Source organism: Drosophila miranda, chromosome XL (genome assembly GCF_003369915.1).
Source record: "Drosophila miranda strain MSH22 chromosome XL, D.miranda_PacBio2.1, whole genome shotgun sequence".
Taxonomy (NCBI): Eukaryota; Metazoa; Arthropoda; class Insecta; order Diptera; family Drosophilidae; genus Drosophila; species Drosophila miranda.
In genome coordinates this window covers 18,255,670-18,500,170 of record NC_046673.1, presented here as the reverse complement: position 1 = coordinate 18,500,170, position 244,501 = coordinate 18,255,670, and the positions used below count along the sequence as shown (strand labels likewise).

At 48.1% G+C, this 244,501-nt stretch overlaps 35 protein-coding genes across 61 annotated transcripts in view; 19 read left to right on the top strand and 16 right to left on the bottom strand.

Moving 5' to 3' along the window:
- Positions 1 to 1,287: 1,287 nt before the first annotated feature.
- LOC108156531 (dynein heavy chain 6, axonemal) lies at positions 1,288 to 15,639 on the top strand. The gene is made up of 26 exons (XM_017288041.2): positions 1,288 to 2,266; positions 2,342 to 2,486; positions 2,555 to 2,905; positions 2,978 to 3,073; positions 3,138 to 3,268; positions 3,334 to 3,908; positions 3,980 to 4,390; positions 4,465 to 4,855; positions 4,917 to 5,193; positions 5,252 to 5,866; positions 5,936 to 6,388; positions 6,459 to 7,282; positions 7,342 to 7,936; positions 8,005 to 8,154; positions 8,224 to 9,463; positions 9,536 to 9,715; positions 9,798 to 10,064; positions 10,128 to 10,313; positions 10,388 to 10,737; positions 10,809 to 10,950; positions 11,156 to 12,159; positions 12,226 to 12,406; positions 12,466 to 13,220; positions 13,287 to 14,355; positions 14,427 to 14,897; positions 14,962 to 15,639. The coding sequence occupies exons 1-26, from the start codon at positions 1,396 to 1,398 to the stop codon at positions 15,316 to 15,318; spliced, it is 12,087 nt and encodes a 4,028-aa protein (XP_017143530.1). The 5' UTR covers positions 1,288 to 1,395; the 3' UTR covers positions 15,319 to 15,639.
- On the bottom strand, positions 15,347 to 23,873 carry LOC108156542 (xenotropic and polytropic retrovirus receptor 1). Of its 4 annotated transcripts, none has more exons than XM_033398004.1 (7): positions 23,855 to 23,873; positions 18,952 to 19,091; positions 18,481 to 18,879; positions 17,385 to 18,360; positions 17,148 to 17,317; positions 16,960 to 17,093; positions 15,347 to 16,888 (listed from the first exon to the last, which is right to left on the bottom strand). In XM_033398004.1, exons 2-7 carry the CDS (start codon positions 19,018 to 19,020, stop codon positions 16,612 to 16,614), a joined length of 2,025 nt encoding a protein of 674 aa, XP_033253895.1. In that variant the 5' UTR covers positions 19,021 to 19,091; positions 23,855 to 23,873; the 3' UTR covers positions 15,347 to 16,611. The 4 variants fall into 4 exon arrangements, with proteins under 4 accessions (XP_033253895.1, XP_017143551.1, XP_017143542.1 ...); XM_017288062.2 differs by lacking the exon at positions 23,855 to 23,873 and adding an exon at positions 21,348 to 21,450; XM_017288053.2 differs by lacking the exon at positions 23,855 to 23,873 and adding an exon at positions 20,992 to 21,434.
- LOC108156559 (transcriptional adapter 3) lies at positions 21,679 to 23,861 on the top strand. The gene has a single exon (XM_017288087.2). It carries the CDS (start codon positions 21,860 to 21,862, stop codon positions 23,540 to 23,542), a length of 1,683 nt encoding a protein of 560 aa, XP_017143576.1. The 5' UTR covers positions 21,679 to 21,859; the 3' UTR covers positions 23,543 to 23,861.
- A 1,617-nt stretch (positions 23,874 to 25,490) lies between the features above and the next one.
- LOC108156573 (3-hydroxyacyl-CoA dehydrogenase type-2) lies at positions 25,491 to 26,782 on the top strand. The gene is made up of 2 exons (XM_017288111.2): positions 25,491 to 25,642; positions 25,852 to 26,782. Exons 1-2 carry the CDS (start codon positions 25,634 to 25,636, stop codon positions 26,608 to 26,610), a joined length of 768 nt encoding a protein of 255 aa, XP_017143600.1. The 5' UTR covers positions 25,491 to 25,633; the 3' UTR covers positions 26,611 to 26,782.
- Positions 26,783 to 26,875: 93 nt separating this feature from the next.
- LOC108156551 (zinc finger protein 132-like) lies at positions 26,876 to 29,433 on the top strand. The gene is made up of 2 exons (XM_017288074.2): positions 26,876 to 27,359; positions 27,414 to 29,433. The coding sequence occupies exons 1-2, from the start codon at positions 26,904 to 26,906 to the stop codon at positions 28,776 to 28,778; spliced, it is 1,821 nt and encodes a 606-aa protein (XP_017143563.1). The 5' UTR covers positions 26,876 to 26,903; the 3' UTR covers positions 28,779 to 29,433.
- On the top strand, positions 28,787 to 31,976 carry LOC108156565 (rho GTPase-activating protein 15). 2 transcript variants are annotated; one of them, XM_033398038.1, is made up of 5 exons: positions 28,787 to 29,286; positions 29,494 to 30,903; positions 30,960 to 31,065; positions 31,132 to 31,314; positions 31,388 to 31,723. In XM_033398038.1, the coding sequence occupies exons 2-5, from the start codon at positions 29,697 to 29,699 to the stop codon at positions 31,461 to 31,463; spliced, it is 1,572 nt and encodes a 523-aa protein (XP_033253929.1). In that variant the 5' UTR covers positions 28,787 to 29,286; positions 29,494 to 29,696; the 3' UTR covers positions 31,464 to 31,723. The 2 variants fall into 2 exon arrangements, with proteins under 2 accessions (XP_033253929.1, XP_033253925.1); XM_033398034.1 differs by having other exon boundaries at positions 28,788 to 29,286; positions 31,630 to 31,976.
- A 193-nt stretch (positions 31,977 to 32,169) lies between these two features.
- Positions 32,170 to 35,899, bottom strand: LOC108162337 (multivesicular body subunit 12A). Of its 2 annotated transcripts, none has more exons than XM_017297033.2 (6): positions 35,715 to 35,899; positions 34,328 to 34,629; positions 34,099 to 34,254; positions 33,672 to 34,035; positions 33,362 to 33,595; positions 32,170 to 33,293 (listed from the first exon to the last, which is right to left on the bottom strand). In XM_017297033.2, exons 1-6 carry the CDS (start codon positions 35,754 to 35,756, stop codon positions 33,174 to 33,176), a joined length of 1,218 nt encoding a protein of 405 aa, XP_017152522.1. In that variant the 5' UTR covers positions 35,757 to 35,899; the 3' UTR covers positions 32,170 to 33,173. The 2 variants fall into 2 exon arrangements, with proteins under 2 accessions (XP_017152522.1, XP_017152531.1); XM_017297042.2 differs by lacking the exon at positions 35,715 to 35,899 and adding an exon at positions 34,964 to 35,124.
- A 466-nt stretch (positions 35,900 to 36,365) lies between these two features.
- Positions 36,366 to 38,065, top strand: LOC108162350 (transcription initiation factor TFIID subunit 8). Its single transcript, XM_017297056.2, has 4 exons — positions 36,366 to 36,629; positions 36,690 to 37,124; positions 37,200 to 37,328; positions 37,394 to 38,065. The coding sequence occupies exons 1-4, from the start codon at positions 36,482 to 36,484 to the stop codon at positions 37,651 to 37,653; spliced, it is 972 nt and encodes a 323-aa protein (XP_017152545.1). The 5' UTR covers positions 36,366 to 36,481; the 3' UTR covers positions 37,654 to 38,065.
- Positions 38,066 to 39,432: 1,367 nt separating this feature from the next.
- LOC108162857 (amyloid protein-binding protein 2) lies at positions 39,433 to 45,041 on the top strand. 2 transcript variants are annotated; one of them, XM_017297806.2, is made up of 8 exons: positions 39,433 to 39,605; positions 40,012 to 40,350; positions 41,415 to 42,076; positions 42,145 to 42,369; positions 42,489 to 42,590; positions 42,665 to 43,341; positions 43,413 to 43,570; positions 43,645 to 45,041. In XM_017297806.2, the coding sequence occupies exons 2-8, from the start codon at positions 40,171 to 40,173 to the stop codon at positions 43,759 to 43,761; spliced, it is 2,121 nt and encodes a 706-aa protein (XP_017153295.1). In that variant the 5' UTR covers positions 39,433 to 39,605; positions 40,012 to 40,170; the 3' UTR covers positions 43,762 to 45,041. The 2 variants fall into 2 exon arrangements, with proteins under 2 accessions (XP_017153295.1, XP_017153303.1); XM_017297814.2 differs by lacking the exon at positions 40,012 to 40,350 and having other exon boundaries at positions 39,435 to 39,605.
- A 2,934-nt stretch (positions 45,042 to 47,975) lies between these two features.
- LOC108164797 lies at positions 47,976 to 54,963 on the top strand. The gene is made up of 6 exons (XM_017300721.2): positions 47,976 to 48,162; positions 52,265 to 52,643; positions 52,906 to 53,022; positions 53,686 to 53,972; positions 54,052 to 54,211; positions 54,274 to 54,963. Exons 2-6 carry the CDS (start codon positions 52,438 to 52,440, stop codon positions 54,434 to 54,436), a joined length of 933 nt encoding a protein of 310 aa, XP_017156210.1. The 5' UTR covers positions 47,976 to 48,162; positions 52,265 to 52,437; the 3' UTR covers positions 54,437 to 54,963.
- Positions 54,734 to 60,091, bottom strand: LOC108164798 (type-1 angiotensin II receptor-associated protein). Its single transcript, XM_017300723.2, has 4 exons — positions 59,412 to 60,091; positions 58,902 to 59,048; positions 55,495 to 55,564; positions 54,734 to 55,378 (listed from the first exon to the last, which is right to left on the bottom strand). Exons 1-4 carry the CDS (start codon positions 59,457 to 59,459, stop codon positions 55,164 to 55,166), a joined length of 480 nt encoding a protein of 159 aa, XP_017156212.1. The 5' UTR covers positions 59,460 to 60,091; the 3' UTR covers positions 54,734 to 55,163.
- A 1,442-nt stretch (positions 60,092 to 61,533) lies between these two features.
- LOC108164297 lies at positions 61,534 to 62,730 on the top strand. The gene is made up of 2 exons (XM_017299948.2): positions 61,534 to 61,841; positions 61,911 to 62,730. The coding sequence occupies exons 1-2, from the start codon at positions 61,734 to 61,736 to the stop codon at positions 62,598 to 62,600; spliced, it is 798 nt and encodes a 265-aa protein (XP_017155437.1). The 5' UTR covers positions 61,534 to 61,733; the 3' UTR covers positions 62,601 to 62,730.
- Positions 62,731 to 62,826: 96 nt separating this feature from the next.
- Positions 62,827 to 66,245, top strand: LOC108164286 (putative inorganic phosphate cotransporter). Its single transcript, XM_017299937.2, has 2 exons — positions 62,827 to 63,956; positions 64,028 to 66,245. The coding sequence occupies exons 1-2, from the start codon at positions 63,740 to 63,742 to the stop codon at positions 65,554 to 65,556; spliced, it is 1,746 nt and encodes a 581-aa protein (XP_017155426.1). The 5' UTR covers positions 62,827 to 63,739; the 3' UTR covers positions 65,557 to 66,245.
- A 2,810-nt stretch (positions 66,246 to 69,055) lies between these two features.
- LOC108158618 (neprilysin-1) lies at positions 69,056 to 79,504 on the bottom strand. Of its 3 annotated transcripts, none has more exons than XM_017291097.2 (9): positions 79,137 to 79,504; positions 76,679 to 77,534; positions 73,642 to 73,719; positions 71,898 to 72,025; positions 71,713 to 71,830; positions 70,645 to 71,651; positions 70,412 to 70,574; positions 70,035 to 70,351; positions 69,056 to 69,956 (listed from the first exon to the last, which is right to left on the bottom strand). In XM_017291097.2, exons 2-9 carry the CDS (start codon positions 77,262 to 77,264, stop codon positions 69,684 to 69,686), a joined length of 2,670 nt encoding a protein of 889 aa, XP_017146586.1. In that variant the 5' UTR covers positions 77,265 to 77,534; positions 79,137 to 79,504; the 3' UTR covers positions 69,056 to 69,683. The 3 variants fall into 3 exon arrangements, with proteins under 3 accessions (XP_017146586.1, XP_033250066.1, XP_017146594.1); XM_033394175.1 differs by having other exon boundaries at positions 79,226 to 79,504; XM_017291105.2 differs by lacking the exon at positions 79,137 to 79,504 and adding an exon at positions 78,089 to 78,295.
- Positions 79,505 to 82,020: 2,516 nt separating this feature from the next.
- LOC108158639 (multiple inositol polyphosphate phosphatase 1) lies at positions 82,021 to 91,296 on the top strand. The gene is made up of 5 exons (XM_017291126.2): positions 82,021 to 82,387; positions 82,479 to 82,912; positions 89,199 to 89,563; positions 89,632 to 89,829; positions 89,893 to 91,296. The coding sequence occupies exons 1-5, from the start codon at positions 82,174 to 82,176 to the stop codon at positions 90,065 to 90,067; spliced, it is 1,386 nt and encodes a 461-aa protein (XP_017146615.1). The 5' UTR covers positions 82,021 to 82,173; the 3' UTR covers positions 90,068 to 91,296.
- Positions 83,018 to 89,290, top strand: LOC108158608 (regulatory-associated protein of mTOR). The gene is made up of 3 exons (XM_017291087.2): positions 83,018 to 85,098; positions 85,179 to 88,886; positions 89,199 to 89,290. The coding sequence occupies exons 1-3, from the start codon at positions 83,727 to 83,729 to the stop codon at positions 89,204 to 89,206; spliced, it is 5,088 nt and encodes a 1,695-aa protein (XP_017146576.1). The 5' UTR covers positions 83,018 to 83,726; the 3' UTR covers positions 89,207 to 89,290.
- Positions 91,297 to 92,499: 1,203 nt separating the features above from the next.
- On the top strand, positions 92,500 to 94,515 carry LOC108165144 (protein THEM6). Of its 2 annotated transcripts, XM_017301211.2 has the most exons (4): positions 92,500 to 92,642; positions 93,093 to 93,417; positions 93,484 to 93,698; positions 93,780 to 94,515. In XM_017301211.2, the coding sequence occupies exons 2-4, from the start codon at positions 93,258 to 93,260 to the stop codon at positions 94,221 to 94,223; spliced, it is 819 nt and encodes a 272-aa protein (XP_017156700.1). In that variant the 5' UTR covers positions 92,500 to 92,642; positions 93,093 to 93,257; the 3' UTR covers positions 94,224 to 94,515. The 2 variants fall into 2 exon arrangements, with proteins under 2 accessions (XP_017156700.1, XP_017156699.1); XM_017301210.2 differs by lacking the exon at positions 92,500 to 92,642 and having other exon boundaries at positions 92,659 to 93,417.
- A 598-nt stretch (positions 94,516 to 95,113) lies between these two features.
- On the top strand, positions 95,114 to 96,278 carry LOC108165057 (protein THEM6). 2 transcript variants are annotated; one of them, XM_017301102.2, is made up of 2 exons: positions 95,114 to 95,247; positions 95,446 to 96,278. In XM_017301102.2, the coding sequence occupies exon 2, from the start codon at positions 95,493 to 95,495 to the stop codon at positions 96,072 to 96,074; it is 582 nt and encodes a 193-aa protein (XP_017156591.1). In that variant the 5' UTR covers positions 95,114 to 95,247; positions 95,446 to 95,492; the 3' UTR covers positions 96,075 to 96,278. The 2 variants fall into 2 exon arrangements, with proteins under 2 accessions (XP_017156591.1, XP_033242030.1); XM_033386139.1 differs by lacking the exon at positions 95,114 to 95,247 and adding an exon at positions 95,356 to 95,372.
- Positions 96,279 to 98,102: 1,824 nt separating this feature from the next.
- On the top strand, positions 98,103 to 104,191 carry LOC108165053 (tetraspanin-9). Its single transcript, XM_017301094.2, has 6 exons — positions 98,103 to 98,422; positions 101,707 to 101,777; positions 102,621 to 102,812; positions 102,899 to 103,093; positions 103,158 to 103,318; positions 103,376 to 104,191. Exons 2-6 carry the CDS (start codon positions 101,715 to 101,717, stop codon positions 103,614 to 103,616), a joined length of 852 nt encoding a protein of 283 aa, XP_017156583.1. The 5' UTR covers positions 98,103 to 98,422; positions 101,707 to 101,714; the 3' UTR covers positions 103,617 to 104,191.
- A 102-nt stretch (positions 104,192 to 104,293) lies between these two features.
- Positions 104,294 to 105,893, bottom strand: LOC108165054. Its single transcript, XM_017301095.2, has 4 exons — positions 105,524 to 105,893; positions 105,334 to 105,456; positions 105,147 to 105,278; positions 104,294 to 104,790 (listed from the first exon to the last, which is right to left on the bottom strand). Exons 1-4 carry the CDS (start codon positions 105,740 to 105,742, stop codon positions 104,707 to 104,709), a joined length of 558 nt encoding a protein of 185 aa, XP_017156584.1. The 5' UTR covers positions 105,743 to 105,893; the 3' UTR covers positions 104,294 to 104,706.
- Positions 105,894 to 107,057: 1,164 nt separating this feature from the next.
- LOC108151028 lies at positions 107,058 to 108,612 on the bottom strand. 3 transcript variants are annotated; one of them, XM_017279391.2, is made up of 2 exons: positions 108,099 to 108,612; positions 107,058 to 107,902 (listed from the first exon to the last, which is right to left on the bottom strand). In XM_017279391.2, exons 1-2 carry the CDS (start codon positions 108,485 to 108,487, stop codon positions 107,851 to 107,853), a joined length of 441 nt encoding a protein of 146 aa, XP_017134880.1. In that variant the 5' UTR covers positions 108,488 to 108,612; the 3' UTR covers positions 107,058 to 107,850. The 3 variants fall into 3 exon arrangements, with proteins under 3 accessions (XP_017134880.1, XP_033242007.1, XP_033242008.1); XM_033386116.1 differs by having other exon boundaries at positions 107,058 to 108,027; positions 108,099 to 108,610; XM_033386117.1 differs by lacking the exon at positions 107,058 to 107,902 and adding an exon at positions 107,959 to 108,051 and having other exon boundaries at positions 108,099 to 108,609.
- A 1,146-nt stretch (positions 108,613 to 109,758) lies between these two features.
- LOC108164918 (hyphally regulated cell wall protein 3) lies at positions 109,759 to 123,167 on the bottom strand. The gene is made up of 7 exons (XM_017300902.2): positions 122,614 to 123,167; positions 113,582 to 113,946; positions 113,378 to 113,511; positions 112,425 to 113,310; positions 112,079 to 112,363; positions 110,670 to 110,903; positions 109,759 to 110,565 (listed from the first exon to the last, which is right to left on the bottom strand). The coding sequence occupies exons 2-7, from the start codon at positions 113,912 to 113,914 to the stop codon at positions 110,086 to 110,088; spliced, it is 2,352 nt and encodes a 783-aa protein (XP_017156391.1). The 5' UTR covers positions 113,915 to 113,946; positions 122,614 to 123,167; the 3' UTR covers positions 109,759 to 110,085.
- Positions 123,168 to 130,498: 7,331 nt separating this feature from the next.
- LOC108164615 (brefeldin A-inhibited guanine nucleotide-exchange protein 3) lies at positions 130,499 to 142,161 on the bottom strand. Its single transcript, XM_017300455.2, has 8 exons — positions 141,837 to 142,161; positions 140,959 to 141,375; positions 139,029 to 139,162; positions 138,119 to 138,759; positions 137,726 to 138,046; positions 136,386 to 137,670; positions 135,952 to 136,319; positions 130,499 to 135,881 (listed from the first exon to the last, which is right to left on the bottom strand). The coding sequence occupies exons 2-8, from the start codon at positions 141,041 to 141,043 to the stop codon at positions 132,431 to 132,433; spliced, it is 6,285 nt and encodes a 2,094-aa protein (XP_017155944.1). The 5' UTR covers positions 141,044 to 141,375; positions 141,837 to 142,161; the 3' UTR covers positions 130,499 to 132,430.
- A 654-nt stretch (positions 142,162 to 142,815) lies between these two features.
- On the bottom strand, positions 142,816 to 143,862 carry LOC108164959 (malignant T-cell-amplified sequence 1 homolog). The gene is made up of 4 exons (XM_017300967.2): positions 143,754 to 143,862; positions 143,537 to 143,689; positions 143,159 to 143,461; positions 142,816 to 143,087 (listed from the first exon to the last, which is right to left on the bottom strand). Exons 1-4 carry the CDS (start codon positions 143,762 to 143,764, stop codon positions 143,006 to 143,008), a joined length of 549 nt encoding a protein of 182 aa, XP_017156456.1. The 5' UTR covers positions 143,765 to 143,862; the 3' UTR covers positions 142,816 to 143,005.
- Positions 143,863 to 145,083: 1,221 nt separating this feature from the next.
- On the top strand, positions 145,084 to 146,671 carry LOC108164945 (cell cycle negative regulator roughex). Its single transcript, XM_017300934.2, has 2 exons — positions 145,084 to 145,251; positions 145,327 to 146,671. The coding sequence occupies exons 1-2, from the start codon at positions 145,221 to 145,223 to the stop codon at positions 146,286 to 146,288; spliced, it is 993 nt and encodes a 330-aa protein (XP_017156423.1). The 5' UTR covers positions 145,084 to 145,220; the 3' UTR covers positions 146,289 to 146,671.
- Positions 146,672 to 170,573: 23,902 nt separating this feature from the next.
- LOC108164926 (protein mab-21) lies at positions 170,574 to 175,341 on the top strand. The gene is made up of 2 exons (XM_017300914.2): positions 170,574 to 171,748; positions 174,290 to 175,341. Exons 1-2 carry the CDS (start codon positions 171,001 to 171,003, stop codon positions 174,637 to 174,639), a joined length of 1,098 nt encoding a protein of 365 aa, XP_017156403.1. The 5' UTR covers positions 170,574 to 171,000; the 3' UTR covers positions 174,640 to 175,341.
- Positions 175,342 to 183,474: 8,133 nt separating this feature from the next.
- LOC108165046 (protein mab-21-like) lies at positions 183,475 to 187,265 on the top strand. Of its 2 annotated transcripts, XM_017301086.2 has the most exons (4): positions 183,475 to 183,865; positions 184,011 to 184,545; positions 185,349 to 185,902; positions 185,983 to 187,265. In XM_017301086.2, the coding sequence occupies exons 2-4, from the start codon at positions 184,343 to 184,345 to the stop codon at positions 186,330 to 186,332; spliced, it is 1,107 nt and encodes a 368-aa protein (XP_017156575.1). In that variant the 5' UTR covers positions 183,475 to 183,865; positions 184,011 to 184,342; the 3' UTR covers positions 186,333 to 187,265. The 2 variants fall into 2 exon arrangements, with proteins under 2 accessions (XP_017156575.1, XP_017156574.1); XM_017301085.2 differs by having other exon boundaries at positions 183,475 to 184,545.
- Positions 187,266 to 194,357: 7,092 nt separating this feature from the next.
- On the bottom strand, positions 194,358 to 197,901 carry LOC108164894 (pancreatic triacylglycerol lipase). The gene is made up of 3 exons (XM_017300860.2): positions 197,274 to 197,901; positions 195,487 to 196,391; positions 194,358 to 195,410 (listed from the first exon to the last, which is right to left on the bottom strand). The coding sequence occupies exons 1-3, from the start codon at positions 197,389 to 197,391 to the stop codon at positions 194,793 to 194,795; spliced, it is 1,641 nt and encodes a 546-aa protein (XP_017156349.1). The 5' UTR covers positions 197,392 to 197,901; the 3' UTR covers positions 194,358 to 194,792.
- Positions 197,902 to 201,795: 3,894 nt separating this feature from the next.
- On the bottom strand, positions 201,796 to 222,934 carry LOC108164529 (glutamate receptor-interacting protein 1). Of its 2 annotated transcripts, none has more exons than XM_017300321.2 (10): positions 222,736 to 222,934; positions 208,794 to 208,913; positions 206,526 to 206,744; positions 206,266 to 206,459; positions 205,848 to 206,206; positions 205,559 to 205,722; positions 203,240 to 204,530; positions 202,976 to 203,178; positions 202,422 to 202,906; positions 201,796 to 202,361 (listed from the first exon to the last, which is right to left on the bottom strand). In XM_017300321.2, the coding sequence occupies exons 1-10, from the start codon at positions 222,932 to 222,934 to the stop codon at positions 202,260 to 202,262; spliced, it is 3,336 nt and encodes a 1,111-aa protein (XP_017155810.1). In that variant the 3' UTR covers positions 201,796 to 202,259. The 2 variants fall into 2 exon arrangements, with proteins under 2 accessions (XP_017155810.1, XP_017155811.1); XM_017300322.1 differs by having other exon boundaries at positions 202,260 to 202,361; positions 206,266 to 206,456.
- Positions 222,935 to 225,235: 2,301 nt separating this feature from the next.
- On the top strand, positions 225,236 to 231,416 carry LOC108164460. The gene is made up of 5 exons (XM_017300194.2): positions 225,236 to 225,993; positions 226,051 to 226,186; positions 226,241 to 227,174; positions 227,237 to 227,704; positions 227,772 to 231,416. Exons 1-5 carry the CDS (start codon positions 225,377 to 225,379, stop codon positions 231,242 to 231,244), a joined length of 5,628 nt encoding a protein of 1,875 aa, XP_017155683.1. The 5' UTR covers positions 225,236 to 225,376; the 3' UTR covers positions 231,245 to 231,416.
- LOC108164466 lies at positions 231,264 to 233,597 on the bottom strand. Of its 2 annotated transcripts, none has more exons than XM_017300208.2 (3): positions 233,313 to 233,597; positions 232,096 to 232,321; positions 231,264 to 232,034 (listed from the first exon to the last, which is right to left on the bottom strand). In XM_017300208.2, the coding sequence occupies exons 1-3, from the start codon at positions 233,386 to 233,388 to the stop codon at positions 231,407 to 231,409; spliced, it is 930 nt and encodes a 309-aa protein (XP_017155697.1). In that variant the 5' UTR covers positions 233,389 to 233,597; the 3' UTR covers positions 231,264 to 231,406. The 2 variants fall into 2 exon arrangements, with proteins under 2 accessions (XP_017155697.1, XP_033246929.1); XM_033391038.1 differs by lacking the exon at positions 233,313 to 233,597 and adding an exon at positions 232,679 to 233,216.
- A 3,670-nt stretch (positions 233,598 to 237,267) lies between these two features.
- Positions 237,268 to 238,541, bottom strand: LOC108151791 (trypsin eta-like). Of its 2 annotated transcripts, none has more exons than XM_033394145.1 (2): positions 238,208 to 238,541; positions 237,268 to 238,143 (listed from the first exon to the last, which is right to left on the bottom strand). In XM_033394145.1, the coding sequence occupies exon 2, from the start codon at positions 238,114 to 238,116 to the stop codon at positions 237,409 to 237,411; it is 708 nt and encodes a 235-aa protein (XP_033250036.1). In that variant the 5' UTR covers positions 238,117 to 238,143; positions 238,208 to 238,541; the 3' UTR covers positions 237,268 to 237,408. The 2 variants fall into 2 exon arrangements, with proteins under 2 accessions (XP_033250036.1, XP_017136132.2); XM_017280643.2 differs by having other exon boundaries at positions 237,269 to 238,147; positions 238,208 to 238,540.
- Positions 238,542 to 238,692: 151 nt separating this feature from the next.
- LOC108150832 (trypsin-1-like) lies at positions 238,693 to 240,049 on the bottom strand. 2 transcript variants are annotated; one of them, XM_033386079.1, is made up of 4 exons: positions 239,937 to 240,049; positions 239,654 to 239,879; positions 238,970 to 239,571; positions 238,693 to 238,918 (listed from the first exon to the last, which is right to left on the bottom strand). In XM_033386079.1, exons 1-4 carry the CDS (start codon positions 240,004 to 240,006, stop codon positions 238,743 to 238,745), a joined length of 1,074 nt encoding a protein of 357 aa, XP_033241970.1. In that variant the 5' UTR covers positions 240,007 to 240,049; the 3' UTR covers positions 238,693 to 238,742. The 2 variants fall into 2 exon arrangements, with proteins under 2 accessions (XP_033241970.1, XP_017134631.1); XM_017279142.2 differs by having other exon boundaries at positions 238,695 to 239,571.
- A 1,208-nt stretch (positions 240,050 to 241,257) lies between these two features.
- Positions 241,258 to 242,560, bottom strand: LOC108164685 (trypsin I-P1). Of its 8 annotated transcripts, none has more exons than XM_033396812.1 (4): positions 242,315 to 242,395; positions 242,134 to 242,258; positions 241,795 to 242,069; positions 241,258 to 241,736 (listed from the first exon to the last, which is right to left on the bottom strand). In XM_033396812.1, the coding sequence occupies exons 2-4, from the start codon at positions 242,223 to 242,225 to the stop codon at positions 241,321 to 241,323; spliced, it is 783 nt and encodes a 260-aa protein (XP_033252703.1). In that variant the 5' UTR covers positions 242,226 to 242,258; positions 242,315 to 242,395; the 3' UTR covers positions 241,258 to 241,320. The 8 variants fall into 8 exon arrangements, with proteins under 8 accessions (XP_033252703.1, XP_033252709.1, XP_033252700.1 ...); XM_033396818.1 differs by having other exon boundaries at positions 242,311 to 242,390; XM_033396809.1 differs by having other exon boundaries at positions 242,134 to 242,559.
- A 96-nt stretch (positions 242,561 to 242,656) lies between these two features.
- Positions 242,657 to 244,501, bottom strand: part of LOC108164686 (trypsin eta) — a 4,181-nt gene continuing 2,336 nt past the window's right edge. For all 3 annotated transcript variants that reach the window (XM_017300554.2, XM_017300556.2, XM_017300555.2), the window contains exons 2-4: positions 243,565 to 243,754; positions 243,217 to 243,496; positions 242,657 to 243,153 (exon numbers count right to left, since the gene is read on the bottom strand). In XM_017300554.2, coding sequence (XP_017156043.1) covers positions 242,752 to 243,153; positions 243,217 to 243,496; positions 243,565 to 243,754 — 872 coding nt within the window. In that variant the 3' untranslated portion in view covers positions 242,657 to 242,751. The remainder of the gene's footprint in view (positions 243,154 to 243,216; positions 243,497 to 243,564; positions 243,755 to 244,501) is intronic.

Below are 244,501 nucleotides of genomic sequence, written 5' to 3'. Positions count from 1 at the left end.
TCGCTCCCTCCCTCCCCATCAAAAAAGTGCCAAAATGCCGGTCCTGCAGAAGTTGAAGTTCGCCGATGGGAATAAAAGAGCCGTGCCATACTCCGGAGAGCGGTGGAAAGTGGGCCAACGCCGCAGACAGCCGCAACGGTATGCAGAGAATTTTCGAAATTCCAATTCGAAGCCGAAAACCAAAAGCCCATTCCAGTCACAGTTACCGTTACACGAAGCTTGTGCTAGAAAAAGTTCTCTACTTCCGCATTTAGCCATCTTCCACATCCGATTTCGACCATACAGAAAATTAATGTAAGCATCATTAAAAGAAATACGATTTCAGTGAGTAGCCCGCCCACGATCTGCATTTATAAGCAAACTAACTAAATTCCAAAAATCATCTCTAGTCGCTTCCAGCGGACTTCTGTTAATCCAAACGCTAGAGGGCAGTAAATGGTAATCCAGGATATACCGATTTGTCGCACCGAATTCAGGTAACGGTAGATCCCCAGGTAATAGGTGTCGCCTTCCCCGCCCAAGATAATCCGCTAGTGAATATAGTTGCGGGTGACATGGAACCAAAGTCAGACCCCTTCCTCTCCTCCATCGATTGTCGAGAGTTCTCGGAGGAAGAGACCCTAGCTGTAACCCGGGAGGGCAATGGTGACATAGCACTATCCCGACGATCGTGCAGCTCCCAGTTCACATCGAGGGACCATACAGGGTGAACGAGGACTGGACTCTCGTCCGGCACCAGATAGATACATACACTAGAAGCATCAAAATCCAAATGCAAATACACACATAAATACAAATAAATATGCAGTTATTCAGTGGTTATTAGGAAGTGACTTGAGCTAAGACTTTAGGTCTATTATAGACCCAGTTAGCACATTGGTAAGGAACTGTTTTGTCGAGCCCCAGGCAGGCCCAGACACTGATCCACTGATGCAATGCAACGTACAATGTGGGTTGAGTGCCCAGACACGTCTATACTTCATAGAAAGATACAACGTGTTGTAAGGACCAAGCGGAAAAATAAAGGATGCGAGCGAGTCGAAACTTTTGGTAAGAAATATTGTGTGTGGAATACGTATTTGATGGGAATCCGATTTCGGATTATTCTGATGTTCTCCACAGGATAACTTCTTTGGGTCTGGTGCCCCATCCTGGAATATTTCGAAACTAAAGCTCAATAAAGCTAATAAAGCTGCAAAAGCATTTTCCATGGCAACGCGAATCGAGGAAACCGTTACCCCAGACCCCAGATACCAACAACAACAACAACAGTAAACAGAAAACAGAAAACAAACAAGCACGAATATCTGTCAGGCGAGCGGACTATAAGTATATCTGTATAAAATATATATCAATTTATTGCCAGCATAGAGAGACTTCTCATTGAAATCGAAAATGTCCAAGGAGATTCCCATTCCGGGGACGGCTTCGGGTACGACGATCCCCTCAGCTGCTGGCAGCGACCCAGCCGTCCACCCGGCCGTATCCTACGTCGACAAAGCCGACGACACCAACGAGTCGAGCAACGTGCAGGACTTAAACAGCTCGATTGTCTTGAGTGGAATGTCAACCTCGAGGGACACGACGACCACCAAAACGCGGAAGACGCGACTCAACTTCCAGAAAACGGGCTCGGTGGCGGGCCCCAGGTCTCGGAGCCCCAGCACCACCAAGATTACGACGGGCGCCTCGCTGATACCGGATCTCAATCTGGTGATCAATCGGATGCGGGCCAGGCAGGACGATTCGTTCGTGTACATGGACTACATGCTGCCGTCCGACAGCGAGTTCTTCACGCCGTACAGTCTGCGGGAGGTGGAGTACGAGGATCTGGATCCGTACGAGCCATTCTTTACGGTGACACGGCACGGTGTCACGTTCTGGCATTGCTCGGAGAACTTCTTCACGCCGCTCGACCAGTGGCAGCAGGAGTTTGTACAGTTCCTCAGCATCATTCAGATCCGTTCGTTCTCCATTTTTCGGCTGTGGAAGGGCTTCAAGGTGTGGGAGAAGACCGTCAAATGGCGCAAGCTGAACGAGGCACGCGACTATTTGCACAACAACCTCTTCATTGTGATCCCACAATTGGCCAGGGCCATCCTACGCATGCGCACCGAGATCGTTCAAATGGAGCGTCTAAATTTCGTGAATATCAGCAAAATTGAAAACTGGCACCCGTTCTACTTCCTCGAGACGCATATGCGCATCTACGAGCAGCTGCATCGGATCTTTCACGATTTTCGTGCACAATTCGGCGTTACAATATGTGAGTGAGAAAGAGTACCCAGAGTCCCCATACCCTATATAACATATGAATCCCCCCCATTAAATGAATCGACAGTTCGCGCCTGCACGGATGCCATACAGGCGCGCGGATTCTATCCGGACGATGAGGTCAACTACTATCCATCGATGAAGAAGATGCGGGAGTCGCACAGCTTTATGGATCGGGCACGCAAGCGAGCCTTCTGCAAGACCCTGACAAAGTATGGGCTCCCATTGATGGATTAATATCCGACCTGACATTCACTTCTCCTTTCGTCTACTTCCTCAGCTTTCTGACATACTCCGACATGATGGTCTATCAGATGCTGTACCGCGTCACCATCAAGAGCTTTGAGGATCTGGCCCACTCCTTCGAGGTGCACGATGCGGTGGGGCCAACGGATGCGGACATTGCCAGGCACAGTCGGACGGATAAGCCGGTCGAGAGACAGCGGCCGCCAGATAGTCCGCAGCATCCCTTCTTCCTGGCGATGCTGCGTCTACTGCCCGATCGCATCGACATCGAGCCCTCGGAGGAAGTGATCAAGATCATATTTCAGCGCATCATCGGCCTGATACTCGAAACAGTCCTGGAAATTCGCCCATTTACAACAGACCAGTACTTCAAACAGTACACACAGTGAGTCCCCGTCTTGAAACGGAGCGAATGTATTCGATATGTCATTGTTCTCTCATTTCACGATCTCCCCAGGCCATCGATAATGGGACGTCAGGAGGAGGTGCTGTACGAGGGCGCTCCCGATCTGAATTGGCTGCTTCGCGCCGATGTCAATTTCCAGTTCAATCGGTAAGCCTAATACCGATACCATAGGATCGCACTCATCTGCAATTCGATGCACACTTTGCCACAGAAAAAATATCTTCTATCTGCTCCGAAAAGCCTTCGATCGGGCTCGCACCTATACGAACCGTTTCCACGGCATCCGCGAGAACTTCGAGATCGACACCCAAACAGATCCTGAAACATTGAGCAGCGAACGGGGTGAGCAGTCCTTGCCAAGGAAAAATATTAAAACCAGAAGATCTGATCGATCGGTATCTTTACAGATCTGACAATGCTGCGCAACTACTGCGATCGGTATTGCAACAATGTGCGAGCCCTGGACGGGATCTTGGAGTATGTGTACCTGGGACTGCTGAAGCTGACTCAGACCAACTTCAAGGATGCGGTGACGCCGGTATGTCAGCGGCTGCAGAACGTCCTGGCCCTGCACCTGCCCAAGCTGGCCGAGCAAGAGACGACGCGGCTGTACGAGGAGGGGCAGGACTTCTTCGGCCGGATCTGCTTTGAGCCGCAGCAGACGCTCGATATTGTGCGTCATGTTCGGTTTCTGGACACGTGCAACACGGAGCTAGATGAGATATTCAAGGGTATCGACTATGTGCACGATCTATTGCTGATCATCAAGGACTTTTCCATACCGATCGATGACGACCGCAAGGAAGACTACATGGACACCGAGGACTATGTGAATCGCACCAAGGACACACTGCTCGAGATTCAGGAGAAGCGGCAGGACTTCATCAATCTACTCGAGGAGGTCATGATGGATGACATCTTTGCGCTCAAAGAAGAGATACACGAGATCGCTGTGGAGGCCCTCGAACCGTGGCTCTTGGATGTGAGTATTATCCGGGGCCTACCCGTATCCGTATCCTTATCCTTACCCCTCTGGGTATCCCCTCCCGGTAGGCCAAATCCGAACTGATTTCGGTTAACAACAAGCTGGAAGCGCTAATGGACCACCTGAGTCAGTGCAAGGAGCGGGCCGAGGAGTACATCGGCTACCAGAAGGAGTTCCGCATCGATCTGACCATGTACGAGGAAATGGACCAGGCCTTCTACGACATACGAATGCGGCAGAACCTCTACAAGACAATGACCGATTGGGAGGAGGCTCTCGCCGAATGGCTGGCGGCCGATTTCAACACGTTGGTCGTCGCCGACATGCTCGAACTGAACTCGAAAACGATCAAGAACTGCCTGCAGTTCCAGAAGTATCTTCCGGAGAACAACATTGTGCCGGTGCTGCAGAAATCTGCCGAGGTGTTCAAGGAGAAACTCCCCGTCATTGGATATCTGCGTAATCCCAATCTCCGAGCTGTGAGTGCCCGGAACAGCTGTCCCTTAGTTGCTTACATCCTTGGACACCTATGATCTGCTTTTCTGTCTCACAGCGTCACTGGACAGAGATCGAGGAGCTGTTGGGCCGCAAATTCTTCCAGGAGAAGGACATCGTGATTGACACGTACGAGGAAGTGCACGCCTTCGATGACGAGGCCATTGGCGAGGCCCTCACGCTGATCTCCTCGCAAGCCACCGGCGAAATGCAACTCGAGAATTTGCTGAAGACCATCGAATCGATCTGGAAGGAGACCGAACTGTCCATCGTCTCCCATCACGATGCGAAGGATGTCTTCATTCTGGCCGGCACCGAGGAGCTGCAGGCGATACTCGACGATTCCAATGTAAATATCAATACGATAGCCGCCTCCAAGTTTGTGGGTCCCATCAAGAACAAGGTGGATGAATGGATCACGGACATGGATCAATTTGGCAAGACCTTCGGTGAGATACACCTCTGCTTCTCTTCGTCGATCTTCACCTAACGCTCTCTCTCTCTCTCTAGAGGCCTGGATGGACTGTCAGGGTGCATGGATCTACTTGGAAGCTATCTTCGCCTCGGCGGATATTCAGCGCCAGTTGCCCAACGAGGCCAAGATGTTCTTTCAGGTGGACAAGAGCTTCAAGGAGATTGTCCGCCAGGCCAAGAAAGTGTCCCTGGCGCTGCCCACAATGTCCGATGTGGAGGTGTACGATGCCCTTGTGGAGAACAATCGCCTGCTCGATCTCATCTCGCGCGGCCTGGAGGCCTATCTGGAGGTGAAACGTGTGGTCTTTCCCAGGTAGGGGTCCGTCACGTTCCGTGGATAGGCGGAGTACACTTCCTCCTCTTCCGATTAGATTCTACTTCCTGTCCAACGATGAACTTCTGGAGATTCTGGCCCAGACCCGCATACCACAGGCCGTGCAGCCGCATCTGCGCAAGTGCTTCGATGCGATCTACCGCCTGGAGTTTGGCTCCAAGGACAGTGGCGATGACAAGGTGGTGGCCACCAACGATATCATCGCCTACCTGTCGCCCGAGGGCGAGAAGCTGCAGTTTGGCAAGGGCCTGAAGGCGCGCGGCGCCGTCGAGGAGTGGCTTAGCAAAGTGGAGGAGGCGATGTTTGTCTCCGTGAAGCGGTACATGCGCTTCGGCTATCAGTGCTACTTGGCCAAGGAGCGGGAAGAGTGGTTCCAGGATCATCCCAATCAGGTGGTGCTCACCGTCTCCCAGGTGCAGTGGGCCGCCGACATTCATCGCATCTTCGACAACAAGGAGAAGAATCCAGCCAATATTCTGGAGAAGATGGGAAAATTTGAGTTGAAGTGCCTGAAGGATCTGGGCGCCCTGGCGGCTCTCACACGCCGCAGCATCACCTCGCTGCTGCGGAAGATCCTTTGCGCGTTGATCACCATCGATGTACATGCCAAGGACTCGGTGCGCATGCTCATCGAGAAGGAGGTGTGCAAGCCGTAAGTTCAAACGAATGAAAGCACGAATCCGTTCTTCTCAGATCCTCTTCTCCCCACTTCCTTCCCCAGCAACGACTTCAATTGGCTAAAGATGTTGCGCTTCTATTGGGCGAACGAAACGGAGACCGTGTACTCCCGCATGGCGGCCGCCAACATTCCGTACTACTACGAATATCTGGGCGCTGGCGGTGTCCTGGTCCTCACACCACTCACGGATCGCTGCTACCTCTGTCTGATGGGCGCTTTCCAGATGGATTTGGGTGGGGCGCCCGCGGGGCCAGCGGGCACAGGCAAAACGGAGACCACCAAGGATCTGGCCAAGGCGCTGGCCAAGCAGTGCGTCGTCTTTAACTGCTCCGATGGCCTCGACTACAAGATGATGGGCCGCTTCTTCGCGGGTCTGGCCCAGTGCGGTGCCTGGTGCTGCTTCGACGAGTTCAATCGTATCGATATTGAGGTCCTGTCCGTGATTGCCCAGCAGTTGATCACCATCCGAACGGCCAAGGCCATGAGGGCAAGGCGGTAAGAGCAGAGCAGATCAGATCAGATGGTCCTTATGGACGAGCAGCTAATCCCTCTCCCTTTTCCCCAGATTCGTCTTTGAGGGTCGCGAGATCAAGATAAATCGCTCGTGCTGCGTCTTCATCACGATGAACCCGGGATACGCGGGACGCACGGAGCTGCCCGACAATCTGAAGGCCCTCTTCCGCCCCATCTCGATGATGGTGCCCGACTATGCTTTGATCTCCGAAGTGATCCTCTACTCGGAGGGCTTCGAGGATCCCAAAATTCTCGCCCGCAAGATGGTCCAGATGTACCAGCTCTGCAGCCAGCAGCTCAGCCAACAGAATCACTACGACTTCGGCATGCGAGCCGTCAAGTCTGTGCTGGTCATGGCCGGGGCCCTGAAGCGTGCCTCGCCCGATCAGCGCGAGGACATCACCCTGATCGCCGCCCTGCGTGACTCCAATATACCTAAGTTTCTCGCCGACGATGCCGTCCTCTTCCGTGGCATTCTGAGCGATCTTTTTCCGGGCGTGGAGCTCCCAGACTCGCAGCATCCGAATCTTGAAGCGTGCTTGCTGATGGGTCTGCGGGAGAAGAGTCTCCAGCCGGTGGCCACCACCATACGCAAGTGCCTGCAGCTGTACGAGACGATGTGCGTCCGCTGGGGCGTGATGCTGGTGGGTCCTACGGGCGGTGGCAAGTCTGTCGTGCTGCATGCCCTGGAGTTTGCGCTGGGCAAGCTCTTCGAGATGGAGGTGCAGGACCCGAACTTCCGACCCGTTGTCATCCAGACAATGAATCCCAAGGCGGTGTCCATGAACGAGCTGTACGGCTTTGTGGATCCCAAGACGCTGGAGTGGCAGGACGGACTGCTGGGTCTGGCCGTGCGCACAGCCGTCAATGTGGAAGGTGAGAGAGTAGATAATCCTTACATCCTTCGAATTCGACTTCGACTGAATCTTTGACAGATGAAATCCATCAGTGGATCATGTGCGATGGCCCAGTGGATGCTGTATGGATTGAGAACTTAAACACGGTCCTAGACGACAACAAGATGCTGTGTCTCGCCAACTCGGAGCGTATCAAGCTCACCGCCTGGATCCACATGCTGTTCGAGGTGCAAGACCTGCTGCAGGCCTCCCCCGCCACCGTCTCGCGGTGCGGCATGGTCTACGTGGACCCCGCCGATCTTGGCTGGCTGCCCCTGATCGACACCTGGCGGGAGGTGGAGATGCGCCAGAAGCTTCCCGCCGCATTGGCCGAGTTCCTCTATAAACTGTTCACAGGTCATTTCGAGAAGGCCCTGAAGATCGAGCGGAAGCGAGCGGTGTACACCATCCACCAGGTAACCAATGCCAAGGTACGTCTCTGCTGTGCCCTCATCTCATCGCAGGTGGAGGCCATCAAGTGGTCGGCGTTGGGTGACGAGCCGGCCAAGGAGCTCCTCACGAAGATCTTTGCCTGGAGCGTGCTCTGGTCGATTGCCTCGAACCTCAAGGATGCCGAGAAAGTGGGCTTCGAAGATCAATGGTCCCGCAACATTTCCCAACATCCGAATATGGAGTAAGACCAAAAGATGAATCCTTACATTATTGAGATAAAATCCATATTTAAAATCCAATCTTCCATAGCCTGCCCAAGCATTCAATGTGGAACTATCGCGTGGATCTGGAGAACCGCGATTGGGGCTCATGGCTGGACATAATGCCCAAGTTCCAGTTCAGTTCGCAGATCTCCTACTACGACATGCAGGTACCGACAGTGGACACCACCAAATACGGGTAAACATCCTCCACTAGAGGTCTTCTTAGAGGTAATCTAACATTCTATTCCATTCCATTCCTCCTTAGCTATGTGGCTGATCTTCTGTTCAAGCGTAACATGCCCGTGATGTTCACGGGGGAGACGGGCGTGGGCAAGACAGTGCTGGCCATCAGTTGCATGAAGCGTCTGTCCGAGGGCAAGGTCATCCCAGTGATACTCAACTTCTCAGCGCAGACGAGCAGCGTGCGCACGCAGGAGATGATCGAGGGGCCGCTGGAGAAGCGGAAGCGCACCCAATTGGGGGCGCCAGTTGGCAAGACGGTGATCATTTTTGTAGACGATGTGAATATGCCCAAGCTGGACACGTATGGCAGCCAGGCGGCGATTGAGCTGCTGCGGCAGTTTCTCGACTTCCAGGGCTTCTACGACAGGGAGAAGCTCTTCTGGAAGGAGATCCTCGATGTGGTGCTGGGCTGTGCCTGTGCCCCGCCCGGGGGCGGTCGCAATCCGCTCACACCCCGCTTTGTGCGACACTTTGCTTTGTTCTCGCTGCCGAAACCCAACGAGGAGACCCTCACCCAGATCTTCAATGGCATTCTGTTGGGCTTCTTGGGTTCGTTCTCCGGCGCCATACGCGCCCTCTCCGAGCCGATGGTGACTGCCTGCGTGGATGTCTATATGCGGGTGGCCAACGTGATGCTGCCGACGCCCGATCGCTCTCATTACATCTTCAATCTGCGGGATCTGTCCAAGTGCATTCAGGGCATACTGCAGGCCACGAATCTTCACTACAATATGGAGAGCCAGATCCTGCGACTGTTCTACCACGAGACCACGCGCGTCTTTCACGATCGCCTGATCAACCAGGACGACAAGGATCTGTTTAAGAGCCTCATGAAGGACGTCTGCAAGCTGCACTTCAAGCGCGTGGTAGTCCAGGATGACGAGCCGGCGATCCTCTTCGGTGATTTTATGATCTTTGGCAAGCCAAAGAACGAGCGCATCTACGACGAGATCAAGGATCATTCCAAGCTTGAGAGCGTCCTCAATGATTACATCGTGGACTACAACTCAATGGCCGTGGGCAAGCAAATGAAGCTGATCCTCTTCCAGGACGCCATGGAGCACACCGTCCGGCTGGCCCGACTCCTGCGCAGCGATCGGGGCAACGGCCTCCTGGTGGGCATCGCCGGCATGGGGAAGCAGTCCCTCACACGATTGGCTTCCCACGTCAACGAGTACAACTGCTGGCAGATCGAGATGCGGCGCAACTACGATCTGAATGCATTCCACGAGGATCTGCGTGTCCTCTACCGCATCGCAGGGGTAGGTCCATCCCTATCCCGGGATATGCCATCAGCTTCTGTTGTTTCTTATACTCTTTGGATCTTCCCACAGATTGATAACCATCCGGTGACCTTCCTGATGATCGACAGCCAGATCGTCGAGGAGGAATTCCTGGAGGACATTAACAACATCCTCAACTCGGGCGAGGTGCCCAATCTCTTCGAAGGCGACGAATTCGAGAAGGTCATTCTGGATGCCCGCGATCCCTGCAACGAAGTACAAAAGCCTGAGGTGAGTATGGGGATAGAGGAGACCCGCCCATTCCCATTTACATTCGTATGATAACTGACGGATCATCCTGATCCCTGGTTAGACCTGCACCCGGGACGACATCTACAAGTTCTTCATCAATCGAGTGCGCAACAATCTCCATGTGGTAATGTCGATGAGTCCCGTGGGCGATGCCTTCCGGCGGCGCTGCCGCATGTTCCCCTCGCTGGTCAACTGCACGACCATCGATTGGTTCACCAGCTGGCCCACGGAGGCCCTCTACTCGGTGGCCCTCGGGCTGCTCACAAAGATTGCCCCAAATATGGAAGATCGCGTCTCCCTGGCCAGCACCACAGTGTTCATGCATAAGGTAGGGGATGGGATAGCTATCGCCTGATCTGTGATCTCGAATTTGTTATGTGTTCTTCTTCAGACTGTGGAGGATGCATCCGTCCGTTTCTACAAGGAGATGAAACGTCACTACTATACCACGCCCAGCAGCTACCTGGAGCTGCTGAAGCTGTACCAGAACCTGCTGAAGACCAAGAACCAAGATATCATTGCCAAGCGGAAGCGCATTGCCAATGGCCTCAACAAGCTACTGGAGACCAACGAAGTGGTAAGTCCCTGGACCTGCAGCTACCTCGTACTCGCACAACGGAGATCCCACTCGTGTGTTCTTTCCCCCCACAGATTGCTGTGATGCAGAAGGAGCTGGAGGTGATGGTACCCCAGCTGGATGAGAAATCGGACATGATGAAGTCGCTGCTCGCAAATCTTACAACGGAGACCAAGCAGGCGGACACCGTCAAGCAGGGCGTCATGGAGGACGAGGCCAATGCCAAGGAGAAGGCGGCCGTGGCCCAGGCCATATCCGAGGATGCTGGCAAGGATCTGGAGATTGCAATGCCGGCACTGCGCGAGGCCGAAGATGCCTTGAAGGGCCTCACCAAGGCGGACATCAATGAGCTAAAGTCCTTCACGACGCCGCCAGCGCTGGTGCAGTTCTGCATGGAGGCCGTGTGCATCCTACTGGGCGCCAAGTGAGTATCATACTCGACACAGAAAGAGAGAGAGATTGGGGATTCTAGGGACTCTCTCCTCCCACTTGCAGACCCACTTGGGCCTCGGCCAAGGCCATTATGGCGGACATTAACTTCATCAAGCGGCTGTTCGAATACGACAAGGAGCACATGAAGGACGATGTCCTGAAGAAGGTCAAGAAGTACATCGATCACAAAGACTTCAATCCAGCCGTAAGTACTCTTTCGGTTCTGCGACTGATCTGTCTCCGTCCCATCCTTAACCAAATCCAAAGACAAAAGTAAGACGAGTAACGCCCATACATTTCAATGGTACACGATTTTGTCAGAGTGGATTTTGTTAAATTTTCGTTGAAAACCCATAAATCCATCCTGTCTTTGGCTGATGCTTCTGTTCTCCCAATATTATCTTTTATAGAAATTCGAAAAGGTCTCGAAGGTGGCCAAATCGGTGAGCATGTGGGTGATCGCGATGGACAAGTTCTCGAAGGTTTACAAGGTGGTGGAACCAAAGATCAAGCGCAAGGAGGCCGCCGAATCGGAGCTCAAGGAGGTGATGGTCGTCCTCCGGCAGAAGCAGAAGGAGCTGGCCGCCGTCGAGGCCAAGATCCAGACGCTGCGCGACAGCCTCGACGAGAAACAGCGCGAGTTCCAGGTGATCCAGGACAATGTCGATCTCACCTACGGGCGCATCAATCGCGCCGGTCGCCTCACCTCCGCCCTGTCCGACGAGCAGGTCCGCTGGCGGGAGACGGTCAAATCGCTGACTGCGGATCTGGCCTGTGTCCCCGGGGATGTGCTTGTGGCGGCCGCCTGTGTGGCCTATATGGGGGCATTCTCGCACGAGTATCGGCGCGACATGGGGGCCCTGTGGGTGAGCAAGTGCCGCGAGAATAAGATCCCCTCCAGCGGCGAGTTCAACCTGCTGAAGGTCCTGGGCGATGCGTACGAGATGCGGCAGTGGAATGTGGACGGGCTGCCCAAGGATAACATCTCCATCGAGAATGGCATCTATGCGACGCGCGCCTTGCGCTGGGCTCTGATGATCGATCCCCAGGAGCAGGCCAATCGCTGGATACGCAACATGGAGAAGGATAACAACCTCCAAGTGGTAAAGATGACCGACTCAACCATGATGCGCATCCTGGAGAACAGCGTGCGCCAGGGCTATCCGGTGCTGCTCGAGGAGATAGACGAGACTATCGATCCGGCTCTGCGGCCCATCCTGCAGCGCGAGACGTACAAGCACGAGGGACGCATCTATCTCAAGCTGGGCGACCAGGTCATCGACTACGATGAGAAGTTTAAGCTCTACATGACCACAAAGCTGCCCAATCCCCACTACCTCCCCGAGGTGTGCATCAATGTGACGCTGGTCAATTTCCTGGTCACCGAAAGCGGCCTCGAGGATCAGCTTCTAGCGTGAGTATCTATCCCCTCCCCCCCCAAACCCACTTGCTCTATGTAAGGTCCATTCCCTCTTTCCAGCGACATTGTGGCCATTGAGCTGCCTGCCATGGAGGCGCAACGCAACGATCTGGTGGTGAAAATCAATGCCGACAAGCAGCAGCTGCTCAGCCTCGAGGACAAAGTGCTGAAGTTGCTGTTCCACTCCGAGGGCAACATCCTCGATGACGAGGAGCTGGTGGAGACCCTCAACGATGCCAAGGTGCGTGCCGTGATAATCCCTTCGTTTAGTCCCCAAATGACCCGTTCTTCTGCCGGCAGGAAACGTCCCTCATCATTGCCACTCGCCTGATCGACACCGAGGAGACGGAGAAGATTATCACAGCCTCGCGTGAACGCTACCGCATTTTGGCCTCGCGCGGAGCCATTCTCTACTTCGTGGTGGCTGGGCTGGCCGAGATCGATCCGATGTACCAGTACAGCCTCAAGTACTTCACACAGGTCTTCTGTAATGTCCTTCGCCTGGAGCACCCCGTGCAAACCGTGGAGGTGCGCATCTCCGTCCTCATGGTGGACGAACTGAAGGCCATCTATGACAACATATCGCGTGGCCTGTTCGAGAACCACAAGATCATCTTCAGCTTCCTGCTGGCCCTGTCCGTGGAGCGGCAGGAGAAGCGCGTCTCCGATGACGAGTTCGGCTTCCTCACCCGCGGCGCCGTCGGCGATATCCGGCCCAAGAAGCAGCCATCGACCACAAAGCTCAGCCAGATGGAGTGGGATGCCTGCATCTATCTGGAGGACAACTTTCCGGACACGTTCTCGGGCTTCAGCAGCGAGATCGACAAGCCCTTCTTCCTACAGCTGCAGGACAACAAGGAGATCTTCGACTTTGCCAAAACAAAACAGCCGCCCACGGACAAGTGGAACAAGAGGCTGCGCATCTTCCACAAGCTCATGTTCATCGCCATCTTCCGGAAGCCCCGATTCCTGCTGAATGTTGTCAGCTATCTGCATGCCACCGTTGGCCGGTACTTCACCGAGGTCTCCGCCACGGGAACACAACTGAGCGCCGTGTAAGCTATCACCCTCCATTGCTATCCGTTGGATCCACTTGTTAATGATGCTCCTTTTCTTGGCAGCTTCCTGGACACCTCCGAGGTGACGCCGCTGATCTTTGTGCTCTCCACGGGCTCCGATCCGATGTCGGGCTTCTTAAAGTTCACGACTCAAATGCAGTACACGGACAAGTACTATTCGATATCGCTGGGGCAGGGCCAGGGCCCGGTTGCCGAGAATCTGATTGACAAGAGCCTGCGGATGGGCCACTGGGTCTTCCTGCAGAACTGCCACTTGGCCACCTCGTGGATGCGCACCCTGGAGACGATTGTGCGCAACCTGTCGCTGGGCATCACCAAATCGCATCCCGAATTCCGGCTCTTCCTCTCATCTATGCCCATCAAGGAGTTCCCCATCAGCGTGCTCCAGAACTCGGTGAAGATCACCAACGAGCCCCCCAAGGGGATCAAGGCGAATGTGATTGGAGCATTGGCTGACCTCAAGCGCGACTTCTTCGAGCAGCACATCCAGAACGGCAACTGGCGGGCCATCATCTTTGGGCTCTGCATGTTCCATGCGGTGCTACTGGAGCGTCGCAAATTCGGTCCACTCGGCTGGAACATCATGTACGAGTTCAGTGAGAGCGATCGCGAGTGCGGCCTCAAGACGCTCGACTTCTTCATCGATCGCGAGGTTGCCGACGACATTCCGTGGGAGGCGATCCTCTACATCAACGGAGAGATCACCTGGGGCGGCCGTGTTACCGACTACTGGGATCTCCGCTGTCTGCGCACGGTGCTCATGATCTTTTCGTCGAAGCGCATCATCCAGCCGGAGTATAAGTATTGTCGGGGCGACGCCTACTATCGGGATCCGCGCAAGAAGACGCTCGCGGAGTACTCGACCTTTGTGCAGGGCTTCCCGGTGCTTGAAGATCCGGAGATCTTTGGCATGAACCAGAACGCCAATATCGTATTTCAGACCAAGGAGACGGACTTCTTCATCAGCACCCTGCTGCTGGGCCAGCCCCGCTCATCCGCCGACGAAGGTCAGGCGGCGGAGAATGACATTTGCCTACAGGTGATTGCCCGCATCCAGCAGGCCCTGATCAGCAAGATCAAGCGCGAGCCCATCCACGACACCCTCTCGATGGTAGGTTGTGAGGTTTCCTCCCTCTCGTGGATGCAACATGAAGCAGATATTTCTGATCTTTCTACTTGCAGCTGGACAGCAAGGGACAGGTGCCGTCGCTGACAACGGTGCTGGTGCAGGAGATCGATCGCTTCAACATTGCGCTGGGCATTGTCCACGACAGCCTGGTGAATCTGGCCAAGGCCATCAAGGGTCTAGTGGTGATGTCCGAGGAACTGGAGAACGTGTTCAAGGCGCTGCTGGCCAACCTGGTGCCGGCCTCCTGGGCCAAGCGGAGTTTCCTCTCGGTCAAGCCGCTGCCGAACTATATCACGGACTTTCAGCGACGCATCGACTTCATCCAGCACTGGGCGGAGAACGGGGCGCCGCGCTCCTACTGGATCAGTGGCTTCTTCTTTCCCCAGTCCTTCCTCACGGGCGTCCTGCAGACGTACGCCCGACGCCGGGTGCTGCCCATCGATTCGCTGAAGATCGACTTTGACATTGTCGAGCGGGAGCTGGTGCAGCAGGACTTCTTTGAGGCCCACAATGCGGGCAGAAGTGTAAGTGTTTTTTTCCTCTAAAAAGGATCCCTTCCCTATATCTTGATTGGTATTCTCCCTGCAGGACGAAAGCTTGTATGGCAATATAGAGGAATGCACCGATGCCGTCATCAACGTCCACGGCATATTCATCGAGGCCGCCCGCTGGGACCTCAAGCAGGGCGGCCTATGCGATGCCAAATTCGGGGAGCTGTACACCCGCCTACCCGTCGTTCGGTTCATGCCCTGCCTGGAGATCTCACCGAAGGTGCGATACGAGGCGCCACTCTACAAGACCCAGCAACGATCCGGTGTCCTGTCCACCACCGGCCACTCCACGAATTTCGTATTATCCATTCTTTTGGACAGCCACAATGATCCCGAGTTTTGGGTCATGCGTGGCACAGCCCTTGTTTCGGCTGTCGTCGAGAATGTTTCCTAAAGGAAGGTGGGGAGTCTCTTTGTCTATGTTATTTGCTGCATCGCCCTGGGGCGTCGTTTATTTTGTTACTCTGTTACTCGCATGCGCGCTCTCTCTCTCTCATGCTGCTGTGTGTGTATGCGTCGTGTGTGTCGTGTGTGTTTTATGTACAATAAATGTTCTTAAGATTAAGATCGAAGGGCTTTGTTTCGGGAGAGGCTATATGCCATCTCTAGTACTATCCATCTAGACATATCCTTTTTGGTTCGCTTTTTTGTTCGATTCTATATATGTTTAATCTACGATACAAATGAGGGATCAGCAGCTCAAAATGCGAGCAAGTTTATGGCAAACAAAAAATAGAGAAAAATCTCTTAATTTTACATTTAGAATATAAGATATAGTATGTTATATCATACGATACATGTATAAGTACAATACAAAACGTTGCACGTTCTCAAGTCTGTTTTTTTTTTCTTGTGAATATTAATATTAATTTTTTTTTAACAAAAATAACCTTCGAGAACTATAGTTAACCACTAGATTATCATTGCTCCTCATCCAGAATCATCCAAAAACAGCACGCACACACACAGACACAGACTTTACCGATATACGCGATATATGCAGTATATATGTATGTATATACAATATTCCTTTTGGTTTCCTTTGATCTCTTGCGGTTATTGTATATAAGACGAAACACTTTTTGGGGATAGACAGATAACGGGTTAACAGATAACTAAATTGACTAACGGTAAACGATATACGATATATCTGATAGATAAAGGAATGTCTCTTTGAGGGGCGGGGAAATTGGATTGGTTGGGGATTATATAGTTTTGTTCGCCTTTTCTAAGTACTAATACTGCCGCATCTTCTCCGAAATTTGGCTTGAAATCATAAATTGGGAATGGTTAGGTACATGGATTACAATAGGTTGTAGGAGGTTCCTTTGTTAATTTGCAAACGGGTAAATGGAATGCTAAATTAATTGGATATTCTTATAAACTAGTTATTGCTGGACATCTCTCTCGCTATTTCTTTCGTTCTCTTGCGTGTTCGCGCTTAAGTTTGGGTTTACGTTTACGTTTCCGTTTCCTTTCGTTTCGTTTAAGTACACTTAACGTAACTTAAGTAAAATAGGGTATAGTATAGTACAAATTAGCTAAACAATGGGCACAAAAAAAAGATGAACAAAAAAAAGGTCGATAATAGTATTAGAATTATCGTTAGACCGGAGTCGTAACACCACATTCTCAGAAATCGTTCAATGGGAAGCACAATGTGGTCGAGGCGTTGGCGTAGGTCTGCCTATAACTTTTTGCTATCGATATCTATCCGAAGATCGGGCATCGAGCCGCGCGGCTGCAGGAGACTCCGCTTCTCCGGATCCTTGATCTTCTTCGGCTTGGGTCGGTTCGTCTTCGTGTAGCGATTGATCACCCCATCCGTCTCATCCATCATCCGCAGTATGAGCGCCTGATCGGAGGAGTCGAGCGGCGCAATCGAAATGTCACGCACCGCTCGGAACTTGCCGCAATTGTTCAGATGCTCGTTCTCCAATCGAAAGAAGTTCCACACAAATCGACTACAAAAAACAAAGAAGAGCGCAATGATTAAGGGTCAATGGTTTCCCTCCATATAATCATCTGTGCGTACCGGAAGACCTCAAGGATGCCCGTAATGGAGGTCATAATATCGCCGCTAACAATCTTCATCTCTGTCAGATAAAATGAAAGCACCCAAATGAATCGCAGGGCCAGATCCTCAACAATTGCAAAATAGTAGAAGCCCTAAAACCGAAATTAATGATTCATTTTGTCTTTAAAAGGGGAAGAGACCCTCACCGTCGAGGAGTAGACAACCTCTTCCCGCAGAAAGGTATTCTCGCCGGCGTTCTTGTCGAACAGGCCCCAATCCATCTTGATATCCCACGTGTAGGCATAGCAGGAGGACACTATTGAGGCGATTATCCAGAGCCAGGTATACGGATTGTCGAATGTGCTGGCATAGTTCTCTAAAAACAGGGGAAATAGATCAGAAATTAGACAGAAAGATCTGCAGATCTTTAGATGTAAACTCACGGCTGTGGAACGACTTGAGGGTGGCAAAGATCACGACCAGGAACGTGGTCGAGTATTTGCCGGCATTCACCAGATGGGGAAAAGCTTCCCGCGAGTCGCGATACCGTCGCAGGCATTGGGCGAAACGGAACCATGCCGGCAGACAGTTGACAATCGGCCGGATGATGTAGTCCTTCTCCATGCAGATGGAGGCATCCTTGGCCTCCGACCAGTTGCCGTTGGTGAAGTAGAAACAGATGAGATACTCATAGTCCAGTATGGCGGTGGCCAGAGAGTTGAGCTGATCGCCCAGCCAGAAGTCGGCGAAGCCCACGTGAAAGAATGGCGCCGAGATGCAGCGTCCAGTGATCCGCCACAGCCAAAAGCGGGCATCGTGATGCAGCATATGGAACGGATTGGCCAGGAAGAGCACCATGATCAGGGTGAGTGTCAGCGGATTGATAAACGCCGGAATCGCCAGACTGGCGCTGTACAGGAAGCTCAGCATGCTGAGCGTCCACACCACACCGAAAATGGCCGCCAGCTCCATGAGATGCTGCTCGGAGAGATGGTTGCGTGGATCCAGCTCGAAGATGAGCACATGATTGACCCCCGATGACCGCCAGCCGTAGATATTCACGCCGATCAGGAAGATGAACTCGATGATTAGCAGGGGGCCGCGATAGAGGCGGAATGTGACCTTCAGGTTCTCCCCGCTGATCTCGTGGAAGATAGCCGAGAGCACCACCACAATGCCCAGGACAATGAAGCTGCCGGAGAAGAGGCCGACCTTGAAGGTGGTCCACGGACTCTGCTGCTCCCCCAGCGGCGGTACGCGCAGCCGTTTCATCGCCCGCTGGCGATCGCCGCCCTCCAGCTCGCCGGTGACCGTCGTCTCCGTCTCATTGATTATGTTGTCGATGTCTTTGTTGGTGAAGAAATGCGACGCCTCTACGTACTCCTGACGCCACTTCGCGCCAGTATCAACGCGTAACAGCTGCGCCGCCGCAAAGAAAAGATAAGATTTGTGGGTCAGAGATGGTCGAGGTTCATGGTGCCAAGAGTCGCTTCTGGCTCTTGCTCTTGCAACTCTAGAGGAGTGTCAGTCAGTGCTCACCTTGTCATGCTTCTTGAGTATTTTACGGAATCCAGTGTGGTTCAGATTCTGATAGTTCTGCAGGAGAATGAGGCTCAGATAGAACTCGCTGAAGGCCAACTTCAGTTCGCGGGCCTTGCGATCGGGCAGGGCGGCCAGACGCTTCTGTCCCTTTGACTTTTTGGCACTACGCTCGGACTCCTCGATGCAGGTCTTTAGCTCCGCATTCAGATTGGCAAACTTGCGTGTGGCCTCCGCCAGCTTTTCCGAGTAGAAGGTATTGATCTTCTTGAGCTCCTTGTCGCAGTAGTGAAAGAAGTTCTCGTCGAAGTTGGCAAAGTGACGCTTCAGCACATCATCCTCGACACTCTCCACCGAGGGGGCCTCCTCGACGGCCAAGTACAGCATGGCTTTCATTTCCTACAAGGTAATGCGAGAGTATCGTTTCATTTGGGGATTCCCCTCTCAAATTATGGAGAAAAGTCGACTCACCTCATAGTTGATGTACTGCTTGCGCCACTCGGGCGTTATGTGCGCCGACAGATGCTCGGCAAACTTCATGGCTCTGCCGGTTTAGGGTTTGCCTTTAGTTTTGACTCCAAGGATTGTCTCCTTCCTCACTGGAAATGCGTCTGCAAGTGCAAAAAAAAAAAGAAAGCTGCATAATTTTAGGGGAAATATTCTCTGCTTTTGATTTCCCTATATTCCCTATATTCATAAATTCCCTATATATTATTCTAGTTTCATCTTCAGTTTTCATTAATATCACCCACTGGAGGTATTTTCACTGTCCCTGAGTTCCGTGGCAGCCATTTGGATCGTCTCTTTTCAAGTGTAAACGCAATTTAACGCCCCGATGGCCATACTAATGGGGGTGGGGCATGTCTATCCGTGATCAAGCATACTACACACATACATACATATGTATGTATATCTAATTCATAGTATCTGGGGGGACTGGGGTATTTGCTTAGAAGCGATTTAAGCAAATTGGTTTACAAACGCCTCAATCCGACGATTGCCCCCACAATTGGCCCCGGCAATGACTTCCCCTCCCACTCCTACTCCTTCCTTTCCGTACGTGTGTTTGTGTGTGTGTGTGCACCGCGAATGATAATCCCCCCTCCGCAATCTCTTTACAGAATTATTGTGTAGTATCTCATTAACGTGGCCCGAATAATAAGCTAAGTAAATTGGAAAATTTTCGTCGCAAAGGCAAACAAAAATAACAAAAAATAAAAATAAACTCGAAAGATGGCAACATTTTAATCAATTGAATAAATATTGCGTCCACGCTCCCGCTTCCCAATATCTCCCTTAACTCCAGTGGAGACTAGAGTACCGTTTATGTGGTCATTCCCCTTTGTTTCCAGTGGAAGCTACATAGATCCCCCACCTATTATGGCAGCGGAGGCTAGAGCCCTTTCTAGTGCAGAAGGCTACAGTTCCTGCTCTTATTTTCCCATTTTCCCATAGTAGAGTGCAGGGTAGGAGTCAGATTCTGTTTTTAATAATTTTTAGGGGGGGCTGAAGTCCGTTCTCGTTTCCATTCTCCCCCCTTCCATTGGAGGATGGAGTCCCGTTATCGGTTTACTTCCTTCCAGTGCACGCTTCAGTCAGTTCCCCTTCCTTTCTTCTTCATTTTCTTCTTCTTGAACGGAGAGAACGCGAAGCGAAGCGAACAAAGAGTGGGCTTAACACTGGAGGTGATAATTGATGGCAGGGTCAGTCATTCAGTCAGCCCCTGTGGAAGCCGCTGTCTGTTGTTCAATTAACGTCAATGGTCAATGGTGGTGTTTAAATATAGACCCGCGACGCTGATTGATTAGAGCACTCGTCGAATAGTAACAGCTGATCGATCATCGATTCTCATTCAGCTTGCCGATTTAAAGGCGGGATTTAAACAGTTATCCGAACAATGCATAACAGAGTGCTCTCGTCCCTTATCGCTCCGCACCCCTCTCCCCTTGTTTACAGATTTCTCCTTTTCGGGCGGTTTAATTGCCACTGATAACGATACAGTTATACAGTTAACCGTATCAAAAATGTGTGTGCTGCCATCGTAGCAACAACAGCGGCGGCAGCAGAAGCAACTAAAATTGACACACAAAGCCCCACACCCGCCTCCTCCCCCTTCCGCCCTCTTCAACAAACGAGACACATCGACACACACGCACAAACACACGTACACGAACGAGGCAAATATTTGATCAATAAAAACAAAACACGAAAGTAAAAAAAGGCACACACAAAAACTTTTAACTGAGCAGAATTGTCCGAAAGTCGTTTCTGAAAGTCTGTCTCCTTATTATCTGGAAATTTGGTGATGCTTTTGTTGGTTTATGTCGTTGTTCTTGTTCTTGATACGCGATTCATTCAAACGATGAGTGACAGTGGGTCAGAGCGCCAGCGCAGCCTTTCCCTAAGCAATTGATGGAAAACCGAAAACCAATTGAAGGCCATTTAGCCATAGATTAACCGAAGAATGAGGGGAATAGTCTTTCAATTACATAAAATGACATATGTACATACATATACGCTGCTGCTGCTGCCTGATGCTGCTTTGGCTGCAACTTGCAGTTACAGTGCAGTGGGCAGCGCTGCAAAGAGTGGCAATGGCCAATGGTAGAAGGGGAGCTCTATCCGAATTTTGTACAGAATTCGTTGCAGCAGCTCATTGCTATATATATAGACGGATTGTTGGACGAATGGATGTCTCTCAGCAAGCACCTGATCCACTCACAATCATTACTAATTGTCAACAGACACTGATTTATTAAGTACACTGCTTATCATAGGAAAGCGCGCACACTCGAACACCTGCACACGAAGCAGACGACCATTACGATGGAAAAACAACAACAAAGAGCCCAGAACTGCACTTGTACCATATATCTGCTGCGGGTATTTCTGTTGGGACAATTATAACTATTTTGGAGGGAGAAGTGCAGTGGCACTCGTTCGTCTCTTCCCGAATTTAAAACAAAATATCGCGAAACGCGAACCAAAATATCGCAACCCAAAAAATATCGCATTTCGACTAAAACAAACATGTTACTTATTACTGGTTTCGTCAGTCCTACAAATATAATTTAAAGTGATAGAGCAAGCGCGGAAGAGAGCGTAGTTTGCTATTACAAGTTTAAAAAAACCCCTACATATGTGGCCATATTTGTACGTAGCAGGCTAAAAAAAATTAATGGTGAAATATCGGCATGTAATGCTGTAAAATATCGCTTGCTCTCTCAGTGCTGTTAGACGCACTCTGCTAGACGCTCTGTTAACTGACGCAAACAAAGTACGACTCGGGCAGAAATTTCACATTTCACGCAAAACAAAACAAAACAAAAAATTTTTGAAGGCAAACCAAGGCAGTTTCTGCTACTGCACTGACACGACCATGAGTACAACCTTCAAGAACATGAAACTGGCCCATTTCGGTGGTGGCGGAGCTGGAATCGTTGGCGGCAGTGGAGGTGCTGGTGGAAACATCGGCGGTGCCTTTGGAATGGCAATATCTGGCGGCGTGGCTGGTAAGATGCCCGTAAATGGCAGCGGTAGCGGAAAGGGCGCATCTGCGGCTGCCGCAGCCGAGTCGGAGGTGTTTCTCACGCCCAGCGGTGTCATCATACCCCTGATCCGTACCAGAGATATGCCAAAGAAGCTGCCCACCCTGTCGGCAGCCCTACAGCGACCTTCCGATGACCATTTGTCGGCCGAAGATTTGGATGCAGTGCAACTCGAGCTGGAGCAGCTACTCTCGAATGTGGCTCTACGTGCGCGCGTCCTCAAGGCCGAATACGACAGTGTGGACAAGGATGAGAAGCGCAACGATCGTCGCAAATTCGATCGCGTGCCTGGATCGCCGCCGTGCACCAGCAACAACGCCATGCTAAACGCCATGCTGGGCATAGGAGTAGGCGGCGCCAGCGGCGGGTTGGGAAGTCCATCGGGCGTTTCGTCGAGTATGGCCAAGCGGAAGCGAGACGAGCCGACGGGCGTACGCAAGAAGCACTCGTCGATGACCATTCTGAAGGGCGGCCTCGGCCCGTCCGGCTCATCGAGGCACTCGAAGAACAGTCCAATGGCCGTGCACACAGACGACAGCATGGACTTTCTGCCGTCGTCGAACCTGATTCTGCCCATGCTGCCGCAGCTGCCGAAACTAGCGATGCCAAAGAACGATATGCCGAACAAGTTCTGGCTCTCGGTGGAGCCGTACTGCATGCCGGTGACCAATGAGGATCTACGCTTGATCGATGACCTCCTGGAGCAGTATCGCGGCCCGCTGGTGCCGCCTGTTCCCACTCTGGGGCCTCACTACTCCACCGTATGGGCGCTGGAGGACATGAAGGCCTTGCAGCCAGGCGGATCGCGCGTCAAATCGCAGAATGCCTCGGCCATGGTGAAGAAGGGCGACGGAATGTTGGAGGAGAGCATCACGGGTCCCCTCACCCAGCGGCTTGTCACAGCTCTTATGGAGGAGTCCCTGCTGACGCTGCCCAGCGAGCAGGCGGCTGTGGGGGAGCACAGCAACAGCACCACAAGCAGCAACGACAACTCCCACTCGCACTCCCATTCCCACTCGCACCTATCCTCCGCCAACTCGGGAGCTCCTGCAGCCATCGGCAACTTTCGACCCCTCTCCATGCTCAAGCACGGTGTAGGCATTGAGCAGCGCCTGAAGAAGGAGCTGCTGGAGAACGGCCTGATGGATGCCAGCGACTGTGCTCCTCCCGAAGACACGGACGATGTGCTGCTCGAGATCAAGCGCGTCACGGCAGAAATCAGCACCGTCTCCACATTCAACAGCGAGGAGCTGAAGCGCCTCCGGCTGGCGGCCAGCGACGAGATCAAGCGCATCGAGCTCAAGCGCAAGCTTGACATGATTGACACTGAGATACTCGAGTGCTACAAGCGGATGCTGCAGTATCGGGCGAAGCGCAAGGGACACACCGTCGAGGAGAAGCAGGAGATCTTACGCCTCACCAAAGAGCAGCGCATTCTGGCCGACCAGTTAGAGCGCATGAGCATTCTGCCGCCCCTTGGCCCCTCCTCCTCTTCGATGGACGGAAAATTGTAGGACAGGGGCATGGCCTGGAGCTGGTGCCAGCTGGTGGCCATGCATCGGGCAATCGGGCAAAATCGAGGAGATGTCCTCTTGCAGCTGCAATGTTTCTGAATCCCTCCCCTCTCTTGGCTCCGACAGATTGTACATTAACAAACATACAGATATACTTATATATACATATGTATTTATATATTGATTTCATGTAGAATATATATAGCTTAAAAGAAGACTCCTTCTCATTCACTTCCACTTGCACACACACAAAAACACACACGACACTTTCTGTATAGCTTTAGTTATCGCGAAGGCAATAAAGAGTGTTACCCTTTTATCTAGAGATCCGCAGAGTCTGTATCGTATCTGTATCTTCGGATGTACCACACCGCGCTCAGCGAACGCTGCCTGAGCTTTGAGCTTGATGCCACCGACAGGGCCAGCGAAGAGGCCTCGGCATCGGAAGCTGCTCCCATCTTTGTTTACCCTTTGGTTCGATAAGCCCCTCACCAATCTTGCGGCTAATTAAATTCAAACAGTGCACAGTGTACACTGCCCTCCTTCCGTTCTATGGTGTTCGAACGGAAACGCAATCAGATTATAAATACATACTCGCATCGCTTAATTTTATTGCAGTCTCAAAAATACAATTCGGTATGAGGCAGCGTTAAGGTTCTTCATACAGTAAACATCCACTGGTACCAGGTGGATGCGGTGGGTGGATGAATATATGTATGTACATAATTAGAAATTTCGTTTTGGCTGTGTGTTGTACTTCGTTTTGGCCGCGGTGCAGTGGCTTGGCATTTATATGTACATATGTACTACGCGAATGCATTGAATGCTTTGGATAAATCCCGTCACAAACGCAATATTTGGTGTGACCCGCCGCTGGCTCCGGGACCTCGCAGCAAACACTCCTCGGGTTAAACGGCATTCAGGTCGGAGTGGTAGTAGATTGGTATGGCCGAGGATTCAGCTGCTTGAAGAAAGAGAAACTCGGACGTTAACCAGCTCGAAAGGACATGGATATGGGACTCTCTCTCTCTCTCACCTTGGATTTCCAGACTCTCATCAAATATTGTGCTTAGAAATCGAATGGCACGAACCATGTGGCGCCTCAGATTGTCAACCAGCTCCTTGAGTATAATGTACGGATGAATAGTCGACGGTTATCCAGGCAGCAAAATTGTCGTGAAATCCTCCGCAAATGTGTTGTGGTGCATGGGCAACTTTTGTGTCTAGGACAAGGTTTATGAGTGATCCAAGCGACTCACAGTCCTGCACCACTGACTCTGGCATTGGCTCAAGTTCTAGCTCTGGTACTGATATTATGACCATCGCCTTTTTGATGGTTCATGCTCGATATTCGACGGAAAATCATAATTGAGGAATATGGTTTCCAATCCTTGAAGGAGAACGATTAACCCATTCTAAGCTAAGGGGGTATTTTAATTTTTTACCGAAAATAATGAAAATTAAATCATTTTAGCGTAGTTCAGGGGAAAGACATCGTGTTTTTTTTTAAGTTCAGAGAAAATATGGCATGGGTCTACAAGAAGAATTCACAATCAGTAATATTTTTCGTCATTGACCTCAAGTCTTTGAACTGTTTAAATATAGGGGGGTGAAGTGGGCTAACCATCATACGAGACGCTATATTGTTGTTAAGGCACCAAAATGAAGGCAAAAACAAACTAAGCAATTGTCGTAGCAGGAAAACAAGTATTTAAACAAGCCTGTCAAGTAGAAAATTGATTCATTTATCGGACAAAATTATGTGCCCAGGGCTGAGGGTTCTATCTAGCTAGTAAGATTCGACGGAATATCAAAAACGAGAAATGTGTATAATAGAACTTGAAATCGTCAGTATATTTACGTTATATTTTTAGAATGAGACGGTATATTGTGATCTTTTCCTGATGGTCGGAGGGACGGTATATATATATATACATATATGTAAATCGATAGGTCCAAGTTAAACTGATAAAGAAGCAACCGGTGTCTTTGGGGCTTGTCTGCTTTCACTTACGTTTCTCGCCTTGTTTTGAGCATTGCACAAAGTTCGCTGTAACTAATTAACGTTCTAAACCAATAAACAATATCAAAATGATCAAGGTATGCTCGTGTGTAATTTATGATGCCCCCAGTCCCAATCGCATGAAGACAAGACTGGCCGGGTGCAAAGTCCAATGGGGATTTGAACCCGTGTCATCGGCAAATAACTGCATAACTGTATACATATGTGCACCTTGTACCCTGAATGATTAGCATGTTCGTTTCTCCGGAGCGTTATACAATAACAAATCTTTGTCATCTGCCCGCAGAACGCCGTAACTTTGGTGACCGGTGGAGCCTCCGGTCTAGGTCGCGCTACAGCCGAGCGTCTGGCCAGGCAGGGAGCCAGCGTGGTGCTCGCCGATTTGCCGTCCTCGAAAGGCAACGAAGTGGCCAAAGAGCTGGGCGACAAGGTGGTCTTTGTGCCCGTCGACGTCACCTCGGAGAAGGATGTGAGTGCTGCCCTGCAGATCGCCAAGGATAAGTTTGGACGTCTGGATCTCACCGTTAACTGTGCCGGCACTGCGACGGCTGTCAAGACCTTCAACTTCAACAAGAATGTGGCCCACAGGCTGGAGGACTTCCAGCGTGTGATCAACATCAACACGGTGGGCACGTTCAATGTGATCCGCCTGTCCGCTGGCCTGATGGGCGCCAACGAGCCCAACCAGGATGGACAACGCGGCGTTATCGTTAACACTGCTTCCGTGGCTGCCTTCGACGGCCAGATCGGGCAGGCTGCCTACGCTGCCTCCAAGGCGGCTGTGGTGGGCATGACCCTTCCCATTGCCCGCGACCTCAGCACCCAGGGCATTCGCATCTGCACCATTGCCCCGGGTCTATTCAACACACCTATGTTGGCGGCTCTGCCCGAGAAGGTTCGCACCTTCCTCGCCAAGAGCATTCCCTTCCCCCAGCGCCTCGGCGAGCCGAGCGAGTATGCCCATCTGGTGCAGGCCATCTTCGAGAATCCCCTGCTCAACGGCGAAGTCATCCGCATCGACGGTGCCCTGCGCATGATGCCCTAGGTTAACTGAAAAGGGGAAACACCAATGAGCTCGATCAGTTTGCATTTATGTCAGTGTCCCTCGAACGTGGCCTTCTAACGTTAACGCCCTGTTTTACTATTAATTAAGTCGAAAGTTTTATTTTTCTGCCACGAAATTATGTAATAATTCACAATAAAAATGTTCTATTCTACGTTTTGAATCTGCAGTACGACCTGCAACACTGGTCGCTTGGCGCAGGCTGGCAACCCTGCACAGCGGCTGCAAATTGTAAACAAATTCTTCCAACTAGAAAACAACCTTTTTGGAACAGAATGCCGCCTTATCAGCGCTGTGGGGAGATAGTTTTGCTGAAGAAGCGGCAGACGAATGCCTTTGCCTTCCAGTGCATCTACTGTCGGGACGAGAAGCTGGCCAATACACTCAAAGACTTTAAGTCGCATCTGGCATCGAAGCACGCGGAACTGTTTGATGATGAGGAGTCTGCACAGACAGCCAGGGAATCATCGCTGCGTAGTAGGGTCAGCAAAAAGCAGGCCGTAGAGGCATCTTTGGCTACCGTGAAAGTGGAATCTCTGGACGCAGAACAGCTAGTTGATGATCCTCTTCCTGATGCTGAAAATCCGCTGTTTGATTCTGATGATCCTCTTCATGTTGCCGGTGATGCTTCTGTAGATTGCTTGGCGCCAGAGACAATGTTGGACTGGCCAAGCAGCGATAGCCAGAGCACCACACTGGAGTTCCTGGAGTCGTGCAATGAGGCGGCAGACGTAAGCTTTGCACCATGCCTCCTCCATGTCCATGTCTAAGGTTTTTTGGTGCAGCCAACAGACACAACAATCACAGTCACGGACACCTCGTTCTTCTGGATGCAGGAGCACCCCATCATGCTGGCCTTCATTGGGCAGCTGGAGGAGCATCGCCTGCTCTGGGACTTAGGGATGCTGGCCCACCGCAACTACAAGCGTCGCAGCGAAGCCTGCGCGATGATCGCGGAGCAGTTGAACTCCCAGTTCGGTCTGCAGTTTACGGGCGAGGAGGTGGCCGGTCACGCCAAGAGGCTGCAGACTGTCTACCGGCGGGAAAAGCAGCGTCTGGAACAGGAGATGGCCCAGGGATCGCCCACGACCCCACATTGGTACTACGATAGGTTGGGCTTCCTGGCAAAGAGTTTGCACCGAAAGCGACATCCCAAGATGTTGGGGGCTGCCCGGCCCGTGCCCCACCTGAACCATCAGCAATGCCTGAAGCTCATTGACCTCTACCGGCAGTGCAGCGGCACCTGGGACATGCAGGACCTGTCCTGCCGCCTGCGTCACATGCGACACGCGGCCAAGGATAAGTTGCTGGCGCTGTGCCGCGTCGAGCTTCAGATTCCCTCGCTGGAGCCCTCGCTGCTGCAGCGCTACACCCGAAACCTACGCAACGCCTACCAGCAGGAGAAGATGCGGCGCATACAGTGCGAGCGGGAGAGTGGCGGCGGCGTAGCCTTCACTCCCCGTTGCCGCTACTACGCGCAGCTGCGGTTCCTCGAGCCACACGTCGCCCCCTTCCAGTGTGATCTGTGCGAGCAGCTGCTGAATAGCGTGGACGTCTACAAAGTCCACCGGGCCGGGCACGACGGCAGCCTGCCGTTCGTGTGCCCCACCTGCGGCAGGGGCTTCTCGCGGAGCGGCAACTGCACGATCCACCTGCGCCGGCACACGCACGACTACCAGCTGGGCTGCGAGGATTGCGGCAAGCGGTTCGCCACCACCTCGGACCTGCAGGTCCACCGACGCTCGCACACCGGCGAGAGGCCCTTCTGCTGCGACATCTGTGGGAAGCGCTTCAGCACCAGGTCGTTCTTCGAGCGGCATAAGCGGCGGCACGATCAGCGGCCACGCGGCAAGTGCCACATCTGCGACAAAAGCTTCTTCGAGCAGTCCGTACTGAACAATCACATCAAGGGGCATCTGAAAGTGCGCGACAAGGAGTGCGACATCTGCCACAAGACATTTACCAGCTGCAAGTACCTGCGCCAGCACAAGGAGATTCACAATCCCCAGAAGCGATACATCTGCAAGATCTGCACCAAGGGCTTTGCCCAATACGCCGGCCTCAGCGGGCACATGAAGTCACATGGTCGGACAGCGGCACTTCTGCCTGATCCCAAAACTATGCTAGCAATCCCATCGTCAACGTCATAGATAGAATACTGTCGCTGTTACGAGACCCCCAGACCCACTGCCAGTCCCAGACCCAGACCCATTCACGGAACCGAACAAAGCGAAGCAAACAGGCCACAGGGAAGGGTTGTTAGTGGATCCCTATCCCCCCCCTGCCCCCAAGTGGTGGCAGCCTTTCAGCTGATTATCGGCAACTAGTTTTATTTTTATATGCATTTTGTATATATTTTAGCATTTGTGTGGCTCTACAGCTCTCGGCGCGGCCTTTATCTTATCATTCGCGCCCTAGAACTGCCTCCAACTGGCAGCAAGTGGGCAAGGGGACGGGCCGGACCGATAAGAGAGAGTTTTTAAAAGAGAATTCCAATTGTTCGCTCGCCCCCGTCAGTCGGAAATTAGAGCTGCCTGAGCATTGTCCACCCATCCGTGACCGTCAGCGATCGTCAGCGTAATACGACACCCAACTGCGAGGCGCAGATCGGGAGGAACAGCCAACGGATAGAGGTACTTGAGAAGCAAGCGGAAGGAGGTGGGTGTCGTGTGTGTACAGGCTACAGGGCTAAAGGCCTAAAGAGCACAGACTACAGTGAGCACTCTCCGATGTGGAAATACCCCGCCGATATGCGCGCTATCTTCCATTCCATTCCATTCAATAGTCATAAACTAATTATACGCACGATCGTTGTCGTCTCTTTCCTTTCTGCACCGTACCGCACCGCACCGCACCGCACCACAGTTCTTGCACCACAATTGCGCTCTGTCTCTGACGTCACTTGCCACCCCACCCACACCAAGTAGGGGCAAGCAGGGAGGGCGGGGGATTGCCGCCTGGTCAGCTGCCGCACTTGCGATAAGCCCGAGTGCAGTCGCAGCGAAGGCGAAGCCCGATAAACGTCTAGAGATCTGTCGAATCTGTGGAGAGAGAGAGGAACGACCACGATGCAGGCGACGACGACGAACAATGGCCGGCCAGGGCCAGTGCTAGTGCCAGTGACGCCTGGCACACCAGACTCGGCGCACATCATAATCGGTGCCGCCGGCTTTGCAGCCCACGAGAAACGACAGCCACGAGAGAAGACTCTGATGAACTGCTTTCGTGACCGCTCCACGACCTCCACGTCGTCCGGCGGTGGACCGCCACCGTACTATGTGCGCGGACACAGCACCACCTCGGCTACCCTGTTGCGTCTGGACAGCAGTGCAGTGGGAGGCTCGGGCAACGCCCTGGACCAGGTGGGCATCGAGACCGGACGACCGGAGGCCGTTCGATGGGTGCGTGAGCTAAAATCCAGGCCCAACAAGCTGGCCCTGCTCAAGAGCAGCAGCACGAAAGACTTGACGCGCCTCTTCCTGGAGGATAGCAATGGCAGCAGCGGCACGGCGGTGCTGGTGTCCAACACCAGCCTGGACGTGTGCTCCTCCAACTCCAGCTCGGCCAGCAGCCCAATGGCCGGCGGCAGAGCCAAGCGCAGCACGAGCAGGGAGTGCTGCAGCAGCTGCTCCAAGCGCTGGCACGACCTCAAGCAGCGCATGCACACCCTGGAGCAGGACCTGCTGGCCCAGGCCAGCTACAGCCAGGAGCTGGAGGCCAAGCTGGTAGAGATGACCCGTCAGCTGGGCGAACTGATGCAGGAGAAGGAGAAGGACAAGGACAGAGACAGAGAGAGAGAGAAGCAACGGGGCGGCCCAAGCGGAGTGACAGGTAAGAGCAATGTGAGACCCTCGCGTCTCGTGGCCTGGATGAATCTCTCCAACTGGTGGAAGAGCAGGCCCAGCGTGGAGACGCTGCGCGAGCAGCGCATCTTCTTTGACGAGCCCTGCTTCGACACGGAACTGGAGATGGTGCTGAAACACGACCAGCAGCGCACCGTGCCCCGCATCGTGGTCGATTGCTGTGACCTCATCGAGCAGAAGTACCGCCGCTCCACGCAGCCCATCGAGGGTATATATCGGCAGTGCGGCGACTACAACAAAATCCAGACGCTGCGCTTCAGCATCGATGCCAACGACTACGACGCCCTGTCGCAGACGGACGTCGACATACACACCCTCACCGGGGTGCTCAAGCTATTTCTGCGCGAGATCAAGAGTCCGCTGGTCAGTGTGAACGAGGCCAAAACCTTCATTGGCACGGCACATCAATGGTGTACGTATATCCGCATAGCCAGAAGCTGCAGCTGGAGTAATCTCTTTCCCTTCCAGTGCTCACCGAACTGGCCGTCAAGCTGGACACATTGAAAAGACTGATACGCTCGCTGCCGGAGATCAATCGCGATACCATGGACTACATATTTGGCCACTTTAATCGGTAAGTGGAGCGGCAGCGACGCCGCCTCTTCTGGGCACTCTCTTAGCTCTCCGTCTCCCTCCCCAGGCTAACCAAGGTGCCGCTGCAGCAGATCAGCGCCGAGACGCTTTCCATTTCGGTGACACCATCCATATTCCACACGGTGCCGCAGGGCGTGCACATGCAGGACATCCAGCAGCTGCTGCGCGAGGGCGAGACGCTGGCCGATTGCGTCAAGCTGATGATCGAGTACCACTCGCGCATATTCGAGTAAGTGATGTCCCCACTGAGGGTGGTGCCAGCCCCCTACCGATTCGGTGATGGTGTGTATATTGGTTCCTAGCCGCAGTCTTCACGCCGCCTCCCACCCCGCACCGCACCGCAGTACGCAGTACATCCCCGTCCGCCTACGCCTCTAGCTGCTTGTCTGCCCACCCATCCCCCAACCACTTGAATGTCTCGTTGTGTCAAGAGTTATGCTAACCTCTGAATCCTCCTACAATCCGAATCCAAACCTGAACCTGAACCCACTGTACCTGCACCCTCGATCCTTGATCCCTGATCCCCCAACCTACAATCCAACAGATGCACCGCCGATCGACGCCTGCATCGCCTGAGTATGCGAAACTTGAAGAAGACGCTATCACAACCGGATTTACTATTCCATAATATATTTTGATGACCGATCCGTTCTGAGAGCTCCAATCGCAAGAGAGAGAGAGAGAGCCACTGTATATAGCGAATGACATTAGTTCTAGGAAGTACATATGTAACCATACCATAAAACGTACTCTACAAACATATACAGGCATGCATGATACACCTACAATGGATATTTTTGTTTTTTGATATACGCTTTTCGTATTTGATAATATTTTTGTTAATATACATACGTACGTTAATAAATTAGATTTACAAACCTTCGAACCTTAGAGGCTGTCTAGACCTGTCTTTGGCTGGAGAGTAGAGGGCAACGAGGAGAGCCATTCGTCTACCGAAAAGCATGAGGGCATGAGCTCTGGCCATCGGATCACATCACAGTTCGTTTAACTGGAAGTCGGAACGAAGAGAATGAGAGCGTGAGCCACATATGCTAGCTCAAACGAGCTTCACAAATTGGTTTAATGAGTGTATATACGTATGGTTTTTATTTGAACTGTTTTATAATAACATTGCGGGTGGAGTGTTGTGTTTTGTGTGTTAGGTGGTAGATCATGGTAGGGGACTGGCTGGCAGGTGACTGGTTGAGGGAGGGGCGGGGTCGCCCAACGGCTGGGAAGAATCTAGGATCTCACAATTACAGTCTAATCATCTCTAGAGGCTACCATTTATGTAATCTATGTTTGTTTCGAGACCAACTGGTCTATAAATGTATGTATATGTTCTATGTGTATATATAGTTGATATATGTGTATGTGTATGCGCATCGTTATACATAATACGATTAGAATTATATATCAATTGGGTTGCACATGGCCATCGGCGTTTCCTAGACTTGTTTCAAACTTTAACATTAATTTTCAGACACGGAAGAGCACCTTCTCCTTCGAATACATACATAATTGATAGGGTTGTACCATGGGGTAAGGTAATATATAGTATATATATATTTATGTATATGTTATGCATAATGCTTTTAAAATTATTACACAAAAAACATCATTCGCTTGCTCTTCTGATCACATTTCTGGGGATTAAGTATGATGCATCCATGCCGGATGCATTTGTATGATGAATGATGTAAATATATTGGGTTTCATTTGCTTTGCTTTCACTTCTCATCTGTGGTTAGGCTGCCAAACGGGTTCCACTTTCGCTTTCACATCGACTATAACTGAGGGGAATACTAGAGGTATAAGGGATACATTGTGGCATGGGTACACATCGAAGGCACAGGAATACTTATTACACACGCACACGCACACGCACACACACACACCGATCGATCCTATCCTATCTGAGGCAGGCTCCTCCATGTCCTTCTTCCACTGAACTAAATCGCAACTAAATAATTTCTAGGGAGTCGTCTATGGCGGCGGCTGCTTCTGCTTCAGCTTTAGATCTGTTACGGCTACGAGAGCTTACGGTCTAAATGTTGAAATTTGTGATTGAATTTATTATCGATATTTCTACTTGAAGAATGGATTCTTCGAGGCCGAAGACTTCATGGTGCACAGGACCTGACGTTCCAATTGAAAGTCATAGTCCAAGGATCTTAGCAGCGTTGATAGCTCTGGCAGTATGGGTAGCTATAAAGAAAAACGAGCACATAAGAAAGAGAGAGATAAAGAGAGAGGGGGGCAATCGCATCTCTCACATCAGTTCCTGGCTGATTCCGCTGCAGCCTAACATCCATCACAAAGGGAACCCCTTCCAGTTCGGTATAGGTTCCTAGAGTTCCTGTTCCGCCATAGGCTGCACGTCCTTCTCCGCCGACAGCGGCACTGGAACCCGCTGGACGTGGTGGGGCCGGGCGCTGTGGAGAATTGATTTGATAATTGGCCTGAATCTCCTCATAGTCATGGTGTTCTGCTGTTGGCGGCTGCGGCAGCTGATATAGAGATGGAAGAGGATGCCAAAAATAAAAATATAAATTTCAGTGCAAACGAAATGTAGGGAACACTCACGGGTCCGCGCGAGTGTCGTTGTCCCTGCAAATTGAGGCGGTTCAATGCCTGCTCCACCTCACAGGTGCCGCCGCCAGCGGTTGCAGCTGCACCTCCAGCTGGGACTGGCGGCGGCAGGCGTACGGGAATGGCGCCCGTTTTGTAGCAGATAAGCACTCCGTTGATGTCGCCGGCTAACTTGAAGCCATCGGGGGCCACCTTTAGCTTGGAGCAGACAATGATGTCGGTCACCGCTTGGGTCACAGAGCCTCGCTTCGACAGCTTGTAGGCGATCTGTCGCTTTCGCCAGGCCTTCTGATCGCTGTCGGCTGTGCGCGAGAGCAGCGAGTACTCCTTCGGCGGAGTGGTCTTATCGGCAATGACTCTACAAGTAAAGCGTGAGACGTTGAAACACGCGTGGGAGCTTGGGATGAGTGCGTGAACTTACTGGAGTGTCTCCACCACATAGTCGGGCAGTCCCTCGGACTTGGAGAGGCACAGATAGCGGGTATTCTGGCGCCCGAAAATGCTATAGTCGCGCCATAGATCTGCGTCTGCATCCTGGTCGTAAGTGCGATGAATGGCACTGAAGTTCTTTGGGCAGCTGCAAGGCAAAACAAAGCAAAGAAATATTTTTCCATATGTTCCCATTCGATTACACTCGCCACGCCACTCACCGCTCAAAGTCCTGAACAATGTGCAGCGAGGTGATGGGCCGATTGTCTGGCAGGAAGCTCATGATCGAGTTGAACACATTCGTTGCATTGCCGGCCCCCGGTCCAGCCACGCCAGTTTCACTATCAACCGGGGAGCCAAGTAGAGTTTCTGTTGAGAGGGCCACAGGACTGCCACCGCCGAGCGACGAGATGCCGCTTTGGATGTGCTTGCCGACCTTGTTCATGCTGCTGTTCTTCTGTTCTTCAGTTCTGTCCGATCTGATCTCCTTCCTCTGCTCCCGCTGCCTCTCCGTTTGTTTCTTCTGTAGGGGGTGTGAAAATCCCAAAGGAAATCAGAGTGAAATCCCAATATGAAATGTTAGTCATAGGTTTGTGTCAAATATTTATACAATCAATGCGATTGGGCTTCATTTTCTGCTGCTGGCGATTCCCCCGCGATAAGTGATTCATGATCTCGTTGTTCATTAGCTTCCAGCCGCTTCCGCTCTTGCCATTGCCGTGGCCGGAGCATTCTTTTGTAGGTCGTCCATTATTGTTGGCTCTTTTTCCAGGGCCAGGGCCTGGCCAAAGTCTCTCGGCCCATTAAACGATGAAAGAGTTTCTCTTTTGACGAAACGCACACACACACACACTCACCCACACAGGCAAAGTGCGATCGAGTGCGCACTTGCAAAACAGAGTAAGAAGATACACTGACAACAAATACTATCCGTCCCGTCGCATCAAAGATGACTCCTTATCGCGACACATTTTCAAGGGCTTCGTTTGAATTGAATTAACGAGTGTTTATTTAATTTCTGATAAGATATGCACCGATAAATTAGATACTGGTTGTAGACCTCGAGATTCGAATGGCGTCAGTGCAGCTGGCGCTTGCCTTGAGTCATCTTAGCAAAACTTCGGCATACTGCAACCTTGCAAGAGGAGACCAGACCCCCCTTCTGCAGACAGACGAAAGAGTAGAACCAGAAGCAGACAAAGACGCGCGGGGCCACAACCAGTGTGTGGGTTTTTTGGCCAATCTGCACTTTGGCGCGCGCGCGCAATGCCAACAAAGAAGTGAGGAGGGAGGGAAATGCTCCGCTGGAGGACAGCAGCTGGGCTCTGCTCTTGCCGGACCACTTTGTTTAACCAAAGACCAAGAAGCCAATTAAAATTATGAAATGTTCCATAGGGGAATTCCTATTCCCCTTCCCGGCGTTTTCTCCCCTACCAACATTCCGATTAGTCAACACAGCATCACACAAACTCGAACCGAACACACATGCAGAGAGCGCTGTATGTACATAATTAATATTCTCGCTGCCCTGGCTCTCTATTCTTGGATTTTGTATGACTTCTGGGACTCTTCTGAGTTATGGGACTTCTTCTGCCCACAGAGACCTACCTGATGAACGCGTTCCAAAGGCCGGAGCCTGTCAAATATCATTTAATAGAACAGCTCTCGATCTCACTTTGCCGATTGGTTTTGTATACGCCGCGGAGCATTTACGGGTGTCGGTTGTTAAACAAAAGCAAAGCACCTTACCACCTCACACCACACTCCGCCCGATGAGATTTTATCGGTCAGCTGTTCCACTCAGGGTTGCACTGCCACTGAAATGTGTGCCCAATGAAAATAACATATTTTGGTATGTATATGGTCCTACTAGGTGCTTAACGACACTTTGTGATTTGAAATATGGCGGGTATTTATGGCGGTAACCATTTATCTGAAATGTGTCTTTCGCATAATAACATAATAGTGAACAATTTATACAGTATGGTATGAGTCAGTGTAAAGTTTTCAGGATTCTTCTAGGATCCAGAATTAATGTATTTGTGTGCATTTAAACAAGATATGTACATGCATATGTATATGGTATACGTGGCTGGGCTTCCCGCATAGTCTCGATCGTTGGCATACGTCTGTGTCTGAAGCAGCCGCTCTATAATTGAGGTTCCGAGATATACATATGCTTAGAAATGCCCGCCATATATCAAATCACAATGTGTCGATAAGCACCTAAGTGCGAACAAATAAATACCTAAATGTGGTATTTTCATTGCGCATTTTAGCACACTGTGCAATACCATGTGGAACAGCTGACGCTACAGAGCAAAGTTTTTTGGATATTCAAAAGTGAGCAAATAAAAGTGAAATAATTTTAAGCAATGGACAAAATCGAATCGGTATCCACACCCAACGTCGACGTTTACCGCCGCCTGCTCGGCAAGGTCCTCTCGCAGCTCCTGCTGGACAAGGGGGCCAGCCAATGCAGTGCACAGTGCCTGGAGACGCTCACGGAAATGCTGCAGGCGTGTAAGTGGACGCGAACTGGAAAAATGGCCAACCGCATATTAATATAATTGTTGTTTGCAGTTATTTCGGAGTTGGGAAACTCGGCGCACAACTACTGCGAGCTCAGTGGGCGCACTATGGCAACGGTGGGCGATGTGAGCATGGCACTCATCAACATGGGCCAGAACATAGGCAGTCTGGAGAGTTACCTTCGCCGTGAACCGCATGCGCCAATTCAACTGCCGCCACAGCAGACACAACAGCGCACACTGAGCCTTCTCCAGGCCGGCACCAAGGCATCGCATCCGCCCTATGTCCCTAGCTACTTTCCACCCATGCCAGATCCGCATGCCTACATACGGACACCGACGCACAAGCAGCCGGTGACGGAGTACGAGGCGATTCGGGAAAAGGCCGCCTGCCAGAAGCGTGACATTGAGAAGGCCCTGACCAAGTTCTTGTGCAAGACAACTGAAACGAATAATCTGTTTCCCACTGAAGACAACATGTTTCCATGTGAGTAGTGCTATTCTATTCGTTCAAAATTCAAGCAATTACATTTTCATCCTTTGGCTTCCTTTACTTCCACAGTAATTGCGTGCAATCCCTCGTTGCCGCCCTATTACGCAGCCCTAAATCCCACAGATCAGGTCTTTGATTTCGAGGAACTGGAATATCACTACTTGGTGGCAAATCGAACAGAAGATGCGCCTAGCAAAGGTACCCATCAGCCCAGTGACACTAATCGTATAGAGACCGAAATATTCATTAATATCCTGTTTTAGAGGACGGCGATGAGGGTGACAGCGATAACGAAGATCTCGAGGGAGATAAATCTAAGGAGGACAAGCAGGAGCTTGAGATCAAGCCCAACTCCACAACCAACAAGGCCATACTTGAGAATCCGAACATAGACAATCCCTATTTGCGCGCCGCCACCTTGCCCAAGCGCACCAAGCTCACTTCTTCACCGGCTACAGTGCCACCGACACGCAGTCTGTCCAGAGGACCTTCTACCCTGGCAATAACCAAAGCTGTTTCCTAAGGGTGCAACGTGCGCTCTGATTGCACATAATTTACTATTCTTAGATATACAAATTAGAATATGATAGATCGAGGAATCAATCAGGCCTTTTCCGATTATTCTAGATCTTGCTTTCAAATGCACAAACGCATTTTCCACAACCCGCCTACATAGCTGTGGAAAGGTTGTAATTGAACTTGCGCTGTTCCAAAGAGGCGACTGTGGCAGACTTTTAGAGAACCTAAATGCCGAGTCCCCGATCAGCATTACAGGTACCTTCACTCCGCAAATTTCCTTGGCTTTTTCTTGTAGCAATGCCGATGCTTCGATCCGTTTGCCAAAGCTTGACTTTCGCACATCGTGTCATTGCACCGTTACATACGTAAATCTGTACCTAAAGTGAATAGAAAATAAATAATTTACTTAAGTCCCTATTTTCGTGGTAATATCTTACCAATAATACACTAGAGCAAACCGATGGAGGTGGCAGTACTGCGGCTGCTGTTTGGAGTATTGGTGAATGTATTGCCTCATGTTCCGCCGCTTCCTTTTTTGGGAAAGCAGGGGTAGCAGCGATTAAGTGCTACATTATTCTTGGATCGATCGTCCTTGTCGGACATTCTACTGCGTTGTTGGGGTGGCGGGGCCTAATTTGAATTTAAAAAGTGGTTTGTTTACATACTGGGTCAGGTGTTGTTGCTGTCGCAGTGCCGAAACTCTGCAAGTGCGAGTGAAATGGAAACAGGCAGCCAGACAGCACTACATAAATTTGTGGTTGATGTCACCACTAACCATACAGTATGATATGTAGAAAATATGTAGTTACCTTGTAGTTGCCATATTAAAAAATTAATTTAGTTGACCTTTTTTGTTTAAAGCCTATTATATAAATAATCTATAAAAGAAAGTATTTCGAATTAGCCGATCTTGTAGAAAATTAATTTATCAATCAAAATCGATGAATATGATTTCCTATCATGGACAGCGAACGATTAACCCATTGTCGACCAGTGGATTTTCAAATACACTCCACAGAAATTATGAAACCTGAAGAATTTGAGCGCCGTTCAAGTAAACGATATCGTTGGCATTTTTTTTAAGTAAACAGAATATACAAGTGAATATTAAAAACAGTATTACTTTTCGCGGCATAACTCAAGCTGTTCGCCTGTTTAAATAGAGGGGGGTTGTGTGGGCTAAGTTCGTTTCTTCATCGGTATATTTACGGTATATATTTAAAACTAAACGGTATATTTCGCCATATTTCTGACGGACGGTATATTTGATCAATAAATCCGATTTGCTTGCCAGATTAGACAACATGTCTAGCTCACACACTTGCCTTGCATATTTATATACTTATTTTTAGTATTTTGAAGTTTTTTCCAGTATTTTTTAAGACGTGATGAATACACCAATGTATAAATCGTGTAGAAATGCTATTTGGAGCCATATCCCGGGCCATATCAAATACTAATTCGTGACTAGCATCGATTTCTTTAACGTTTACCATCAAAATATCAATTTTTCAAAAATGTCAAAAAAATTTCATGTCGAAAAGTGGATAACGGATTTTTTGACATTTTTATTGACATTTCTTGTTAAAACCTTTTTTTGTAAGCAATCAAATAAAAAGTAGTATTTAAACTAAAGCAATCATTCATCAATAGGACATAATTATGTATTCAGTGCTGAAAGTTCTAGCTAGCAAGTGATATGCAACCGAATATCAAAATCCAGGAATTTGATGGAATAATAATACAAATAATGAATCAGTATATTTCGGTATATTTCTGAGAGTGAGGGCAACTTTTATCGAGAAATCCGTGATCGAATACTAAAAAGAGAAAAAATAATTCGAGTCCTTCGACTAATTCATAAACACTGGTTTTCACGGGCAGAAAAACAGCGTAGTACTTCCAGAGTGGCCCGCAGTGCACGTGAGAGAGCAACTTGGATGCATTCGAATCTGTGTAAGTGAGCCCCAAGACAGCAAATGCTAGCCAGAGCGAGCCCCTCCAGTTGGCAAAACAAAGAGGCACTCCACTACTCGCAGCACCTGAAACGAAACAGCAGCTGAACCGAGACGGCAGAGACGGCGGTGGTGGCCGCGGCAGAAGCAGCAGTACTGATTTGAAAGAAAGGAAAACCAGAGAACGTCTCGAAAGAAAGTGAATTTAAGTAAACGGAGCTGCCGAAGCCCCTCAGAGAGATTGTCCAATATCGCACTGCTTGTAGCCAAGAGAGTGATTTTCCCCCTGCCACACAACTGTTTTTGTTTTGTTTTCGTCTGGCGTTGGGCACGTGTGTTGTGTCCCCCAAATAGTGTCCATCCCTCCCACCGCATTTGCGTGTAGCCTAATTTAATACTTGTTGCAGAGTGCACCCAAGTGCAATCCCGCCCCCGATCCACAAGCACCAGCGAGACCACCGAGAGCGCAGCTGTGTCGCCAAGAGTCGCCCGCCGTAGCCCAACCCAGCCCCAGCCCGAGCCCGAGACAGGTAGCAAGCGCCAAGGATCATCATCCTCGCATCGCAATGGCCAACAACAATCAACTGATGAACATCATCACGTCGGCCCACGCCAACAAGTCCCTCTACGACCTGTCCCTGAAGGCATCGATCTTCAGCCTGGACGGGAACACGGTGCGAGCACTGGATCGGATTAGCCGGCTGCCAGAGCTGCCGCGCAATTTACTTATCGATGTCTACGAAATGGTGAGTGGCGGCAAGCCAATCAGCAACGCAACTGTTGCATGCAACACCCAGGCAGACAGACAGACAGACGGGCAGGCTGGTTGGTTTCAAGCCAATCCGCGGCTCGATCGTTATCTTGGGGCGGGCTAAAGCACCCACGCCGAGCTCCTCCCTTATCTGGCCGCCCAGATCTCGGTGGGTATTTCGCCACTGGTCCCCCACTGTTTTAGCATCTTCCCGATTACCAGCCGTGTGTACATATCATTCGCATACTTATGTGTTTGCCTTTCCGCTTTGGGGGCGACGCTTGAGCGTAGTGACGTAGACGCTGGCCAAATTGATTAGACGATTATGATTTTGCGCTTATTATGGATAGGATTAAACGATATCATGAGGGAGCACGATTCTCAATGTAAGATCGTTCCTTGGGGGGTGGATATAAACAGTGCGCGAAACAGCTGCTGATCGATCGAATTTCAACAAAGAATTTGTTTAATTTAGTATGCACTGGTACCGTGGTACCATGGTACTCTCTTTATTAATGTAGTTGCAGCTGGGCAGGACTGTGTGGCCACTTGTTCGGTTTCCTAATAATATATAAACTCATTTCTTTGAATGAAATGGATGCATACTAGTACTCTACTTACGACCTTTCGCGGAAATGTGAAGTATGGCGCGCTCGTGCGTCCACACACGCACACACATACACAGATCAGAGATGGAGAGCGAAATCTTGTCATAATAAGCTGGCAATTACAGTATAAATTATAAACAGAAGCTGCGACAAGCGTCTAAAAATAGCTACAATCAGGCAGGGAGCAGGAACGGACAGGAGGGGGGGTTGTCCCCTTGATTGTCCTGCCCCGCTCTAGCGAATGGATGCGCGGGTAGATGACAATGATGATGGTGATGATGGGACAGGCCTTGCAGCCGCACAGCTGTTGCCCGAAGAGCCATTGAACTTGCTGATAATGGCTAAGCGCAAATCCATTGTCCGGAGATTGCCTTGTTTTGTCTTGTTTTGAGATGAGAGCTTCGGCATTAATTTCAGTTTATTCCTTTTTGTCCTGCTTTGACCGTGACAGATGTCGCAGCAGGACTCTTTACAGGACACCCTGCTGGAGGAGCTCTCCCGCCTGGAGGTGTTCGCGCGACTCGTACGCCACTCACCAGCACGCAGCAAACTGCTGGGCATTCTGGCCGCCCTGATGGCCAACAAAAAGATGCTATCGAACCGGCTTAGCGAGGCCTATGTGGGTCGCTACAATACAAAACAGACGCAAGATGGGGATGATGGTGATGAGGCAGACGAGCAGCAACGGAGAGGAGATGTCGAGGAGCAGGAACAGTCGCAGGACAGTCTGGATGAGCGGGCCAAGAAGCTGGTGCAGGAGTACAGCCCGCTGCAGATACCCGACGAGGATGTGGCCAGCACCAGCAACAGTGCCAGTGGCAGGTCCATGGCCAGCCAAACGATGAGCCCCAACCATGAACTAGAACTCAGTGTGATTACTACTGCCATGGATCAGCCAGGATCTGCAATGCCGGATGCAGCTGATTACGACCTAGAGGAACTGAACGGGGAAGAGCTGCAGGTGATTGACCTGGGCCTTCGTCTCGGTTCATTCCTCTCCGAGGCCGGTTGGATGCAGGAGAGCATCTCTGTGCTGATGTGCCTCAACGAAAGACTGAAGCGTCTGCCGCCCCACAAGTACTGGCTGGTTATGCGCCTCGACTGCCTACAGCGGTAGGAAATACCCTTGATATCCCTAGCCAATCCTTAGTATATGATGTATTTTTGTTTTTTTTCTGCAGCCTCCTCTATGCGGAGTCGGCCCACTGTAACTTCAAGCTGGCCCAGCGCACCTACAACGACCTCATGGAGCTGAAGCGCTCAATTAACGATCGGGTGCCAGCGGAGCTGGTGGCCATAACCTACACACAAATATCGGCAATGTTCTTTGCCCGGAACGAGTACAACAACAGCCACATGTGGAGCCTGCATGCCATGCATTGTCTCAAGCACTCGGCCACACCGCGGTGGGTCTGCCTATCTAGCTCTACTTCTGCCCCTACCACTACCTCTCCCTCTCCCTCTCCCTCTGACTCTTGAATCTTGATTGTTGTTGTTGAATGTTTCATTAATTTTTTACCCTCAGCATCGCCATCGATGTCCTGAGGCAGGCGGCCAAGGCGTGTGTGGTTAAGCGAGACTTTGCCCGGGCCAATCTGCTAATCTGCCAGGCTGTGCGACGCGCTCGGTAAGTTATATATATAGATACTCGTCCCCTCCCTCTCCGTCTCATTGCAAACTGCTCATCCTGCTCCGTTCTAGGGAACACTTTGGCCGCAAGCATCAAAAGTACGGGGACACACTTCTGGACTATGGCTTCTTCTTGCTCAACGTGGACTCGGTGTTCCAGTCGGTGAACGTCTATAAGGAGGCACTGAGCGTGCGTCGTGGCATCTTTGGCAACATGAACTTCCATGTGGCCATTGCCCACGAGGATCTGTCGTATGCGTACTACGTGCATGAGTACAGCACCGGCGAATTTAGCTGTGCCCAGGACCATGTGGACAAGGCGGTGGGCATTATGAAGAAACTGGTGCCGAGCAACCACCTGATGTTGGCCTCGGCAAAGCGTGTGAAGGCTCTGCTGCTGGAGGAGATTGCCTTGGACAAAATGGCCGATGGCATAGATGAGGAGGATCTACTGCTGCAGTCCGAGGAACTGCATAACTTTGCATTGTTCCTCTCCCTCGAGGTATTTGGCGAGGTGAACGTGCAGACGGCCAAGCACTACGGTAATCTGGGGCGACTCTATCAGACAATGAACCGCTTCGAGGAGGCCGAGCGCATGCATCAGAAGGCCATCAAGATCAAGACGGATCTGTTGGGGCCCTTCGACTACGAGGTGGGCCTCTCCATTGGCCACCTGGCCTCGCTCTACAACTACCAAATGAAAAAGTACCGCGAGGCGGAAAAGCTCTACCTGCGCAGCATCGATATAAGTAAATATCTTTGGAAGCCCCATTGCTTCCAAGCTCTTAATCTCACATTTCACCTGTCACCTCTCGTGTAGGTCTCCGCCTGTTTGGGCTAGCGTATTCCGGCCTGGAGTACGACTATCTGGGCTTGTGTCATGTCTACGAAACGCTGCACGACTTTGAAAAGTATCTGCAATACGCGCACACACTGGAGAACTGGCAGATGCTTCGGGGCCAAAACATCACCCAGAACGTAGGTTCACCCTTGTATAGTCTATGATATAAGCTACTCAATCAGTGGCTTCCATTGTATGTGTTTGTTTGCAGAAATTCAGCTACCCCGCCATCGAGCAGGACTTCTCCATCGATGAGGTCAAAAACAAACTCTTTGACACGTGCGGGAGCGACAGTAACACTGCCGTCCAGATGACGGAGGGCAAGTGAGTCAGGGAGGGAAGAACATTGTGGAGCACCAGCAGCCGCACAGGTGGCGGCATCTGCCGTATGGCATAACTGGGTAGCCCCCCAGCGCACTGTGTGCATCACCCATTGTTCGAACGGATCTGAAATTATTTTTATATTGTATATATTATGTCCTGTACCCAGCATTCAAGGATGCAGCAGATTAGTTAGTATTGTATTTTATTATATTTTGTTTCTCATTTCCATCGAATAAGTCCAAAATGTAGATTTAAATTTAGTAAGCCCGTAGCCCGGAGCCACAGCAGCCACGTAGCCAGCATTAGGTATCGTATCGCCTCGTATCGTATCCAATATCCTCTATTAAGAACCATCGAATACGTCCAGTTCCCCCGTCAGTTAGGTAAGCAGGCAGCAGCAGTCAGGCGGCCGCCCCCTCCCTAGGCTAAGTTCCGATTGGAAATTAGAAAAGAGATAGAGTATTGCTAGTGCGTTTATACGTTATGTTGATATATTTGAATCTTATTCGTCTTATATTTTGTGTGTGTGTGTGAATATTTTGTAGAGACCCAGCCAGTCGCACGGCTTCACTGAAAATTAGTTGATCGTTCTTACAAATTTCTTAATTTTTTTGTTCTTCTTTAAACAAAAGGTTTATAGTTAATTACACATGTGATTGAGATGATAAGCAGGAAAGATAGGAAAGATAGGAAATAGCTGTGTAGCTTTCCATAGTGGAAATTTTGCGTTTTTTTTTAAGTGCATAACTGGCATCATCTATCCACGATTTGTTAGAACGTTCTGTAGCACAATTTGAAGTTTGATTTCGATGCCTTAAAACGCTCCGCCATTCGCCACACTCCACCTGCCACCACCAGTAAATGCCAACTAGAATCGAAGAGAACATCATTTTATATGGATCGGAGCAGGAATAAGCGAAAAATGTATAGTTCTAAGCACAACCATTATCCACTAGATTAATCCTTCAAACCGATGTTAGCCGATGGCGATGCGTGCGTGCACACATGTAACAAGTATTTGACGCAGCAACTAAGTAGTAGACACACACAATAACACCCAGACCCACCCTCATAAGTGGAAGACAATGCAGAGGACCGGTGGGACCGATCATACCCGTACATCATATGAGGTCGCGGCAACATCTATGAGTATAGTTTATACACAACTGAAACCATTACACGTATACTTATGGAACATTGCAGTTGCAAGCAATTTTTGGAATTACTTAGCTGTAGCTTAAGAGCAACGTCGTAAATCTCCAAATAAATACAAAACCAATCAAATCGTTACTATTTTTCTAAATGTTGGTTGTTGGAAATTGGTGAAATTAAATAGAATTCACTTTGATTTAAACATAATTATTGCATACAAGTTTTTTGAATACCATATTTAATATATAAAACACTTTAAAACAAATAATAATGGTAAAATGTAAGTGAAAACATTTTCTTTTTACAATTTTCGCACACGGTGCAAATATATTGCTATACCTATAGTAAATTTTAAAATCAAAGTGCAATTCGATTCTCAGAGCTTTTTTTCTCTATGTTCAATGCTCATTCATATGCATTCATGCAAATATTTTTAAATATTTATTTATTTATATGTATGTAAAGCTGGCACTTTCGACTGGCTTCAATTTATTTGGAAGATATTGTGTATTTTTAAACTTACAATATTTAGTAAGGAACACAGAAATGCATTATATTTGTTTTATTTAGAAAGAATAGTATATGGCTTTTGCATTTGATAGGGTTAAGAGGTATTTACATATATGTATGTATTAATATATTTTCCCGTTTTTAAATATATATTATATTCCATAAACTTATATTCGGAAATGCATCTGAACATTTCAGCTGATTCACACTCGCAAGAACTATAATTCACAATATATAATATATTCACAATGCTGCTGTGTTTCATGAAATTCCAGAACAAAAGTACCCCCAAATCCTTGGATCCAAGTTTATTCTTTAGTTCTTCTATGGATGTAGTCATACAGGAGTAAGTGAAATTAACTCACTTTCTTTTACAATACGTAAGTATATTCTATACAATTCTATATTCATTGGTCTGTTGACCTCATCGTACATGTGTCTCCATTCCGTTTCGGCCAACTGTGAGAATTGTACTTCTCATTCAAAATAATTTTATTTTATTTTTTCTGGATTCAGATTTAAATTTCGTCCGGATTCGGTTCGATATCTGCAAGCACCCAAAGGAACGCGGAGTCGGAAGTCCGAAGGAAGTTCGAAGGTGTCGAACTGAATTTGAAATTAGTTTTACCCATTCCGGTTCTCGATTAGAAAGATGGGGCAGGTGACTATGGATAGATAGGGATTACTGGATAGGGAGTTTTTTGAGGGATGCTGACAGACCTTGGATTCGTCCATTTCCTAGTTCTGACGGGGTTAAGAAGGTGTTTAAGAACAGGATGAGTGCAACGACGGATCCAAGAAGGCCAAGAGACTCATTAATAATATACATATGCCGTTCATATAGCTAAAATCTATAGAAATTGTGGTGCCATTGTGATTTACACAATGTGTAGCCCCCACACGTTGAAAGTGCCTTTCAGTCATCAAATAACCCTTTGATCGTCGTCTGTGTCTGGGTGCCCCTTTGTGTATGGCGCTTTCGGCAGGTAAAACCGACCGTGTTTTAATTGCTTGCCCCACTGTCACTTTTCTTCGCGGTGCGCGCTGTGCTTAAAGCGACATTTTAAAAGTTGTTTGGGTTTGTTTTCACTTTGGCACTTCACCGACGACAATTAATGACTCCCCCTCTCCACCCCGCCTGCCGTTGCAGCATTTTGATGGGAAACTCCGGCGGCGCAATGATCAGCATTTGGCGCAGCCGCGCAGAGAGTCGCGCGTCGCCCCGTAAATGGGTCAGCAGCATCGCCTACTCTTGCGCACACAATGCACGAAGGCACACGCTTTGCCTGTGTGAATGTGTGTGTGAAGCTGCCAAAAGATGCAGTTGCAGTTGCAGTTACTGCTGCATACTCATGATACCCATTAAATGGAATACATTGTTCCAGCCCATCCTCTGCAATATGCTTTGGGCAGAGAGCTGCATCCTTTATTTTCTATAGTGCGACATTTCTGATTGGCTGGGAGCTGAGCATAGTGTTGGGCAACGCGTGTAGTGTTCGAAATAGGTCTGGAAAAGGACAAATTATAATCACTTTGAATATATAAATTACTGGAAACGTTCACAAAAGAAAACACTTTGATTTGTGCGCTTTTCCTCCAAGTTCCAAGTTCCCTGAACATAAACTTCCCTCCTCTTGTAGAGGGTATGACATGTTACCAAGTCAGCTCACTGTTGACGCGCACTCTCACTCTATGAGCGCTCTTCTCAAACAAGACACCAACTACTGCTTTTCGTCTGCTGGTTTGAGATGCTGTCCAAGTGATTGGGTTTTCAACCGACGATATTTGATTCTCTTTTGTATTATATGTGTATCTATATTGGCACTTACTTTAAGTGACATCTTTTTTTTTCTTAAATTATGGATTTTTTTATTTGATTGTACATATTTTGCATCGGTGAAATCCCTTTGATGCCATCGGATTTTCCTCGAAAAACCGTCACTAGAAAGCGTATCGTGTAACACTACCACGTGCCTCGTTTTGGGAAGTGTAGTTCTTTTTTTTTGTTTTGCTGTATCGCAGCTTTTGCTTTTGACACATTTTCGTTGCCGCCGACGCTCTGTCATTTCGTTGTTTTTGTTTTCGGAGCCAACACTCGTCGTTGGTAGTTGCCGACGTCGCGGTGCTCAAGGTATTTTCTATGTAAGGTATGTACAATTCAGAAACTGCAAATTGAGGCCCAAGGGACAACCGATGAGCACTGCCGCATGACGCGCGACATGATAGTGGACAGGTAAACTAATGATGGAGTAAAGTTCAAACTAAACAGAACTAAAAGACCTTCACACTAATTATGGGAATGGTATTTTAGAATTTGTATTTTAAAAAGAGAAGGGAAACTAGTAGTAGATTCCGAGCATAAGACCCCAAATGGCTCATGCTTGGCATAATTCGATACATTGAGCGCGAGGAGCCAAGGTGTTTAGTTTTTAAAGGATCCAATAGGAACAGTGAAGTCAATACCTTCTTTTTAATATACCTTGGCTTGGCCGCGTCGCTGCTCCGTCTGGCTCCGGCTCTGGCTCGCTTGGCTTTGGCTTTGAGGTCTCTTGATCGATCAGTTGCTGACTTTACGCGGCAGCGAACGGTATTGCGTTTCGATAGTGGTTCCGGTTCCCATTACCGTTACCGTTTCACTTCGACTTCGACGTCAACTGCGATTGCAACCTGCGATTTCGATTGCTACTGCCACTGCGCATGCGCGCCGGACTCTGAATCGGTGGAAAAACAGCGCCTATTTTTGGTTAGTTTTCTGTTTCCTTTTTTTTCGGCGTGCTTGATGAAAAGTGAAACTGTCCAGCGAAAACCAAACGAGTTTGGCTGCCCGATAATTATACAAATTGTTTGTTATTTGCGAATAGTTCTGAGTGCAGTGCATATACATATTTGTGGAATGTGGCTTTGGTGGCTGGTGCGGTGCGGTGCGATGCACAACGGATTTATGGCCCATTAAAGTGGCGCGCAAGTTCAAAAGTTTGCATCCAATTGGGAGATGTGATCCCATTCCGATTCCATTCCCATTCGCATTGCCAGAGTGGTGGCCCGTTGTCTCTGAGCCGCCTTTTATGGCTGAACATGATCGGTTGTTGGGTGGAGGGGGGGAGTGTGCGAGTGCTAGTTGGATCTGTCGCAACCTGGGGCTGCTGCCTGATTAGCAGCTACTTGTGAAATGCGACTAGATCTAACCACGAAACCAATCCCCTACCCCAACTGCCATCATTTATTGTGCCGCCTCATTCTTCGCCAGATTGCATAATGGTGTCGCGTAGAGTGCCCGAAGTATCCACATGGCTGCATCATTATCATCATCCCATCGAGCCTCATGCTTTTATCTGAAGAAGCAGAAGTAGATCTTCTTCGGCTTGGATCGAATCGTGTCTTTGCTTGGGCTCTCTCGCGTGTGCCACAAATGGAAATCAAAACTGGAGCAAATTAACCAAGATTAAGCCCACAATTAGGTGCCCAATGTGAAAGTTAAGGCCGATCCAAGCATTGCCGGAGGCAGAGGAAACCTGTTGTTTCTGTTTCTGTTTTTTCTGCTGCTGCCGCTGCTGCTGAGCGGCTCATCTGCAGCCATGACCACTTTTACTGCACTCCCCCGTCCTTCCTTTCACTACACACCTTCACGATCACAGTGGCCAGATCTGGACGGAGGGGGTGAGACTATGGCTATGGCTGGTACGCTTCACTGACCTATGCCAAGGCCCCCCGCAGATGTTGATGGTCGTTTGTTCGGGCTCTAAAGCTCGGCTCTTGATTTGTTTCTCTCTGTTTTTTGCACTCTTGAACTCGACTAAAACTCTCTACGGCTTTTGCTAGGGCAGAGCGGCAGGCAGCGGTGTAGGGAAGCTCGTATCAAGTTCAAGTTAGCCAAGTTTTGTTTGGTTTTTCAGTGGGGTCTTTGGAGGTTGGAGCCAAGCCCATGCCCAGCCCGGAAATGGAGTGCCCCCAAGCAGCACTTAACAATAGATCGCGTGGGGGCTTGCGAGCACATTAAAAGATGATCTCCAGTTCAAAGCCAACGAACGCTTTCATTATAATTATCTTTGTCTTTGCGACAGCATCTCTCTCTCTCTCCTATTAGGCGCTATCAGCGATGAAAACTGCTAGAAATTTCGACAGTAATCTTTTCTCTTATTTATTTGTATTTTTTCTTGTGTTATTTCCGTTGAAGATCTCTGCTGTTGCTTATTGAAGATCTCATGCTGTGAGCAGAGCTTCGGCTTGGTTCTCAGTGAGTTGACAGATTTTCTGTGCTATGGGTAGGGCTATGAGGGCTTAGATGGGTAAAAATGGTACAGAGGAGAGACCTACAGAGGGCTACAAAAATTAGTTACACTATGAACCGCATCAACTACGACTTTTTGGCATTTTTTTAATATTGTTCAAAGCTTTCTTTAGGTGACAGATCTTGCTTCATTTCATCGATGCATACTCGATCCCTTGCGGCTCAAGGAACATACAATCATACACTCGATCCCAACACGATCGTCATACAAAAGGTTCATTAACTTAAGAATGTAAAATACAATTCATAGCAAAACTGAGCCCTTGGTTATATATGAATCTTTTGAATCTTGATTAATAGAACTATTTTGAATTGACATGAATTTGGAATAAATAACAACCATTCTGTCTAAGTACATAATGCCAATGATGCATCGAGTGTAATAATGCAGCGGTAGTTACGTTAGGGGCCATGCCAACATCGTTCCACGCATTGCCGAAGGTAGGGAGGGTATAGAGGAACTAGTGATCTCCTACACCTAGGATCACTAAATTAAATACGCGACTACCGGATTCCTTCTTGCCATCTATGCCGACCGGGGATTGATTACATTTGTTTTTTTTTTGTTTTGATCAAAGTAGATTCTGTGTAAGTGCACTTAAATTTTTATAATATGGCGAGAACAAGGAAGTATAGGGATAGGAAAGACCCCGACCCCATCCGGCGAGCTGAGCCCAGAGCGCAGTATAGTGCACTAACCCCGATTCCCTTTCCTGCTGAGGCTGCATTGCCAACAAGATTTAACCAGCCCGTAGCCGTAACATTATACTATTTGCATTTGTGTTTAACATTGAACCAACTGAGCCAGCTCAGATCCACTTGACACACATAGCCTCTGTGGCTATAACTGAAGCTTAAGCTGTAGTTACACGCATACACGTGCAATATGTACACACACATGTGTATCGTGATCTTTGGCTAAGTGGGAGCACCATAGCGGGCTGTGGCTGTGAGATAGGTGGAGTCTGAGCTGAGGCAATGCCCATTGCAAAACACGCCACATTTTGGACATCTTCGTCATCGACTTGGATGGGATTGCATGCTCTTCGGCCGTAATTCCCATTGAAATCGCACTGAAATCGGCAAACAAGCCGGAGAGGAGAGCCCCCCAAGAGCCCCAAACAATGAAAACACTTTCACTTTGCTCACCTCGCAGCTACCAAGGGCTACTGCCCCGTGCCCCAGCCACTCTCTGCACTCCTCGCTCCCTCTTGACCAGCTTGCGTAAACTTTCGTGCTATATTTTAGCTGCTTTTTATTGTTGGTGTTGTTTTGTGGCTTTCAAAACAACAAATGCGTCGCCAAGAAACATACAACAAATACTACTACCAATAAAAATAATAATAATAATAATAATCAGTGAATGGCCAAGAGGGGGTGTTGTATGCGGCAGGGGGAGTGGGGGCGAGTGGGAGAGGCAATGGTGTGGGACATATTTATTAGCATGTTGGGTGCGTGTGCTCCAATCGTTGGCGCTGTGGCCGGGGTGGCGGTTTGCTTTTCTGCTTTTCTAGCTTTTGCTTTTTGCTGCCATTCCCGTCTATCGGACGCTTTCTGATGATGTGGTGCCCCGTCAGTGGCCACTAGTGGGGGCGAGGCCATGGCTAAGGTCAAGGACTTGAAAAGGCCACTGGTCAATGATGTAAGTTTGCCAAAAAAGAACAAGAAAATCTTGTGGTTTTTAAAGAGGTTTAAACTTTGAGTCGGCCAGGAAAAGACAAAAGGGTTCTCTAATGGGAGCTCGAAACAGATGGTAATGTCCCTCGATCGTAGCCGACTCAAAATTGATTACTTATGAGTTAAACAAAGACTGAGTCAATATCTGGGTAGCCCCTTTCCGATTCCCATCAAACCATATCGTCAGATCTTGGCCGCAATGTTACCCAACAATGTGCTATTCGTAATGGGGTAATATGCTGGGGGCATTCTTCGTTGTCTCTTCCATTGTTTTGGCGCCGGCCACTCTGCGTATACGTAATGTGATGCATGGGCGAGCATATGGCTGGGCGTGGCTCGTGGTTCTCGTCAGACTGGGGCTTGGCCACTGATGCAATGCATGACATATGTGCGATGGGGGCTCCCATGTCGTGTCTGGCCATTGTTAGTGCCATGACAATTGTCCCCCCCCCCCCCCCCCCCCCCCACCACCCCGCACCAGTAGCCACAGTCGAAGTCCGAGTGGGGAGTCCCAGGGAGGATGAGAACGAGGTCGAATGAGTTGCAAGTTTTGGCACCTGCCGGCGAAGGTGCTGGTTGAATGATCCGTTGGGCGGGCTTTAACATTGGGAAAGCCGCCAGCTGGTGGATGGAACGGGGCACGGGCACGAGCCCCTTAACTAGCTACGAATGTGGGGCTGAATTATTCAGACTTTCCCCCCCCTGACGACGCCCACACGTTGAAACACGCAGACAGGTGCCTGACAGAAGCCCGCCGGCCATCCAAAATCCACAATTCAATGCAATCCTTAGCCCCAGAAACGCAACAACACGCAGACCGAGAACCTTAGCAGCTGATTTAATTAAAGAATAACAATATACGTATCGGAATTAACCGCAGGTTTCGGTTCCGCCGGGAAGGCGAAGGAGTACCGTACCGGCTATCGCATTGCCAGCGCCGGAGCGGCTCAGTCCAGACCAGACGGTGATGCCTTTGGGTCTGGCCCACGTGAACCAGTTGCTTCACTAGTTTCCACACACATCCACGTGCGGTTCGTCCAGCTTCGGTCCGGGATGCCCTACAATCTGTGGCTGCGGCGGCGACTCCAGCTGCTGGCCTCGATGCTGCTCTGCGCCCTGCTCGGCTACCTCACCTCATCGGCGGCCAAGCCGACGCTGTCGTTCAGCCTGCCCCAGGGACTCCAGGGTTTTCCCTCGTTTCAATCGTTCACCCAGCAAATCCTCGAGCAGCGGAGCGTGCGGCAAATGAAGACGTACAGGTGAGCACTCCCATGGATGCACCAGAGATCTTTCTCCCTCTCTCTCTCTCTCTCTGTCCAATTAGTAGGCATCCGGCGTACTTGAGCGGTACGGCCGTCGAGGGTTTCACCGATCAGCAGCAGCAGCAGCAGCCATTGCCATGGACATCACGTACCGCCCATCAATGTGCTGCTGCCTGGCCATGTGCCCATAAATGCCTCAGAGCTCTCACTTACTCTCCTCTCTCTCTCTCTCTCTCTCTCTGTCTCTCTGATTTGACAGCGGGAAGCGGCTGAGCAACGACTCGCTCACTATGATATACTATCACGATCTGACCATAGCCGTAACGGAGCTGGGCCCACAGAAGCTACTGTTGGGCTGTGAACTGATCGAAATCTAGTGAGTATGCATGCGAATTAATAACACGTACATATACGTATCTACATTTTATACATCTATAACTATATCTATCTTTACGAGTACGTGTACATCCATCAATCTGTTTGGGAGCTATCAAGGTTTTGCGGAAGCAATCAATGAATATATAGAACTGATTGAGAATTGTGTGCTTAGACTTGAACGACCAAAGCCCTAAGGATCAGGCATTAGACAAGAATTATTCAGATAGATTTGCATCATTCTGTTCATAGTCAAGGATTTCTAGTGCCTTATAAATTGATGAGGATTGTCAGCCATTAGGCAGATATGAGGATACTCGGGATACTAGGAAAGAATCTACAGAACCACCTTGGTTCCTCGTGCTTTGTATATCACATTATTCTTAGGATGAGCCTGAACAACAATATATCTACTACTATATCCTCTTATTTCCTCTTATTTTCGGAATGTACGCGACTGGTTTGGTTACACGTGTCGCGCGTCATGCGACAGCGCCCCTCGGTCGGTTATGTTTTCTGCCAGGGATGTGTAAAGTTGTAAAAGGTTAGCAATGTGTTCAGGATAAAGCTCAATTCAATTCTAGTGGTGCATTTGATCAGGGATTTCCTCAATGTCGATCGCCATCTCAATCTGAATATCAATATTTTTTCTCTGCTCTGCCAGCAACGACAAAGAGGGAAAGATGCTGCTGGAGGGACTCGCACACTATAATCGTCCGTTGGAGATCAAGTTCGATGAGATGCTCAAGCTGATGGACCAATGCGAGCACGTGGACAAGCTGAGCTACGCCTCGCGCCACAAGGGCAAAACGGAGGGTGGCGAAAGGAGCAGCAGCGGTGGTGGTGGTGCCAGCGGTGATACAGCCTTAGCCAGTGGTACCGATGGCCTCAAGCTGGCCACCAACATCTTTCCGCGCAGTCCCTTCTCCCTGCTCAGCGGCATCATACCAGGTGAGTGTGCTAACCCTACCGCTAGCAAAAGGACCACTCCACTGATCAAGTGCTTTCTCCGCTCCGACCGACTTTCCAGGCACCAAGTGGTGTGGCACTGGCGACATTGCGGAGACGTACAGCGATCTGGGCAGCGAGATGGCCATGGATCGCTGCTGTCGTCAGCACGATCTCTGCCCGGTGAAGATCCGTGCTTACCAGCCCAAGTACGACCTGATGAACGACTCTATCTACACCAAGTGAGCTCTCGGTTATATCCCTGATCCAATTCAAATGATAATTCCCTGATCCCCCACTATAGATCGCATTGCATCTGCGATGATATGCTGTTCAGCTGCCTGAAGAAGACCAACACCTCGGCCAGCCAGCTGATGGGCTCCATTTACTTCAATCTGGTGCAGGTGCCCTGTCTGGATGGGCGCAGTAACCAGTACAAGTTCCGGAAGGCCAAGGAGGGCTTCTAGGCGAAGCGAGGAGGTTTTCTATATACTTAGGTGGGGGAGGGGCATGGGGGGACCGTGGGTGCGCCGGGGTTTCACTGTACAGGACGGCAGAGACGGACTATTTATTGGTTGATTGGCAAACGATGAGGCCCACTTTTATTATTGATTATTCTGTTAGGCATACAGATAAATATAAGTAGAGTTGCAATCATTATCGTTATACAAATAATAATAATAATAAAATTAATATTTTTGGCCACAAAACAAATTTGTGATCGTCTTTAATCAACTACGCAAAATACCATGTACTATTTAGTATCTGATTTATCTGATTAGTTGTCTTTATTCGTTAATCGTCAACAACAACAAAAAAAAACATACACACAAAAAAAAAAATAAACAGTACAGAACAGAACCATGTAGGACAGGAGACAAAACGCACACAGATCAAGATTTCAGATCAAGGGTTCTCCTCGGGCTCTGTGTTCCACATTCAACTACAATGCTACAATGTTGCTTAACCCTAATTGTTGTCTTTACAACAACAATGACAAAAAATTTATTTATTTATAGTAGTATATCAAAATTTCGCATTCTGTTCTGGGGAAGGTTCTCTGCTCCGTTCCGTTCCGTTTACTGTTCTACTTCCAGATCGGAACCCGTCCATCCATTGTGGTTTTTTTTTATTTTTTTGGTGGAGGGCTAGCAGGGTATGTTGGAAATGGTGGTTTCTCAGCTCTCCTCCGGTCTAGAAAATGCTGGCCACATTGGGACCCGGCTGCGAGTTGGTCGGAGTCGGCTGCGTGGGACGGTCAATGTCCTGGTAGCTGCGCTGCTGGCTAGTGGGGAAGACCGAGCCCGTCTGCAGGCTGCCGCCGCGCGTGTTGAACTCGCGGTATAGCAGGGCCACACTCACGGGGCGCAGGATCAGGTTGATAATGCTGAAGGCAATGGCCCAACCATCTGGAATGGAAAAGGTAAATACATACATACATACATACATGGAAAAATATTACAAAGGGCTCCCTGAGTGGGGTTCGATCGATTGTGTTGGATGGATGCGGTCAGCCTCTACTTACTCATGAAATGGAAATAAATGATAATGCTGACTAGATCAAAGAATATGCTTGAAGCATCGATGACGAGCGCCTGCAAAGATACGTAGAACAAAATGGTACGGCATGAGTATGTGGGGAAAGGGCAACGAAAAGCAATCGGAGGCTGGGAGCATGCCACTTATCATATGTATTTACAAGTATATTATATTAAACTTTCTACCCTGACATGACTGACGAGTGACTGGACTGGATGGCAATGAAAAGCGCCAAAGGATGATTGTTGGCTTCAAGTGGGGGCACATGTCATATCGTCTTGCCGGAGGGTAGACTTATATGATCCGATATGATCAGGTTTGGTTGTGTCAGTTAGGGAGAGTAGTCTGCTTACAGTCTAACAAGGAGCATTTTTAAAAGGGATTGATATATTGGTCTCTGAATCTTAAGGCTATTTGGGACTTCTATACAAAAAATACTACATTCCGATGCAGACAGCTACATGGCAACGAAATGGGTGCGACATACGACGTGATAATGTACGTGCTATCGGCAACCTGTGACCTGTCAGGTGGTCACGGTGGGGGCCTACACCGTCTGAGTCATCCTACCAGCTTTCTTTGGCGACAAGTACAAGTATATGTGCCCATACATATCAACTTCTTTTTGTATCAAATGATCGATTGCCAATTTGTTTCGAAATTGTTCTACATCATCTTTAATATTAAAATATTATAATAGCACTTTACTTTTTGTCGCTTACGATCATTTCGCAAAAACGGTTCAATGTCTACTGTACTCACGAGTACTTACTGTACTGCGCTGAAGTAGCATAGTCTACTTTCGGCTACCATTTTTGTGTAGAGTGCATGTCAAATTAATGTAGATTTTTCTTGTAGAAGATACATTACATGTACATTACATCAATATATACTGTCTGATCGAGTGTCAAGGAGTAAATATTTTTGGGTTGATTGACGTTGATTTGGTGCACAAATTTCCCAAAAGCGAACTGATCATTACAGGAGCGGAGAGGAGATCCTTTAGCCATGGGTAATTTGAGTAATTTCCATGATATAATTTCCATGAATATGTACTAATTAGTGTTCATTCTCGAATACCTCACGAAATCAAATATTTGTAAACTAAATGGATCGATACCTAACTCGTTATGGTAGCTGACTTTATTTGGTAACTTATTGATTGCATAACCCATACTCGTACGATTGAGCAAACCAGAGAGCTATAAAACCAATATAGACTTTATTATACCGAAGAAACTTTCCTACTCTACCTATTCGAAAGATTTTGATAAATGGTTTTATATCAACTTTGTTGAATGATCTTTCATCATAGAAGCGCTTATTTTCCACCGATCTGAGTTGAACAATCTATGTACTATGTATGTATAAATAATACAATCATTTACATATGTATTATATAGTATGTATTCCCACTCGTTATTTGTCAATCAAGTGGAATCGGTACGATAGCGATACCCACCACATGTGATGGCAGTGGTCATAGTCCTATCCGTGTTAGCCCAATTTCAATTTTTCGATTTAAATAAATGATACGAATTGATTTTTCTTTACAGTTTTGATTCCGTAGAAAAAGAAGGATATTTGCTTCGGATGTGGCTCGTTGGTCTTTTGCATAGTTAAGTTTATTAAAAGGCGTTGCTAATGGCGTTCAAGGAACCAAACAAAAGGTATGTGCCCCACCAGCTACTGGTGGAGAGAGAGATTGAGGGGTGATGTTGGTTGATGGCCAGAATCTGAGTTCGTGTGACTGACCGAAGCCCCGAAATGAAATTTTTGTTCCTGATACTCTAACTACAATATACTGTTTTTGGTAGCCTTTGACCCAAAATGGCATGTCGCGTGCTGCGGCTCTAAAACGTGTAAACGGGGGCGGAGGCGAGTGCGGGGGTTCTTGGAAGGGTGTAAATGGTCGTTACAGTGGGGGGTATATATGGGGCGGCTGGTCAGTTAGTGTTAGTTGGTTACTTTTTCGGTTGACCGAAGGTCAAAGTTGAGAGTGCCAAACCATTTTCTGCCCTTTCTTGCCGCTAACCCATCTATTAATAACGGTACACACACACATATGAACACATGCACACACGCACATATTTATATATGTATGTATATTCGACACAAATCCGCTTCCATTTGCATACCACCACGTATACCTTCGGTTTATGTTTTTCTTGTTGTTTTGTTTTTGCTACGGCGTATGAGTGCCTGTTAACCCATAAGCGAACAAATTGATTGGACATAGCCCAAAATAGGGAACACTCTTTGGCTTGAGTAAACGTTTTCTCTTTTATGCAAAGAGAGCGGGAAGAGAGTCTTCAGATCTCGATCTCTCGCTAACAAAATCCCACTTGTATATCTCATTACGAAACTTAAGCTTAAAAAAGAATAACCCCATTTTCGCTATCTTATCAGGGCAATGTCAGGGTGTATGTAAACAGAGAAACATGCGGGCTGGAGGCTGTACGGGTGGAATCAGCCGTCGCTTTATGGTGGGCCTCTGAGGCATCACCATCAGATTTTGTGCATCTCTGCTGCAGTCTCTGCATATGCTTTCGCATCAATCAAAAGCACTGCCTTATTCGAGTCGTCATTCAGTGCTCTATCATTGAATTATCCTATTAGATAGACTTTGTCTTTGTTGATATTTCACTCACGATTATCAGCTCTGATTCAGTCTCATTCAGTATTATGCTCTTTACGGCTTTTCTGTTGGTTCCGTTTTTGGCGAAGTTTAATAATTGTCAGTCGTTGAATTGTCTTTAGTCTGTCATTAAATGATTAATTTCCATTGCTTGTATTTCACTGCTTTAAACACTGCTTTACACTGCGCTCAAGCAAAGTTAGTCACGCCACTGCTTTATCTGAGCGCTAAGCTACTCTCTTGTGAAACGTCTACTGCAGTCACCGCCTCTTCCTCTGCTTCTGCTTCTAAGGTGCTCTCCAACTATTTCTCCAATGAGAACATTCGGTATTTTTATTATTATTTATACTATTTGTATGTTAACTTGAGAATTGGCTGATTTTCGTCTAACCGGTTTGGTAATTTGGTTGCGATATCAATGTGACTCGTCCGGAATTTTATTTAGATTAAAATGTGAATCGTAAAGCAGCGATGGAAATTCAGCACTTTAATATTTTTTAATTGTGGGATGAAACGGAGCATTCACATACTATATGTATGTGTGTACATTCTTATCAGCTGGTTTCCTAATGTGTGAGTGAGTGAATGTGTCACCGAATCGAGTAATCTTTCAAAACCAAGGGGAGGCTGAACTGCTTCGATGCTAATGGATTCATTCACAATTTTACGTCTAAGAGCATGACTTCTTATCCGTTTCTCTTTGAACTGCTTAGCCGTTTCACATAATGCTTTTACTCGTTAACCGTTTCACTTACCGATTGCACTGCTTCAATAGAGTCCTTGCAATGGATCGCCCAGAACATGGAAATGATGAACAGAAAATTGTAGAACTCATAGGCCCCATGCCCCCAGCTGCCCAGCATGGCATTCGATATGAAGAAGAAATGCACAAACGCCACCAACTGCAAGAGGGAGGGAGAAATAAATATACATAGGAAGTGTAAGCGGATCAAGCCCCAGACGCGTGGAGTGTCAATTGAAGCCCCACGAAGTCGCGGCGGCGGCATTGCCCAAGCTCTTGGGTAGCTGCAAATTGAGACGCAGACACTCGAGTCGCTGTCGAAGATATTGGATGCCTCTGGCTGCGCCTAGCCTGCGGTTGGATTGTTCGCGCCGGACGGGGTGCTAATCAGCCGTTGCAAGTTGGGCGGGGTCCAGCCAGGACGGTCTTCAAAGCAGTGCATGGCAGGCAGTGCTAAGCAGCCCAACAAGTGTATACTGGCTTCGTGGGGGGTGGCGGGTGGCGTGGTGGAGTACTGCATTACCTTGACGCGCACAAATGGCGATCCCAGCAATTCGTTTAGGTCGGTCATTCTGATGCTGTGGACAGAGATGCAGCTGTGCACACGACTTGACTCTTCTCTCTCGCTCTCTTTTGGCTCTCCCACGCAGGCGGACCTGTTACGCTTATAAACAACAACAACACGCACGCACACACACTCTGATGCTCACTCGTACTCGCGCAGACAGCTGTTTGTTATTTTTGTGCAAAAAAAAATTGCTAAAACTGTTCTACTTTGTCTCCCGTCGCTGTCGTTGTCACTTTACTGTTCTACCGCTGCTGCTGCTGCCGCTGCCGCTTTTGTCAGATCTATTTTCACTTGTCGCTTTCAATTCACTTTCAATTGGTTGAACGCACTCTCCGGGCAATGCAAGTGGCACACTGATGCAGTTGTCTGTATGAGTGTGAGCACTTGTTGGTCTTCCTTGCTCAAACGGAGCGGAAGGTGGGAATTACTTTTTTGCGGGGGCAGGGAGCAGTAACAGTACCAATAACCCACGGAAAACCGTAACGCCTACGCACAGACAGGTACACAAAAATGTAGGTGGATTTATAGAAATAAAAAAAGGTTGGATTTATAAGTATTTTCTGCAGCGGAAAGCGCGAGTGTCGAACAGAGCACGAACGGTTTCAATTTAAATCTAACTTGGACTATGCATGGGGCAGAGCCAGACGACCGAACGGACCCCAGCGGTGGCCTACGTTTTCCCCCCATGGTATGTCTATATTAAGTACGGACGCAGAAAACAGCCTCGAAAAATATTCATTAAAATTTGCATTAAAAAACCAATTTGATCACTGACTCCTTTCTTAACTTATATTATATAAAATACGTTATTTGAATGCATTAGTATCTTGCATTCTCCAAAAAATCCTCGAATTAACAAAAATTCACGAATTTGGTAACTTTTGGTAACTCAGTTTAGAGACCGCCCGTAAAGACCCTACCTTCTATAGTTATACCATGAGTGAGGCAACCAAACAGACCCCAGCGTCGACAGCGATGCCAGCGCCGACGCTGGTGGCGTAATTCTCGCAATGCCGCTGGTATCTTTTTCTATGGTATCCTACAAGACTGGTTAAGTTCACATCTTTATTGAATTGTCTATAAAATAAGGTTTAAGCGGAAACGGTACTCTTTGTTATACCTTTCAAAAAATACCGGTCACGCGTGTCTGCGTGTTCTAAGATGAACAGCTGTTCGGCCCTCCCCTCAACAATGGGTTAATGTACATTGTCATATTCCTTGACTTGAATATTCGGTTAAACATTACTAGCTAGCAAAAACCCTCAGCTCTGAGCTTATAAATTTATCCGATAGATCAATCAATTTTCTACAACACTAGCAAGTTTTAAATACTCCTTTTTATTGGATTTGATTGTGAAATAAGTAAACAATCTTTACTAAATTAAATTCCTTGCACGGTAACTACACGCTAACTATATATTTGCTACATATTAACTACATTTTCATGTAATTACCAAAACTGACGCCTGAAGGGGAAGTGTGTACGATTCAACAATTTTTTCCCGTTGTTTTTTCATATATGCCCTATGGAAGCGCCAGGGCGTCATCAACTTTTCGAACTGCTTTTTTCCGACATTTTTGAAAATATTGAGATTTTCATGGCAAACGATCAGTAATTTAATGCTGATCACGAATTAGTATTCGATATGGGTTGGGACAGGTTTCTAAATGGTGCATTGGACAAGAGAGTGAGACCATGTTTAAACTTTGCAAGGTGTGTGAGCTGGACATGGTGGCAAGACAATCAGTCTGACCTCGAACTTAGCGATAAAATATACGGTCTAATCCTCAGAAATATACCGAAATATACCTCACGTGAAAAAAGCCAAACACATTTCAAAAAAATTCAGAATTCCCGCTTCCCGCAATTCAACTGACCCAGTTGGCTTAAAAAAACGCCAGATAGAAAAAAAGTGAAACCGACAGCCCTGAATATCACCCATATCGATATATCGATATAATATCAAAAATTAGGCAATTCAAAAGATCAATGTTTTGCTTAAAAATCACAAGCCGCAATATATCGTTGCCTAAATTCGTCTGTCTTCAAATTCTATGGAATTGCCATGGCCCATGTCATACCGTTGTGGGTAGTCATTGCACCGCCCTTCGCGTGGGGGGCCGCTCCAGCTGAGACCGTGAGTGTGTTTATGTTCCTCTCTGCGTGTGTGCGTGTACATATGTGTGTGCGAGCTGCTGATAACGCGATCAGGCAACGCGCGGTGACGCTTTGATTCGGTTCTTATTTCTTTGTGAAAATCAGAAGCAGAACAAGGAATGGCCAACAAATCCATGTCAGCGAAGAAAGTACTCAACTCATTCCAGCCAGCTATCACCAGCGACATGGTCAACAAGCTGCAGCTGACGCCTGAGCCCGGGGCGAAGGTAATTCGGCCTCACGCCCCCCTTCCATAAACCGGACATAACCTTGACACTCGGCCTTTTAAATTCAAGATTTCGGGGCTTCAAGATGGAAGCGTGGCTGCGTGGCGGTCCCCCCAGCTGATGATCGTCTTCGAGGACGGCGATTTGCACTCCGCCCGGCAGCACCTGCTTGACTCACTGCAAAACCCGTTCGCGCAGGGAGCCGTGGCCACGGTGCTGGTGCAGGAGAGCGTGCGGGATCAGTTTGTGGGCCTGGTGGCACAGAACCTCAAGCGACTGGAGTCACAGGTGGCCAGCCATCCCAGCTACGTCCGCACCCTGGCCCAGATCGAGCTGCTCAAGGCAAATGTGATCAAAGCTAATGGAGATGTCGATGTCCCAGCCAATGCATCACCTCTGCTGGTGGCAGACTTTATAAGCAGCTATCTGGGGCACCAGGGTCCCACTGGCGCCATCACCCTGCACACCTTCCGCACTGCGCGCGAGGCCACGCAAGTGAATCTGAAGGAGTCGGTGCCCTACACCCGGGTCAGCATTTGGAACGAGAAGCTGGCTTGTGCTTACGAGGTGCTCGGCCACCTGGCCGTCGACACCTTCACGATCAACTGTTTCAACCCGGACCTAAGCCCCATCCGACCGGCGTTCGTGGACAACCGAAACGATGTTTGCCTGGTCAAGGGCTATCACTACGAGACGCTGACAATAAACTCTAAGCGCCGGATCGTCGTCTTCCCGGTGGGCACCATGTTTGCCAACTAATTTGGATCTGCAGTTGGACTTGGAGCCGACTCCTATTCCTCAAGGTGTTTGATCAATTATGCCATATGTTCCCCTTTTGTAACTGTTTTTTATACCAATAATTTTTCAATACACGCGTTGCATGACCGAACCTTTGCCATCTGGGGAACGTATCGTACGTTAGGTCAGGGATACTATACCTCTCATGGAAGAGGCATGCAACAGGCCATTCCTTGGGCATGCGTAGAAGTTGTCTAAATCAAGGAAAAGCAGTGCATGCAATACATACATATGAAGGTACACGTGTATGTACCACTAATCCATCATCGCCTGGAAAATATTTCTCATCCCTGTTTCGGTTGTCGTTAAGGCAGAGCAGAGGGTTATTCTCTCAGTTGGGCTTACTCAAAATTTCCCTTTTGTTTCGGCTATCTTTAAATTAAATATTTCTATACAAATTGTATATTCCAGTGCAAGTAAATACACCATATCTCCCCTTTGCATGGGTGTGTGTGTGTGAGGGTGCGCGCGTGAGTAAGCGAGTGGGAAGTACATAGACTGTAACTAAACAAAGATATTGTACTTTACAACAGTGTTTAAAGTGCGCCGTTCGCAACCTCTCTCTTTCCTGCCCTTTCTTACACCAACTCTGGGTGACGTAGTGCTGCTGCTGCTGCTCTACTTTCACACTCTGTGCCGCGGAGTACGTACGCTCCAAAAGCAGCGCTGAGAGAGAGAGCGCCAGAGCAGTCGGAGCGAATTAGAGAGAGAGTAGCGTCATTAGAAGAGAGAGCGACTGCTTCATGGGTTAGACGCGACTGCTTCGATTGTTCGCCCGACCGTTTGTGGCCACTTTTGTTTGGGTTTTGCTTTGGCAGTTGCTGTTGCTGCCGCTTCAGCTGTTGAAGGTGTCTGTCTGCTCGCAGTGCTGTTGGCCCCACTCCACTCCGCTCCGCTCCGCCTCTAAATTAATTCCCGTTCTTCCGCAAAAATAAAACAAAAAGAAAGATAAATGAGAAAATGAGCTGGCAATTGCACAAGCTTCAAAACTAAGCAGTAGAAATATCAGCTACGACAACGGAACAGCAAAAACCAGTAGAAGCATCAGCATCAGCCCCAGAGAGAAACAGAAGCATTGAAGACAACAATTTGCCACGACGATGCCGCCGCACAAGTGGACGGACGAGACGCGGGACGCCTCCTGCTACTACGGGGACGGTGATGATGCTGCCAACAGGCGGCACCACTCCTCCTCCTCCCTCGACGACGACGACGACGATGATGATGCGGATGACGAGCAGGAGGCGTTCTGCGCTGGCGACAGGCCGCTCATTAGGGGCGGCAGCAGTGGCGTTGGCGGGGCGGCCGCAGCGGGAGGTAAGTAGATAAGGCCTGGTACTAGATAAAATGCTCTAACCAATCTCCCCCCACCACCGTTGACCGTATAGTTGAGGGAAGTGACGGCTGCGGCCTGAAGACACGCCACATTTTCGGCCTGATGGGATTCCTGGGCTTCGCCGTGGTCTATGCCATGCGGGTGAACCTGTCGGTGGCCATTGTGGCCATGGTCAACCAAACGGCCATTCCGCATAGCAACGGGTCCGTGGTGGACGATGACACCTGCCCCATGCCGGAGCCGGGGCGCAACGACAGCGGCCACCGGATGCCCGAGGGCGAGTTCGTCTGGGACGAGGCCACCCAAGGCTTGGTGCTGGGAAGCTTTTTCTACGGCTACGTGCTCACGCAGGTTCCGGGCGGCCGCATGGCCGAACTGATTGGCGGAAAACTGATCTACGGCTACGGAGTGCTGGTCACGGCCATCTTCACGCTCCTCACGCCTCTGGCTGCGCGCTGGGACCTTCCGCTGCTCATCCTGGTGCGTATACTCGAGGGCATGGGCGAGGGCGTCACATATCCGGCCATGCACGCGATGCTGGCCCACTGGATACCGCCGTTGGAGCGCAACAAGTTCGCAGCAATCGTTTATGCTGGCTCCAACATCGGCACTGTGATCTCCATGCCCCTGGCCGGATGGCTCTGCTCGCTAGACTTCCTCGGCGGCTGGCCCTCGGCGTTCTACATCTTTGGACTGCTGGGCATCCTGTGGTTCGGCTGCTGGATGTACCTGGTGTACGACAGGCCCAGCATGCATCCGCGCATCTCCCTCAAGGAGCGGGAGTACATCGAGAGGAGTCTTCGCACTCAGTCCCTGATCAGCCAGGATGACGAGGAGGAAGAGGAGGAGGGCGAAGAGAATGGAGAAGGCGTTCGGCTGCGACATGGAGAGGATGACAACATACCCTGGCGCTCGCTGTTCACTTCGGTGCCGCTGTGGGCCATCCTGCTGACGCAGTGCGGCCAGGGCTGGGCCTTTTACACGCAACTGACGGAATTGCCGACCTATATGAGCAACATCCTGCACTTTGACATCCAGTCGAATGCCCTGCTCAACGCCGTGCCCTACCTCACGGCCTGGTTTGTGGGTATCGCCTGCTCTGCCCTGGCCGACTGGATGCTGGCCAGGCGCTACATTTCGCTGCTCAACTCCTACAAGCTGTGGAACACGGTGGCCTCCGTGGTGCCGTCATTGGGCCTGATCGGCATCATTTACGTGGGCTGCGACTGGGTATGGGTCACCTTCATGCTGGCGGGCGTTGGCTCCTTCGGCGGCGCCGTCTACGCCGGCAACCAGATGAATCACATTGCTTTAAGTCCACGCTATGCGGGCACCATGTACGGCATCACGAATTCTGCGGCCAACATCTGCGGCTTCTTGGCTCCTTATGTAATCGGGTTGATCATCAACCACCGCGAGACTCTCACCCAGTGGCACATTGTCTTCTGGCTGGCAGCGGGTCTGAATATCGGCGGCAACTTTATCTACCTAATCTTTGCCAGTGCCGAGGAGCAAAGCTGGTCGCGAGCTGGTCGTCGCAGCAATTCGGGCACGGGCTCGAGGGCACCCCTGCGCACCTAGCGAGAATTTCGGCGCCAGGGAGAGCGCCATGTACCTAAAGAAAGCATCGCTATACAGTTAGAGAATAAGCATGTGTGATAATTGCAATCCTAGGCAGAAGATATTGATATATATATATATACATATGTATATGTGTGTGTAGTGTAGTTATAGGACAGTATTGACGTAGCTTCCAGACGAAACCGAAAACTCTAGTGCTACCAGGAGGAGGGAGCATCGGGAGCAACCTCCTCCATCTCCTTCTTGATGTTAACTGTTTTAGTAGATACGTATATACATTTATTGTATTCGGTGTATCGTTTTATATGGACTTTGTTTTGCTAGGCGTCTTTTTTTGTATACATATGTAACGAGTATCATATACATACATATATATTAATGATATCTACGATATATACAATCCGGACGGACAATGATAAGTTGGGTTCTCAGCCTCGGGTTTAGCCTGGGAAACATACTAAATGTACGAGTATACATATATATTTTATAGCTTTAGAATGAAATTGTACACATCCTATACACAACATACATACCAAGTATAGAACTAGTTCGAAATAAGGATAGACGTTGTATACACAGTACATGCATACATAAATCATCATTATGATAGATATGCCTAGTACCTAAGTCTGTGACGAATAGATAAATGAATGTTGCTGTCAGAATAAACTGCACAAACATATCGAAAAGAGTGTGGAATTCTGGAAAAATACTGCGGCTTTTACGCATCAGAATAACGTTTCGTGGGAATATGCATATGTAATCACCAAGGGCGTACCCTGTATTTCTCGAAGAGGGGGCCTCGCAGCTGGCTTGCCGCCAATTCGATACAAAACGAGGGGGAACGTTGTGAGTTGCTGCGGAGACCGCAACTCTACAGTTATACCCGATACTAAGTCAGTATGGCTCTCCTCCGGCAGACGCCGCTAATATTAAACGACACGACAAGGAGTGCGTGCGAGAGAGACAGAAAATCAGTCTGAGCGTGACGTCGGGCGCTGCGTAGCCACTGAAAATTGATTTCTTGCTTTTGGCTACAAAAATGATCCGATCTGATCCAGATTCAGCAATCTGATAGATATGGTCATTATCTATGATTCTGCGTTTTTAGTTTTCTCGAATGTGCAATATTGTGGATGCAACTGATTTTCGTCCTTTGTGGGGGCGGAAGGGGGTGGGGCGAAATTTTGAGATACACGTTTTATAGTGAGATCTAACAGAAGTGCGGATACCAAATTTGGTTACTCTAGCCTTAATAGTCTCTGAGATTTGTGGATGCCCCAGATTTTCGTCTTTTGCGGGGGCGGAAGGGGGTGTGGCGAAATTTGGACACAAAACGGTCAAGGTCCGATATCACAGGAGTGTGGATACCAAATTTGGTTGCTCTGGCTCTTATAGGTTCTGAGATCCTTGAACTCATATTTTGCAATTGACAAAACCGACCATGAAACCTGTGTGTTAGAGAGAGAGACAGAGCGAGAAAGAATGAAATTGTTTTCTTGATTCTGGCTATAATCATTATTCGATCTGGTTCAGATTTTGCACTGTAGAAGATATGGTCATCCTCACCGATTCTGCGTTTTTGGTTTTATCGTATCTTTAAAAATGTGGATGCCACAGATTTTCGTCCTTTGTGGGGGCGGAAGTGGGCGGGGCGAAGTTTTGAAATATTTTTGTAGCAGTGACATATCACAGAAGTCTGGATCCAAAACATCGTTGCTCTAGCTCTTATAGTCTTTGAGCACTAGGCGCTGAAGGGGACGGACGGACGGACGGACGGACGGACGGACGGACAGACGGACAGACAGACAGGGCTCAATCGACTCGGCTATTGATGCTGATCAAGAATATATATACTTTATGGGGTCGGAAACGATTCCTTTTGGACGTTACACACATCCACTTTTACCACAAATCTAATATACCCCAATACTCATTTTGAGTATCGGGTATAAAAATCATACTAGAGCATTATGTATTGCTGGTATATATTGCTGGTCTCGCTCTTTTCAATCCTGTGTGCACTCAGCATGCAGAATCATATGCAGAAAAAATGTGAATGGTATTACTTTTATTAATGAAGAATATTTGTATTACCATTCAGACATGATTCAGTCGTAGTTCAGAGCCAAGTCTTCGCTCTACTACACGTACCAGAGAGCAGGTAATAGATTGGCACGATGTAAACGGATGGATTTGATCTATTTGATTGCTTTTAAATAATTCATGGCGTAGTAATTTCAATCGAAACGCTTCTTGCGCCCTAAGTGGATTCTATGAATTTCATTAAATAATGCACCAGCAGTATATACCTATTTACCTATTGTATATGTTAAACGTTCTGATTTCCTTCGCTATTGAATCGGTGTTTCAAATGTCGGACTTAATTTTAAGTCACTTCCGAACAAAGACTTTCAAAGTGAAAATATAGGGTTTTTCGGATATTTTTTGGAATGCTTCCAGTTTTAGGAGGACTGCTATTTATCTTTTTGGCCACTTGGCCTTATCAATACCCAATGGTCATGTGATGATGTAAGAAAAATAATTGAGCAAATCGTTGTACCGTGAGAATTGAGGCAACCTTGTACATTCGTATGACGTCCATCAATAATTATTTCCATGATCGACTCCTGTTTTTTTTTTAAATCGGTCCAAACGAGACTAGTGTCGATTAGTGTAAGAAAGTATAAAAGCTGTGTTTAATATCTACACAGGTTTAGAATCATTGATAAAATATATGAATTTGAGTCCGAAACAAGACAGTAACCGACGGTATGGGTGTTTTAATGCCACAAAAGTTTTCGCCACGAACCATTTCAAATCAACTGGTCGTCGGTTTGTTCGAAAACTGGTCATAGTTGATAGCGACCCTAGGGATAACCAAGTGACCGAACAAAAGACCTACCATTCGATGGGCTTTCCAAGCGAATATTACTGATCAGCGCTCAATAAGAAACAATCCTTATCAGCGAACCTCGAGTCAGGCAGCTGTGTATTTTGTTTATGCATTCTCTGCACCAATCTCCGTCGCACACACGCAGTTACATCTCCAAAGAAATTGTAGAAGATATGGCCCTAAACGCAGAGGAATTCTTTTGTTCAAGTGTTAACATATAAAGATGATTGTTATTACAATACCTTGTGGCACTTGAGCCAGTTATTGATATTTTGTACCAACTAGAAGGATTATATGGAAGCTTTTAATGAAGCTCTTCTTGTTTCCCAAATCCTGTGGAGCACCCCAAATGTTGAGATATCCTCCTATAGAGTGCAGGGCATTCATATTTTGTAGGTTATGTTCCGATGTTTTCAACTCCATTTAACACCATCCACGGGAGTCTATAGCCACCAGTTTTAATTTCTTGATATGTTGACAGTTGACATTACCCTGTTAAAGTACGATTGTTGTCCTTATTTTGGCATGGATTGGTTTTTTTTTTCCGGAAAACTATATTTAGTGTATATTCGATGGACTTTACCGGTGAGTATACTCAGGCAAGTAATGGTATTGATAAGTTATTTATATAAGAAAAATCGCTATAATTAAAGGATCTCATTTGTAGAAGTGTTATAAAGATGATGCAACTTCAATTGGGATCGGATCGTTATCAAAGGGATCTTGAGAGAATCAACACAATCCCTTGGGGTATATTTGGCGATTTCGGTACTGTTTTTTGTTTTTTTTTCTTTATTCACGAATATAATATAATCCGTTTTCGTCGGACGCTCTTCGGGTGGGTGGGGGTGTGGGTGTGGGGTTTGATATGTGTGGGAGTGCGGCTTGTGGGCTCTGTGTGGCATGATTCTCATATGTAGCACCCCAGACACTATATTGCCATCAATAATGCATATGTGCAGGTATACAGGGATCATCGTTACTACTCGTACATTACATTACATAATAACTGCTATAACAAAAACATAAAATACAAATACAACAAGAGCACAGATCGAGATAAAATAAAAGAACCGAATAGAGATACGAATCAGATGGTGTCCCTCCTCCGTGGTGTTCCGTTGTCTACAGTAAAGTATTATTTGTATATGGTATCTACTCGTACTATATAAAGTATGCGATATAAATATATAAAAAAAACACATAATCTTTCTCTTCTGCATATCCGTATCTACCACACGCTGCACTTCTCCTCGGGATTCATGTTGCACCCCAAGGGGCAGTTGTAGGCGCGTGCAAAGTCGCGCGAATTCGAGAGCGGCCCCAGGACACGTACAAAGCCCGGCGAATGGACCGAGGAGCGGATCTTGGTCAGTGCATCCTCCGGCCGCATCGAACCGCACCAGATCTGGGCATAGTTGAGAAAGAATAGCTGATCGTGGGTCATATTGAGGCCGGGCAGCTGCAGCTCCCGGCCATGCAGCGTCTCCCACTTCTTGTAGGCCTGCAAAGCGAAGGAATGGAGGATCACATCAGATCAGAAAAAATTCTAAACAGAGAGAGAGAGCGAGAGGAGACCTACCCTGAAGGCCTGCTTGAGGCCACCGTTATCGGCAATGTTCTCGCCCTGCGTCATTCGCCCGTCCATGAACATGTCCACCTCGTTGATCTTGTACCGCGAGTACTGATCGATGACGCACTGGGTGCGTTCGCGGAATGCCTCGATGGTGGCATTGTTCCACCACTGCATCATGTTACCCTCCTTGTCGAACTGCCGCCCTTTGTCGTCGAATCCGTGGGTGATCTCGTGCCCAATCACCACACCAATGCCACCATAGTTGAGTGACTTGGGAAAGTGCTGGCTGTAGAACAAAGGCTGCAAAATGCCCGCAGGAAATACTGAACAGAGGAAATGTCTGTAGTCGCGGATCAGAGGGCAGATCAGAGAGTGGCACCCACCTATATCGTTTTTGTTGGGATTGTAGAAGGCATTCACTACTGCCGGTTCTGTGGTCCACTTCTCCTTGTCCACCGGCTGGCGCAGAAGATGCAGCACCTTCTCCGACTCCCACTGCAAGATGCTCAGCACGTTGTCAATGAAATTGTCCGGCACAACAGTCAGCTGGTGGAGGAGAAGGAAGAGGAAAGGATCTGTTATATGGCTCCCTTCTGGACCCCCCGTCAACACTCACATTTACATACTCCTGCTCCAGTTCGGTGGCATTGGTGAGGACCTCGGGATAGCCAATCCTCTCGTTCATAGAGTCGGCCTTTTCCTTGGCCACCGCCCGCGTCTCGTCGTCCATCCAGTCGTTCTCGGCCAGCAGTTCGTTGAATGCCGCTCGGATGGTGTGTATCATCTCGAGGGCCACCTCCTTGCTCTCCTGGTTAAAGTTGTCGCGTATAAAGAGGGCGCCGACGGCTACGCCCAGCTTCTTGTTGGTCCACTCGACGCACTGGGACCAGCGCGTCCGCTCCGACTGAATGCCCATGAGTATCTTGCGGAACTCCACCCGCTCCCGCTGATACTCGTCGATCATGTGGGTCATCAGCGACATGACCAGGCGCCACAGCATATAATTGTGGATGACACGGCGGTCGGTGCGCCGTAGTATCTTGCCCATATCGGTGAGATACCGCAGTCCGTAGGTGACCAGAGGCTCGTCCGCCTGCAGTTTTATGCCCGGCCCCAGGGCCGTCTGCAAGTACTCCTCCCACTTGACCTCCGGCACCAGTTGCTGCAGCTCTGGCAGCGTCATCTTTCGGTAGACGGCGCTCGTGTCATGCCGGTCCGCCTCGGCCAGCGAGACGTTCACCAGCTGCGTCTCGAACAGCACCACCTTTTCCAGTTCGGCAGCGGCCGTGGCCGGATTGGCGCCCAGTAGCACCGAGACCTGCGTCATGTACCGATGATAGGCCTTCCGGTCATTGGCACTGCTCTCCTTCAGGTAGTAGTCACGCGAGGGCAGGGCATACTGCAGCTGATCCATCTGCAGGATGTTCACCGAGCTGTTCTTGTCATCCGCCCCCACATACAGCTCGATCAGCACCGGTTCGCTGTAGTTCAGCCGCAGATGGCCCATCAGTTTCTCCACCGAGAGATCGTCCGGTGGCTGCCAGTTGGGCTCGATCACCGGCCATCCACCGAGGGCCTTCAGCACCTGCTTGAGGCGCCCCGAGCCGATCTTTCTTATCTGAGCTGTGTGGAAGCAATACTATTTGTATATATCTGGTGGCAATTATCTATGGGGGACACTCACGTATGTCCATGCAGCTCTTGAAGAAGGTCTTAGCCTTGATGGTGGCCTGGTTATCGCGCTCGTCGATTGGCTCCTCGAGCACACCCCGAAGGATCACCTGCTGCTGGTCGGAGAGTACCTGTTGGTGGGTAAAAGATACATTCCCGATCCCAGTTGTTGTCTCTAAAGCACGGTCCAATACTTACCTCAAATGTGCTGATGGAGCTGCGATCTTCGGGTATGGGATGTACCTTGTTCCAGGTGCCGCATGCATACTGGAAGAAGTCCTCGCAGGGATCGGCCGTCATGTCCATGGCCGAGAGCAGGGAAGCCGCTATTAGATGGCAAATCAACGAGTCAGACACCACCTCTATCTTGGGAAACAGTTCAGCTGGTTCGGCATTTAATTATGGTGTTCACGTTCCCCCACCCCCAGCCCCACATTCTGACCATAATTCACCTTGATATCATTCACCTGTCGCCTGTGCGGATAGCAAACGGTGTTTGCAGAAAACTTGGCCAACAAATCATTCGCCAAAAAGTTTTACGATAAGCGATAACCCTCACACACCGAACCGAAACGAACCCCGACTCCTACTCCTTTTCCTTTCTATACCCATGGCCCAAATTGCATTGCGGCGTCTGTGGTCGAAACTTTCCCGCGTAGACGGAAAAGTTTCTCGGTCTGACAATAGTTTCGATTGAAACTGAGACTAGGATTTTCTTTTGGTTGCAGAGTGGGTTAAGGGGGGATTGGACCAGGACCAGGACCAGGACCAGACCTTGAATGGTTTGGCGCTGGCCAATCCACAAGCAGAGGGGTTCTTGCACTTAAAAGTCGGATGAACGGCATGTAGGAATAATCCTTGGATATCTATCCATAAATTTCATTTATAATAGTTTCATTCTCGATGGTTTATACTAACTTTCTAGGAATACTAAAAGCGGGAATCCAAATTTAATGTCGATGTGTTGGGGATGCGCTATCTATGGAGCAGTCCAACAATAACAACAACATAAACTAACCCCTATTGGGGAGAGTCGACTCAGGCACACGACATGTATTCTGTTTTTGGAATCTCGAGATGAGCATCGACAGCATATTTTGTTTTTGCAACCTCAGGCATTCTCCTTTGCACTTTTCGCTTTTGCAACATTTCTGGCGCCGGCTCTCAAAGAATACATTTTGGAGAAATGGCATTAAGAACTGAAATTGCGATAGAAGAGCAAAGCCTTTTCCTTTTCATTGAAAAGATTTTCTTTTTCGAACTATATTTTGGGAATTCTCGGGAAAACCCTTCGAATACGATATTTGTAGTTCTTAGAACATGGTGTTCCACCTGGTGGACTTCCCACAGTCTCCCCTTATCCCCTGCACTGTCCTCTGTCCTCTGTCTGCCCCAAAAAGTAGGCTAACAACGATGACGAAACGACCCAGAAACCGCACCGCTAATTGGACACCGGTATCGTTCTGTTACGTTCTGTTGTGCTCTGCTCGCTGCACCCTTTGGTAATTGTTTTGGAATTTATATAGGCGATGCATATGGCAGTAGCCTACACTCTCCACTGAAATTCGATTCTAAAAATCGAAGGAGTCGGAGTTGTTTGAATATAAATTGAACTCTTTCGGCCGCCTGTCGCTCGCCAGATGTCCAACTCCTCATCGACAAAGGGTTCGGTTATAATCCATGATTGGGGAAAGGTCTAAGCTATCTTAATGGCAAATAAATAATTGATGGGAAAATAAATTGCAAACATTTCATGATTGTGCAAATCCCTGGCACCCTTTTCACTGTCTTTCCAATCAGCCCATGACCCTCCGTGTCCCGTGTTTCGCTTGCACTTCGACTGCCATTCTTTTACTACTTCCCACCAGCGACCTCGGACAATACTCCAGGTGTCCATTAAAGAGGTTACTCGAACCATGTCCACTTATACCGAGTAGCATACCTGTTCTCACGCATTCCTGAGTCATGCAAATGTTGTCCTGCCCCTCGTGGGCATTGCCCAGGTCCCATCTGGCGTTGCCTGCAATTAGAGAGCGAAAAGATTTCTTATTTGATAGCGTTCCAAAAGAGATAGCAAAAACCGAGTCCGAATCGGAATCGAATGCGGAATGGGTAGTGGGGAGTGGGTGAAATTGATTCGAAAACCACTCAAGTAAATTGAATTTAAATTTAAAACGAAAGAAAAAGAGTACAATCTTTGCTACAGTACCAGCTCCTTCTTCCAGCTGTTCCTCCTCCGCCAAGTCGTGTCCTTTATTAAATTAAAATAACGAAATGTTGCTCTATCAACCACAATTCACCGAACCCCAGCCCCAGTTACCACTGACATCGATTCCTTTGCCTGGACACATGTTGCATGCTGATGTCCTTGTCGAGGCTGTCAATAAAAAGTGACATCTAGACGAACAGAGTAGAGGCGAGTAGGGCGGTGGTGGCTGGCTTTGGATGGCAGCATTAATTATTAATTAAAGCGATTCCCCCGACCGAATGGAGGGCTAATAACATTTACCATGGCGTTAATAGATTTAAGTGGCATGTGGCACGTTTGGAAACGAGACCCGAGACCAAAAACCAGCATGCGAGGTGAATGTCCCAGCGCAGAAGACCACTGGAACCGAAGTGGAACCTGAGACGCTTCAAGCAGAGGCCAAAGAATAAGGAGTAATGAGCCATCTAGTACTCATAGAACCCTCTTCTTTTCGACTACTTTGGAAATACATAAATTATACATATATAAAAAGAAAATATTACCATAAATTATAGCTGTTCAAGCTTTGGCATTGCTTTCCTTCCATCCTTCCATGGAAGAAATTCAAAGCATATCATATACTGGACTATATGTATACAGGATATATGTATGTATATGGAAAGTTCCCCCAACGAAATGGTTCGGCATTCGAAACAAATCTTTGAACAATTTTCCACAATTAAGATCATAATCGATTCAATACAAATCAAGTCTATACTAATAGATTTCCGGTCTGGAATCTATTATAAGATCTTATAAGATTGGAATATCTCCATCTAAATATAATATGTATGTAATCAATCGAGCGAGTGTCCTTTCTCTCCCTCCGTTTTCATATTCTATAAACATTAAACCAATTTGTTTTTTCCAAAACGTTTCCTCTTTCCTTCCACCCATTAAATTCGGAGTCCACTTTAAAATTTCCCAAGAAATTACGGCTTGAATCAATGGAGCAGACAGGAGTGGGGAGGGAAGGGGAGGGGATGTAGGGAGTACCATAGTCATAGTCAAGGCCAGGGGTCTACCAGAAGATGAGGGATGGTGCTATGCCGATGCTGATGATGATGTTGTTCGATATTTATAGAGAGAGAAAGAGAGATGAGAGATATTTTTACGTGAGCTATAACGGTAAACGGCGGAGACGCATCATATGCGGAGTACTGTTAGAAATAGGCTTTGATGGTGCACCCCCATCCTCCCTCTCTCCCGCTCCTATCACCCTCCACGACCTGTGGCATCCGGTAACGGTAGCGCGCTATCGATGAATGATTTTTTGGCGCAAAACATTAAAAAACACGTTTTTATAACGATGACACGCGCACACATGAAAAATGCCGTTCGAGTGAATGTGTGTATGTGTGTGTGTGTGTGTGCACATTCAATTAAGCTAACGGTAAAAACGAAGGAGAGACACAAAGAAGAAGCAGAAGCAGCAACGGGACGCGATCGATTGAAACGACCGTTCCAAAATTCATAGACATCCTCTGGCCAGGGCCAAGGGCCAGGCCGATTGATTGCTTTTCTCTCTCTATGTGTGTGTGTGTGTGTGTGTTCGCTTTTTATCTCATTTTGTAAAATGAAAATGAGTGTTGTAGGAACGCCGCAAAGACACAACCCTGCCCACATACCGGGCCATACCGCTGACAGAGCAAAGCAGAGCAGAGCAGAGCCTCCTGAATATTTCAGTTGCTTTGAATCCGTACTTTGTGTTAGACGTATTTTGTGAATGCCTTATGTGAATGAATGCAGAAGGGAACACGCTGCTTGACTGCCGCCTGCCAGGCCTCTCACTCCACGCACAGACCACAACAGGCCACAGGACTACAGAAGGAAGGGCCTGAGAAGACCAGCGCACGCACAGTGGTCCACGGGGGTGGAAAATCGTGCGAAATCAGTGGAAAAACAGAACTTCCCAGAAGTCGCTGCTCGATCCCACTGTTATCAAGAGATGCGAAAGTGCGAAAGAGCGAGAGGGCAAATAACGGACTACAAAATGGCACCAAGGCAAGCAGTGCCGCCCCGTGCCCTTTTCTCTTGCTGGTGCGCTGCTTGCTCCTTTTCCCGTTTGTTGTTTGACATATTCTGTAATTGAATTCCAAACAGAGCGAATAAGATGGGAAGCCAACGATGGAGAGAGAGAGAGAGAGAGTGAGAAGAGAGCGGGCAGCAGCAGCATTTAGTGACAAGAGAGGGCCGGCTGCCAGGACGGAGATAACAAAAATCTTGTTATACACATACCCTTTCGGAGGATAATATTATTATGGATTAGAGGTTTGCAAACTTATACAGACGCTTACTCTCTTAGCCCTCTCTCGTCGAAACGATGCACTTGAAAGGGTATCAAAAGCCTCGACCTTGAAGCTGGTATTCCTTTCTTTCAGCCTGTTGCTTGTCCATCGCTCCTCCCCCGCTCAAGGAAATTGAAATTTCTACTCGATTTATGGATGGATGAGCAATAGAATGGAGTGATGGTGGAGGGGGAGGCAGGGACTGGCGCCAAATTCACTTACCACAACAGTAAATGGACCTTGACGGAGGCGGGGGACAGATGAGAGATGGAAGTTGGAAGACAGGATACAGGATGCCTGTTGATTGGCTGCTGACCCAGTTCCCAGTTAGCACTGCATGGAACGGGATCGGCAACGGGAATAGAACGGGAATGGGAACGGGAATGGGAATGGGAACGGGAAATGGAAATGGAAATGAGCTTCACGCACGCTCAGACACTCACCTGCCACAGACTCGCCGGCGTCCAGGGAGCGGGGATAAAGCTGGCAGCGCTGATGGACGCCGGCAAAATAGATGGCCAGCGCACCGATGGCCGCTCCCAGAACGGTGAAGGCGATGGCCAGGATCAAGAGGCGGCGCCGCTGCTGTAACTCCTTCAGCAGCCAGTCGCTGCTGCGGCTCGAGGCGGTTGCTGGGGGGATGCTTGCCCCAGAGATGGGATTCCGATGCAGGGCGCTGCCAATGCCCACGCCGCCGCTTCCGTCCGGACTGAGGAAAACTACAGTTGGCAGCTTGTTCAGCTGCTGCTGTTGCTGCTGATTTTGCAACTGCAACTGTGGCTGCAGCTGCTGCTGCTGCTGCTGGCCGAGCAGCGGCGAAACCACTGTGGCATTCAGCTCGTCCATAGCATTCGCCTGCAGGTAGCCATTGTTCAGGGGCTTCTCCGGACTGGCCAGGGATGCGGCGGATGCTGGGGGCACAGATACGGCGGATACGGATGCTGGCACCGATACGGGTACTGGAGCGGGTGCGGTTGCGGTTGCGGGAACATTAGCGGGCGCTGCGCCGCCGCTCGGCGTGGCCAACATATCGCTCGGCGGCGACACTGCCAACTACTGCCCGGCGCTGGCGTCGCTCCCAGCTCCTTATCTGCTGGGGGCTGATTCACCGACGGGACGGGACCAGACCGAACGAGCCCTCTTGATTTATGGCTTGCGGGCGCCTTGGGTTTCTCACGGATGGTAATCTCCGATGATGTTGATGGAAATGTGTCGGCCGCTGATATGGACTTGGTTGCTCCACGCACGTTCACAACAGCACCGACGCTGGCTGTGACTGCGACATCAGCGTCGACGGCACTAAGTGAGGGAGAGGAGAAAGGTTGTGTGATAAACAGAGAGATGGAAAATGACGAGATATGATGGGTATTAATTCCGTGATGGACACATGTCTGTGCGCTAGTGCGGTACAGTGCAGATCAGCCCTTCATTGATGCACTGCTTGGTTATTCCTGGGCAGACAATCTTACATGATACAATACATGCACCGTCTATTTCCCCCATAGCTGCCCAGAATCTCTTTTTGGCATTCCATTTTGATTCAGTTACGTTATGGCTAGGCTGGCTCTACTGTACCATTGTAAAACGTAAGCCGATAGCCGCCGCTACTGCCGGCAAAGTCCAGACCAGACCAGACCGGCCCCAACCAGATCGCCAACCACTAATCCAATCGGACGGACAGTCGATCATCAGTCACGTGTCGAGTTTCCACTGTATGACAGACAGCCTGTGTGTTGCGCAATAACATTAGTAAAAACTGCATCAAGCGGGTGAACAAGAGAGGCATAACTCTTCTACTGCTTTCAGATGCGATTCTCTCTGACTTCACTGCACTGCTTGGATTCCACACTTACTTAACTGCACTGCCTTGGGCGCACTCTTGCTTAACTGCCGGCTCCACCGTTATTCAACTGCTTTGTCTGCACTCCTATCTCGCTAAACTGAAAATCTGCTTCTGCTCCTTTCTCCCTCCTACACTGTAGTTCCTGTGCTTGATCTACTGCACTGCATGACCAGCGCGATACTCTAACTCAACTAAGCAGCCTGCGCTTCACTGTTACTCAAATACATTTCCTGTGCTCCACCTTTAGGCCACTGCTTTCTCTGCACTCCTATCTGAATAAACCTTTGCGCTCCTTCTGTCTCCTACACTGCACTGCGTGCGCCAGCCACCTCCTTTGCCCAAACAACTGCGCTGCGCTGGCGTTGGTTGCCTCTGCTCCCCTGTGCTGCTGCCTTGCTGTTGTTGCTGCTTTTGTGAGTGTGACGATCAGGGCCAACGTGTTTCGACCGTTGCCGCGCAAACGCAGGCGGCGGCGCGACAGAACATGAGAGAGAGGGGGCCCGGGGGCTACACAGCCAAACAGTTTGCTGGATTTTGTATAAATTTAATCGAAGATTAATGCGCGGCGAAATTTGCAAAACTCGAAACTAGTTAACCGAGCCTGAGACTGTGACTTGAGGCCTGAGCCGGAGGCAGCGCAGCAGCAGAGCAGCTGGCGCCGCAGGTGGGCTTCTGGCCCAGAGGAGGAAGCCCCCACAATCCGATTCTCGAATCTCGAATCGAATCTCGTGATGGTCATGAATATTTTGGGCGCCACGTGAAATGCGAAATGCTGCCGCAGCCGCTGCCGCTGCCACCGATCGCCACTGCTGCGTCAATGAAAACGAAACGGCAGAAAGCTAAAATAGAGGAGAGTGTGCGGTGGAGAAGAACAGCACGAAACTCGAAACCCAACTAAAAAAACTAAATGAAATGCGACATTGTATAACAACAAATTCGATTGCCTTTGTTCTAAACTAACTTTAAATTGTTAATGTTTTTTTTGTTTAGCTATTCGCTGTGTTTGTTTCATGTTTTTTGTTCTGTTTTGTTTTAGATTTGTTGTGTTTTTTCATTACTTTTGTCTTCGTTGTGGCTTTACGGTTACGTTTACCGTTGCTTGATATTGTTGTTACGTTATGCTGCTGCTGCTGCGTGTTACCGTTACCGTTGCCGGGGACGGACGTCCGTTCCGTCGATGTTTCTTTATGGCCTCTTCTCTATTGCTCTCTGCTCTCTACTCCCTTCCCTTGCGTTCCGTTCCTTTCGACTTGGTTCCGTTGCGTTTTTGTTTTTGAACTAATATTCAACGCTCTCTGTGGCTCTATGGTTCTCTGGCTCCGTGCGGCGGCTCTGTGGCCAATGTGCGTGTCCGTGTGCGGTGCGTGTCTGTCTCTTGTTCGCGCCAAACCGCGCGGGGCAAAAACTCGAGGCGAACTGAACGTTCTGAGCGCGTGTCCTTAGCTTTTAAGCACTGGCGCCAGCGCCAGCGTCAACGGCAGCGCGTCGTCAGCAACAACAACGACACTACACTGGGTGAATGGAACTGAACACTGACACCCAAAAAGGTGTAGATTAAATTGCTGTTAAGTTGGTTTACTCCATAGCACGGGCTGGGGCTCGTGTGGGCCGACAGGCAGGAGCTGGCACTGGCCCCTCTGTTGGATAATGCCCAAATGGTTACGCTTATCCGAAATTCAAGATAACTATTATTCGAAGAGAATTTTAAATTAATATCCAGAACGAGGCTCTGTGTCCATTTCTTCTTCGTCTTTTTCCCCCATGTCTTTAAGATTTAATCATTATAAATTATAGAATCGGGAGACTAAGTTCTAACGGTTCAGAGAATAAAGAAAAACAAGTTTGTTGAAGGTGAAACAAATTATTCCTTAAATTACGGTTTATTTACAGTGCTGGTAAATGCTCATGGAATTTAATGGACATTTTAATAATTGATATTAAGTAATTGCTACATACATATGTGCATACATATGTATATCGATTTAAGGGTGAGTAAGAGCTTTCATTATTATCTCTGCTGAGACTCCCTATCCCATTCGTAGAAAGGGTATCAATCAGTCTAGCCCCTTTGTCTGGCATTCTGCCAAGCAATTGAACTTCTACTGCTGCTATTGCGTTGCGGCTCTGCTGCTGTCAAAGAAAGTGCAGGCGACGACACCGCAACACCTACACACCCTCCCACACACACTCCCATAGAGATAGGAGGCAGAGCGAGTCTCTTCGCTGCTGGCTGACTGACTGACTGACTGGTGGCTGGACAGGTGCGCTGCTTGCGCCAAACCGCAGGTTTTGGGACCGCGTCGCGCTCACTTGGCGCGTTCCATACACAAAGCGCGTTGATGGCAGCCAGCATGACGCTGTAGCCACAGTTCCAGCTCCAGATTCAGCTCCCAGACCTGTGTCTGTGGCATTGGCATGGTCATTATCAGTATCAGTGCGTGATCATCATGTCATAGTCAATATGTTCTCGGTCCCACAAATACCAAAAAATTAATTACCTCTCTTCATGTGTTGGCCGATAAGTTGGGGCCCCCTTCCGTTCAGGTTGGCTGTCAGTGGTCGGTGGTCGGCCAGAGATTAGGCTTTCCCCAGCCCCTCTTCCTTTGTTATTGCTTGTGACACTTGTTCGTTCGGGAGCCACTCGATGCCGCAGGGGTAATCGTTGAAATTACGTTGCCGTTGATTTCATTTCGCTGATTGATTGCCCACCCACTCGAACAGCGCTTCTTTTCTGCCCCCCAAACACCAACTACCAACTCCAAGTGATCCTTTTGTGGCCACTCTCTCAAGCACCCTACCCGACTAATACCCCACTGAACCACACCCTCAAATCAACATCATTTGATGGCTTTTCAAGTCCTCCCCCTTTTCGATGGATTTTCCCATTCAAAATTCGCGCCTAAAGCTTTGCCGTTATGGCGCCCAACAGGTGGCGTGCTTCGGAGCCCGTGCTCCCTGTTCTCTTCGAGGCCAATAAAGAAGATTAACATCGTCTAAGCACCATTGCGTGCTGCAGTCCAACAAATCAAGCCACGAAGCACGCACCAGGACAACGACTTTATTACGTTTACGGCTACGGTTACCTTCAGGCTCCAGTTTTGGCGCAAAACTTTTGGTCGACACGTGCGTGGCGTGACGTGGCTCCTGTTCCTTGCTGCTGTTGCTGATTCTGCTGCTCCGGTTGACATTGGCCGACACCGGCTCCATATGGCAACTAGAAACGCGCTAAAGGAGCCAACGGAAACTGTGGCGGGACATGAACGAAACAAAAGCCGAACCGAAACCAAAGTGGAAGGGTAGAAAAGGAAAGGAGACGATGAAACGGCGTATAAACGTGGCGCTCGGTGCGAGTGCAATTGATTTCCTCTCGGTGGCCTACTCTTCTCGGATTATCGGTAAAATGCGCGTTTAGTGCTCATTGGACTGCGCGACTAAGCATTCCTGTTGGCACACAAAGCGAAAAGCGATGATGAGGCAGCCAGGCGTTAAGCCATCCAGGCAGAGGACATTTTCTGATAAAAGCTCGCCACTTGTTGGCGTGCAGTGCAATAAGCGGGAAAGATAAAAAGCGCTCATCAAAAATTTCGATTCAAACTTAAACGTTTTATAGTGCTTTTTCAGTAAACGGTCGCACTTTTACACAGTGCTGCAGAAGTGTTGGGAAGCACACCGATAGATGCCATTTATTATTATTTTATTTTCTCGAAAAGTAACTGCTCTTACGTTTTAAATGAGACATGAGCTATGAATTTATGTTTATATATTTTAGTAAATATTTCTTTTGGGAAAACAGTATATCGGTACTTTTCTGATTACCTGGCAGCCTGGTCGCAAGTGAACGATACCAGACCGCGCGGTGTTCACTCTGTGCAGTGCTGCCACTCTCACGCACTTACCAATTCCCTTTTGCGTGTTTACTTTACGCAGCCTCCCTTTTAATCCCTTCTTCATCTGCTGGTCTGCCCTGTGTCTCTCGATTCGTGTGTTTCTTAGCGTGCGCGTGCAAGTCTCGTTTTGAATGTTTTGATTTGTTTCGTTTTTGTTTTACCAAATTTTTGGTTTTACTTCTGACAAGTTTTCCCGCTATCCGGAAGAATGCTACAACTATTCCCAATTCTGTTTCTGCCACTTCTGCTATCGGCACTGGTACTGGTACTGCCACAGGAGCGCGCAGTATTGGCCGATGCCGATACCCAGGCGGCGGCTGCCTGCAGCAGCCTGCAACGGGCCGAAATTGAGCGGCACTTGTCCACCAAGACACCCTATAGGGTTATAGCTAATTATGATGAGACGCCGCCGCAGTACGCGGGTGGGTATTATTGAGCCGAGCCGCTCCAACAGCTGATTTTACGTATTTCATCTGTTCTCTTCTCTCCACCGGTTCGGTTTCGCCAAGCAAGGCTGCCACCCTACTCGAATCTGGTCGGTCATTCGCCATGGCAGCCGGAATCCCAGCAAAAAGGTCATATTGCGCGCCCAGCAGCGTCTCGTGGAGTTGCAGCAGCGCCTGCTCAGCCAGCCACATCCTAATCTCTGCCCAGCCGAAATGAAGCAGCTCCGTGAATGGAGCTGGGGGCATTTGAACGCCGCCGAGGATGAGAAGCTGCTGGTGGCCGAGGGCGAGGATGAGCTGATAGAGCTGGCCGAACGCATGCAGTTGCGCTTTCCCTCGCTATTGCCGGACATGTACGACCCCGCCTGGTATTACATGAAGTACACGGCCACCCAGAGGACGCTGAAGAGCGCCCAGAGTTTTGCAACGGGTCTGTTTGGCCGTCATCGCATACACGCGGTGCGTTATCCCCGGCCTGTGTATCGGGATCCTGTGCTTAGGGTGAGTGCAGTACATTTTTAAAATTACATTCAAACATGATTCGAGCGCGCGCTCTAAGCGATATTTTTCTTGAGTCAGTCTGGCAACGTTGGCAGAGTGGGCAACGCTGCAGTGTAAGAAAAGAAACGCAAAGGAGAAAAGTGTGACATGAAGTGCGGCTGTATGCGTGTATTTTTCTGTTTGTGTCTGTGGCTGTGTTAGTTACCCTAATGTACCCGTTAATGCGTATTTCGTTAAATTTTTTGATAGCAGAGGATTTGGATTTGGTTTGATTTGAGTATTTTCGTGTGCGCATTTGTGACTGGAAAAGCAATTGAGTGAAGCAGTTGGTGGTCAACGCGCGGTAGTGGAACCAAAAGATTTTGATGGAACCACACATCGGGTTTCGGGTGAATTGTAAAACGTAAAAACGTGAGGCGACGAAACGAATCTTGGAGGTCCGTCGTCGTCAGAAGGCAGCGGGCAGTCCACTGCATGCGTGCGTGTGTGAGTGTACCATTATATGTGTGCGCGTGTGTGTTTGCGTGTTTGGGCGAGCGAGAGTGCAAAAAGTGTTTGGTTATGTGCAGCATAGTCGCTGAGAAAAACGGATTCTGCCGTTGAAACTGCAATCGGAGACGTAATCGCCCTCGTCACGGGGATGTCCCGTGCCTAGACCAAGGCCTCCCCAGCACAGTCCGACAGCCCCCTGCACACCACCACACCACACAACAACAGCACCACAGCAGCTCACGACACCACGCCACACCACACACAGTGTGTGTGATTCGGATCGGATCTTGTGTGCGTGTGAATCCGAATCCGAAATTGAAGCATGCTCGAGTCGCGTTACAGCGCCATGCCCAGTGCAGCCTCCAACGCAGATGCCGTCGCCACCGCCGTGGGCGTCGATGAAAGCAGCAACAACAGCGGCGGAGGCGGCGGTGGCGGCAGCGGCAGCGGTGAACCGTTGCTGTACGCCAATAACCTCACGAACAGCAACAATAGCAACAATAGCAACAACAGCAACAACAGCAGCAGCAATGGAAGCGCTGTCGACATTGGCAGCCTAATGATTGGCCAGGATGGCCCGTCCAATCCCAGTCACAAGACAATCACCTCGGCCTCGAAAAGGCCGCCGAATGAGCGCGAATGGGAACGGGAGTGGGAGCGGGAGTGGGAACGCGAATGGGAACGGGATCGTGGCGATCGCGAGGGTGACCGCAGCCAGTACGCCGGTGGCCCGTCGCTGCTCGTCCAGCTCTTCCACTTTGATGTGGTGCCCAGCAGCTTCCATTTCGGGCATAGCGAGCACGACGACTCGGGCATCTCGTTCTCGTTCTCCGCCAAGCGGCATCTGGAGCTTATCGAGGGACTGAAGTACGAGCGTCAGGCATGGCGCATCCGGGAGCGCATGAAGACGGCCAGCGTGGCGCTGGTGCTCTGCCTGAACATTGGTGTGGATCCGCCGGATGTGGTGAAGATACAACCCTGCTCCCGCCTCGAATGCTGGATCGATCCCAGCTCTGTGTCGCCGCCGAAGGCCATGGAGCTGATCGGTAGCAATCTACAGATGCAATACGAACGCTGGCAGCCCCGTGCCCGCTACAAGAAGTGCCACGATCCCACCGTCGATGATGTGAAGAAGCTCTGCACCTCGCTGCGTCGCAACGCCAAGGGGGAGCGCATCCTATTCCACTACAATGGGCATGGGGTGCCCAAGCCGACGGCCAATGGAGAGATTTGGGTGTTCAACAAGACCTTCACGCAGTACATACCGCTGAGCATCTTTGAGCTGATCACATGGATGTCGGCGCCGTCGATCTATGTGTACGATTGCTCCAATGCGGGCATCATCATCAACTCCTTCCAGCCGTATGCTGAGCAGCATGAGCACGAGCTGGAGAAGGCCCTGGCCATTGCCCAGCAGCGGGGCCTGGCCCATCTGCAGCCCGGCTCTATTCCGGGCTCTGGATCCGGCGGCTCCTCTGTACAGCTGCCGACGCAGCTGGTCAGCTACAAGAACTGCATACATTTGGCCGCGTGTGCGGCCAACGAGATACTCCCGATGAATGCCCAGCTGCCGGCAGATCTCTTCACCAGTTGCCTGACCACGCCCATTAACATTGCCCTCAAGTGGTATGCGATGCAGGAGAAGCTGGGGATGGTGCCGCACATCCAAAGCGAATTGATTGACAAGATACCAGGTAAGACCTAGCCCCCTAGCCCCCTGCCCCCCAGTCTGAGCCTGACTGACACACACCCTGTGTGCTTCCTGTGCTTCCAGGCAAAGTCAACGACAGACGGACCATGATGGGAGAACTCAACTGGATTTTTACGGCCATCACGGATACGATAGCCTGGAATACGCTCCCACGGGAGCTGTTCCAGCGTCTGTTCCGCCAGGACCTGCTGGTGGCCAGCCTCTTTCGGAATTTTCTGCTTGCTGAGCGCATCCTAAGGAGCCACGACTGCACGCCTGTATCGCTGCCGGCACTGCCGCCCTGCTATCGCCATCCGATGTGGAAGGCCTGGGATCTGGTGGTGGACCTGGCACTGCAGCAGCTCCCAGAGATACTGGACCATAGCGCCCCGTACCGGCAGCTGCCGTTCTTCGAGCATCAATTGACGGCCTTTCAGGTGTGGCTGGACAGCGAATCAGAGTCGCGCACACCGCCCGAACAGCTGCCGATTGTGCTGCAGGTGCTGCTGTCGCAGGTGCATCGCTTGCGGGCCTTGGAGCTGCTGGCCCGCTTCCTGGACCTCGGACCCTGGGCCGTCAATCTGGCCCTGGGCGTGGGAATCTTTCCGTATGTCCTCAAGCTGCTGCAGAGCTCAACGCGCGAGCTGCGGCCAGTGCTGGTGTTTATTTGGGCCAAGATATTGGCCGTGGATCCCAGCTGCCAGGTGGATCTGGTCAAGGAGTACAAGTACTTTCTGTCCGTGCTGCAGGACGGCACCGTCTCCAAGGAGCACCGCAGCCTCTCCGCCTTTGTGCTGGCCTCCATCGTGCACAACTTCCTGCTCGGACAGACGAGCGCCCTGCAGGGACCCCTGCTCTCCATATGCCTGGAGCAGCTTAACGATCACAGCTGGCTCCTGCGCCAGTGGCTGGCCATCTGCTTGGGCATGCTATGGCAGAACTTTGAGAAGGCCCGCTGGTCGGGGGCCCGCGATCTGGCCCACGAGAAGCTCTATGTGCTGCTCCGCGACTCGATCCCAGAAGTGCGTGCGGCCGCCGTCTTCGCCTTGGGCACCTTCATCAGCTCCGTGACGGACCGCAGCGAGCAGCAGGCGAACAACATTGACCGCATCATAGCCATCACTCTACTGGAGACTGTCGGGGAGGATATGTCGCCGCTGGTGCGCCTGGAACTGGCCGCCGCCCTCCAGTGGATGGTGCTGCTCTTCGAGTCGCAGTTTGTGGCCGTATATCTGGCGGAGCATATGCGCAGCAGCCATGCCGCCTCCACCTTGGTGATGCTCCAAGGCGGCAATGCCCTGCCGACGGGTGCCCACGCGCTCGCCTCGTCCACCCACAGCCTGGAGCGGCATATGACGATGCGTCGTGGCGTTAGCTCCAGTTCCATATCCAATATGGGCACGGGCACGGGCACGGGCTCTGGCTGCGGCTCGGCCAGTCTAGGTCTAACAGCTGCAGGAGCAGCGGCAGGAGGAGGAGGGCCCAGTCGAGCCGGCAAAAGCAGCGGCGAACGCTCGGGCTCCGTGGGAGGAGTGGCAGCGGGCGCAGGCGTGGCCGGAGGCACCAACAGCATACCCTTCCAATCGATCTTCACCAAACTGTGGCTGGGCATCTGCCAACTTGCCCAGGATCCGTTCCCCCAGGTGGCTGCCACCGCCCTAAAGATTGTCCATCACGTGCGCGACACCGCCCTCTGTCCGATCATGGCCGCCAAGGAGGCCACGATGGCCACGGCCTCCGAGAAGTGCAACAGTTTGAGCGTAAGTCTGCCTCCCAGCCCCAACACACGGGTCACCTATCTCGGAGGCGCCGTGGGGAGCGGCCAATCGCCGCCCGTGGGCTGCACCACCGGCGGGAATGCGGGCGCCAGTGGCGGCGCCACCACAGTGGGTGCCAGCCATTGGGCCCAGAAGCTGCGGCTGTCGGGGAGTGCCACAGGAGGCGGAGCCGCCGGTGCAGCGGGGGATCCACAAATGATATTGCAGCGCAAGCTGCGGACGAGCTCGATCAACGATGAGACTGACAGCGGACCGGCCTACGTCCGCGGCGGCGCCGGAGGAGGAGCGGCCGGCGGCCTGGGACCCGCACTTGGAGGAGAGGCGGCTGGCGGTGGCAGCCACTCGGCGCGCAGCAGCGGCAGCGAGAGCAATCACTACCACGAGCCGGGCAAGGGCCACGGCAGCCATGGACAGGCGCTGCAACCCATCGTCCAGACAGAGTTCATACCGTGGGCCATTTCCTACTTTACGCGTCCGGGCAAGCATCGCTACAGCTCGGCGGAGGGTAAAGCGGAGGGAGAGCAGCGCTACCCCGTGGATCGCAATTCGCAGGAGCTGCGCACTCGACGGTATCGCTACCAGCGCAACGAACTGATCCGCCGACAGGCGCGACGCCCACAGAGCCACCAAAGCGAACCAAGGGGCCAGGGGCAGGCACGACGGCCGCAGCAGGGCCAGAGTTCCGATCAATTTGGGTACGATGTCTGCAGCTGGAGCCGGAAAACCCAATTCACGCCATCGATTGTGAAGCTGCTGCCGTACGAGTCCCAGATAGCCGTGGCCTATCGCGAGAAGGTCCTGGTCTACGACTTTGTGTGGAATTCGGTGCGCACCTACGCCGCCGAGGCGTTGGCAGCACACGGCACCAAGGGCACGGGCACCGGAACGGGGGCCAGTGCGGGCGGCAGTGGCTCTGGCTCCACCTCTGGCTCGTCCTCTTCCCTGAACGGCAGCACGCCCCGCAAGCACTCGTCGGGTCTGTCCGGACTGATGGCCGTGCCCACGTTCGCGCGGGTCAGCAGCATCGAGTTCCTGAATGCCCAGGATCAGGCCCTAACACTGGTGGCCCACGATGATGGCATCGTAAGGGTGTGGCAGCCACCGCCACAGGGCGAGGATGCCGCTGGATCGATGCAGCAGCAGGCCAGGTCTAGCCTGATCACCGCCTGGACAGCCCTTGCGCCGGTGAACAGCGCCAGCCAGCAGTTGGGGACAGCAACAGGAGCCAGCACGGGCACAGGCACTGGCTCACGACAGCGCACCAGCATCGCGGGAAGCGGAGGAACCATCAAAAGCAGCGCGGATCAGGCAGGCGGCGGCGGATTGCCCAGCAGCTCGGGCAGCTCGAGCATCATCACGGCCTGGCAGCAGTACAGCCAACGGCTGGTGGTGGGCGGCGGCGGTTGCCGATTCCTGCGCATCTGGGACGTGGAGCGGGAGCTCCGACTGAGCGACATTCAGCTGCGACGCAACGAGACGACCGTCCGCGTGCTCAGCCCCTATTTGCCCAACCAGAGCTGTGAACTGATACTCGCGGGCTGCGAGGACGGCAGCGTGCAACTGATCGACATGCGCTGTGCCACACGCTATGCCCCCGTCTGTGTATACAAGCCGCGCCGCCACGATGCACCCATACTGCACGCGTACATGCGACCAAACGAGCCGCTCCTAGTGGCAGGCTGTGAGAACGGAACGGTCAGTGTGGTGGATGTGCGGAATGGCGGGGCGCGGTTCCCCATCGGCACTGGGGACCGGGTGCTGTACCAGTGGGATGCTGGAGCGGATATCACAGCCATTTCCAGCCACCAGATCGAGGGCACTGTGGCATGCGGCAATGCCACCAAGATCTGCATCTACTCACTGAAGGGGGATCTGCAAAAGGTGCTGCGGACCAACGAGGGATTCATTGGGCCCAAGACTGGGCACCCCACCTGTCTATCCTTCCACGCGTACAAGGCGCAGCTGGCAGTGGGATTTGTGGACAACATGGTCGCGATCTACAGTCCCATGCCAGGTATACAAGACTCCTCCATCTCACCCAGAAGCCAACTTGTTCCCCTGCGGAGCCCTATCATTTCACTCTATCAATCTATCATTTATCGTTTATAAATATATATGTACTATATCCATTCCCGCTTAGTCTCCGTACATCGGAACGCTGTTTATCTATATCTTTTCTTAAAAACAAACAAATTCCAGCCAGAGGGGGTGGGATATATGTAGGTTTTTATATCCCCTTAAAATAATATCTTTGTGGGGATCCTTACTGAAACAATACTGTAGTTTGATTGCTAATTCCTATTACTCCTATTCAACCCTCTTTTAGTTCTATAAACTCTGCGACAGATGGAGAACTGACGTCGATAAGAATCCCGAAACTTTTATTAATGCACGCCGGTTCACCGAAGAGCCGGAGATGCAGTCAGCAGTGGAGCATGTGCGGGGCAGCACCCAGCTGCCGGACTTGGGGCCCGAGGATGTGGAGCTTATGTATATGGTATGCGCCTTCGAGACATCCTGGCAGCGTCGACGGCAGCGCGAATCGGTCTGGTGCAGCTTCTTCGATGTGGATGCCTTGAGGGCCTTGGAGTTTGCCAAGGATCTGGAGTACTATTGGAACGATGGCTATGGCTATGAGCTGACCCATCGCATTGCCTGTCCGGCGATAGCAGATATGTTTTCGGCCATCGAGTGAGTGCGAGTGCGAGTTCATTACTTTGAGTCATTCTTGATAAACATTTTTTGCGTGTACCCCACAGCCCAGTGTCCCAGGCCATGCCCCGGGCCAATGCCACGTTCTACTTCACCCATTCGGGTACACTGCTGAAGCTGCTGGCCCATCTCGGCCTGGCCAAGGACAAGGAGGCACTCACACACAAGCATTTTGGCAGCGAGCGTCTCTGGCGCACCAGCGAAATCGATGCCTTTGCGACCAACTTGGCTTTTCTGCGCTACGAGTGAGTCATTCCTTGCACCCCCTTTTATTTGCAGCCTCTAATTGTGTTCTTTTTGTATGACAGATGCGAGCAGGAGCCGCCTCGTGTCCTGGTGCTGCACCAGGAGCGTGCAGTCCGCCTGCCAGGCTGCCCACAAGACGAGGACCTGTGCCCGCTGGCCACGATACGCCGCCTATATGCGGACAGTGTGGAGCGCTGCGACTTTGAGGCCCTCTGCCAAGTCGACGACACCAAATGAGATGCCTGCCTGCTGCTGCTGCTGCTGCTGCTCCGAAGCTCTGCTGCTCCGCTGCTCTTCTGCCACAGTGCAGAACTTTGTGAAGGGATTCATCGGAGTGTTTAAAATTTAATAGATTGCAGATGGAATAGATGCGAATTGGAAGAATTGGAAGTGAAACCCCAATTGTAGGGTTAGTTTGTAAGAGAGACAGATCACAGAGTGGAGTTGGTCGCAGATCTGTGTGTTTTGGATGCCTTATAGTCAGTGGATGGATGATATAATCCAATCCAATCCGTAATGAACGAGGATTAGAACCGAGCGAGAGTGATAGACAGAGAGAGAGCGCGCGAGACAGAGAGAGAGAGAGAGAAAGAGAGGGGGATAACCACAGCAGGAGTTAGAGCAGGATGGAGAGTGAGAGCAAGGGATTCAGAATAACTACACTATCCAACATGCGTTACCATCTATCTATCACTATATCTATATCTATCTATAACTACTGTCTGTTCTCCGACTGTCCCCTCCCCCCCCTAACCCCCTCCCTCACCGGCGGCTCTACAAATCCTTCGTTTCTTTTTTCAATAATTTAGTTTTTTTTGTTGTTGTTATTCACACTTAACCCCTACCCTACCCCTATCCCCTTTTTGTACATAAATAACGATGTCTTAGATTTAATTAAATCTAGAAACCATAGAACACACAAACGAAAACATAGATACATACATATATAGTTATAGTACATAACTTTATTTAAGCAGAAAGTCAGACCTTTCCTTGGCCCCGCAGAAAACTCAAAACAAAAAAAACAAAAACTGTTGTGCGCTAAACCTGTGTTATATGTAAGGAACAAATAGGCAAACGGGGCATTTCGTGGTTCCCAAAACGAGAGGATACATTGTTATTATCGATTCTGAGGTTATCGTGGGGGGGGGAGGGGGGGGGGCGGGGAGAAAATGTGTCACCCTTAGAGAAGTACACAAAGAGTCGGTAAAGAGAGTGACCCGACTGAGTGGCCAGGAGCTTCCGGAGACGTAGGCCCAGAGTGCCAGGCCCGGAGCTTGCTTGAGAGTGGAGCAAGAAAATATATATATAGGTGTATACCTACTATATATAGTCCCAAGAACACCACTCTGTACATAGCACTTAAATCACTTTAATCACTTTTGTCGTAATTATGTTTGTCCTAAAACCCACACAAAACAGTACAACTAAAATACAACTAACAGAAATTCTAGTTTAAAGCTTAACACGCTTGGACGTTTACTTTTTTGTTGTTTTTCAAATAAAAACAAAAACACATAGGAAAACAAAACCCGCAACACGAGAAGATCAAAAATCAATGGTGCAATGACGGACTAAGTGTTAGTGGATTTCATTTATTGCCTTTTGTTTTTTGTTCTTGTTTTTGTTTTTGTTTTTCCGGTAAGAATACTCGAGACCACCCCGCAGTCCCTGCACGGGTGTCGTCTAGTCGAGTGAATCGTATGCAACAGGAGGTACATAAAAGGTGTATTATATTCGTTTGCACAAAGAAAGCTTAAAAATAGAATCTAAACCATAAAGTGCTTAAAGACTTGAGTACAAGTACAACAATGGTTGTTGTGGCTGAGATTTGTGAATATCCAAATAGCGTAGGTATCTTTATAGTCGGAATACTCGACTATAGACCTATAGCATTCTTACGAACCTGTTTTCCTTTTTCGATATTTGCCAACTTCCCGTATTTGCTTAGCGTGTGCTCTGACTAGTGTTTGCCGATAGCTAATTTGTGTTCTTACTCGACAAAATGCAAAATTCCATTCCACATTGCCATCAGACCAAAGGCTAGCCCTTAAGTTCTGGAACTATAATTTAATGGAAATTCTATTCGAACTATTTTCATGTCTTCAAACTGTTTCAACTGTTCCAAATATTCGAAGATATTTCTGTAGATCGGTGTACAAGGTTCTACTCAAAGCATTTTCTTTGATTCTATGGGAATTCTATAGGATTCTACAGGGGAGCCCTGTTTATTTGCAATGAAAGCGGAAACCGGTACGCCTCGAGGGTGCTTCACTTGCGGCCATCCGGCGGCTCAAAGCGCAACCAAGGAACTTTGTCCCGAAAGTGGTAGCGCCTCCTCTTTCAGGAAGCGGGCGGTGATTAAAGCTTTCGGGCAACGGCAACAGGTTGGTTTCAACCCTTACCTGCCGAGAAAAGAGCTTTTGTCTGCTGGCTGATGAAAGCTGCTGCTGTGAGGACGTCAGCTGAGAGCACGCACGAACGGACGGGTCGAACTTCGCTCAGCGCGCAGGCGTCGTAGCGGCCCCTCGCGACTGAGACGGCAACTGAGACCGAGACCGAGACGAAGACTCTGACCGAGCAGCGATGCACCAGCAGCAGCAGGCAGAAGCACCCGCAGCATTTTGGCCAAAAAAAAAAACTACAAAAAAAAACGTTTGTAAGTTTCAGTGCGCTTGTTGTCGCTGTGGTAGGCGCGTCGTTTGGCTTTATAGCAATTGTTGTGTTTTCCTCCTGGTGTCGTTTAAATAATATATATTGGCTTTTTTTTGTTTCGTTTTTGGTTTTTTTTTTTGTGTTTCTTAGTTTGCTGGTGAGTTCCGGGCGGCGGTTTTTCCTGTTGTGGCCAACGAACAGATAGGAAAACATATAGGAAATATCGTTATTCCAGCAGCTGTCCCCAAGAAAATTGGGGGTTGTCGGTTGTCCTGCACACAGGACCGTGCGCCCGTGCGCCCCTGTGCCCGAGTGCCCGTGTGTGTCCGTGCCATCCAATCAATCCTTCCCTTCAATCACCTGATGAGGGTCCCGGGTTTCGAGAGATGTGTTCGGCGGAAGAAATGACCTAATTTTTGTGTGGCTGTAGCGTAGCCAGGACACAAACCAGCAACAACCTCCCCCCCGCCCATTCCAAGAAAGAAAACCCGCAATCCCCCCCACAGCACAAAAGGCACTTGACTGGTTTCCTCCTACATCCGTCTCCTCTAATTAGATTCCCATTTTGATTGGTATTCGTTCTCTCTCCACCGCATTCCTTTTTTAGTTACCGGAACTGTTCTAGCACCAAGGCCCCGGGCCCGCACGCACCCAGCCCACCGCCCAACGCGCCCAACGCATACCGTCTACGTCAGGGCCACAGCCACAGGCCACCGCACCAGCCACAGAGAGTCGAGTCACCTCCATCCATCCAGCAGCATCTGCTCGAGCCATGGAGCAGCTGTGCTACCTGGCGCTGAGCTGCCTCCTGGTCATCGTGGTCCTCTATGGACTGCTCGAGCTGCACTACTTCCTGCGCATGTGCGTTTGTGTGGTGCTGGCGCGTTTTGTGAAGCGACGCTGCCACATACTGGACGCCACCACGGTGAACGGTGAGTGGGAGTCCCAGTCTTACCCGTTTTGGGTGCACTAATCGGTTAGTCTCGGACCCTCACCAGGTCTATGCCTCACCAACGATGTGGACACGCTGCTGTACCACATGAACAATGCCCGCTACTTCCGGGAGCTTGACTTTGCCCGCGTGGACTTCTACGAGCGGAGCAGTCTGTATCGCACCATTACGGGCATGGGGGGATCCGTGTTCCAGGGAGCGGCCACCATACGTTATCGTCGTTTCATACGACCCTTTCATCGCTTCAAAATCGTCTCCAGGGTGAGTGTGTCGGCTCCCCCCCCCCCCCCCCCCCCCACCTGTGGCATTCTCTAAGCCCTTTCTCTGGGATCTCGCCTGCAGATCGTGTACTGGGATGACCAGTCGCTGTTCATGGAGCACCGTTTCTTGCGGCCCTCGGACAAGTTTGTGCACTGCATAGCCATTTGTCGGCAGCGCGTCATTGACGTGTCCATGGATGCGGTGATGGCAGAGCTACTGCCGCGGACGGCCTCGGACCACTTCCGGCCAACGGAACGGGAACGGCACGTGGCCCCCGTTTCTGGGGCTAGCCTGCAGCCGATGGGCGCAGCCGGGGGTATCAGCAATCCCGCGATGGACCAATCCTCTCTGGCGGAGAACGGACATGCAGCAGCGGCAGCGGCAGCGGCAGCGGCGACAACACCAACAGCGACGGTGACGGCGCTGGGGCACTGCGCAAAGCTAAAGCCATCGCTGCCGCCGGATCTGTCCAAGTGGATCGAGTACAATGACATGTCCAGCAAGAATCTACGCAGCGGCTGCTGACGGGAAAGTGGAACCCGTCGCCTCTCCTGATACGTTTCGCGGCTGTTAGCTAAGAAAAACAAACTGTGCTACTCGTACTATGTATACATTATTAAGTGGTCCAAGCGACCCTAGGCGTAAGTGTCCGCCCCTAAGCCGTAGCTTTATCTAATGTATGATGATCATGATTCATGTTTGAACCAAACCCAAACCCAAGCCCAAATCCAAGACCCCACCCCCATTGGTAGTCCCAAGTGTGTGTAAGATTATGATGTACAATGATTGTGTTTAGTAAAACAAAAGAAAAACTCTCCGCTTAGCGGGTTCTCTCTCTTCCGCTCTGGTTGAATCGCCCGAAAGTATGCCCCTGGAACACGAATGCATTGGTTCTCGTCGTCTGCAGAGGAGAGTCTTTCGATGACTGATTGATTGATATCCGCCCCTTGACTTGATACTTTTACCTTTTGGGTAATTTACAGTTTGCTAAACCCGGCAAGCGTTCATAGTTCACCCCCACGTATTTGCCTATCGCCAGTAAACTTTGTAATTCCACATATGCCGCAAATGTGCTAATTGATCGCGTGATTGTTCCACTCCAACTTAGTCATCGGAATCGCAATCGGACACCAATCGATAGCCAGGAGCAACAACAACAAAAGCCAGCCACTTGTTTGCTTTGCATATAGTAATCTGCATCTGTGTTTATCATAAAGAATAGAAAGAATGCAACGCCCAAGAAGCACTGCTTACTGTTCTCCTCTCTGAGAGGTGGCACTCCGCTCTCTTTCAGGGCCTTTGCACTTATCGCTCCGCTGCTGCTGCTGCTAGTGGTCTTCTGGTCTCTCTCTCTCTCCACTCTCCGACTTTGGACTGCTTGGCAGCTTTCTTCGCTGTGGTGACGGTGATGCCGCCGTTCAGTCTTCTCTGGCCTTGCCCAGTCAACGGTTGTTGTTTCTCCGCTGTTTTTGGGGTCTATCGTAAGCGTATCCACGCCAGCTGAGCGTCACTGTGTTTGTGTGAGCGAGAGGGATCGATTATTGCAAGTGTAAGTAGATTTCCAGAGCTGGAATTGTCGCACTGCTTGCCAGCGGGTTCAGTGCATACGCTTGACACCCGCCCCGCGCTACGGACTTTGGCTGTAGGCAAGACGCGGGACGTTACGCGACCAAAGTCTGTTGCAAAACTTTCGCTGAAGCGACTAACCAACCACCTAACGGGTTTTCCCATCTATCCAATCCCACAGCAAAAAACCACGATAGTGTGTGAGAAGAACCACAGATCGAGCGAACCATGTCGTGGCTAGTGATTCTACTCATCCTGTACGTGATCTGGGATGTGAACTACTTCATCCGCTGCGTATTCACCGTCTTCGCCGGCCGGCTGTTCCAGCGCAAGCGCAAGGTGACGGAGAGTACCTCCATCTACGGACTGTGCACCTCCCAGGATGTGGACATATTCATCCGGCACATGAATAATGCTCGCTACCTGCGCGAGCTCGACTTTGCCCGCTTCCATTTCTACGCTCTCACCGGTCTGTATGAGCGAATCCGGGAGCGGCGCGGCGGCGCCGTGCAGGGTGCCAGCAGCGTGCGGTACCGCCGCACCATACCCATCTTCCATCCGTACAAGATCCAGACGAAGCTCGTCTGGTGGGACGACAAGGCCATCTATCTGGAGCAGCAGTTCGTGACGCTGACCGACGGTTTTGTGCGGGCTGTCGCCCTCTCAAAGCAGTGCATTACCAACTGCGACGTCCAGGAGCTGCTCAAGACCTACCCGGAGGCGGCCAAGCGACCGGAGATGCCCGCCGATCTCAAGCTCTGGCTGGACGCCATCGAGCTATCCAGCCAGAAGCTGCGCAAAGACAAGTGAGCCAGATAGCAGCACTCGGCTCGGAGCTCCGGGATGCCGATGATGGCGGCCCCATTTACATAATGACCTCCGCACCTCGGCGCATCTCCAGCTCCGCTCATTAAGTGTCTTCTACCTCTGCCGCTTTCTGCTGCTTCTGTCACTCTTTTTTTCTCGTAGTTTTAATAAAGAAATTTTGTAGAGATTTTTGTATGGAAAGGTAAACGAGGTCTCCCAACTTTCCTTTATGCTAAGTTCGCCTGCCACTGGATCAGAGTCGATGGATCGTGGGGGGGTTTTTTCGCTGGTCCCGTTGCGGCTCCGCTCAGCTCTGTTGCATCAGAGATTTGGTTTGGGAGTTGCGCCAACATTATGCAAACTTCGATTTCACATAAAAGCAATCATAAATAATCACTGGAGTGTAGGGTATCGTTTGAGGTGCTCCTGAAATATGTTTCCCCAGGTATCCATAGATACAACCAGAATTGCTATGGTTTGTTTAGATTATTTTTAAATAGATAGCAGCCTCAAAACCCGTCGACTCGTCTTGTCATTGTGGTAAAAATGAATTATCCTCTGCAAGAGTTATGCCTTTAATCTATCAAGGAATTATAATATAAGGAACCATCACTGAAACGTTCGAATTGGGTGTTCAGTAGATCAGGAAGCACCCATAGTGTGAAAGCTGACTAAATGACCTTTATTGGGATAGGATCAAATAAAAATCTCTTTAATTATCGCCGATCATTTGCCAAATAATTCTGAGCCTCACTTAATTTTAATGGGAAAAAGGAAAACTGTTCTTCTACAATTTATATAACACACCCAAATTGTTCCTAAATTAGACCACTGTAACCAATAGCTACCGTAGAAGCAATCGATCTGCAAGGGTATTCAAAGCTACGGTGTTAAGGCCCACCTTTTCTTTCGTGTTTATGTTTTGAGTTCGTTAACCCTCTCTGGCGTTACGTTGTGGTGTTATTCGTTGTTGTTTGTTATTTTTCGTGGCCTCTATAAGCAGAGATTACTGTTTCTGTAATATATGGAGCATCATCTTTGGGCCTTTCCTTACGTCGTTTCCAATCATATGATCATAACAGCTAACGGTTCAATAGCGTAACCGCTTACGTCACTGGTGCCACTTTCCATTTCCCTTGCTGTCACAGTCACATTTCCATACGTTAGCTCCTCCGCTCCCCCGCCGCCTTTCACCATCTCTTTTGTTAGATTCTTTGTGAGCTTAGACAATGGCTTTTCTGCTGATTCGTTGATTTGATTCGTTTATTTAGAAATGTGGATCAAAACGTGACACTGAAATCTAAACATAAATCTCATTCATAAAGCATGCAGACGGCGTGCTCGCTCTCTATTCGCCTCTCTCCCTCTCTCTTTGGCTTTATTCGGAGAGAATGCATCCGCACTCTCCGCATGGACTGCATGGACAAGGTGTATTTGTTCAAGGTGAGGCATTCCCAACGAGTGTGCTCCAATGATGATATTAATTTTATAAAACCAGCAAGCGAAGGAGTGGAATGGTGGTACGGTCGTTGTAAAAATTGTATGTTAGTAGATGAATTAGATTGAATGCTTGGCAGCTTTAACAGCGGCTCGTTTTAATAACCTATAAGCAACAGAAAACATATCGTAATTATCCTCTAAATTTAAAAGGTCTTAAAACTATAGTCATACAAATAATGACAGTGAAGTTTGCCCAGAGTATGTTAATTTAAATGTCCTCTAGATTGACAGTTCATTTTCTCCAGGTTGGGTGGCGCAAAGCTGCAAATAGCTGATCCACAATATCGCAATAGAATCTAGAAAAAAAAATTCATATATATCTACAACACGAAGAGAGGTAATGGTAATGTCCCACCCTATATTAATATGCTATGGCTTTGCTTGCATACGGAAAAAAGCTTCGTGTCTGCGCTCGATTCGTGCTCGATGCTCGGCTCCGCTGCGACGCCGCTTCTTTGCTATTTTTAGCTGCGACTGCGAAGAAAACCGTCGGTTTATTTTGTCGTCAAGTTTATTTCAACAGCCGCCGCGAGCGCATCATAGAACCCGCGGACCGAGCCGAGCAGAGCCGAGCAGAACAGCAGCAAGAGCGCAAAATAGAAAACTCTCAAAAATTGAAATTGTTGTAAAAATAAATTGGACAAAAACGTGTGTTGCCGAAGAAGAAGCCAAAAGGAGATCAAATAAATTCTATAAAAAAATAAAAAAGGCCAACGATCAAGTAAATTGCAACACAATTTTTGTTGCAGTTAAATTTTGTGTTAAATAGTGCGCGACATCGAAACAGACCGATCGATACCGAATCCCGAAATCGAAACCGACTCCCCCTTGAGTGTTGGAGTACAAAAAATGTATGTGTGACTGTGGGAGGATCCAAGTCCTCCCACTTATGTACAGATCTCGATGAAGGGCCCTATTGTACAGATTCAACAACAAACCTTTGCAGTTTGTTGACAGCCAGCCACAAAACAGGCAAAAACCAGATTGAAACTGAAAAGAAATGCCGCAATGGGGCAAAACAAACAAAGTAAACACATAGATTGGTCGATCGACGGGCAAACCCCTGGCTCAGCTTTTCCAGTCCCCTCCTCAGAGACCAAACGGCAAGAAAAACAGAAAAAAAGAAAGGCTAGGCTTTGGGTGCCGCGGGTTTACATACTCTTGAAGTTCGATTGTTACATAGAATGATATGTTATCGATCGTTCGAATTACTCGTTGTAGTTCTAATCCCATCAAACATCGCCATTTTGCTCAACGAAAAACTGCGAGTACAATAATTCGTCAAATTTCGGCTGGATTGTCTGTAAAACCGAAAGTTTTGTTACTAAGACTTAAGATTAACGAACTGTCTTTGCTATGACTGGTCTTCGATAGGGCTGGTCTTAGTTCAATTTAGCAGGATTATCAAAAGATATGCTAAGCATCAAATTCTTACGTATGGGTCCATACTCATTAGATTAGTCTCATGAAAGCCATAAGATATGCCTAGTGATCGGGTACCATCTACAAAGAGAATAAGAGTCTGCTAAAGCTGAGCATAGTATGAATCTTAACACAATTTTAGGATCGAAGCGGGTTGGTTCCTTCTGAGTCTGACAAACGGCCTTATTGTAAAATTGTAATACCCTCTTTTGCAAAGAGTATCAAAAGAGAAAACTTTTCGTAAACGACGACACTTTGAAAGACCAACAGCAGTAAGAGCTCTCGAGAGGTAGATTGGCTAGTCAATGGTCAAGAGAGACATCGGCAGACGGTGAAAATCTTTTTATTGCTTGCTGCTGTTGTGGTTGCCGCAAATGTCGTCGACTTGGCGGATCTGTGCGGATTCCACTGCTTACTGCTTGCTGCTCGCTCTCTTTCCCTCCTCGCTCTTGCGGGGAGAATGGTGACAATGGAAACTGCTTTTTCACTGCCTATTTTCACTGCTTTGCCATCCACTGATCTTCTTTGTCGTCATCTTCTTCTTCTGCTATTTTTATCATGATCTTTGCCTCCGCTCCGATTATGAAATACTTATGTATGTATTTTGAGAAACAGAGAATAATTTCCAGATTTGTTAACCAACAATTTCCATGGCATAAATCACTCAAGCAACATCCGCAGACCAGAGGCTCCGAGTCGGCCACCAAGCCACACTAGTACCACTAGTACTCGTAGTCCAGCCCCAGCTTCGGTTTGTCCACTCTCGAATTATGATAAATGTGCAGCTGCGTGTGGGGTAGAAGGAGGGAATGGGGTCTGGGGTAAATCGCAAATTTTCAGCGTCAAATGCCATTAAGCCAGACCGCGTTATTGAGTTAAATTGGAAAATAAGCGAGCGACAGTTACTCTCGTCGCTGGGCCTTTGCAATTGTTCGCACTTGGAAACGACGGACTGGGTCTGGAACTGGGACTGGGACTGAACCGAGCTGCACAGCCCTGGCCCAAGTCCCATTCTCCATGCCCCAGTAGGCCCCTCCTTGCCCATCCCCGCTTATTTGCACTACTATTTCATTATTTTGTTGGATGTGGTGGACGCTGATGATGATGATGATGATGATAGTTATTCCAATTACAGAGTAGCTCTTTTCCCTCTAGTTGGCATTCCACAGTAGTTCCCCGAGAATGGGTTGGGATCGTAGGAGGACTCTGGAAGTGAGGCCCGAAAAGCAAACTGCACGCATGCGTCGCGTGCCGTACCAAGATTTCAAGTTCAGATCCATTAACGATGGTGTGGTGAGGACTTTGAATCATTAGATGAACGAATCCCTTGCTGGTTAATCCCAAATGGCGAGCAGTGCAGGCAGGAAAGCTTAGGCGAGATCAGAACTGCTTTCTTTTCGGCTGGGCTGGTGAAGCAGTCAAATCATTCAACGAGCTTCCAACTACTTTCCCGCTGCATAGCAAGCAGTGCAGTGCCTTTTGAAAATATTGTAATATCTGTAGTACATTGTAAGCACTCTTCATCTTCTTCCTCCTCCTCCTCTCCGTCTAACTGCTGACTCACATGCAACCATCTAATCTCCGCTCTGTTGTGGCGCGAGCATTGAACATGAATTTTCCCAGATCCGAAGCTTGATTGCCACACAACATGTAATAATTTGCATAAAACCAATTGAATTTGTTTTTTTCTTTCCCATGAAAGTCGTGTAGAATGGAAATTTCGGAAGTTCTGTACTTTGGTTCTCTTCACTTGTGCATACTCGTATCTTTTAAACAGTTAACATATTTCAATGGCTCTCGATTGTATTTGTATACAAACATTTCTTTGGCTTGTTGACATCAAAGAATTCTCTGAAGTTTTGGATTAAGTTCTGGTTTTGCATATTCATCAAAATGATGTTTACTTAGGATGATAGCTTTAGAGATCGTTTTGTTCTTGTTAGTGATTTTTTTGTGACCTCTACTGAGTCCTTATTGTTCCAGTTCCAGTGGAAACTTTTTGTTTATTTACTCAAATGAATAAAGAGTCCCCACTCAAGAGAAGGGACTGTCCGTTTGCGCATCGATTTGTTTGGTTTCTCTGGTCTCCCTGGATAACGGCTGCAGATCTGGTTGCTGTTCAATTTTCATTCATTGTTTTCATTCGATCATATAATATGTACATATATTTGCATAAACGAATCCATGGCTGAGTGGATGTGGATGTGCATGTGCATGTGTCCGTAGTGGGGAATGGGAATGTGCAACAGCTGCTCTGTAACCCCCGCTGGCAGACACACACGCACACACACACACACACGAATTCCGTGATACTCCCATTAAATGGCCATAGACAAAAGGAAATGCCAATGGAAGCCAACAAAAAAAAAAAAAAAAATTATCCACAAAAAGCCTGCAATAAATTCTTTTTGTTTAAATTTATGAATTTCAGTTTTATTTATACACAAACACAAACACACACACACACGCGCACTCAATGGGGTCGCCGAAAAAACAACAAAAACAAGACAAAATCGCTTATTTAATAGATGGAAAGAACATTTCTAATGAATGCAGCGCGGCAATCGCAATCGCGTTGCCCATGATTTATGCCCCCCACCGTGTGAGTGTGGGAGTGGGAGTGTTTTTGTCTGTGTCTATGAGTGCGGGAGAAAGGGGGAATCCCGGCCGCCTCAAAACTAGACCTCACTGCATCTCTGTCATTTCTTTGCAGCTCCCGCGATGGGTAACGCCGGCTACACGTGCATACGCCGCACCTTTTGCTGGCTGAACATCATTCTCTGGGTAAGTCGCCCATCCCAAGTCCCAAAGGGTATTTTGAATTCCTGTGGAAGTGTATATCTACATGCACGTATCTGATCCAGAAGCCTGTATCAGGCTAAAGATATCCTAGGAATTGAAAAGGATAGTCTGAATACATACGAGTCTATGTAAGTATCCCTAACTAAAGGTCCCGAATCTGATCTGTATACTACTGTAGTTCCGACACAGATTGAGTTTTTTTTTTTGAAGGTCTCAGGCTGAGATATATTCCATCTCTTCAAGTAAAAACAGATACATAATTCTTAATGAAAGTACTGGTAGCCTTTTTCATGGTTATTCCTAACAAGATAGGGGGTATCTTACTGTCCATACAGCCCCTTCGTTCATTCTTACTTGTTGCTGATTTTTCTATGCTCTCGCACGAATCGATAACAAAGACATCGGCCGCCGGGGATGGCTGTGGAGGTGGCGGTGGCGGTGGCGGATATGCAGCAACATTTCCAGACAGCAGACAGACCGGACAGAGCAGCAGGCAACAAATCAAAGGCAGAACTTTGCCGACGTCGCTTGTCTGCAGCGGAAGCGAGCGGTGTCGTCTCTGTCCGTCGCATTGTCTGTTTGTCATTGTCTTCTCTGGCTTTGGCAGAGCTTCAGTCTCCGTCTCCATCTCAGTCTCTCTTCCATTTGCTCTTTGAACTGTCAATCGATGTCAGATAAGAAGCTTTGTCCTGAATGTCGCAGATATTAATGATAGCGGCGGCGTAAGAGTTAATCGATTGTACAAGAGTTTTCCAATCGATTTCCCGAGCGCCTGTCACTCTCTCTTTTTCGCTGACTGACACTCGTTCTCTCGTCTTTTGACAGCTCTGCAGCTGCGCTTTCCTGGGCGCCGGCCTCTGGCTTCGCCTCAGCTACGAGGGATACGCGACACTGCTGCCGCAACATGCCGCTCTCAGTGCGGATACGATCTTCATGTCCATTGGGGGCACTGGGTTCGTGGTGAGCTTCCTTGGCTGCTGCGGCGCCTGGGTACAGTCGCGCTGCCTTCTGGTGTTGGTAAGTAGCAGGATGATGGATAGGTGGACAGCACGATGGAGCTATTGTTGCCACATTCTCTCGTTCTCGTTTTCGTTCTACAAAAGTACTTCATGCTGATCGTGATGCTGTTCATGAGCGAGTTCCTGGTGGGCTCCATTGCGTTCCTCTTCCGCGGCGGACTCGGGCGGACGCTGGCCAACGAGCTGCGCTTCGGGATCGAGCGCCACTACAACAGCAGTGACCGCGGCTCCCTGGTGGCCCCCTCGGTGGCCGCCATCTGGGACAGTGTGCAGCAGTCGGTGAGTGCCAGTCTAGTCTCCTCCATGCTATTCCCCAATTAATTTCCTCTCCGCTCGGCTTCAGTTTGAGTGCTGCGGCGTATCCTCCTACGAGGACTGGTACGACATACAATCGTGGACGGGCAAGCGCTGGGTGCCGGAGTCCTGCTGCCGCACTCTGTACGACCAACGCCAACTGCTGACGGAAGGATCCGGCGATGGCCTCCTGCGCGTCGACTGCGGCAGGTGAGCAACCCGCATATGGAGCTTGAAGCCGTGTCCTCTTCCACTTTTCATTCCCAGATCTGAGAACCCGTCGCTTTGGTGGGACAAGGGCTGCGCCCACTCGCTCCAGAGCTGGTTCACCGGCCAGCTGAATGTGGTGGGTGCCGTTGGACTGGGCATCGCCTTCGTCCAGCTCTTCGGACTGATCACCTCGATGCTGCTCTTCTGCACCGTCAAGCATAAGCGGGCCTCCGACACGTACAAATCCTACTCGCCCTCAATCGACCCCCAGACCCGCACCAGCAGTTGGGAGGATTGAACCCGTCTGTAGCTGAGGGACAACATGCAAAAACCACTTGGATGAATGTCTCTCCCCAGGCATTTCTCTAGCTATCCCGCATTTTTTTGTGTTTTTTTTTTGTTTGTTGAATCTCTTTAGTTTTTAAATCATTCTGCGAATTGTGCCAAAAATTAATTTTATGAGAAATGTGTAGTGTTCTTTTGTTCTTTGTTATTTGTAGGAGAAAACCGTATTCGAAGTTCATTAGGTTTCATTAGAAGGACGTGTCGTAGATCCTCGACAGAAACACTCACACCTATCGAAACCGGTTTAGTTAGTGGTGTATCCATATTGTGATGTGCTCTCTAGTAGTGTAAGGCCCATAATCCGAGCACAGGACCCAGAAACACAGTGTGTTCCATAAGCAGCACTCTCGTACTCGTAGGTCGCCTCTCTGATGGCTAAAGCAATACACATACATATCTACTATACACAACAATATATCTACTATATGTAACGCCTATGTTTACGCTATTTTAATGGACATTTGTAGTGCCTATTCAAAGAGCCAAAAAAAAAACAACAACAAAAACTGCCCAAAAAGCAAAACAAAAGGAAGAAGTGGAGTAGGAGGATCATGAGGAAGATGGAGAAGGAGATGAGAGGAAAGAAGCAGCAGAAAAATTAGTTAAATAATAACCATATTATGATTATGATTATTTTATTTATATATCGAACAGTACATTCCTAAACAGAATCAATTATACAATATTATCGCGATAAGTTACAAATAAATTAAAGTATTTATTTAAATTATATACAAAACAAAAAACAATTAACAAGAAAGAAAGGCTAGAGACCCTTGCAGATATATCTTGTGATGAAAACTTTACCCTTCTCATTATGTAGATTTATATTAGACCGATAATTCATGTATGATATGGCCATCCGATATACGGCAGTTCCGAAAAGTTGCATCTGGACGGACTGACGGACAATATCGAATCGGTTGTGTATTCCGAATAGAAATACGTGTAATTTATGAAAGTCCGACATCTGGGAAACATCTGTAACACCCTCCCCTCTGCAAGGGTCATTGCTATGACGAGTTATGTAACTCCCTTTCTCTTCAGAGCCCCACCAGTTTGCCCCCGATGATGTCTAGCTGATCGGTGATGCCCTTGGAGACGCTGCGAGCCAGCTCTTTGGGTTTCTGTACAAAGAGAGAGAGAGAGAGAAAAGAGTTAGGGAATGAGTGTGAGCGTGGAGCTGACCTTGAACACATCGCATTTGCCGGCAACGCACGACTGCTTGCATAACTGTCAGACAACACAAAGCAACTGTCAAAGCAGTGTCCAATAAGAGACCAAATCCTAAGGACAAAGCAGTGGACAGAGGTCTGACCAAAGCAGTGACAAAAGCTTAGACCAAAGCAGTGTCCAAAGCATAGGACAAATCAGTGGCCAAAGCAGTCGCTGCATACGCTGTCGTCATATTGTGCAATGTAATGTGCGAACCAACGGGCGAACAAACAATCAAACAAACTGTGAATTTCGGCACAGCACTCACCTGTATCAAGGTGTTGAGCAGATTGGAAAAGGCCTCGTAACCATTGACAATGGTCCGTGAGATGCCATCGAACATGTCACCACTGTTGCCGTACTTCTCGTGCTCGCTGATGGTATCCAAGATGGGAACGGGCTACAAACAAAAATACGTACAATCGCCTCCAGTACTAAAGAGAAGCATTACCCACCTGGGACAGCTCGGCCACCCTCTTGTGGCTGTTCTCGTAGGCGCTGAGCACCTTGGATTGTATGGCCTCCTGCTCGAGGTTCACCGACTCCGCTGTCTGGGCCGGCTTGGACAGTAGCGGGATCTGCAAGGATCCGGTAAGCAGTTGTAGATCCAACTCAACAGGAGTTTTGAATGCTCCCGATACTCACTTTGAAACCGGTCGTCGCCTCACTGACCGCTGAATGTGTGGACTCCGCCTCGGCAAATGCATCGAGGGCCCCAAACTCTTCCGCCGACACTCTGGCATCGATGGGCGTGGCTCCGTCTTGGGTTGTGGGCGCTATAGGTGTGCCACGAGTGCAGTGGAGGAGCAGCAGCAGCATCATCAGCAGTTGCAGCGGAAGCCTCATCACCGTCGTTGTCATCATTGCGAAACCTGTGTGGACTCTTACGAAACCGAAGCTCTGAAGTAAACTGAAGTGATGTGAAAATGTCGCTAACTTTCGGGCTGTGTCCGCTTTTGGCCAGTCGCTGTCTGTGCGCGGCCAAGTCCAAATTTCAACTGAATCGCCGCGTCTGCGCAACGATTTTATTGGTTTAACCCGTCTACGAGTCGGGGCTTGGACTCTGAGCGAGCGTGTGTGCCGGGTGATAATTTCAGTGCTTGTGTAAACGACAGCAGTAGCCGCTACAGTAATGCAATACAATACAATCCAATCTAAGTAACATTTAGTACAAGCCATTTGCGCAAGGAGATGTCTGTCGAATAAGAACGGTCGCAGGGAGCCCATTACAGCTGTCAATGTATAGACTCATCTTTTATTGCCTGAGTGATCGGATTTCCCTTGAATTCCATATTGTGAACGATCTGCAATGCCTGATCAGATCTTATGGCATGCAATCATGCCATTTACTCTACTGTTTCCCCGCAAGAAACCTCTGGTACCAAAGAAGCCTCAAACTACAGTCAAGGTATCCGAATTTAAGACGAACACAGTCCCAGCCTATCAAGATAGCATTAGACAGACAGACAGACAGACAAAATAGTCCAAATATTTACCATCCTTCCCGATATTTATCCTAGCACATTGTAGCCTATCTTTACCTATATAATCTGTCCTATGTTAGCCAAAGCTCTACTCAAACTCATTCAGAGCTTGAGTTTCCCTATTGCTGCTTTTCCCTATTCGAACTGGTCTTGACTGATCGTTTACCTAACCTATCCCAATCTCACGTAACCCAAAACCAATTGAAAACGAACTCCAGTTGACCCATCGAGTCACAAGCACCTCTCCGTAGAGTATCGGCCGTAATATTAACGACCAAAGCAGTCTCAGTAAGCAGCAGGGATTCGAAGCTTTTGATACCCTCGTAGAGGGTATACCTACTCGGCTATTGATCTGCTGATCTGGAGTGGATCGACTTCTCTGCTCTGCAAACATCGAAAGCCACTTTAAGAGGGTATTGCCAACAACAGTAATCCGATAGCAACAGCAGCAGCTTCAGCTGAAACCAAAGCCAATCCGGCAACTTGCTGCCGTCCACAGTACACTGCTGCTGGCATCGCGTGCCCCTCTCTGGCGCAACAATGAGGAAGGAAACCGATCGGTGTTCGTTTACTCAGTTAGTTGGTCAATCGGCCGACCGGGTTTGTGCAACTAGCTGCAGTCACAATCCATTACAAACCGCCACAGTCCACCCGCCAACGCCCACCTTTCCTTTCATCAATTAAAAGCGAAAACATTTTGAGGCATTGTCGTTTATGGAACAATGTTGCTGTTACGGTGTCATAATTATGTACCAATCAGAAGTGGATTGGTACATACATACATGTGTATATCTCTATCCAGATGATATCGTCCAAGTGGTGATTGTCTTGTAATACTGCTTGAGCCATTGCAATAATGTCCTTTACTCATTGGATAGGACTGGAATGCCAGCAGCAACGTATCCCATTTCTATATCATGGAACCTGAACTGTCAAGCAATACATCAATAGAATCTTTCAAGAACGTCATTTCCACCGGGTCCTCTATGCCCTATAATAATGGGAAAGAAGTCAGGCAAAAGGTAAAAGCTAGATTGGCCTGGTAATGGTGTCAATTATATGTTCCGTTATCTCTGTTCGCAAAATGGAGGAGTTGATTTGTTGGTTAATACGTGAAAAATTTAGAGAGAGTGGACAAAGTGGAACCACGAAATCTAGTTATGTTTTAATGTTAATTCTTGCACTCCGTTTATCATCTTATATCTTCCCATTTTGTTTTATATTCCGCTACGTCCATCTCTCTTCTTTTCACACCAACACCAGCCGTTATATCTCGCTCCCTTCCGACAGGGGGCGCACACTGGACGAGGAAGAGTGTGAGAGAGAAGAAGGCATACTATAGCCACTGAAAATTTTTTCTTTCTGGATATAATAATGATCCGATTGTAGGGTTGTGGCAAAATTGATACAGTGTGATATCACAGGAATCGGGATACAAAATTCGGCTGCTCTATGCAGTGCATATGCATATGTTAAAAGAAGCAACAATCATAGTATTAGCATAAGGTTAAGTGTCAGTTTGGTCTGGATCTTGATGGTCCTGCGAGAGATTGAGATTGATTGAGAGAGAGAGAGAGAGAGCTCAAATTAATAGTTGGTAATAATGGTCCCAGCACTCCTCGAAGGGATCGAAAATGGCTTCCTCTTCAGCTTCCTGTTCGGGATCTGCGTTGACGATGAGCTCACCGGCTATAGAGAAGCTATTATTCAGAATTTGGTTCCATTTCTGAATATACCTTTCACAATTCCTCTTTTTGAGTATCGCTTCAGCCTTGATCAATTCAGTCAGCTCTTGGCCCGACCACTTGGCGTACTTTCCCTTCGGACCAAAGTCTTCAAACAAATTTGACACATCGTAGATAACGTGCCACAATGCAACCAGATATCTGCGAGTCCCATTGTTGCAATTATATTCTGCAAGCTGCTCTTTAGTCAGAAGGAGTCCACTTATCGGCTCCAACTGTATGGTGTAGTCCTTCTCGTCATAGGTGTCCAGTTTTAATCGCGTCTGCATAAAGTTCAAATACACCATCCCGAAAATAAAGGCTATGATGGCGATGGGGCACATCGAGGTAACTGCCTCACGGAGCAGCTCGCTCCAACACAAATCTAACACAGACGACATTTGTTGTTTTCCTTATTTTCCTGGAGTTTTCATTGTTTCCGAAATACGACTAGCACGTTGCTGTTTTCTGTTTTGACTGAGGGATTTCCAGCTCTGCCTTGTAAGCGATGAACAGAGTTTTGTTAACATCGAGAGATAGCCTACTGGGCACTAGAAGAACGAAGTATCGGTGTGGGGTTTTAACCAATCGCTTCCGTTTGGTTTTCAAAGAACTTAATTTTTCCCAGCATCTATTTTGGCTTCGTTTTCCAAAACGTATAAAATACGTAACTCTGCTCTTTATAACTTATATAAAGCTAACTTTGGGTATGAAACTATAGGCCGACTTAAGATTAAGTGAACTATAGCTACTACTGAAGCTTGACTTCATAATTTGTATACCTAATTGATCCTTAAATTGTCTTCTCCAGGTGGGGATGATGCAGGGCGTTAAGATGATTTCCGACATCGTTGTTGCGTGCCTTGAGGCCTTAGGATTCAAATAAGTAATGCTTGTCCTTCTTTTGGCTTTGGTCTATGGCATGATCACCGGAAGAGCGAGATACAGATCGAGAAATAGTTCACTTCTTTCACGTAGATCGGTATCTGCTGTGCAGAAATTGATGGATATGAATCTGCTCCCAAGTTCACAGATTAAATGATCGGTCAACAACTTGCAAGTACTTGGGCATGTACGTTGTTTATAAAGGTAAACCAGACATAAGGAGTTGCCTTCAATGAGATCACTATATCATATAGTGACCATAGAAACAATAGGTGCAAATACGATAATTTTCTGTAAAGGGAACCCAGTGAACCTTGTACTTGGATCCATTACCAATTGTCCAAGATGTTCTTGCGGCACTGAAAACTGCAATTGAAGGTACATGAAGGCATTTCGCATGATTTTCCCATAGAAACCCATGTAGATATTGTGTAGTCGAAAGAGTATGCCTTGACCCTTTTCCCACGCCAAGAGTTACCAGACATTTTGGTGTGTCAGTGCTGGCCTGTCTAATTAGGGTTTCCCACTGCAGAGGCCAAGATTTATGTCTCATAAATCGATATATCAAGCAACCAATTGTCGGGATACCAATTGACAGTACAGTAGACAGTACACGGACCGATATCTTTATGGCTCGAAATGTAATTGGGATTTGCTGGTGTCTGACGCAAGCGTTGAGGCATTTTTCAGTGCCCTTATCAGTTGTGGGATGTGTGCTGCCATTGTCTATATATATACATCTGAGCACATTTATTTAAACGAATACGTCTATAGAGTATCTATTATCTACTATATCAATGTATGCGTTCAGTTTTATTGGAAGCCTTCGTTTCGCACACACGCGTATGTGGAATATTTATTTACAGAGTACATTAAATAATAAAAACTAATCGTACATCTTTTCCGTTTCGAAAGCTCAACAAATCGCATAAAAAAACTCCTATTATTATTATAAAAAAAAGACATGTTATATGGGTATAAGTGCATATGGGAATGCTCTGCATGTCCAATTTTGTACTCTCCTCGAATTCGTCTCCGCCCAACCCACGTCGAGCATATTGCACAAATTATTGATGGAATTACGCTGCGATGCCGCGGATCTGCGTACTGCGAATCAGTTGCCAAACTTGATGGTCTTCTCCCCGTGCTGACTGAAGCTGGCGCTGCTCCGATTCGAACCGTTCTTCAGTATCCCATTGGAGCTGAGCGTGGTCGCGTTGCCGCCGTTCACCTTCCTCAGTGTCTCCCGCTTGGTTCGCTGCTCGCCGTACTCCCCGATGGTAACAGTGCCCAGACGCAGGGTTCGTCGCTGCTGCTGCATTGATGCTGCTGCTGTTGCTGGGGATGTTTCTGTTGGGGATGATATGGTACCATGGTTGCTGCGCAGCTGGACGGCATCGTAGTCGGGCTGTGGTGTGGCCGGCGGTCGAAAGCCGCCCACACTGATGCTAGCACTGCGCATCGGTGACATGGGCTGTTTGATTTTGGATACCAAGCCATTTCCGTTTGCAGCTCCGTTTCCAACACCGTTTCCATTTTCATTGCTTAGCCTCAGCATTTGTGGTCTAGGCTGTGGATTGGCAAATTGCGGCGGCTGCAAGGGACAGAGAGCGGGCTTTTAGCAACGGATGAGGAATGGAAGCCAGCACAGGGCTGAGAGCTGAGGCTAGGCTGGAGACCTCGGTCAATATGGCTTACCGGTGGCGGAAGTTCCGGCGTCCCATTGCTGGCCGCTCCACCATTCGTGTTCGTAGCACTGGCACTACTCTGACTGGAATTCTGTGGTGGTGTGCGGCTGTTGATGTTGCCATTGCCATTGCTGTTGCCATTGCTGTTGCCATTGCTGTTGCTGTTGCTGTTGCTGGTGGTAATGTTCCGATAGCAGCTATCGTCTGGCATTATCGAGGTGCGCTTCAGTGTCTCCCCGCGCTCCTGCAAAGAGCGAGAGTAAAAGCATTAGCAAATTCCATTAGATGGTGGGTGAGCGGAACTCTCTCCCCCAGCCACAGGCTGGGATCATCATCATCAGCAGGAGCACAAAAGGTACCTGATAGGTGGACATGGTTACCAGAGGTCGACCGATGGTCACGGGTCGCATGGTTGGCATATTGCTGCCCTCCGCTTGCCCCGCTCCGTTCTTCACACGTAGCAGACTACTCATTTCTCTTTGGGCCACAATCAATCTGTTCGGCTGCTAGCTGGCAGCAAGACTGGGCGCCCGCTGTCCGATGCCTCCCGACCTGGCTCTGACTCTGGGCGCTCTTTGGCGACGCAGTTCGCTCATCGCGTCGGCGCCCCCCGATTAGATAAAACCATTGAGGAGAAGTACTCACAATCAGAATCACAATCATTGCCCCGCGCCACTCCCCCGCCCCGTCCCCGAACTCTGCTCTGCACACTCTCTCTCGGTACCCGCCTCTATTTGCTTTTGGGCCATTTGTTTGCCTGCCTTTTGTTTTGGTTCCTTCTGTCAACATTTTGCTACGTGCCCCTCCCCGCGCGGCGTGAGTCATGCCCGTGTGCCACGGTGACCGTTGAGATTGATTTTTTGTTTTGGGCGTTAAAGAGTGTCGGTAACATCGGTAACAATTCAACTGTCATCGGGGGTGTATCTATTGCTCAATTTCTATGAGTCGATCGACCACTCATCGATCGACTACTGCGAAAGCTGCTCCCTGCACTACACTACTTGAAAGCATAATTAATCGGCATAATCGGCATAATTGGCATATTCGGCACTTGATCGAACAATCAGTCCGACAGAGATCCCCACAGAGACGTTCAGCTCCCCCCCTCCTCTGGTTTTAGTGCTATCTGCGCTCCACTTGGCCACGATGGAATGGGGAACGCCACTCCACAATCGAAGCGTTGATAGCCCTTCGAGGCATGCTGCGTCTCGCGTCTCCGCTCTCCACCAAACAACAATTGGCCAACAGTTTGATTAGGTAACATCTACAACAATACTACATACAATGGCTGGGGGAGGGGGCCAGGGGGCTCAACTGGCCAACAACAAGTGCAGTGCAGCCCAAGAGGCTCGCTTGACCTTTACAAGTAGCTGGTGATGATGATGATAATGATGATGATGATGCTGCTGGCTGGCTCACCTTGTGCTCGCTCTCATGGAACCCGTTCCTGAACATGCGCTGGTGCGCTCGCTTGAATTCATCCATCAGCGCTGTGTGCTGATCGCCTCCATTCGCTGTTCCACCTGCTGCTGCTGCTCCACCTCCTCCTGCATTGCCCCGCTGTCTGTGCGACACTTGGGCAACCGCATGGCTGCCAATACAGCTGTTGCTGTTGCTGCTGCGGTGGCTGCTGTCATTGTGACCGATCTGATGACGATCTGCACTTCCATTTACTTCTCGATTGTTGCGTTGCTGCTGCTGCTTCTGGAATAGTTTCTGGAATTAGTGGCCTGGCAATCGCCTACCTGATGGGGACATCGCTCACCTCTTTGCGCTTCTTGAGCTCCTCGGTTATGGCACTGGAGAGGCTGCTACCCCCAGCACCCCCTTCGCTGGCGCCTGGTCCGCCACCTTCGCTCATTCCTGCTTTCGGCGGGGGTGGAATAGGTGCACATCCTCCTCCAGCTGCAGCTGCAACTGCAACTGCAGCTCCAGCTGCTGCTGGTGTCCTCAGGTGACTACTACGTTTCATGGTGGTGCTGCTGTTGTGTGGTGGTACTGTGCGGGACTGTACCTTGTCCGTTGCCGAACTGGAACTGGAACTAGAGTGGCTGGCTATGAACGTATTGTTGATGGAGGTGCCATTCTCGGACAGCTTGATGATTGTCTTGTTCAGCTGCTTGCCCTGGACTTGAGCCAGCGACCAGGAACCTGAGCCACCGCCAGGAACCGCCTCCTCACGCACAGCCGTTAGCCGCTTGGACTTGGCATCGGCCCAGCAGGGACTCTGATCCCCGGTCACTGAGCTGGCGGAGCTGTTGTATCCGCTCGATTCGCCCGGAAAGAGGTCACAGCCGGCGGCGGTGCGCACCACCATATCCAGCTTGCTGGAGCTCTTCATCACGGCCACCGCCTCGCTGAAGAGCACGTCGGAGAAGTCGATGCTGTTCACGCTGAGGATCTGGTCGCCGGGCCTCAGGCCGGCCTCTCGCGCCACACTCCGCTCCTTGGTGAACTGCACAAAGATGCCCGGCTTCCACTCCGGCCCCTTGCAGATGCCCAGGCCCAGTTTGGTGCGCGGCGCCACATGCAGCACCACGCTTATGTCGCGGCTGGCGCTCCTTCGGTCCGTCTTGAAGGAGCTCTCCGAGGGCGTACCACTGACGCTGGGCAGCTTCACCACGCTCCACGACAGACGCTCCTCGGGCTGGCTATTCGGGGATGGGTTAGATCGGTTAGGGATTAATCCTTAGAGATTTGGGATAATTTTTGACTTACTCCCTGACTGGCAGCATTCCGACGCCCCGCACTTTGAGCGTGACCCGATCCTGGCTGCCCACCAGCTGGATGAACTCCTTGTGCACGGCATCGTCCAGCCGAAAGCCATTGATCCGCAAGATCTGGTCACCAATCTGCAGGGGGAACCGCGAAAGAGAACCGTGAAACACAGAAGAGCTGCCGGAAAAGTCACCCCTCACTTACCCGCAATCCCTTTAGCTGCGCCTCGCCGCCGTGCTCCACATGGGAGACAAAGAACCCGGTGCCGTGCTCCCGGCCGCCACGCACCGCAAAGCCGTACGTGCTGGCACGCTCCGGGCCACCAGCCAGGAGGCGGCGCTGATGCGGACGCACCAGCCGCAGCACCCGCAGCCTGGAGCTCGTCGGGATGGCGCACCACGAGGAGGCGGCCGTCGTGGTCAGGGTCATCACATCGCTGGACGCCGAACTGGTTGTGGAGCCCTGCATGCTGCTGCTGCAGTCCGTCGATGCCGAGGCCGATGTCGATATCGAGGCCGAAGTTGCTGTCATCGTCATCACTGTCGACAGTTCCGGTTCAGGGCAGGCTGCTGCAGGGAAGAGAACAAAGACCCGGGGGGGCTTTAGGTTCGTCCGAACGGTTCAAAGGGCGGACAGGTACTTGTAGAAGCGGCTAAGCTATCAGACCATTTCATTTTCGAGTAGCACAGGGTCGATTTCAGAGAGCAATCGCTTTATTTGCTGAACATAAGACCTGATCTGGACTAATGGTGTCCAACACCTAAGTGTTGTGTGTGGTTAGAGTATTTCTTTTCTTTTCTCCCTTAAATAGTCCTCGAAAACGCTGTGACCAAAGCTCAAAGGTCCCTCGGCGCTCCATCTGCATGATCAAGGGCTTAGCAAGCCCACGCATCGCATTCTCACGCCATGAGCTTCCCTATAACCGAGTAGTACGCTTTGGAGAAGGATCGTGTCATCTCTCAAAACTCAGTGATCAATCGACTGTACAACATTTCAATTACTTTTGTTGAACGGACTGTGAATGGATATCTGTATCCCTGATCTAACACTCTTCTCGGTGGAGTCCATGGAATGGGCTTCCAAGATGGAGGAAAAACAGTTCTGTTGTGTATCGTGGTGACATTAAAGACCGGCTTTTATTGGTTCTATTCTATTTTCCTGGTGTCAAAGCATTACTCTTCTGTACTCTTGGGATATTTTCCCCATAGCAGATCAATCAAGGAACATCGTATCATTGCAATATGTATGGGTTTTGTATAGATTTTTGATCGATTCATATTATTTTCAATAAATATATTATCTGCATTTATCGTAACATCAATCGATAACGGGTTACCAATCGGTTACGCACTTGGAAAGCACTTCCATTTCCGATTGAAACGTTTTGGCGTGTTCCATGCGAAAGCTAAAGAAAGTGATTGGAAAGGGGAGTGGCTGTGGCTGTGGCTCTCCCTTCTTCTTCCACCTCTTTCCCCCTCCCCGATTGGCGACGTGCAACGCCTGAGAAGTGATGCCAGAAGTGAAGCAGAGAAGGAGAATAGAGGGGATAGGGCAGAGCCGCAGAATGGAGGAGAGCCGAATGCAAAGTGAGCAAAACTTGAACTTGCAATCGAAATTCCCCCCCGAAAATTGGGTCACACGCATCGACAACGATGATGATGATGGTGCTGGTGGTGGTGCTGGTGGTGGTGCTGGTGCTGGTGGCAGTGGCAGTAGTGGTGGTGGTGGTGCGGCTGCTGGTGTGGTGGTTTCGACTGCTTTCACGCGCCACTGCCACTCCATTCCAGCGCTGGGGCTCTGGCTGCCACTTCCACAGCTCCGAGATCACATTCACCAGCGTCGTGTCGTGTCGTCGCATAATTTCACTTTTTCACGTAATTCTACGCTTCACTTGCAGCGACGCCGGCATCGAGCCAAACGAAAGGAAACGAAACGAGAAAATTATAGAAATTTATTATTGAAATTGCACTTCCAGTGCTGGCTCCCCCGCTCCTCCCCTTGCCAGTCCAGAAAATCCCTCTCCGATCTGCTCGAAGCATATTTTTGTTGGCCATATAAATCACTTATGTACTGAGTGATCCATGGGCCATTCAAGAGCTAAAGTTCAACCCACTAACGATATGGGGGGGGGGGGGGGGGGGGGGGGGAAAGGTGTTTGGCCCGATGTTGCCACATGCCACAGTTACCCTCGCTCGCTCACTGACGTAACTCCGCTCTCGGGCGCCCAATTACTCGAATCAAAACGTTTATAATTGCCGGCACACACAGGCCTAATGATGAAACCTCCGATTCGGAATGAAAATACACTCGTGGTGCAGACAATAATTTATTAATCTAGTATTTCATGTATTTAGATGGTTTCAGTCGATCCAATCGAAGCAGGATCGCCTCTCGTCTCGATCGAGGGCTCTGCTAAAGCTTATGCCCCTAGCCGCCTGATCGTGAGCGGCGAGAGCTTTAATCTGTTGTCAGTCTTCCCATACGTTGGGGAAGAGAACTCTCAGAGAACTCAAGAGAACGACAACACAGACTTGCAACAGCATCAAGCCAGATCAAGATCCCACGCAAGATTCTCTTTGAAGCCCTCCATCTACGCCCAATGTGCCACAATATTTGATGCATGACGCGCTTGTAACAGAGCAAATGTTTAGTAAAATACGAGTAGTGATGCAACTGTAATGGATAATGGCTCTTTTAATAGATGTGACATGAGGCGATTCAAAAGGTAGTTCCTGTGGCTGTCTCTAGCGACTGGCAGATTGGCACTTAGTTCGAGTTGGCTAATTGCTTCAGTTAATCAGTGGCAACAGTTCAATTGATTGATAAGTGATCGAACATAATTGTTGGCTGCGAATGGAGTATGTTATTCAATTCAATCGTTCGATCAGCAATCGCCTGTAGTGGAGTAAGAGTTTTCAAAGAAGGAAATTGTATTCCACTGACACAATTTCATCAATTTATAGCATATACCATTCAAAATCGAGGTAGATCCCAGGTGTGTTGATATCTGAACAGATTTCGGAACTCTTCAGCTTTCCCCGCTGTCAGCCGGAGAGACAGCGGACACGATCGACAGACAGAGACCCAGTTCTTCTTAGGTGAAACTCTTTGCAATCAAAAGAAATGAAAATGAAACAAAGACCGTACAAGACCAGCACAGAATGTACAGTACAGTACATATGTATATATGTACGTACAGTGGAGGAGCGTGATTATCAATTTAAAGAGAATCGTTGGTAATGCGAGTCCAACGAATGTCGGATCTGAATGGGGCAATGGGAAAACACTTAACGCTCTTGTCACGCAGTGCTCGTAATGCCCGGAGAGGGCGTGGCAGAGAGAGAACGAACAACATTGTAATGCTACGTGAGCTTCCAGCAAAAGAAAACACTCACATGAACTGGAACTGGAACTGCGATGCTGGACCGAGACCGAGACAACATCTCGAATTATCAAAAAACTTACACAGAGAAAGTCATGTCCATGTCCAGCAGCAGACAAGACAGAAGCAACACTCCTCAAATAATTGCTACATTTCTGCTGCTTAGGCAGATGAGACGCAAAACATGAAATCAAACAAGAAACAATGTTGGGGATACCCTCGATTCAATTGAGGGTATTGTGGATTTGAGTGTCGGTTTGCACAAGAATTCTTGTGCACTTCTAAAGAGAATGGATCCCTGTATGCCCTTACTCGAGTCGCGCAAACGACATGTATTTTGTTTCTGGTTTTAGAGTCGAGTTTAGAGTCGAACATCAATGTATTTGGGAGTTCGCTTCTCGGAGCAAAGGAGCACTAGGAGCAGGTTGGATCACCAATGTTCTTTGAATGACGTGGATTCGCTCTAAAAATGTCCCATGAATGAAGACCATTAGCCAATACAATTTAAGAAAACAAAAGACCATCAAATTACACAAAAGCCTGACAAACCGAAAAAATTGCAATATTATTGAAGGAAATACAACTAGTAGATGTCTTTAAATTTGTAGTGTTACATATATTGAACTGCTTGAATAAAGAAAATCAGCTGTTTTGGACTGACATTCACGCTTGAACGATACTATCTCTAATTCGGGAAAACAATCTTTAAATATCTTGCACCAAAAAAAGTATTTAAAGCTGCGGCCACGAGTCCGAAACCGCCTTTCTTTTTTTGTTGTTTGGTTTTCCCTAGCGAGACACTTCTTGCGGGCTCTTCTGGGGAAATGTTGAGCATAAAAATTGTGCATGGAAATAAAAGTAATAATCAGCAGCCAATGGTCAAAGCAGCTTGGGTATTTTCTGGTGCCTGCCTCAGCACTTTTTCAATTAAATTTCAACCCGAAAGCCGAAAGCCGAGAGCTGAGAGCTGAGCAATTGCCAAACGGAAACCGTACGGAAAGTGTCAACAAAGTGCCGCAGAGGCGTGACAGGAAGTGTATGTAGATGCCACAGCAAGAAGCAAGCAGCAACAACTCATTAGAACTAATTGTAGCGGGGCAGGGAGGGGTCAAGTGGCCGGGTGGAGCAGTTGGACGATGCCGCGCGCAGGTGAAAGGCCGTCAAAGAGTCGAACTTTCGTTTGGGGGCAGAAAATGCTATGACTGTAGCTGTAGCTGTGTTGTAGCTGCAGTTGTTTGTTGAAACTTAATTGTAACTGCCAAATAATTTGTTGCGGCCACAGAAACGGATTATCATTATAATTATTATATCTGCGGCTCTCTTTCTATTGTTATTAAGTGTTGAAACGACAGCAACAGCACCAGCAACCGAAACGGAATGGCGGGACGGCATTCCGCCTGCCTGATCGATAAACGGATACCTTCAAGTAGCTGCTCAGGTCTTTCAGCAATGCCTCGATGGGGGGGATTTAAGGTGGAGTCAATCCAAAGGCAGCATGCAGCATGCAGGCTCCTCTGTTCGGACTTGCTCCGATAATTGCCATCAATCTCACGCTGATAAATTGCAGACGGATGTGGGATAAGTGGGTCTGCAATGTCATTGAATTACAGGTATTTACCTGTTACGATTGGGCTTCTAGTATACCGAATGCCGAATAAGATCGTTGCAGATCGCAGCTTTCTTTTTGAGTGTAGGAAAGGATTGAAGCTGGGCCGGAGCTGTGCATCGATTCTGTAGCAAACAATCAATATGAAAACGCTGCCACGTGAGACTCCTCTCAGGCCGAAATGCGAAATGGGAGCAAGAGCCAAGCCTCAGGCAAGGTTCAGAGATGCCAAGGCGCAGAGGGGGCCCCTTGTCCCCCATGTCGACCGTCGAATGTCGAAAAGCATTCCATCATCATCGCGTTTGCTGCCCAAGTCTTTTGTTGATCTGCTTTAACGATTGCTGCTGGAGTGCCTCTGAGTCTGGGTGTCGTCTCCATTATTAGGGGGTGAAGGGGGGTGTGGGGGGATGGTAGTGAGTGGGTTTATCATTAATCACGTTTTAATTGCTCACGTGTCTGAAGCAGAGCAATGGCGAATATTTGCACGTATTTCTTGTACGTATTTTCCCTTGAGATGATTTTCAAACACAAATAATTTCCATATTTGCAGGGGGTTCGGTTCGGTTCGGCTTGGCTGGCTGCCAAATGAAATTACAATAAATAAAAGAGAAATTTCTGTTGAATTTTTCTGTCCAGACACCAGACACCAGACACGTGAATGCGCATCTATCGCATTGGAGATCCTCAGAGGCTCAGTCTTTGGCTGTGGTGCACCTGTGTGCCTCTTTCAATGCTTTTACTTCCGCCGATGATGGTGCCTGGCAGCCAGGCTGCCTGGCTGCAATCAGGCAAACGCACGACTGACAACGTGACAAATTGTCGATAATCTAAGTGCCCCATTCCATACCCAAATCCATCTGGCTCTGGCGCTGCCTCGTGTGTCCCCAGGAAGGCATTTTTCTGGTGAAACTCCTCTTTCGTGTGTGTGTGTTGCTTATCGCCAAATTTGCAGGCAATGTCAAACGTGGGTTATGCCACCAAACAGAAGACAGCAGACAACAGAAAGCACACAGAAGACAGAAGACAGGAGGAGGATGCGCCATAGCCAGAGCCCAGCCATGGCCATAATCGTGATGCCAGCAGCCAGTCGACTCCATAAATACCAAAGAGGTTGCCTCTGCTGTTGGTGTTGCCGCTGCTGTTGCTGTTGCTGTTGCTGTTGTCGTGTGCAAGGAAGCGTCCCCTCTGTGTGGCAGCTGCAACAACGGGGCTCCTTCGTCTGGGAGAAAGCTGGGGGCACAAACTTTTACTCTGCCTCTGCCTCATTTTAATTGCAGAACATTAACAATGCGCCAAGGATTGTCTCTACCTCTACCTCTACCTCTGGGTATGGCTCCTTGGCTTTCACCTTCAGCCAATTAGGATAGCGGCAATGGCTGGCCTTATGCAATGCCTGGCCCTTGGATGGTAGGCCCATATCCATCTTCAGATCTCCATTTACTATTAAAAGCCCCAAATGTGTGTGTGGCATGTGGCAACAGCTCTTGCGGGTAATCATCATCCACTGAAAACAATTTACATTTTTCGCCTCGAATCATTCAGAGCTTTTTTTCTGTGATTGCGTGCCAGATGAGCGGCAGATGTGCCCAAAGAGACACTCTATGCCGTATTGCGTCAGATGGAAATTGGCTCTGCCACAGGCGCCAGCAGCGCCCCCAGCTGCCTTGTGGCAGCAACAATCGCCTCTTCAATCAACTGTTGGCTGACTGTGTGGCTGCTATTGAACTTTTGCTATTTTGGCCAAGATTCCCACACACCTGCTGTGGCAGACGACGTTGCAGCTGCTGCTACCCACCCACCCACTCTTGCAGCGTGTGAAACGTTGCAGCAACACGGCTGTCGCTTTGCTTTGGCTTTTGCTTTCGAGGCGTGACACGAAACACTGGCTTTCAAGTACGTTTCGGTTGGCCCTAATGCACAGGTAAATGACCGCTGAATGGCGTCGCAAAAATTGAATTGTTTTGCATAAATTGATGTTTCGTTCGTCGCTGTCGCTGTGGCTGTTGCTGTTTCAGTTTCTGTTTCGGTTTCATTTTTGTGGCAGTGGCAGTTGGCAGTTGGCAGTTGTTTTAATTGAAGTAGTGCCTCCTCTGTTGGGCCCACGCGCAGCAGCAGCAGCAGCAGCTGCCACATGGAGGAGGCCCAGCTGCCAAGAGTCTTGCAGCAGGCGGGGGAGTGGAAGTTGGCGTTGAAGCTGCACCAGAAACTGGATTGGCAGGGCGCGGCTGCTGGCTGGTGGCTGCTGGCTGCTGGCTGCAGACCATCTGCAGATCATCATTTCGACAGAGGAGAGCCTCAGATGCTGCGGAAGGCAGGCCAGGCCGACTTCTGCTGCAGCGAAAGTTGTCCAGGCCATTTTTCTCTCCTGCAAAGACATCTTCTTTTTTATTGCTAAGAAAGTTAGTAGATCGTTAGACAACACAACATATAATACCAAAATCCAAGAGCCACAACTGTGTAGCACTGGGAAAACTGGTAAGCTCGGTAACTGGATCTGCTTGGGGATCTAGGGGGTTCTTCTGGGCCCTCCAAAATGGTCTACAAATACCGATTATAAAAATTAACATCAGCAACAGCAGCAACAGCAGCAACCGCCGCCGCTTAGCCAGCAGTCGTTTGTTTATTGGGCGGAGGGGGCCAGGAAGGCAGGAAGGCTGACTGGAAAGGCGGCTTGGCTTATCCTACAAATGCCAGACAAGCAGCCAAGAAAATCCAACCAGTCCGAGAGTCGCCGCCGCCGCCTGCCTGTCTGTCTGTCTGTCTGTCTGTCTGTCTGTCCGTCCGTCCGTCTGTCCGTCCGCCTGGCAGAAATGCCATTTGAGGCTAACTGGGCGGCGAGGCGAACTGGTTGCCCAGGCCAAGAGCTGGAGCCCGTCCTCGATGGCTTGGGTTACAAAAGGAGCCTGGCTCTGGCTCTGTGGCAGTGGCACTGCCTGTGTGTGTGAGCCGCAGGCGGCAGGCAGCCTCAGTTTTCTGCATTATAATTTCAATTTTGTGTATATATGAGATACGCGCAACTTGAATTGGCATTTTCCATTTTGCATTTTGCAATTTGCAACCAAAACTGCAACTGCAACTGCAACTGCGGCTGCGGCTGCGGTTGCGGCTGTTAGGCCATTCCGCAGGCAACTGTCCGGGTAATTAAACCACAATTAACGCCTCATCATGATGGGAACCACAACGATGATGATGATTACGATGATGGGGATGACGGGGCTTGTGCTTTGGCCAGGAAATGCAATTAACCGATTGGCCCACAACTCAGGCTTCAGTCATTTGAAAGTCTCCGTTGCCGCCGCCACTGCCGCTGCCCCTGCCGCTGGCTGCTGGCTGCCTCATGCCTCACCACAGGCGTTTTCGGCCGGCCAGGTGCTCTCACTATCCCTCGCCTCCTCTCGAATGCCCAATTGCTGGCGGGGATTGCATAAGAGATTGGTGTCGCTGCAATGATCAATCAGTCATTCAGATGTTCAATCATAATGGGGGGGTAGTGGGAGAGACAGGGACAGAGAATGGCAGAAAGACAGTACGGTAAAACTTTCTTCCGGCAACAGGGAACTTTCTTCCTCATTTTTCTAATATGAGAGCTCAAACAGAGAGAGATGCCCCGCTATATCCAGAGGACGAGAAAATGTGAGAGATAGAGAGAGTCGTACTGCGTATTCCTTTAGGGACAAGCAGTGCAAACCCAAACGGAGGGGTCCTTCCTCATAAGGGACAGCCAGAGAAACGGCCACTCTCCCGCGTTTCTTTCGCAGAGAGAAAGAGAAAAAGTCAAAACTTTTGCATACCGTCCGTTTCTCGGAGATAAGGGTGACAGGCATTTCACTCGCATCCTTACCTAAGAGCGACAGGAATACACATACAGGCAGAACTTTCCTCTGCTCTTTCTTTTCTTTCTTCTTGGTCTCTTCGTTTGAACTAGACTTTACAAATATTTAGAGCAAATCAAGACACAACAAAAGCAGAAATAAGAGTCACAACAATTGAAGGCCGTGGCACAATTAACGCATTATTTATTAATAATATCTCTCTCTCGGCTCTCTCACAAATTGTGTCGCCCGTTAAGCAGCTTAAACACACACACATACCTACCAACGGTTTGGCGGAAGGAGGAGGCTGCCAAGCAACGGCAAAATAAAGCGTCACATTACACTCTCGCACACACACACTCACGCCAGAACACACGGGTATTGAACATCCCCATGGCTTGCATATATGTATACAATACAATGTATATGTATTTACCTCATTTGCAGTGCGGTGGGGCGTCCAAAAGAAGCACAAGTATTAATGTTAAGGAGAGCCAAACAAAAACAAAACAAAAACCAAAGAGCAACACACGCGAAACTCTTGCAATTAGAGCGCGGCAACAATCACAAAGAAGCGCGCAAATTCTTGCTTCGGAGAATCTGTTGTTGGATTCGCGGCGGCGACGGTGCTGCGGCGCGGGGATCGCAGAATCAGCGACGCGAATAACAACAAAAAGATCGCAGAGGCTTCTGCTGCCGCATGCACTTTACACTTTTGTGGCTTGAAGTGCGAGCGCGCTCAGGTGAGACGACAGACAGGACAGGTGCAGTGAAGAATTGAAACACTTTCGATGTGCCTTTCCTTTCCACGAAACGGAACAACAGTTGCACAGCAAAGAAAAAAAAAAATATCAGTCAGAAAAGTGCGTGTGCTGTTATTATTGCACTTAAAAACACTATACACCGGCGCAATATTTTTTATGTTTACTGTTTACGAATCGTCATGTGTAGACGGTAGCCCGCGAAATGTGTGTACAGCGAAACGAACCGCGCAGCCAAAGCCGAGTTTTTGAAGTGCCGCTTAGTAACCGCCGGTTTATCGATAAGATATACCGTCCGACCCTCAGAAATATACCGAAACATACCGCCTCATTTTCAAAATATACCGTAAATATACTGACGACTTCAAGTTCTATTTTACATATTCCTCGTTTTTGATATTCCGACGAATATTACTAGCTATATAGAACATTTAGCCATGCCCACATTATTTAATAGGATTGATGAATCAATTTTCTATTGAACTGGTGTATTCTTAATACTTGCTTTTATTGCATTTTGCGTAAAAACAGGTTTTAGCTAAATAAGTCAAACAAAAAACAAATAGCGAAATAGATCAATCAAAACATTTTGATATTCCATTGAATAATGCTGACTAACTAAATCTCTCAGCAATGCCCACATAGTTTTATCCAATAAATTTTCTACAAGATTGGATAGTTTTTAATTTGATTCATAAGAAACCCCACTAACAGATAAATTATCTACTAAAGAATCCACTGTTTTCTGTAGCACATTCAAAATTACGACTCATTTTTTCGTTGGATTATTAACGTCTGGCCCTTAGAAATATACCGAAATACACTGTCTCGTTTTCAAAATGTACCGTACGAACTTAGCCGTTAAGCCCCCTTTATTTAAACAGAATACTATTCATTTTAGGAGGCCGCCCACTCCGGTGGACAGGAAGATCTCATGCGACGTCACCCTCCTGGTATTCCGGTTCATATGAGCGCGTGTGCGCTCGATGAAGGCCGACCGGCGCCTGATCGGCAAAGAACCTACTCTCTCAGGATCCTAAGAACCCAGACCGTCGATTGGCTACAAAATCTCGACTTCGAAAATGGGGCCGATTTTTTGAAAATTTAATGATGTAACCATCATGATTTTTTGCAAAAATCGTGAAAAAATTGATGTCCTTTTTTCCAAAGGCAGTCGATTCGCAGGACTTTTCCGATCACGAAAAGACATGCCACGCCCAGATCGGCAGCTGTTTAGTCGAGATATAGCGTTTAGAAAAAACCTGTATTTCAAAGATACGCAAATCCATATCTTTGGAAGGCTATATCTTGGACAAATAGGGCCAGATCGGTGAAGGACCTACTCTGTCAGGATCCTAAGAACCCAGACCGTCTATTGGCATCAAAATCTCGACTTCGAAAATGAGGCCGATTTTTTGAAAATTTAATGATGTAACCATCATGATTTTTAGCGAAAATCGTGAAAAAATTGATATCCTTTTCTACAATGGCAGTTGATTTGCAGGACCTTCCCGATCACGAAAAGACATGCCACGCCCAGATCGGCAGCTGTTTTGTCGAGATATAGCATTTAGAAAAAACCTGTATTTCAAAGATATGCAAATCCATATCTTTGGAAGGCTATATCTTGGACAAATAGGGCCAGATCGGTGAAGGACCTACTCTGTCAGGATCCTAAGAACCCAGACCGTCTATTGGCATCAAAATCTCGACTTCGAAAATGAGGCCGATTTTTTGAAAATTTAATGATGTAACCATCATGATTTTTAGCGAAAATCGTGAAAAAATTGATATCCTTTTCTACAATGGCAGTTGATTTGCAGGACCTTCCCGATCACGAAAAGACATGCCACGCCCAGATCGGCAGCTGTTTTGTCGAGATATAGCATTTAGAAAAAACCTGTATTTCAAAGATATGCAAATCCATATCTTTGGAAGGCTATATCTTGGACAAATAGGGCCAGATCGGTGAAGGACCTACTCTGTCAGGATCCTAAGAACCCAGACCGTCTATTGGCATCAAAATCTCGACTTCGAAAATGAGGCCGATTTTTTGAAAATTTAATGATGTAACCATCATGATTTTTAGCGAAAATCGTGAAAAAATTGATATCCTTTTCTACAATGGCAGTTGATTTGCAGGACCTTCCCGATCACGAAAAGACATGCCACGCCCAGATCGGCAGCTGTTTTGTCGAGATATAGCATTTAGAAAAAACCTGTATTTCAAAGATATGCAAATCCATATCTTTGGAAGGCTATATCTTGGACAAATAGGGCCAGATCGGTGAAGGACCTACTCTGTCAGGATCCTAAGAACCCAGACCGTCTATTGGCATCAAAATCTCGACTTCGAAAATGAGGCCGATTTTTTGAAAATTTAATGATGTAACCATCATGATTTTTAGCGAAAATCGTGAAAAAATTGATATCCTTTTCTACAATGGCAGTTGATTTGCAGGACCTTCCCGATCACGAAAAGACATGCCACGCCCAGATCGGCAGCTGTTTTGTCGAGATATAGCATTTAGAAAAAACCTGTATTTCAAAGATACGCAAATCCATATCTTTGGAAGGCTATATCTTGGACAAATAGGGCCAGATCGGTGAAGGACCTACTCTGTCAGGATCCTAAGAACCCAGACCGTCTATTGGCATCAAAATCTCGACTTCGAAAATGAGGCCGATTTTTTGAAAATTTAATGATGTAACCATCATGATTTTTAGCGAAAATCGTGAAAAAATTGATATCCTTTTCTACAATGGCAGTTGATTTGCAGGACCTTCCCGATCACGAAAAGACATGCCACGCCCAGATCGGCAGCTGTTTTGTCGAGATATAGCATTTAGAAAAAACCTGTATTTCAAAGATATGCAAATCCATATCTTTGGAAGGCTATATCTTGGACAAATAGGGCCAGATCGGTGAAGGACCTACTCTGTCAGGATCCTAAGAACCCAGACCGTCTATTGGCATCAAAATCTCGACTTCGAAAATGAGGCCGATTTTTTGAAAATTTAATGATGTAACCATCATGATTTTTAGCGAAAATCGTGAAAAAATTGATATCCTTTTCTACAATGGCAGTTGATTTGCAGGACCTTCCCGATCACGAAAAGACATGCCACGCCCAGATCGGCAGCTGTTTTGTCGAGATATAGCATTTAGAAAAAACCTGTATTTCAAAGATATGCAAATCCATATCTTTGGAAGGCTATATCTTGGACAAATAGGGCCAGATCGGTGAAGGACCTACTCTGTCAGGATCCTAAGAACCCAGACCGTCTATTGGCATCAAAATCTCGACTTCGAAAATGAGGCCGATTTTTTGAAAATTTAATGATGTAACCATCATTATTTTTAGCGAAAATCGTGAAAAAATTGATATCCTTTTCTACAATGGCAGTTGATTTGCAGGACCTTCCCGATCAAGAAAAGACATGCCACGCCCAGATCGGAAGCTGTTTAGTCGAGATATAGCATTTAGAAAAAAATAGTCGAGATATAGCCAAAGAAAACGTGAAAAAATCGGCAATTTTGATCGCAAGTTGAGGATTGTTGTTGGACAACAACATAAATATTTGGAGAACATTTTTGTTGTAGAACATTTAACAATAACAACAAGCCAGTTTTGTTTTGTTGTTTTCTCCACTATTTGTGGCCAGATCAGTGCGATGGCTTCCTGTGGTCGAAAAAATGTACCCGACTTAGTGGAGCCCTTATCAAAGATTCAGATTGATCCTTGGTCCTTGATAAGGACTGTATTAGATCAAGGATGCTATTCCGAACACAGGATCTCGATCGCTCCCCAAATAGCCGATAAAACTAAATATGTATGGTTGGGGTCGTTGGAGTCCTTACCGAAGGATCAAGCTCAAATTTCGCCATACTCGTGCTCTCGTATTCCAAATACTGTCCACCGTCCTCTGTCCACCCACTCATTAGCCAAGTTCTCACTTATTCATCGCACATTTGCCACGGACGAGGCTCTAAATTTCCCCAGACAATAGACAATGACCAAAGACATAAGACATCAAAAACTGAAACCCAGTAGAGAGCCCAAAGAAAATCAACTGCCGTTGTAGAAAAGGATATCAATTTTTTCACGATTTTCGCTAAAAATCATGATGGTTACATCATTAAATTTTCAAAAAATCGGCCTCATTTTCGAAGTCGAGATTTTGATGCCAATAGACGGTCTGGGTTCTTAGGATCCTGACAGAGTAGGTCCTTCACCGATCTGGCCCTATTTGTCCAAGATATAGCCTTCCAAAGATATGGATTTGCGTATCTTTGAAATACAGGTTTTTTCTAAATGCTATATCTCGACAAAACAGCTGCCGATCTGGGCGTGGCATGTCTTTTCGTGATCGGGAAGGTCCTGCAAATCAACTGCCATTGTAGAAAAGGATATCAATTTTTTCACGATTTTCGCTAAAAATCATGATGGTTACATCATTAAATTTTCAAAAAATCGGCCTCATTTTCGAAGTCGAGATTTTGATGCCAATAGACGGTCTGGGTTCTTAGGATCCTGACAGAGTAGGTCCTTCACCGATCTGGCCCTATTTGTCCAAGATATAGCCTTCCAAAGATATGGATTTGCGTATCTTTGAAATACAGGTTTTTTCTAAATGCTATATCTCGACTAAACAGCTGCCGATCTGGGCGTGGCATGTCTTTTCGTGATCGGAAAAGTCCTGCGAATCAGCTGCCATTGTAAAAAGGACATAATTTCTTCACGATTTTCGCTAAAAATCATGATGGTTACATCATTAAATTTTCAAAAAATCGGCCTCATTTTCGAAGTCGAGATTTTGATGCCAATAGACGGTCAGGGTTCTTAGGATCCTGAGAGAGTAGGTCCTTCACCGATCTGGCCCTATTTGTCCAAGATATAGCCTTCCTAAGATATGGATTTGCGTATCTTTGAAATACAGGTTTTTTCTAAATGCTATATCTCGACTAAACAGCTGCCGATCTGGGCGTGGCATGTCTTTTCGTGATCGGAAAAGTCCTGCGAATCAACTGCCATTGTAAAAAGGACATAATTTCTTCACGATTTTCGCTAAAAATCATGATGGTTACATCATTAAATTTTCAAAAAATCGGCCTCATTTTCGAAGTCGAGATTTTGATGCCAATAGACGGTCTGGGTTCTTAGGATCCTGACAGAGTAGGTCCTTCACCGATCTGGCCCTATTTGTCCAAGATATAGCCTTCCTAAGATATGGATTTGCGTCTCTTTGAAATACAGGTTTTTTCTAAATGCTATATCTCGACTAAACAGCTGCCGATCTGGGCGTGGCATGTCTTTTCGTGATCGGAAAAGTCCTGCGAATTAACTGCCATTGTAAAAAGGACATAATTTCTTCACGATTTTCGCTAAAAATCATGATGGTTACATCATTAAATTTTCAAAAAATCGGCCTCATTTTCGAAGTCGAGATTTTGATGCCAATAGACGGTCAGGGTTCTTAGGATCCTGAGAGAGTAGGTCCTTCACCGATCTGGCCCTATTTGTCCAAGATATGGCCTTCCTAAGATATGGATTTGCGTATCTTTGAAATACAGGTTTTTTCTAAATGCTATATCTCGACTAAACAGCTGCCGATCTGGGCGTGGCATGTCTTTTCGTGATCGGAAAAGTCCTGCGAATCAACTGCCATTGTAAAAAGGACATAATTTCTTCACGATTTTCGCTAAAAATCATGATGGTTACATCATTAAATTTTCAAAAAATCGGCCTCATTTTCGAAGTCGAGATTTTGATGCCAATAGACGGTCAGGGTTCTTAGGATCCTGAGAGAGTAGGTCCTTCACCGATCTGGCCCTATTTGTCCAAGATATAGCCTTCCTAAGATATGGATTTGCGTATCTTTGAAATACAGGTTTTTTCTAAATGCTATATCTCGACTAAACAGCTGCCGATCTGGGCGTGGCATGTCTTTTCGTGATCGGAAAAGTCCTGCGAATCAACTGCCATTGTAAAAAGGACATAATTTCTTCACGATTTTCGCTAAAAATCATGATGGTTACATCATTAAATTTTCAAAAAATCGGCCTCATTTTCGAAGTCGAGATTTTGATGCCAATAGACGGTCTGGGTTCTTAGGATCCTGAGAGAGTAGGTCCTTCACCGATCTGGCCGTATTTGTCCAAGATATAGCCTTCCTAAGATATGGATTTGCGTATCTTTGAAATACAGGTTTTTTCTAAATGCTATATCTCGACTAAACAGCTGCCGATCTGGGCGTGGCATGTCTTTTCGTGATCGGAAAAGTCCTGCGAATCAACTGCCATTGTAAAAAGGACATAATTTCTTCACGATTTTCGCTAAAAATCATGATGGTTACATCATTAAATTTTCAAAAAATCGGCCTCATTTTCGAAGTCGAGATTTTGATGCCAATAGACGGTCAGGGTTCTTAGGATCCTGAGAGAGTAGGTCCTTCACCGATCTGGCCCTATTTGTCCAAGATATAGCCTTCCTAAGATATGGATTTGCGTATCTTTGAAATACAGGTTTTTTCTAAATGCTATATCTCGACTAAACAGCTGCCGATCTGGGCGTGGCATGTCTTTTCGTGATCGGAAAAGTCCTGCGAATCAACTGCCATTGTAAAAAGGACATAATTTCTTCACGATTTTCGCTAAAAATCATGATGGTTACATCATTAAATTTTCAAAAAATCGGCCTCATTTTCGAAGTCGAGATTTTGATGCCAATAGACGGTCTGGGTTCTTAGGATCCTGACAGAGTAGGTCCTTCACCGATCTGGCCCTATTTGTCCAAGATATAGCCTTCCTAAGATATGGATTTGCGTATCTTTGAAATACAGGTTTTTTCTAAATGCTATATCTCGACTAAACAGCTGCCGATCTGGGCGTGGCATGTCTTTTCGTGATCGGAAAAGTCCTGCGAATCAACTGCCATTGTAAAAAGGACATAATTTCTTCACGATTTTCGCTAAAATTCATCATGGTTACATCATTAAATTTTCAAAAAATCGGCCTCATTTTCGAAGTCGAGATTTTGATGCCAATCGACGAACTGGGTTCTTAGGATCCTGACAGAGTAGGTCCTTCACCGATCTGGCCCTATTTGTCCAAGATATAGCCTTCCTAAGATATGGATTTGCGTATCTTTGAAATACAGGTTTTTTCTAAATGCTATATCTCGACTAAACAGCTGCCGATCTGGGCGTGGCATGTCTTTTCGTGATCGGAAAAGTCCTGCGAATCAACTGCCATTGTAAAAAGGACATAATTTCTTCACGATTTTCGCTAAAAATCATGATGGTTACATCATGTCCGTGGCATGTCCTTTCGTGATCGGCATATCATTAAAATACTGGTTTCTTCTGTACGACAGAACTGAGTCAGTCAGTCAGCAAATGAAAGGAACAAGCGGAATATAAATGACAGCTTTGATACTGTGCACAGTGTGATTGTTGATCGGTTAACTCGACTCACTAAAGTGGTTTAAGGTTTATGAATACATTAGAGAATATACATACATATGTGTAGTCTCCCTTCCTTGAAAACACACATTTAAATTGTTTAGTTAAGTTGCGAAAGCGTTGTTAAATCATTTTATTTTCATTCCACATTACATATGCACACTCTTGGAGAGTTTTAGTACTAACATATGGTTACTTAGCATATGGTCCTCCCATACTACTATCCGGTCCTGTGATCGTTCTTCCGACAGAGCTTTGCGCACTTGCACTTTCACTTACACTCTCTTCTCGCACTTACAGTTTTACAGTTTTAAGATAGATTCGAGTACAGTTAGAGATTCTCATAATAAGAGACGGGGCAGGGAGAGAGATAGAGAGAGCGACAAAAGACGAGTAATGCTTATAGAGAGGAGGCAAGATGGGGCCAAGTAAATAACACAAGTACATAGTTCTTTATATATGTATATGTATATAGTATATGTATGTATGTATGTAAATTTATGTGTATATACCACGAAGCGAAAATAAATAAATATTTATGTATAGTTTATATGTATATGGTATATGTATAGATTTGTAGCGCTGTTGCTAATAGTTTCACATATAAAAATGTTTTCCGTTTAGACATTTACAACATCGAGTACAACTATAATACATATGTATAAGTACATTCATTTATATGTATAGTTTTAATGTATATAGTATATATAGACATCTAACTCTTTAGATCTTTATGTAGGGCACATAGCTTCATATATATATTCATGTAGATGTATATGTATATGTATATGTCTGTATGTATGTAGCGCGGGCGTGGGAGTGCGTTTACTTTTTTAAAGGTCGAGCAGTAGGACTGATCCACCAAAAAGATCGAGAGTTCCAGTTCTTCCTTGAGCTACTTTCTTTGGTTATCGGTTACGGATCAGCTCCACTTAGTTTAGTTGTGGTTTTTTTTTTCGAAAATACAGAGAGGCTAATAAGCTTCGGATAGTGCAGGAGGTGATAGGTTATCCTTCATTTTTGTTTGCTTTGGTTTGGTTGGGTTTGGTACCCACTGGTACATAGGTATGCAAGTTTTGAAAGGCAGCACGGGACTACTCGGACACACATATGCACATGCTATATTTGCAGTACAATATGTGTATCATATCGTATGTCTCTATATGTTTTAGGCTGTGTTTTTTAGTGTGTGTGTGTGTTAGTGTGTCTAATCGTTAATGGTGGTAATCGTGGATTAATGGGCGGCACTGATTTTGTGTTAGTTAACATTCGCTATAAGTTTTACATACGTTTACAGTTTGCTATAATCTTAATGCATATTATTTTATATTATATTATATTATATTAGATTTCTTTGGGTTGCTATTGGGGGTCGGGTTGGGCTTCTTGGTTGGGATCTGCTTGGGAGTCAGTGCTAACTAACAGTTCTTTACAATAAACGTACATTGGGGAAAAGTGCTTTCAGGAGGGGCGGCTTTCAGGTTGAGAGAAAGCTTTCGACTAAATATAATTTACAGGACTACACACGTTCTTGACTAACGCTGCTGCTGCTTCTGCTTATGCTAGTTCTTCTAGTCATCTACTTCTTCATCTTCATCTTCATCTACACATCTTCTTCAGAATCCTGACCTTAGTGATCTTTCTTCCTTTCCTTTCCTTCGGTTTCGTTTATACCGTTGTACTTTTGCTTAGTTTTGCTTTGTGCTGGCTGACATGTTGAGCTTTTACTTTGAAATGGTTTTGCCTGCTGTGCTGGGGAACTGCGGGCGAATAATAGAGACGGACAGAGAGACACAGAGATACAGATAGAGAGTGAGAGATAGAGATAGAGAGTTAGAGGGTGACCTTTGGCAAGGGCGTGAGCAGTTCAAGATGCAGACGTAGCTGTAAATTAGCCATTGGCAGGAGGACTAGGAATTAGGATTAGGAGAACTAGGAACTGGGAGCAGGATACAGGATACAGGATACTGGAGTAGGGGCCGGTTTTAGCTGCGCCTACAGATCAAAATAAAACTCAACAAGCATTGCCTAAAACTGGTTGACCTTCAGCTCGTTGCCCTGCAGCTGGACAAGGCGGAAGGCCTCCCGTATGGTGGGCGTCATTAGCAGCTTGAGATTCTCCTCGGCCTCGCCGGGCAGCGAGCGCAGCAGCTCCATGGAGGCCACCACCAATTGGGCGAGCGCCGCCCGCTTGTAGTTCGAGTCCTTTAGAATGCTGCTGGCCCGCTGCTGCTCAATCTCCGGCGATATGGACTCGGCCTCGGACTTGGCCTGCCGATTCGTATCGAACGGATTGTTCCGGCACTTTGGCTGGAATTCGCTGATCAGCGTGGTCATCGTCACGTTCTCCTCCTCCTGCAGCTGAACGCATTTGCTGGGCGATCCACCCGATCCTGAGGCCTCGGTCATCTCGGCATCAGCAGTCCCATTGCCATTCCCGTTCAGCGATATGCACATGGGTTTGCCCACCATTTGGTGAGCATGGGGGTGGATGTGTGGGTGCGGATGGTGTGGCGGCGCCGCCATTGGGGGCTTCTTGGAAGCCGCCGCCGTCGCTGACTGTTGCTCCGGCCCCCGTAGCCTGCTGCTGCTCGAGCCCGTCTCGAGGTCGTGCAGGGCCGAATTGCTCAAGTAGAGCTCGCAGACCAGATTCCAGGCATCCTGCAGGCAGAACAGATACCGCACAAAGTTCTCCTTCTTCTTCACGGTGGTGGTGTTCAGCCGCGAGCAGGACTCCAGAATGAAGTTGAGATCCTCCGGCCCCAGGTTGTACACCACAATGTCGTTGAGGTGCGAGTCGACGAGGGCTATGTAGTAGATCATCCAGGAGGAGGTCATCTGCTTGTACAAATTGGCCGCGTACTCGATGTTGGACACCTTCTGCATGAGGAACTTGAGGCCAGGCCGCGAGTCGAACTCCAGGGCGGACATCAGGTACTGCTTGACGCAGCGCAGCAGTATCTCCTTGGACCGAAAGTCCAGATCATAGTCGTGGCTGGGCGTGGCCGCCGCTCCCGCATAATTGTCGAAGATGCAGGTGGACACCGCTTGCGGTACGCACTTGAGCCGGGACAGCAGCAGCTTGGCCACCAGCTGCAGCAGCATTTGGTTGGCCAGCAGCCCCACCACCAGATTCTTGAACGGAATCCGTATAACAAAGTTGTCAAGATTCGAATTGAAGCCATTGTTGAGGGGGTACAGCAGGAAGGAGTAGCTCCGGTCGTCCGACAGCTTGCATTGGCTTCCCGCCCCCGTACCGGGTCCCGTGCCACTGGGCCCCTGTCCCTGGCCGGGCTCCCGCTGATTGTCGGACAGGAAGACCTGCTGTGCCAGCGAGTAGATGCGGGCCAGCTCCTCCAGGCTGCTGTCGCGGCGGGCGGCCACCTTCACGTTGGCACAGTCCCCGTAGAAGCTGTTGGACTTCTCGTGGAAGGCGAACGAGAGCTGTCGCAGCGGTGCGATGGTCACGGTGCAGGCGCGATGGATGGCCGAGCAGGCGATCATCCACTGGGACTCGTTGAACAGCATGCCCGTCGATAGGATGACGTGCTTCAGGCAGGACACCGAAATCCGTGCAATCGCCTCCTGTGACTGCGCAGCGCACTCGATCAGTACGAGCAGGAGCTGCTTGAGGGCCAGTGTCGCCGAGCTGGATATTTTGGTGGGGGACTCGATGAGGTTGCTGCTGCCGGTAGAGGTGGAGGCAGCCCCGGCTGAAACTGGGGGCACCCCCGAGCAGCCCTTGCTCTGCTCCTCGCTAGCCGAACTGGAGCTGCTGTCGTACCGACTGCTGTCGGGACCCGCCTGGGTTGTGGGATTAAGATTCAGATTCGGCAGCTCCTGCTGTTCGATCCGCTCCGTCACGAACTTGAGCTTCGAGTAGATGAGATTATCGGCGGGATGGACGATCTGGGCGAGACGCGTCTTGGTCCCAGCGCCCAACCGACGCTGCTCGGGCACAGATTTCTCAATAAACTCTACCACCAGATCGGTGGTCATGCAGCAGCAGTGCTTGAAGTTCTTCTCGATCAGCTGCCAGGAGGCGCCCGTCTTGTTGATGTACCGCAGCCAGTCCTGGATCATCGGCACCAGCAGATGATTGATGCAATAGAACCCGAAATCGATGCCCGGCGTGGCCAGCAGGTTCTTGAAGAGCTTGAAGATCGTCTGCAGAATGGGCGCCTGGTGCGAGTAGGGACAGACGATCAGGGAGTTGGTGAGGCCATCCAGCAGGAGGAACCACACCTTGAGCACGCCCGAGGGCTTGTCCATCTCATCGATCTTCACGATGGTGTCCTTGTCGATATGCAGGGAGCGGTAGGAGATCATGTACTGCTCGTTCCGTGTCTGCAGATAGTCGTTGCCAAAGTAGGTGAAATTCTCCATCGAACTGGGGATGTTCGCATCGATAATGTGCGTGTACGAGATGCCCTTGATCTTGTACGTGGAGTGGAAGTTCGGGCACTTGGGCATGCTGTACATGAAGCCCAGAATGCTGGAGCAGCGCTCCAAGAAACGTAGCGTTTCGTGCAGGAAGTCTGTGGGCCTGAAGGCATTATCCTCGTCTCCTCCGCCAGCTGCTCCTCCTCCTGCGCCATTACTGGAGCCGGTACAAGAATTGTTGTTGTTGTTGGTGCCACCGCCTGAGATCTCCAGATAAGAGAGCAGACACAGAATACAGTCGAGTCCGGCGTTGGCAAACACCAGCGTGTTGTCCGAGTCGAGAAACACCCGAAAGATGTCAATGATATTGCTCATGTTGAGCATTCGGCTGCGGGCATTGCGCAGCGTTCCGAAGAGCGGCCTCCAGCCGGAGCGTATCTCGGTGCGATGTGCCTCGACCACTTCGTAGAGACAGGCCACAATCTGATCCTGCACATCCACATCCGTGTCCATGCTGAGGAGATTCTCAAAGGGCTTCAGTAGGGCCTCGTTAAAGTGGAAATACGGCAGCTCGGATTGCTCCACCAGCAGTGCCGTTATTATGTCGTGTATGTACTCGATGGCCCGCTTCGAGATCATGCGATCCCTGTGGCAGGCGGCATCCATCAGATGCGGTCCCGTAATGGCCCACACCTTGAGCACGTGCAGCAGCGGCCTCGAGCTGCGAAACACCTTGAGCGTCACGTCTCCGATGCGATGCAGGAGCAGCGACATGGGCAGCGAATCGAGCTTCTTCCAGCCCTTGCTGGGCCACCAAACGCGCGTGCCCTTGCGGGCCACCTGGCTCTTGTACAGCTGGTCGCGCGAGGCGCGGCACAGATGTTTGAGGAACTGGCACAGTGACGGGAGGCTGAGCCGTTCGGCGGCATCACTGAACAGATTCTCCGCCTGATGGGACAACGCGCACAGCACCTTGGAGGTGTCGCACTGGCTCAGCAGCACCGTCTCGTTGGTGCCCGAGTAGACCTTCAGTATGCACGTGATGTTCGTGTTGGGGCTCTGCATGGGCGCCTGCAGGAAGCTGTAGACATCGACGCTGCCGCGAGAAAAAGAGAGATATTTGTATAGTCTTTTGCAGATGGACTTCGGAGACTGCCACGCCTTACCAGGTCTCATCATCATCGATGGGTATCGAAGAGAGATTCAGCTTATCCTGGGCATTGCCGTTGCTCAGCTTCTCGCCCGTCTCCAGATCCCTGCGACTGCTGCCTGGCGATGCGGATATGGATGGATTCTGCATGCTAAAGATCTCATGCTCCAGCTGGCTCACGTGCCGGCAGACGGCAAAGATGCTCGGCCAGCAGTCGGCACTGTAGCTGCCCAGGTTGAGCCCACCTGTGAGCACCACATCCATGGACATGGCCTGGCTGGCGGAGATGCGCGGTCCCGTGGTCTGGCACACATTGGAGGCCAACAGATTGAGGATCTTTCCGGCTAAATGCTGCAGATTGAGACTGTTGCTGAGCGTGGCCGCCTGTACCAGAAATGAAAAGATTATTTATGGTTCTTTTTGGGGTTACTCAGAGCAGACAGATCTTACCGAATGCAGTCCATCCAGGCACATGGCATACAAGGCCTCACCGTTGGACTTGTTCGCCTTGGCCTTTACTCTCAGTGTGCGTTTGGACAGAGCCACCAGCTTGTTGGAGGCAGACGTTGTCTGCAGATCCCCCAGCCCCGAGCTGAGCACAATCACCATGGAGTCCCAGCAGCAAGTGAGGAGGCGGCGGCACAGTTTCTTGGCCGCCTCCCGGCGCTTGTCGTGCTGCTCGTCATCGCTGTGCTTTACCTGCGTGGCCGTCTGCAGGCGCTGCCACTCGGAGAGCATCTGTGTGGCCCCCAGGCCACCCGCATCGCACAGCATATCGACGAGGGCGCACCGCGGCCCAGTGCCCTCCAGCTGTTGGCGAGACATGGCCTCGAGGATGTTGCACATGGTCACAGATTGATAGAGCTCGCAGAGCCACGGCGATGATAGGTAGACCAGAACGCCCGTATTCTGCACGGAGGTCACGAACTGCTGCTCGGACATGGGCACCAGGATGTCTCGATTGGGGGGCGCCGGAAGAGCCTGATCGTAGTAGCCGGCGCGCATCAGCTGGAGGCTGAGCAGCAGGGAGGAGTAGATGGCCAGGTAGATGCCATCCGCATTGATGGCCGTGAGATTGTAGTCAAAGTCGGAAAAGTTCATGCTGTTCTCCTGGCACACAGCCGACGCGAATTCCTGCATGGCCTCGTCCAGCTCCACGCAGCTGCGCAGGCGCAGGAGCTTCGGCACCAGATCTTGCCGCAAGGCACGAGCAAAGTCCCGAGCATGCTGTCGATCATTGTCGCTGTCCGTACGGATGGGCATAACAGGGGCCTCCAGGTGCGAGTAGGGCCAGCGATTCTCCACGCGCGACGTCTCATCACTGGAGCTACTGTGCTCATCGTCCTCGGGCCCCTCCGTATCGCCCGAGCCATTGGAGGCCCCGTCCTGCTCGTTCGGCGGCTCGCCATCGCTCTCCGACCCCGAGGAGGTCTCGAAAACATTCTGACGGAACTCCACAATGGCATCCCGATAGGGTGCCGGCAGGCGGGCCATGCTCTGGTAGGTCAAGGGTCCCGAATAGTCGGCGTCTTTCAGCAAATCGTGGCGGGAGTTCACGACCTGGACAATCTGATCGCTGATCATAGATTCGGTCAGCTCGCCGCTGCACAGCACCTGGAGGCTGTCCAGCAGGGCCACCATGCACTCGACGCTGGCCTGGAGGCTGGCCTCCGTGCAGGCGCTGCCCCCGGAGCCGCTGGCTCCGTAGGCGCACTCCTCCATGGCATCCACCAAGCTATACAACATTTTTTTTATAGATTTTTATCTCGTTTTGTTTCTCATTTACTTACAGTCTGAACAGGGCCATTTCATCGCTACAGCCCTGGGCCGTGTTCTTGTCCACGTACAGGATGACAGCCAGATCGATCAGCCGCTCGGGGCTCTTGAATATCTCGCGGACACAACGCAGCGGCTCTGTGCGATTCTGGGGCGACGGCAGCAGCAGCATACGATGGAACAAAGCCTCCAGCATAGGACGCAGCGAACCGTGGGCCCCGGCGATGCGCAGCAGCTGAATGGCCGTCAGGTATACGCATCGTGCCTGAGGTCCGTCCAGGCCAGGGCCCGTAAAGAAGCCGCGTGCCTCATTCTCAATCATGTGGAGAGCGTCTCTGCAACAAAAATGGAAATGGATATAAGAATAGTATAAGAGACGATGGCTGCCGCCACTCCAGTCCACTCACTTGTAGGTGAACTTTTTGTCCAGATTGATGCGTCCTGGGGAGCCCAGGGCGGCGGCCAATGTGGGGCAGAACTTTTGCCACAGGAAAGAGGTAAAGTGCGGATTGGCATGGACATTGCGGGGCAGGGCCGAGCTGAGGGTCAGTATGCATTCGGTTAGGTAGAGGGAGCTGTGATTCTCGCACTTCTTGTTCGGCGATGTGTTGACATTGGGCTCCACCAGACGGCTGCAGAGCCACTGCATCACGGGTATCACCTCGTTGTAGACGGCCGAGGCCTGCGTCTGGGTCATCAGGCCCGCCGGCGCCGTCTTCTTCACCTCCTCGGCCTCCTCGATGAGAAAGGCGCAGAAGGTGCGCAGGCATTGGGAGGCAGCCGCCAAGGAGGCCGCCTTGGTGGCCCTGGAGCCCATCTCCCAGCATTCGCCACAGCGTGAGAGTATCTCGATGAGCAGGCGCCCATTCAAGGTGCAGGCCGGGGAGCAGGCCATGGCCAGGAAGAGCCGGAGCACATTCACCACGGTGTCCTCGCTGCTGGTCGATGGCAGGATGCCATTAGTGGCACGCAGCAGCTGCGATGGCAGCCATACGGAATCGTCCTCGGGCTCAAGGCCAATATAGAACCGTTCATCCTTGATAACGCGCTGTAGAAATCAAACAGAATAAATACCAGAAGAAATACAGAAGAATGTGGATAAACAGAAGAGAAAGCAAAGGAAAGAGCCCCCTCTCCTCTCAACAAGAGAGGCTGCCGGGTCTCCAGGGCACAAGAGATTTCCGAACAATTAGCCAATCCAATCCCCGGGGGCCACACAAAGAGTACAAAATATGTACATATTCAATGATACATCTCCCCTTCCCTTTCCTTCGCTTTCCTTTCCTTCCTTCCGGATCTGATTGTCCTGCCACTTACATGCAGCCCGTTGAGGCCCATCGTGATGAACTTTGGCCGCTTGGTGTCCAGTGCCATCTGCAGGGCCGTGAAGCAGACCGAGCGCAGCTCGTGCGACGGATCCCGGTGGATGCCATGCTGGCGGTACAGTTTATCTGCAAGAACATAAAGCACAAACCATCATCGGTATTGGAACATTACAGCCAGCCAATCCATGGCCACTCGTAAAAACCAAACAGTAAAAACACTCAAATTTCCCCGCGATAAGCGGAAGGTGATTAAAATCCAAAAGAGTCACAAAGCCACAGAACCAGAGAGCCACAGGGTGTTTTTCGGGCGAGGTCCAGACAGAGCCCCAGCACTTGACCAAATTATTGCCTACATTCCAGCAAAAGCCACAACGTCAACAACAAAATCAGGAAGAGTGCGTATGGAAGTGGGAAATACCCTAAATACTGGTTATATTTTACTTTTAATCTCTTTATACCCGATACTCAAAATAAGTGTAGGGGTATATTAGATTTGTGGTGAAAATGGATGTGTGTAACGTCCAGAAGGAATCGTTTCCGACCCCATAAAGTATATATATTCTTGATTAGCATCAATAGTCGAGTCGATTGAGCCCTGTGTGTCTGTCCGTCCCTATAAGCGTCTAGGGCTCAAAGACTATAAGAGCTAGAGCAACGACATTTCGGATCGGACAGATCGGATCATGTTTTAGCCAAAAGAAACAAATCAAATTCAGGGGCTGTGACACGCTCAGACTGATTTTCTGTCTCTCTCGCACGCACTCGTCGTTTAATATAAGCAGCGTGTGCCAGAGGAGAGCCATACTGACTAAGTATCGGGTATAAATATAGAGTTGCGGCAACTCACAACGTTCCCCTCGTTATTATTATCTATTGCTGATAAATGCCAAAATTGGAACAAACGAGCGGGAACAGGTACATTTATACCAGATACTCACTCAGTCAGCATGCCCCCTCTCCGCCAGAGGGCGGACACTGCGCGATGAAGAGTATGCGAAAGAGAGGGAATGAGTAGGCCACTGCAATTTAATTTATTCATTCTGGCTATAACATTTGATCCGATCTGATTCACAATCGGCAATCTGCTAGATATGGTTATTCTCTATGATTCTGCGTTTTTGGTTTTCTCGTATCTTCAAAATTGTGTATGCCACAGAATTTCGTCGTTTGTGAGGGCCGGAAGGAACGGAATTTTGTGTGTTTCGACACACATTAAATATAAACTTCAAGAAGTTTCACAGCGGGGTATCATTTTCTCCTGACCAAAGAATCTATTAGGACTCAAAAAAAAACCCGAATATGATCGGATATTTCATAAAAGCTGGCTGGGTAATACAACTGCAAATGGAACGTGTTGATGGCAGAGGATCTATGATGTAGTAGTCAGATATTGCTAAAATTTCTAACGTAAATATATTGTCTTGTTTTTTTGCAGTTTAAATGTACATATGGCAATGCATATGTTTATTGATATATGTATAGCTACCTAAGTATGTAGCTATGTAAATATATGTTAGAGTTATCTGAACCATCAGGAGGTTGCGAGTTATCAGGGCAATGGGTCGGACAGAAAGATTTTAGCATGGCTTGTCTACTATGTTACAATCCTTCATAGAGCCGCAGATCAAAACGATACTAAAACGAATATGCTCCCCCCACAGCAACAACCCGCCAAAAAGTCATAAAGGAAGTGGAAATAGTAACGGTGAACATTGGCAAATGGCAACAACAAGCGACAAAAGGAAAGAAAGGCGGAAAGGCATGATGAACAAAAGGAAATTGCGTCCTCGCATGTTTTCAATATCGCTAGCTCGCTCTTAATCATTTTTGTTCTCTCCCTCTTTTTTGTCTCTCTCAGTGCTAGGAATACACGCACACACAAACACACACACACACATATATACATGCATAAAAACACATACCGTAAGCAATTTGTGCCGTTTGTCGCAACGCGTTATGCTTCGTGCCCGTCGACTCCTTGATAATTAGCAGAAAAAGGTCCTCCATATTGCACTGGGAGAGTAGGGCCACGGCCACCTCTCCGTCCTCCGTCCTTCGTCCTCCGCCCTCCGTCCCGCACTCTCGCTCTCACACCACCTAGCTGCTGTTTGCGTTCTGTTACTGTTGCTCACGGAATGTCGTGTCCCGTTATGGGGTGTGGTATTGTAGGCCTTGCTGCTGCTGTTGTTGCTGCTCCTGCTTGGTGCTGCCTTTTGGGGGGTGGAAGGGAGGGAGCCTTAGTTGGCGAATGCCTCCTTGCACGCCATCAATAACAACTCCATTAATGCCGATGTGGCTGTTGCTGTTTCTGCAGCTGCTGCTGCTGCTGTTGTTGTCGCCTGTCAAAATTGGAGTAAAATCAATAAAATAACCAAGAGGGGATTGGATATTGTTTATGTTAGATGCCGCCATATGTGCCCCCTTGAAAGTGCGCTCGTAGCAGTGTAACTGAATATCTGTGTATCTGTATCTGTAACCGTATCTGTGTACGTGACTCAACATGTCATCCCATGTTCGCAAAAGTTTGCACTGCATTGCATCTCGGGTGCACCTTCAAAAAGTTCAAACAGTGTGTATCCGTTTTCCTTGAAAACTTTTCGTACACCAACACACACTTACACACACACATACACAATTACACACGCACTGCACTAGCTGCAACGGTGATTTTCAATGCTGCTGAGAAAAGTCGTCTCGTACATTCCATATGCCACAGACCCAGACACAGACACAGACTTTTGACATAATATGTATTTTTATATGGTTTATTGAATGTTTTTTAGAGTCTTGAGCCATTTACCATATTGAAATAAAACTTCCTCGATAGCGGAAGGTTGAAGGTGGTATTGAACAACTTTTCACTTGCTGCCTGCCACTTGTGGTTTGATGTGTGAGCCGAGCGGATGGATGGATCCGCTTTCTCCTCGATTCGTGTTTTTGTGTGGTGCCTCAAGCTACTGCAGTTGCCGTGTGACACCACAAATGTTGTTCTGGGCTGGTAACAAAAAGCGGTCCATTACGCAGGAACAAAACAGAGCAGAGCATAGCTAACAGCTATAACCGTTAGTTCTGGGCGATGCGCATGACCGGCACCCAACAGCTGTTTCAGCATTGCTATCGATAACTGGGCCAGGGATATACCATGCTAGGAATCTGTTGTGTTCAATAGACTCTTTTCGATCTTTTAACAAAAGAATTTAATCGATTGATAGACTTTATAGATTTTAATATTAATCAGGGTGTTACAAAAGAATAAACAATAAAAAACATGTCTCAACCGATTTTGATGTCAACCGATGTCTCGGCGCACGACATCATGCTTAAATCGTCTCGGTCCAGACCCACATCATTGATGTTTCGATTCTTGTCGAACTCTAGATGCCGCAGAAACTTGCGTCGCTTCTGCACAGCCAAACGGCGTACGTTGCGAGACTCCTCTTGGCTAATTGGCGGCTGTCCCTTGATGGGCAAGTGCTTTGAGTAATTCATAGTCGACAATTTTTTATTTCCGTATTTGCTTTCCGATGTTATGTATGACGATTGCTCAATCACATCTGAATAATAGAGGCATCTCCGTCTATGTTTGATTCTATGAAAACTAGACGATCCGAAAAACAAAGTTCCAGGAAGGTCTGTCCACAGACCTGTCCACAGGAAAAAGATCCACAGCAAACTCCATTCCATCTACGGGCTTCTAGAGAGTCTATAATTCTATGTGTTCTGTACCATTTTCCACTAGGTGTTTCTTGCTTTGACCTTCCACTGATCTAAGGACAAACTATTTTAAATGCCATTAATTATATTTCGCATCGGCTTAAATAGTTTGACTGACAGTTAAAATTAAGACAAAAAAAAGTGTATGATCAGGATTCAGTTGCATATCAAAAAAACCATTCTTTGCTCTCAGACTAAAAGCGACGAGCACATGGCGTGTGTGCGTGTGCAGGGGTCCGGGTCCCGATTTACTCCTTACTTTACTGGTTTCGACTTCCAAAGGCCGTCGTTGAGGAAATGGTACGTCTCAATACCGATGCCTTTATTCTTGGCCAAACTACGGGAATAGATCGGAGAAGGGAAAGCGTTTTTTAAATCTAGATCAGCCGTGAACCACTTCCCACTTACATTTCTTCTGTGGATAGCGTGAGCAGACCGATGGCCAGCGCGTGCTCTTTGCCCTCGGCCATGATGGCCACCACCGTGTTCTTCTCAGCCGGCGTCATGCAGGCGCCCGGCGACGTCAGGCCAGGGCACATGACATTCGCGCCACTCAAAACAAAACGAATGGCACCCTTGTCCACCTGCTCCATGGTCACAAAGTAGGGAAACTTGTGGAGAAGGCGCAGCGTCGGCATCCATGGGCCATCTCGGTGCCGGAAAAATACTTGCTCGCCGGCGCCGTTTAACAGAAGCTCGATGTGGTCATGGCTGTCGGGAGGGAAGCCGTAGGATACATTTTATACTCCCTGTACAAACAGGGCAGGCAGGGCACTCTCAACTTACCATTTGGCAATGCGATACGAGTCCTTCTTGGGCAATATCAGATCAATGTGTGTCTCTAGCTTGGGATAGGCTTCCAGCAGCTTGGCACGTATGCCTTTCTGTACGGACGATTTAAGCTGTTGTATGGACGAGATACTGTCCTTCTCCTCGAATCTAGATATTCATAAGAATTAGTGCCAGCTCAACTGCGTCACCAACCCTCCGATTTTATACATACTTTTTGAACATTTTGCTAAAAATTTTAATACCCGGGAGTGCTGCAGCTGATGCTAAAATGTGGGAAACAGTGTTGGCAGATTTTAAGAGTCACCATAAGCTAGATTGAAGAAAAAAAAAGCTAGAATAAGCTAATATAATGGATAATTGAATTCTATTGATATTTTATTTTTTAATTATTAATTAAAGTAATGACATGATATTATCCATTATCCATATTATGCTTGAACTGGACGCAATATGTTTTTTAGCGACAGCATGCTGGCTTAATTCGCACAACTTGGCCCCAATTGTTGCTTTACAAAAGCAGCAGTACGATTTTGTGTGGTCAGTTGCGTAGCCACTCCCTAAACTCATCGAAATTTAACCAGAAATTGTGGAAATTTTGTTTATGTATATAAACATTTTAATGAATGTAAATGGACATTTATGCACAAAATTGGATAATACCAAAATACGAACAACAAATATGATTTTTGTCCGATTTCTCGATAAAAATTAACAAATATTACAATACAATCGAAAAACAAAAATATTTTGAAGCCAAAATAAGCTAATTAAAATTTGAAATAAGCTAGATTTCAAGCTGTAGGCAGCTTTAATATTTTCAAGCTATTTGATTTTAGAATAAGCCAAATCTAGCTCAAAATAAGCTAAAATGGCAGCAGTGGTGGGCAAACGATAATAGTACTATCGATAACATAGGTGGTCGGATCGATGGTATAATCTGAGAGGATTGCGACTGCTTGCTCGGGACGTAAAGCAGGAATATTTTTGCAGGATTTCTAAGAGCTGATTTCTGATTTTTTATTGAATAAAATAAAATTGTATGAATTAGGTTGCAAGTTTATTTTAGCAATGGCTTCACTTATTTATGCATCGATGTATTGATATATTTATAATCATCCCTACAAAAGGTGTGTCGGCATATCGGTTCCAGATAAAACCATGCTCCAGGGAGACCGTTTACGGTATTTTAATACTTTTCGGTAGTTTTGGAGGTAAAAATTAAACCGGCGGTATATTTACGGTATATCGGTATATAATGGTATATTTTGTCAATTTCATCAATCTATTAATTTAATTTTCAAAGGCTTATAGAAATCCAATAAAAGCAAGTATTAGAATAGGCCACTAATCGGATAAAATTATGTGGGCATGGTTGAAAGTTCTATCTAGCTAGTAAATTTCCACGAAAGATCAAAAACGAGGAATATGTAAAATAGAACTTGAATTCGTCAGTATATTTACGGTCTATTTTTTTAAATGAGACAGTATGTTTCGTTATATTTCTGATGGCCGGACGGTATTTTTTTGTCGATTAGTCCGCGGTCACACTGCCAAGCTGGCTTTGTTTTCAATTTGACATTTTTCTATTAAATGGATAATATAGTTTAGTTTCTTATATATATTTGGAGAAGCCTGTTGGAAATCTTTTTTTTTTTTTAACAATCCGTACAACAGCAGAATGAACCCAAACGGCAGCAACCAGACAGCGGGTAAGGCATTCTTTTGGTTAAGGTTTCGTTCTTTCGGCTGACTCTATCCAATAATCAAATTTTCCGCGACTCTAGTTCAGCCATCAGCAAGAGATATTGTGCAGAACTTCATCGATGGCGTGGACACTGGGTATGTGCGTGCAGATCTAGCCGATGACTGCATACTCAGCCTTTTCGGGAGCCAAATTAGGGGCGTCGTGGCTGTGACGGGCTTCCTCCGCACCCAGATATGGAACCGCTTCAAGCACATTGGCTTTGAAGAGGCCCGCCCCTGCACTCTATCGAAGGAGGTATTCATTAAGGAGTGGTACGGTCCAGCTTTCGAGCGAGTGCGCCGCCGGATGCACGAGCAGAAGGAACGAGCCCGCGCCATTTCGGATGGACGGCGCATTGCGGTGGCCGATTCGGACGTGGAGGAGGAAGTGCTGTCACCCAGTTCCCCCCATCTCGCTACACCACCACGTCCGGCCGTCAGACCCGCCGTGGATATGCTGCAGTACGTCGAGGCCAGGGGTGTGATGGAGAACGTCGAGGGGAACAGATATGACGGCGGCATTCAGCTGTACAACACGCAGCACGTCCTGTTGACGCTGGGATATCGTCAAACTGCGACGGCCAACATTAGCCTGCGCGACATTGAAGTCTGCCTGGCCATTTACGAGAACTACCGCACATTTCCACGGCAACGCCAACGCGGATCTGTTGCCATCTCAACCAATCCCCTGTCAGATGACGAGGCCGAGGAAGCAGCCAGCTACCATCCGGCAAGCCATATGAGCAGTGTGCGGCGTATTCTCTTCGCTGGGGCTGAGAGCGGGGAGCCGGAGGATTCAGTCGAGCCCGTTCCAGTGGAGCCCTCTCGCTCCAGCTCGCAGTCCGAGGGCCAAGTGGCACGAATCCGGCCGCCGCGTGCTGGAGATGGCACAGGAGAAATGCCCGCCAGTTCCAGTTCTAGACACACAACACGCAAGCGCCGCCAGCAGCGTGAAACCGAGGTGGCGCCCAAGCGCCCGGGACGCTACGGCATGCGCTTCTAGGACCAATGTTTAGGTCCAATAATCAGCTTTTCATTTAAGTTTCTTATTAATTAGTTTCGGTTTTAGATCCCGCTAGCACAATTTGTAAATTAGTCTATGAAATTCGCCCTTATATATCGGCATTTTTGTATGCCATGCATACGAAATCCCATCCCACACCCCAAACACATTCACCCAACACCCGCGCCCACCGTTTAGGCAAGGCAGGAGTATTCTAGATGCTAAAGACTGATTCCACTTATTTGGGCAACACACTCCCCTATTCCCTAATCACCCAACCCACTATTCTCGATTCCACAATTATGTACTGTGTTTACATAAATTCTATATTATAAACTTATTTATTGAATTTCGATGTTATAAATTAAACCAAAATCATGAAATATTGTTTTAAATATTTTAGTCAGCTGTCTTCAGAAAACTGTTCTCACCAATGCGAACACTTAGCCGGGGTCGCAACTTTTTGAATGGTGGATGTATTGGCTGTATTCAGCAAACTGTTCTCACCAATTCGAACACTTACCCGGGGCCGCAACCGGTTGTATGGTGACTGTATTGGCTGTTCCATAAAACTGTTCTGTCGTGAGACAAATCCCATTTAAATATTTAAATAATCGAAAAAAATAAATGTTCTATGGAAGTAAACCCTTCTAAATTACGAATAATACTAATATCTAGAATCTAAAGTCCAAAAGAACCCTGGGAAAATCCTTCTGCTGTATTTCCAACAATTTTGTAAGTTACAGTGTAACCAAAAACGGGAACATTGCCTCAGATTTGTATATACAATGTACTTTGAATTAAGCATAATGCCAGACGAAAAACCACCGAAGATCTGTTGTATCTCCGATAAATGATGGACAGGGCATATATTTATATATAAGCATTTACACATACATACATACATACATACATATATCTCTCTTGTTTGAAGATCAATTTTTTTTGCCACTGCATGAACTCCGATCCGTAGAATCATGAATAATGGCTGCCCGTAGGCCAGCTAATACCCGGGATAGAAGAGATGGGTACGCGTAATAAATTGTTGCTCCTGTTGTCAGCTCTTAAGTGGGTAGAGTGGGACTAGGGCAGCGGCGGGGGAGGGACTGTCTATTTCCGTACCGTACAGGCAGAAAATTAGATAGAAAGAAAATCCATTTGATTAAAATTGTACGGGCAGAGGCAACCTGCAGGGGGTGGGTTGGGATAATACGTCCCTTCTTCCCCACCTACTGGTGCTACTGATGCGGCGGGTGCTGGGTGGTGCTGGATGGTACTGGGGGTGGTTCGCATTAAGACATCAAATAGACAACAAAGTGGTTGTATGGTGGGGGGCCTTGCAAAAAACCCTGACAGCAGTTCGAATCGTTAAGCTAGCCAAGTGGAAAAGGCGCACAGAAATTTACCACGAGCTCGAGGACTGCTCCTGGTCCTCCTGCTCCAGCGGCAGCTTCTGCTTCTGGTTCTCGCTGCTCTCTGGTGCTTGAAATTAGATTTCTGCCGATGCCGCTGCCCAGCCCCAGCCCCAACCCCAGCCACAAGCCTGCATTCGTTACGAGGCCTTTGCGAACCGAAGGCGACACACGCTTCCCATTCGAATTGGTCCATTTCTGTATACCCTGTACTCCGGAGGGGTTCATGGATACGTTGCACTCGTTGGGACTTTTGTAACTGTCAGAGGAAGGAACCTACTTTTTGGGGTGTGTCTGGACATCTGTCTCTGTCTTCTCTCCTCTTTCCCAGTTTTAGTTCATGGATTTTTACAGCCAGAGAAGAAAAAGATGGTTAGAACGATAAGTTCCTTGTTGCAGATCGTATCTGTGGTAGAGTTTCCATATCCTAATAGTAGCGGGTACTCCATAGTCTTAAGAGCTCTATATATATGCATTCGCTGTCTTTATTCGCTTGCCATCTCGCTCGGTTCGGCTCGGCGTCGAGTTGAGTTGAGTTGAGCCTGGCAAATCCTTGGGTTAGCTAGAACTGATTTATGACTGGAGCAGTGCAACGGCAGCAGCCTGACCGGGTGTGGGGCTCATGGGGTGTGTGGGGGCGCCGACGCCGAAAGGTGGGGAGTGGAGATGTTTACGGGCGGATTAAGTTCTGCCTTCGATACAAATTCCATTTGAATTTAATGAGCCCAAAGATTACAGATCAGAGCCAGAGAGAGTTGGAATGGATGGATTGAGATGAGTGATTGTGGGTGGGTGGGCGTGGGGTGTGGGGTGCGGGGCACGAAGGGATGCATTTTTAATTGAAAGATGTCGCCAGTCTCTGCCTTGACAATCCATCAGATGGCCTGCTTCTGGCGCGACGCCTCCGCCCCGCGACGAATCCACTCAGAGTGGAAGTTGCGTCTAATTTATGCCGCCTGCGCTGCCCGTTGCCGCCTTGTTCTCAATTAGTTGCAACTGCAACATCGTCTCCAACAGCGGCTGTTTACCCCGGGGAGCATCGCATCTCCACTTACAGTTGCCGCGACAACACACACCACACCCAGAAACTATTCGTCTAGCATTACACGATACTTAACCGCCGTTTATTTATGTCCCTGTCAACGCTTCTCAGCTGCCACCGTTGTCTCCCCCCGCCACTTCACGCCACTCCAGTGGCGCCCCTTCCCTCTCTATATTTGTGGCCCCAAAAACATGCAAAATTCTATGACGTATAGTATGGTAGTGGGGCTCTAGGGGGGGATACTTTTGGTTAATTGAAACCTGTTGTAAATCACAAATCATATTGACTGCTGTTGCTGCCTCTGCTCCCCAACACAGAAGAAGCTCCACACCAGAAGAAGAAACATCGGCAGATGTTGTCGGTTTTTCATAATGTTTTTCTTTTTTTTTTTTGAGCGGGTCATCTTCCGCTCGAAAGCTTTTTCCAAGCAGCTGCATGGCAGGGGGGTATATAGTAGCTGTGCGTGAAGGAGATCTTTGAAACATTTCATTGGTTGTAATAGATCTTCAGCAGATATGATATATACATAGTTGGAAGAGATTTCCAATAGTTGGTTGAAACTCATTAGATATTCCATTAAAACCATTCATTCAAGATCGTTCAAAGCAATGCCATGGATGGGGTTAGATCATCTTTAATCGAAAGAATAGACAGGATCTAGTAAGTAACAAGGACTTTCTAGGATAGAACAGGTTTCTAGCGCTCTTAATACCAACTCTCAGAATGAACCTATTTGTTAAGACAACATTCAACCCCATTGTAATCCCCACCAGCCATGACAGCCCTGGCCCGGCCACGGGAGTAAAGCACTTCAACTTCCAGCCCATAAATTTTACCCTCAAACTGAGTTTTAAGTTGATTCCCGCTTGATTACTTCATCAGAACATGGACAAACAACTAATGGTGAAAATATTGCCATTGATTTTGCGACAAGTGGACTCATTCCCTCCATGCCATCCATATACCATCCCATCCCATCCCATCCCATTCCATCCATTCTTATTGCGCATTTTGCGCATTTGTTGTCACTGGTCCGTGCCGAGTGTCCTGTGTCCCAGTGTCCTTGGCCCGTTACAATGGCCATTTCCGATTGTCGAGGGTGTCATTTGGTAATTGTTACAAGCTGCCGCATATTTGGACAGGCAGCGCACTCGAAAACAAACAAATGACTCGAACAACCCTCGTTGTGCTCGGTTTCTGGTTCCTGGTGGTGGCAGTGCCAGGACATCCACCCCATCCTCTCATTTGTAAGTGGATACGCATTGAGACCACAGCAGTAGCATCCAGCATTCAGCATACAGCAGGAGCATCAGCAGGGCCAGGGCCAGGGGCAGGGGCAGGGGCAGGGTGAATGAATGGATTCGGCAAATGTCATTAGTTTACAGTTGTCTGATTTCCATCCTCAGGCCTCATTGGGCCCTCCAGACATCTCAGAGAGATGTTGTGATCGATGATGACATCTCCATCTCCATATCCATTTGGTTGTAGTGGGCGATGATTATGTTGCTGATGTACTTCCAAAGAAATCCGCAGAAAATGTCACTGCTTGTAGGAGAAAACATTTACAGGAATCCAAGGGAATGATCCTCATATTGAGCTGTATTCCTTTTTATGATGCCATGATGCTCAGTTCAATGGAAGATTCTGCCTTTGCCGAAAGAAATTCTTAGACATGAAAACTAATCAAGCAAATCTAACAAATATGTATATGTAGAAAGGATCCCACAGAATATTTCTTTGAAAGCGCAACTGGAACCTATACTATCTTAAGCCTATCGTCCCTTTGAAGGGAAATGCCATAGAGATACATATGTACTTTCAATTATCCGAGTGGTAAATAATATCTTTATTTTGTAGTAGGTGGTATATAAACTAAGCCTTACCCAAAAAGATTCCATGCGTCAAGTTCCATTCCGCACTTCCTTCCGATCTTCCTGGAACTTCTCCCATAATAGCATTATCGAATGCCTCTTCCCAATCCCAATACCAATACCAACTGGGGAGGCAAATTCCCAGACAACTAATTAATGTCAATCGCCTGGGGAGCCGGGAGACGGAATCGGAATCGGCTCAGGACAACATGCCACGGCATAACCCCAAGGTCCTGGAACACAAAACAGAGACAGGAACAGGAACAGAAAGCAGAAAACGAAGACAAACAGGCCCAGGATTGCCCGACATCGGTCTACTCGTAACTCAAAAAGCACTTAACCCATAAAAGTGAAATAATTCGGTGGAATAACAAACGCACTTAACAAATTACAGATGTGAAAATTTCATTTTCGGTGTCCTGCCCCCAGAAGGGGGATGTTTGTGTTTATTCCCCCAAGTGTGCTCGTCCGTCCGCCCGCACTCTGCATTCCACAAATTAGAAAATGATTAATGGACTCAACCGGTTGCACAGCACATTCTTCCGCTCCCCTCTTCGGAAATCCCATCGAAACTCCATGGTGGCGCCGTCGTGGTCGCATCCTTGGGCAGGAACAGCAGGCAGCAGGCAGCAGACACCAGTCACCAGTCACCAGCTACCGGGGAACTGGTTCAGTGCGTCTGGCACACTTCAGCATAAAATAGCACTCAGGAGAATCGAGAGGGCAGGCCACGGACACCCTCCTGTGTGTGGTGCTCGTCCTCTTGCCGCAGGAGTCACGTTAAAATCACTCTTCCGTTTCGGGTTAGTCCATGAGCCACCCCAGACTCTCGTCCCACTCCTGGAGGAGGATGGGATGCTGATGGGATGTTAAGGATGTTGCTGGTGGGCGGGCGGCGGAGGGGTGTGTTTGTTGTCATTTATTGGTGTTGTCCGGGGCTTCCTTCCTTCCTCTTCCTCCTCCGGCGTTGTGTGATTTTGTTCTGGGGTCACGCTTTTGCTCTTTTTGATCGCAATCGCAATCGCAGCCCCTGCCCCTGCCTCTTCCCCTGCAGCCCCTGAATCAAATTACACTTTAAATCCTTGATTTTAATCTGAAAGGGGCTGACAAATGGATTTTTATGTCAATTTTTGTTTCCCAAATTACTGATACTCACCTTCCTGCTGCCATCCACTTCAACGGCGACTGGGAACTGGCAGCGGCAACCCCTCTCTAGCCAAAAAGAAGGGCTAAACAATTGAATTTTGCATTTTGACACAACAGAAACCCCGGGGGCAACAGGGAATTAAGGATGAGGCAGCGGATGAAAGCAAGGAAGGAAGGAACACAGGCATCAGTGGGCGTTGTCTCTGCGGGGCGGCTTTTTAATCTCTGATTGGATTGCCGAGCTGTTGATGTTTATGAGGTTGCTCATTTTCCGACACTTTTCAGCCCGTCACGTCACCCATTCCATACCCTCCCATCCCATCCCATTCCATTCATTGCATAATCCTTTGCGACTCTTCTCCAATTTGTGCACACGAAATGCAGAAAGATTGAAGGCAAGTACAACCCTAAGGAAACACCATTTAGAACACTGAAAGCTGTTCCCAAAATCCACCGAATGTAACTAGAGAACTTTCTAACTGGAGAGAACAAAGCTGCGCCTCCACCTGCAAAGAGATGGCATCTTACCAGTTGATTGGATATTTACCTATCTAAAATATATACATATATACATACATATATACATATACTTATAGGCAGCTAAAATGACAAACTCTCAGAGTCAAAAGTGGGGTATGCGCGATCGTAACACAGCAGATATTTATAGATATCTCTTTTCCAAAACTCTTGCAAAACAGTGTTGTTTAAATCATATTTAAGCTACCATTTGGTAGCACTGCCTGAAGTCCAGTGTTGGTTAATTGACTGAAGAAGGGAACTAGGGAATGAATCCAAATCAACTCCGCAAGTTGCAAGTCTCCATTACAGAAACCCTTCCTTCCATTGGTATTTGTTTTGTGTCGCAAGTGTTTCCATTCTTTAAATAGTCGAGAATCAAATCGCATAAAACGTATGTTAAAGGATTTTTAAACCAAGACCAAGAAGACAATAATTTACTTCAATATTTTGGATATAAATCACAGAAGAACTTTAAAGAAAGACAGATTTGAGGAAGGAGGCTACGTTCAACCGGTTCTGGTTTCACTTGAAGACAAATTTTTGCATTATGGTCGACATCTAACATTTTTCCACGTCAAATGCAAACTGAAACTGATTCGGGAATAGGGGTCTGTTCTTGTGGGCGCTTGATAATTAGCGATGCTTCTCACACAGATACCCACGATGCACGTGCAGATACATAATATATTTTAACCATTTTTACTTACGTACGACAGTCGTATCTGTGTGAGTCCACTACCAAATGGACAGTGTCATAAAAATTTAAAACAACAATATTTCAGTGTCGCAGCAGGACATCATTGTTGCCATGTTAACGCTTATTTTTTGTTTACATTTTTATAATTTTCAACGCTGGCAATGTCGTTGTGTCGTCGTTTGGGGCTTAAGAAGCCAAGCTTAGAAGTGAAAGAGGGCACAAATGAAGAAGCCGAAGAAGAATAACCAGCAAACAGAGAAGAGTCTGGGGAGGAGAAGGAGAAGGAGGAGTAGCAGCAGAGGAACGGGACAGACAAAAGGAATTTCGCGGTATTTTCACGCTTGATGCAACATCCAAACAAACCCGAGAGCTGGAGGAATCGGACTTGGGATCGGAATCGGGAATCGGGATCAGGGCATGCCGTTCTCGGTTTTGGGTTTCATTCAAAGGAAACGCGACTTCGCATCGATAGTCTCCATCCATCCATCCATCTCCATCTCCATCCCTCATCCCTACGGCCCCTCTCTGTCTTGCTTCTGGGGATTAAAATGATAACAAGACTTCATCAGCATTCGAACTGGCAGCTTTGGTTTCATAGGAAAGGGTTCGTTCGCTGTCTTCTTTGTTCTCCACAGTCGTTCCCCTTCAGTGTACAGTAGGACACCGGCACCGGCACCTGCCCGGACCCGGGCCTGGACCCGGACCCGGAGCGGTTCTCTCCTTTCCCTCCTTTAATGTTGTTCAACCTCTCTTTGCTTTATCCTGACTTCAGATCGGTTTTTACGCTCGAGTTTCTTTGAAGTGTTTCAATTTTTGGACCTGGGGCAAGGAGGATTCTTGGATCTTAGGAGGAGCTTGTGTTGTAATCGCGTTAGGTTCGACAAAGGCAATGGTCTCTATAAGGAGAGAGAGGGAGCATGTATTGATGAAACTAAATGAAATATTGACTAGTAAGACCATGTTACAGTAAGAGCTCTCTTTGTAGACTAATCTTTCAGGGGAACACATAAAAACTTTTGCTGAATTCTACATTTAATCATCCGATTCGTTCTGCGACCACCCATCTCCATTCTCATCCTCATCGTCAGGCTTAACATTCTCCTGTGTAATTTTAACGATCCACCACAACGATCATCGTCAGTGGGATCACAGCAGAATGTTGGCCAACAACTCAATTTTGTTTTGGATTTTATGGCTTCATCTGTGCCTGGGCCTGTGCCTGGGACACTCTGGCGTCCGGACGGTCGATTTTATGGGGCATAATTAAAAGTTTATGGTTAACGCCGCCCATTCGGCCATAGATCAGGGGCGCCTCCGAGTCCCCCCATACCCATACCATAGATGGGGGCATTAAATCTGCAAAACATTTGCCCAAAACAAAAGTCACTGATTGTCTACGTGAGTGAAACTGTGACTAAGAATTGACATAAAGATTATCTTAATGGATCGTGTGGCCGTTTAGTTTAATTCTGCCTTAGTTTCGATCCCTTGGATCGATGCGCGCCGGGGGGTTCCACTCGGTTCGACTTCGAGAATTGCGGTTTCAGTTCTGTTGTGTGTAATAAAATCTGCATAAATCATCAGCGGATTGGACTCATTCTGTTCTGTTCTGGCCGATTCGATGGGGATTCCGGATACCGGTCCGTGACCTTTTGGGTCTGGGTCTGCGACTGTGGCTAATGAGGGCGTTGCCAATATGTCAATTTTGGGGCGCCCCTTAATAAGCGCAGAAGAAACCCTCCGGCCTGTGCGGTCTATCCGTTCTGTCCGCTGATCTTTTGGGGAGTTATGCGTATGATAAATGAGTCGCGCGTGCCCCGAAACTTCGGAGCAGAGCCCATTCTTGACCCACAAGCCGCAGTGCAGTGGCTACCTGTATTTCTGATCGAGCAGGTGCTATTTTGATAGATGAGGCACCCATCCATTAAGGGCCGCAATTGATTTTCTCCGTTTGATGGACACAAACGCACACACACACCCACAGACATCTGCTGTAGAAGCAGAGATCGCTTGATGGATGGAGACGCATTAGGGCTGCCCTTGACATAATGGCCCACGGGGCTGTACGATACGCCCCAGGGCAGTACTCGTCTCACTGCTCCTGGATCTCAAGATCTCCAGATCTCCCCGCCATTCATCAGGGCATTTCCGCTTTTAATTATTGCCACGTCGCCGTCGCCTTTGGAATGACATGCAGCCAAATTGCAGGCGATAAATTTTGTGCACATTTCTGCGAGGAAAAAGAAAACCAAAAGGAAAGGGTAGGGTAGGAAAAAAGCAACACGAAAAAAAGAAATCAAGCAACAGCCCATACTCGTATATCTACCCACACTGAGGGCGAAAAGTCTCCGCCCTTTGGGCCTGTAGCAACTGCGCATGGTCTGTGACCGAACAATTTCCAGACACACTGTCTCTGCCGCAGTCCACAGATCACAGCCAGAGGAGAGCGAATGCGAGGATTGCCAATTACATGCAACTTAACATAATTATTTGTCAACTGCGCTGAAAGAGAAAGGCACAGACTGGTACGGAACGGCAGAGAGCGAGCAGCAGCAGAGCAGAGCAGCAGCTGCCTCAGCTAGCAGAGTGTGAGAGGGGAGAGCAGTGTGTGCCTTCATGGCCTTGGAATGCAAGCAGCAATTGGCACAGCAACAAATTGCTGGAATAATTACGCACACATTTACAGATTGATTCGTCCACGACGACGCGACGACATGAGCGAACCGCCAGCAACAGCGGAGCAAGCAGAGCAGCAACAGCAATGACGAGGAGCTATGTAAGTGAGAGATCTGCGGACGACAGCCGGCTGCACCAGCAGCAGCGGCAGCAGCAGCAGCAGCAGCAGCAGCAGCATCGCCATTCATTGATGAACGTGAGGTGTCAAGCAAATTGACTGCCAGAGCTTATCGCCTCGATCAGGGGCGTCGATCAGAGGGGAATGGCAACTAAAATCTGAACTCCGTATGGGCTTACCCCCTACTGTCGAGGCCTCTGGCTTTCCGCCGAGGCTGCATTGGAATGTGTCGTTTACGTGAATTACGCTCAAATTACAAGAGGCGGAGAGGTGCACATTGCACACAAAAAGTGGACATGTCCAGAGAGAGAGAGAGAGAAAGATACGGACTGAAAAAAGTGGAAATATCCAAAGAGATGGACTGAAAATAGCTGCGACGCAATGAAAATGCAACGCAAATTAAAATTGCTCACAAATCGGTCGATCGTTCGGAGACGGGACCTGCTGCTGGGTTACAGGGTGCCTCAGAGCCGCTTAGCTCCCCGTCTCCTTCCTTTTGGCTGTTGTATTCTCTCTTTCTCTTTCTCTGTTGCCCATTGAGCTCGTTAGGCGATAACTTTATGCGGCATTAAATTTTATGCGCCCATAAAACAAACAAATACGACTCGTACACTTCCAGAAAACGACACTAACACAAACATTACGGCAACTGAACACGACAAAACAACAGCAAATACAACAGAGCACAGAACCGAGAGAAAGGAAGGGTTGTATCGGGCCGAAGCCTTAGATACCCTTGCGGATTCATCGTTTCGTTCCTGGGGTAACCACATTTTATGGAGATATCAATACAAATATGAGACCACAGCTTTGCTTCGTCTTCACAAACTATGTATAAAGCTTCTCACAAAGAAGGAATCTTGTTGGAAAGATCGAAGAGTTATTATTCACATATGTACATATAAGCATTACAAGCAGTATTATTCTTCTATCTTGTTGGTTCTAACTATATGCATATGCATTTACTACGTTCAGTGAAAGAGCTGTCGAATTTATATGCTTACCAAGATTCTATATTAATTATGGTGTCGTAAATTCTTCCTTCTGTGTGTTACAAACACATGGGACAAATCATACTACCCTCTCCAGGGATATTAACAAAAAACACCAATAACAATAGAATAGCTGCAGCAGAATGCCATGGAATTCCATGGGACAGAGAAAGACAAGGGCACAGATAGAGAGGGAGAGAACAGGAGCAGTAACAGAAACAGTAAAGGAACCGAACTGAGAACGAACGGAACAGGACTGCGCGTGTGCGGTATGCGAAGCGTATCGTGTCACAATGTGGAACATGGAACATGTTGCTTTACGCCCCGATACAACTCAACTTGCCCCATTGTGGCGACCATATACATAGTACCATATATGGGCACTCCCGACTACCGACTACCGCCTCTCGACTCCGAGGGTATTGTCCAAGGGCCCTTGGCCAGAATGTCTTTTATCGATCTGGTACTGCCGCAAACAGATGTTTCCATGTTTCCGATATCGTGCTAGCAGGCCGTAATATAATCAGCAATAAATATTTATGGAAATGCGTTAGAAGAACTCACCAAAGAGGCTCTGAATCCAGACCGAAGATGGCGGGAGAAGCTCCCTCTCTCTCTTGTTCTCATCATATGCATGTATGTATCTCCAATCACGTGTCAAATCGCCAGGGGCATATCTTACTTTTTGACATCGCTTTGATGGTAATATGAAACCAAAGCTGAGGCATTGCGATAAGAAGCAGCCGGAACAAGGAACAAGGAACAGAAGCAGGAACTGGAACGGGAACGGGAACGGGAAGGGGAGCGGCAGCATGCCAGGCAGGGCTGTAAACTGATTAACAAGCCCGATAAGCAAACAATTACGAGAGGACTGCCAGAATTTGCCATTTTGGCGAGCCTTTTGTTCGGTCTATTGTTATTCCGTTATTCCCCCTCGCTCAAGGGGCGTGGCTGTTGTTATTGCCTCAGCTGTTGTAATAAATGGAATGATGATTGATGCAACACCGAGATCAGCAGTGGAACAATGAGAGAACTATTTGGTTACCTTTTCACTGGATAAGCCGAAAGGAATCCAGGGCCGTGCCCTCAGAGGAGAAGGTTCCGTTTATTGCAAGGCGATGCCATTAGCGATGACACAACTGTAGTTTACGATACCACGCTAATCGAAATCGTTATCGTTATCGAGATACCATCCTGAATATTTGCAATTAGTCAACACACACTCTTTATGCTAATCCTGGCCAGTTCAAGGAGCCCCGTCCTAGCCATTTCCACCTGCTGGACCAGGACCAGCGGCGGCACAACAGGAGCCCATAAAATGTACTGAAGTGGAAGACAGGCAGAGGGCTACAAATGATGTGGCAAGTTAATTTTCCAGTGGTCATAATCCAATAGATTAATAGCATTAATTTCATGATCGCTCGCCGGGACCCCACCCCACTCCTTGGAAACCATCTCCTCCTGAAGCGTGAAATGAGACCTAACGCCGTCAGCTGGGCGTGGCGGCCCTCTGGTTGTGGTCTCTGTGGTCGTGTGTCCATTTAATGAGCGCGACAAACTTTCGACATTTGTGGGCTCTTCGAACGATGATTTATGCGGCCGTTCATTAGGTTCATTAAAAAGTGAAAGGATCTGCGATCGGAGCGATCCGTGGAACCCAAAAGCCGTGCTCCGAGAAGATCCACGCCGGCGGCAGGTGGCTGTTCCAGTGCCCTGTGCCCTGTGCACAGGGTATGTCTCTGCCTCTGCCACTGTCTGTGCCTGTGTCTGGGCGTTTATTTGTTTGTTTGTTTGTTTATTCGCCCCGAAATGAGCCGTAACTAATAAATGTTTACGATCCCTCCTCCAGACATGGTAGGAATACCAACAAGATCTCAGAGGCCGGAGCAGAGGAGCTGAGGAGGCCACAAGAGTGTAACCCAACAGCCCAAATGAGCACAATAAAAATCATTTGGAACAGCATTAAAATGACACATTGTCTGGCCTGGAATCCACCATCGAAACGTTTTCAATTAGGCCTCGGGTCAGCAGCCACTCATAGCTCCACTCCATACCGTGGCGCCACTCTCTCAATGGGATAACGGGCAGGCAGGTCATCGGGCGAGCGGACAACCCGCAGGGCCAGCTCGAGGGGAGCCACAATGGGACAACAGCAGCCATAATGAACTGACAAAAGCCCCAGAGGGGGAGAAGAGTGAAAATTGGTTGGGCAAGCTATCGATAATAACCATTGTTTAGGCACAATCCATGCAGTCACAACATTATAACGAAATAATTCGGAGAAATCCATACATATATGAATAAAAGTGTGTAATGGCTCTAAAAGGAACTTAAAAAAGAATCAAAATATTGATGATAGCTGCAATTATGATTCAATTTTAGATATTTAAAGAGTTAGGGACTTAGATTCGATTTAGATTTGGTAGTATTTAAAAGATCCAAGTTTCGGGCAATCGATTGCTCAAGCTACCAATGCTGTCAACTCTAAGACATCTTTAAACTCATTCCCCGAGCAAGAGAGCCGAAGAAATTTATCAACAGGAATGGAACATTTGGATATTTTGGGTCACGCGGCTTGAAGGGAAGGGACACGGGACAGATCCAGACGGGAAGGCAGTCAGTTCCCTAGCCAAAGACTGATGGTAGTTTTATCTAATGTCCAAGAAGCGATAAGAGGGATGTCGATGGAGGCCCCGATGGTGAGACAGTTGGTTGGCCTTGGGTTGGGCCTTGGGCCTTGGGCCCAGCCTGTCCTGCGGCCTGTCAACGACATGCCCGATCTATAAATCATATGTTCATTGAGCCAACGCCCCCCACCCACGCCCCGCATCTGGTGACATTTTCTGTTCTAGGCTCTGTCCTGGTTATGTTCTACGTTCTTCCTGCACCGTTCTTATCGGTGTGATCAAGCGATCAATCCAACTGCAGAGACAGACAGAGTCTGGGGCCCAACCGCAGGTACACCAGAGTAGAGTCCAGAGGTACTGCAGCAGGGCCATGGCCACGGCGAGGGACAGGTATGAGGCATTGCTTCAGGCTACACAGGCAGCAGCCCTCGTCTAGTGCGTCAGGTGCATTGATGGCATTTTAATTATTGCGGCCGACGTTTAGCAGAGCAAACAGAACACAGAGAGCAGCAAGCAGCAAGCTCAGACCAGACTTAGAGTCCGCAATCAGAGTCCAATTCTCGAGACGGAGATGGATCCCAAAAACCTGGAGTTGCAAATAGCTGCAAGGCGTGAAATTTCCTCAATGTGGTCCCAGTTTCAGTCCCAGTTTCAGTCCCAGTTTCGATCTGACATGCGGTGGGTCTTGCTCGGCCACAGTGGGCCGTGGGTCCGTGGGTCCATGGATCCATCCGTGGCAGGTGAATAAACTGCGCTGCAAATGTCCGCCCCTTCATAAAAGAACACTTTGTTCGGACTATAATTATGCAGGGTTTGCTATTTGTTTTTGGCCCGGTCAAGGCATTGCTTGGATTACAGTGGTGCCACTTTTATGCTTCAGTTCCTCCTGCTGTTCGGATGGGATCACTGACTGGTGTGGCACCACTGTGCCGCCTGGATTGGATTGGATTGGAGGGGATCGCACGCACGCACATTTCACTTTATTTATGAGGCGTGCGCTGTGGGCGTGGCCCGCTTGTTGATCGGCGCTACATACCAGGCCCCTCCTGTGCCTGTGCCAGTGCCTGTCCCTGTCCCGCTGTCCCGCGACCATCAACCGTCCGAACGTTTTCAATCAACGTTCTGGGCCTGGGCCTGGGCCTGCCAAGGCGAAGACAAGCCTGGACCACCCTTTTAATGAAGCCCTAATTACAGTCTTTATAACAAAAGGTGATTACCAAAGCAAACCAACAACACCAGACCTGGTCCCAGCCACATCAACAGCTCTTTAGGACAGCCACAACCACAGCCACAGCCCCCCCTGTGCCGTGTATGCCCCACCCCTGGGTGTAGTAGGGTCCGATCGGATCGGATCGGATCTTCCGCCTTCGGGGCCCAGGCCCATATCGAGGTACGAAACAGTCTCGAGTCTCCATTCTCCATTCTGAAGCTCTGACTTTGACTTGGGCTTGGACTGGAGCTGGGGCCTTCTCTTTTGTAGGTTTTTGGTGCTTCCCCCATCCCATTGCAGCCCCATCATCGTCGCATTATTTATAACATTTCATGTTTAAATTTGTAATTTTGGCGCACTGCAAAGAAAACCCCACTCTTCGCCCCACAGGCCCCACCCGTGGTGTCAGAGCCTCGTGACTGGAGCTGTTCTTTCTCTTCGCACACCTCTTCTCCCGAGTCTCCAGACCCACGTCATCCTTTGGTGTTTTTTGTTTTTTGTTTTTGTAGCTCCAACCTTGTAAATATTGATTTTAATCGAAATTGCCCTAAATTGCTTGTTTTCCATGTGCTTTGGGTATGCAATTTAAGACACTTTTGCTGTGAACTGAACTGCGTGTGTGGCTAACAAGAGAGAAAGGGCGAGAGAGTGGGGACGAGTGGGCAGTAATGTTCCTATCGATAGCCTGTCCGATAAGCAGTATCAGTGTGATGACTATCGCCGATGACTATCTTAAAAATATGCATGAATCGATTAAGGTAAAGATAAGATATTGAGTCTGATTAAAAGACAGTAAAAAATCTCTTTGAAGAAGATATATACTACAAATACTTTTTGCAATTATCTGCGACTATAGAACCTTCCGCTGCAACAGCAATCGATAAACTTCGACTCAAGTTACTTCTGCGATTAAATGCCTTTCAACTATGGTAATCGAAAGCTTCAATACCCGATCATGCTGATCGACTAGCAGAACATTGCTTTTGCATTTGTCGATTTGCAAGTAAAACATCAATATGCCACACCGCACGCCCAACCTGTGAAGCTTCTCCAACCAAAAACATAAAAGACTGCCGCCCTGCCCAGCCGACAGAGAGCAACTTATCATTTCCAAATTAAGTTCGATCCCGAATAAACAAGCGCACCCAACAGCCCCACAGCCCCAAAGCCCCACAGCCCAGCAACCCAACAATGCGGAGGAGGTGGAGGAAGATATCTACAGAAGAGAAGAAACAATAACCAGAAGACAAGGTTCTAGTTTTCTGGGCCGAATCTCATCATACCCTTGCATCCGATATTGAGCTTCCTTCGAGCGAGTTATTTGGTTGGGTTATCTTTAAAGTGGGCTTACTACGGCATCATCCATATAGTAATCCAATCTTGGCAGAAGATTTATAAGGTCTAGTTTTTATAGATTCCAAACAAGAGCAGACGGAAATGCTGTCAAGTATCAGTGCGCCTTTCGGAAAGGGTATACACTGCGGTGCGCCGCTCTCTTGTGGCAGATCGGGCCGCCATTGGGGCTGAGTGGGAGGGGATGTGGCTGAGCGAATTTCAATTCCCTCTTTCTTTCAACTCTATTTGCATTGGCCCGATCCACGCAGACGGCGACGGAGGTACGGAGAGATCATGTGGGATGTGGGAGAGAGACAGCGACAGCAATCGGGTCCGAGCGCTGGCCTTTGTTTGAATTAATCGAAGTGATATTTTGCTTGTCCCAAAATAATTTATCCCAGGCCCCCAGTCCAGTCCCCACAGTCCAGTCCCCACAGTCCACACACAGTTCCAGCTCCAGTTGCAGTCCAAGCTGAAGTGATGCCCCGAGCCTCGACTCCAGTTGTGGAGCCTTTTATTGGTTTTGTGTGTGCTGTGTGGCTGTGGCTCCTTTCCATTCCTTTCGGCTTGGGGTTCGGGGCGAGCGTCGAAAGGCGCTGCTGCTGCTGCAGCGAAATATAAATATTCCCCATACGGTGCCCCTTGATGCATTTTGACATGAGTTGTGGCCTAAGCGCGCGTTATTAACCGCAATTTATGCGATTTTGAAGAGCCGCGACTGCGACTGAAACCGCGATAGCGACTAAAACAGCGACGGCGACTTCGACTTCGACTTCGATGCCGGCGCCAGCGGTTCTGCGGCGGCTCTGCTGTTGTTTTATAAATTGATTTCCCGCATCCATTATGCGCATCTGGATACACTCCGCATATGGGGGGATTGGTGATTGGGGGGAATATCTGGAAGAAATCGTGCAGCCGCTCTGATTGAACATTTTGTTCAGTGTTATTCTATTTACCCTTTTGGGGGCAGCTTCCAGTGGACTATCATCACTACGAAAACTCATTCAATGCAGGTTTTACTCTTTAATCACTCAGGGACAGACTCAGAAAAGGACAGACAGAGAGAGAGAGAGAGCGCATGAGCTGCCAGGGCATTTTCCTACAGTCGACGACTTTTCATCACTCGCAAAGGATTTCAGGTCAGATTCAATCACTTTAAAATCAATTCAAGTGCACTCCAATCATTGTGGGAAAACCTCATTGGATTTTCTTATATTTTTGTTTTGAGACTGCTTCCTGTGCGCATTTCCAATGACTTTCGAATGCATGACAGTTCCCTGTGCGCAAAGTGTGGATTTCCTTTCACAGGATTGAATGCTTCCTGTGAAATTGGCCATTTCTCATTAGCATGTTGTTGGGCCTGCCTCCCCTTCCTGGAGCCTTCAGTCTTCCTTCTTTCCAACAGCTTCGTTCCAGCTGCGCAGCTGCCACTTGCGTGTGCGTGTGCGCATGCGTGTGGATAGAGACAGAGACAGAGAGCGAGTCAGAGAGCCAATAGTCTGCAGGTTTATGCGCAATTAACAAGATTCGCATAAAATTACCAAACTGACATAATTCAAGATAGCAGCGTGATCACCTCTCACAAGAATTATCACAATCAACTTCCCAGCCCCAGTCCCAGCCCGCCTTTCCAGAGAGTGAAATGATCATCTTCTGCGGCGGACACGGACACGGACAGGCAGACAGGGGCTACTAAATGGCCTGCTAATGGCCTAAAGTGTACTTGCTGATAATATTAAGCACATGGGCATCACTTAGGGGCCCAGGACTGGAGCTGGAACTGCAACTGGAACTCGGTTGGAAGTCCGTAAGAAAGGGGAGGGAGAGAGAGCCGAGCCGAGCCGAGCCGAGCCGAGCCTGGGATTGGGGTTGGGGTGCACCCAATAAAATGCTGGAAATTATGACTTTTGGTAGATGAAATCAATTTACATGCATTCAATTACAAATTGTGAACCATCAGGAGACAACAGCCAGACACCAGCTTCAACAGCTTCAGTCTTTTGGTTGGATCTTCAGCTTTCTACGGCCATCAGTTAGCCAAGTTTATGGGGGATTTGGTCCAGCGCCAATGGCCCCAACTGCCTTGTAACTGCCTCATTTTTACGATCCTGTATGGCCAGCCAGCCAGACAGCGACTGATCGTGGATTCGTGATCGGGCTCATAATGATCGTAAGTATTCGTCCCACATCGTCCACGGGCATTGGGGCATGGGGCATTGGGGCATGGTGCATGGGGTTTGTTGCGACAAGTTTTGTAGCGCAGTTAAACGTTTGCATGATTCTGATTTTAACGATAGCACAGATAGCTCGCTCGAGAGAGACCCAGGGGGGACAGAGACCAGGGACAGGACATCCTAATTAGCGACTGACTGTGATGGCCATCAAAATAAACACTTGTACAATACGAGCCGAGCCAACTGGGATTTGGGACTGCGACGTGTTTGCCCCATAAATTGGTCAATTTTACAATGGGAAATGCTGCAGGAGGAATCGCAGTCGAGTGGTGTGGAGTGGAGTGGAGTCAAGTGATCGATGTACAGTGGAAGAATTCGCATTCCCTCGTCGATAATGCAAAGTGCAAGCCCTCTTTGGCCCTTGGTAGCAGGATTTGGGTGCATTCTATAATAGCAATCTCATGTTTATGGGCGCCACACACTCCATCCATAAGCTCTCTTGTTATCTGAGGAAATGTTTGGGTCGTCGGCTGTTTTCCTTTTGCTGATCCCCTCGCATTGGTGGCTCTTTTACGGGCGACTAATGGCCTAATGGCTCATCAGGGCATGTAGACCGATCGCACGAATTGCATTAAAACCCAACCAACGACAAGGAGGAGTTGAAATTCTATGCCATAATTTAAATGAAGCCAGGCGATAAGACAGAACAGCCTCTTGCACACCAGTTTTGCATACCAAATCCCAACCAGTTCCGACTCCTTCCAGAGACCTGGACCTGGACCAGCTCCAACTTCTTTTTTTGCAAAACTCCACCTCCACCTCTGACGGCGAGCGCTGCATGTGTTTTTGGTTATAATTTAAATGAGAACGATCGCTAAATGATCTCATTCCCGACTACCTCTACCGCTGCCTCTCGAGCCCGCAGCGATCTCACCTGGACTCAGTCTGATGCTGTGGGAAGACCGTGCCTTCGTGTGATCCTAAACGATCATTCTGTGGGACGTGTAGTCGAATGGGTATAAAGTTATTGTATGTATATGTATTCCAGATATCTGAATTCTACTCAATGATCTAAAGAAGAGAAAGTGATGAAAATCACAATCTATGACTCGTTTGTTGGATTCTTATGGATATTTAGAGCATTTAGAGCATCAGTTTTCGATGGATAACACATTTAAATGTTCTCAACTGATCATATTCAATTATAGAACCTGAAATTACTATCGAAATCCATCGCAAGAGTTCCCTCAGGACACAGAAGCTAACTTCCTTTAGGTCTGAAAGAGAGAGGAATGGGGGGCCCATACAATTATGTCTGTTACCCCACAATTACCATTACTACTCCCCCCGGATACCTGCACTTTACGTACGTGTCAGTGGCAGAAGATTACGGCCCGTTGACATGGCCCAAGAGTCGAGATTAATCAATTGCTCTCTCTCTCTCTCTGCAATTATTGGTAGCCAGATCCCCGGATCCAGCTGGAACTCGAAGGAATGGAAAGAGAGAGAGAGAGTGAGAGAGGGGCACAAGCACATCAGCTTTATACAAAGCCTAATGGCCATAATGAATGGATTAAGCCAGCATTTACGCAAACGCGTTGATACTTCCTCTGACCAAACAAAATATAAATCGAGGCAACTACATGAGACTCTCGACCACGGGGACCTGTCTGACAGTGGGAGCTGGAACAGGGATTGGAATGGGGATGGGGATTGAAACTGGAACTGGAACTTGGGGGAAGGAGCCACGAAGCTAACAATTTGCCAGGTCTTAGGCGCTCTCGCTCTCTCTCTCTCTCTCTCTCTCTTTCTGTCTCTGTCTCTGAGCTCCTTCTCTGACTCTGGCATCTACTTAATTTCAAGTTGTCCGCGGAAAAACTTAAGCATATTTAACCGCATGTCGCTGATTATACCCGGTACTCTGAGGGACCCCAAGGGGTATATGGTAATCGTGCAGACGCATGTGACAGCCTGAAGGAATAATATACTCTTAGAAGGATCTAGCAAAAGGGAGTGGACTCCCCCATCTTGGTTTAATAGTGGGAGGAGTGCTCATAATGTTCCTCATTCCGTGGGGTATAGGGTGTATTTCAGTCTAAATCATCCACTGAAGCCGTTCTTACTGGTTCTTTAATGTCGGAGTGTGTGTGTTGTCCACAGAGGGCAGTGGACACACCGGTGGGGGGTGCCTGGGGAGCGGGAGAGATTTGAATGCGAGTCGAGTCGACTGGAGTGGAGTGGAGCTTGTTCGCCAGTCTCATTTCGTGTGGCATGCCCCCGCCAGGGCGACGCTCACGCATATTCCGCATATGCAGACGACGCACGACGGGATGCAGGCGCCACTTGGCCAGAGTCGGATCGGATCGGTTCGGATTCGGATCGCGGCGTCAGGGGCAGGGGCAGGGGCAGGGACAGGGCAACATGGCAGGTAAATGTTAAAATGCTGCCGAATGCCATTGCCCTCTGCAGCCAGCTGACCTTTGCACATGCCACACACACAAGTGCCGGCCAGTGGCCAGTGGCAGCAGCAGCGAAGAAGGGCCCAGGCTTGACCCCTTGCCCAAGCGCCATCAGTTGTCTTCATCAGCTAAGCCCTCGGCCCTGTCAACGTAGCCATCATATCGAATGACAAACTCGACTGCACAATGGAGCCGCTGCCGCTCTCTCGACCGAAGGGGGCCAAGTACTGGGGGATTATCAGAGCCGGCTTTCGGGCCAGCTCAATCGGAAAATGAACGATGATCGATGATCGTGCCCCGATTCGACTCCTGCAAGGTGCATCATTGTTTGGCCTAATTAAGCGTTGGCGTTGTCGTTGTCGTTGTCGTTGTCCTTCCACTAGCAATAACCTTTTCGGCTTTTCTCTCCGATCTTCGATCGACTGATCATTCATTATGCATCTCTGCCTGTTTGCTGAGGTAACCAGACGACAGTCCGCCAAGGAAGCCCAATCTAGACACGAACCTAATCCACAGATCGTGTGTGGGCTTACCGCTCAGATATTGTCTAAGATTTCCTCAGACCTTTCTCTTTTTCTTGATGGTAGGAATAAACTGTAAGTAATCCTGTGTCTCATAGACAGATATCGTTTTCCACGAAAGCATTATGGCCTCTGTATACTGATATTGTAAGTATCTATGAACTTGTATCTATCTGTCGTGACGGATTCCATCGAGTGGTTTTAATTGCTAGAAATTACGAGTTTACAGAACCAGAATACATTATCCTGAACCGTTTGATATTCTATTATTCCATTGATATTTTAAAGAATTACTATAGTACACCTGAGATGTTTACATTTTCTTGACAGCATTGATAAAGATATCCATCGAAAAGTTCTGCTCTAAATATAGGTTCGATTGATAATTGAGAAAGAGAACACTTTCCTGAGGGCATTGGTTATATCCAGTCCTTTCCACTAGTTGGACTCCTTTCGCATACAGAGAGACCTGGGACTCCTTTCTGGGACTCTGTTCAGACGAAATGAACTTGTCCCCGTCAAAGTGTCGCCCTGCGAAAGCGCCACAAAAGGGGAAACAGGGAAGGAAGGTGCAGAAGGGGCAGCGTGTCGTGTTGGAAGCAGCAGCTGCTGGACATCGCTTCCTCGAAGGGACAACAAGGGAATGTCAGGAGGGGGAAAGAGGGAATGGGGATGTTGTGGCAGCGATTGCAATCTCTGTGCTGCAGTTGTCGCTTCTGTTGCGGGCTGCTTAATTTTCCGCCATTTGCCCATTTCGGAGTCCACACTGAAGGCGAACCACAAAGCGTATGTGACCAGGAGATGGAGGATGGGGAGGAGGAGGAGGAGTAACCATGGAGATCTCGTGCAGCTGATAAATGGAACCGAGTCCACAGATGAAGTCGTCTCCGGGTCCCGAACATACACAATTTAATTAAAGATGCGACTACCGGGCTACAGCCGCAGAGCAATCGATTGCAACCTATCGAGGATCGATCATTGATTGCCAATCGCCGATAAATCCATGAACATGACTGATAAACGAGGAAGGTGGAAAAACGATGGACCCTACTCCCAGGTACAGCCTCCTCCTGCTCCTCCTCCTTGTCTTCCCTCGCAATCGTCTTCGAAGCCTGACCTTGAGCCCCCAACTAATGAAGATCTCTAGAGGTGCCGTTGCCGTGTTCGTTGCCCGTCCCCAGACCGTTGCATAATTCATTTTCAATTTATATGCCATAAAAGCGATAATGGCCGCAATTAAGTTCGTGTTCCTTTGATAATTTTCCACATTTACGCGGCCATTAAAATGATTCCAGCCGCATTTTTCTACCACTCCTCCTTCTCCATTATCAGCGCGGCGCTCTTCTCATTTCCATTTCTGGACAGGCTGCGGTTCCCCTCCATTCCCCCTCGCTTATCGGGGACCAAAAGAGAGAGAGTGGAAGATATGGATGGAAAGCATCTTTGAGGGGAATATGCATATAGAGTCGTAATCGTAGTCGTAGTCCTACCTTTTAGCGTAGTGGTAGGTTGTGGCCCTCTGAGGTGTTAATTAGCATTATCTTAATGCACGTTCCGGCACACAGTTCAAATTGAATTATACATAATAATTTGTTCGCCGCTCTTTAAAGTGCAACTTAATGTTCTTCGAGTGGACAGGCAGGCAGGCCCGGCCCTCGAGCAGGGAGTCCGCAATGGCTGCCGTCTCGGACGGTGAGTGGTGACCCCCAGATATTTAGATATCCCCACCCAACTCATACCATACCATACCATCCCATTCCGCGGAGTGGAGTGGAGTGTACACCCAGCCTTCCAAGCTCGTGTTAAACGCTCATTAATCACATTAGATATGCATTAACTCAGGACGGTATCCAACGGAATAGCCACGGAGAGAGGACGACAGAGATAGATATGTATGTAGCTCTATCTCAGCTTTGAGTGGGTCTCATTGAAAAGTGTTTGGGTGGGAGTCAGTCCCATTCCTATTGAATAGTTTGATGATGAACTTTCAGTTAGAAGAATGGAGACACCTTTCCCACCCATATTTTCAGAAATTTGACTCAGAATATAGCTAAGGAACCTTCGAACAATGGAATTAAAGTCGTTTTACAAAACAATCAAAATATTTACGGATACTTTCCATCACAACAAGATTTTTTAAAGTTATCTTTTATGTTATAGCTCCTAAGAAATCTAAACATCCACTGGACCTTTCTCTGATCAGATCGGGGTCACCGTTTCGGTTAAAAAAGGAAAATAATAAGAAATCTCTGATTTTTAGCCAGCAATCTTAAATTAAACTATTTTAGTCTATTCCAAATGATGTCGGGTTACCAATTTCCTGAAATTTTTTAACACCTGATTTACGAATTATCTTTTTAAAACAGTGACCAGATCGGGGTCACCTTTCCAGTTAGCATAATACCCGTAAATAGCCCTAAAATCAATATTCCTAACCACTTTTTCAGCAAGAGCTTGTTTTTCTTTTTCCTTATCCCGAGCCGGAGAGCCTTATGCATATTCAGCTTTTCTCTGTGGCCTAAGGAATCCCTTCACATCCCCCAATAACCGTCAACCGATTCGACCATTTATCCAGCCAACCGTTTCCACCCACACCCACCCCCAAGAGCAAATAACAAAAACACCCGCACAGGCCGACGAGTGCGCGTGCGAGGGAGAGTGCGATATAGAGTGCGTTGCTGTGTTGGTGCTTATCTATGTGAGAGGCTCTCTATGTTTCGCGGGAGAGTGAGAGTGTGTGAAAGAGGCGGAGCCAAGTGGCAGCATAATGAAAACATTACTGTTGTTGTTGGGCCCACTCGGCCAGGGTTGATGTTTCCGGGGTAACAAGGGGAACGGAACTCTGGGAAGCCTGGACAAAAGGATGTACCCAAAACATAACCATAATTCCCACCATTCAAACGAAGAACACAAAACCAACAAAGAGAACCGAACGAAGTCAGAGGAGATGAAGAAACTCCAGCCATGATGCACGCGCAGAGAGCGAAACAGAAAGCTGCAGCTATCTCGCTCTCCGGAGTGCGCGTGAGAGGAGCTGAATGAGAGCACGATGCTCAATTTGGCGTTGTATTTGAGCATTTTAGTTTAGATTCTTAAATTTTGCAATCCCTATTAAGCAACTTTTAAGCTAGAGCTATACAAAATATTTATTTTCCTTTATGAATATTAATAACATTCAACTCTCAGTCGGTGCCCTGCCCTTGAATCTATCAGTCATCAATTTTAGGTTTCAGTTTTGGGAAGGAACATAGGACAAAGGGTATAGAAACTTCCATACTCAATACCCTGCAACCGGCGAGCGTTCCACATGAGGGAGGAGTTAACATTTTGCCTCTCCCTCTCTCTCTAGCTGCTGGCTCTCGCGAACTCATTGTGGAACGCAAAACTGAGCTCTCTCCGAACAAATGGCAGCAAAGCAACGCAACGCAGCGACAGCGACGCCAGCTGCGATCTCAACGGCTGTGGAAATGTATAAAACTTGTATCTTGTATCTCACAAATTTTTCGGCCGCGGACAAGGAAACACAGAAATATGTCGAATATTTTTGTAAGTTCAGAAAAGTAGTTCCAATAAAAGCTATCCATCTAAAAATTAATACAAATTGGAACAAAAGTTGATTGAGTTTTAGCGCTATTTTGTAGAATTTGTAGAATCGCTCACTCGCTCGTCCGCGGCCCCACGACACGACTGTCTGTTCTTTTTTGTGTGTGACTGTGTGCCAGTGCCTAAAAAATATAGTGTAAAAATATAACCGCTATTCCAGTGATTATCCCAGATAATGACCCAATTGTTCAGAGAATAACCACTCCAAGGAGATACATACATTTATAAGCAGAAAGAGGAGAGGAGGACGGACCTGCTACGGCTATATTCTATAGCCACGACCAAGACGTCTGGACCGGGGGCCGCCATTATGCTGGTGCCGTCGGACATGATCGCGGCACAATCCAAAATGGTCTACCAGATGAACAAATACTGCGCGGATCGGGTGCAGGTGCGAAAGGCGCAGATTCACAAACAGATCCAGGAGGTGTGCCGCATCGTCCAGGACGTCCTCAAGGAGGTGGAGGTGCAGGAGCCGCGCTTCATATCCTCCTTGAACGACTACAACGGTCGCTTCGAGGGCCTCGAGGTCATCTCGCCCACGGAATTCGAGATCATCATCTACCTCAACCAGATGGGGGTCCTCAACTTTGTGGACGACGGCACCCTACCCGGCTGTGCCGTGCTGAAGCTAAGCGACGGCCGCAAGCGCTCCATGTCGCTGTGGGTGGAGTTCATCACGGCCTCCGGCTATCTGTCGGCCAGAAAGATCCGCTCCCGCTTCCAGACGCTGGTGGCGCAGGCCTGCGACAAGTGTGCCTACCGTGACATTGTCAAAATGATCGCCGACACCACGGAGGTGAAGCTGAGGATCAGGGAGCGCATCATTGTCCAGATAACGCCCGCCTTCAAGTGCGCCGGCCTCTGGCCGCGTTCCGCCTCCCACTGGCCGCTGCCGGGCATACCCTGGCCGCATCCCAATATCGTTGCAGAGGTTAAGACTGAGGGCTTCGACATGCTCTCCAAGGAGTGCATAGCCCTCCAGGGCAAGAACTCTGCCATGGAGGGCGACGCCTGGGTGCTGAGCTTCACCGACGCCGAGAATCGTCTCCTGCAAGGTGAGTTTACTCCTCTGTTTCTGCTCTGCTCTTATCCATCACGATCGCACGGAAAGCCATTACACGGCAGTAAATTATCCGCCAGAAATCAGTAGAGAACTCAACTCCCCGTGCGGTGAGCCCCCTGCTCCATGTCGCCAGTCCCCCAATCTCGCATCGGTAATCAGTGACACACTTAAATGGAATTGATTTATTCCCAACAAATCAGCGACTCCTCCAGCTTGGTATGCCCGTAATTGATTGTAAATTAACCACGAAACTGTCCGGCTGGTGAAGATTGAGGAATGAAGTTTGGCCGGGAGATCGTTTCGTTAGATCGGAAATGTTTTAAAAGCAGAACGGGACATTCTTTGAGGGAAATATCAATTCATAGTAACTTTTAAGTCTACTTGCATCCATGAGTCTGTAAATCAAGTTGGTAACAGTTCCTGACGAGCGTTTTGCAGATCCGCAGATCTACTGAAGATCACCAAGTTAATTTCTGTAAAGGGACCCGTTATGCGGAGTATTTGTCATCACAGAGTCTTGTCAATTGCTCAGATCACATCTTCAAGATTGCTGAAAGTTCTTCAAGAGATCCATCTGAAATCATCTCAAAACTAAAATAATTCGGTAGTTTTTCGCTTGCGAATGGAGATCAGTTAAGATCAATTGATTCCCTCTCTTAGATCAATATGATATGACATAGGGGGTCTTTTGAAGGCAGCCCCCGGAATGACGATCGTTTAGACGGGGTCCAGTCATCGAGTCGATGACTGGCGACCGGTGCCCAACGAGACATCTGATTATTGGGGGCCCCAGATATGATATGAGATACGATTGAGCGACGCCTGGTTTGGGTACGATCATAAATCTGTTGTTCGATCCGATCGGCCAGACCGGAGAAAAAGAGTTCGTTCGGGGAGTTTGGACAGCTCCATGCGACCGCCGCCTCCGTCTCCGCCTCCACCTCCACCTCCACCTCCGTGTGTCTCCCAGGTTCCGCTCCGACCGCAGCGCGACAACGCCACACAAATCTGCTGATCCCCGAGAGATAAGCGCAGTCTCAGAGGCCCCCGGACCCCACCGTTTTGGAGGAAAACGGGTTTCCATATGAACAATGCCAATGGATGGGCCATAAATAAATTTCTAAACGATTTTATAAATATTTTAAATCTCGGCGATTAGATAAAGTCAACAAATAAATAAAACAACAGCGCGCGTTGGCCAGAAAGAAGATGACGAAGAAAACGCGAAAACAGAGAAGAGAGAAGCGGGAGGACAGTGGGACAGAGAGGAGATGGACAGCAAAGCAAGGCAAGAGCTAAGACAAAAAGAAATGGGAAAAAAAACCAAAACAAAAACGAAAATTAAACCAAAAACCGAAACAGAAACCAAAATCGAAATCAATTCTGGGTCTGGGACTGGGGCTGGGGGCCCCTGACAACGATCTCCAATCTACAATCTGTGCCCCTTCATCTTCATCTTCATCTTCCTCTACTTCTACCTATCCCTGATCTTCGATCTCTGATCGATATTGATCCGGCTTGTTCCCCCGCGTGTTTGTCATTTCATTGAATGCTCCCCCTGCCATTTGGATTTGGAGTAACTTTCCTCGGAAAAAGGCCACGATATCAGGTATCGATTGATGGGGGATCCGCTCCAATCCAATCCGATACGATGCGATCCATGACTATAATTAGCACTGTCACTTGTACACTAAATTAGCCTCCACTTGACATCGACTCGGTTCTCCAGTACCTCCGAAATGTTTGTTTGTCGAGTGCCAATACTCGTATTGTGGCAATATTGTTCAATATTGATTAGGCTAAAATATTAAACGGAACTCGGAGCACTCCTCCACTCTATAGGAACCCGAGAGTCTTCAGGCTGGAGAGAGAGGCAGACGTGATTATCGGGCAAGAGCCGAGATTAGCCCGGTTGACATGGTGCCAACGTAGTCATGATTTATGTGTTTCCAACATACTTGGCCATAATAAATTAGGAATCGTACATACTATACATATAAACGTCATATATTCGTAGCACTTGCTACAAGAAGTACACGAAATTGAAAACAAACTACGAATAAATGGTTGAAGGGTTGATCAATCAAAGTCGGGGATCCGAAGCGGGAAATAGTCTTTAACTATGGCAAGTGCAAAGTCCTTCTCTAAGCAATCTAAAAAGAAGAACCCTGATTGTTTGCCAGAATAAACTCTAACTCGTAGTTCAGTACTGGAATGACCGGACCAATCTGAGCTGAAGCTTGTTGATCCTTAGATTTTTAGAGCTAAAAGGTTACAATCCACCTGGGGTGGTCTAACGGCAAAGAAGACCTCTCTCTAATCTGTGACATGAATAAGTGGACAGATCCCAACTAAAAGATATCCCACGATCCATCATGTATGCCATATCTGACAGAACATAAACGATTTGTGGCAATAACAATAGTATTTCATTCCATATTAATGCTAGAATAAGACGCCCATCACCATCAATCCTCACATAGATACTCCAATGCTAATCGAATCGCTTTCCCATATTTTTACCCAATTCTAGGGGCCAGTCGGCGTCGCTGCTTGAGCATATTGAAGACGCTACGAGACCGTCATCTGGATTTGCCCGGTAATCCGGTGACATCGTATCATCTGAAGACGCTGCTGCTGTACGAGTGCGAGAAGCATCCACGGGAGATGGAGTGGGAGGAGAACTGCATCGCCGATCGCATCAATGGCATCTTCCTGCAGCTGATCTCGTGCCTGCAGTGCCGTCGCTGTCCGCACTACTTCCTGCCCAATATGGATCTGTTCAAGGGCAAGTCGCCCGGTGCCCTGGAGAACGCCGCCAAGCAGGTCTGGCGTCTTACGCGCATCATGCTGACCAATGTCCGATGCCTGGAGGAGCTGTAGGGGGGGTAAACGCACACACACACACACACAGCTGTAGTAGCATCAGCATCATCCGCAGTCCCACCAGATCCTCCATCCTCCAGGCTCCGCTGGGAATTCTTTATTTTTTGTTTTTTTGGACTCAAATATTTTAGTTTTTTTGTTTAGTTTTGAGAGGAGCTTTAAACAAAGGATCCCAAAGGAGCCAGGAGCCAGGAGCTAGGGATGCGGAGCAGTCCAGAGCAGTCGGAGGAAGGAAGGAAGGAATGGAGAGCATTGGAGCAGTGAAATTGTAACCCAAATACTATTTGATATTTCGCTAGATCGTAAATAAGTTTAGGTGCTTTTGAAAAGTATACGCCGCTTACAGAGTTTCCTACAATTAGAGCCTATGACTAGGGTTACCGCATACACACACACGCACACACACACAAACACAAACACACACACGCTCAAACTACGAGTATCATCTCTAGGGCGGCAGCCAGAGTTGCCAGCATACTATACGAGTAAACATACAATATATATTTTTTTTTTGAAGTCCATTGCTAGCAAAGTGCAGAGCAAAATTAGCTAAAATTAAACATTAAGTCGGATGATACGAAAGCAAGAAAGAAGAACTATGGAGGAGTATTTTTTGATTGGTCATAAATTATTTATTCTATGTTTTTGCCTTTTTCTTGTGAGTTTAGTCAATAAAATTTAAGTTTTTCATTGAAAATATCTTTTGTCTAGTTCTCTTTTACGGTGGAAGGTACTGCAGATATGTATTCTGTACATATCTGGGCGAAGGTAAGGTAAGAATGGTTAAGGGATTTCAAAATAAGATACTTATGATTCCATAGTCAGTTCCAATCGCGATAAGTAGTGCTTGATCTTGTCATTCTTGGACGTAATTAATCGAACATTATTTGGATATCAGTTCCATTTTCATTTCTCAAGTTTGATATACGATTATATTCGATATGATTGGGTGTCATTAATAATACAATCTATTTAGTCTCTGCCGTTTCTACTACACATTATTCCGTTTGATCTATAAATGGCTTTCTTGGGAAGTATTTCGGTATGCTCCTTAAACGTTTCTGCTCCCCTGATTGTACAGGTTTGTTTGATGTTTTGCCGGTATCGATAGGCGCACACACGATTTCGATTGCTGCCGATGACTATGGAAAATGTCAACGTTTGACATTTGGTTGGACGTTGACATGTTGCGCATTTTAATGGCGAATTAACAGCAATTCTGCGGACAGCTAACAATCCCAATAAACTTAACATAATTTGTGGCAGAAAATCCCTCTGAGCCGGACTCCGACTCCGACTCTGACTCGCACGGACGATCGATGGTCGGATGCGGGCACATACAACATTTTGATCACGTGTCAGGTTCGCTTTTCGAGCGACAGACATAACATTCAAATTAAATTTTATGTCATTCATAAATTAAATAATTTCATTTTTTGCCATGCATTGTTTTTGATGTTGTTTCAGTTTCAGTTTCGGTGTTTTATTGGTTTTTTTGGTTTGCTGTCTGTCTTTTGCTGTTGCGGCTTTCCATTATTTTTTTGCTTAATTTATACTTTTTTGTGGCCCCCGTTGATTTATGCATATGCGGCTTTTGTATTTTATTGCTGTAAATTACTCTGCAAATGACAATTGCAAAGGTACGAGTAGTACGGAAGAGCAAGGTAAATAGGGCTAGACGCACCTGGAAATACCCTATCAAAGTCAAGGATCGGTCAACCCAATCATCATACGATCAAAGATTACGCTTAGCAATAGATCCCTATAGATGTATCTGATCTGCACGGATAATATTTCATGCTGATTTCAAGGATGTTTCTATAGGAGAAATTCCTCCCGAAAATATCAAAACCATTTGATTTCTCGACGGCAGATCGGAACTGTGGATTCGTGTGGGCGCTGGGCTCCATTTATGCCGCCGGCGGTTTCGAATATCAACTCGATTTGATTTTGATTTTGGGTTTGGGTTTGTTGCCCGCCTAGTTGCGCTTTTAATGAGTTGTGTTTTATTGGCTTTGATTTGCATTTTGATTCGCCTGAATCAGAATTTATTATTTGTTGTTCTCTGGCGATGGGCCGTGTGCGTGTGCGTGCTTCTTCGTATTTGATGATATTTTGGACATTTTTGTGACCACTTGTTTCATTGAGAGACGATATTGTTTGATACGCCGCTTCCCACACAAATTAAACAATAATTAATAATTAATAAACGATAATTTGGCAAACGGTTCAAGTTGTTCCGCTTGCGCTTCACATAACCTCACTATGACGGCACTGCCAACACCAAATGTGATCTTTCGGCGTCTTATTCTTTTATTCTATACCCATCTCTCTCGGTCTGTTGCTCTACCTTTTTTTTGTTCACTGATACAAAAAATATAACAATAATTAATAAATAATAATTTAGCAATCGATTTCCGTTCTTTCCCTGCACTTAACCCTACTTTGACGGCATTGCCAACACCAAATGTCATTCTTTTGCTTCTCGTTCTCATTCTCTCTCTTTGAATTGTTGTTCCCTACTTTTGGTGGTTCTTTTGCTCAATGAATTTCGTTTCCATGCAATTTATATTCATTTTAATGGCCGCAAAAGCAAATTTTATGAACATCCCATAATCACATTTTAAACACACAATTTGTTATGCCATCCCCACTGCCACCCCAGCCCCTGTGGATACCCCATCACCCACTCAGATCTGCATATGGCAGAGTAATTAAAGATATTCATTTTTATTTCCACACCACATTATGGCAGTACCAAATGGGAGAAGAGCGCACGTATGAATATTCAAATCATGATTTTAACTTAACTTATTTATAGAGGCTGTACTTTTAGCAGCAGCAAAGTCACAGGCTCGGTTTTTTTCAAGCGTTAAGAGTAAATATCTGCATATATTTGTGGATCCTAGATATGTACATAAATTGGAAGCAGCTTTCATTGGATTTATCGATACAACCTTTTCTCAGGGAGCGCTCTGTCGATGGACTAATCGATAAACTGTCGATATCCAACCATGTATGCTGTGCTCTGTACTCTCAATCGCATGACAAATTTGGAGTGCACGTACATACATATATATCCATAGATTATACCACATATGGATATGGATATCGTGGCTTGCATTCGGATTTGCATTCCATTCCTTCGGAGACTGCTATTCTGCACGCCTGTCAGCCAGCATGTTGCTGCCTCCTTGTGTTCCTCTGCTGCTGCCTCACAATTTGAGAGCAAAATCAAAACAAATGTTTTATTTAAATGGTTAATTTGATCAGCTCCAGTCGGCCGACCGCTGGCTGGTCTCGCATCTGTGGCCCGCTTGTTGCAAAACGGCCAAATGAGCAGCTTACAAGGAGATGATGAGGCCCGAGGTACACAAATGGGGAACAAATGGCGCTGGGGCAGGCACTGGGGCACTCCACTGCTGCCAAATCGTGAGAATTGCATTTGGAATCCCACTAACCGGAGCGGAGCGGATCGGATCGGATGGGTTTGAGCCTGGCTGTGGGGATTTTAATTTGCTGACTTCAATCAAACTGCAACAAGGTGGAGACGTCTCGAGGCAGGAGAAGGAGTTGAGTGCTGATGTTGTGCATTAAACCCGCTGCAGCCAGGGCCTGCTTCTGCAGAGAGGATCATGCGAATAGCAACGAGATACAGAGAGAGAGAGAGAGCTCGGAGGAGGACTGGGAGGACGGAGACGGCGCTTGCCACTTAGCATAAACGGAAGACGCTATCCGGGGCGGGGTCCAGTATCAGTACCCTAGTACCAGTACCAGTCGAAGTCCCCGTCCCCGTCCCAGTCCCAATCCAAGTCCCGAGTCGAAGTTGAAGTGAGCCACGACCTGTGTGGCCGCTGCATCAAGGTAACAAGCTGTAATTAGAGCCTCTTAGCCTGTCATCGCCAGCGTGCTTGATTATAGCCTTTTGACAAAAAGTAAATATTAATTTAATACGTTTCGTACCAGGCAGGAGAGCCAGAAGAGCGCCGCAAGGCAACGGCAACATCCCGAACACGGACTCCGACTCCGACTCCGACACCAACTCCTCCGTTGCTTCTTCTTGGCTGCTGTTCAATTTCACCTGAACAAAGGGTCTTACATTTACAGGTGATAGCCCCCTGCCCCCCGAACCACCGAAAGACCCTCAGTAAAAGGCAGACAGAGGGGAGGTGGCGGATTGTGGAAGAGTCGAACAATTGTTAACCGCAGCGTTGATCTCTATCTCATAAATAACACATAGAACTTTCAATTTCAGGCAGAAAGCCCGCGCTGAACCAGCCCAGAAAAACCAAAGAACCCAGAACCCAGTGTTTACTATAGAACCTCATAAGTGCGGAGGCTTTTAAAAATGATTCCCTAGTGAAAATGAATGGAAAGGCCGCCACTTCGATACCACTACTCCCAAATTCAGTTCGTTCCCATTTATTTCTCATAATTCAAATGAGCAGCCAGCAACCAAGAAAATTTCCAGGAAATCATATCAAATGCATTGCATTTATCGATCCAACTAATCCAAAGCGATATCAATTAACATGGGAGACCCCAAAAGACAGACAGACATTGGGGCCCAATTCCAATTCCAATGCAAGCTCCAAGTCCAAGTCCGAGTCCAAGAAACGACGGCAGCTCACGTTGCTGGTTGCTGGTTGCTGGTTGCTGGGTTGTCGACGACGTTGCCTGACATCGTCATACGCCCTTTTTTGGGTTAAAAACAATGGGTTCAAACGGCTGCGCTTCAGCGGAAAACAAAAAGCGGCCAACGAGCCCTAAATCAATCACGGCCAGGCGACATGTCAACAGCGAGGCACAGGCACGGGCAGAGGCGGGGGCTAAGACTGAGAGGGGACACCCTCGCCAAGCCTATACCCATACCCATTCCCTGTCCCAGTCCCAGTCGCAGTCGCAGTCGCAGTACACATCTCGAGTCAAACGGCAGGCAAAATGTCAACGTGATCGTGGCATCTTGAAAAGGGCCGCCGACTCCGACTTGGCCCATCGCATTGGATCGCATCGCATCGCATATATTGGCCATATAGTAGACCGGGAGGAGTCCATGTACATACACTCCATGAGCGAGAGGGAGAGGCAAGCCTGGGGGGAATCTGGAACGTGGCGGCCAGCCGGGTCGATGTCGATCTTTGGGTTTTCGGCCTCTGTGTGTGCGCGTGATATCTGGAACTACGAAATTGAGATCGATTCGAGAGTACGTGTCTGAAATGCGAATCAACCGAATGGGTATCCATCCCTTTTGTTGTAACGATAAATTATGATATTATTTGAAATTAATGTTAAGTAAAATGACATCAGTGGGCCCTCTCAGAGGCAGACTTGATTAGCGTGCACTTGTCGACAAGATCGTAAGAGGAGGCCAGCAAGGTACCATAAGAGATCGATCTCGCATAAGAGATCGGATCGTCGGGTGCATTCGTCACAATTAATATTCCAATCAGATGATGGCGAACACATGTCCGCAATGCCATGTCCCTGCTGTGGAACTGCAGTAGTAGATCATCACTGGTACTGGTACTGGGACTTGGACTCGGCGTCGCATGCGTAATGAGGTACGCGGGCCAGTAAAAACCCTCTCGAATGGGATCAGGGAACGGGGATCGAGTATCGAGGATCGTGTCGCTGATTTGTTCGCTGTCATAATTCAATAAAGTAGTCAAATGTCAGCTGGACTTACGCAAAAAGCGCACGGCTCAAGCGATCCATCGATGTGGATGTTGATGTGCCTCCTTCCTGCCCCTTCCCCGGCCGTCATCATCCGCTGTCCGGCGACTCACTCCGATGCACCACACGCACACACACACGCACGCATCAGCGCCAGGGTTAATGGCCAGAAACGCAAATCCGCTTAGTGGCTGCGACCGTGGCTGCACCAGGATCGTGGCAGTCGGGGGTAGCGCAGGTTTCTCTCTACTTATTAATTCATCACATGCCGCCGTGTCGCTTGGACATGCGATGTCTCCAGGAGAGGCTCTACTCTCTCTCTCTCTCTCTATACAATTTATCATATTTAAATGTATCTAAAAAGCACCCATCTACTAAAGACATCCGATAGGGGTTCTGTTTATGGCTATGATTATTATAATCTGGGCGGAAAGTATGGCCGAAAGTATCCTATGGTACACCTTAGATGATCCCATCTTGGCGTTGGCTTTCAAGAAAGAATAAATATACAGAATTTCAGTTATTTCAATTTTGATCTGTGTAAAAGATTGTAAGCTTTCCTTTTGCTAGTATCTACAATAGATCTTAGCACTTTCTGTTTTTATTTTGTTAATAAGATTCTGGTTTACGTGTTTTTCCAGAGAATGGTTGGCCCGTCTGATATATGTCTGTATGTTCCAGTAGAATAAACGACTGCTATGATGATAGTGCTGGTGGGTACGGGGTACAGGAACCGAAAGACAAAAGATACGCTGACGCGACGACGAAGGAGCAGAGCTGGCGGAGAAGCAAGAAGACAAACGTTTCGGCGACAACGCCAGCAAGTGACAAACGTTTAGATGGATGGATCGTTCTTCATTTTGGGGGTACCAGCCGATACGAGCCGAACCCGGGGACCGGGCCGGGAACAGACAGCGGTAAACCAACCGAAAAAAAGCGACGATTGCACATAAATTATATTCAAATTTCTTTGAGATCTAAAAGATATATAAATACGGGAAAACACACACACAAACAGACACACGAAAAAAAACAAGCGGCTATCCCGATCACCGATCCTCACCCTCCTGTCCTCCTGTGTCTCCTTCCTGACATTTTCCAAAACCGAACCGAACAGAACCCAACAAAAATGTTGGCTCTCTCTCGACCTTTGTTTTCAATTTATGCAGATATGCCCACATCTGTCTGTAGACAGGAGTCCCCACTGTCCACAGTCCTAGCCCTGGCCCTGGCCCTGGCCCATCTCCATTACCATCTCTCGGCCACTTTTCTCTGTTGCGCCAAAAATCAGCCAAGTGGCGGTCGGCTGATCGAGACACCTGGACTGATCCATCTCCGTTCCATTCATCCCATTAGCCGAGAGTCTCGTTAAGCGTTCCCAACAAATAAGAATGGAGGGCTCTGAATCCCATTTAGATATGGCCAGAATCTCTTTGAAAAACTGCCACTAATTGATGTCACTAAGGCCTCAACAAAAGACTTTCAAATGGTTGGGTGTCGATCACAGTCTTCCAGCTCCCTCGAAGCTAACTTCAAATGAGATGTTACTGTTCCATCAGTTCGAGTATGGAATATATTTGAATTGACTTGAGAATCGATATCTAATCGAATCAAGGAAATGTTCCCCAGAAGCTAAGTATCTACAAATTTGAACCGACTTACGTGTATTTAGAAAAGTTTCAAAAGCAATGCCAAAAAGTGTGTTCCGTGGGCAGCAGCTATTCTTCTGTTCTGTTCTGGTTCGGTGTTTTGCCTCATCTCAAATTAGTGGCAGCAGCGCCAGAGATTTGTCTAATTGGAGGAGGCTGCAGGCGACTGCAGAGCGCTTTGATGTTGTTGTTTGGATGTTGCCACATGTCCGTCAGTCATGAGTCAGCGGCGAGCGTGTGGCAGGACGGATGACAACGGATGTCGGCGGCGAGTCGAAAGAAAGCTTACAGAAAGTAACCTTAGGTCCATCCCATATCCCTTCATACACAATAAATGTACATGTATGTCCATATACATATATCTCCTATGTATATGGGAGCCTGAAAATGGCAATGGCGCTGGTCGAAGGAATGGAATAGAGGAAGGAGTGGATGGAGGAGTTTGGGGTACGAGGTACGGTACGGGTATGGTGCGAGTGGAGTGGAGTGGATGGAAGTTGCTTGCTTGGAACGCTGTCAAAAATTGCCAACTGGCACATTAATCCACGCGACATATTTATGAGTGTAAATGTATCTGTGGCGGCGGCCCTGGCTCTGAGCTCCGGGGCTCTCTGTCTGCCGCCTCTGTGCCTTTGCCTGTGCCTGTGTATCCGTGAGATATAAAGATATCGCTGCTGCTGTTGCTGCTGCTGTGGTTGTCGGGGAACATGGACGAGGGTTGCTCTTTGCTAAATGAGTGCACATTTCAGATAAATTATTGCACACAGCTCTCGTATGCGACGGCAACAGCCAAACCAAAATGTATTTAACAAATTAAATTTACACACAAACACAAATACAGAAACAGATACAGATACACCGTAACACCGACAGCTCTCACAGATACAACAGATACAGCCCCAAAGCTGCACAGAGAGAGAGAGAGAAAGAGAGAGAGCGGAAGCAGCAAAACATCAAAGAGCTTGCCGCAGCGTGGCAGGCAGCAGCATGCCGTCGGGGTCCGCACTGTGGGCGGAGCTTCGGCCGCCGCGTCCAGGGCCAATGCACGAGTAGCGCTCTCACAGATACTCACACAGACACACAGGCACACACACGCGCACCGCCACCGAGTGAGAGAGAGAGATACAAATACACAGATACAGTGCCTGGAGGCGGCGGGCGGCATGTGATTTGTATTTATTTTTTTTTTTATTATATTTTGCTTGTTGAAGTTTGTTTTTACTGCTGCAGATACAGATACGCCGGCTGTAGATACTGATACAGATACAGATACAGTATCTCGCATCGATTTTTGGGGCTCTGAGCGCTGGAATGCATGGCACGAGACAGAGAAACACTGACGCGACGCCTGTCACGTGACAGCCTGACATGTATCTGTTGCTGTTGGTGTAGTTTGAGATGTATCTGTGAGTGGTGTTGCTGCAGCTGTGTCTGTGGCCCATTCATGCGAATGAGATGGCGGCCGCATTCGTTAGATACAATGCAATGCCACACTCACGCACACAGCAATGCAGGCGCTGCACTTTCAGCGCTTTATCTGCCCCGAGCTGTAAATATCCGCGAGATTTACAACGCCAGTCCCGGCAGCCAGCAAGCAGCCAGCGACGTCGACAGCGTCGCGTATCTTTTCGTGCGAATCGGTATCGGAATCGGGGAATGGCAGCGGCAACGACTACGACTACGGGCACTCGCATCGCTCTGTGGAATCGTTGCCAGAGAGGCATTCGATACGAAAACGACTCGCTTAACGCATCCGTATGCGGCTAATTCGCTAGCAAACACAGATACAGTATCCCCGCACATCCAATAAGACAACAAAAACTCTCATAAGCGGAGTCCCTGCTACTGCCCATATGCAGATACCGATACAAGTGCAAATACAGATACAGATACCAGTACGGGTACGAGCACGAGTACAGGTCCAGGCACAGACACCACCAAAGCTGGCGATTGTCGTGCTCCACTTGTGCCCATTGTTGCCGCTCTCCGGCTGTCACCGTAACTCACAATTGAATTGTTCCTTTGTTCTGTCCGCATCCGCAATAGCATCCGCACCAGCAGCAGCAACAGCACCAGCACCAGAGCAGCACCAGCACCAGAACCGCCGCCATACGATCCTGATCAGAGATTCAGCAGATCAATCCATAGCCACAGCTCCAGCTCCAACAGCAACTCCAACTTCGACTCCCGCTCCGGGTTGAACTGACCGAGAGACCTGCCTGCTCCCGAATTTCGCATAATTGGCTAAAAGTCACTTGCCGACGTTCGTTGCTTTTCTTTGTAGTTGGCCGCCAGACGGAGCGTCGCCAGAGCCAGGTCAGAGCTACGACTCCGCTGCTTCAAGGGAGAGGGAGAGAACAAAAGGCAGCTCCTCCATCATGCTGGTGCCGCCGGATATGTTGGTCGCCCAGACGCGCATGATCTACCAGATGAATCGCTACTGTGCCGAGCGTGTCCAGGCCCGCATGTTCAAGACCTCGACAGCCATACGGGAGATCTGCAAGATTATCCAGGATATACTCAAGGAGGTGGAGCTGCAGGAGCCGCGCTTCATCTCAAGCCTCGTCGAGTGTAATGGCAGGTAAGAGTAAGAGTGCATATTCGTACACTGAAACTGGTGACCCCGACCATTGAGCATTTGTTCATGTCATACAGTAGGTAAATCCCCAACATAACCCTTTAAGGGTGTGAGATAGTTAGCTATTCTGGAATACTAAAAAATTCATAAAAAGGGACTGTATAAAATGACTAAAGTATCTAAATTTGACGTTTAATTGGTGACCCCGAATATCAGTCGATGGCAGGACAAATTACAGTGTATCAAAGTAGCATAGCATGTCCCAATTCTCTTAAGTGGTGACCCCGATCAATCAATTAACTGCCATATAAAGTTTCGCGATTAAGCAATCCTGAATTTAATAAGCTTAATCCTAAACAAATTAAAAGTTGACCAATAAACTGCTCATCTGGATAAATCAATATACATAAATTCCTAAAGTGGTGACCCCGATCAATCGATTGATCTCCAACTCAAGCATCCCCGCATCGAAGCGGAGCAATGAATCAGTACGGAGTGGGAAAGAGGAGCTTGCACAGTGACTGACGGACACTGCACGAGCATGACTTGACAGTTAACTGACAATGACGATGCACGATGCATGTAATGATGCGACTCTACTCTGCAGTGGCCCCGGGGGCAGCGGACCGAGCAGTAGCAGCAGCAGGAGGAGGACAGTGCGATGACAGTCAATCCGGTCACCGGAATTACGCAGAACCAGTGTCGATTCAATGGGTCTGCGGTTGTGGCTCTTGCCACCCATATCTCCAATTCTATCTCTCTCACACTCTTTCTCTGTTTCTCTCTGACTTTCTCGGGCTGTCTAGGTTCGAGGGCGTTGAGGTCATCTCGCCGAATGAGTTCGAAATTGTGCTGTACCTCAACCAGATGGGCGTCTTCAACTTTGTGGACGACGGCACCCTGCCCGGCTGTGCGGTGCTGAAGCTAAGCGACGGCCGCAAGCGCTCCATGTCGCTGTGGGTGGAGTTCATCACGGCCTCCGGGTATCTATCGTCGCGGAAGATCCGCTCCCGATTCCAGACGCTGGTGGCGCAGGCCTGCGACAAGAGCATGTACCGGGACATGGTCAAGATCATTGGCGACACCACGGAGGTGAAACTGAGGATCAGGGAGCGCTATGTGGTGCAGATCACGCCGGCGTTCAAGTGCTCCGGTATCTGGCCACGCTCGGCGGCCCACTGGCCCATGCCGCACATCCCCTGGCCGCATCCGAATATCGTGGCCGAGGTGAAGACGGAGGGATTCGATCTGCTCTCCAAGGACAGTGCCGCCATGCAGAACAAGAACAACAATGCGGCCAGCATGGAGGGGGATGCCTGGGTGCTGAGCTTCTACGAGGCCGAGAACCGTCTGCTGCAAGGTGAGAGCGAGCTTTTTCAGATCCATTCCAAATGATATACCGATACGTACGGTTCTCGTTCTCCCCTCTCTAACACAAAGGTGGCTGCCGCCGCCGCTGCCTGAGCATGTTGAAGACGCTGCGTGACCGGCACTTGGAGCTACCCGGCAGCCCGATCAGCGCCTATCACCTGAAGAATCTGCTCCTCTACGAGTGCGAGAAGCATCCGCGGGACTACGAGTGGGACGAGAGCTGCATTGCCGACCGCATCAATGGCATCTTCCTGCAGCTGATCTCCTGTCTGCAATACCGCCGATGTCCCCATTACTTTCTGCCCAGCCTGGACATGTTCAAGGGCAAGTCGCCCAGTGCCCTGGAGCAGGCGGCCAAGCAGGTCTGGCGCTTGACCAGAGAGATGCTGACCAATGCCAATGCCTTTGAGAAGTTGTAAATGGGTGTTCAGGCAGCCAGGCAGGCCGGCAGGCAGGCAGGGTCTCCGGTCTCCGAGTCTGGTGTGGTGTGAGTGCTCGAGTCAGTGTGCGAGTGAGTGTCGTCGAGTGGGTACTCGGTAAAGGTGCTAAATTTTCATTGTCGCTGCGATTGCAGTGCCGAGATGATCTGAGATAAGGCCTACAGTGAGAGCTGCCTCCCTCCATCCCAATTCCAATTCCAATCCATATCCACATCCCATCCCATCCCATTCGCGGCTGCCATTTTGTATCTGTGCCATGAGTGTATCTGTATCTGCATCTGTATCTGTAGCTGTATTTGTGTGTGTGCGTCGAAGGCGAAGTGTTAATGCAGAGATGCGAGATAAGTCCACTCCCCATTCGACTCCTTGCCATTGCCAGTGCCCATCCAGGCATGCCCGGCTTAGCCTGCGAATATTGTTTTTAATAACTCGAACATCCTTTGTTCCCCGTCTGGCTTTCCGTCTGTCCACCCGGGTAGGCAAACAATGTGGCTGGCAAAAGGAACATTTGGCCAGGCGGCTCCTTTTACAGCGCATCAGCACAACGGAGCGGAGCGGAGTGCGGAGTGTGTGTGCAGAGGTGTGTGAGGAGTACTCAATGAAGTATACGATTGTTCTTCTTTAGTATGCCGATCCTAGATCAAAGCAATCCAGCATAAATATCAAACAACAACAAAACAACGGAAGAAACTGAAGATGAGGATAGAGAGTTCCACATCCATTGATCGTTCCAAGTTCAACTTAACATTGTTCTATTCTCCTATTCCTACCATGTCTATATCTATACGGATTCGTCCAACGCATAACACTTATAAAGATTATCCACAGTTTAATATATAGTAATACATAGATTGCTTAAGTGAGAAAAATATGCTTGAATAAATTCAAGAATAGCCAAAGGCAATTACGGATCCTAACAATATACTGCGTTGGGATCTATTTGCGGGAAATAAGAACGACCTGAGATGGGGGAATATTCTCTGAGGATAAGGGCAGACATTGATTGTTATTCTCTGAACCACTTCCTAATACAGATCGGGCTGATTAGATCCTGTTGAGATACATACTACATATAGTACATTTCAGAGTAACTGAGCCCATTCGATCGCTGACAAGTCCCAGAAGGATTCACATCCTTTCTGTTCTCATTAGGGAAGTCAGGCAGTGTTGCTGTTTGGGGTCTGGTTGGTGAGTTAATGTTATGATTATTGGCATTGGCGGATATTTATTTGCAGCTCTTAGCCGGCGTATCGCGTATCTGTATCTGCGCACTCACCGATGTATCTGTCTCCAAGAAAATGCAGCTGCATCAGCCTCCACATCCACATCCACATCCAGATCTCAGCTCCAGCGACAACTGAGCATCATTTTTATTACCCTTATTTATGGTTATGTGATTTGCCGGAGAAGGCCCGAAAAGAGTAGTTTGTCTGCTTTGTTCTGCGGTTCCTTTTGTCCCCCGTGTCGGGGCGTGAGGCGGGTGGCGGGTAGCGGGAGGGCGAAAACTTTCAGCGAATGTAATCGATATTTTCCCCGAGAGTCGGACAAAAGGTGCTCCGCTCCGCACCGCAGCGGTTCCGTCTGTAATGGAAAGTACGAGAAAATAATCAACGTCAGCACAAAAGGCAGAGCCACACAGCATAATGCGATAGTCAAAATAACAAATTATGCCGAAGCACGCAGGGATCATGTTACCCGGTCGCAGTCTCTCTTCAGGACCAGAACCAGAACCAGCACCGTCTCTCCAGCTACCTCTCTCTCTCTCTCTCTCTCGGTCTCAAGGCATCATTCCACCCTGAGTGGGTGGGTGGCAGTTCCTAGGCTTTCCTATGCCTGGGAAAAGCATCATCAGGTGACCGAATCGGTTCGCTGCGCACTTTGCCGCCAGCGCCACGGCACGTGACTGGCTCTGGCACGCGGGGAGGCGAATGGGGAATGGAAAAACCAGATGGAGTTGGAGATGGACCATGTGCACGCAGACAGACCCTGATAAGGCACGATTCCCATTGGCACCACAACCAGGCCGCACCGGGGATCCCAGGGAGAGCAGTTTGTTTTGACAAATTATATTTGGAATGCAATTAAAATGGAGGAGGGGGCTACCAGTACCAGTATCAGAATCAGGAAGCAGCACCTGCCCAGGCTCAATCCTCAATCCCCAAACCCAAGCCCTCTCCTCATTTGGATGGGCTGTCACAACTTTGGCCAAAGCCACACAAAAAATGTTGTCGCCTGTCGCCCTTTTCTTGTTCATTGTTCGCCCCTTTGATTTGATACCCTGCTTCAATGATGGGAATATCCAAATATGATGCGATTAGGAAGAACTTTTTCGTCAGAGAAACAAATGGCAAATGCCAGCAAATGCTGCTGTTCTCGAGATCGAATGATGCTGGGTATCCCACGGTCGACTCGACCACTCCACCACGCCCAGGTAATGTGGAAGTTTTCGGTTTTTCTTGTTGACATTTATGTGCACCCTTCCTCCCCAGCAGCTCCCTTCAGATCCCAGTCCATGGCCGTGGGCGGTGACAAGAGAGAGGCTTACGATTGCGTCTCGTTGTCGTCGGCAGGGTCGGCTCGTTCTCGGCCTCGTCCTTGTCCTTTCTGACTCCTTTTGTTGGCCGCTGGATCTGGATGTGGTTTTCTTTGTTTTAATTGTTTACTAATGATATTTAAATTAGTGCTCTAAATGACCCCGGGCTCGGTTCCTGCTCGCCAGCTCCCCCTTCATTCACCTTTGTTCCTGTTGTGTTGTTCGCATTTTGACATTTCATTTGTTTAGATCTATCATCTCCCAGCGGGGGTTGCACAAACTACCGAGAGAGAGAGTCAACTGAAAATTGGAAATGGAGTAGAGAGGACCAGAATGGGACACCACAAAGGCCCCCCACCCCCACAATCAATGGACAGAGGAGAAAATTTGTATAATAGAGTATTTTGATCAGAAGGAAAAGGTATAAAGGCATATCTATAGCAACAATATATGTCAATTTTTGATTCAGACGCCAGCCGAGTGGATCTGCCCATGTCCTTCCGTTTCTATCGACACAAGTCCTTCAGTCGTAAAGCTCTTTCGATTTAAAGGTAGGTTAGAAGATTATAAGTCTTTCTTATTGAAACAATATACATATTTCAGCAAAAATTGTACATAATCATTCATAGTATTGTAATTGCAGGGAAGTCTATTAGCAAATGCAATTCCAAACAGCCTTTTAAAATCTATCTTCGGGCTGTTCGGATCTGAACAATCTGTACATGTAGCTACTTATCATTGGAAAGTGCGACGACTGCTATCGCTGCTCATTCACTCAAGAGATTAATTTGACAACTGGACTGGAATTTTTTTTTACAATTCATTTTAAGTATCATTCAATCGTTCAGTTTATGACAGCCAGCCACTCATGCATACTGCTCGTACTCGCATGAAATACTCATTTAATGGCTAGTATAAGTATTTCCGCTTATCAGTTGCATTTATCGAATTGGTCAGTCAATTGCACCCACAATCACAGGCGTTGAATTAATCATGACTCTCGGAATTATTCACTCAATTGCTTGTTCATAATTTCGATACCTTTGGCTGAACGTTTATGCAGAGTGTCATTTTATCAATCCTTGAAAAACATCTGGAACAATTGTTTTATTTTTAAAAGTCTAAAGGATTTTCTGAAGCGCTTTTTTATTTACATATTTCAAATAGAAGACAAATGTTTTACATAATTTAGTTATTCATTTAATCTTTCTTTCTTTCAAATGTGAATCTAGCTATAATCTAGCTGCATCCTTCATAAAACCAGAGATCTAAGAGTTTCACTCAATTTCGATGGAGTGCTCCAGCATCTAGAACCATTCCGATTAATCGTTGCTATGCGAATCCGCTACTCTCGCGGTTCTAGCGATTCCACAGCCATCATCTTCCCACTTCTGGGCACTTTTCCTGGGCATAATTATGTCGTCATTATCAAAAACACGTGGTGCAATTTAACAACATCACTAAAGGGGCAGGGCAGGCATCGGCATCGGCATCCTCCGGTGCTGGGAATCCATGGGGATGGATGGATGGATGGAGAGCGCACACGCCACAAATTATGAATATCAGAAAAATGCACAAGATGAATGGCACAGGAAAATGCTTTCCCAAAAGGGAATGAATGCTGTGCGGAAGGAGGGGGCGAATCTGGGGGAGTGGGAAATTAGTTTTCCACGCATCGCCAGCAAACACAATGGAGCATCGCAGTGGGAGAGCAAGGGCGTACGGTGGGGAGGGGAAAACGGAACGGCACGGCACCTACATGTGATAATTTAGAGCAGATTGTCGCCTCCTCGGAGCGGGGAATGGATGAGAGAGAGAGAGAGAGAGAGAGAGCTGGAGAGAATACTAGAGTGGAGTCGTCGTCGTATTTTTGGATGGACATTTGCATTCAATTACGGCAGCTGTGAGCCGGCCCTGATTTATATTTATGCACGCGTCTCTCTGACGTCCCATAAAGGAAACCAAACCCCAAAATGCTGCCACAGCGCCAGGAGATGGAGGTGAAAGATCGGTGCCAGAGCAGGGGGAAACGGAATGAATCCCCGGCAAAGAGTTGACGCTGCCTGCGCTCAATCATAATTATGTGATTTGTTTGCGACATTGGCGCGGGCGACTAATTAAACGGCGGAGTGGCGGAGCGGATGAGTGGGTGGAAAATAGATGGCGGGGAAGGAAGGGTTAGGAACGGAGTCTGCCACAGGAGAGGAGAGAGGACCATGTTGACGTATTGTCGCTGATGTTGCCCCGTCTGGAATTATGACATTTTGATTTGAGTTCCATTTGATGTCCCTCAGCCGCCGCCCGCTCTGGCGTCTGATTTATGCGGCGCTGATGGATGGCAGAGGATAACGGGCTGGTAGCGGGGTAATGGAGAAGGAAGCGGAGTGGAGTGGAGTAAAGGCGAAGGTGAACTAATTAAGAGGCGGACTGGTACTGGTACTGGCACTGCCACTGACGCTGGGGAACGGGTTGCAGCTGCAAGCAATTTGCTTAGAGAATTGGGGAGGCACTTAGGCCATTACCAAATGACAAACAATTTGTATTGTGGCTTCTGTAGTAGCCCCCCATTTCCATACCTATAACCATACCCATACCCATCATCCTCATTCGTGCAGCATGCAACAAGTGACAGAGAATGACATTCGGTGGCAACTGTGTGTGAGGGAGAGCCCCAGAAAGAGATCTCTGGGAACACACTTGGACTGAGAGTTATCCCAAATCGATTAACATTATTAATGAATGCATATCATGGGAATACATTGGGGAGAGGGAGACGCAGAGAAGACTCTGTGTAGAGAGAGAGAGAGAGAGAGACAGAGGGACAGGTGGGGCAACGGAAAGTTCAGAACATGAAAACGTTTTCAAACAATTTCAATTTCCAAGAAACGAAATGAACTCCCAGCGAAACATTGTCAACATGATCATCAACTGTCTCTGCCTCTCTCAGAGTCCGACTCCGATTCCGATTGCGACTCCAATCCCAGCTCCGAGTCTCTGTCTCTGTCAACATATTTATGGGCCAACATTGGAGGCAGCGACTGGCCTGGGGGGCTGGGGGCTTGCGACTGGGGCTGTGGCTGTGGCTGTGTCATTGGAATGTCCAAATGTTCCATAATAAAACAAAGACCACAACAACACCAAATACAATCAGAAACGAAAGCAGAAACCGAAACCGAAGCCGAAACAGAACCAAAAGGTAAAGGCAAAGGCAAGCCCGGGTTGAAAACGAGTCAAATCAATGCAGATAATATCAATTATATGTAAAAGATACACATGCATGCGATAGATACATTCGGTGCGATAAGCATTTAAAATATTAACATCCACAAACAACAAACACAACGACAGAGAAACGATGCGATGCGAAGCGAAACGAAGGATCTCTGACATGGAATTTATGCCTGCCCCTCTGCTTAATTCATTAGAAACTCTGAGCCACAGCTGATTTGAGTTATAGGTAGCTCCACGGCGGGATTACTTGGATACCTGGTCTGAAACTGGCACTGGCCCCGCCGGAATGGGTATGCCCCGGTGATCGTATCTATTCATTGCACGGGGAAATCAACCAGACCATAATTTCCCATCTTTCTTCTTTGGAACCATCTATGGTTTCCCGAAGTGGTTTTATCCACATATAAATAAAAAAATAGGGCCAGATCAGGGGAAGCTCAAGGTTTTCCTAACAAGGTTCCTAACAACATTCAGTAGTTGTATGCCCATATAATCGCTACTCCTCTCAAGTACTAATCATTTCATTTCAATTTATATATTTTATTTAAGTTAAGACCTGACTACAATAATAAATAATGGCGCTCTCTGGCGGTGTTCCCAGTGTCCAACAGTGTTCCCACAGCAGAGACACACACCCAGCCGACGCCCCTTCAGTGCATGTCCTTGCTAAGTGGCGCCCCTACAGGGTGATTTTACTTTTGGGTATTTTTTGAGGTCAAAATTAAACCGACGGTATATTTACGGTATATCGGTATACAATGGAATATTTTGTCAATTTCATCAATCTTTTAAATTTCATTTTCAACGTTATATAGAAATCCAATAAAAGCAATTATTTCAATTAAGCTAATCAAGAAGAAAATATATTCATCAATCGTATAAAATTATGTGCGTATGGCTAAATGTTCTATATAGCTGGGAATATTTGACGAAAGATCAAAAACGAGGAATATTTCGAGTATTTTTCGGTATTTTTCATTTCATATTTCGTTGACAGGTGGCGAAGGGGTGGGCAGCCGGACAGAGATTGCCCCAACCCCCCACGGACTCCATACGCCGGATCCGAGCTATAATCATGGCCGGGAGCTCAGATTCGAACTGGAGACGAGACTCTAGATGGCAACAGGTGTCAGGTACTGGTTGGCAGCTAGGACTACGTGTACTGGAGCGACTGGAGCACCGGGGACTTTGATCAAGACGAGCCAGAGCCGCAGCCTTGCCACGTGGCCTGCATCCCCCCCAGCTACGACAGACTGCCCGAATAAGCCGCTGTCGGTGTCCAGCAAGAATATCCGTGACCGGCGCTGGCCCTGGACCAACAGTCCGATGTACCATGCGTGTCGAAGTTATAGACATCAATGCATTGATGGATTTCCATTGCAATGGAAAGTACAAGTAAGCAACCATATTGGACACCTCTGTTGCCTCTCTACAGAATAACCCTTGCTTCCATGCATATCCCGCAGGTGAACAACATTGCCGCCTAGAGGGATTTGTGTACTGGCTGAATGACAAGACCGGACTGGAGAGGATCACTGTCAACTTCTGTCGAAGTTCAGCGACATTCGGGCCGTGTGGAGACCGGATGCGAAAGTGCTGCGCAATCACACGTGTCTGCACAGTCGCACAAAGTGTTTCCACATCTGCATGGCCAGTGGGGTGTGACACTCCCCAGCGCCAAGGCTCTGGTTTGCGATGTCCACGATGAGGTCGAAGCTGCAAGCGGCCAGGAGAGTTTTAGTGTCCCATCAAAAAGGTGAGTGGAAAGACACGATATCTGCCCAAATTCTTAAACTAACAATATCCTACTCCACCTTCCCACAGCTTTGCATATCGGCCGCCCTGATCTGCGATGTCCGGGAACTGTGCCGATGGTGCAGACTGATGACAGTCCACCGTTGAGTCCCATTCCAACGCAGACTTTAAGCAGTATCTTCACATTTTCAAAATTATATTTAAGAACAAATGGTGTATAAAGAAATCCAATAAAAGCAAGTATTTAAAATAAAAACCTCAAGTAGAAAAGAGTTTCATTAATCGGATAAAGTTATGTGGGCAGGGCTGAGGGTTCTATCTAGCTATTAATATTCGACGGAATAATAAAAACGACGAATATAAAACTTGAATTCGTATATTTACGGTTGGTCGGTGCTCCCCATCAAAGCCTCATCTCATTGTGCCGCCAGGATAGTCCGCCCAACGGGAACTACCATTTAAAATTTCTGAACTATGTTACTGAATTAAGAGTTGGGGTTCCTCGTGGCTTTCCCCAGTCAGTTGGGCCGCCAGGATAGTCCGCCTGTTGCGTTTCGAACAGGAATTGTATCCCTTTGACAATAGCCTGATGTGATTTTAATGTATTATCCCTTTTCTACTTTTTGTATAATTTCTTTTTTTTGTTTGTATTCATAACAACGTTCAATAGTTGTCTGCATATACATATGTAAAATATTTTATCTTTTAAATTTATATATTTTATTTAAATTAAGACCTAACTAGAATTACACATTTAAATATTCAAAAAAAAAGAAAAATTATATTATATTACAAATAAATAATGGTGCTGTCTCCAGCGAATTCCTTTGTCGTTTTGTTTTTTTGTGTGTGTTTTTTTGTTGTTAATTTCGCGAGCAATTGGAAAATACTATAATAAAATACCAACTGGTGTTCCCACACTATTCCTTGCAATAACTGGTGCGGAGCACATTCTCAGCGCCGGACAGGATGGCCCCCTCATGCTGGGGACAGAGCTTCAGGTAGAGATCGCTGGACTCCATCGACTCGATGAGTATGTACTCCAGGTAGATGCGCGGTGAGGAGAGAATGCGCCAGGTGAGCGGATTGAGGATGCTCGTTGGGTACTCCCAGTAGACGGTGGCGTGGTCCGGCTCCAGCAGCTCTTTGCCGGGCACCAGCGCCTTGTACTCGTAGCCCGGCTCAAAGTACATGGCCTTGTGTGAGAATTTCATGAGCTCTGTGGTGGCCTTCTTCTTCCGGTCGTGCCCGGCTGCTGCTGCGGCTGCTGCTTCATGCAGGCGAATGGAGAGAATGCCCACCTCGCCGCCATGCAGAGTGCTCTCATCGTGGCTGGACACACGCACCGTGATGCGATAGTGGAGGCGGCAGAAGGGCTTACTGTCGCCGGTCGTCAGGTAGAAGACGCCCGGGGAGTCGCCTTGTCTCAGCTCGCCCCGCTCCACCTGCTCCTGGTAATCCTCCTGGCTGTGGAAGCCCATGCGCAGGCACGTGTGGCCGGGATCATCGCAGCTGGTGCACTTGAACTCCTTGAAGCTCTGCGGAATAAGAGAGGAGATGGGGAGAGATTAGTAAGGAATGTGTCTGATGTGAAATGCTTTGTGAGCCACTTACATCGAAGGAGTCGCAGGTGATGCCCATGAAAGGACACTGGGTGCCGATGCTCTCCGTGAAAAACTGCTGGCTCCGGATGTGATTGCAGCCGAGGAACTGTTGCATGGTGGTGAAAAGGGTCGCCTTACGATTGCTCTTCATCACGTCTTGCAGCTTCTTGTCGCAGCCGGGGTTGTCAAAGCCGCCGTTCGGGAAGAAATCGACATGACCCAGCCGCTGATTGATGCCCAGGCCGCCCTTCATGAGCGGATTGGCATCGGTGTGGACGATATCTACGAAATGGGCATCCGTACGATCCAGCCGGACGATGGGATCGGTGTCCGTGAAGAGTGGTGCCGCCGGATCTAACCCCGTAATGCGTGCCACCTTCAGGCCAAAGTCTCGCTGCAGGTGATAGCCCGCATAGCCGGAGAGATGGGCTCCCAGCGAGTGGCCGATGATGTGCACGTTGTCCAGATTGGGCAGGCCCAGCTCCTCGTACAGCATGTGCACCACATGCGCCGTGATGGCACCCACCAGACGAATGTTGGCCACCGCCTGCACATACGGCGGACTGGCGCCGCCGCCCCAATCGATCGAAATGACAGCGGCCTCGCCCTCTGGCTCGTGCTTCAGCAGCGCCTTGGCCATGTCTAGCATCCACTGGATCTCTCCCGACTCCAGGTACCCGTGCACAAGCAGGTAGATCTTGCCCTTTTTATTAATGCCCATATTCTGTACACTGTCCGGATCGTTGAGGTCCAGATATTTGGGCAGATCGAGGGCACGACGTGTGTAGAGCGTAAAGTGGGGCTCGATCTCCGAGGGCTTCTGGGGATGAACATTGATCGAACGCGTCACCGTGTTCCACGGCCCGTTAATGGGAAAGCAGCCGTAGACCCCAAAGCACTTCACCTCGTTGATATCTGCAATACAAAATCGGATTGAGAATTATTGTAGACTGGGTCTTGCTTTCTACGAGTACGAGTACGAGTACGAGTACGAGTACGAGTGTGGCAGGTGTTCCGATAAGCTCTTTAATCTATAATAAATATTAAATCGGTAAATACAAGAAAACCTGCTGATCAGGCCGATGGTTCTTCGAAACAGATCATCAAAAAATAACTCACTGATTCACCGATCCATGATTTCTGATTTCTGATTATTAATTTTGAAATTCCTATTCTTTCTATGCCTATCTTAACCTTCCCTCGACGGGGCCCACTGATGCATGCAACAACCGATGCCTCGGCCAGTCTTCCGCTCGGCTGATCATTGTCGTCATTGCTTGTATCTTTTTTTATCGCGGGCTTCGCGTCTGCTTCTATTTACTATAAATACATCCATGCTGCTGCTTTCCGCTTTGTATCGGAAGTTTTCGATTAGATAGGCGTATCCACTCCGAGCCCATCCACTCCGCCCAACCCTCTGCCTCTGCCTATGTGGCAATTTGAATCATCGAATCAGCGCCCTTCCATTTGTTGCTAAGGCCCCAGACCGATAGAGATCTTTTTGCTGAAGAAGAGCTTTCCCTGGAGATCTGTGTTTTTGTTGAGCCAACAAGAAACCCACAAAAAAGCCAACGAGAAGAGGCCAAGAGACCACTTAGAGACCACTCCACCTCCTTTGCTGAGAGGTTGTTTATACATATGTATATTTGCGGTGGGGGAGGGGGGTGTTACTGTTTGGTTACTGGTTTTCTAAACCACTAAAAGTGTAATCGAGAGCTACTATTCTGGCAATGTTTCATGCTGTTTGCCATGGGGATGGGGGATGTTGCAATCGCTGGTTGATCTCGCAGCACTTACCGCTTTTGGGGGCCGGTGGCAGGTCGATCAAAGTGTTGACTGCCGCTCGACTGGTGTGATTCGCCAGGTAGAGCATGGTCTGCAGCATCAGGCCGCCAGTGGTATTGGCCACATACATCGTGTGGTCCACTTAGGTGTCACTTCTTTAGGTATTCTGATGTAAGTACTGTTAATAGTTCTGTGGTTTCTTTTTGTTCTTATTGTCACTCTTCATGCATAATTCCTGAAGGGGCTTTGGGGGCACACACTCACACACACACACAGACACAGTCGCAGTCACAAATCACTTGAACGCGCAGCCGACACTTGCACTGACTGGCACTCTGACTGTTCTATAATGCTCGGATCCACTCGATATGGGCTTTGGATCGGTCCGATGGTTGCGTACTTTCTTTAATATTTTTTTTTGTTTTTAATTAAGTTAACGTTAATCTTATCGTCTGCTGTCCCTATTCCTCTCTGTGCCTGACTGGCTGTCTGTCTGCCTGTCCACTCGAAGGAATGGCGGTTGCCGTTAGTTTTCTGCTTAGTTTGTGCTTTGTTGAGCTTTCGAGAACGGGTAACAATCCGTTACTCCAGTGCGATTGATTGTTTCGTTGTCGCTGCAGCAATGAGCCGATCAGCCGCCACTCACGCAATTTTTATTCACCAAGCAAGCTCAAGACGAAGCCGAAGACGAACGGAAAACTGCAGCCGAACGGTTGTCTGAGTGCTTCGGAACGTAACTTTTCGGCAGAGACAGAGAGAGAGAGAGAGAGTGAGAAAGGGAAGCGCGGCATTGAGTTTGCCGATAAGGGAGACAGGGGCCCCCAACCAACGCTCTTCTTGCACTGCACTATGGTCAAAAATACCAATTTTTTTGGCACAAAGTCAAATTTTGTATGCATATGCATTTACATATGTAAATATATTAGTAAAATTAAATACTATAAAATTTTTTTTTATTTATAGTTTTCAATTTAATTACATATATGATAATTTAAATATGAACATGCATATATGCATGTATGTTAGAATATTTTGTTGTGTACTAAAATGTTAGAATTATATCATATATCATCATATGTAAAACTCGTTGAGACTAGCACGATAACATAAAAGTGGCAGCACTTTACATGAAATAAATAAAAATAAAAATAATAAATTAATTAATTAAAAAAACAAAACTATGTTTAATATAAAAATAGCTGATTTATTTAGGTCGGCATTTTAATTTTGATTCTGAAACGTATATGTTAGATCTATAGACGGCACATCCCTGCTGTTTATTTCATGTTAATATTTTGTTTATTTTTTCGAAACCCGGCAGTAAAGATTACTAAAAGGGTAATCTCTATGCCGGTTTAGTCGGTAAAAGTTATACTCTAGGAAACAGGACGCAAGAAAATATACAAAATCATAAGAAACTAATAATCGCCAATGATTTTGCATAATTGCACGGTTACTTGCCATATTTACAAGTTTATTTCACTTAACAGCCACAACAGAAAGTAAAAAAGTGTGTCAATATTAATGAATAATTTTCGATAGGTCAAGCTTTAAAATTATGTGGTACATTTTTGTAATCTAATGTACTGTAATATGTATAAACTTAAAAAAATAAGTTTTCTAAGAAAAATTGTACTTTTTGTTCAAATATCGGGCTCCTTGACCCATAGTTCAGTGTAAAGCGAGCTCGGATGCAAAGTACAAAAAATCTCTCCTCCCTCTCGGCCTCAGCCTCTGCATCTCCATGTCCTCTCCCTATCTGTCTGTGCGCTTTGTTGAATGGGATATGGGATGCACCTTCCCTGATAAGAAACAACAAAGCGACCGCAAAGAGTGCAAGAGAGAGATAAAGATAGAGAAGAGTTGTAGGGTCAGAAATAGAGACTTCCCAAAGATCAATAGAGAGAGATAGAGAGCTGCGACTCGTAGTCTATCTCTGTCAATGCCAAATTCCGAATCTTTCGAGAAACTGTGTCAAGCAGCGCGACAGGCCTTCTCCCTCTGGCACTGTCCATTCAGGTGGTTTTGGTGGTGTCAATGTCTGGGCATCATTCCATTGCTCCCATCCCATCCCCACTCTTATCAGCTCTAATCGGCATCTCCAGAGCCCAGAGATTCGCTTTCGACCGACGCCGTGCCGGGTCCAGAGTCCATGTGAAAAGGTGTTTACGGGTTTTTGATCGTTTGACATTTCACCAGGATTTCGATGCGACGATTGACGTCAATCGATCGATGGGGGCTCTCTGGAAGAGCGACGCCTCTTCTAGGAGCAGACGAAAGACAGACCAGACAGCGAAGACCGAAGGCCTCTGTGCCGTTATCAATATTCGTTTTATGTTCTCTGTGATTCCGCTTTACTTTTGTTTTTGTTTACGACTCATTCTACCCCATAGGGGTACCCTATCCCATCATCATCATTACCAACACCATGCCAACAAAGAATGGAATATCATCGCACATTTATTTATAGAGCTGTTTCAATAATAATGCTCCCTTGTGCTTGAAAACTAATTGCAATTCGACCTGGCAACACTCTCACTACGAAGGGGAGGACATGATAGGGCAATGGATGGTATTAAAGTATCTATTTTCAATCTATCGGAGCTGTAATACTTTATAAATCCATATCGATCAACTATGGTGGATCGATAGATAACGACTAGATTCATGGTTTCGTGGTTTTCCAAATAGGAAAGCTATAACGTTCAGTTATGTAGCCCTGAAATATTTGGACACACCCAACCTAATGCTTCTCGTTTTGTTTCTTGTCGATCCTTTTCCTTGGTAGGAGTTCTTCGTCAACTGAAAGCTTTCAAACTCTTCGATTTCGGATAAAGAAGGCTTATTCGGTTACTGTGATCATTCTCCAATATGTCGGTTTGCAATGAGTTCTCGTACGGATATTGAAAGCCATCACAGCAATTTCTTAAGGATCCAGCCCTAGGTCTCAAGTCTGTGGTCATGGGGTTGGGGTTACCATCAGGTTAGCTATCGGATGGAGTAGAGATCTCTAGTGGAGTCAGAAGTAAGGACTCACCATTAATGCTGCAGTCGAACGGCTTGGGTAGGTCGCATTCCCATTGCAGGTAGCTCCTTGCTGTCCTTTGAGATAGATCACAACTGTCCGTCGATCTTAACTTCTTAACTTCTAAATAATATAGCCTTACGATCCGACATATATATGATTTAATATCCAAATAGCCTGGAATAAAAAGCAGGTTCTAGATCTATGAATCACCGGATACATGTACTAATTACACAGACATCGGTGGTTCCCGTATAGCCAGGTTTCCGGGTATCAGACAGAAGCTAAAAGAGAATTTCACTTTTGGCCTCCAGCGATAAGCATCGAACTTTGAGTTCGCAGTAAATGAAAATGATTCCGAAAATCGATTCCGGTTCCAAAATCCACATGCATTACAAATCTACAGCAGCAACAGCAGCAGCAGTGGAATGTGTTTTTCCAATTGTTTGAGAGAGCCCCCTAACGTCATCGGATCGGAGAGTCCCTTCTGTCTCCCTCCTCCCTACTCCTCTGGGACTCGGAGCCCCCTTTTTGGAGGTACTTGGTGCATCATTTGCTTAAGCAATTTGTTTTTGTTGACAGTGCACTATAAATGTAAATGTGGGAATACTGAAAATAGAATATACTTACAATCTGAAAGCTGGGATCGGCAATCTGGAGCATTGAACAACAATCTCTGTTAAGAGTAGCATAAACCTCAGTGGGGTAATTGTTTACAAGATCAGTGACGGACGCAAACGCAACACGAGCCGTGCCAAGGGGTTCAGAGTACAGGCGCTGCAAACGATCTCGCCAGATGTTGCGGTTCTGACAGGGATATATACTATGTATACTCGTGTTTACTCTGTTTAGTGTTGATTAGAACATTGTTGACTTCGATGGGGGTTCGACAGAACAGCCTAGAAAATGCTTATTGCAAATAATCGAGTCCAAACAATGGTTCAAAGTATATACATAGGCACATATCTAACGAATGTCTGAAAGACAGTCGTTTGCTTACAATTCCTTAAATCTAAGTCCCTTTTTATTTTATTCCTTAACAGATTCTTTAAAAAAAACCACAGACAAGGCCCTGCATACTTTTTACTTCATTGAATCCTCTATATTTTTGAATCAGATCTGAGCCATATCAGTATAATACATTATAATATCGGAACAGAATAATATGGAAATGTGTTTTACTTTTAATTTGTATCGGCATTGTGGATATTTTGGTGGAAATGGCCATACGTCGGATGGTAAGATTATTCTCAGAGTATTCTTATCGTTTAGGGATAAAATATACCTATACTACGAGATTGTTGTCAGTGAATGCTCCTCTGCTGGCTGTACTTGTTCTTCTCTCTGGTGGCTTGTGTCTTTTCTAAGGCTGTCCGTTATTCTTGTCTTGTTCGCCTATGCAATTGCTGTAGTCGCGCTAAACGGGAGTTATAGGAGCGAATGTGGCCCATTTGTGGCCTAGAACTGCCTAGAAAGTAGGCTTTACAAAACCAAACACCAAGGAACTCGTTGTGTGGGTGGCTACTGTGCAGGAAACCCGACACATACATTTACTTTTGTGGTATCTGTTTAGTTTCGAACAAACTTTCAGTAAGATTATTTATTTACGCTAGAAAACAAGTTTAGAGATAGAATTTAAGTATAATTATGGCAGAACTACCTTAAGAGGGCATTATTTGGTTATGGCAGAGACTAAAGATCTAGATATACGATACGATATATGCGGAAAGGCAAGCGATGTAGCGGTATAACGATATTCACGAATCATGGATTTTTTTGTGCTTATTATTGTCGTTAAAGGTGTTCTCAAGGCAGCCGTCTGGTTCGTCCTCCTTCTCCGTTCTCGTTGGGATAAGCTTATCGAATAAACTCTCGTTTGGTTTGGATTTTGTGGTGTTATGGGATGATGGCACTTAGGATTAGCTTAGCATACAACTAGTTTAACAGGGGCCGATGTGATGCGTGTTCAGGAGCTACTCTGTGCGCTGCATAATCATCTCGATCTTGTCACCGGCGGCGGCTATCAGCGGCACCGTCAGGCAGCAGTCAAAGTCCTGCGTCTTCATCTCGTTCACCTGGTCGTCGGGGTTAAAGAAATATTAGCTATCCTGGGGACTGGAAAATGGATTTCTTACCTGCATGATGCGGTCGAAGGGCTTAAGCAGGCTGCACATGTCCGCGGGGCCGCCACTGCGTATGCGATTTATGAAGACACCCCGCTCGTATAGCCCATCGGAAACGGAGAAGCCATAGTCATCGTACACCTTGTCCTTGTAGAGCGTCACATGGAAAATACGCTGCTTCCCACTCCCATTCGCAATGCCATTCGTGCTGCCGTTCGCACTGCCGGTGGCACTGCCATTCCCATTGGACGTTGACTCCTTGCTGGGACTGCGCGGCCGTCGTTGCACTTTCGCGTAGATGGCCTGCGTCTGGGGCAGATGGTGGCTGCCGTTGGCCAGATCCGCATGGCTGCGCAGTATCTTAAGGTCGACAAGATCGCCCAAATTCTGCAGCAGACTGGTGGCATGCGACAGCGGCATACCCTGCACCGAGTGCTCGTCGATGGCCAGCAGCTGATCTCCCACATGAATCTGTCCGTTCTTATGGCCAATGCCACCTGGAAAACATGAGAAATCCATAAGTAAAGCTATTAAATGCTATTCTCCTTGCTGTTCTCCCGGCTTACCCTCCACGAGGCCACTGATGGTGATCGGTTTGGTGATGTCCTCGCTGCCGGCCAGGGTGATGCCCAGCAGGCCACCCTTCGGCTCTAGGCGAACGGTGAAGATAATCTGATGCAGGCTGCTGCCGCTGCTCTTGCTGCTCGAACTGGCCGCCGAACCGTACACCTTGCTCTCCATGGGCGGCGGCAAAGCCGTGCAATCCACACTGCAAAAGAGGAGCCATATATTAGATATCAGATAATTCTCTTTTGGTAGGAGCTGCCTACCTGGCATAGCGATTCAGTTCGTAGCCCGTGTAGAGCTGCTCCCGGTCCTCATCCTGTTCGTCCTCCTCCTCGGGTAGTTCCGTGGTCAAACTCTGCGTATTGACTGCACCAGCCCCCACAAACGAGCGGCTGAACGAGCCACCACCCCCCACATGTCTCATCTGCACCGCAGACTGCTCCTCCTGTTGCTGCTGTTGGTGTTGTTGCTGCTGCTGCTGCTGCTGCATGGGCATGCTGCTGGGCAGTCGAAAGTACTCCGGCTGCGGTGTGCGAGACTTCAGGGAGATGCAGTCCGCATATTTGCCGGCCGTCACATAGGCACTGCTGTACAGATCGTGCTCCGCCATGCCACCCGCTCCCGCTGGACAGTTACTGTAGATGGGACTGCTGGCCATCGGCAGGAAGTCGGGCAGCACCACACGCTTGATGGTCAGCGTGGTAAAGTCAGCTCCCGTTGTGGAACTCACGGGTGGACTGCTGCTCGACTGCTGCTGCTGCTGTGTTGGCTGAGAGTCCTTGAGCAGGGAATCCACGTTAAAGTGCTGCACTGGATGCTGATCCACTGCAAGCAAGATGTCGCCCGCCCTCAGAGAGCCACTGCGATGGGCGGGACTGCCCATCTTCACGTCGGAGATGACCAGACCGCCATGGCTGGAGCCGCTCACGCTCAGGCCCAGGCCACACTTGCCCGCGCGCAGCAGCTTCACATTGAACACACCGCTGGAGGGCACCACGGCATCGGGCATATCGAATTCAATCTCCAGCTCCAGCCAATTGGCCGGGGCGTTCATGTTGGTAATGTTCCCATTGGAGCCATGGCCGTTTCCATTGGAAGTGTGGCGCAAGGAGCCTCCTTCCAGAAGCTGCCGCATGGCCATCGCATCCAGGCTATACATTTTGTTGATGGCCACTATGCGGTCACCCACCTGGATGCAGCCACTGCGATCGGCCACCGAATCGGCCAGAATCTGGCCAATGGTCATGGCTGCTCCGCATCCTCCCTGGCTGCCATCCCCACCAAGGACTATGCCAGCCCCCTGGCTGCAATCCAGAAGCACGGGAAAGCTCTCGGCCCGGCACAAGCCCAGGCTGCTGCTGGCATGACCTGTTCCTGCTCCGCCTCCTCCTCCTCCACCTGCAGCTGCGGCAGCCATTGGCTGTCCCTCCAGTGGCAGAGAGCTCTTTCTGGCGAAGCGTTGCCGCTGTCTGCCCGTCGACGCGGACGCTGACGTGGACTTGCGGGACTCCAGAGTGCTGAAGCTGTACTTTGGACTCCCCAGCGCCGTGTGACCTGCAAAAGACAAGAATTAGAAATGGAAATAGAACGGAAAGGAATGGAATGGGAGCAGCTTCTACGAGAACTCCTGCTCCCTCTGCTCTCTAAATCCAATAAAAGCTTTTAAATAACCCTGAACTGATCCACAGCTTAGTGTCGCCCCACAGCTGCTGTGTCCTCCATCTCTTGGAGAATTGATGGGGCCCCCTCCCCTCTATCATCGATCGCTTCCACTTTGATTCCATTTCCATTGTTTTCAGACGACTCCATTCGATCGATTGGGGGGACAGAAGCAGAAGCATTTCCCATCTACATACACGTCTCTCTGTCTTTCTGTCTGTCTGTCTCGTCTTTCGTGTGTTTGCTTAACAAATTAACGAAAGAAACATAGAGAAGCCAATTGATTGGGCTCCAACGAGGGTGGATTGAACACCATCTGAGAGTGTAGTTCGAACAGAAACTGCCACCAGACGATCCAAGACGAAGCTTCTTATGCGCTTAAATCAGGCAGACAATCGACCGAGGGGCACTGCCGCATGACGCGGTACAGGCAAAGATAATCTCTATACTAACATGAGTAACGTTCATACATTTCAATGGTATTGAACGTGATTTTTTCAACGTGGCTTTTGAAAGTACGAGTAGCTTTCAGAAGAGAGCGCTCAAAACACAGTTCGTGTTCGGCCGGTCTTTCGTACGAGTTTACCCCATCCCACCCCCGAAAGTATTACCATTGAACTACTGCAACTGATAGTTCCATTTCCACTTTAAATACCATCCCATCTTTCTGCAGAGTCCCATGAATATTAGGTTCCTTTTTCTTGTAGCAACTCCTCAAGAAACCCCACACTTTGGGCTCTGTCTGTCTTTCCGACTATTGTTTCAACTGTTCAACAATCGAGAATCGAACGACTCTGTTCATTAGCCGTGACGCCTACGCCAGACCTTCGTCGCGCCGCTTGGGAGCCTGCCTCTGGCTGATCGCCGAGAGTCGATAGCCAAATGGGGAAAGTGGATCGCTGGATCGTTGTGGAAAAACTCACCGCGTCGGGCCAGAGCGTGAGCGGGCATGATCTGCATTTGCGTGTAGCCCCGTCCTGTGCTGGTGTCCAATATGGTCATTACCTCGTCGGGACTGTAGGCCGAATGCTCGATCATGGTGTCGTCGATGGAGAGCACCTGATCGCCAACGGATAAGGCGCCGCATCTGTAACAGAAACCGAAACCAAAACCAAAACCGAAACAATGTAAGAGACTCAAAGAGACCGAAACACACAGATGACATCATTCATTCGATGTCGATCCCATTCCCATCGTCAGTCTTCCACTCACCGATCGGCAATGCTGGCGGGCAGTATGCTCGCTATATAGACCCCCGGCTGGGTGACCACCATCACCATATCCTCCATCTTCTCGCCCCCGCCACTGGAAGGTGTACTCGACCCAGAGCCAGATACGGAGGAGGATCCCGCCGCTGCCATCGCTGCGGTATAGTTGCACAACACGAGGCCCAGCTTGTCGTTCATGGGACGCTCGATCTCGATGAGCAGGGGACCCATGGAGAATTCGACGCTCTGGACAACGGACACATCGTATTCGATGGTCAAATTGGTGTAGCCTCCGGACACATGAACACCGCCGCACTTGATGATCTGCTGGGCCTCGGCCAGGGTTTTGCCAATCAGCGAGATCTGAAAATTGGGGGGAAACATGGATCATCAAGGGCTCAGGGGCTGCGGGGGATACTCACATTATCTACTCGTAGCAGACGATCGCCGGGCTTGATGCGTCCTGTTTTGTAGACGGGTCCATGGGGACGGACATGGGTCACAATCAGCGGATAGTCGGCACCGCCGCGCAGCGTCAGACCCAGGCAGCCGCTCTCCCGCTCGACGGTGATCTGTGCCAATTTCGAGGATACACAGAGACTATTCTGGGAAACTGCTGAGAGAGCGAAAGATACAGAGATACACCATCTGATCTGAAGGATCATCGTTTTCATCCACTTACTGTATTCCGGCAGCGAGTACTCAATCTCAACGATGGCTGGTCCTCCTCCTCCTCCTCCGGCATCGGTACAGAGCATATTCATCACTTTCTGATTGCTGAGGCCAATGGTGGAGATGCCATCGATCTGGTGCAGGCGATCCCCAGGCGCCAGAAAGTCCGCCGCATGCCCCACCGGATTGAGGGCACCCACAACGGGGGGATACGAAAGATCGTTACGTTCTGTTCGGGCGAGAAAGGAAGGGAGAAGAGTGCTTAAGATATATTGAAGAAACTTTAAACAGTAGCGCCAACCTCAAATGATTTTGCACTCGATGTTCCCATAAGCGAAAGGACAAAGAGGGAAACCAAGTGATTCGTTGTCTTTTTTAACGATTAACACGCAAAGTGATTGGCAAATTGGCAGTCACACGTGAACATGCGAATGTCCTCGAAGGTGTTCTGGTAGTGGGACTGTGGTTCAAAGCCACATCCGTAGGAACCTGTTTCCTAGACTTTAGACCCTTCAAAATAATTTGAGCTTTCGGCATTGATTTATAGGAGCTGTCGATTGATGGGGAGGATGAGGGTGTTTTACTCTCCCATTTCGAGGGATGTTTTCTGTTTCCGCCGATCGCCCAGACAGCATGGGCACCGAATCATTTGATTTGAATGCGGAACGCGTCGCTGTTGCCGTCTCTCTGTCGATAATGTGCTCTGTCTTTATGTCTGTGGGTCCGTGTCTGTGAGTCTGCGTCTCTGATGCTGTTGTCGCTGCCAAAATAAATCATCGTTCCAATCTACATAGTAAAAGCCCCCGTCCCAGTCCCAGTCCCACCCCCCGACGGGATGGGGCGTCAGTCGCTGGCCAGACATAATAATACATATATACTCGTATACTATATATATGTACATACGTATCTGGTACGATTTTTGTCGATTCTGAATCACAGAATATAAAGTCCAACCAATTCAGATTTCTGTCTCGTCTCGTCTCTCTCTGTTTTTTTTTTTTTTGACTAATCTTCTGGCATATGGGGGGGGGGCTGGGAAATGCGAATGGGATTGGGGCAAGGGTCGTTGCTGCGGTCTGGGGGTTTAACCTTAGTATCGCGGGGGAGTCGAGTCGCCTCTGACGTAAGCGGCATCTTCTGTTGCTGCCTCTGCAACACGTTTGTCATAAAGCGTCGCCTCCGACGGGTAGTTTTTTTTTCCTAGTTTTTCCCCCTCATTTTCTCTAGTTTTCTTTCTCTTTTTTGTTGTTGTTGTTTTGGCAATCTGCCACTTTGTGCTCTCATTGCGGCTGCCCCCAAACCTAGAGTCCGGCGTTGTTGTTTTTTTACTCGATTTCTTTATTTACGGTTTTGTTATTTCGATTCACTTGCGTTTCGCGGAGCTTTCTGGCTTTCTGTCTGTCTGTCCGTCTGTCGGCTGACGAGTCGATGACAGAGCCACAGAGACGGAAGTCCAAAATCGAAGGCAGATTCTATACAGATACGAGATATGAAATTATCTGGGGAATCTTGTATTAACAACAGTACAAACGTTCACGCGTGATTGGCAAACTTGCCATTCACTTGACATTGAAAGACGCAGGAAGCACAAAGGAGGGTCGCGGTGTCTGGGAGATCAGCGGAAATGGAAAGAATCCCTCAACGTGGGAGAGAAAACCCAGAGATCCCCCTCGATTGATAGCTCCATTTTTTTTGAGGGTCTAAAGTCTGGAAAATGAGCTATTCGAGTGAAAGTCAGAGCAATGGCTTTAGACCACAGTTCCAAAATCGAGGAAATTCGCATGTTCACGTGTGACTGCCAGTTTGCCATTCACTTGGGGATTCTACGGCAGAATATCAGTTCTCTCTCTCCCTCTCTCTTTTGTTCAACAAATCAACGTGTGTATTAAAAAAATGTATAATTAAAGGTAATTTTCTCCACAAAGAGTCTCCTCCCTTTCAATTCGATCTCTAACCGCGAATCTGGGGGCCCTGCCGTTGGTCCAATTAGCGTCTCTCTTCATTGAAATGAAAATCTTGCATCTCGATAGAGAAAATAATGATTCAATTGTGAGATCCAACAAGGCGCTCTGCTCTGTCTGTCATAATCTGAAGACCCGCATAATTTAGGCTTTGAGTCAATCAATTGATTCGATTGAGAGAGCGATATTTTGCAGCAATTATTGGATTACTGGATGGACAGATTGACGCTGATTACCGCCTTATGACAGGCCCCCTATCGACTATCAAATTTCCAAAAAGGGGCATGGGAATATGGTGGGAGGGAGGGGTGACTTACCTGCAAATGTGATGGCCAGATGGAGGGCATTGCGTGGCAGTGTGATGGTGGCATAGGTGGTGCCCCGTTCCGGTGCCAGTCCAGAGTCCTCCGACTGTGCTGGGCTCATGGCTCGATCGACTGCAATAGAAACACAAAAACACAAACGGAGAGAACATTAGGAGAGAGTGTGAGAGAGAGAGACAGACGTTTGGTTGCCACAAACATCAAAGGTGGCAAGCAAGCTGGTCATTCGTGTTGCTTTTTTTGCAAACCCAAAAGCAGCTGCATTTCTTAATTTATTCTGCCACACCAAAAGAAGGGATCCGACCCGCAGATCAAAAGAAACACACAGACACACAGCCGTATTGCTGCCCCACGCATCTGTGGCACCACTTGGGGCGAGGTATCCATAGAAGTAAATACATTCATCAGATTTCGAAGAATCCAGCAAATTTCCAATACGAAAACGACCTTCAGCGTCGCCAAAAGTCTCAATTAAAATTCCATCCATAAGAAGCCATTTCGTATGAATCCCCACTCTCTGATGAGCAACAGACACAGATACAGATACAAAACAGAAGTCAATTAATCTTATATGATTCCTCCTCCTATAAGAATGCCAGATGATGGCTCCACAGAAATAGCAAAACAGCAAAACAGACAGAGGATCACTTGGGAAAATTGGGAAATAACATCGATATATGTACATAATGGCATAACTTTTGCAATGCCAAAGATCCATACTTGAGGCCACGTGGCTGAAGAGCAGGCATAAAAGCCCAAATCTAACGGAGGGAATGGAAGCAGGAAGCAGCGGCAGCTATTTTATAGCCAGAGACTATGCTAAGAAGAATCTTATCGAAGAATTTTCTTAGAAGCGCGTTCTATAAGATTCAGAAAAAATTAAGATGTCGCCATCTAGGAAGTTCTCGTCATCCTCGTCGTCTTTCATTGACCCAATCCCAATCAATCCATATGTATCAGTTCTTATTATGGATTTTAGATCGGTCTTTATTGGTATTTTATCCATCCTTATTGACCCTATAGGTATTTTATCGCTCTTATTCGACCATTATCAGTATTTTATCTGATTATTAATGCTTAGGGACCAAAATCGAGATTATTTCTTAGCCAATTCTGCAGATAGATATCTTTCTGGCTTGTTGTGGAATCTTTGAATGCAAATTTCAATATTTTCGGTCGCAAAAAATAGGGTTCTCCAAAAACCCCAATTACGGATACACCATTCAATACAATGCATGGCACCCAACGGCAGCGTCTTCCTCTCTATTCCTCTGTATCTTTTCATGTTGCAACATTTGGACCATGCGGCGTATACGCGATCTGCTACAATTACGGCGTACATCATCCACCATCATCCGCCCTGCCTCTGGCCTCTGGCCTCCCATCCCCCCCCCGGTGTCCATCGTGTGCGTAACGGATACACACGGACACACGTTGCCACAAGTTTGACGCAAGCGGCAAGCGGCAAACGGCGACCGCTACGGACGCGGACGCGACTTTTATTTTCGAACGCTTCAATGGCGCATAAAGTTTTTCTTAATGCGACCGCCGCCGCCCGACTATGAACCAGAAGAAGCAACAACAATAATTAGGGAAAAAGCCAAAAAAAAAAAAAAAACAAGAGCAACAGCAACAAAAAACGGAAAACAAAACGAAAATGAAAATGAAAACGAGAAGAAACAACAAAATTGGAAAAACGTACGTCGGCGCCGGCGGTAGAGAAATACGAGTGTATGTACGAGTATATCTGCCTAAAAAAGTGCATGTGAGACCCGCAAAACCAAAACGCCGAAACGTAGATGCTCTTCCATCCGCCTTTTGGAGGGGGGAGTTTTTTAAACCAAATCAAACGAAGGGCATGAGAGTGTTAGATCTATCAGAGAATAGGTATCGAATAACAAACAATCTAAAATCTAGATTAAATTTAAGAGAGTTCTGTATTCTGTATCTCTACATTTTCCAATGTTTTTACATTTGATTGCAATCATTTTCTAAATTTTAGCCGTTTTATTCTAATCTGGCAGATCATTTTCGGTTATTTGTCTTTAGGGGTATATTATTTGTAATTTTAGAGAGATAATTAGAGCATTAGCTCTATCTGAATACTTATTATAGAGCAACAATCAATCGAAAATTAATGCTTCTCACAAAAATGTATTTTATTATTTATATTAATTTTTTATAAAATTTTTTCTGTATTTTATTTTTTTTTTTTTTAATCGTAATCATATTTTATTAAATATTGGCAAATCAATTCTTCTGACAAATATTTTAATTATTTTCTTATTTATATTAATTTTGTATCAAATTTTTTCTGTATTTTTTTTAAATTTTATTTGAAAAATCGTAATCAAATTTCATTAAACATCGGCAAATCAATACTTCTGACAAATATTTTTTTATTTATATTAATTTATTATCTAATTTTTTCTGTATATTATTTTAATTTTCTTCGAAAAATCTACAAGCGTTTCCATGTCCTATCACTTTTAAATGCTACCCATTTCATTCTTATCTGGCTGATGATTTTCGAATATTATCTGTTTCAAATTGTCTAGCGTAAATTGCTGTTGGAAGGGACATACCCTGTCTCTGAAAGGGTATAGAGCGTTTCGCTTCATTTGCCTGGCACACACACACACACGCACACAGTCGTTGTCTCTCCCCACCGTTGGCTCTTCCCTGCTATCCACATCCACTCTATAATTTATTTTCATTTAATTTGTTTTCTTCGGCTACGGAATCGCTTTTTTCCACCAAAAGGTGTGCCAATTTGGGGTTCAGTTGCACCTTTGGCTATATCTTCATACACGTACACACACACACACACACACATATACATATACAGTATATCCCGCGATTCTTCTTGCAACAGTTTTTTTTTGATTCGCATTCGCCTTTGAAGTGGTGTTCACATTTCACGTTTTTTTGCTGTTATTTCTTTTGGATGCGCTTTTTCTGCTATTTTTATAATGTACGCTTTTCATTTTGATTTCAACAGAGGCCGGCCAGTAGTTTTTTTTTTTTATTCTTCTGATTTTGAGGTTTTTTTCTTCTAGCCGGCGAACGGAAATTATATGTACGTTTCAGTTTGGTTTTTTTTTTTTATCAAAAATTAAGTAAAAAGTGAGGAACGAAAAAAACAAATCCCCCACCCGTCTGAGAGATGCCCTGGACAGCGTTTTCCTGCCGGAGAGACAGAGAGGGGCGTCGAAGAAGGGGGGGAACAAATCAAAACGAGCCAAGCGCTAAATGAAATTGAAAAGAGAGCCCATAAAATAGCCAACTAATGTGATGGAGTGCGTATGGATTTATGAAATATATACACATACAAATATACATATATGTACATATGTACATATGTATTCACATACATATTTATATATGCAGACAAATTTCGAGTTGATTTCCAAACTGATTTACGCGTGTTTCCCACCCCACCCACACCCTTCTCCGTTGAAAAAATAAAAGAAAAACGAAGCGAAAACCTAATGGCAATATCGCTAGATACACATATGGTGTCTGCATGTGTGTTTGTGTCTGTGGGGCTATAAATCGGAACTAGTTCCGGTCTCATTGGGAACAAGTTTCTTCTGTCATCAGAAAGTTACTTTCGAGCTTGATCCGTATTCCGAACTAGTCCGAGAAACTAGTTCCAGGTTCAGGGGAAACATGTCACCATCAAGAATATAAATTCTTTTTAAACTAGTTTCGGTTTCAGGGGAAACTAGGCTCTGTCCGTAAGATCGTCGAAAACTAGCCATTCAAAAGCTATTTCCGAGCCAGTTTCGCATTCAACAGATACATCTGAAAGCTAGTCCGGAACTAGTTCCGGTTTCAGTTTCAAATGTTGCTGTTTTGTTTATGATCGGATAATATTTAATCGTTCTTTCCGATTCAAAAGCGTCGCAAATTGTGATCGGGATTATCGAATAAATTTACTATAGACAGGGAACTGTGCATAATCAAAGACCATACAACGTACACATATCTTTTTTTTTCTTTTCTGGGACCGACTTTTGCGCCTCAACAAAGACCGTGTATTATGTTGTCTGAAGATCTATTAACCATGAATCAATGAGAATATAAATTAAAATACCACAAAGAGAACCACCATTGTTCTGAAGTTTCTTGTACTAGAGTTCATAAAGATAAAAGTGGTTCAAAGAAATGTAAGCTCAAGAAACTAAAGAAAGGAAGTTCTAAAAGTGAAATATGTTTAAAAAGAAAACACCCCATGAACGCTTAAATGTATTTTAATTATAGTTCCACAAAAAAAGCAACGCAAATATCCTTCTCCCCTTGTCGCAGGGAACTCCCACAAAAGAGAACTTATTTGACTAATGGATAGACATTAGCAATTCCCAGCTAATTCGCAGTGCCATTCGGAGTTCCGTTTTGTTGGGGAGAACGAACATCAACTGGAAGTGAAAGATCCATTGCCATATCCATATCCCATATCCGTGGGGCAGTTAAGACTATTTTTGCCCATTTCTATTCGCTTTTATGGCCCTCTCCAACGGCGGAAGACGATGTCGCCGGAGAAATTGCGGGCAAAATTTATCGGCGACAGTTGTTTGGCCTGCAGCGGAAATTGCGCTCAGCCGCAACGGAGGAAAGGAGAGCGGCCAAGTGGCAAGAGGCTAGATGGGTGTGGGAGTAGGCACTTGCAGCTACTTCCTCAGAAGACATCCTGACAATTAGACGGATCACAGATCTCCGTGCGGCTCTGATTGCTGGCATAGAACAGGCACCAACATCACTTCCATTTTCCATCTGGGGATCAAGGGCCGATCATTTGCCTTTTGCCGAGACATCGCTGGGGGTCGCATTCCTCACTTTGGTCTCTGTCTCTCACTCTGTATTTTTCTTTCTGTTCCTCTATTAATGTGTTTCTTTTCTGGACTGGTTCATTTGATGCAAGAAATTCCATGACGATTTGCTACATTTACGGACAAAATAGACATCATTCAACGAAACAGAAACGGAATCTGCTCAACGCGATCTCTTAATTATAAAGGAGATTGGACGATCAGAGCATGAACGATAAACGATGAACGAAGAACGCTGAACGAGAGGGAGCCAACACATTCCTACAGTCTGATTCAGAGCCTTTTTCTACAGTTGAAAGCTCAATTCTAGTTGTATCTTTGTTTTCCTGGATTGGCCGTTCACTTAGGTTAAATTTGTGCCGCAATTGGAAGTGATTCGCAGTGGAAGGAAGAGAGGTATTCGATCTCTGTTCCGCTACCATTTAATCTTCATCGCTGCTGTATCCATGACAAGAGATCGCTCCTTCAATTGAGATATAGGGCATAGATCCGATCTGAACCAAATTGACAGGTGCTAGAAGATCCAATCGACTTGACTGTGCATATGCCAGCCAATTGATAGACTGCTCGTTCGATGGTGTGTATGTGTGTGTGAGTGAATGATTGATTGATTGATTGACATGCCGCAATCTATTGGCAACTTGAGGCTTTGTTATTGCTTCCATTTAGCCTCGACGCTCTCTGTGGAATATGTTCCAGTTCCAGTTCCAGCAGTAGCCTTAAGAGTGGTATGGAGTGGAGCTGCCTGCCACTTGGGGGCACGTCATCCATGGTACCCCATGTATCCATTAACCTCAACGCAATGGACGTTGGACAGACGACGGACGTACGGACGGATGGCGTTGACTTATTAATGGACACACGTTTGGGCGTGAAAATATGTCAAAAATTTCCCAACAGAATCTATTTAGCACAAGGCGCACACACACACACACTCTTCTCCCTGCCGTGCGGTGCGGTGCGGTGCGGAACTGTACTCCGCTCCACTCGTGTGTTGAGGGAAAGACAAGGAAAACCAATTATTGCAAATGAACTCGAGTGTGGTTCCGCACAGAAAAATGTCAACATCTGATAAAGCCGCAACAAAGCGGGGCCTCTGGCAGTTGCAGTGGCAGGCGGAGAGGCCCTGCAAGCCAAAGTGCAACAGCCGCAAGTCGCGCCAAAGGGCGAGCCCAAAGGCAGCCCAGACACGCACAAACAGCGACGACTGTCAGCGATGGCATGGGAGCATGGCAGGATGGGAGGATGGGAGGATTGTGATCGTCATCGCGTGGCCCTCCCAGTTGACATTCATTCAACATAAAAACCAAATGAGTAATCGCCATCAGGGCTGCAAGGCAAACAATCGAATCGATTATCGACAAAACCTTTGACTGGGCTTTTTGTGACAGAAAAGCTTAAACACATTTGTATACCTACATTTTCGATATCAAAGACGAGAGTCTTTTTAATCTACTTGCTATCGCATTAGGCAATCAGTCGAATCTCCTGAAATATCGGTTTTCCAATCGGTTCATAATTCGACATGGTTTTTTTGATAAGATGCAAGTGTTTCTCCTTATTCTGAGCTTGGATGATGGAAGTGTTATCTCAAAATGTACAGCTACTGCAGCCCTGACAACAGAACGCGGCGTTCATTACTCCCTCTCTCGCACATCGTAAGAAATGTCGCTGTCCTGTGTCTCCCCTTTCTCCGCAATGTTAAACACCCTTTTTGCGAAAATATTTCAATTCGCAAATTATAGCCGGCTGAATGGGGAAACAGGGGAAGAAGAGGGGCCGACAGAAGAGGGAAACTTTGCTAAATTCCAAAATTGATTTACGACCATTTCGTGTTACAGTGAGTTACCCTTTTGGAGAGAGTATTATCACTTTGTCCCATGAGGCTTGCAATGCAGTGAGATATGGGATATATTTTTGAAAACATCATATACAGAAACCATCCTATGGTGAAATATGTATGTATGTATTATATCCTTTTCGTTTTCTTCTCTAAACTTCAATCAAAATCTTCTATTAGTAGCACATTCGACCTCATTCTTATATCCCATGTTCAACATGAGACTGGCAATTTCTCGTTCCAACTATCCGTTCGCTTATGGGGAATTTCTGCAGAAAATCAAGGCAGCATTCGAATCATTCGATGAGTGTGCCTTAGTGGAACAGTGGTACATATGATGAGGCATGATCGATCGGCAAGAGTATCTAAAGCATCGGCCCCTTAATTATGTTCTTCTTTTTTTTTTTGGCTGGAGGGAGTCATAATTTTGTGCAGAACATTTTTCCCGCCGACTCTGGCTACTCGGTGGAAAAGATATTTGACAATTTCACAGCCATATGCGATACGCCCCATTCCCTTTCTCTTTCGTTCTCTCTTCTCTTTCCACTTTCGACTGCGATCAGTAAGGGGGCAGAGATTTATGCCCCAAAATGTTAATTACCCATAACCAATCCAGGGCCGCAGCAGCGGGGCACGAACGGGAAGCAGCAGTGTAGTCGTGCCTCTGATAAAAAGGTTCTCTTTGGATCGGTTCGGTTCGGCTCAGAGATCTCGGCTCGGAGATATTGTATTTATTTTGTGGATATCTTTATTGAATTTCACCGTTGACTAAATGAAAGGCGTTCTCAGCTGCTGATAACTGTTTTTGGTGGAAAGGGGAGAGGGGAGAGGGGAGGGGTGTACATAGCTGTTTGTCAAGAGCCTGAGATCTCATTAAATTTTGTCGGTGAGGGATGGGGATGCATACAAATTTGTACAACTCATGACACTTGAAATCTCATTTAAAGTGGGAATGGAGGACATATTGAGAGTGCAATCAAGTGTGTGGCTGTGGGCCGGGGCGCATAATGAGATTGTGATAGATCTCAGAGATGGCTGATGGCCCATGGATGGTATTTATGTAAGTTCCAAAGCTCTAAGCAACCCTTGACTGGAATGAATTTCCAATTAAATGAACAGCAATCATTATCAGAGAGAGAGAGAGAGAGCCCCAGGCAAAGTACCCATCATACGCTCCAGAGACCCAAGGGTATATCGGATTAAACAAACGGAAAGAGTCGGTTTTTTGATAAGAATTAATGGGCGGAGTTGTATTGATCTACCGATGCAGCAAAATTCATCATTACAGTGGGAATGAAGAAAACATATTCCCAGGCGGTGCAGAGTCTCTTTCAGAGAGACTCAGCGAAGAAAATAGTGAGGGTTTTTTTGTGTACCGTAAAGCCCTCCTCTTTGATCCGTAATGGGAATCTCATTGTCGAGGCCCACGACTATACCATTTGCACACTTACAGTTGTTGCTCTATACATAAGCAGGAACATACTCGAATGTGTACCTACATATGTACAAATGTATATACCCACATGCAAATGCAAGGATATTCCACGCTGCAACTGTAACCAAAACTTCTCTGCATTCATAATTAACACGTGCACTGCAGAAAGACAAAGAGGGGGAGAGAGAATCGCGACAGTGCAGTTGCTGCTGCTGCTGCCGCTGCCGCTGCCATGTCGAGTGTTGTTGTTTTTGTTGGTTATGAGAAAGGGGTGCAGACAGACAACAAATAATTATTGCGACTTATGCAGGCCAGAGAGTGGGAGAGAGCCGAAGAGGCGGGTCGGCAGGGGTAGGAGTGTGCAGCGCGGATGGCTGGCGTGCGCATGAAGAGAGTCAAGAGGCGGGGAAGCTGTCTTTTCTACAAATTAATCCAAACGGTAGACGACGACAAAAGCGTCGCCGCGACAGCAGCAACAAGGAATATTATGACTCTTTTGATACCCTTGCAAATCGATGGTTCCCATGGGGAGCTACTACTATGGTATGGTATATTGATAATAAACTGAAATGGGAAATGCTTAAATGACTTCATGGGATCGGAAAAGCTTCCTTCTAAACACATCATATATGTATGTATGATTGTATGCATGTGTGTTACAGACATCTAACCGAAAGCGGAATACCCTCTTCCAGGGTATTAACACAGCAACAAATTACATTAAACGTGTGCTCAGGGCTCCATGAATATACTTTTTTTTTTTGTTGCTATTTTTAGACAGCGCTGCCGCCGCAGCAGCAGAACCGTTAAAATTGTGACATTTTCTCCACCATCTTCTCCTACTTCTGCTCTTTCTTCTGTGCATATGCGTATGTGTGTTTGTATTTCTGGCTGCAGGAGGATGAGTGGATTGTGGATTGTGGAAATTGTGGCTGGCAATATTACAAAGGACGGCGTCTGTTCTACGACTGCACCGGCGACGGCGACTGCGACTGCAATATGAATGTATTTTCAATTCTAAATAGATTGCACACTCTTTCTCCATCTCTCCATTCCATTCCTTCCCTCCCCTCCCCCACTCCCTTTTCATAGAGTGTATGTGTTTGTGTGCATGTTTGTTCGTGTTTATGTTTGCTGATGAGTGACGTCGCCGTCGGTTGTGTTGTTTTTGTTGTTCTTGTTGTTGTGGCAGATTTCGCGCAGCATCGAAAAGTAAAGAGTAAACAGAACCACAAGCTCTGGCAACACCCGACAGCGGCAAAGTAAAATGACAGCGGCAGGGGGGACAGCCGGCAATCCAAGTGGCACCAAAATGTTTGCAACACGCCATTCAAGCAGCGAAAACTATGTACAAAAACAAAAAGTACAACCAACCATGGGACCAAGTGGCCATAAAACCAAAATTGGTTCTGGTTCTGGAAACACACACACACACACGAAAAAAACAAAAACTAAAGGAACTTCAAAAGGGTCCTGGGCTACGACTGGAAGAAAGATCAAAAAAATATTTGACAAAATTACTTGAAAATAATAAAGTTTCTCTTGAAGAAAGAAATTCTCCTTAAAAGTTTATTTTACTGGAGATCACACAAATATTTACGTATGCAGGGTGAATAGAAACATCTTGGTTAATATTTGTAGAATATTTTCAAAATTCAGTGGCACAGTGGAACACAGCCTTCCAAGTCTTAGATGTGTGAAGAGGGGGATAATCGTTCTATATATTGATGTCCCTCATTTCGATTCCACCACCTCCAACCCCCTACACTCTCTAAAATCAATCCCAGAGAAAGTTCAACGGAAGTGCAGTGAACTTTTTGTCCCTGCTTTTGTAGCGGAACTTTATTTGCGTTATCAGCCGGCAACAGCTGCCACTACTCCCAATCCCCACTAAACCCAACCCCCGTGCTTCGCCCAAACGATTGTTGTGATCTATTGTGTGTCCCTATGTGGCCCACTGTGCGCACAAATGGCATTTGCCTGCTGCTTGCTCTTCTCTGCCCGGCACTGCGCTTTGTTTGTGCTTTCTTCTTCTTCCCTATGCTTTTCCCGTTTCTGGGAGCTGCGCGTTGCGTTGCGCTGCGCTGCTCTGCCTGCCGTTTGTCTGCCCTCTGCCGCTACTGCGCTTTGTGTTTGTGTATTCCCTTTCGCCCTCTGTTGATTCCCTCTGCCTTGCTCTGCTGCCGCTCGGCCGCCGTTGTACTGTATGCAGAACCGTTGCATTTGTCGCACATTTGCGTTTCCGTCTGATTTGGCAGCTTTATGACAGAGGGGAGAGGAAAAGGATTTTCACGCCCCAAAAACAAAAGAAATGCTGGAGAGTGGTACTACATCTCCAGTCCAAGCCCCAGCCACAGCCACAGCCACAGCTACAGCCCATTCCTCATAAACAACACCAACTGTTGGACGTCGAACTGAAGGCAGAGGAATCACGCCTGCCCCCCCACCACCCACCACTTTTGGATTTAATTGCGTCAAATTTTCGAGTTCTCTCGTTATTCTCTCTTTGCTTAGAGTCTTCTTCCCTCTTGGCCCCATCTCTCTCTTTCACAATGCATTGCTTTGTTTACACTCGACGTCCGAAATGTGGCGAAAAATAAACACGCACACAGACACATGCTCGGTCTCACACACAAAAATGTTCGATTGCCCAAAAATGAGTGGAATGGATTAGAAGTGCTGCTGGAGGAGGGGTGCGAGGGTGTCGCGACAATGGCATCTCAGCAATTTCTTTCTATCTAGGAAAACAAATTTGAATGTGTATTGCTCTTTCTCTCTCTCTCTTCCCCCGTCGGGACCCATCGTAATCGTAATTCCCTTCACACTTACCCACCCATGTGTACCCAATTCCTGGATGTGGAAGTGCATACTATTATGGAAATCCCTGGATGAGCGGTTTTTATTGTTGCCGCTTGCTGAGAGAGTAGGGGATAAAAGCAGCCACAAGCACTCCAATTCTCCAGAGAGCGAAATAAAGCCATCAACAGTGATGGAAAGTGTCACCAAATGATTTCCAGACTCTTGGATCGCGTCTACAGGGAGCTGGAAGAAGCAGCAACCGGAAGGTGGAAGCAAAAGAAATGAGACAAGCAGGAGAGGGGAGAAAGAACCAACAGGAAAAGAAGGAGGACGGATGGAAAACGAGAAAGAAGAGAGTACCACCGTAGATGAAGGCTGCAAAAGCTGCAGAAGAAGGAGAAGCGGAAGAAGGGCAAGGCCACCGAAAATGAAAAGAAACAGAAAATGCAGAAGGATAGGCACAGAAAGAAGGAGCAGAAGAAGAGCAATCAAAACTCCACTCAAATAAGCTGTAAATTGTAAGGAGAAGAAAAATTTGGGCGAGGGGGTATACACTCCTCAAGGGCAGACAGATAGATCTTACTCCGAAACTATTTCCGTTTTTTTTTTAGTGCCGTTCCCATCAACTCGTAAAAATTCATACGAAAAACAAAAACGGAACAGGAACCAAAGCAACAACAAAATTTTACGATAAACGGGCCAAAAAATTTCCCATTTTCCAGTTCGATGTTTTTTTTTTTTATTATTTTCTAATTCTGTCGCTGTCATTGACTAATGACCATCAAAATTCCATAGATTTTATCGCATCATTTTATGAGAATGGGTGTTCCAGCTATTCGAACAACTTCCAGTCAATCGGTGGCCGTTTCCAACCGAAAGACCCTGGAAGGATCAGCTTATTTTGAGACCGATATGAGGAGTTTATTCTATAGAATAACTCCATACCATCGTAGATGGATTGCTCTCCAATCCTGGGGGGATAGATATTCTTTGCCCTTATCATTTCCCCTATCAATCGCTCAACCCCACCACCCCCCTTCATACCCTTTTTATCGGTGTTGTCTTTACTCATTTTTTATGATGTACGAGGAGCATGTATCTCAAATGTTTTGTCGTTGATTTTATGAGCATTTAATGTGAGCCAGCAACAAGAACAAGTCATAAAAAAGAGAGTGGAGTGTGTGTGGAGTGCGGAGTGCGCAGTGGACTGTGGGGGGTAGGGGTACAGGGGGGGCGTATGTGGTGGGGGGTGGCTGTTGCGGTGGTGGGATTGCACAGTGTCATCTGTTGGCCCTCACTGGTATGTTTGATTTTGGGCTCCAGCTGCGGCTTCTCTTTGGCTGCATTTTCGACATTGCACACACCTTTCTCTAAGGCTCAGGCTCTGGCCCATGGTATGTGTTTGCTCTTTGATTCCGGAATGGAATCAATCGCTTCGAGTGATTGTTCTTTCTGTATTTATTGCTGGAGCTGTTGTTTGTGTAAACAAGTGACATCTGGTCGGTGACGTGCCCCTGTCCCTGTCCCTACCCCCAACCCTGACGCTGGCGCTGGAGTTTGACGGATGATGAGTGCGTCACCGCCTATGTTTTGGGCATCGATTTGTATACATATACAGATAAAGTATCTGATAGAAACATATTCAATTCAAAGTTAAAAACCTTTCCTTACCAGCCAGGGTTTTCCGGCAAAATTCAGCAGCACAAATGCACGAATGTATCTTCATCTTTGTATCCTGCACCTCGAGCTCTGTGTCCATCTATCTATTTTGTGTAACTATATTTGCATCTATTCCCATTTTTATCTTTAACTTTCCATTGGCTTTATCTATGTTTTACTCTGGTCCTGCATCTATGTATGTATCTTTTGCTTTCCTTTGGCTTTATATCTTTGTATCTCTAGCTTTTCTTTGGCTTTGTGTCTATGCATCTTTTTTGTCTGTTTTCGTGCCACACAATCAATCGCCAGTGTCTGGCGCCTTATCAACAATCTGCAGCAGCAGCAGCAGCATTCCGCACAGGAAAATGAAGCCCAAAGCGCTGTAGGGTGGGGGCAGGAGGAGGCCTGAGGCAGTAGTCGGGGCAACAACAATGCGGCGCGCATCAGAAATATTTAATTAAATGCTTAATTGCGCCTGCCATGCCATAAATTCATCAAATGCAATTTAAGACCGCGCACACGACGCAGCTATACAGATACCCCCCCTGAAAGATACACAGATACACTCTCGCTACGATACACAGATACATTTGTGGCTTCTCTCTCTTCTGCAATTGCAACTTGAAGAGTTGAGATGCTTAAGCTGTTTTCTTGTGGGCCATAACTCTCCTCTTCTCTCACCTCCCCTCCTCACCGATCCCTTTGGTTGGCGGCTTTTTGTTGGATCTTTAATCCCTGGGAGACACAGAGATACATAGGTCAGAGATAATCAACTATTCTCCTATGTATCCTTTATATCTAAATATTAAAAAAAAAAAAAAGACCAAAGAGATATCACCTAAAAATATAGGAATATTTACGATCTATTATTTGGATTCAAATCCCTACCGGTAGACACACGACCGATCTGCAACGGTTTCATTCACATTTAGTTTTACTCCAAAGCTTGGTGTTCTATCGGGTAAAGATCCCATAACAAATAAATCTTTTTGTGGGGGTCTCCGGATCAGATAGATCACCGTTTCACAAACCAGTTGGAAAATGAGAATGAAAATGGAAACGGAAAGCGAGCAATTACTTTTAATTGAAACTGTCAAACAAGAAGCTTCTACACAGATACAAATACACAGATATCTAGATACAAAAAAAAAAAAAAAAAAAGCTAAAGACGAGCACTTTTGAGGGCCGCCGCGACCGTCCGTGCCCACCTTGAGCGGAAATGCGATAACCCTGAATGGGTGAGGAAGGGGAGTGCGGGGCCCTGAAGGAAATCGGAAAATGGGAACACACATGCTTAGAGGGAAAAATATGTTTGTTCCATTCAACGGGAAATAGGGGGCGAAGTATAGAATAGAAATAGGAAATACTTACCGGATAGCATGGGCGCCAATGCAATTCCGTTGCTTTCGGCTTGTGGATGCTGCTGCTGCTGCTGTTGTGGATGGGGATGTGGATTGTGCTGTGGATGCTGTGGATGATGATGGTGATGGAGCTCCTGCTCCTGCTTGAGGGCCGAGGATTTGCCGGGCACACAACCCACGATGGGCTTCTTCGATTTCCACAATTTCATTATTTTCTGATCAGCTCTGATCGGGATCAGTATTTAGGGTATTTAAATCTCTCTGCGGGATTTTATTTATAAGGTGTTGCCTAGGATGTCTGAATACCATCCAAGAACCGTCTGGCCTGGCCGAACCGAATCTGCACAAGATTCAAAAACATTTTCACACAAAAACCGTAGAAAAACAGCAAAAAAAATTCAATGAAAAATTCAGAGCACACTCGAAATAAGAGATGGTGGGTTGGCAGACGTGGGGAAAAGCGCCCGGTTCGATTTTTAATTCAATTTCAATTCAAATTTCGAAATTCCATTCGAAGCGAACGACAGAACACGACGCCTTCGATGCGCGCCACTCGGGCCGAAATTTTTGAATGGCCGAGGAACGAATTGAGGAGGCAGCAACAAAGCGAAAATGCGATCTTGCGCCAGCTCTCGCTCCCTCTCTCTATCTATTCGCAGCGCAGGCGCAGAGAGCACGCTCTCTCTCTAAAGGCCTGTCTAAACAAGGCAGCAGCAGCGGCCGGACAACGCACAATGACGAGTTATTCAGATAATTTTCGATTCTAATTTGGTTATACAAATTTTAATACATTTTTTTATCGATGTTAACGTAAGTTTGAAAAAAATTATGTATTAATTTTGCAATTATGTATTAATATTAATCCTTGTATGGTCGCGATGTGAATGTGTTTCGAAGCAATTCTATAGGTATAGAATCACAATTTAATCTGACACTTAAAAATATCACGCTGCAATAAAAATTTGACTCATTTTGCAGCTTACAAAGTGAGGCATACCACCGATACCACCGCCTGATATCCCGTTTAGACAGGCCTTAAGAATGTTTGCTGCGCTCTCTTGTGCTCTCATATGTTTGTGCGCTGTTGTTGTTGCTGTTGGTGCTTCTGTTTTTGGTGGTGTTGCAGGAAAGGAAACGGAACGTTTGCATGAGAGCTGGCCATTCCATTGGGGAAAAGCACTCAAATCAATGCCCGCCACTCCAACCTCCCTTCAGGCAGTCGCTTGGTGTTATGATGGAAGTGCATGACAATCAGCTGATGATGATGATGATGGGTGATGTGATGAAAATGGGCCTGGGTTTGGCCCCTACTGCTTACGATTGACCTCCATGTGTATGCGCGCTGCCCCAGTCGGAACCGATGTCGCAAAATTTGCTAATTAGTCACGAAACAGCTTAAATGGTCAGAGGGAGACAGAAATAGGCCCAAAATTGGACAGCACGCGAGCGGATTAGGAAAAGGCAGAGGAAGAAACAGAAAGGAGAACATCTGCTCTGTTCTGCTGATGCTTCAATGAGAGTTACATACGTTCAACAGTTGCAGTTGCAGTTACAGTTACAGTTATTTGTAGGTTGTTCTGTTCGCGTGAGTGCAGTGACCAGCACTGTTTACACTCGCTTCCAAAATGTATGTCGCCAATCAATCAGTAAATATTAAGAGGGAATTCTACAGCAGATGGCATATGGCAGGCACAAAAGGCTTTCTTCGAGGTTATTGACATGGAGATGGTTTTTCAATACATTTGCTTGGCCCGGCCCCCGTAAATCTCTTTCAACAGCAAGTACAAATGTTGCCACCTTTAAGGTTAAGACTGCAGATTTATGGATGATTTCCGTAAATCCCACCAGGAATACTACGTGCCCATATTGGGCTAAGCCTACCCTGCGCCCCACTCCCCTCCCGACGCCCATGGCCAATACGAATTTATTTTTATGCCTCCCTTATTCCCTCTTCCGTGTTAAATGGTTTCCTCATCTCCTTCTATCAATGACACAGTGGGATGGAATGGCAGGAGTGGTGCTCGCTCCCCATATAATGTCTTTAATGACCCCGACTAATGATCGAAGCTGATTGATTCAGCAGCCCCCGTCCAAGGCACTCACCAAGTTTGTCTGCGTTATTTTTGGCCCCAAGTCCTCAGCCAAAGGTGTCACTGCAGTCAGACATTGGGCATAATATATTTGTACAGAAAGAGTGAGAAGAGAGAGGGAGAGAGAGACAGGAAGAGCGGAAGAGAGAGATTGAGTGACGAGTGCCATGGGAAGATCGGCTGAAAATCAAAATTCTATATACTATTACTTGTAATTATTTCGCATAGTATACGTTCAGGCTGTACATGATTATTGGTCCGATAATTCAAATGGTACAATTATTTCATTTTCCCATTAAAACACCCACTGTGCACATTCTTTTACAAACGTTAGTTAACTGTTTCTCGAATGAGACTTGAGAAATTTTCTGCCAGCAGACTAGTTGTCCCTCTCTCTCCTTTTAGAATCTGCGACAAGGCAGATTAACAGTTAAGGGAAAGACGGACCAGTGACCAGACGAAGAGAGAAGTAAAGTAATTTGAATTTTTGTCCATTCGTGTGTGTTTTCGAGATTTTTCGGTGCTATAAGATCTTGACATTGATCAGATCTTTTATGAAATATGTTCGCCCCTGGCGTGTGTTTAGTTTTTGTGAGTGTTTTCCTAGTTTGTCCGGTGAATGGCGCCGCACCTCCGCCGCTCGCAGTGAACGTTCATGGAGGTGGAGGTGGAGGTGCCGGTGCTTCCTCGTTGCTTCCCAGTGTGTGTCGCAGCACTGTGAATGGCAGCGTGGAGATCCGTCTGCCCTTTGTGGACATGGAGCTGAGCCACGAGCATCCGCTGTATCTGATGCGCGAGCCCACCGAAGATGTGCTGCTGGTGCTGCACGGCCACGAACTCTTTCAGCTGCACGTGGCCAGCGGGGGAGACAAGCGCCTGATGCGCCTGGGCGAGCTAGCTGGACGGGCGCGGGTGCTGCCCGGGGCCTCCCTGGGCGCTGAGGTGGTGGCCTGGCGCCAGTTCCTGCTGCTGGCCATCGTTCATCCGGAGACGCTGGAGGTTTACCAGCTGCCCAAGCAGAAGCTCATGGCCGATGACACCCAGCTGAGCTTCGAGCCCATTCAGGAATTCTCGCTGGCCCAAGGCTTCCAGCAGATGCACTTGCTCAGGCATCCTGATCCTGAGAAGGTGCTGCTGCTGCTGGCCTCCAACTACACGAAATCCCAAGGGAGGATCCAGTGAGTGTTCCAGAGATACCGACCTTCACAAATGCATTTTCAATCATCATGTTGCAGAACCTTCGAGTGGCTGGACACGTACTTCAATCCCGTAGAAGATTTTTTCCTGCCCGCCATCCGCACGCTCCAGGTGGTGGGGCTAAAACCCCTGTACATCCTTACCGGCCGTTCCCTGCGCGGCTCCCATTCCAAGGTGAGTGTCGATCGATGCCCGGAGATGCCCAAACTACAAAGACTCCATTTCCAGTTGGTGCTCACTGTTTTCGAGCTGGAGGCCGCGACGATGCGGCTGCGTACTCGTCAGACCCTGACCACTCAGGCGCGGCATGTGCTGGCGTTCCGCTTTCGTGAACGCAACTCCTTCGTTGCCTGCTCCTCGTCCGCATCTGGCTCCAATGTGAGCACTGCTGGTGCTTCTCCCGACTCCTGCCTTTTCTTCCGCATGGTCGAGGGACAGTTTGTGGTGTATCGCAAACACGTCCAGCGAGATCTGCACTTCTCCCGCCTGACGGTGGCCCAGCAGGGGCGTCTCCTGATAGGCGCACGCCCTAATGGCGAAGTGCTCGTCTTCAATAGCCAGCGGCTGGACTGCTACAACGGATTTGTTGTGCGGGGGGACATGGAACCCAGCGGTTTGCTCAGCCATCGCAATGGACAGAACGAGAGCTACCTGCTGCTGACCTACCGCCGATCCTCGAGTGATTTGGTGCGCCTGGTGCAGCTAGGCGGAGAGCAGCAGTATGAGGAGAAGAAGGAGAAGACCAGCAACCAAGTGGGAAGAGAAGATCTGAGCATCGTGCAGATGCATCGCCACGAGTTCGAGGATACCCTATCGAGCCTGAGGAGCCTCCTGCTGCGCCGCAAAGCTTCAATGGAAGAACTAAGTCGTTGGCAGAAGCTACTCCAGCATCACTCCTCGATTCACTTGCAGAAACCCCTCCATTTGGCTGCAAAAGGACGCATCCAAAGGTTGCAGCTGGTGGGCAGTCACCTGCGCACTCCCACACAGCTTAGGCAGCGTCTGGAGCAGCTGCGTGAACGATTCGTAGCCATACCCATACGCCGTGGACGTGTCCCGAGATCCTTTGGTGCGGGAAATGACTCCAGCGATGCCATAGAGCGGCTGAAGGTGAAGCGATTGTATGTCAAGAATCTCATCTACCAGGGCCAGTTGCTGCCAGGTAAGTTGCAGGGATTTCCTTGTCTCCAGAAACTTATAGACTGCCCATCTGTCCATCCCCAGGCCACACACTAGACTCCTCTCTGTTGACCCTCAGGGAACCCTTGCTGACCAAGGCGCTGCACACAGAGCAGCTGCTCACGCCCCAGGACTACCAGAAGAACCACACAACTCTTGCCCCTTCGAGTGGATCCCCCAAGGCGGATTTACGGGTGCGTCACTTGCATGTGGGTCGCATCAATGGTGTGTCCTGGTTTGAGTTCTACGACTCGCTATTCCTACGCTCCCGCGATTCCCAGCTGGAGGGACGCCTCATCTTTCAGTCGCGGTCGCGAGTCGTGAACCTCCAGACGGAACTGCTCAATGGTTTGGTGGTGCCTAAGCTGTTCAATCTGAGGCGCCACCAGGTGGTCAGCTCCAATCTCTACATGTCAGCCTTTTATGTGTCCCGCCTGGAGGCGGGACGAGTGAATGGTCTGGACTTTGCTCGTGACATAGTCTTTCGCGGCGGCAACAGCACGTGGATAAAAAGTAAGTGGTTGGACAGAGGATACCCACAGTTCCTCTGATTATCCTTCGATCTCTGTCTCTCCTGCAGCGCCAGTTCGTATCTACCAGATGAGCGTCTCGGGGGATATCCTGGTGGGCAATCACACAGCCAGCAGACAGTGGGTGCAGCCACGACAGATGCAGATGGAGAACCATGGCCTGCAGCAGTACTACACGGGCAGGGTGACCATCAAGGGATCCCTGACGCTGAACAATGTGCTAAGGGATACCCAGAAGTCGCGACTCCTGCTGTCCACAGGCCAATCGCTGACTAAGAAGGACCTCCACTCCACCTACCTGCTGGCCAACACTCCGCAGAACCTAACACAACTGATATTTGGCAATGCCAAGGTCACGACACCCTCACTGGCCACCAACCATATACAGGGCCATCCCGTGGAGGAGCATCTGCTGACCAGAGGCAGCCAATTGGGGACAGGCAACCGCACGTTGAAAATCATCTTCATGAATGTCAGCGTCGAGGGTGACATCCTCTGTCGCGACTACACCTCCCGCCTGGCCCTGATCTCGCGAGAGGCAGTGCGTCATGGCCAGCTGACGAACATTACAGGGCACAAGCATTTCACCGAACCCCTAACTGTGCAGACGCTGCTCAGCCAGCAGCTGAACGGTGTGCCCGTGGATGAACTGGTGCTCAAGTCCCAATCCGCCCTAAATTTCACCGGAGTCAAGAAATTCCAGCGTTTGGTCATCGGAACAGATATGGAGATCGGGAAAAATCTGAATGTGAGTCGCCTGAATGGACTGCCACTCGGCCAGCTGCTGGGCCATGCCCTCAGCCTGCAGCGCCTCGAGCTGAAGGACCAGAGGCCAGTGCACCTGCAGAGCCTCCACTTTCGACGCCTCAACGGTCTGGCCTTTGACGAGCTGCTGGGAAAGCTTTCGGCCGGCACAGAGGATGGGGATACGCCGCAGCTGTTGCTCCGCAAGCAGCTGCTCATCGAGGGGAATGTCCGATTCGAGGGCGGACTCCACCTGCAGGATGTCAATGGGATACAGTGGGAGGATTATATGTCGCGCCTGGTTCGTCCCGATGCCAATGCCGTGCTGGAGGGCCGCAAGACCTTCCTGGCCCCCGTACAACTGAGCGACGCCCTGCAGTCGCCGCATATTAATGGCCTGGATCTGAGCAGCCTGCTGGACAACACCCTGCTCCGGACCACGCCGCAGGCCATCACTGGAGCCTATAGCTGCCTCCGAATGAGGGCCAGCAATGTGGATGTTCCCCGGCTAAATGGAGTGCCTGCCGAGCTCTTTGTGGACACGCGTCGTGAGGAGCTTCTGCTGCAGGGAGATCTCACTGTGCAGCACTTGAATGTCAATGGGAGTCTCAAGTGTCCCAAGGATCTGGGACTGGAAGGCCTGGACAGTCGACTGGTGGCGCTGTGGAAGCAGCCGTGGCGGCGCTTGGTGGTGACTGGCGATGCCCTCTGGCAGGAGGAAAAGGGGGAGGCACCCGAGAGCCACTTAAAGTATCTCCGAGAGCATGCAGTGCGGCGGGAGGGAAACCAAACGATTGCCGGACACGTGCTGTTGCGGCAGCCCCGCCTGGAGAGGCTGCAAACCAGCCAGCAACAGCCGCTGCAAGCGGACCTCAACTTCACCCACCTGGCGGAAAATGCCCTGCTCCGATGGACCGCCAGCAACGAGAGCCAGCTGGTGGAGGCCCCCCAGCAGCTGCTGGGACCAGTCTGGGCCAGGTGCTTGGACCTGGCAGGTGATGGTCACTTTGGACGGCTGAACGACATCGATTTGCAGCGACTAAATGCCTCCCTCTACCGCCTGTCCCATGGAGAAGCTATCCATGCCGAACTGCGCTTTGAAAAGACACCCCGTCTGGGCAGACTAGTGTTGGGACAGGACCGCCAGGTGAACGGTGCCAGTATCGAGGGAATCTTTGTGCAGGGCGGCGGCAGGCCCTGGCCAAGGGCCAGCTTCAGGCAGCTGCGAGTGGAGCAGGACCTGCGCCTGGGCAGCGTCAATGAGATGAGCCTGGATTACTTTTTCGAGCATCGCGTGCCCCTGCGTGGCCCCACCATGGAAGTGTTTGGAGGCCTAAGTTTCGAGCGTCTGATCCTCGAGGGGAGACCCCTGCTGCGGTCCATTAACGGCATTGGGCTGGAGAATGCCGTATATCGGCATAGTCGTCGGCTGCAGGCATTTGGCGGCATCAAGACGTTTGCGGGCGGCGTGGAGTTCGAGGGACCCGGCCATGTGATGCACCTCAATGGCAGGGATCTTAGCGAGAGCTATCGACAGAGCATCTTTAAGGATCGCGACTATAATATCGATAGCCTGTGGCTGGATAAAGCCATCTTTCCGGCCGGCCTGCTCTATGTGGATTCGGCAGAGAACCAGCTGCGTGACGCGTCCAACGAGCGGGTCCCCGAGAATCTGGAGGATCTGCTGCTGCAGAAGGCGATAAAGGAGAAGAAGGCCAGTAAGCGGCGACTGCTGTACCTGGACTACGACCTGCAGCCGCTAAAGGCGCTCTGGGGCAAAACTAACGAGTCCTTTGACCTGCAGGGCATGCTCAGACTCGGCCAGCAGTCCTCTGCCATCTGCCAGGGCCGCCAGCTAAGGGCCCAGCTCCAGTTGCAGCCAGCGAGGGTCCACCTGACCAACGTTAGTCTGTCCAGCGAGATGCTGCGTCTGGACTCTGGGGACATACGCGTGAAAGTGCAGAATCATTGCCAGCTTCCGGTGAAGCGGATCCGCAGCACCATCCGGATCGAGTGCAGGAATGAGTCCTTCACATTGGGTATGCGCCAGCCAGTGGAGCAGCTGGCGATGCTGGATGAGAGATTGATCCTGCTAGGCAGTGGAATCGAAGTGCGCATCCTGCGGCTGAACACGAACAACTGCAGCCTCACCGACTGGCAGTCCCTGGAATCGGTTGATGGCCGCCTGATGAAGGTTATTCGCATAAGGAAGCCCAAGAAGGAGAACGAGAATGAGGAGCAGTACGAGATGAATCTCCTGCTGGCCAGTGGAGTGCACAGGCATCGTCCGGCACTCTCCATCCACTGGAGGGATGCATTCAGTGAGCGCTTCCAGCTCGCCCAGCTAATTGGCGGCGACTACGACCTGGCCGATCTCCAGGAGGATCAGCTAATGCTCAGCTGCCGGCGGTGTCGCCACATAGCCATCTTCATTCTGAACCGCAATCACACCCACGAGGACGGTCCGCGGTTTGTGCCGCTGCAGCAGTTGCGCCTCCAGGAGCCCATTGAGCAGATGATCCCTCTGTTCGTAGGCGGAGATCGTTACCTGCTGGTGCTCACACAGCCAGAGTCGAAGCCCTTCTACTTGTTCACCTACGGCCAGGTGGGTGGATGGCTACAGCACTCCTACGGCCACAAAGGAGATGGCCTGCAGTGGTCCATTCCGTTGGTGCAATCCGGCGAGGACTTGCAACAAACGGAAGCACCTTTGATGCTGCTATGCGGAGGAGGAGAAGCAGAAGGAGAGTGCAAACTGGTCAGAGCTTTGTTGGATTAGGATGTGTTCCATCATCTTATTTACAATATGTATATTTATTTGTTAATGTATTATTACTCGAGATTATCACATTCAACGTTCATCTGTCTAAGTTCTAGGCAGAATCATCTGTATATATATCTATATATGTGTGTAACTTCCAATAAGGAATAAATCCTAATCCTATGCGAGCAGGGACTTTCGACTCACTGTCAGTACATACACTGTGAAGGCGAGGACCAAAAGGACGCCCCAAAAGGAGCTGTTCTGATTGGAGCCATCGCCTATTTGTGTGAGGATCCACTCCACATGGCTGGCCACGTCCACGAAGCCACCACCGTCCGCACTGCACAGTCCCAGCAGTTGATTTCGATCCGTTAGCGTGGCCCCAGCATCCATGAAGAGCTGTCCTCCGAACGATGTCATAGTCTCAGCCTGGACGCAGATTCTCTGGGGCTGAGGTTGTGGCTGTGCCCGCGACTGCTGGCAGGACATTTGCGTGGCATTCAGGGTGAGCAGGTCGTGTAGCTCGCGGCTGTGTCCATCGTAGCCCCAAGTGCTGATCTGCAGGGAGGTTTCCGACAGCGAACTGGATGGCTGCTCTGGATGGGGCAGCAGAACGGGCTGGACCTGGGGATGATCCACTGGTATATCCCGCTCCAACATGAGTATAGCCAGGGCCAGATCCTTCGGCGGCTGGTGGACATGCGTTACCCCCATGGTGAGTCCCTGATCGTTGGGTGCAAAGCGCTGAGGATTGCCGAGTATGACGCGCAGCTCCGCCGGATGATAGTGCTTCCTACGTGTATGGCTAAAATATCAGAGAGATCAGTCGGGATCCCCTCTGACAGGACTCCTGGCCCTGCACTCACCTGTAGAGGCAGCTGCTCACCGTGAGCACCACCGAGGGCGCCACCAGGGCCCCCGAGCAGATGTGTCCCTTGCCAAAGTAGTCGCGCTCGTGGGCCAACAGACGGATGGAGGCCTGGTATGAGGCCACCTGTGACCACGCGGCGACACTTCTTCCCTCTGTCAGAGCTCCCCCGGTTGGGGCCATTCCAATGCTGCGCTTCTTGGCCAGATCGCGATGCGTGAACGCTAGAAGGTTAGTGGATTCGGGGTGAAGGTTAACGAGGAGGATGTGATAAGAAAGCGAACGATTCGATCGAATCCGGATCCCCCCCTTGGAAACAGTCAGCCACTTACTGCCAAATGCAGTTGGCAACGGCAAAGCGGAACGGAACGGATCGGATTCCCCTCTTATCATCGTTATCAGAGGGCAGCGTAGTCGAATGGTCAATGGTCTGCTTGGACAGTAATATCGATACTGCGCGACTGGCGGACGGTCGAGTGCACACGTGCCCGGCCATACTACGGAGCGGCACGATCAGGCCACTCATTTTCCTACTCCACCCCACTCCTCCCCCCCACTTCACCTCCCAGCAGGTATCATACCTAGTCGTAGGTAGATATGACAGCTACTACGTTCCCTTCCTACAGCACTGCCGGGAAACACACACTTGAGCTTTAGCACGCCATGGCTCATTCAGCAATTGATCACTTTGGATAATCGTGGGGTTCAGTCCTCCAAAAAAAATAAGGTATTGGTTTAGTATAGTGTTTTCCACGAGATCATGGTTTTGGTTTGTGGAATGCTAACGATTCGAGGGCGTATTCAGTTTAGATCCAATCAATAATTACAGCTGTTTAAGGCCTGAACTCAAGCGATACAATATCCATACCCTTCTATACACTCAGCGAAATACTCGTGTTTCTTTTGACTGTGCCATTTTTCTCTGAGTATAATTGAACCTTCTTAATGTCTGAACTGAAGCGATACATTATCCATCTACCCATCTATAAATTCTATCTTCTATTCTATCCTGATTCGAGCTCTTGCTGGGTCTCACGTACTCACTATTCGATGGTGATCTCACAAACTATTTTGATTAAATTAGTATCTTCTACTAATCCTATCCTAATCAAACAGATTTGATAACTGATTTCCTTCGAACATTGAAACTTGTTGATATCAGGTGTCGATTGAATACGAACGATCGGATCGTAGAATATCGATTGTAGCACTTACTCGTCTGCATCTCGGTGCACAGAAATGCAAAGATCAGTATCTTCATGATCTTGCGATAATGATCGTTCAGCTGCATGTCGATCGATGTTTAAGTCGCACAAAACAAAAACAAATAATACAAAAAAAAAACACAAAGAGAGAGGGAGACAACTGAGGTTCTTCCACCTGCGGTGTAATGGTTACAGCAAATTAATCGGATCGGATCAGATATTCAATATTTAATGTCGCGAGTAACTGTCGCGCCCACCTGTCGGGAGCTTCGAACGATGAATGTGAGGAGCTCAGAGCCGAGCATTTCCTTTTTCTAAATTCGCAAATAGCATTCTTAGATAATTCCATAATTTTGTTTTGGTTTCGTGAGAGATTTGAGTCCGATTCCCGTGCCCACTTGGCTGTTGTGTTTGTTGTTGTTGTTGGTTTTGTTGTGCTGTTAGAGCGATAAAGGTGCCCTGCAATAGCAACATTCGACGACCCAATCGGACTGGCACGACTGCCCGACTGTCCGACCGATCATCAGCCCCTGGCACTCGAATAACAAACAAACACACGCCACACAACCAAACCCCACCGTTCCCCATCGGGAATCATCGATAAGAGAGCCTCAGTCGTCAGCAGTCACCACATTTGCTTATATGTAGAGCAATTTCTACTTGTTTCTTTTGCAATTTATGTTAATGATGTGGGATCTTCGGGGGATCGTATTGGGATTTTAATTGACATGGAGATTACAAGAGCGAGATCATGGCTTCTGTTTCTCAAAGAAACTTTAGCAGCAAAGGATCTTCGGCAGATCGTATTGGGATTTAAGTGGAGATGGAGATCACAAGAGCGAGATCATGGCTTCTGTTTCTCAAAGGAACTTCAAAGCTCTGGGAGTTTCGAATTGAGGTAGTAACATATCTGGTAAAAGGAGTTATTTTTGGTTTTTTATAGGATCAATCCATAAGCTAACCCTCTAATGAATGCCATGAGACGCGAATGTCTGTTATCATTGTAACATAACTGTTCGGAATCCCTAGAGTTTACTGTAGTTCTTTGGGAAAGATGAATCTATAGAGCGGAAACTTTCAACACTTTGTTGAAGGGTATTACATCGTCTTCGATAAGGCACAAAACAAGTTGTTTCTCGTAATCAGGTACAGGAACGGACAGAAGATTACATCGATGAATTGCACTTGATTGGAATCGATGGGTTTTTCAGATTGCGAAGCATTCCAAAAGCGATTTGATTTTAGCTCAACGAGCAGACGTCAATGGTGTTGTAACAGCCCAAGACCTTGGGCTGTACTCGGTAATACGGAAACTATCAGACAGATAGGAAATTTATTGCATCGATGGAGTGGCTCCGACTCGATTGGGATATGGATTGCCTCATAAGCTCCTTGGCCCTTGTCTGCAAATGCCTCCACGGCGAGAGAGAGAGAGAGAGGTATAAAAGAAGATCGGTCGAATCGCCAGACCGTCCATCCACTCCGTTTCAGTTCAGTCCTATCGATCCTCAATAAAGATTAGTTAGTCATATCTGAGGCTAGTGCGGGAACTGAAACTGGGTTTTCATTCATTGCGCCATTTATTTTAGTTTTTGTGTGGTTTTCTGTGTCTCGTTTCGCACAATTTTTAGTCACCGAACAATCAGTACCGATAACCAAGCGATCAGAGAGTGGATTTGGATTTCGGGCAGAGCATTTTTTGGGATTTCGAAAGTACCCATACCCTTATCCGCCAATTAATCAAGGTACGCGGCAATCTGGCAAGATTTACTATTTATAATATCTGGCGAAAATCCCAATCCATCGAAGAGCCACGCCACGTCCAGATAGGGCATTTCCGGCAAAATTTCTACTATAAAACACACATTTCCATTTATTTTTTAATTTCACCAATTGACATATCATTTTAAAAGCTTTGATGTGAAGAGCTATTAAAATCAGCAAAAGTTAGTAAAAAATTTAATAAATTAAACAATTAGCACTCAATGTTTCATTTATAAATACAATTAATGGTATACAGATAGTCCTAGCCAATTCGCAGAGTTTTTGCAATTTTGTAACCCAAACTCAAGAACCACTTTTTCTTTATTTTTTATTTTATTTAAAAAAATGTTGTCGTACAAACACGAAGGCCACGCCATGGCTGCAACTCGGATCCGTCCATCGTGGCGCGGCGTATGGAGTCCGAGGGCGACTCTGTCCAGTATATGAAGCCGCGACGCGGCTCGAAGACCAGGGTACGAGGCTTCTCCACCTTCTTCCAAAAGAGTACGCGCCGACTGCTGCCATCCAGGCGGGCGACCCCCATGAGACCAGCCTCCGCATTGGACCAGTAGATGTTGCTGCCCAGCCAGTCGACAGCGATGCCGTCCGGCCCAATCAGACCCGAGTCCACGATCCGCTGTACATAGGAGCCATTGAGAAAGGCACGGAAGATGCACTTGGTCTTCTGGTCAGCCCAGTAGATGCACCGCTCCGCCACCGACGCCGGTGTCCAGATGTAGTTTTTCTTCTTCATTTTTCAATTGTTTTCCAATGAATTCGTCTTCTGGGGGCTGAGACAGGGCGGAGTAGTGGGTCACAGCCGCGCAATGGGCGCCGCTGGTGGAAGAAGAAGGTGGAAAGCACGGAATAGCCGTGGAACAGCGGCTGTTTTTGGGGAGTGCCCTGTGACATCAGGACTTACAGCAGCCACTATAGGCATACGCACAAGGCACTTTTGTTCATACAACAGTAGAATAAGCAAACGAGTATCGTTCCAATTGCTCAATTCTTTATTCCGTCGAATATTCCCAGCTATATAGAACATTTAGCCATGCCCACATATTTTTATACGATTGATGAATCAATTTTCTACTTAACTGGCTTATTTTTAATACTTGCTTTTTTTGGATTTTGCTTAAAAAAAGGTTTTAGCGAAAAAGGTCAAACAAATGAAACGTAATAAAACGTAAGAGAAAAATCGTTCCAATTGTTCAATTTCTTTATTCCGTTGAATAATGCTGCCTAACTAAAACCATTAGCTCTGCCCACATAATTTTAGACCATTAATGAATAAATTGTCTACCTGATTGACTACTTTTAAGTACTCTCTTTTATTTTATAGTGTATAAAACAAGGTTTAGGCAAAAAAGGTCAACAAAAAAACAGTGGCAACGTAAGTGAGTATGAAATGTCACGTCAACCGGAGCTTGTGCACAGGTATACCCTATTTCGTTAATATATATGAAGAAACTGTTTTTCCCAGCTGTTTTAAAACGTAATTAATAAACAAATTATCTCAAATTGTTGTTTTAGACATATTAATGCATATGATTAGGGTATTGTAAATATATCTCGATCCCGATACCCATTCTTGGTTTCTGTAAGAAGAACACTACCTTCAAAATGTCGTTGAAATACCTTTAAAACAGAGACTGACTAGTTTTGGCCTATATTGGTGCATTAGATAACAAACATTTCCTCCATTCTAGATCATCCATTTCCCCAGGGTATTCAAAATGTTGCTCGATTTCACGGCACATGAGTCTGGTCCATACATTGTTGAGGGGAAAAAGGACATTGTGGCGAGGACAAATCCCAGAGAAAATCCCAAAAAAGTCCCACCAAACTTGAGCGCCAAATATAAATTGTTTGAATGTGAATCATCGATGTTTTTTTCTCAAACAATTTACAATGGAAGAATCTTCTTACACTATTATGAATACGTTTGAAAATCTGCGCCACAAGTCCAATTGAGATGGCAGTGCCTCGATAAATCGCGACAGCTGATCGCTAGTGGTGATTATAAAATTGAAATCGATGCTGTTATTGATTATTGATTATAAAATATCGATGCCGATCTCTCTGCGGCGACACCTAGCGGACGCGTTCGACATAGAACCTGTGCTTCCGCCACTCTCCCATAGATGGAGGCACTCCAATAAACGAATCAAAAGTTGAGGTTGGGTAAACAAAAACAAAAAAATTAATTAAAAAAAGGGCACAAACTAAATTGCTCTGACAATAATGCAAATAAAATATTAATGTATCAGTAAGTCATCAATTTTTTTTCTTTTGCCATTAAGATTCGTTTTTTGACGAAATATTGCTGTCTCCGTCAGGTCCTATATAAAATATATCATGTTCAATATTTTTCGATCGTATATTGATTGAACTAAGAAACGCATGGAACGAATGAGGCAGGGTCTCGGTCTTATGCCAGTTGCCGCACTGGCCTTTGGTTTACCGATCTGCGCGAAGTACTCGTCCTGTTGGGTGGGATTGGCCAGGCTCTCATTTATCCATTGGTCATAGTATAGCACATTGGTGTAGATGCCGGGATGGTAGGGATCTGAGCACTTGACGCCCCATGATATGATGCCGGCCAGCTTCCCCTGGCACACCAGCGAACCGCCAGCGTCCCCGGTGCAGAAGCTGCGTTTTAGCTTGTTCAGGTGTTTGGCACATAACATTCCCGGTGGCGCGAAGAACTCCTGCGTCAACTGCTTGAGGCGGCATATGCGGGGGCCAATGACTGTGACGGCAACGGACACTATTGACTCAGAGCTATAACCGTATGGATTGCGGCCCCAGCCGGACATATGGCACTCGGTGGCACGTCTAAAGGTTTGCTCGGTGATCGGGATGGGTTTCACCACAGCATGCTGCTCGGGCACAGATGATGAGAGGATGATTAGGGCCACGTCCATTTCGAACATTTTCAGATCGAACACGTCCTGCATTAAGACGCGATATTTCAGCCTGAAGATCATGGTGTTGCGGCTCCCCTGGAAACGGTTGGGTGTTCCCAGCACCACTACAAAGTCGGACATGGGCAGGAAGCTACCATCATAGAGCTCCTGGCTGGAACAACAGATATATGTAAAGAGGCTCTCCAGCCCTCCAGGTCCAACAATCACTTACTTCACAAAGCACTGGGCAGCGGTCAGCACTGCATTGACGCGGATCAGGGACCCAGCACAGATATGTCCTGCCCCAAATTGGATGCGATCCATCTTTAGCATTCGCAACGACGCCAGGTGCCCGATCGAGACGGCGGCGTTGGCGGTCGTGTTGGCAGTCGCGTTGGTGGTCGCTGTTCTGCCTTTTTGAATTGGTTCTTCCTCCCCAATCCCAGTACTCGTTTGGTTCCACACTATTCGGACCAGCGCTAGCCAGAGCAGAAATGAGAGTTTCATGGGGGGATATCAATATTCTACAATAGTGAAGGCTATTGAATTGAGTGAAATCCCAAAGCGAATGACAGATGACAGCCATCCACTACACCAATACAGCTTTCAGCTAATAGGAAACCGAACAAATGGACTCTCAGACTATCTCAAGAAGCCAGATCGTTCCTCCAAAGGGGAGCTACAGGGCTTCTTTGTCTGTTCTCTGTTCGATATACATATAAATTAGTTAATACAGTTTTATTTGCTACTAGGAGAGAGAATATAGATTAGAGGTGGCTTAAAAGCAATTTGAGGCAGAGGAGGCCTGGCAGCAGGATGCTAACGGCTCCTGCAAGGGCCGCCATGGCACCATCGCCATCTCCATCTTGATTGTCATCACCACTTCCTTCACCGCTTCCCTCGCCACTTCCTTCACCAGGTTGTTCACCGCTTCCTTCACCACCACTTCCCTCGCCACTTCCTTCACCAGGTTGTTCACCGCTTCCTTCACCACCACTTCCCTCGCCACTTCCCACATCCCCATCGATCTGCTCCAGGATCCAGTCGTAGTAGTAAGAGACCTCCGTGTAAACGCCCGGCAGATTTGGCTGGGCACAGCCTATGCCCCAGGACACAATGCCGGCCAGCTGGCTGCGGCAGACCAGGGGACCCCCGGAATCGCCACTGCAGGCGTCACGCTCCCCCTCCGCCAGGTAGCCGGCACACACCATGCCGGGCTTGATAAGTTCGCCGAGTTCGCTGTCGTTGATGCACACCTCCTCACTGATCATGGGCACGTCGACGGTCATGAGGTAGTCGGAGCTGTAGCCCGCCTCCGTGGTGCCCCAGCCCGTCACCTGGCAGACGGTGTCCGCTGGCACTGCGATGGATGCGAGATCGATGGGCCGAATGGTGGGATGATTGCTCGGCACGGAGTCGTTCAGCCGGAGCAGGGCAATGTCCTTTTCATAGGTGCTGAGATCGAACTTGTCCACCTGCAGGATGAGCAGATCAATCTCGAAGGTCAGCGAGTTGGTGCGGTTGAAGCGGTCCACGTTGCCCATGACCACGATGAGCTCCTCCTTGGCCAAGAATGTGCCGTCGTAGATATACTGACTGCACAAAAAAAAAAAAAAAAACAAGACACGTCGTTTAGGGTCACCGATTGGCGTGGGGTGGGGGGGAAGAAGTCACTCACTCCACAAAGCAATGGGCTGCTGTGAGCACCCAGTTGCTGCGGATCAAGGATCCCCCACAGATGTGACCCGTGCCAAAGTAGTAGCCATCGTTGAGGGCCCTCCTGATGCCCACCTGATGCCTGGTGGCCTCCATTGTGGCCAAAGTTCCATTGATAATCCTACCCGGATCCACATCGAAGCGAGGACGAATCGCTCTTTCCTCGAAAGCAGCTGGCACCGAGGCACCTGGAGGATTAGTTTCATGTTAGTGTGGAGTGCGGGAGGTGCGTCGATTGAGCGAACCATTCAGGGCCCAGGGCAGAAGGCAGATAATTGCCAATGTCGCCCAGAGCTGTCCCGATCTCTGAACCATTTTTGCGATGTTAGCCGCCCGACGTGGCAATCCAAACTAATGAATGGGCCTGGGCATGGGGCATGAGACACGGGCCAGGGCGGAAACGCAGCCGAACCCGAACAGAAACAGCGGATCGGATTGGAGCCGATCGACACGATGATAGACCATCGATAGCCCAAATGATATCTGCACCAAAAAAATCTGGTACTACTACTACTACTACTGCATGAGCATCATAATCTAATCAACCCTTCGGCGGGGCCAGTCCAGAGCGGGGCCAGTCTGCTCCGCTGATTCAGTAGTCATCGTTCAAGTCCAAAGACATTCCATTCACATCCGTGCCACAACTGACTGGCAAAACTCCCTCCTCCGTCCTCCAGTGCTACCGGTACTTTGGATTTTCCGTAGCGCAATCTTTGGGCTTACCCCAGATTTATGACACTCTTCAAAGTGGGAAAATTACAATGCGATTTTTAATAAAGCGTCTCAAATCCGTTCCGATTTATAAATTCCAACCAAAAAACTCACTTTCTGCAGGTAAAGTTTTCAGGAAGTGGTTACCATCGCATCTACCTCTCTAAATTTATCAAAAGTGTTGGCCATTTTTTCAATTAAAACCTCCACATTTAATTGTGTGCCATGTACTCGTGTAGGCAAAATAAATTATTAACCTTTACGTAACTGGGCAAATAAACAATTTACTATATTCAGAAAATCAATAACAACAAATATATACTAAAGATATTGAGGAGAGGTTCGGTTCGGGGTGACGTGACAGTAAAGGAAACGGCGGTATTCGGCAAACCAGAAAGAGTTTGGTACTGGCTGTATTTATGAGATAATTATTGTTTGATTTGGCATATCATTAGACAACATAAAAACTGAATGCCCTTATCCGGAAAGAATATTATAGATATGTATATCCAAAACCGCGATTGTCAATATCTCAAAACGATGTCTACCTTGATAGCTTCTGATAGGTCTTTGAGGTCTATCGTCTAATGGACAATTGCACGGTCGTTGATCTTCGGTTTATGAGGTCAAGTGTGTTTGTATAAAGCACGGTGCACCACTCCCAGTCCTTGTGGTTGATTATAAATGGTTATTGTGTCACCCTTTAGTCATTCGGAAATTCGATTACTGTATCTGTATCTGTTCGTGTACGTCAGTGGTTGGGCAATCTACACATATACATAAGTGCTGGAGGTGATTGAGTGTTCTGCACAGGTGCCTTGCCCTGGGGCATGATTAGATTAACAAATGACAGAATAGACAAGCTGGATGATTTTATTATTGGTGTCCAACATCCCCATATTTCGGCCATCACCCACATCAGCCCCCGCTGAGAGCGATAAGCAGAAATGCCAAGGCCAGCCACCAGGTCCGTTGGGGACTAGCGCCCAGCCGGCGGCCATCGGCGGAATCCATCACCAAGTATTTTGAGTAGTCGAGCGTGGCGTTCATCGATCGGATCCAATCCACGAAATACGATACATTCGTATAGACTCCGGGGAAGCCGGGATCCGCACAGCCCACGCCCCAGGAGATAATGCCAGCCAGCTGGCCATCGCATATTAGGGGGCCGCCGGAGTCACCTTGACAGGCGTCGATGCCGCCCTGCATGAAGCCGGCGCACAGCTGGGACGCCGGCAGCAAGTAGATGGCCCTGCACAGGCTCTTGTTCAGGATGGGTACCGGCGCCTGCTGCAGCGACCCCGATTTGCCCACCTTCGGAGAGAGATTCGCAGCTGAATGAGGAAGCGGAAAAGGGCGAATATGCATGCGAACGCACCATTGTGACCTTACCCCAGCCGTTGATCAGGCAGGTGGTGCCCTCGCGCTGCGCATTGGTGGCCAGCGGAATGGCTCGAATGGTCTTCGACGACCACGATACGTAGCCGTTCAGGAAGATCAGGGCGATGTCGTACTCCAGCGTGCTGGCATTGTAGCCGCTGTGACCGATGATCTGTTGCACCAGGTACTCCTTGGTGTTCCTGTCGGCTTGGTCGATTTGTGTGCTGCCCGCCACTAACACGAACAGCTTCGGCCCGTAAAACCTCACCGGGTTGTACGTGTTGTTTCTATGATGGATGGAAGGTATGGTGAGACTGATACTCTGGCACTCGGTCTGGAGGTTGTACCCACACGGCAAAGCAGTGGGCCGCCGAGCAGGCCACCCGCTGCGAGATCAAGGCCCCACCACAGATGAGGCCCAGTCCGTAGGTCCTTTCGTGCATGGACCGCCGACGCACCGACACCTGGAACGGGACCTGTTCGATCGTTATCGAGTAGCCGCCTACCACCTTCGGTAGGATCACGAACTTGCCTGCGTCGGATGGCACGCTGTGAGGTGTGGAGGTATGGCCAGTGCTCAGGGAGAGGAATGGGAACTCACGATGCCCGTTGGCCACCAATGTCCACGATAGAAGCATCTGCAAGAGCACCTGCAGCTGCCAAGGTGTGTCCATCTCTAACGAGATCGTAACAATTCCATACAAATCCTCACCGCACTTTTTCTTAGCTCAGCTTTTTAAAATTTGTTTCAAGCTGCCCGGCAGCTGACAGATGAATCGATGTTATATCGATAGGCACCCAACGACATATCGATATTCAGCGGCGTGAAGTGAGCTGCGCTCGCACTTAAAATTCCGGCGCCAAGCCCCCCTGCCTGTTAAGTAAATTCATTTATTTTATTTGCTACATAAATAACACTATTTAAAATCGTGATAGTCCTACAAGCAGATCCTCTTCCTCCCAGTCACGTTACCCCCTCATCCGCAGTGATCCAGCGGCGGCTGCAAAGATGCCGGACAGCAGCACAAAGCCGAGCCGCCCTCCGCTGCGTCCGTCCGCGCCATTGCGGTAGATCGAGTAATTGAGCGAGCTATTCTGCTGGACAATCCAATCGTGGAAATAGGACACATTGGTGTAGACGCCGGGTACATTGGGCTTGCCACAGCCATCCCCATAGGAGACGAGACCGGACAGCCGATTGTTGCACATGAGCGGTCCACCAGAGTCGCCCTGGCAGGCATCAATGCCGCCGGTCGTGTAGCCGGCGCAGATCTGAGATCTCGGCACGTACGGGGGATAGGCCAAGTAGCAGTTTGGATAACTGACCGTCGGCACCGTGGCCGTCTGCAGCGTATTACTGCTGGAGCCGCCCTGCAATTAAAGATTCGGATAATGAAAGATGTACGAAACTCGGTGATGACAACGTCAACCCACAGAGATGAGAACTCCCCAGCCGGTGATCACACACGCGGTGGCGACAGCCAGGGACTGATCGTTAAGGGTCAGAGCCCTCGCTGTCGGCCACGTCCAGGGAACGTAGCCATTGATGAACATCAGCGCAATGTCGTTGGTCAGCGTGCCGTGGTCGTAGCTGCTGTGGACGATCAGCTGCTGCAAGTAATACACCAGTGTCTCATTCGTTTTGGTTGCCAGATATGTGGTGCCCAAGACTAGCACGTACTCGCCGGCCGCTCGATATTGTGTCGTGTCTGAGCTGCAATCAGGAGGAAAAACAAACCATTAAAAGCTGTACGCCAACTGGAAGGGAAGGCCCAAGCCTACTTGTAGCAACAGTGGGCGGCCGTGGCCACCAAGCGCTGGGAGATGAGCACGCCGCCACACATGTGACCCGAACCGAACTTGCGCTTATCCCTGGACGTCAGACGCACTGAGACCTGGTACGGGGCTGCTTCAATGTCGGTGGCCGTTCCACCCACAATCTTTGGCTGCAGCATCTGGGTGGTGGAGTTGCCTGCAAGTGATCACAATCGAAGAATACAATCTTTAAGGCATATAATTGGTTATCTATGGATGAGAACCAAGTCCATCTGGGTATCCATTGGTGCTGTAACCTGCCATAATTTTCCATCCCTCAAAGCTATTATCATTGTATAAATTGATATGGAATATATGTAGTACTTAAGAGCCTTGGAAATCGTGGGACTTCAGGATATTTTTCTTCATTTTCTATTTTTTTGTCTGTTATTAAGCATTGTTTTTAAGAAGGTTAATTTTCTTCTAAATATATGAATTTAAAAACAAATAATTTCCAGTTTTTGCGGGGACTCCCTTCAGTAATCTACAAGCTATAATATTTGATAGGTTGGACAGATGGTTTATCGATGTGGTATATACTATAGTACCCGTAACTAAGTACTGAATTTATGATAATACTCATGCACTCAAAGATAGAATGGTATTCTATTATCTATTCCTATGCGACCGTGGAGAGCGCAATCCAACGCGATTTGATATCATGTATTTTATAAAATTATATACCAAATGCATATTTCTTTTCTCACACACATTTTGATATTATTTTTGAATATTCCTAACGCACATTCATCAAACACAACACTCATCAATGGAGACCAAATACCGAGCCAACTATCAGACTGATAAGGAAAACGAGGGGGAACGTTGTGAGTTGCTGCGGACACCGCAACTCTGCGGTTATACCCGATACTAAGTCAGTATGGCTCTCCTCCGGCAGACGCCG

What these genes read in the sequence shown, in the direction of transcription:
- LOC108164615 (XM_017300455.2), bottom strand. Translation starts at nt 141,043, where the DNA reads ATGGAGGACCTTTTTCTGCTAATTATCAAGGAGTCGACGGGCACGAAG. An exon ending in TGGGCCTCAACGGGCTGCAT is followed by an intron (nt 138,760 to 139,028) that starts GTAAGTGGCAGG and finishes TGATTTCTACAG; the next exon opens with CGCGTTATCAAGGATGAACG. An exon ending in GACAAAAAGTTCACCTACAA is followed by an intron (nt 138,047 to 138,118) that starts GTGAGTGGACTG and finishes TTTTTGTTGCAG; the next exon opens with AGACGCTCTCCACATGATTG.
- LOC108164460 (XM_017300194.2), top strand. Translation starts at nt 225,377, where the DNA reads ATGTTCGCCCCTGGCGTGTGTTTAGTTTTTGTGAGTGTTTTCCTAGTT. An exon ending in AAATCCCAAGGGAGGATCCA is followed by an intron (nt 225,994 to 226,050) that starts GTGAGTGTTCCA and finishes ATCATGTTGCAG; the next exon opens with AACCTTCGAGTGGCTGGACA. An exon ending in TGCGCGGCTCCCATTCCAAG is followed by an intron (nt 226,187 to 226,240) that starts GTGAGTGTCGAT and finishes CTCCATTTCCAG; the next exon opens with TTGGTGCTCACTGTTTTCGA.
- LOC108165053 (XM_017301094.2), top strand. Translation starts at nt 101,715, where the DNA reads ATGGGTAACGCCGGCTACACGTGCATACGCCGCACCTTTTGCTGGCTG. An exon ending in GGGACAGTGTGCAGCAGTCG is followed by an intron (nt 103,094 to 103,157) that starts GTGAGTGCCAGT and finishes GCTCGGCTTCAG; the next exon opens with TTTGAGTGCTGCGGCGTATC. An exon ending in CTGCGCGTCGACTGCGGCAG is followed by an intron (nt 103,319 to 103,375) that starts GTGAGCAACCCG and finishes TTTCATTCCCAG; the next exon opens with ATCTGAGAACCCGTCGCTTT.
- LOC108156551 (XM_017288074.2), top strand. Translation starts at nt 26,904, where the DNA reads ATGCCGCCTTATCAGCGCTGTGGGGAGATAGTTTTGCTGAAGAAGCGG. An exon ending in CGTGCAATGAGGCGGCAGAC is followed by an intron (nt 27,360 to 27,413) that starts GTAAGCTTTGCA and finishes TTTTTGGTGCAG; the next exon opens with CCAACAGACACAACAATCAC.
- LOC108156565 (XM_033398034.1), top strand. Translation starts at nt 29,697, where the DNA reads ATGCAGGCGACGACGACGAACAATGGCCGGCCAGGGCCAGTGCTAGTG. An exon ending in TGGCACGGCACATCAATGGT is followed by an intron (nt 30,904 to 30,959) that starts GTACGTATATCC and finishes TTTCCCTTCCAG; the next exon opens with TGCTCACCGAACTGGCCGTC. An exon ending in ATATTTGGCCACTTTAATCG is followed by an intron (nt 31,066 to 31,131) that starts GTAAGTGGAGCG and finishes CTCCCTCCCCAG; the next exon opens with GCTAACCAAGGTGCCGCTGC.
- LOC108150832 (XM_017279142.2), bottom strand. Translation starts at nt 240,006, where the DNA reads ATGGTTCAGAGATCGGGACAGCTCTGGGCGACATTGGCAATTATCTGC. An exon ending in TCTGCCCTGGGCCCTGAATG is followed by an intron (nt 239,880 to 239,936) that starts GTTCGCTCAATC and finishes CTAATCCTCCAG; the next exon opens with GTGCCTCGGTGCCAGCTGCT. An exon ending in GCAGCCCATTGCTTTGTGGA is followed by an intron (nt 239,572 to 239,653) that starts GTGAGTGACTTC and finishes TTTTTTGTGCAG; the next exon opens with TCAGTATATCTACGACGGCA.
- LOC108165046 (XM_017301086.2), top strand. Translation starts at nt 184,343, where the DNA reads ATGCTGGTGCCGCCGGATATGTTGGTCGCCCAGACGCGCATGATCTAC. An exon ending in CTCGTCGAGTGTAATGGCAG is followed by an intron (nt 184,546 to 185,348) that starts GTAAGAGTAAGA and finishes CGGGCTGTCTAG; the next exon opens with GTTCGAGGGCGTTGAGGTCA. An exon ending in CGAGAACCGTCTGCTGCAAG is followed by an intron (nt 185,903 to 185,982) that starts GTGAGAGCGAGC and finishes TCTAACACAAAG; the next exon opens with GTGGCTGCCGCCGCCGCTGC.
- LOC108158618 (XM_017291097.2), bottom strand. Translation starts at nt 77,264, where the DNA reads ATGTTGGCCACGCCGAGCGGCGGCGCAGCGCCCGCTAATGTTCCCGCA. An exon ending in GCTCCATCAGCACATTTGAG is followed by an intron (nt 71,831 to 71,897) that starts GTAAGTATTGGA and finishes ACCCACCAACAG; the next exon opens with GTACTCTCCGACCAGCAGCA. An exon ending in TCCCAACAAAAACGATATAG is followed by an intron (nt 70,352 to 70,411) that starts GTGGGTGCCACT and finishes TCCTCTGTTCAG; the next exon opens with TATTTCCTGCGGGCATTTTG.
- LOC108162337 (XM_017297033.2), bottom strand. Translation starts at nt 35,756, where the DNA reads ATGATATTTGACAGGCTCCGGCCTTTGGAACGCGTTCATCAG. An exon ending in AACGACACTCGCGCGGACCC is followed by an intron (nt 33,596 to 33,671) that starts GTGAGTGTTCCC and finishes TCTCTATATCAG; the next exon opens with CTGCCGCAGCCGCCAACAGC. An exon ending in GGAATCAGCCAGGAACTGAT is followed by an intron (nt 33,294 to 33,361) that starts GTGAGAGATGCG and finishes TTTTCTTTATAG; the next exon opens with CTACCCATACTGCCAGAGCT.
- LOC108156559 (XM_017288087.2), top strand. Translation starts at nt 21,860, where the DNA reads ATGAGTACAACCTTCAAGAACATGAAACTGGCCCATTTCGGTGGTGGC.
- LOC108164894 (XM_017300860.2), bottom strand. Translation starts at nt 197,391, where the DNA reads ATGTATGTGGCCAATACCACTGGCGGCCTGATGCTGCAGACCATGCTC. An exon ending in GCCACCGGCCCCCAAAAGCG is followed by an intron (nt 196,392 to 197,273) that starts GTAAGTGCTGCG and finishes TTTGTATTGCAG; the next exon opens with ATATCAACGAGGTGAAGTGC. An exon ending in TCACCTGCGACTCCTTCGAT is followed by an intron (nt 195,411 to 195,486) that starts GTAAGTGGCTCA and finishes CTTATTCCGCAG; the next exon opens with AGCTTCAAGGAGTTCAAGTG.
- LOC108164918 (XM_017300902.2), bottom strand. Translation starts at nt 113,914, where the DNA reads ATGACGATGACAGCAACTTCGGCCTCGATATCGACATCGGCCTCGGCA. An exon ending in AGCTCAAGAAGCGCAAAGAG is followed by an intron (nt 112,364 to 112,424) that starts GTGAGCGATGTC and finishes AAACTATTCCAG; the next exon opens with AAGCAGCAGCAGCAACGCAA. An exon ending in CGCCGGAACTTCCGCCACCG is followed by an intron (nt 110,566 to 110,669) that starts GTAAGCCATATT and finishes TGTCCCTTGCAG; the next exon opens with CCGCCGCAATTTGCCAATCC.
- LOC108164926 (XM_017300914.2), top strand. Translation starts at nt 171,001, where the DNA reads ATGCTGGTGCCGTCGGACATGATCGCGGCACAATCCAAAATGGTCTAC. An exon ending in CGAGAATCGTCTCCTGCAAG is followed by an intron (nt 171,749 to 174,289) that starts GTGAGTTTACTC and finishes ACCCAATTCTAG; the next exon opens with GGGCCAGTCGGCGTCGCTGC.
- LOC108164529 (XM_017300321.2), bottom strand. Translation starts at nt 222,934, where the DNA reads ATGAAATTGTGGAAATCGAAGAAGCCCATCGTGGGTTGTGTGCCCGGC. An exon ending in GTACTCGCTGCCGGAATACA is followed by an intron (nt 206,460 to 206,525) that starts GTAAGTGGATGA and finishes TCGCTCTCTCAG; the next exon opens with CAGTTTCCCAGAATAGTCTC. An exon ending in TCACGCTCTGGCCCGACGCG is followed by an intron (nt 204,531 to 205,558) that starts GTGAGTTTTTCC and finishes TGTCTTTTGCAG; the next exon opens with GTCACACGGCGCTGGGGAGT.
- LOC108158639 (XM_017291126.2), top strand. Translation starts at nt 82,174, where the DNA reads ATGCTACAACTATTCCCAATTCTGTTTCTGCCACTTCTGCTATCGGCA. An exon ending in ATCGGGATCCTGTGCTTAGG is followed by an intron (nt 82,913 to 89,198) that starts GTGAGTGCAGTA and finishes ACCCTCTTTTAG; the next exon opens with TTCTATAAACTCTGCGACAG. An exon ending in TTGGCTTTTCTGCGCTACGA is followed by an intron (nt 89,830 to 89,892) that starts GTGAGTCATTCC and finishes TTTGTATGACAG; the next exon opens with ATGCGAGCAGGAGCCGCCTC.
- LOC108151028 (XM_017279391.2), bottom strand. Translation starts at nt 108,487, where the DNA reads ATGTCGTCTGTGTTAGATTTGTGTTGGAGCGAGCTGCTCCGTGAGGCA. An exon ending in AAAAAGAGGAATTGTGAAAG is followed by an intron (nt 107,903 to 108,098) that starts GTATATTCAGAA and finishes AATCTCTCGCAG; the next exon opens with GACCATCAAGATCCAGACCA.
- LOC108164945 (XM_017300934.2), top strand. Translation starts at nt 145,221, where the DNA reads ATGAACCCAAACGGCAGCAACCAGACAGCGG. An exon ending in CGGCAGCAACCAGACAGCGG is followed by an intron (nt 145,252 to 145,326) that starts GTAAGGCATTCT and finishes CCGCGACTCTAG; the next exon opens with TTCAGCCATCAGCAAGAGAT.
- LOC108164286 (XM_017299937.2), top strand. Translation starts at nt 63,740, where the DNA reads ATGCCGCCGCACAAGTGGACGGACGAGACGCGGGACGCCTCCTGCTAC. An exon ending in CGGGGCGGCCGCAGCGGGAG is followed by an intron (nt 63,957 to 64,027) that starts GTAAGTAGATAA and finishes TTGACCGTATAG; the next exon opens with TTGAGGGAAGTGACGGCTGC.
- LOC108165144 (XM_017301211.2), top strand. Translation starts at nt 93,258, where the DNA reads ATGGAGCAGCTGTGCTACCTGGCGCTGAGCTGCCTCCTGGTCATCGTG. An exon ending in GGACGCCACCACGGTGAACG is followed by an intron (nt 93,418 to 93,483) that starts GTGAGTGGGAGT and finishes GACCCTCACCAG; the next exon opens with GTCTATGCCTCACCAACGAT. An exon ending in GCTTCAAAATCGTCTCCAGG is followed by an intron (nt 93,699 to 93,779) that starts GTGAGTGTGTCG and finishes TCTCGCCTGCAG; the next exon opens with ATCGTGTACTGGGATGACCA.
- LOC108164297 (XM_017299948.2), top strand. Translation starts at nt 61,734, where the DNA reads ATGGCCAACAAATCCATGTCAGCGAAGAAAGTACTCAACTCATTCCAG. An exon ending in CGCCTGAGCCCGGGGCGAAG is followed by an intron (nt 61,842 to 61,910) that starts GTAATTCGGCCT and finishes TTTAAATTCAAG; the next exon opens with ATTTCGGGGCTTCAAGATGG.
- LOC108162350 (XM_017297056.2), top strand. Translation starts at nt 36,482, where the DNA reads ATGGACAAAATCGAATCGGTATCCACACCCAACGTCGACGTTTACCGC. An exon ending in CACGGAAATGCTGCAGGCGT is followed by an intron (nt 36,630 to 36,689) that starts GTAAGTGGACGC and finishes TGTTGTTTGCAG; the next exon opens with TTATTTCGGAGTTGGGAAAC. An exon ending in AGAAGATGCGCCTAGCAAAG is followed by an intron (nt 37,329 to 37,393) that starts GTACCCATCAGC and finishes ATCCTGTTTTAG; the next exon opens with AGGACGGCGATGAGGGTGAC.
- LOC108164466 (XM_033391038.1), bottom strand. Translation starts at nt 232,769, where the DNA reads ATGAGCCATGGCGTGCTAAAGCTCAAGTGTGTGTTTCCCGGCAGTGCT. An exon ending in TCATATCTACCTACGACTAG is followed by an intron (nt 232,322 to 232,678) that starts GTATGATACCTG and finishes CTAACCTTCTAG; the next exon opens with CGTTCACGCATCGCGATCTG. An exon ending in GTGAGCAGCTGCCTCTACAG is followed by an intron (nt 232,035 to 232,095) that starts GTGAGTGCAGGG and finishes CTGATATTTTAG; the next exon opens with CCATACACGTAGGAAGCACT.
- LOC108165057 (XM_017301102.2), top strand. Translation starts at nt 95,493, where the DNA reads ATGTCGTGGCTAGTGATTCTACTCATCCTGTACGTGATCTGGGATGTG.
- LOC108164959 (XM_017300967.2), bottom strand. An exon ending in TCGTATCGCATTGCCAAATG is followed by an intron (nt 143,462 to 143,536) that starts GTAAGTTGAGAG and finishes CCCTCCCGACAG; the next exon opens with CCATGACCACATCGAGCTTC. An exon ending in ACGCTATCCACAGAAGAAAT is followed by an intron (nt 143,088 to 143,158) that starts GTAAGTGGGAAG and finishes CTATTCCCGTAG; the next exon opens with TTTGGCCAAGAATAAAGGCA.
- LOC108156542 (XM_033398004.1), bottom strand. Translation starts at nt 19,020, where the DNA reads ATGAAGTTTGCCGAGCATCTGTCGGCGCACATAACGCCCGAGTGGCGC. An exon ending in AGGTTGTCTACTCCTCGACG is followed by an intron (nt 17,094 to 17,147) that starts GTGAGGGTCTCT and finishes TTTCGGTTTTAG; the next exon opens with GGCTTCTACTATTTTGCAAT. An exon ending in GGCATCCTTGAGGTCTTCCG is followed by an intron (nt 16,889 to 16,959) that starts GTACGCACAGAT and finishes TGTTTTTTGTAG; the next exon opens with TCGATTTGTGTGGAACTTCT.
- LOC108164798 (XM_017300723.2), bottom strand. Translation starts at nt 59,459, where the DNA reads ATGACCGACCTAAACGAATTGCTGGGATCGCCATTTGTGCGCGTCAAG. An exon ending in CGCCATTTGTGCGCGTCAAG is followed by an intron (nt 59,049 to 59,411) that starts GTAATGCAGTAC and finishes TCCCTCTTGCAG; the next exon opens with TTGGTGGCGTTTGTGCATTT. An exon ending in CATTTATTTCCATTTCATGA is followed by an intron (nt 55,379 to 55,494) that starts GTAAGTAGAGGC and finishes TTTCCATTCCAG; the next exon opens with ATGGTTGGGCCATTGCCTTC.
- LOC108162857 (XM_017297806.2), top strand. Translation starts at nt 40,171, where the DNA reads ATGGCCAACAACAATCAACTGATGAACATCATCACGTCGGCCCACGCC. An exon ending in CCTGCGCAGCATCGATATAA is followed by an intron (nt 43,342 to 43,412) that starts GTAAATATCTTT and finishes CCTCTCGTGTAG; the next exon opens with GTCTCCGCCTGTTTGGGCTA. An exon ending in GCCAAAACATCACCCAGAAC is followed by an intron (nt 43,571 to 43,644) that starts GTAGGTTCACCC and finishes GTTTGTTTGCAG; the next exon opens with AAATTCAGCTACCCCGCCAT.
- LOC108164685 (XM_033396809.1), bottom strand. Translation starts at nt 242,456, where the DNA reads ATGGACACACCTTGGCAGCTGCAGGTGCTCTTGCAGATGCTTCTATCG. An exon ending in GCGGCCCACTGCTTTGCCGT is followed by an intron (nt 242,070 to 242,133) that starts GTGGGTACAACC and finishes CATCCATCATAG; the next exon opens with AAACAACACGTACAACCCGG. An exon ending in CTGCCTGATCAACGGCTGGG is followed by an intron (nt 241,737 to 241,794) that starts GTAAGGTCACAA and finishes TTCCTCATTCAG; the next exon opens with CTGCGAATCTCTCTCCGAAG.
- LOC108165054 (XM_017301095.2), bottom strand. Translation starts at nt 105,742, where the DNA reads ATGATGACAACGACGGTGATGAGGCTTCCGCTGCAACTGCTGATGATG. An exon ending in AGGCGACGACCGGTTTCAAA is followed by an intron (nt 105,457 to 105,523) that starts GTGAGTATCGGG and finishes GGATCCTTGCAG; the next exon opens with ATCCCGCTACTGTCCAAGCC. An exon ending in GGGTGGCCGAGCTGTCCCAG is followed by an intron (nt 105,279 to 105,333) that starts GTGGGTAATGCT and finishes TTTTGTTTGTAG; the next exon opens with CCCGTTCCCATCTTGGATAC.
- LOC108164797 (XM_017300721.2), top strand. Translation starts at nt 52,438, where the DNA reads ATGCCCTACAATCTGTGGCTGCGGCGGCGACTCCAGCTGCTGGCCTCG. An exon ending in CGGCAAATGAAGACGTACAG is followed by an intron (nt 52,644 to 52,905) that starts GTGAGCACTCCC and finishes CTGATTTGACAG; the next exon opens with CGGGAAGCGGCTGAGCAACG. An exon ending in AACGACTCTATCTACACCAA is followed by an intron (nt 54,212 to 54,273) that starts GTGAGCTCTCGG and finishes CCCCCACTATAG; the next exon opens with ATCGCATTGCATCTGCGATG.
- LOC108158608 (XM_017291087.2), top strand. Translation starts at nt 83,727, where the DNA reads ATGCTCGAGTCGCGTTACAGCGCCATGCCCAGTGCAGCCTCCAACGCA. An exon ending in ATTGATTGACAAGATACCAG is followed by an intron (nt 85,099 to 85,178) that starts GTAAGACCTAGC and finishes CTGTGCTTCCAG; the next exon opens with GCAAAGTCAACGACAGACGG.
- LOC108156531 (XM_017288041.2), top strand. Translation starts at nt 1,396, where the DNA reads ATGTCCAAGGAGATTCCCATTCCGGGGACGGCTTCGGGTACGACGATC. An exon ending in CACAGCCGTCAATGTGGAAG is followed by an intron (nt 7,283 to 7,341) that starts GTGAGAGAGTAG and finishes AATCTTTGACAG; the next exon opens with ATGAAATCCATCAGTGGATC. An exon ending in TCCCAACATCCGAATATGGA is followed by an intron (nt 7,937 to 8,004) that starts GTAAGACCAAAA and finishes AATCTTCCATAG; the next exon opens with CCTGCCCAAGCATTCAATGT.
- LOC108151791 (XM_017280643.2), bottom strand. Translation starts at nt 238,482, where the DNA reads ATGAAACTCTCATTTCTGCTCTGGCTAGCGCTGGTCCGAATAGTGTGG. An exon ending in GCTGCCCAGTGCTTTGTGAA is followed by an intron (nt 238,148 to 238,207) that starts GTAAGTGATTGT and finishes CTGTTGTTCCAG; the next exon opens with CCAGGAGCTCTATGATGGTA.